Source organism: Sphaerodactylus townsendi, linkage group LG07 (genome assembly GCF_021028975.2).
Source record: "Sphaerodactylus townsendi isolate TG3544 linkage group LG07, MPM_Stown_v2.3, whole genome shotgun sequence".
Lineage (NCBI taxonomy): Eukaryota > Metazoa > Chordata > Lepidosauria > Squamata > Sphaerodactylidae > Sphaerodactylus > Sphaerodactylus townsendi.
The window spans coordinates 20,267,337-20,508,699 of record NC_059431.1 but is presented as its reverse complement, the minus strand read 5'-3'; the positions used below and the strand labels follow the sequence as shown (position 1 = coordinate 20,508,699).

The 241,363-nt window shown below is 45.0% G+C and overlaps 2 protein-coding genes and 1 long non-coding RNA gene across 3 annotated transcripts; 1 reads left to right on the top strand and 2 right to left on the bottom strand.

Moving 5' to 3' along the window:
* Positions 1-6,412: 6,412 nt before the first annotated feature.
* Positions 6,413-9,903, bottom strand: RXFP3 (relaxin family peptide receptor 3). The gene has a single exon (XM_048502585.1). The coding sequence runs from the start codon at positions 9,461-9,463 to the stop codon at positions 8,102-8,104; it is 1,362 nt and encodes a 453-aa protein (XP_048358542.1). The 5' UTR covers positions 9,464-9,903; the 3' UTR covers positions 6,413-8,101.
* Positions 9,904-14,292: 4,389 nt separating this feature from the next.
* LOC125437274 lies at positions 14,293-22,025 on the bottom strand. The gene is made up of 3 exons (XR_007245157.1): positions 21,774-22,025; positions 18,224-18,311; positions 14,293-14,352 (listed from the first exon to the last, which is right to left on the bottom strand). It is a non-coding gene; the product is annotated as an uncharacterized LOC125437274 (long non-coding RNA).
* A 9,269-nt stretch (positions 22,026-31,294) lies between these two features.
* Positions 31,295-239,962, top strand: ADAMTS12 (ADAM metallopeptidase with thrombospondin type 1 motif 12). The gene is made up of 24 exons (XM_048504340.1): positions 31,295-31,555; positions 40,277-40,638; positions 103,282-103,456; positions 145,202-145,398; positions 148,331-148,414; positions 152,517-152,641; positions 156,207-156,356; positions 160,739-160,882; positions 165,020-165,164; positions 167,128-167,220; positions 167,869-168,014; positions 169,857-170,026; positions 172,275-172,408; positions 177,651-177,771; positions 204,924-205,168; positions 207,045-207,186; positions 212,093-212,219; positions 221,168-221,378; positions 223,939-225,000; positions 232,998-233,150; positions 234,934-234,969; positions 235,004-235,114; positions 236,913-237,066; positions 238,936-239,962. Exons 1-24 carry the CDS (start codon positions 31,429-31,431, stop codon positions 239,100-239,102), a joined length of 4,581 nt encoding a protein of 1,526 aa, XP_048360297.1. The 5' UTR covers positions 31,295-31,428; the 3' UTR covers positions 239,103-239,962.
* Positions 239,963-241,363: the final 1,401 nt, after the last annotated feature.

Genomic DNA, 241,363 nt, shown 5'->3' with positions numbered 1-241,363 from the left:
GGCTGTGTGGCTGTCGTCTGGTAGATCCTGTTCCTAACAATGACACAGTGTGTAACAGACTTCTCTCTGTGATACACCTCTGAAGATGCCAGCCACAGATGCAGGCAAAACGTTAGGAACAAGATCCACCAGACCACGGCCACACAGCCCGGAAAACCCACCACAACCAGTTGAATCCGGCCGTGAAAGCCTTTGACAATACATTCTAATCCGACTTTCCAGTTTCGCTCTGTAACTGTGTTTAGTTTCAGGCAGCTACAGGCATGTGGTACTGGTGTTTGAGGCCTAGAAAACAGTGATAAACTTTGTCGTCTCAAGTTAAAGCCTTAATTCCACCAGTGGAAAATATCCAAAATGCTTAGACTTATGGAAGCACGTGTGAAGGTTTTTTCTTTTCTTTTGACATTTACATCCATGGCATGGAATATATACGACTTTAACAAAGGCATTCATATGACTGATATTCACCGATAAATGTCAGACATTTCTGACATTTGCCCCTGTGGTTCTTGATACTTTTATTACTAAATGTTAGCATTCATCAGATTTCTAACAAACACCGTAATACACACATACACAATGTATATATAGTGACAGGGTTTTAATGGGCTCTACAGAGCTTGGCCCTGGAAACCCTTTTGTACAGCTGATTTAAGCTTTGGTTGCATAAATGGGAGTGCTCCTGTTCATGTGCAGAGTGCATTCCTTCCCACACTGAGTTACAAAAGTCCATAAACATCTGGAATTAAGAGGACCAAGCTTTCAGTCCGAGAGCATGGCTTCTTTGCAAGCAGGAACAATGACAGATATATCAAGCTACAAACCAGCTGTAATAATGTAGGAAGATAAGAACATAAGAACATAAGAACTAGCCTGCTGGATCAGACCAGAGTCCATCTAGTCCAGCACTCTGCTACTCGCAGTGGCCCACCAGGTGCCTTTGGGAGCTCATGTGCAGGATGTGAAAGCAATGGCCTTCTGCTGCTCCTGAGCACCTGGTCTGCTAAGGCATTTGCAATCTGAGATCAAGGAGGATCAAGATTGGTAGCCATAGATCGACTTCTCCTCCATAAATCTGTCCAAGCCCTTTTTAAAGCTATCCAGGTTAGTCAAACTGACTGGCCTGTAATTGTCAAACTGACTGGCCTGTAATTTCCTGGGTCCCCCCTAGACCCTTTCTTAAAGATTGGTGTGACATTGGCCATCTTCCAGTCTTCAGGGATGGAGGCAAATTTCAGGGATAAGTTGCATATTAAAGTGAGAACATCAGCAATTTCATGCTTGAGCTCTTTAAGAACTCTTGGATGAATGCAATCTGGGCCAGGGGATTTGGTAGCATTTAGTTTATCAATGGCTGCAGAGCAGAGATCTCCTTGGTGTCTTCAAACTGCCTTTGGCAGGAAAGTTTTACTGCCACCAATGGATTCACTCCCTAGAATACAGTTTAAAAATTGCCAAAATTTGGCACTTACTTCAACAGCTTTGAGCTTTTCTTTAGAAACATCCTTCCTAAAGTGTCCGGCCCCAAATCTGCAGGCTCACCTTCTGAACAAGAAATGTGTAACGATATCAGCTAAAGAAAATGAAATGCACCCCCCCCCCACACACACACACAAGAGAGAGAACTCTAGTACAGAAGGTTCTTAATATTTCCTCATGCATGGGAAAAAATACCCTTTGAAAAGATTTTGAACAATGTAAGGTATTAAGCACTTATACCGCAGTACCGATTATTTCCTCTCACGGTCTGCAGTCTTACGTTCCTGTAAGAGTTATTCACGTAATAGCACATTTTCAACAAGTGGTGATTACGTCTAATAGAAAACTCTGCTCAGCAGAGTTGACACCTGTCTAGATCCTGGCCTCTGGTACTCTAGAGTGTCTGTCACTTCAGGCATTGCTTTTCTTTGAAAGTTGACATCTATACTGTATTTGTTCCCTTTGGCAAAAAGTTCTGTCCTTGCCAGCCCTAGCTTGGTGAGCCCAGAGGCCCAAACCAATAGAATGACAGAGGTAAACATAGAGGAATCTGGGGGAGAGGTGAGGGATTGGAAAAAGGAAGTTGCCGCTCCGGTTGTTGAGGTAGCAGAGCAGAGACAGCAGACTTTCTTATATGCCTTGCATTTATTTATGCCATTTATAGCCTGGCTTTCCCACTGAGACTCAAGGCTAACCTCATTTTTCCTCCAGGTAGCTTTGGACAGTTTGTGTCCAGAGGGAGAAAAGGCAGCGAACTGAGGAAAGGAAGGTGGAGTGCAGAAGACGGGGAGCATAATAAATCTGAATGAAGTGGGAAATGAAAAATAGTTGCATTTTTGGGGCTGGCAATGGGTTGGATCTGGAGGAAAAGCAATGTTCTGCTCCATTAACCCAAGCTTAATGGAGGTAAACAATATGACCTGGTAAATAGTATCCTATTAAGTCTTTATTAAAGGGGCAAGTCTCCTTTTTCCCTCCAGGCTGTTGGCCTCCCCGGTTGGAACCAGTGGAAAATTCCTGCTAACAGAAAGAGAAGGGTGGTCTTTGCTGAATCCCCCATTCCTGCCACAGACCTCCAGCCCCACCCTCGGCATCTTCCAGTCCCCAGAAGTGTCACTGGGGGGCATTCGGGGCTGGCAAGAAGAAGAGTCTGGATTTATACCCCCACTTTTCTCAGCCTCAAGGCGTCTCAAAGTGTCTTACAAACTCCTTCCCTTCCCCTCCCCACAACAGGCACCTTGTGAGGTAGGTGGGACGAGAGAGTTCTGAGAGAACTTCGATTGGTCCAAGGTCACTCAGAGCAGGCTTCATGTGGAGGAGTGGGGAAACAAACCTGGTTCTTCACATTAGAATCCGCCACCTTGAACTACCACACCACACTGGCCCTGTTAATATGTGGACTCCAAGCCAAGTGTAATTGGTAATAACAGTCTGTAGATCTTCAGGGTGAAGGGGAAAAATGCAAAAAAAAATTAAAGGAAATGGTTCTCAAAGTAAGCAATACAAATGAAAGCAGAGGAGAGAACCATAAAATCTATGCATTGCAAGCCTAAATCCCACTGAGTTGATATCTCTCACCAAATAACATCCAAATGGAAGAAGAAGAAGAGGAGGAGGAGGAGGAGGAGGAGGAGGAGGAGGAGGAGGACTTTGGATGTATATTCCCCCTTTCTCTCCTGCAGGAGACTCAAAGGGGCTTACAATCTCCTTCCCCTTCCCCCCTCACAACAAACACCCTGTGAGGCAGATGGGGCTGAGAGAGCTCCATAGAGCTGTGACTAGCCCATGGTCACCCAGCTGGCATGTGTTGCACAAGCTAATCTGAATTCCCCAGATAAGCCTCCACAGCTCAGGTGGCAGAGCTGGGAATCAAACCCGGTTCCTCCAGATTAGATACACGAGCTCTTAACCTCCTATGCCACTGCTGCTCCAAAACCAAAATAAGAACATAACCTAAGAAGAGCCATGCCAGATCAGGGTGAAGGCACAGCAAATCCAGCATTCTGTTCTCACAGTGGCCAACCAGTTAGGAAGCTCAGAAGTAGAACAACCACAATAGCATCCTCCTACCTGTGCTCCCCACCAGCTGCTACAAAGAGGCCTAGTCCCTCTGGTACTGGAGAGAGTAGATACAGGATATCCAGGTTAGTGGCCACAGGAGGTGGTGATGGCCACTAACCTGGATAGCTTTAAAAAGGGCTTGGACAGATTTATGGAGGAGAAGTCAGTCTATGGCTACCAATCTTGATCCTCCTTGATCTCAGATTGCAAATGCCTTTGCAGACCAGGTGCTCAGGAGCAGCAGCAGCAGCAGAAGGCCATTGCTTTCACCTCCTGCATGTGAGCTCCCAAAGGCACCTGGTGGGCCACTGCGAGTAGCAGAATGCTGGATTAGATGGACTCTGGTCTGATCCAGCAGGCTAGTTCTTATGTTCTTATCCATATTCATTCATTCATTCATTCATTCATTCATTCATTCATTCATTCATTCATTCATTCATTCATTCATTCATTCATTCATTCATTCATTCATTCATTCATGCAAACCTTTATATTCTGCCTTTGCTCATGGGACAAGGTGGCTTGCAATAGTGGTTCAAAACAGTTAAAACCAAGATAAAATAACCCCAAATCTCTTTCCCTCCCCCCCCTCAAAATGTGGCCTGCAATTCAAACCCCCTTAAAAGCCCTGGCAAAGAAGCCAACCTTGCAGCACCTCCTGATCATCTCCGGGGAGGCCCGCCCTCAACTCTTGAGGAAGACCATTCCACACAGCAGGAGCCATGATGGAAGAGGTTTAGATTCTGGTTGATGCTCGACGGGCCACCCTAAATGGTGGCATAGCCGACAGATTGCCTGTTAACTGAAGTTGGCCCACGGGGACATAGGGAAGGAGACAGTCCTTCAAACATTGACTGACACCTTTTGATAGCCACATAGTCCGTGAATTTGTTCACGTCCCTTTGCAAGTCTATCCTTTATGGACGCCACACGAGCGGCCTCAACTTAGGGTTGCCACCTCTGGGGTGGGAAATACCTGGGGTGGGAAATACCTAATCTGGAGGAACCAGGTTTAGGAGAGGAACTGGAAGAGGACAGGGTTTGGGGGGGGGGAGGGAATTCAGTGAGGTATAACGCCACCTTCCAAAGCGGCCATTTTCTCCAAGTTAACTGATCTCTGTCCCCTGATGTTCAGTTGTAATAGCAGGAGATCTCCAGCCACCACCTGGAGGTTGGCAGCAGTGGTGTACCACCAGTGGGGACATGTGGTAACCCATTTTCCCGGGTGCATGACATTCTGTCACTTGGGGGGCAGCTGGCGGCTCCCCCTATTTCAGAATGACGTGCACCAACACTGGCTGGTGGCAGACTGGGAATGCCTGGCAGGCTTCAGGCCCGGGCCGGCTGCTGCCACCCCCCACCTCTATTGGAGGCCGCAGCTGGTCGTGGCCTCCGATGTAGGTGGGGGGGGGGCCGGGCAGGCAGCCTGCCATGGGCAAGTCCTTGTTTTTGCCCCCCCCCACCTCTATCAGAGGTGAGGGGCGCAAAAACAAGGCCTTGTCCCCGGGCGTGGGTTTATGCCGGTATGCCTCTGGTTGGCCAGCCCTACTTTAACTGGATTCCCCTCCTAGCAGTGGTGGGATTCAGCCGGTTCGCACCACTTCGGCAGAACCAGTTGTTAAAAATGGTGCTTGTAAACAACCAGTTGTCAAATTATTTGAATCCCACCACCGGAACCGGTTGTTAAATTATTTGAATCCCGCCACTGCCTCATAGGCCTAGTGGCATAAAGTCAGAAAAAGGCACCCAGCCCCCACCCAAACTGCCCCTGCCCCCCTGCCAAATTCCAACCTCCGCTGCCACTATGCTGCTGCCCCTGCAAACCCTCCCCCCCCCCCACAAACCTTTTCATCTTCTGAGCAGCACTGGCCGACAACACAGTGTGGGTGGGTTTAAGCACAGGGTGGGCGCTCTGTCTGTGCCACTTGGAAATGAAAAAGGCTTGTTGGGGTGGGTTGCGGGGGTGACAGCATGCTGCTGGTGGTGGGGAGTTTGGCCAAGGGCTGGGCTCAGGGAGGGGGCGGAGGATCAACATGCATCTCTGCCCCCCTGCCCCCTAGTGCTGTCAGTGCGAGACCCCCTAATCCAGGGGTAGGGAACCTTTAACACTCAAAGAGCCATTTGGACCCATTTGCCATGGGAAAAGAAAACACTTGGAGCCGCAAATAATTTTTGACATTTAAAATAAAGATAACACTGTATATATTGGGGTTTTTTTACCTTTTACTCTGCTCATTCTGAGAAGTGTATGGATGCGTCTGCCCTGCTGCCTGCAGGGCGGGCAAGGATGGGGCCAGCGGCTCGGCCTCGCCGGCCACCGGGAAAGCACCCGCCCTGCTCCAAAGGGGCAGGCAAGAGGGGAAACCTGCGGCATGGCCCAACCGGCTGCGGGCAGTTGGTGTGCCCGCCCGGCTGCCTGCAGGGCAGGCAAGGATGGGGCCAGCGGCTTGGCTCATGGAGCCGCAGTGCAAGGGCAGAAGAGCCGCATGCGGCTCTCGAGCCGCAGGTTCCCTACCCCTGCCCTAATCCCACAAATGCCGGCAGATGTTATCTGAGCCCACCCAGCACAATTCATTTCAAACAGACAAACATTTGTTAGCAAGCTCAGGCCAAATTAGCAGAACGCTTTCTTGACCTCCTGCAGCTCCTGAAATTTATTTCCTTTCCATATTCAAGGTGCACGTTTAATTGCAACTTCATTTAGAAAAAAAGTATGAATGGGGAAGAGGGAAGGTTAGGAGTGTCCCCTGTGGCAACTGTTTTGCAGTGATGTCCTCAACTTTTTTCTCGAAATGTTTATAGTGCCTCCAGCTTCCCCAAGGTTAGAGCCTCCCAGCCTCAAATTCTACATAAAAACACGAGCACAAAAAAGTCAGTTTTGAAGAGTTTTAGTACTTTTAAAACTGGCAACAGAATAATTGAATTTTTTTCCAGCTATTTGCCGGCCGATGAAGTGATAATAATATTCTATGGTGAATCAAGCAGGATGGTTTAATAAAGGAACAAGACCCGCCCTCTTGATACTTAACAGAATATCTAATGCAAGATCTTCAGGATTCAATCATCTCTTTGTGCCCAGTCCTGGAACATCAAGGAGGCTATTTTGTTGATATCGCTTTATAGGCATAGCATGTTCAATAGCAGTATATATGAAGATAATCAGCCTTTTGGTGAAAGGTCAGCCCCCTTTGGATTAGCTATGGATATATGGCATGTTACCTATAAATCAGGGTGGGGCGGTGATCAACTCTTACATAGCAGCAATGTAAGAGCTGGAAATTTTCCAAAACAATCTGTAGACGAAAGGAAAGTGGATTTTAACAGCCATTTATATTGCTTAAATGCTTAGCCTGGTTAGTCTTCACCCTTTTAACGAGAAAGGAGGACTTTGCATAATTAAGAATGACAGATGGACAGAAAAAATGCGATGGACAAAGAACCTTTTCCAGGTCTTCTCCTGGGGGAAAAGGTTATCTGTTTTAAATGGTGCAAACTACTTCTCTGCCCAACATGCACAATATTAGACAGCTCCATGGCTGTATTACTTATGACAGCAAATGGAACCTCCATCCTCAGAGGCAGTATATCTTTGAAGAACATGTGCTTCGGAGGTGGCTAAGAACAATGAAGGGCTGATTTCATTCCTTTCTTGTATGGTTTCAAAAGAATCTGGCTGGCTGTTTTTGAAAATCGGATGCTAGACCAGATAGACCTTTGGTCAGATGTAGCCAAGTTCTTGCCGAGGCAATTCTGCTAACTCCTGGATTCTTTACATTCTTCTCAAGCCAACTGGGTGCTACCATCTGATCTCCCGTCCTTCCTAACACACTCTGCAGTGCACTACATCTCAGACCCTTTAAGGTACCAGATGTCCCCTGTGGTTTTGCTAATTGAATATTATCAGTGAAAACGCTCAGTACGCATGAGGATGCAGCTCTCTCTGTCTGGATTTCTTTTCCTTCAGATGTTTTTGGTAGCTGGCAGAATACAGCAGCTCCATAGCTTTCTGCTCTCACACCTGGAACCTTCCCTATTGCCTTTAGGAAGGACACACGTCAACATTTTTAGGGTTATTCCAGGAGTAACCCTAAATTACCCAGGAACAATCCCTGGGACTTCCTTTCCCTCTGGAATCGGACCATTGGAGGATGGTTCCTGCATAGAAAAGGACATCATCAGAAACAGCCCCAACCTCCCCTTTCACCCACCACTAATAGTGCCAGCAACAGAAATCCTGGTCATTTCCCAAAACCTAAGCAAGTGTCCAGGTAGGTCCCGAATGAACACCTCTCTTCTCTCCACTTTTCAGTTCCCTTGAAAGCATGGGTATCAGGGAATCTCTTTCAAATGTCTGGCTATGGCTATTGTCCCTGTGTTACGGTCCATTCTTGTGTGCATTTTTCCTTTCCTTCTCCCCATCTTCCCCAGCAATGCAGCAACCGAAGGGGCACAGATCCATACCGATTCTGCTGTTCAAGCAATTCCCCTGGTGTACAGATGCTACCCACCCTGAGGACAGGAACAGCCTCAAAAATGCCAAACATTCCTAACCCCCTGAAGCCTAGCAATTCATCTCCGTGGAGCCACCCGTGGGCAAAATGTCACATCGGCTACTGTACACCACCACCCCGGGGGGATACGAGATAACGTTGGACGTGGTGGCGGCCATGGCAGGAGCGGTAATGGCTGCCGGGCAATCGTTGTCAGAGCGAGTGGGCAACAGGGCATGCGAAGCCTTCTCCTCCTGCTCCGGCTTGGTGGTTGCCGTGAAGGGCCGCATGTTGGTCAGCGAGGGCGACGTGATCCTCCAGAGGAGCTTCTTGAGGGCCTTGCGGAACTCCTTGCGCATGAGGCAGTAGAAGATGGGGTTGAGGCAGCTGTTGCAGTGCGCCAGGCACACCGTGATGGGGAAGAGGTACGCCTGCGAGAGGAAGTAAGCGTGGGTGAAGTGCACAACGTTGAGTTTGATGAGGATGCCCCACGTGGTGAGCGCCTGGTTGGGCAGCCAGCAGAGGAAGAAGGACAACACCACGATGGTCACCGATTTGGTCACTTTGGAGCGGCGCTTGGTGCTGGGGCCACAGGAGCTGGCGCCCACGTGCCTGTCGCTGATGAAGCGGACGAGCAACAAGTAGCTGAGGGTGATGATGCCCAGCGGGACCACGAAGCCCAGCAGCACCTTCTGAGAATGGTACACCCCTAGCCAAAACTGGTTGTTATTCCCTTGGCTGTCGGGGATCTTGACCAGGCAGAGTTCCTCGTTCAAGATAGTGGAGGTGGTTGAGAAGATGGCGTTGGGGAGGGAAGCCAGGATGGCCGAGGCCCAGATGAGCAAGCAGAGCCACTTGGCCGACCAGCAGCTCCCCCAAAACCGGCCCACCCTTTTGGCCTTCAGGGCAGAGGCCACCGAGTGGTATCGGGCGACGCTCATGGCCGTGAGGAAGAACACGCTGGCGTACATGTTCATCGCCGTCATGTAGGAGAGGATCTTGCACATGGCCTTGCCGAAGAGCCAGGTGAAATCCAGCGCGTTCTCCACAGCCCAGAAGGGCAGGGTCAGCACGAACTGGAAGTCCGTCACCGCCAAGCAGGTCACGAAGAGGTTGATGGAGGACTTCTTCCAGCCCTGTTTGCTCTTCATCAGGTACAGCACCAGAAGGTTGCCCACCAGACCGAGGGCGCAGACCACGGAGTAGATGATGGAGATGAAGATGCGGACGATGATCCAGCTGGAGCCTTGGAGACCACCCGTTAGGTCCAGGTCGGCGAAGCTCATGGACAGCTCCTGCAGGGACTCGTTGCTGAAGTTGCCCCATCGCTTGTCCTCCAAAAGGCTCGGGGAGAAATCCAGCAGCTCTCCCGGCCGGGCTTCTTTCATGCTGGCCGCCAGCGAGCAGTAACTGGGTTCGCAAAGGGCATCCATCCCATGGTAGACGGAAGCTTTCGCTCCACTCCCCGTCTCCCTCCTCCTGCTCTCCAAAGGGCAGTGGTTCCTAGAAGATACCAAAAAGAGGTTCCCCCTTCCAAGTGCTCACTGAAGCAGCATCCCAAAACCTGGGAGTCTTCGCCCGGAGATCCGGCAGGGACTGTGAATCCTTAGCTGCAGAGTCCGTGGAAAAGGCAGAATGAGGGGTACCCACACCTGGAGCAAAGGATGGAAGTTCAGCAGAGAGAGCCAAAGAACAGGCAGGTGGCGGGATGGACAAGGCTCAGGTCCAAAGGCAGCACCTTCCAGAGAGCAAGAAGGGGGAAAGGACCCAGCGGCTGCTCCTTCCAGGCGTTGGCGGCGGTTGCATGGATGGAGCCAGAGGCAGGCAGACCAAGTCCGACTCTTTGCAAGGAGCGCCTCCGAACCGGCCGTCTCTGAAGCGCCGCAGCTCGACTGCCTGGCTGCCCCCGCCTCCTGCTCTTATGTGGGGAAGGGGGCGCGCGCGGCGGCGGCGGCGGCGGGGGCGCGCGCTTGGAGCTCTCCAAGGTCCTGGAGCCCAGCAGGCTGGTGGTCTGTCGGGAAGGCGAGAAAACCCTCTTCTGCAACCACGTGAAACGGGAATCGACCTGTCTCCTGGAGCGCGCGCGGACGGCTTTTGCCACGCGGGCGCTTGGGCAGGTGGACTTTCCCGCAGGTTTGGAAAGGCGCGTCTCCCTGCCCGACGCAATCCGGATTGCTGGCGCCAATTCCGCATCGATGGCAGCTCGACCCACGACTTCGAGCGTGCGAATTTTTTTTTTTTGCTTTTTTTTTTTTTAAATTGCAGACTCCTTGAAGGGGACCGCGCGGCCCAGGGCTGTCGGAAAGTGGAGGAATTGAAGACAGCTGCCCCCATGATCTGAAGTCCTGCTTTCCTATACGCAGCAAGCAAAAACTGCTTTCTTTGTTAGGTCTATTCTAGCGCATGGTGCGTTTGCAGCCCCAGCTGTCCGGGACTCTCTGCAAACTGGGAAACTTAATTTAAAAAAACCCTCGGCTCTCTGTGGACTGATTCCCTTAACATTATTCAAATTATGCATCGCTTATATTTGCTTTGTAGTCCTTTCTGCCATTAGGGTGTTTTTTTTAGCTTGCTTTTTCTTCCCTCCCCCTCGACTCTCCTGTGAGCAATAAAGGGGGGCGGGGGGCGGGGAGGCTGTGAATGATTCTGAATACGTTTAATTGTTAATAATCATACTAAGATCCGAGGGAACTCGACAAACCTGCTTAGAAGTACTGCACAAAGACCAGTGCTATCGGTGAAGTGGTGCTCTCAGGGGAACGATAGGCTTATTAATACCATTTTATATTAAGTTTAATATTTAGTATTAATAATACGGGTTTTAAAATACAGTGCACACGGGCCGCAGCCTGGAGAGTCCAGCAGCTAAAGGGAGGGGAAGTTAGCAATGTCAGGCTATGGATGAAGCCGATGCTAGTTTCGCGTCTGATCTCTGACTTAAATAAACGCGTCTTAATCAGAAAAGCCGAGCTGCTGTTCTAATTACTTCCACTAGAGGTCGCCAACGCCGTGAAAGAAAGTGCTGCGCGATTCTATTTCCAGAGCTGGTTTCAGAGGTGGCTTTTGTTGGTCTGCAGTAGGAGAAGAGTTTGGATTTATACCTCCCTTTCCCTCCTGTAAGGAGACTCAAGGTGGCCTACAAACTCCTTTCCCTTCCTCTCCCCACAGCAGAAACCTCCTGAGGTAGGTGGGACTGAGAGAGTTCTGAGAGAACTGTGACTGGCCCAAGGTCACCCAGCAGGAATGTAAGAGTGGGGAAGCAAACCCAGTTCCCCAGATTAGAACCAACCTGCTGTTACCTATGGTGCCACACAGGTAGAGTCTCAAAAGCTCCCTGTTCCGGAGCTGCATTAAATCAGTCCTAAGACACCTTAAAAACTAATAAGCTTTTGTTCTAACAGTAAGATTTCGTGGACTTAAAATCCTTCTGTTAAATAAACCCACCTGCCACAGCCTTCCCTTAGCACCACTTGGGGATCCATTGCAGTCAGCATCTCTGGGGGTCAGCCTTTCCCTGGTTCTCATGAGCACCAATTGTAAATTTATTTGAACAATAAACAGCACCATAGTTACTTATTTGCGACAAGGAATCCCGAAGTTTCCTTTCAAGGTAAGCACTTGCATTGAAGGAATATTACAAGATTTTACAAGAATATTACAAGACTTTGCCGTTGGGAAAAATGGGACTAACCACCTGGTCACCGCAGGGGTGTGGTTTCCCATGAGTCACAAATACCCACCGACGACATGCACAGTTACATGTGGTGACCACACATGATACAACTCACACATGAAGCTGACTTCTATTGAGTCAGAACCATCGTTTTTCAAGGTGAGTATTGCCTTCTCGGGCTGGCAGCTGCAGTCTTTGATCTCAGGCAGAGATCTTTCACACCGATGTCAGAGATTGAAGCAGGGACCTTCAACTGGACCACTGAACCGCAACCCCCCCCCCCCCCAAACCAGCTGCACCATCCTGTGACTCTTATTTACAATGTATATGTTTAGTTGCTTCAAGGCTGTACGAGGTAACTATTGAAGGGAGGACTAGATGCAGAAAATGACAATGTAACCGGTTCCTCCATAGCAGTGTTTCCCTGTTTCGCTTTGAGAGTGGTCATGGTATAGTGGTTAAGAGAGGTGGACTCTAAGCTGGAGAACTGGGTTTCTTCACCACATGAGCAGCAGACTCCTATCTGGTGAACTGGATTTGTTTCCCCGTGCTCCTACGCAACCTTGAGCCACTCACAGTTCTCTCAGATCTCTGTCAGGTCCACCTACCTCACAGGCAGTGGAGGGATTTAGCAGGTTTGCTAACCACTTCGGCAGAACCGGTTGTTAAAATGGTGCTTGTAAACAACCTGTTGTTAAATTATTTAAATCCCACCACTGCTCACAGAGTGTCTTTTGTGAGGGGGGGTGTAAGAGTTTGTAAGCTTCTTTGAGACTCTTTACAGGAGAAAAGGAGAAGGTATAAATCCACATTTCTTCTTCTATACTGAAGAATCATTTCCGCGTAGTACATATGAATACTGAATACTGCTGAATACTGTCAGACTATTGGTCTCTTGAGATCAACATTGCCTGCTCTAACTGGCAGCAGGTCTCCAAGGTCTCCGGCAGGAATCTTACACACTGATCCTTTTATCTAGAAAGGATGGGGGCTGAACTGGATATCTCCTGTATACAAAGCAGATGCTCTGCTTTTGAGTCACATTTCCTGCCTAGTAGATTCAGTGCTAGGCTTAGAACAGCGAGACTGGAGTCGGAATCTCTCCCTGGGCCAAAGGACTCTCTCCTTGACTGGCTGTGACCCAAACTCAGCCATGAGTATCTCTTCTCTTCTGAGCTTGTAAGAAGAAGAAGAATTTGGATTTTTACCCAACCTTTCTCTCCAGAGCTGGTTTCAGAGGGTGGCTTTGGTTGGTCTGCAGTAGGAGAAGAGTTTGGATTTATACCTCCCTTTCTCTCCTGTAAGGAGAGTCAAGGTGGCTTACAAGCTCCTTTTCCTTTCCTCTCCCCACAACAGACACCTTGTGAGGTAGGTGGGGTTGAGAGAGTTCGGAGAGAACTGTGACTAGCCCAAGGTCACCCAGCAGGAATGTAGGAGTGCAGAAACACATCTGGTCCACCAGATAAGCCTCTGCCACTCAGGTGAGGGAGTGGGGAATCAAACCCGGTTCTCCAGATTAGAATCCACCTGCTCTTAAGAACAACACCACGCTGGCATAGTGGAATGGTGTGTTTATTAATCTGACAATGTATATATTATCCCTCTGCCACGTTTACGTTCCATTTAGTTCTATGAAAGCGGTGAGCTCACGCTGGTCTTCTCATCTCCTCCAATTTTGTTTTATAGCAGAAATGGGAGAAGTGCTGCCTTCCCCATAACAAGACTCTATTCAGAAAAGATTTCCTACTTCTCTGGCTGGGACATTTCTAGCTCTATCATAGCGTTCAAGGGAAAATGTGGGTGTTTTATGCATTCTGCCTTTAATATGTCAACAATTTCCTCCACGTAAACACAGTCTCATTTCCCAAATTGCCGGCTTTGTGACTATCCCCTGCAAGCTGCTAATTTTCAGATTCCTCTAATGCTATACCACTAAGGACAGCAATACTGCAAAATTATACAGCTAACCAATGCCCTTATAAGTGCAGGGAAGCGCTGGGTGTGAGAGAGTACAGAACAAATTGTCAGCAGTACCATATAAAGGAGGAGGTGTTTTCCCCCTCTTGCCATCCAGAATAACAGAGATATAAAAGAAGAAGCCTTGTGGCGCCGAGTGGTAAGCTGCAGTACTGCAGCCCGAGGTCTGCTTACGACCTGAGTTCAATCCCGACAGAAGTCAGTTTCAGGTAGCCGACTCGAGGTGACTCAACCTTCCATCCTTCTGAGGTGGGAACATGAATACCCAGCTTGCTGGGGCTAAAGTGTAGATGACTGGGAAAGGCAAAGGCAAACCACACTGCAAACATAGTCCACCAAGTAAATGGCATGATGTGGTGTCACTGTGTAACCTCTAACTGTGGGTTCTGTGGGGCAGAACTTGGAATGAGTTTGCAACAACAAATTTTTAAAAACAAAATGGTTTACTTTCTTAACATATAACATCAAACATCAACATTTAACATCACACTTCAAGGTCCTGTTCAGGTTGCATTTTCAAGTCCTTATATTTACAGTCTACTGATACTGCCAAGTCCAATTCTTCTTTGCAAGTGGGTTGGCTCCTGAAGACTCCAAGGGCTTGATGAACAGGATTCAACATGATGAAGGTTTCCAGGAGAACTCTCACCCATTACAACCACAAAAGAAACCCTGAAACAATAAACTCCAACATTTACAACATAGCAAAAATAAACAACTACCTTCCCAGTAGTTCCCAACAATATTGCAGTTTACCTTAACAAGGTGTTAAGGGCTTATACAACCAACGTCCGAGTCTGGTAGCCTTGTCTCCTCCAAACTACATGAGGTCTGCTGCAGCCTCTTGCTGCTCTGAGTCACCACCCCTTACTGGGTCAACCCATTCTGAGCATGGGGGTTACAACCGCACAGGTCAATAATGACCTGGTGCTTTTACAGGAGGCTACCAATACATTTAAACAGTCCAGAGTTCTTTGTGTCAAAGGAGGCCCCCAAAAGCTGCTAGGGAGGAAGCCTGCTTTTCATTCATCTACCTGCTACTTTGAGGACGTGTCTGCAGAGGTTGAAGCTTTTTGGGAGTTGGGGGCACCTACTTTGGTCCCTTGATCACTTATACTGTACTTAGAGGGACAGGCAGCTATGCTCAAGTCAAAGGAGAGAAGCCATTTTCACAAGTGGCACTAAATCTGGATACAGACAACCAGAGGCATATCTAGGGAAAATGTAGCCCGGTACAAAATTTGAGTTTTCCCATTTTGTGACTGCAAGCGATGGTGCTGTCTGATTCTTGAGCCCTAGGAAATGGGAGTCCAACAAAATGTCTCCAGTTGAGTAGGTGTCCCACCAGTTGCTTAGCCATACTGACCCCTCAGGCTGGACAGCCACTGGAGCAGATGGGCCTTTATCTACCTCTGCAAGGTGGGCCTTCTGCAGACTCCATAGCTGCAGATTCCATGAGATCTATTTTGGATTCACCAGGATTGCAGCAAAAAGTACCAATCACCAAACCAGAAAAAGCATCTTTGCTCTTTGAAAAAACAACATTTTTTTCTCAGTCTTCCAATATGAGAAGAGTGATATATGGATTTACTCGCCCACATCTAATTTCATTAATCATGAAGCTGACTCGATGCATTTAATTAGAAGAGACCCAAATTACTTTTGGTGGCTCGACACGATTATATAGATGAATAATTTATTTGCAAACCCTTGCCACTGATGGTAAGTTGTTGAATGTTCCACTGATTCACAAGCATTCCTCATGGGTTGAGCTCCTAACAAACCTAGCGCGCGCGCGCGCACACACACACACGTATGTATGTATGTATGTATGTATGTATGTATGTATGTATGTATGTATGTATGTGTGTGTGTATGTGTGTGTGTATGTGTATGTGTATGTGTATGTGTATGTATATGTATATGTATATATGTGTGTATATGTGTGTGTATATATGTGTGTATGTGTGTGTGTATGTGTGTGTGTATATATATATGTATGTATGTATATATGTGTATATGTATATATATATGTGTGTGTGTATATGTATATGTGTGTGTGTGTGTGTATGTATGTATGTATGTATGTATGGATGGATGGATGGATGGATGGATGGATGGATGTATGCATGTATGCATGTATGTATACATGTATATATATGTATATATGTATATGTATATATGTGTGTGTGTGTATGTGTGTGTGTGTATGTGTATGTATATGTATATGTATATGTGTATATATGTGTGTGTATATGTGTGTGTGTGTGTGTGCTAGGTTTGTTAGGAGCTCATATATATATTTACAAACCTAGCATATTTTTTTCTAAGTCAAAGAATTTGAGAGAGCGGGGGAATGAATATATGCATCTATTTGTTGAATGTAAGCTTATCCAGTTGAGAAAACACTGCTCGATCTTCCAGAGCAAAACCACCAAAACTCCTACTCCACAAATACACAGTAAGGATACAGTGAGTGGAATAATTCCAGTCAGGAAAATGGAACGGAAGATCTCCTTTCTTTGTGTCATTATTTCTATCTGAATTGCTGCCGCCGCCCAGGACTAATGAGTGCAACACCACAGATGAAGTATTGTTTGCCACACCTTGGAATTTTTTTAAAACATACTTTCTGCTTCCATTTAAAGAAAAAGAGCTTATTTTAAGGACTGAAAAATAATTACAGTTAAAAAATGATCCTTCTTGGGCTGCTCTGACTGTGAGCCTGACTAGGTGTTTCAAGAGAGCAAGACTCAGGTGATTGCTCAAGGCAGGTGTCCTGTAGGTTAAAGCAACTGTGCTTAATATTAGCAGTTTGATTCCCCCCTCCTCTTCATGAAACCTGTTGGGACGACACTGGGCCACTCACAGTTCCCTCAGAACTCTCTCAGCCCACTTGGAGGCAGGCAATGGCAAACCGCCTCTGAACGTCTCTTGCCTGAGAGCCAATGGGATTGCCATATGTCAGCCGTGACTTGATAGCACTTTACACACATGTATTCAGTATATCCATAGTTCTGGTGCTAGCAGTTCAGAGGCCTTAAAGTACACACTGACGCTGATGAAGAAATTGCTAATCATTTATTTGCAGCCCCATCTGGAAATGGGGCAGCCCCTACCAGTCAGGATCCCCTTTCAAGCCCTACCTGCCAGGATGCCTTTAGCTGAAAAAATGTTCAATTCCAGTCCGATAGCACCTTAGAGACCATCAGGAATTTCAGAGTATAAGCTTCTGAAAATCAAAGCTCTCTTCATCTGTCAGAACAGGGGGTAACCAGAGACAGGTTGGCTATTCTATGTTGGCACCTCACCTTTGGCAGGTGTCTGTCTTACTTTTATGTACCAGGCAAAAAAAATTCTTTTTACCCAGGGTTTTAACTGAGGGGTTCCATTTTTTCTTTCTTTCTTTTTTAAAAAGCTTTGGTTATGGTCCATTTCTACCCTGATGACTGGTTTATAGATATTAATTTAGGTTGTGGAACTCTTATTTGGTATGGTGTGTCCCCCTCCCACCCTCCCCCTCGGGATTGTTGTAACATAGATAATGCAGTGTCATTTTTATAATTATATTGCAGCATTTTTACTTTGTAAACCACATTGAGCAGGTCTCTGGAAAGACAGCATATGTTGGTAGAAAAAGCCATCAAGTCATAGCCATCTCCTATTGATTCCATAGGGCCGTGGTGGCGGACCTTTGACACTCCAGATGTTATGGACTACAATTCCCATCAGCCCCTGCCAGCATGGCCAATCCAATACATACATACATAACATCTGGAGTGCCAAAGGTTCGCCACCACTGCTGTAGGGTTTCAAGTCAAGAGAAAAGCAGAGGTGGTTTGCCATCACCTCAGCATATGGTGGTAGAAAAAGCCAACAAGTCATAGCCAACTCCTGTTGACCCCATAGGGTTTTCAAGCCAAGGGACAAGCAGATGTGGTTTGCCATCGCCTGTCTCAGCATAGCCACCCTGGTCTTCCTTGGTCGTCTCATATCTAAGTACTGACCAGGGCTGATCCTACTTAGCTTTGAAGATCTGACAAGACAGAGCTAGTCTGGTTTGTCCAGCTGAAGGCATAGAAAGCATTGCTATCAATAATAAATCAGTAAGTGATGAAGACTGTCCACGGCCCTACCCTTTGAATGAAAGACGAAAAAATACACGGGGAGATTTAATGGTGAGTCTGCCACATAAATTGCTGTCAAAGTTCAGCACTCCTGTCTCCATGTTGAAAACATAATGAACCATGTGGATGTTATTAATGCAACAGACCGCAAAGAAGAGAATTAAATGAAGGTCTTCTAAAGCCTTTAATTTTATTCTGTTTGCCTTTTCAATAATAGGATCCAAGAAAAATCGTCTGTGAAAACAGGGGGTTAAATCTTCCAGGAATTTTCCAAAGTAATAGCTGTCCTAAATAAAAAACCTCAGGCTACACAAGGCTGGGTGATTTTCTTATTACAAGCCCTGTGCAAAATCAGCCTTTTAAAAAAAAATCCATTTTGTGCTGTCCCCAATAAACCATATAGAAAAACTTCCTACCTCGATACCTAAATGTATTCAAGTAGAAAACATCTGCTGGGCCGACCACTGCAATCATAATAAACAGCTTTTCTTCATTTGACAGGGGCTGGGAAGGAAACAAAACACAGCAGGTGTGTTCAAAGCTATCATTTTCAACACACATTGATCACAGACATTTTGGAAAATTAATTGGGGACTGGAGGGGATAGGGGGAGGAGGATTAATTTTAATTTTTTCCCCCAGCGCAATGTTAGCCAAGTGCGGGGTATACAAGCAAGATAAATTTCTGTTGGGTGTTTTAGGACTGTTCCGGAGGATGAGAAGGTTTTATTCCTCAAATTGCACCAGAACGGTGCATCAGAAAACCTCTGTCCTTAGCATTTTGGCTCAGCAGCTGAGTATCTGCTTGGCAGAAGGTCCTAGGTTCAATTCCCGGCATCTCCAGTTAAAAGGAACAAGTAGTAGGTGATAGGGAAAATGTCCATCTGAGAAGATGGGTAGAAGAAGTGTTTGGGTTTATACCCCACCTTTCTTTCCTGTAAAGAGTCTCAAGACAGCTTACAAACTCCTTTTCCCTTCTTCTCCCCACAACAGACACCTTGTGAGGTAGGGGGGGGTAGAGGGAGTTCTGAGAGAACTGTGTCAGGCCCAAAGTCACCCAGGAGGCTTCATGTGAAGGAGTGGGGAAACAAATCCCGTTCACCATAAAAGAGAGCCACTATGGCATAGTGGTTAAGAGCAGGTGCACTCTAATCTGAAAACTCGGGTTTGATTCCCTGCTCTGCCACTTGAGCTGTGGTGAACCAGATTAGCTTGTGAACTCCAACACATGCCAGCTGGGTAACCTTGGACTAGTCACAGTTCTTTGGAGCTCTCTCAGCCCCACCCACCTCACAGGGTGTTTGTTATGGGGGGCAGGGTGGAAAAGGAGATTGTTAAAACGCCTTGAGTCTCCTTACAGGAGACTCTAAACTTTTCTTCTTCATGTGGAAGAGTGGGGAATCAAACCCGGTTCTCCAGATAAGATTCTACCTGCTCTTAACTACTACACACGCTCCCCTGGAGTGCTATTGCCTTTCAAAATACTGACCTTGAATGACCAACACATCTTCATTGGAATAAGGCAGGTATACAAACAAGGCATTGTGGTAGTCACAAGTTTAAGACCACCTTTAAACTTTCTGATGTGGCTAAACACAGCTGGAGTGGCAGATTTTCCCTCCATTCCTTCCCTGTATGCTGTATACTTGGAGTTTTACATCAGGCAGGGCCCAGGTCTAGATGGCTGAAGAAGAGAAAGGAGTTTGTAAGTCCTTTTTAGTCTCCTTACAGGAGAGAAAGGCAGGGTATACAGAGGAAAGTGGAAAAGAGGCCGGCGCTCTGGTGCATCCTCTGCTCCCATCCCATCCTGAAATGCCCCCGCCCCGCCCCAGAATGCCCCCATCCCACCCTGGAATGCCCCCGGAATGCCCCTGCCACACCCCGACAGGGGCGCCCCTTCGGTGTGTTGCACCCCCTCCGTCCCCTTGGAGCTACGCCTCTGAGAGTATAAATCCAAACTCTTCTCTTCTCCTTCTTATTCTACCGTATACAACTGAGCCATCCTATTCTTTGGGTCCAGCTAAGAATTCTTTGACTGATGGCAGTGAAAATAAAGAAGGCAAGGAGGTAGCATAACACACCATCACCCCAGAATGCTACATAGAGGTGTATTTTCAGAGGTTACACATAAAGGGAGTCACACTAGGAAAAGAGCAAAAAAGTTACAATGGGTATTCAGAGCCCTTCAAAGCAGGTACCAGTCCAGATTTTTGCTGCAGACCAAAGGTAGGCTTGGCCGGCTGCTTAGCTTGATTTCCTCTTGATGAAAGGATAGATGATTCCTGCACTGTTCTCTGCTTGGGGAACTGATGGGTGTCCAAATATGTCACAAGAACCTTTGGCATGTTACTGAAAGGCTTCAGAGACAATGAGGACCACATCAGCACTGCTTGTCAAAATAATGATCTCCACTATTGGCAAAGCCTGGGAAAAGAGTATCCTGCAACCAGATTGACTGGCACCTGTAACAACTATACTGGCAAATACATGATGTACCAAACAGTTCAAAGGACCAGGTGAACGTAACTAAATTTAGATCTTCACAGGGCTTTCTCTTTAAGAGCCGCAGAAATGAGGAAGTTTCTTCAAGTATTGTTTTCCCCATGATTTTGTGATAGGAAAAACCACCGTTGGTCATCTTCTTCCTAGGAAATAGAAGATGCTGGCAATTGTTTGCTGGTGTTTGGGATGCTCTCTTTCATGTTTTTGTGGCAGAGCTCCTGTACCACTCTCCATAATTGACGTTCAACAGATGGGACCACTTCACATAACAACACCACAACACTGAAGAAAAGCTACATCTATTGACTTTGTGCCTGATACAGAACCTCTGTTAATGGCCCCGTAACAAGCAGAAATTAAGTTGATGCAGTTTCTTATATCACCAGATCTCCAAGCTGCAAAAGATGTACCTGTTGACATTTTTGCTCCTGTCCAGTTATGCATCGATGGAAACTCAGTGCCTTCAATGGCTGCATGAGGGGCCAAAATTCAACAGGAGTGGCTTTTCCTGACATGCAGCTGTGACCAACAATTACAAGATGGACAGAAAGAGAGTTTGGCTCATCATCTCTCTGAAGGCTGCAGATTACAGAGACATATGCGCCGCTTGGAAAAGAGAGTGCTTTATAACCATCTGTTTTTATTTTATTCTATTGTTCTGCTTACTGACATTTTAATTGGTGATGTTGTTTGTTTACACTGGTTTTATATTGTATTGGTTTACTCTGATGTGTGCCGCCCTGAGCCCTATTGGGAAGGGCGGGATATAAATCTAACAAATAAATAAATAAAAATAACGTCTTGGATTCGGCTTGAAAGGTGGGGAAAAGGGGGAGGGGGAGTGTCACATGAATGCATACCTTATACCGAATGCTACCTTATACCGAGTAAGATCATTGGTGTATAAAATAATGATTAAAACAGCCCATGCAACAATAGCTTTGGGTTGGAAAGAAAAGAAAAAAATGGACATTTCAGAAATGGCTAGAATATATCTGGGAACAAGTGACACTTGATATTTTCGATATACGGTATTTAACCAAAAATAAGACGTGGCACGATAAACAGAATGAAATTTTGAAGATATGGACAATATACACGGACTGGATGAAAGAAGCTCGAGTCAATGAAGAAATATGGGAGAAGAGGCTACGGAGAATGAACTTGCTGCTGTTTGTGTGTCAAAACTATGAAGAAGATGAAACGGGAGGGGAGGGAGAAAAGGGGGGAAATGTATTGTTTGAAAATGTATGAAGAAGGATATTATTATAAACTGTAACATTCAAATGATACAATAAATTTTTTTAAAAGTATTTTCAGTGGTAGAGACTCTCCAGGATTTTATATATTGTTTTTTTTTTTAAGCTAGGAGGACCAGGGATTGAATTTGGAATCTTCTTCATGCAAAACAGATGCTCCGTCGCTGAGCCAAGTATATAAACAGAATGGAGATTTGGCTACATACCTGTCTTTCAGTGGGAAGGGGCAGGAACAATAACGAGAAAGACAGAGCTGGCCTTGTTCCAAGGAGCCATATGCGTTTTTTGCAGGAAGAGGTTCAGAAGGTGGCCCAGTACTGTCAAGTCACAGCTGACTTAACGGTGACCTCGTTCAGAGGTGGTTTGTCATTGCCCGCCTCGGCATCATGACTGATGTTCCTTGGGGGTCTCCCGTCCAAATACTTGTCAGCTTCTGAGATCTGGCGAGATCAGGCTGGGCTGGGCTATGCAAAAAAGAACAGGCAACCGAGAGAGGATATGACAGAAGCTTGCAAAATCATGAGTGACGTAGCAGGAGAACTAACAGGGAAAGATCCGTTCACACGCTTTCAAAATGCAATCCACCGGGGAAAGCCATTGTAAGCAGCCGTGCCAGGCAACGAAGGGAAGGCTGCAGTGTAGAACAGAAACACATACAAACAGCTGTCTTGGATTAAGTTTTAAACCGACTCCAGATGCTTGTTAAAGCATGCTGAGCAAAGGTCAATAGCAATGAGAGCAGGACTCTTATCAGCCTGTGGGACTTTCTGTTCTCAGAGCTGCCGGTGTCCTACAGTCATTTGTTTAAATGCTTAAGCCATTAAAGAGATCCAGGACATGACAGGTTCGGTAAATGGCTTACGGCAATAGCCTGTATAAGCCAGCATGCATCTCCATTTAGGGTTCCATTTTTCCTGGGGAGGGCGGGACATTTTCTGTAATCTTCTGCACAAGGCTGGTTCTCTTGAGAGACGAAGAGAGTTACTATGGTTTTTTGTAATAAACTGTTTTGCAATAAATAGATAGGGTGGAAACAGAGGAAGCAAACTCATGCTGGCTAGCAGCCAATACCCTCTAGCAACATCAGCCTAGCTCCCAGAGATACCCTGCTCTGTAATACTGAAGAAGTAGGGACTCTGTTTTTACAAGCACCAATCCACTACATACACACCAAAAGCATTTTCCCTTGTAGAAATTGCAGGGTGCAGTTTATTGCAAGCACAGATTTCTCTGCTGTGTTGCTCACCCAATCACAGCAGTTTTATTTATTTTTTAATCCTTAAAACATGAGTGTGAGCCCAGGGCAGGTGGGACGGATCTGCTGAGAATCCACGCTTCCTTGGGATGTCAACAGCCCGGAGCACAATATGTTCTGTCTCCTTAGCGGTGATTAATTACTTCCATGAAAAACCAGCCTGCCCACATCCAAACCTTAATTTCTTTTAAAGGGACGGGGCATTTCCCCCCCTCCAGGCTAATCCCTTTTCTAAATACATGAAAAATCCAGTGTGTGTGAGAGGAATTAGTGGAAGGACTCTTCGCTTTTAAGTCATGCCTTAGGGGGGGTCTGTCCAGCTGTCAAGTCATCTCAACTGGAACTTTGTATGGTTGCCAACACTGGGCTGCAAAATCCTGGAGGCAGATTCTGGAAGGACTGAAGACCCAGCTCAGTGAGGTCATGATAACCCCCAAATAAAACTGGTGGCAGTTATTAAAAGAATCACTAAGTTGAGTTGATGAAATCAGTGCAGCGGGACAGCAGAATTACCAGTTCTCACAGGTATAACTGGTGAAAATACTGGGTAGCTCTGAGGTTCTTGCTATTGAATATTCCAAATGTTAAGAACTGGATGGCATTTTGAGGAGGAAGAGAATGCGCCTTGCTTGTCAAGAGTTTAGGAAGATATTTGAGTGATCGGAGGGAACGTTTGGCTGCTCCCGCACATCTCATTTATGGCCTATGTAGTGGGTGTGTTTGTTTTGTTTTTTTACGGTCAAGTGAATTCCATGGAAATCCTCCATTTTCAACATGACCTGTTGCTGCTCAGAGGGATTACTCCACTATGTGGCTTTCTGACAGCAGGATGTCAGCAGTTTTCAGGAACATTCACATGATGTTGGACTCCTTCCATATAGCTTTCTTGAGATATTTTTCAAATCTTTTAGGAAAGATTGGAGACGGAGCATTTTTTGATATTGTGTGTATGAGAAGCTATGTGTTTTTGTCAGACATTGGGGCCATTTTTGTTAGCTGAGTCTCTGTGGCAGCCATTTTTCTATCACCACTATCGAGCTTTTTCTGAGGATTTTTTAAAAAAAGCAGAAATACCTGTATGATAATATTGTAATGTCTATTGTAACAATGTACTTGTCCCCAGCTTTATTATTATTATTATTATTTTAAAAAGCAAGTCTCTAGCCCCTTTGGGTGTGGAGTTATAAGGGGAAATGTACTGGCGGTACATTTCTCACAGCTAGGGATGCCAACAATCTAGGGGGGGGGGGGAAGTCCTACCCCTTTAATAGAGGGTTAAGTGGATATTATTTACCAGGGAATTTAACCTACCTCCTTGCCATGAAAAACTTCACCTAGCCATTTAAACATGTTAAGCCTCTATTAAAGGGATAAGACTAATTTTTTCTTGGCGGTTTATAATTCTACATAAAAACCGCTAGAAGCGTACTTAAAAATGAAAATTGGGAACTAGTACGTTTTTACAACTGATCATTATCATGTGTGAGTGATATCTATTGCTGATTTAAAAAAAAAACTGCTTCCAGGTGTTCATGTATGGGGAAATGGCGTCTATAGAGGGCTGTGTCAAAAAAACTGAGGGAAAACTTCAGTGTGGATTCCCCATTTTACTGGCAATCCTCTACATTTACAACTGCATAGAAGCTACACAGAGAAAAATCAACATGTAGAAGCAGCTCTAGTATATAGGGTTGCCAACGAGAAAAAAGCTCACCTCTGTGTGGATATTTATTTATTTATTTATTTAAATTTATAGGCCGCCTCATCCCCGAAGGGCTCGAGGTGGCTCACCACATGGCTGTTTCAAACAGCAATTTAATACAGTATAAAAACTAAATCCAATGAAAACACAGCAGCAGTTAATAACAATAAGTAAATTAGAACAACAAAAATTGTGTAAAACATACACACACAGGCACCCGATAGCCAAATCTGCTGCCAGTTTGGGTTTCTCAGACCTCACTGGATGCAGAAAAATCTAAAAGGTGAGGGTAGTCCCCTGTGCAAGTACCAGGTCATTACTGACCCACGGGGAGTCACCAAATCATGACGTTTATTAAACAAACTATGTTTATGGGGTGGTTTGCCATTTTCTTCTTCAGTCATCTACCCTCAGCAAGCTGGATACTCATTTTGTCAACCTTGGAAGGATAGAAGACTGAATCAAACTTGAGCCAGCGACCTGAAAACGACTTCTGTCGGGACTAAACTCAGGTTGTAAGCAGTACTGCAGCTCATCACTCTGTACCATAGGGCTAGGAGGGGAAAGGCTGGTAGTTGTCAAGCAGCTATTTTTCCAGGAGTGAATCGTCTCTGTAGTGCCCAGGAGTGGGGAAATGGGAGGAACAGAGGCAAGGTCTCAGAGTTGGAAAGGAAGCTTGGGGTTCCTGATCCTTCCCAGTGGACAGTTCCTACAATGGTTGGGTGCTGGCACTGACAGCAGTTGCTAGGGAGACACAGACTCCTCCAAAGTCTCCTGGGAGAGGGTAAGAGGTGAAACAGGCCTGAAATCTTGCCACTCCAGTACCTAATGTTAAGCCACTCTAGTACCTAAAAACAGCATCTGTGCCTGTTCCAAACTGCTGGCATTCAGATGTGATATGAGAACCTGATGGTGGTGGAGGCCGGTCAGCTCAAAAAATGTGTGTGTGTGTGCGCATGCGCACCCAGGGGAGGGGGAGAGCTGAACTAGTGGCCAAAAATGAGGAAGTTGAGCCAACAGCAAGGCTGTTCTCCCTTAAGTTTCCCAACCTCCATGTAAGTCTTGGAGATCGAGAATTACAACTGTTTTGTAGACCAGTGGTTCCCAACCTAATTGCATACCCCTTGGTCACCCATATCCCTAAAATTGTTTTGGCTATTCCTGCCATAACAATCCACTCATTTCTTCTGGAAGCTGCAGAGTTCATTGTCAAATCCACAGAATACTTGACAGCTGAGCTGTTAAAAGTGTGAGGCACACTAACTCAACTGCTGTGCTTTGACTTATATAAGACAGTAAACCCAACTGTGAAATGTGACAGCCCCAACAGCAACTGGAGGAATGAATGACAGAAAGATTCTAAGAGGCCTGAGCTGAAAGCTGAGAAGAAAGGACAGTTGGAAAATGACTGCTGCAAAGAGTGTGTGAGGAAAATGTATAGCTTTTCCAAGAACAAGAATGGCCTACTTCTTTTATAAAATCTTAATGTGGCGTCTTTTATAAAATCTTAATGTGGTTGGCAACCTTAAGTCTAACAGAAGTGTAGGAAAAAGCAAGTTCATGCAGTAATATTATTTTAACTATGTTCTGTTCAATATTTTAGGCAGAAACATCAAAAGCCTCTGGTACAGACCCTTTCTCATCTATTTAAAAGTTTGGGGTGAACCCTCAATGTTGGAAAAAAAGCATTTCTGGATAAAATTCCCTGCTTGGGAGGACACGGTTGAGATTCTATGGTTCTTGGCATGGCATTCTCCCAAACAAAGGAACTATTAAGCTCCTTCACTGAGATTGGCTGTTTTCAACCAAAGCTATAATCTGATACATACCAACCTGGAGTCAGCCCCACTGGGTCATACATGGGTCTTGCTTCCAAGCAAACGTGCGTAGGTTCATGCAGTAACATTTCTGAACATGGATTCATCCTGGTTCTGGCATGCGCTCTTCCCTCCCCCCACCCCCAGAACCTGCATTGAAGTGCACCTTTTTCCCCACGGGCATGGAAACACAGTTTCCGCAATAAGAGGCTTATGGGAAAAATTAAGGAAATTTAGAATAAAAGGTGACTGTATAATAAAGCAATGGCTAAGACTCCATGAAATATTAAAAGGGAAAATTATAGGATCAGTATACAAGTACATGGTAGAAGATAAAGAATTTATGATAAGAATGTTGAAACAAAAATGGGAGAAAGATAATTTTTTAGAAGAAGAAAAAAATAGAAAGAATTATGGACAGTATGAAGAAGTTAAAGATTGAAAAATATGTGGAACTAGAAAGAAAGGTTTTACTTAAATGGTACAGAACCCCAATACAACTAGCCTATATGATTAAAGGATTAAGCCCAAAATGTTGGCATTGTGGAGAAAAAGGAGCATATTATATCCATATGTGGATAGAATGTAAAATAGTGAAAAAGTTTTGGGAGAATATTTTGAAATATGTAGAACAGTTGGTAAAAGTAAAAATTGATGTAAATAAAGATTTACTAATTATGGGGATAATAGAGGATATAAGAGTGAACAGAAGTTTGGAACCAATGTATAAAATAATTATTAGAGCAGCACACGCAGTGTTGGCGTTGGGCTGGAAAGATAACAAAAAATGGACAGTTTCAAAATGGTTGGAATACATATGGGAACAAATACAGTTAGAGATCTTTGAGAGACTGACAGAAAACATATTATGGAAAGAAAAAATGGAAGATATTATGAAGCTATGGACATTGTATGGAAAATGGATGGAAGAAGCCGGATTTAATGAAGAACTATGGAATAAGAGAATAAGAAGAATGAATCTCCTGCTGCTTGCATGAAATAACCAATAGAAAAGAGGGGGGGAGGGGGGAGAAAATGGAAAAATGTATAGATGGAATGAAGATATTGATTGTAACAATTGTACAAATATTCTATACAATAAAAAAATTATATATAATATATTCTATACAATATTCTATACAATAAAAAATTATATATTTTTTAAAAAAATTATAAAAATTTAAAAATTATATATATATATATAAAGGAAACAGAGTTTCCAATGTGAAGAAAATCCAGTTCTCATATAGACTGCATTCTTCTGTTGGAACCAAAGATTTTCTACATATAACCTCCCCACACACGTGTTCCCTAAAAAGACGGTCTGTTTTTACAGGGCAGGATGGTGTGTCAACAGGATCACATTCATGTTCCAACAGCCTGAACTACATACATCCAAGTTTCTACATTTCAGAAAAGATGCAGGAATACATTAAACCTCCCCCAAATAGATATGGTGTGCAATGAAAAGTATATGGAGAAAAAAAACAGATGTCCTCCTCCCCTATGCAGATTGTCTCCAAGGTGCTCCTGAGGGTCAGGGGGGTTTGAATCCCTCCCTATGTGCTTCTCAGTCCAGGCAGGATTCAATGCGTATGCTCACCGTGGTACCCACAAGGCCTCACTCTTCAGATTCCGATTTGTCTCCAAATTGTGAAGCTGACTTCAATGAGCATCAAGATTCAGACAATTCAGGTCACCATGTTTGTTTGTTTCATATCAGTTTGCACCCAATAATCACCACAGGCTTTAACGAAAGAAATACCCAAATCAAATGTCCGCCTTTTTTATTGGACAGGTGGCAGAGGTTCAAATGGTCGCAGCCTCCTGCTATCAGGAAGAAGTCATCCTGGAAGCTCTGTGGAAGGGTTGGGTTACTACCAAATAACCTGACTACCGAGACATGACAGAAAGACTCAGAGACAACAAATGGTAAACTATTTAGCTTTATTGAATTACACTTGCGGGGGCAGCTCTAAAACACCCACCTGTTCTCATTCGGGCTTAACTACACGGGAAGTGGTTTCCAAGACTGCTCTGGGTCCCGAGGACTCAGGGCAACCCCAGAAAGGGTGTCCCGTGTAGGCAAGTCCTGAGTGGCTTCCAATAAAGGCAGTGCAGAGAAGGCAAAAAGACCTGCGTCCACCGGGGCCAATCTGGGCACACAGGGAAAACGTTCCCAAATAGAAATGGTGTGCAATGAAAAGTATATGGAGTAAAAAAACAGATGTCCTCCTCCCCTATGCAGATTGTCTCCAAGGTGCTCCTGTCAGGGGGATTTTGAGGCTGGAAAAAAATCCCATCTTTGGATAGAGCTATGAGGGGTTGCTGAGAAGCAGGCTGGAGGGTTGTTGTGGCAGGGAGACTGGAGTTAAAAGCCTGAGGACTGGCTTGGGAGATGGGTGAAATTGACATAAACCATGACCTGCCCCTCTAGGTCTTTCCAAATACCTACTGTGATGTGGAGCAAATGTATCACTTTTGTTCTATTGGTCGACAGTGCAGCATTCACAGGGATCTGCTAGGTGGGATGAGATTACCCAGCATTCAAGACTGACCCTTGACAACAGATGCCAAGCGACTCTCTAAGGCAGTGTTTCCCAACCTTTTCGAGGTCAGGGTACCCTTGACCTCACTCTTCATATCTCACGGTACCCCTGCCGCCACCCTCCACCTTCCCCTCCCATTGCCCCTGCTTGCCACACCCCCCACCTTCCCCTCCCAGGGTGAAGGGAAGCACTGGGGGTGGGGGTGGCTGCTGACCTTGTGGCAGGCCCTGCCCCATGGGCCAGCTCCATGTCCTTGCTGGCGCTGGTGGGAGACACCACAAAAATGAGGGTGGTGGTGGTAGTGATGCCGTGGTACCCCTGGGACATGCTCACGGCACCCCAGGGTACCACGGAACCCTGGTTGAGAATGGCTGCGCTAAGGCTTAGCTGGCCTTTTACTTCCCTTGCATGTATGGCTAAGTACTACATGCATTTCAGAGAACAAACTCAAAAAGGCATTTCAGAGAACAAACTCAAAAAATTCAAGGGTGAGAGAACCCCAGTGTTCATTTTTCTTTGCCTACCATGTGAGAAGTACAGGACAGCAAAGGCAGAAGGCTCCTGGATGGGTCATCATTGTGTGCTATGCTGCCTTCCAGAAAACAGAAGAGAGACAAGAACTATGCAGAGCAGTGACTCCTTCTCCAGACACTGGAAATTTTGCACCAACACACAGAAAAGTTGCCAACAATTCCTTGCCAGTGTTCTTTGATATTCACACACAACTCTCAAGTTTAATTGACAAAGTGCACAACTAGTTCATGTTGTCTTTCAGTAACACACGGAAGTTTCGCACATATTGAAACGTGATCAATATTTTGCCTTGTTCCAAAGTTCCACCTTCCTCTCCTGTAAGGAGTCTCCAAGCAGCTTATAAACTCCTTCCCCCTCCTCTCCCCACAACAGGCACCTTGTGAGGTAGGTGGGGCTGAGAGAGCACTGAGAGAACTGCGACTAGCCCAAAGTCACCCAGCAGGAATGTAGGCGTTTACCAAAACATCCTATTTTTTTTCATATCAAATATTGCACATGCTCAAAACACTGATTCGGAATTCTCATGTTCCATGGAAGTGGATGTGAACACAGTTTGAGAAGCTGAGCTCTGGCATAGAGAAATAGCAACAGCGTCAGACTAGGATTCGAGAGGCCCAACCAACTGATCTTGGGCCAGTCCTTTTCGGCCTAACCTACCTTACAGGATTGTGGTTGAGAGGATAAAATGGTGGAGAGGGGAACAATTATGGAAGCTATTTCGGGTCCCTGCTGAAGAGAAAAGTGTGCTATAAATACCTGAATAAATAAAACTCTGGGTATGCCCCTGATTTCACTTGCCTGCTATGGATTTTTAATAATTTTGCTCTAGCCTTCAATTCCCTGTGTCTGTGGGCCTTTCTCCACTTACGATTTGCAGTGCGCTACTCTCAGCGTGAGCGATTTCTGCCGCGGGGTTGTGTTCCCCACTCCCCCGCGGTCTGTGCGGGGCAGTCAGAAGGTGCCATTTCTTCAGCGTCAGAAATGACGTGCGCTGAGGGGACGTGAGAGCGCAGAGTCGGGGCGGCTGCGTTGTCACCGCCCGGACTCGTGGGGAGCGCCGCTGGACCACGCGCTATTTGGGGAGAGTAGCGCGCAGCAAACGGTAAGTGGGGAAAGGGCCTGTGTTAAGTGCCATACAACCCCTGGTGGCCCTATAAATCAATATCCTCTCAAACATTCTATTGTCAACAGCCTTGCTCAGGTCTTGCAACAAAGGAATCTTGCAAACAAAGGCCCCTTCCGCACATGCAGAATAATGCACTTTCTATCCACTTCCAATGCACTTTGAAGCTGGATTTTACTGTGCAGAGTAGCAAAATCCACTTGCAAACATTTGTGAAAGTGGATTGAAAGCGCACTATTCTGCACATGGAGAAGAGGCCAGAGGGCTGTGATTTCCTTTACAGAGTCAGTTTATCTCATATTGGGTTTTCTTCTTTTCCTGCAACTTTTAACTTTTCCTGGCGTTATTGTCTTTTTCAGTGACTCTCGCCTTCTCACAAAACTCCCTAGAGCCCAAATAAGTTATCATTCTCGAGTTTGTAGCATTTTGCAGACCGGTCCTGAAAGTCTTTCTCACACATGTTTTGATGGTGGGACAGAAAACAGAGCACATTCCAGGCAAGGCGGAACGCTCTGTGGGTGTCGCGCGCCAAGAATCCGAATGCTTTCAACCTGTCTCATCACCAAGGTGGCTGTCAGGATTGGTTCTCAGAAGGTTCCTTGTTGTGCCTTGACAACAGGCATTCTCTCATCTCCGCGTGAACAAGGGATTCCCTAGAAATGACTTCCTCACTATGCTCGACTTCCTCCCCCTCCAGAAATCAGACACCAGAACATCTAATCACTCCCCTTTTCAGGGGGAAAAAAAAGCGCCTTCCCCTGCCTTCGCCTCTCCTCTCTCTGTCTCTCTTTCTATGCATTAATCTTCTCAGCCCCTTGGCCATGCAGCGATACAGTTTACTTTCCAACTAAGCGCCTTTCCATAAACGCTGCAACCAAAACATGCCATGTCTCCAGAGAAACTGGCTTGTAAATGCCTCCTTGTGGGTCCACTTCTTTAATATCCTGGCGTTGTGCTCTGGTAGAAATCCTCCACCGGGCCGTTTTTTCTTCCCTGACAAGAGGCAAGGTCAGTGGCTTCTCTTGTTTCTTTTTTTAAGAAAAAAAAAGAGTTAAAACAGCTGCATTTTAACATAAGGCAATGTGGGCATCTTTCTCTCACATCCCCCTTCTGGCTCTTAATATCTTCAAAGGCACATCTGCAGAAAAAAAACTTATCCGAGACTCCTCTTTTGTGCAGTGCCTTTTGCTTTGTGTGGGATTCACTGCTCGCAATATTTAGTTTCTGTGCTGCTTTGTAAACCCATTTGTTTCCTGACCCACCAGTCTTGAAATATGAAGCAGCCTTCAGCCTTTCTGGAGGCTTTAAAAATGTCCCACAAAAGACGAGGGCTTCCCTGAGTTGCAAATGTTCTTGCAGCCAGTCAGCCAGCTTGGAATATTTAGTTGATGTTACTGAGGGAATTATGCTAATGCTGATGCTTCGGGGTGAGCTAAGTGGCCACTCAGGTTGCAACTATGTTAGGTTGCTTTGGTGGGTTTTGTTTGGAAAAAGAAACAAGTTTGCATAACCGTTTTCTTTTTAGGGTAATTGCTCTTGCAAAACATCCTGCTTTTTGGTACTACATCATTTATCATTATTGGGTTTTTTTAAAAAAAAAGAAACAGTTTGAAGAGATGTTTCTTCATTGGGGTAATCTATGTGCAAAAGAATGCACAATATGTGACTCTAGTAGGGGAAAACAAACCCAGCAAGTTGAAAGGAAGGTCTCTGCAAGCAAAGTTCAGTCCCAGAAAGAAATAAACTTCTACAGCCTGTTTAAATTATACAAACCAAGCATATTTCTCTATGTATTGTCGAAGGCTTTCAATACTGGATTCAACTGGTTGTGGTGGGTTTTCCGGGCTGTGTGGCCACGGTCTGGTGGATCTTGTTCCTAACGTTTCACCTGAATCTGTGGCTGGCAGTGTGTAACAGACTCCCCTCTGTGATACACCTCTGAAGATGCCAGCCAAAGATGCAGGCGAAACGTTAGGAACAAGATCCACCAGACCACGGCCACACAGCCCGGAAAACCCACTACAACCATATTTCTCTGTGTTTGGCTTGCTTTTTCATAATCTGTTCTACTTCTGTAACTCATGAGGAAGAACAACGTGCCACCTTTTGACCACAAGGAATTTTATTCACCCACCCCTCTGGTTTCTGAGATTTTAAGAGGCATCATTTGTTTCAAACCAACATTGGGCATTCAGCAGGACTAGAAACTTATTTTTGAAGTGAAATTCTCAAGTAGTTGGATTCTGCACCAAGGCCATATTTTATTTTTATTTTCCTCCATGACCGATTGGCTAAGGAGCCTGGAGTTTTTTTGCCTCCCTGTGGACATAGAGCAGAAATGATTGGGTGAACAGGGGGAAATGGTGAAATTCCTGCATTGTGCAGGGGGTTGGGCTAGATGCCCTCGAGACCATTCCAGCAATATGTTCCTGTTAATTTATTTGCTTAATTTGCTCCTCACTTTTCTCTTCCATGGGGACCCAAAGCAGTTTACATTCTTCAGAATGTAGATACCTAGGATTGCCAACTCCATGTCTGGAAATTTCTGGAGATTTGTGGGTCAAACCTTAGGAGGAAAGATTTTGGATAGAGGATATGTTACCATGGAGTCCATCCTTCATTTTTTCCAGAGGAGCTGATTTCTGGAGATCAAATGCAATGCGGGAAGAACTCCTGGAGGGTGGCAACCATATCAACAGGTGCAGCTTAGCACCTTTTCACTCCAATGCGTATACCATTGTATGTTATATTGGAGAATAAACACAAACTTTAAAACTTGTGTATATGAAACTGGCCATCTGGATTGGCATCAGAGGCCGTTTCCGTATAGCCTCTAAGCGCCCCCACGCCGGCAAGAATTCTGCCGGCGTGGGGGTGGAGGCCCGTTCGCACGCAAGCGTGCGAGCGAGCCCAGCAGAGGCCGCCGCAGGAGAGGCGGCTCCGCACAGAGCCGCCTCTTCCCCCTTCCCTCTCCCCCTTCCCTTGTCCCTGTCGTCGTCCTGCTGGCCTCCTAAGCCCCGCCCACGCTGCCCTCCAACCTCCAGGGGTCGGAGGACAGCAAGGGAGGGACTTAGGAGGCCAGCAGGACGACGACAGGGACGAGGTAAGTGGGAGAGGGAAGGGGAAACAGCGTGTTCCCGGCGGTGCTGTTTGCACCGCGCCGCCGGGAAGACGCTGTCCCCTCAAAAACAACCCTTTAAAGGGTTGTTTTTTAGGGCGGCCTGACGCCGCCCTGAGGGAGGGGAAGGGCAGCCAGGTCGGCGCTGCTGCGTTTCAGCAGCGCTGCCTGTGTGAACGGCGGCCTGGGGGCAGCGTTTTTACTGCCCCCAAGCCGCCGTTTTTGGCCCATGCGGAAACGGCCCGAGCTAAGAACATAAGAACATAAGAACTAGCCTGCTGGATCAGACCAGAGTCCATCTAGTCCAGCATTCTGCTACTCACAGTGGCCCACCAGGTGCCTTTGGGAGCTCACATGCAGGAGGTGAAAGCAATGGCCTGCTGCTGCTGCTGCTGCTGCTCCTGAGCACCTGGTCTGCTAAGGCATTTGCAATCTGAGATCAAGGAGGATCAAGATTGGTAGCCATAGATTGACTTCTCCTCCATAAATCTGTCCAAGCCCCTTTTAAAGCTATCCAGGTTAGTGGCCATCACCACCTCCTGTGGCAGCATATTCCAAACACCAATCACACGTTGCGTGAAGAAGTGTTTCCTTTTATTAGTCCTAATTCTTCCCCCCAGCATTTTCAATGAATGCCCCCTGGTTCTAGTATTGTGAGAAAGAGAGAAAAAATTCTCTCTGTCAACATTCTCTACCCCATGCATAATTTTATAGACTTCAATCATATCCCCCCTCAGACGTCTCCTCTCCAAACTAAAGAGTCCCAAACGCTGCAGCCTCTCATCATAGGGAAGGTGCTCCAATCCTTCAATCATCCTCGTTGCCCTTCTCTGCACTTTTTCTATCTCTTCGATATCCTTTTTGAGATGTGGCGACCAGAACTGAACACAGTACTCCAAGTGCGGTCGCACCACTGCTTTATATAAGGGCAAGACAATCCTTGCAGTTTTATTATCAACTCCTTTCCTAATTATCCCCAGCATAGAGTTTGCCTTATTTACAGCTGCCATGCATTGAGTTGACATTCCCATGGAACTATCCACTAAGACGCCCAAATCCCTTTCCTGGTCTGTGACTGATAGCACTGACCCCTGTAGCATGTATGTGAAGTTTGGATTTTTTGCCCCTATGTGCATCACTTTACATTTAGCTACATTGAACTGCATTTGCCATTTCTTAGCCCACTCACCTAATTTATCAAGGTCCGCTTGGAGATCTTCACAATCCTTTGTGGTTCTTACCACCCTATATAATTTGGTATCGTCTGCAAACTTGGCCACCACACTACCCACCCCTACTTCCAGGTCATTTATGAATAAGTTAAAGAGCACTGGTCCCAAAACAGATCCTTGGGGGACACCACTCCCAACATCTCTCCATTGTGAGAACTTCCCATTTATACCCACCCTTTGTTTCCTGTTCCTCAACCAGTTTTTAATCCATAGGAGGACTTCCCCTCTTATTCCTTCATTGCTGAGTTTTCTCAACAGTCTCTGGTGAGGAACTAGATTAACTAGATTAACAGCCGGAAATCTGTCTGAGGCCCCTTCCGCACATGCAGAATAACGCACATTCAATCCATTTTCACAATTGTTTGAAAGTGGATTTTGTTATTCCGCACAGTAACATCCAGCTTCTAAGTGGATTGAAAGTGCATTATTCTGCATATGCGGAAGGGGCCTTTTCCCCTATTCTCCTTGCTCATATAGGAGAGATACTGAAGTACTATAATATGGAGGGTTTCTTCCAAATCCTATGGAGATTTTGGTTTGCTACTTGAGCTTTGCTTAATGGGAGTATATGCTATGCACAAAAGTCCCAATAAGGGCATTTGCCATTTTGTGAATGGAGCAATGCACATATTTCCATACATGTAGAGTTGGGAATATTTGGACGGAACCCCAGTTTTTGAGATTTCCAAAGCTATCTGCACATTAAAAATAGACACATCACCTCATCCTATGGTTACTGCACAGATTGGGATGCTCAAGTGTACTGCAAGCGATTATGCATGGCTGGTGCACCAAAATCAACCTTCTGAAAAGGACTGAAGGACAAAATACCAGGTTATTCGGGTATTGTTCATGGATCTTCAGTTGAAGGGCGTAAAAGCCTTGAATAATTGCTGTGCATCCATTGTGACACAGCATGATGCCTGATTCACTCAAATGTCTGTCACTGCTTTTTTGTAACTGAGCAACTCAGAGGCTGCTCCATGTTGCAGGCTCCTTGCGTGATGAAGAGCCTCCCAAATGGTTCCAGCAATTTTGCTTCTTTTTACAACTGTGACTTTCAGGCTGCCTGCCAGAACCACAGGTGACCTCCTTTGAGAAATCCATCCACTGTGTCGTATAAGTCATTTGTTAGGTTGGGGAGAAGCATGAAGTTGTGTGGTGAACGTCATCATAACAAAGACTACCTCAGAGAAACGGCATGCCCTTCGCAACTGTTCCCATCTTACATTTCAAGCACTCACATCTATGAACAGGAGCACTGAGGGCAGAAGCAATCTAGCAGGAGGTGCACCGGCATGCATGGCAGCCTGCGCCTGCGTGCATTCGTTTCCCACCCAAGGACCGGCGCAGTGGCTGCGTCCTTGCCACAGCTCTGCCCAGGAATGCCCCGCCCCCGGAATGCCCAGCCACGCCCCCGTCGTGCCCCGCCCAGCCCCATTGGCGCTACGCCACAGTTTGAATCCTACCACCATGGGAACCTGTTACTAAAATTTTTGGATCCCACCACTGACTGAGGGGATCAGGAGGGTAATTTGGCCAGGCCCTTAAACTCAACGGGGCTCTCAGGTTTAATATTTTGGCATTTTGGTATGTTCTACAATTTGTCTTTATGGGTGTCATATGTTGTCATTAAAAAAAAATGTCTGTTATAGATGGAGACCTTAAAACCAAGATGTGGTCTGGGCCTGTCTGAGAGGGCCTGTGTGTGAATAGGGCCTGTAGAGGATTGCCAATCCAGGGAGATTTGGGAGCGGAACCTGGGAGTTTGAGGAGGGAAGGGACCTCAGCAGGAATGTGATGTCACAGAGTTGGCCTTTCAAAGCTACCATTTTCTCCAGAGAAAAATGTCCTTTTGGTGGAGATCAGGTGTAATTCAGGGAGAAATCCTACCTCACCTGGAGGATGGGAACACTAGGCCTGAGGAGAACCAAAATATCTAAGGGCAATTCCGCACATGAGTAAAAAAGGTTCGACCCAGTTCCCTGAGAAGGATACTGACCTAGGTCGAAGCCATTGTTGTTCCCCACTGCAACCAGCTTGATCCCAGCTCGGAGGGCAGAATCATCCTGTGCCTCTTCGCCACTCCGTTGCGATTGGCTACTGTTCTACGGCCATGTTCCATCTATCCCCACACACGTTATTAAAAAAACTGCCACAGGAATGGAGGGATGAAGGTGGCGTTTTTTGATTGGCCAGCTGTACGGATGCCCGAAACACTCAGCTGTGATTGGCTGAATGGGGGACTCCTGGCACCAGAGATTCTGCACTTTACTGGAATCGAGCTGAGTTTGAGCGTGGTTCCCTGAAAAAGTAGTAGTTCCCAACTGGAGTTGGAAATTTGACCGTTACACGGGGCAAAGCTGGTACAAAACCACGTCGATCCCAGTGGTTGTGCGGAGCACTTAGGCCGAACGCACCTCCAACTTAGGTCGATAACGCAAGTGTGGAATCAACCTAAGCTGAATACATGAAGAGCTTTTTTTTTCTGAGGACATTTGATTAGGCAGGTCCAGTGACACTGATTCAAGTCACTATGTAGTAACTGGAATGATTTTATCAATGGTGTGCCCCTTAGCTGTACAGCATAGCAATGGTAATAATACCTTTTGGAATTTGTCTGACTATCTGAGTCCCATGGGGTGGGTAGAGATCCTGTTATAGGATTTAAAATCCGGAGAACAGGAAAGCCATTGCCACCCCACGTTTCCCTCCACCCCAATTCGTATTGCCTACACCATCACATTATTTTGAAATCTAAGACTTTGAACCTAAAGAGAATCCAGATGTTTTCCATGCCACAAATACAGGCGTTCTGCCCCCCCCCCCTCTTAGTGGGTCAGGGATCCTTGTTTAATTGATGAAGACAATTGGGCTTAGTTGACTGGGTCAAGAGTTACACTTTAATAGCCAGAGCTATCTATCCCCATCATTGCATCCTTGGATTACTATAAATATTCTCAGGGAGGAAGGAAGGAGCCAAGCCAGAAGGTTTAGATGTAGAGACAGATGGGCTTCTACTTACCACAGATGTGCATTGGTGTAGTTTCAGCTGCTGTTAATCAACAGGGCCTCCTCTCTAGCTTCAAAAAGAACTATAATCACTTACACAGTCAAGGACTTGGAACATCCTGTATAAGTGATTAGATGTTATATTTCCTAGTTTGGATGGGAATCAGAAGCAGGCTGGAAATAAAGGACTCCTAAATTTTGTTTCTTTCAGCGAAGCAAAAACAAGAGAGACCTTGGTGAATAGCATTTTAAGAATCCCTCAGTTTATAAAATCTGTCATAGAGGTGAACACTACTTGGAGAAACTGCTTTCGTTTTACTTATCCAGTTGAACCCCACGCTTCCTTCAAGGAGCGGAGAGTAGCATACATTACTGACCCATGGGGTGACACTGACATCGCATCGTGAATGTTTACTAGGCAGACTATTGTTTATGGGATGATTCATCTACACTTTGCCCTCAGAAAGCTGGGTATTCATTTTACTGACCTCGAAAGGATGGAAGGCTGAGTCAACCTCGGGTCAGCTATCTGAATCTGACTTCCATTGGGATCAAACTTAGGTTGTGAGCAGAACTTGGATCGCTTACAACTCTGCATTATGGGGCTGATATTATACAGGCTCTTTAACACAAACTGGTGGGTAGAGGGACATGCTTTATTTTATTTTACAAAATTTATACGCAACTTTTCTGCCCTCATAAAGGCCCCTGAGACAGCCAACAAATTAAAAACATAATAATAAAGGAGAAAATTTCTACTGGGAAGTATCAAATCACCAGCTCTCAACCCAGAAAGCAGCTAAGTTATGTTTCAGCATACCTTCTGGAACTTCTTTCCGTGTCCCTACTCAGCTGAGACTCCATGTTCTCACCTATCTCTTCAGGGGAGGTGACACATTTTGCCATGTCCCAGAATAAAGACATGGCAAAAAATTTCACAGGTTACTGGCTGTACTATATGGCTTTATGAGGCTGTATGGTGCCCATGGGCCTTATATTTGACACTCATGTCATAAGGCTTTTTGTGACAGAGAACTTTCTGGTCAGATGGCAACCCAAATACATATCCCATATATAAAATCTGGCTGGATTCCTCCCCTCCCCCCCCCCAAATATCTGAATCCAACAGAATGAACTTTGTTCATATCCAGAAAAAATTAATTCTCATATCTCTAGAATTTCCTATTTTTGCTGAGGTCTTGTGTGGCATATTAGATTGGGTTGGGGACTTGGATCAGGAAAACATTGGCCAAATGCAATGTTTTGAGGCCGGAAATAAAACGTTTCCTCCATAGAGTTCCCCATGGTTTGTTTGTTTGTTTGTTTGTTTGTTTGTTTGCTTGTTTGTTTGCTTGTTTGTTTTATTGATTGATTGATTGATTGATTGATTGATTGGTTTTGTATACCGCCCTAACCCCGGAGGGCTCTGGGCGGTGCACAACATAATTTCCTCATACAGCATATACAACAAAACCCCATTAAAATAGATTAAATTAGATTAAAACACAGCAGTAGTTAACAAAGATGGCGTCAGCGATAAACCCCAATTAAAACCCTCCCAAAAAGAGGGGGGCTAAAAGGTTTTAGCCCAAAACGTTTTATTTCCTGCCTGAAAACATTTTATTTGAACGCTGTTCCCAAGCTATTCTTTTTGGAAAATGGTTTCTGGAAGCAATTCTTTTGTGGAACCATTTTCACTTGCTGTGTGGATTTCTTTAAAATGTTTCCCATGTTGCTCTGCAATCCATAGACTTCCTTGTCAGCACCATTTTCTGAGCGCACACCACCCATCTTGCGTTGTATGTAGGTCAGTTTTTAAAATTTTTTCGAGGGGTCATGTCTACATAGCTACATAGACATGGCCCCTAGAGACTTGCAGCAGAAGGCTTTGAAGTTTTGTAGCTATGCATCTGAGAAGAAGAAGAAAAATGGAACAACCGCAAAATGGTGTCCAGGAAGTTTTTGAGGAGGTGAGAGTGGACAAATGGGTATTTTTTGAAAAAATGTTAGCAAAACGTTTTCAGGGCTTGAGCAGGCCTTATATTCAAACCAAGTTGGAGCTGTTGAGAGGAATAACTTCATATACACGACCTAAATTATATGTGAAGCAGTGGCGTATTTGCCTAGGGACAGGGGGTACCCTCTGTCCCCGGGCACCACTGATCTGGTCACATGGGTATGTGTGCAAAATCGGCCCTCCACGTGACCAGGAAGATGGCAAGGCAGCAGGAAGTCATCGACATGGGCAGGGCCAAGGAAGTCAGAGGACCCCCCCAAGCCTCACCCCCTCCTGACGCCTCTGATGTGAAGTATACTGAATAAGTACTAAAAAGTTCCACACATTCATTGGCTTCTTTCCCTCCTTAGATCATTTTATCAAAACGCTTCAGGAATACCAAGTGGTCAGTCCGGCAAAAGTCGATCCAGATGGTCATTTTCTCTCTTACAGTTTATGTCACCATATCTCAAATGCTAGACGGAAAAGAGACCTGAGGCAAAAGGACAACGAAGTGTACTACAAAATTAAGCACAAAGAAAAGGATCTCTTTTTTAACTTGACTCTCAATCAAGGAATATTGTCCAGTCACTATATTCTAGAAAGGAGATATGGGAACTACAGTAGAGCAAAGATTGTGCCACATACTGGAACATCATGTCACTTCACTGGGACAGTTCTGCAGTCAGACGCAAGAAATGGGACCGCGCTGATCAGCACATGCCGTGGGCTAGTAAGTGACAAATTGACTTTCATATTTTTGTTGTTATTGATCATTCAAGAATATCAAGATGTCCATGAACCAAAAGGTATTTATCTCCAATATCAGAAGTTAAGATTTCAGACTGGATCTATATGTGGATTTTGTTTAAAGGTTTGATAAAATAAATTTATAGCGGGTATTTTGATGGATCACCTTTGTCCACATCAACCTACCTGCAGGCTAAGATCAACTGGCATTATAACTGAGGTAAGGTTAGTGGGCATGCCTGACAGGGCCTTTTCAGGTGTGGCTCCCAGACGTTGGAACTCCCTGCCTTTAAAAGTCTTTCTCATTGTTGACTTTCTGGAGAATGATGGAAACAGGTCATTACTGGAGAACCTTTGCACCATGATGTTTTAATGGCAGGCTCTTGAATGTGCTGTTTCTTGAAACCATTTGCTAGTTTTATTGCTGGTTTTTGTTGGATTGTAGAGGTCAAAGTTCTGTTGGTGGATTGTCGGCTCCTCCATGTTTTCTTTTACTTTCTTTTTTTGCTGATTTTACTTTTTAAAGTGGTTTTACACTTTTTTGTGCTGATTTTACATGTCTCTTAGACTTGTAGTTTTGTGTTTGCCCTGAGAGCTTTGATAAAAGTATAAATGCCCAGGTTCTTTTGCTGAGACAGGAAGTGTAGAGGAAGTGATAACTTCTCTCCTTTCTGCATAGGTCAGGACCTTGAGAAAACTCACAACTCGGAGACAGAAAATCCTTTAAAAATATTTTTGAAGGGTTTATTGACTATAAAGTCCTTTTAATGAACCAAAAATAATGGCAAACAATCAGTCCACGAAGGGCCAGCAATTAAAAACCCAGACATAAAATACATCCTTGAAAAATACTGACGTTAAGTCCTTAAGCAAGCAATAAATCCTATACAAGCTCTAAGCATAAAAAGGACATAATTACAAAACAACTGTTGATAGCGGAACTAACAGATAAACTGAACTCATCCTGAAGAGGCAGTTATAGAAAACATCACCTAATCAGGAATTGGCACCAATTAACCCAAACAGGTAGTATGACTCATCATCTCATTGGGTGCCAAACATATCCTTTGTTAGAGAACTTGATGCAGCTGGTCCATGATCTTCAATTAACTGTTGTTCAATGTTAAGTGGGAAGCATCAGGAAAAAGCTAAGACAAGCAATTTTCTGAGGACTGCTATGCCAAAACTCACAACCGTCATGACTTTGGCTGAGCTAATATGGCAATTCCTCCACAGGAATACTAAGGCAGAACGGGCACAATAAGAATAGGGAGTTGGATATATTGGGGGCTGAGGTGTGTCTGTGGTGGTTGGGTGACTCCTTTACCCTTAAGGCACCCAAGAATTCTACACTGTATTTTAGAGGCAGCTGCACTGTCGATTTAAATAAAAGCTTTAGGGGTAGTTATATTTTACATTCCTTTCTAGCAAACCATGATGTAGCATTTGCCTTTTCATTTCTTTTCTATACTGAGTTCTGCATGTTAGTTGCATAGTCTGGCAACTCTGGATTTCAAAATTCTTAGAGATTTGGTCCTGGGTCCTGGGGTGGGCAGAGTTTGGGGACCTCTGCAGGATATAATACCAGAGCCCATCCTGCAAAGTTTTCATATAGGGGAACTGATCTCGGTCATCTGGAGATCAGTTGTGATTCCAGGAAATCTCCAGACACTCCCTGGAGGTTGGCTACCCTTTGAATCACTGAAGAATCCTCAGCAATATCAAGGTCTTTTTGTGGGGGGGGTGGGGTCGCAGCTAGTGCACAATCCATCAAATACATCTGAATGGAGGGTTATCTTTTCCAGCCCCTCTACAATTTAGGGAAGGACTGACCTTTGAGCTTATTGACAAAGTTCCCAGTGGAGAGTTTATTTATTTATTTATTAGATTTATAGGCCACCTCACCCCCAAAGGGCTCGAGGCGGCTCACAATACAGCTGTTCCAATAACAGCACATAAAATACATAACTAAAACTAACCACATTACAACAAATTTCCATAGCAGTTGCCCCTGTAAGACCCACAGCAGGCAAGAGGAAATCAATCCCGGTGGTGCTTGCAGGCCATTTTAATATCTCGGGCTCTCCATGGCATGGAGGATTAATTTTTTTATCTTGAACATTTAAAGGAATGTTAAAGAACTAGCAGAATGCTCGCAATCCAGGGAAAGACTGGATATCCAGCCAAAATGGGATCATGAATCACAAAAAGAGGGAAGCTTTTGTAGGCTTGCAGCTGCCTGCAGAATTTTGAGCCTAGCATGCATTTGTCTCAATCCTCAGTTCTCTTGCGGCTGCAAATCAGAGGAAGCTGGTGTAAACGTAGGTGAGAAATTCCTCCTCTGCACCACTCATCAGTACAGAATGGTATTCTTCGCTTAGGGGACACTGTTCATCTATATCACATCCAGAAGAGGCTCGGAAACAGAAGTCGAAAGCAGGTTTCTCTGTCCCACCCACCTCACAAAGGTGCCTGTTGTTCCATAGTGAGAGCCAGAGTGGTGTAGCGGTTAAGAGCAGTGGACTGTAATCTGGGGAGCCGGGTTTGATTCCCCGCTCCTCCACATGAGTAGTGCACTTGTCCCCACTCCTACACATGAAACCTCTCAGAATTCTCTCAGCCCCACCTACCTCACAAGGTGTTTGTTGAGGGGAGAGGAAAGGAAAAAAGTTTGTATCCCTCTTTGAGTATCCTTACAGGAGAGAACAGGGTATAAACAGAGGTGGGATCCAACCAGTTCTCACCACTTCTCTAGAAGTGGTTACTAATTTTTTCTGAGTGCCGAGAAGGGGTTACTAAAGCAACCTCCCTGCCCAATAGGGACTGGAGGTGCGTGTGTGCGGTGACGCCACTGTTTGAACCTGTTATTAAAATTTTTGGTTCCCACCACTGGGTGTAAATTCAAACTCTTCCTCCTCCTCCTTAGGAGGGAAAAGGAAGATGATCATAAGTCACTCTGAGACTCCATCAGGTAGAGAAAAGTAGGGTAAAAAACCAACTCTTCTTCCTGTCAGATTAGCTTTTCCTAGCCCATTGCTTGTAAGTAAACAATGGTGGCATCCGGGAGGGTCACCGAGAGGAAGAAGAAGGGAGGCAGACACTTGTGGTCATCCCGAAGGGTGATAAAGAAATTCAAGGCCCTTCTTGTTTACCTGTCATCCTGCAGGTGTGTGGTGGCAGAAGCACCTCCTCTCTCTCCTTTGGACATTCTTGTTGTATATTCCAGTGGTGTGGCATCTGAATTAAAATGGGCTGCTAACCACACAAAGCCACAGTGTGAACACACAGCTGCTTTGCATGGGTAGAAGCCCAGTTTAAAGGAGATGCCATGTCTTTGCTTAAGCCATCTTGAGTTTCAATCAAGACTGATTTATTTAGATGTTGTCTCCTTCATGGGACTCCAAACACAACTTATATAATCTCTACATTACAGTCTTCACAACCACAACCCTGTGAGGTAGGTTAGGTTGAGAGAGACTGGACTGAAGTCATCAAGTGAGCTTTAATGGCAGAGTGGGGGTTCAAACCTGGGTCTCTAAGATCCGACCTAGACCAACACTCTAAACCACTATATCACACTGGCTTTTCTGAACAAAAACAGGAGAGAATCAGGCTGGGTGTCTCTTTTTCTCTAAGCAACTCTAGTCTCGTATCATACGGCATGCGGCGGACCCTATCTAGAGTTGGGAAATCTTAATGGACATCATTTTTTTCCAGACGTTATGAATCCAACCTACAAGCCTGTGCTGAGGTTTGAATCTGGGGTGGAAGGATGCTTCTTTTAACCCCCCCCCCCCAGTTTTGATGAGTAACAGCATCTATCTGCTTCAAATAACAATGCACTTTCCATTCAAATATAGTGATTTTCCCCCTTTGACATGTGTCAGAACTCCCAAGCTGAATGCTTTGTCCCTGCTGCTCACGTGATGTTCGTTCTAAGAAGTTTCTGCCGTCCTAGGCCTAGGAAGATTCCGTTTCAGCAACCCTTTTACCTGGGAAACGCAAAGTACTTTTGCACAGAGCGGGCTTAAGTGCATCTCACTGTATTTTGGATGATGACCTGCACGTCTTATTTGCTTCTGTGTAAATCCAGTAGGCAGAGACGCTGAGAAACTTCACAAAGGAGATCAGTTTTCTAACCCCTTCCAAACTTCTTGCAGAAATTTGAAAAGGTGTCAGACAATTGAGTTCCTTTATGATTGAAACACGTACGTTCTGAAGGAACTGTTGTTGCAATAGTTTTCTTTTGAATGCTGCATCAATAAGAAAACATAAAAAGGCCCAGATTGAGGAAGCAAAGTTCACAGAGAAAACAGCTATTATGGATACCATCTGTCTCGAAAATTGAGAGGGATATGTGGTGCAGTTCTTTTATGGGGCTGGAATAAAATGTTAAAGGTCTCCTGAACAAGACCACATTTTAAAGTAGGATTTCTTTAAACGTACAATTTGTGGTGGTTTATATATGAAGCTCCTCAATTCATCCCAATCAGTCCTCCAAAAGCAGATTTCTATGCACATTTTCTTGAACATGCTTTTGTTACCTTTCACAAGAAGGCACACATGGACCTACATCTGAACATTGATACACACTGATCTTTGGAGTGGCAGGTCAGTCTACCAGTGACTGAGTTCGCACTAGCTATAAAGTCTGAAACTGCCATGCTTCGTACACTCTCTTTTGACGGGCGGATCTGTTTTTCCATTCTGTTCTTCCAAATATAAATTTTGTAAAAGCATAAAAAAGATGATTGCAGTACATGCAGTCAGTGGTGGGATCCAACAATTTTAGTAACAGGTTCCCATGGTGGTGGGATTCAAACTATGGCTGCCAATGGGGATGGGTGGGGCACGACGGGGCGTGGCTGGGCATTCCGGGGGCGGGGCATTCCTAGGTGGGGCTGTGGCAAAGACGCAGCCGCTGTGCCGGTCCTTGGGCGGGAAACGAATGCACGCAGGCACAGGCTGCCACGCACGCCGGAGCACCTCCTGCTAGACTGCTTCAAGTTATGTGCACTACTGCTGAGAGGAGGGGCGTAACTAAGGCAAAAATCAGGTGGCCAAATCACCAATTAGTAACCCCCTCTCGGCACACACAAATAATTAGTAACCTACTCTCGGGAACCTGTGAGAACCTGCTGGATCCCACCTCTGCATGCAGTCTAGTAAAGTAGTACCAAGGGTCGCCGAGGCTATTTTGTGGGGGGAAAAAACATTTCAATGCTGCTTGCAGTTGGATAGACACACAAAAATATGACTCTAAGAACATAAGAACGAGCCTGCTGGATCAGACCGGAGTCCATCTAGTCCAGCACTCTGCTACTCGCAGTGGCCCACCAGGTGCCTTTGGGAGCTCACCTGCAGGATGTGAAAGCAATGGACTTCTGCTGCTGCTGCTCCAGAGCACCTGGTCTGCTCAGGCATTTGCAACCTCAGATCAAGGAGGATCTGCCATGGTAGCAGCAGCAGCATAGCAGCATTGGATCCTAATGCCCAGTTCCTGTGTTTGCTATTTTCCCCTCAGCCTTGTCACCCTGCTCTCTGTCACAGCTGTGTTACCGACAGGAAAATAAACAAAATATTTTCCTGAAGTCAGGTTGCCTAGCTACACTGGCTCCATGCCTGGACACGGAGACTTGTGTGGTTCAGAAGCCTCCATAAGGCTCACAGAGAACGCATATGTATTTTTGTGCCAATGCTATATGGTTTCCCTCTTGTTTATGCCTTTCTAGGATGTATTAAAAGCCCCTTTTAAGTTGAATTTGTGATGTGCCTGCAGTTTAGGATGTTAGTTTAGTTAGGTTCTTCAGTTAGTTTAAGGTTTTGTTATTGTTAGATTTAAGAAAGCCATGCCAATAAGTATTTGTAAAGTCTTGCCCATAAGTATAAGTACATGTGTTTATCCTTTAAGGTTTCCCTAACGTTTAAGTTTAGAAATGTTATTTTTGAAATTTGTGTCTGATGGCCAAAGCAGTGGCCAGAAAGGTTGATATTAAGGGACAAGGAAACTAGTCCTGGAATTCAGTTTGGACCAACACCCAGGTAATCCCATCTTCACCAACAAAAGGACCTTTTGACTAACAAAGGATGTCACCCTGTTTTGCTATTGGACTGTTTGAAGTTTTACTCTCAGGATCCAGAAGCTCATTGGACTATTGAAGTTTCCACTTCTAGGATCTCAAGATTCATTGGCAGCCTTTTCTTTTGGGACTTAATCCCATCAGCAAAAACAAAAGACTGTCTTCCTCCTCTTTGTTTTAAATTGTCTGTATTATGTGGCAGGGGACTGCCCCCTTCCTCCTCTGATCAAGGTGAAAAACTGTATAAAAAGGGCTGTGTTTCGTTCTGTACTGGGCAGTCTGGCCTGGAAAGAGCTTGAAATCACAATAAAGAACCTCTGCTCTGAAGGCAGCCTGCCTCTGCATCCACTCACTGCTGCCAAAGCTGAAATCACTCTGAAATCACTATTGCTCATTGCTGACAAAGCTGAAATCACTCTGAAATCACTTTCTAGTTACCCCTGGCTGTGGGTAACAGTTGCACATTGTGCAGTCCACAACTCCTTTTCAAACCCTTTAAATGGCTTTCTCTGCTTCCCCCCCCCCCCCCGATTTGCTGAGAGCTGCAGTGAGGGAGGCAACCCAATCTACTCTGTGTGTGTGTTTTGTGTGTGTGTGTGTGTGTGTGTGTGTTTGTATGGTTTTGAGGCAGTCAAGACAACATAACTGCATTGTTTCCAAAAAGGAATAGGGTGGCACAGCAAGGAAAGAAATGAATAAAAACTCAGCTAAGGTCCAAAACTCTCTGATCTATTTCAGTGGCATGCAGAAACACAAAACTCCCCCAGCCCTCCCGCAAACATTTCAGCCAAAATAGAGCTGCAGAAATGCACAATCATTACTGTGAAAGTCCCTTGTCAATTTCCTCCTGCAAAAGCAACTTCCCACGCCCATTGTCAATTTCATGCACACTTAAGTGGGATACATACACTGCCTTAAGGTTATATAGCTAATTCGAGATGAAATTGACAAAGCTGATACAACCAATCTGACTTGTGCCTGTACCCTAATCTTACACTGGTAATGCAATGTGACAAAGAGAATTTTCTTTCAAAATTCCTGTTGAAAACAGGGTGAAGGGGAAGAGAACATGGCTGAGGGGGAGGTTGAGCGACTATATGGGGGCATGGATAAGGGCCAGGTGTTTGGTGGAGCAGAGAAAGAAAGGGCCTTTCCCCACTTTTCCTGCCACCGCTGTCGCTGCGCGGTGCTCTCAGCGCGAGACATCCCTGGCGCGCGTCCGGGTGTCCCCACGACCCCGCGCTCTGCAGGGGTCATCACAAGGCGCCGTTTTTGCCAACGGCAGGGATGCCGCACGCTGAGGGTGCGGGACAGCGGCAGCGTCGGGGCGGCTGCGCTGTTGCCGCCCCTGACGTGGGGAGTGCAGTGGGACCCCGTGCTACTTGCGGAGAGTAGCGCGGGGCTTAAGGTAAGTGGGGAAAGGGCCAAAGACAGTTTCAATATGATTCCATGCTTGGGGGAAGCTGGCTTGGAAATGGATTGGCGGTGTGGGGGGGTTCTAAGAACAACCCCCCTGGTTCTAAGAACAAACTTTAGAACCAGGGGGCATTCATTGAAAATGCTGGGGGGAAGAATTAGGACTAATAAAAGGAAACACTTCTTCACACAACGTGTGATTGGTGTTTGGAATATGCTGCCACAGGAGGTGGTGATGGCCACTAACCTGGATGGCTTTTAAAGGGGCTTGGACAGATTTATGGAGGAGAAGTCGATTTATGGCTACCAATCTTGATCCTCTTTGATCTGAGATTGCAAATGCCTTAACAGACCAGGTGCTCGGGAGCAACAGCCGCAGAAGGCCATTGCTTTCGCATCCTGCATGTGAGCTCCCAAAGGCACCTGGTGGGCCACTGCGAGTAGCAGAGAGCTGGACTAGATGGACTCTGGTCTGATCCAGCTGGCTTGTTCTTATGTTCTTATGTTCTTATGTGGTAAAAGTACTCAGTAAAACAATGGAGGAAAAATGAAGGGAAACGTTTCCGGAACTAACAGAGGAAAAAACATGTGGAGTTAAAAGAAAAAAACTGTAGCATTATGGGGCAAGGTACATTGTAAGCACCTCCTGTGGAAAAATCCGTAGTATAGAAATACTTGTATCTGTTTTAGAAGAATAACTGGAGTGTGCGGTTTCCTAAGTAATAATTATTTTCTGGGCCAAACATTTGCAGACAGTCACCCACTGACTCACCCACAACAGACCTTTTTGTGTTTCTTAAAAAACAAAACAACCCCTCACTGAAGCAAAACAAAAAAACCCCCACACACAATTAGGACTACAATCCGGTACACATTTACCTGATGAAACCCCACTGAACACAATGACGTCTATTAATGAGTAAACATGCATTGGGTCAGGTTGCATGCTTTTTTGGGTCAGAGAAAGACAAAGGCTGTAATCACATTTAATGGACTGTAATTATAAGAACAAACTTTAGAAATCTTTGGGCGTCCCCACTCCCCAATCATTTCTTAGAATTATAAGTCCTGTTCAGTTGTTAATCATAGCAGAAGTGGAGCTTTAACCATAGTAGAAGTGTGTGCTACCCCGAGCTTCCTAAACCACATAATCACAATTTCGGGTTTATAGGACCAGCTTCACTTCCCATGAATGTGTACCCTCAAACATCTGGATTCTCGGTTGTGTGTACTAAAGCTAAAAAATGTACGTCATTTTGTATTCATAGAGGGTGGTGCGTAGAGTGACCATATCATCAGAAATGTAATGACTGAACATTCATAACAAATTATAGCATCACTATAGAGATGCCAATCTAGAATTACAGCTGATATCCAGACTACAGGGGGTTACTTTGGAGGGTGGTCTCTATGGTATTGTAACCGGTTGGGAATCCCTCCCAGAGAGGTGTGATGGTAAAGAGCAGGTGGACTCTAATCTGGAGAACCGGGTTTGATTCTCCACTCCTCTATATGAGTGTCAGACTCTAATCCGGTGAACTGGATTTGTTTCCTGAGTCCTACACATGAAGTCTGCTGGGTGACCTCGGGCCAGTCATAGTTCTCTCAGAACTCTCTCACCTCCACCTATCTCAAAAGGTGTCTGTTGTGGGGAGAGGATGAGAAAGGAGTTTGGAAGCTGTTTTGAGTCTCCTTAAAGGTAGAGAAAAGCAAAATATAAATCCAAACTCTTCTTCTAATCCTCCCATACACAGAGAACCCTAAATCTCCACAAATTTCCTAACCTGGTGTTATGTCTGATCTACAAATTGAGTTCTTTTGCCTACAAACCACCAGGATTAAATGATTGTTGAATTCTGATTTGTGGACAATAAACTGTAGTTAGTGGCTCAGACAACTTATGGTTTGTTATAAATGTGGATATCTTAGATTTCCAAGCGACATGCGTTTGCAGAGGAATGAGGGAAAGGGCAGATCAGCTTGAACACTTTTATCTTAAGCCTCAAACATGGTTTGTTGTTACCTCTGAATAGAGCCAGTTGCAATGAAATCTGATGTTGGTGACAAAGGCTCATTCCGCACATGCAGAATAATGCACTTTCAAACTGCTTTCAATGCTCTTTGAAGCTGTGGAGAATGGCAAAATCCACTTGCAAACAGTTGTGAAAGTGGTTTGAAAACGCATTATTTTGCGTGTGCAGAAAGGGCCAAAGATGTTTCCTTTAAATGCTAATCATGTTCTGCTTTCATGGAAGAATAGGCAACAGATAGTGATTCATATGCTACGGCAAAGTTCATGTTCGACTTACAAAATGTTGCTCATTTCAATCACTGATATAAAATCATCATGAAATCTAAAAATAACAACAGAAAAATGGAAGAGAAGAGAAAATTCCAGGGTAGACAAAAAACAAAAACAAAACACAAACCAAAAGCAGATTGTTTCATTCCTTCTTCAGATAGAGGTGGGACGTTTACAGGTAGTCTTTGCAAAATCGGTTTCTGGTGGAGGAAAGAACAAGAGAAGCCCGTGGCAGTTTTGCAAATATAAAATATGCAGGTTAAATGATATGCTAAAAAGGACCAGGGGCTGCAAATCCATAGGCACTACTAGTTCCCAGACAATGTTAGCACTTCTCTGGGGAACTAGATAAGCCTGTGCACTCCAGCTGGGTGACCTTGGGCTAGTCACAGCTTATGGAGCTCTCTCAGCCCCACGCAGGGGTGGGGTACAAATCCAAACTCTTCTTCTTCTATAAAATACTTCACCACGCGTAGGAAAATAAATAGGATTTTGAGGAGAAAATGAACTTTGACATACTAGATTTCTATGTCAAGGGCATTTAGGGCAGGTGAGGAGGAGATACTTAAAATATGACATTTTTCTGCCTCCCTCCACCCCACTGGGATACAGGGGAATAAAAGTTTGCTGTTCCATTTTTCTGCTTGCATTAATATTTATTTATTTAGGTACTTCTTTGTGCTGCTTTTCTCCCCAGGGGATGAAAACTGCTTACCGAAAAATACTGAAATGCAGTTCAGTAATTTAACTAGCAATTTAAAATGAAACCATTTAAATAAACAAAACAAACCAGATGTGTTTCCATACTCCTACATTCCTGCTGTAGGACTAGTCACAGTTCTCTCTGAACTCTCTCAGCCCCACCTACCTCACAAGGTGCCTGTTGTGGGGAGAGGGAGGGAAAGGAGTTTGTGAGCCACCTTGAGTTTCCTTTCAGGAGAGAAAGGTGGGGTATAAATCCAAACTACTACTCCCTCTCCACCCTTCTTCCTCCCCCTCCTCCTCCTTCTGGAGTCCTTTGGCTTGCTCCTGCGGTCCTGTCCGGGCTAAGTACCTGCAAGCAGAGCTGAAACAAACTGGGGCTGATTTACTGAACCCAGATGTTATATATTTGCTACTAGCAAGCTTGCAGGATCTTTCTCATTTCCTCCCCGCATTAAAAGGTTCTTAATTACGTTGGGAGAGTCTTAACCAATAATTGTGCGGAAGAAAATTGTGCATAACCCAACATTTAGATCAAAATATAGTGGATCGTTTCAGTTTGCTACACCTGAAGATATACAATGAATATTATGAAAAATCCAGCTGAAATAAAGAGAATTATGTATTAAGTTGTTGAAATTTCGTCTTTTTTCTGGACGTTCTTTCCTTTCTCTTGGAACTCCAGTTTAAGGCGATTTGGGTTGGTGATGGTTTCTCAGTGATACTATGAGGACACCATAGACTTGGGTTGCCAACGCTGACTTGGGGAAATTCCTGGAGGTTGGGGCAGTGCTAACGGAAGTCAGAATTTGGGAAGGGAGTCCAGCTGGGATGTGTTGCCATAGAGTCCACGCTCACAAGCAGCCATTTTCTCCAATATCCGTAGCCTTGAGATCAATTGTAATTCCAGAAGAAAGCTGGGCTTTACCAGGAAGTTGGTGACCCTATGAGACGTATCCTGGGTAATATATGGCTATTATTCCATATATTCAGAGGTGAGATCCAGCAGGTTCTCACAGGTTCCGGAGAGTAGGTTACTAATTATTTGTGTGTGCCGAGAGGGGGTTATTAATTGGTGATTTTGCCACGTGATTTTTGCCTTAGTTACGCCCTTCCTCTCAGCAGTAGCACGCAGAACTTGAAGCAGTCTAGCAGGAGGTGCACCGGCGTGCGTGGCAGCCTGCGCCTGTGTGCATTCGTTTCCCTCCCAAGGACCGGACAGCCTTGCTCAGGAATGCCCCGCCCCCGGAATGCCCGGCCACGCCCCCGTCGTGCCCCACCCAGCCCCATTGGCGCTATGCCACAGTTTGAATCCCACCACCATGGGAACCTGTTACTAAAATTTTTGGATCCCACCACTGCATATATTCTAAAACTGGACCCTGTGAAATGGGGGGATGCCTGGGTCTTCCAGTTTGAGAAATGGAATGGACTGGCCCTGTTGGCTCAGAATCTCTTCTTCCTCCATCCTCCATTGCCACAAATGCTGTTTGTCATTCAGTCCATCCTCTCAGAGGTTCTGAGCAGTGTATGGAAGTTATCCCGACTCCGCCTCACAGTCAGCTTTATCAGTTAGGCTAAGAGAGAACAGGTTGCCCAAGGATAGTCAGTGAACCTGTTTGTATTTGTTCAGAATTAGATATTTTATGATGTTTTAATGCTCTATGGTGTTATGATGATTTAATGTTTTATATTTATTGTATTTATTGTGCATTTTTATTGTAAGTCTCTGAGATATGGTGGGATATAAGTGCAATAAATAAATAAATAAATTATCTGAGGATTTGAACCCAGAGCTCCAAGATGTTACCTTACCCTGCTTACTACATCATTGGCATCTTGATGAATGAAAAAGCAACAGCCACAAATGCTGTGCTGATTGTTGAAAATATGGCACAGTCTCACTGGAGTCCTCGCTCATGCGCTTCAGGATTCCTTCGTCATAAAGAAAGAATTATCAGTATGCTTTATGGCAGTGTTACAGCAGTTTTTCAGCAGTTCTATGTTAGTAAGGCACACACACCTTTGAGGAGATGCCCAGTGCTGCTTTTTATACAAAGAGCGGAAGAGGAGCTAGGTCTCCAATGAAAGAAGAACACAATAAGAGTGTATACGATTTGTAATAGCCTGAAACGATGTACTATTCCTATAACTGTTATAGTTAAACTTTGTCTGCTTTGAGCAAAACCATTTGCTGGAGAGGAAGAAGAATCTCCAGTGTTTCTGGCACTAGTTTATATATATGTCTAGTGATAGAATGCACAGTTTAGAGACACTCCCTTATATTTAACAGTGTTAAGGAGCTGGCAGCTGGAAGACTTGCCCTAAGATCACACAACCTTGGTTTGGAAAAAGGTTTACAGACTGCTCTTTTTAAAAAAGTTATTTTAAAGCAGTCCTCTTTCTGTTAGACTTATCTGTGGACCCAAAAGTATTATAGTTTGGAATACACAGTTTACAAGTGGGAGTTTGAAGGAGTTAATCTTTAATCCAAAGACCACTGATTTGCAAACATACTTGTCCTGTTTTGACCAAATGATCTTTACATTAAAACACAGTTTGGAATTTGCATTCTCACCTAATCCTACCTTTAGCAAATTCTGAATTTTATGTGGAAACTCTCAGGTTGAGTCCCCGGCATTTTCAATTAAAAGGAATACATCTTAGTTGCATAACTTGGAAAATCTTCTCCGTGAGATCCTGGGGGCCCACTGTCAATCAGAGCTGGTAATGTTGGACTGAACGGATAGCTGGCCTGACTCAGCCGAAGGCAGCTTCATAGACACATATGAATTTCTCAGCCTGCCAATTATAGCCAGTCCAGTAGTGTTCTTGGAAGCCGCAGGATCATTTCTGAGCAGAGGTTCCAAAGCAGACTTCCAGAAGACAATAGGCCAAGGAGCAAAGTTCAGTTTCCAGCGGCCTGACAGCTTTTCTGCCAAGTTTCCCCATCAGGTCCGGGCCAGTATAAAATGTGATCACATACCTGGTGGGATTCACCTTCTCTCTATGAATCTGCCCACCTGTTTAGGCACCTGTCAGGAGCCTTGTGCTGTATTCTGCCACTCTCAGACTAATTGGCTAGGTATTAGGCATCACAGACTGTCATCTGAGTTGACGTTGACAACCTATGTCATGAGTCTTGCAGTAGAGGGTTCCGTGCATCATACAAGGCCAGGCCTCATGGCCTTTCCACGGCTGGATTTTAGATCTCGCTTAGCAGTTTCACTAGGATTCTCTATGCTCAGTATTCAGATGTGCTACTGCACAGAGAATCAGAGTAGCAAATTTAGATAAACGCTAATACTCTAAATGTATTGTCTTTGGGGCAGAGGTAGTTAGACTGGATGTCCTTTGCAGCAGTTTCTGTGATACAATTTAAAATATTTTTTTTTATCCTGGAGTGTCACATCTGAAAATGTCAACATGAATTTCTGTGACCATCAGCCTGACAATTTCTTTACAAGGCATCACAGACTGTCATTCAGTTTGACATCTGTTCCTGTTCCTGGTAAATTAGTAGAATCTATCATTAAAGATAAAATTATAAAACATGTAGAAAAGCAAGACCTGCTGAGAAAGAGTCAGCATGGCTTTTGCAGAGGCAAATCCTGTCTTACAAACTTACTAGAATTCTTTGAGGGTGTAAACAGACATGTGGATAAGGGGGAACCAGTGGACATTGTCTACTTGGATTTCCAAAAGGCTTTTGACAAAGTTCCTCACCAGAGACTGTTGAGAAAACTCAGCAATGAAGGAATAAGAGGGGAAGTCCTCCTATGGATTAAAAACTGGTTGCCTCTCATCTTGTATAATGATCCGGACCTGATATACAACCAATCAGGAAAGAATGGAAATCAATACAAGGGTTGTATATCAATGCTGCATAGTCACTGATTGACTAATGGTGCTTCCTCCCTTTTAGTTCTTATGCTGCTGGCATGTTCAAACAGTCTGGTTCGGAGGGGCCTCATAGTCATCCCGACATAAGCTAAATTGCATGGGCATATTAATAGGTAGACACATTGCGAACATCAAGACCAGCAACAAACAGTTCTTCAAGTACATCAAAAGCAGGAAGCCAGCAAGGGAAGCGGTAGGCCCGTTAGATGACAAAGAAACAAAGGGTGTGCTAAAAGATGGCAGGGAGATTGCAGAGAAGCTGAATGAATTCTTTGCACCTGTCTTCACCCAAGAGGAGGTGAGGAACATTCCTGCACCTGAACCAAGCTTCTTAGGAGGCGAATCCGAGGAACTAGCGAAGATAGTGATAGACAAGGAAGAAGTTCTGGCAGCCATTGATAAACTACATGTTACCAAATCCCCTGGCCCAGATTGCATTCACCCAAGAGTTCTTAAAGAGCTCAAGCATGAAATTGCTGATCTTCTCACTTTAATATGCAACTTATCCCTGAAATCAGGCTCCATCCCTGAAGACTGGAAGATGGCCAATGTCACACCAATCTTTAAGAAAGGATCTAGGGGGGACCCGGGAAATTACAGGCCAGTCAGTTTGACATCTGTTCCTGGTAAATTAGTAGAATCTGTCATTAAAGATAAAATTATAAAACATGTAGAAAAGCAAAACCTGCTGAGAAAGAGTCAGCATGGCTTTTGCAGAGGCAAATCCTGTCTTACAAACTTACTAGAGTTCTTTGAGGATGTAAATAGGCATGTGGATAAGGGGGAACCAGTGGACATTGTCTACTTGGATTTCCAAAAGGCTTTTGACAAAGTTCCTCACCAGAGACTATTGAGAAAACTCAGCAATGAAGGAATAAGAGGGGAAGTCCTCCTATGGATTAAAAACTGGTTGAGAAACAGGAAGCAAAGAGTGGGTGTAAATGGGAAATTCTCACAATGGAGAGATGTGGGGAGTGGTGTCCCCCAAGGATCCGTATTGGGACCAGTGCTCTTTAACCTATTCATAAATGACCTGGAAGTAGGGTGGGTAGCGTGGTGGCCAAAGTTTGCAGATGATACCAAATTATGTAGGGTGGTGAGAACCACAAAGGATTGCGAGGAGGTCCAAGCGGACCTTGATAAATTAGGTGAGTGGGCTAAGAAATGGCAAATGCAGTTCAATGTAGCAAAATGCAAAGTGATGCACATAGGGGCAAAAAATCCAAACTTCACATACACGCTACAGGGGTCAGTGCTATCAGTCACAGACCAGGAAAGGGATTTGGGCGTCTTAATTGATAGTTCCATGGGAATGTCAACTCAATGTATGGCAGCTGTGAAAAAGGCAAACTCTATGCTGGGGATAATCAGGGAAGGAATGGATAATAAAACTGCAAAGATTGTCATGCGCTTATATAAAGCAGTGGTTCGACCGCACTTGGAGTATCTGTGTCCAGTTCTGGTTGCCGCATCTCAAAAAGGATATTGAGGAGATAGAAAAAGTGCAGAGAAGGGCAACAAGGATGATTGAGGGACTGGAGCACCTTCCCTATGAGGAGAGGCTGCAGCATTTGGGACTCTTTAGTTTGGAGAGGAGGCGGCTGAGGGGGGATATGATTGAAGTCTACAAAATTATGCATGGGGTAGAAAATGTTGACAGAGAGACATTTTTCTCTCTTTCACACAATACTAGAACCAGGGGGCATTCATTGAAAATGCTGGGGGGAAGAATTAGGACAAATAAAAGGAAACACTTCTTCACGCAACGTGTGATTGGTGTTTGGAATATGCTGCCACAGAAGGTGGTGATGGCCACTAACCTGGATAGCTTTAAAAGGGGCTTGGACAGATTTATGGAGGAGAAGTCGATTTATGGCTACCAATCTTGATCCTCTTTGATCTGAGATTGCAAATGCCTTAACAGACCAGGTGATCGGGAGCAACAGCCGCAGAAGGCCATTGCTTTCGCATCCTGCATGTGAGCTCCCAAAGGCACCTGGTGGGCCACTGCAAGTAGCAGAGAGCTGGACTAGATGGACTTTGGTCTGATCCAGCTGGCTTGTTCTTATGTTCTTATGTTCTTATGTTCATGTTGTGCATTAGCCTGAAACGTTGAGTTTGAAAATTTAAGCTCAGATGATTACAATGTTTGTGTTGCTAGAATTCTTAAGCTGTAATGTAGGATGATGAAGAAGAAGAGTTTGGATTTATACCCCACTTTTTTCTCTCGTAAGGAGAAATCAAGGTGGCTTAAAAGCTCCTTTCCCTTCCTTTCCCCACAACAGACACCTTGAGAGGTAGGTGGAGTGAGAGAGTTCTGAAGAACTGTGACTAGCCCAAGGTCACCCAGCAGGAATGTAGGAGTGTGGAAATACATCTGGTTCACCAGATAAGCCTCTGCCACTCAGGTGGAGTGGGGAATCAAACCTGGTTCTCCACATTAGAACCCACCTGCTCTTAACCACTATGCCACACTGGCTCTCAAGGATGTTTTTGTACTGTCAAAGACCACAACAGTCAGAATGTTTTTGTTACCCAAACAGCTTTGAAGTAAAGTGGGTCATAAAAAGACACTGCCTCATACAGCCATTATAGCTTTTTAATGTAAGAACTTTGCAGGTTGTAAGTGTGGCAAGCAATATTAGCTGAGTAAATCCTGTTTTATTCTTTCGCCTTTATGTAATCTCTTGGATGGTCCTTTTAAACACATTGTGCCGTCTGGCCTCTGAGAACAAGGTATAAAAATTGAGCAAGATATGAAACTGTTCCTGTCATGGGAACAGAAAGTACTCCTTAGCCCAGCTGTGCTGGGTCATTACAGTCCTCTGATTCTGTGTTGTGGATGGGATTGCTACGCCTGCACTGGTATGAACGGTCTTTGCTGTTCCTCTGAGCCATTCCACAGACTCTCAAGTTTTGTATTGCAGTCATAGTGAAAATAGCCTCCCCGCTAAGTGCAGAAAAAAAAAATCCTCAGCAAGGTCACAGGCATGCCAAAGCAGCCATACGAATGAACGGAATGCATAAGTAACCCAATCTCCGTGATAACTAGGAACAACTAACTTCTGTTGCCTGGTTTACAGTCTCTGTAGAAAGATTCTTTTCTTTCTTTGCTGCCGGTTGGCCCTCAGAGGTTGCATGTGGGCACATTATCATTGGGGATCTGTTTACAAACTGTATAAGCAAATGCTTAGCATTGCCAACTACTTGATTGCTGCCAGAGCAATAGACGGAGACAAATCTTCTGCAGAAGATTGAGAGCTCTCTCGCTTCCTTTTGGGAGAGCTTGTGGGACTGTTAGCCATTATCGGCCGATGCAGAATTACGGTGTGTGCCTCATACTGCAGACATTTAGCGTTCCTGGCAGTAACTCCCTTTCTCAGCGCGATGTTGCCAAATGTGTATCTTCCAACTTTTGCAGGCCCCAAAGGGGTCTTTATTAAAGTTTATTCCCCTGATCTTGAAGTTCATCTTCTCTGGCTTGCTAACCTGGTCTGGAGGTCCATGTGTCTCAAACAGTCCAGAGCCTTAAACCAAAATTATTGCAATTCCTCCTACAGACATAATTAAAAATAAAATTAATGCTGTTCTTTGCCCTGCCCTGCCCTGCCCTTCCCATCCCTTGCATGCCACCCCTCCCCTTCCCCCTCCCTCTGCTAGGGTGGGCGGGTCATGTCCAGATGCTGCCCCCCATCCCTCCCCTCCCTTGCATGCCACCCCTCACCTCCCTTGCATGCCACCCCTCACCTCCTCCCCCTCCCCCCTTTGCATGCCACCCCTCCCCCTCCCTCCCTCCCTCCTCCTTCTGCTAGGGTGGGTGGGCCATGTCCAGATGCCGGGCCCCCTCCCTCCCCTCCCTTGCATGCCACCCCACCCCTCCCCTCCCCTCCCTCTGCTAGGGTGGCTGGACCATGTCCAGATGCCGGGCCCCCTCCCTCCCCTCCCTTGCATGCCACCCCTCCCCACCCTCCTCCCTCCGCTAGGGTGGCTGGGCCATGTCCAGATGCCGGGCCCCCTCCCTCCCCTCCCTTGCATGCCACCCCTCCCCTCCCCTCCCTCCTCCCTCCGCTAGGGTGGGTGGGCCATGTCCAGATGCCGGGCCCCCTCCCTCCCCTCCCTTACATGCCATCCCTCCCCCCTCCCCCCCCTCCGCTAGGGTGGGTGGGCCATGTCCAAATGCCGGGCCCCCTCCCTCCCCTCCCTTACATGCCACCCCTCCCTCCCCTTCTCTTGCATGCCACCCCTTCCCCTCCATCCATATTGAATAATATTGTTTATTTATTTATTAAAGATATGTATATCATGTATGATGTCCTTGGACTGAACGCAGGAAAGAGAAGTAACAAGGACACAAGAACAACATAATCGTTTACTAACAAGAAAAAAAACACTGAGGTTAAAAATGTTGCTTTGAGAATTACATGGGTTAATATGTGGCATATTCTACATTTCTATATAATATGGCGAAGATAGAAATGTAATATATATTTAGGTACTCCTTGCCTGAAAAACTTTGCTCTTGGGGTGTTTTTACTTATGAAGAATGAATTGGAAATACGTAGGAACAACCTAGCATTTAGTCAAATGTATGTTTCCCCCCCCACCTTTTTTCTAGGAAAAACATATGTTGTTATTTTACTTCTTTTCTTGTGTGTGTATGTATACTTGTGTAGTTATATTTCCATTGTAATCATCCGTCTCTTGTACAATATAGAGAGCTGCAATCATCCTGTCATTTCTGTTATTCACTGCCATTAGCAATTAAGGATATGTTCAGCCTCTCACTGCTGGAAGAATGGGCCCTCCTTCTATAGAATAAGAGTAAATTGAGCAGTTACGGCTGCTCCCATACCTGTGATGACCTATGGTCTCAGCGGCAGCGGACTTAACTGCTTCCACACAGCTCCAGTCAAGGCATTGGTTGTTTTACATGAATAAACTCTTTCCTACTTAAACAGGATATTCCAGGTCCTTTTCAAACTTGCACCTTTAATGAAATTCTTGGGCCATTTACGTCACTGCATTTTCCTGTGGAGCTATAGAATTCACTTTCCTGCTAATACTGGTTATCCCATAATTGAAGATAGTTTCAAATTACCATAGTGCATGGAGGCCTTTAACATTCTGCTCACGGTGGTAACGGTGTGGAGAGCTGGTCATTTATTGGCCCCTTCCGCACATGCATAATAATGCACTTTCAATCCACTTTCAATGCACTTTGCAGCTGTGCGGAATAGCCAAATCCACTTGCAAGCAATTGTGAAAGTGGATTGAAAATGCATTATTATGCATGTGCGGAAGGGCCATTGTGCCTGGATAGATTGTATTGATCTTTAAATGCTTGGAGTAAATGGCAGTTGCGAAGCTACAAGGGGAGGGGGTGTGTGCATGCCTGGGGGCGTGTGGAAAATCGCCCCCAGGCACCTCCCACTTTGTATCTTTCTTCTCATTTAGCCCTTCTTTTTTCAGATCTAGGCTGCTTGTTTGCAGTAAAAACGGCCTGAGGAACTACAGTTCCCAGGAGACCTTGGGGCTCACAAGGTCTCCTGGGAAGTACAGTTCCCATCAGGCCGTTTTTACTGCGAACAGGCCTTTTGCAGCCTGAAAAAGTTCTGAAAAAGGAAAGGAACTAAGGTAAGTGTGGGAAGGGGGGAAGCGGGGAAGGGCCATGGGGGATGGAAAATTAGAATGCGCACTGGGCGCAGTTTGGCCCAGCTACGCCTCTGATCTCCCCTATGTATGATCATGCAGAAAACACTCACTGTAGTGATCCCATGGAGTTGAGAAGCTAGAGCAAAGTAACTTTACCATGTTGTACAGTTTGATCTACTGATCTTCCCAAGGGAAAAAACATCCAAGCTGAGTACCTCTGAAGAAACAAATGTACATTGAAAAAGACTGAAAAGAGATGTCCAAACACTGCTACCGATAACCTAACGGAAACCACAAGATTTTCCTAAAGGGTATGCAACGAATGGGAAAAAAATTAATTTAATGATCTAAACTGATATAGATAAAAACGACTCCCAGTAGAAAAGACCCTGTAACTAGTGGTGGGATACAGCAAGTTTGCACCACTTGACAGAACCGGTTGTTAAAATGGTGCTTGTAAACAACCAGTTGTTAAATTATTTGAATCCCACCACCGGAACCGGTTGTTAAGTTATTTGAATCCCACCACTGCTTGTAACCCTGTGTAGCTGTGGTAGCTCAATATGATTGGGATGCCAATCATCCTTTGGGCAATTATTTGCAGTCCATGCTTACATAAAAGGCTAAGCAAAAGTGCATGACTTCTTGGATAAGTAGTCTGGGGAGGGACTGTCCAGAGCAGGGGTCTGCCAATTGGCCATGGTGGCAGGTGCTGATGGGAATTGTAGTCCATGAACATCTGGAGAGCCACAGGTTGCCGACCCCTGGTCCAGAGTCTCAGCCTTGCCCTGTTTTTCACAGGTTACTACATTTATGGTGAAAGGTAAGTTCTGCTAATCTTTGTGTACTGGAAGAGCAAGAGACCATGGTTAGTGCTGAGATGAAGCTAATGAGAATGAATAATATATGCATAATCTCCTTTTTTGGTTGTTTATGTACCCCTGCCTTCTTTAGTGCGCAAATAGATCTAAGGTTTGAAGAAGTGTTAGGAGATTTTTTTTTTTATCTCTGGGTTTATATGGTGAGTTACGAAGTAAACTTAAAGTGAACCTCAGGCAGAAACCCAGTTCCTGTGAGTGGGAATAAAGGACGAAATAAGAGAAATGAACAAGAAATAAAAGTTCCAGCTCTTCTTGTCCCATTTTCCAGGGGTCTTTTTGGCAGCTGGATGGTTCTTCTGCCTTGGAATTCTTGGCATATAAATGCTGAGCAGATAAATGTTGGGTATTTAGATGAGTGGAGGCTAAGCATGGTGTTCTTGCAAGATGGAACATAAACATTTTAGGAACACAGGCTTATACAGAATGATTTATGATCAGGGAACTTTATGGAGTACTAGGAGACCTTGCTGGAAAAGAGAACAAATGAAGCCCATCTAACCGTTTTTTTTTTAATTTTTTATTATAAACAGAACGGGAAAAAAAAGAAAAAAGGATTCCAAATAAGTGCTACAGTTATATCGGAAGACTAAAAAAGGAACTTGTGCATATGATCAGTGGTGGGATCCAAAAATGTTAGTAACAGGTTCCCATGGTGATGGGATTCAAACTGTGGCGTAGTGCCAATGGGGCTGGGCAGGGCACGATGGGGGCATGGCCAGGCATTCTGGGGGTGGGGCATTCCTGGGCGGGGCTGTGGCAAGGACGCAGCCGCTGTGCCGGTCCTTGGGCGGGAAACGAATGCACGCAGGCGCAGGCTGCCACGCACGCCGGTGCACCTCCTGCTAGACTGCTTCAAGTTCTGCGCGCTACTGCTGAGAGGAGGGGCGTAACTAAGGCAAAAATCACGTGGCAAAATCACCAATTAGTAACCCCCTCTCGGCACACACAAATAATTAGTAACCTACTCTCGGGAACCTGTGAGAACCTGCTGGATCCCACCTCTTCAAATGATACTATGCATTATAATTTAATAAACGATAGACATTTCATTATAATACCTGTTATCACCAAAACCGAATGACATGAGCATTATTGTATGTTTATCTTTACCATAATAAACTAACAAGAATAATAACATACCTCATGCAATAAATGATAAACCTGATAAAAAGATTAGAAAATGTTATAATATAAATTAGATAAAATAGATAAAAGACTAATGATTGCTATTAAGTTTCCAAGAATAATTATCGCATATTAAATATTGAATCCACACATTATTATCATCTATTTATAATTTATTCAAATGATTTATGTGCCTTCTTCCCTTTAGACCTGTTTTAATATTTAGCATCTCATGAAGATTATTAATAGTTTATGTACAATATTTCTAAATGCTTTTCATTTATTTCAAAATGAACTTACCTTTCATCATAAATGTAGTAACTTGTGAAGAACAGGGCAAGGCTGAGACTGTGGACCAGGGGTCCCCAAACTATGGCCTGGGGGCCAAATGTGGCCCTCTGAAGGCATTTATCCGGCCCGCCAGGCATGGCGGCGATGGCTCCATTCATGTGCAGTGGGGGCTTGAGGGAGAGGAGGAACCGGCCCCAACGGCTGTTGATTGCAATTACATGATGGCACCCCCAAATCTCCATGAATTTTCTGACCCAGAGTTGGAAACCTTACACTTGGCAACTCCTGCTCCGCCCTTCCCTCTCGGCTACCCCATGTGTTGCTCTCAGGCTTTCTGTTCCGCCTCACTCCCATTGGCATCAGCCAGGCTGGTGAATCGCTCGCTGGCTGCTAGGGAGGAAGAACCCAGGAAGATACCTAATCCTGGGTTAGATGGAATGCTTCATTGGGAAAGTTCTGCTTTTTTTTTACAGGGGAAGGTATTCCACAGCCTCCCCAACAATATTTGGAGCCCACCCTGTACTTGACATACTTTGGTTACTGTTCTAAAAATAGACCATGACAGAAAGGCTGAAAGGTGAAATCAAACATTTTACAATCATTTGTGCATAGGAATTTGTTCATAGTTTTTTTTAGTCCGGCCCTCCAACAGTCTGAGGGACAGTGAACTGGCCCCCTGTTTAAAAAGTTTGGGGACCCCTGCTGTGGACAGTCCCTTCCCGGGCTACTTATCCAAGAAGTCATACACATTATTTCAAAATGCTTTTGAAATGCTTATTCACAAAATTCATTATTTTTGTCATTACTGCATGTTGATTAAGTTTGCTTTCCCAGTCCTCTCAGCTTGGACATTCTTTCACTTTCCATTTTGCTGAAAGTATAACTCTAGCAGCTATCATTCATTGAAATAGTTCAAAGATGTTTGGAATTCTTTTGGGCCAAATGCCTAATAACATAGCCCCCTTCCATACATGCCAAAAAGGTGGTTCTGTGACCCACCATGCAATTTCTCCTGAAGTAACTGACCTTTATCTATCTATCTATCTATCTATCTATCTATCTATCTATCTATCTATCTATCTATCTATCTATCTATCTATCTATCTATCTATCTATCTATCTATCTATCTATCTATCTATCTATCTATCTATCTATCTATCTATCTATCTATCTATCTATCTATCTATTTGGGTGCTGGGTGGTTTCCGGGTTTCCTCTGAAGATGCCAGCCACAGATGCAGGCGAAAAGTCAGGAGAGAATGCTGCTAGAACACGGCCATACAGCCCGGAAACCACACAGCACCCAAGTGATTCCGGCCGTGAAAGCCTTCGACAATCAATCAATTAATTAGATTTTAGACCGCCCACCCCTGAAGGGCTCTGGGCGGTGTACAACATGTCAAGAACATCATTATGCCCACAGGCCAAAACAACATTTCACACCATAAGATTAAGTTAAGTTAAAACAATGTACAAATTCTCTAAAACACAGCAGCATTAAAACAGTACAATAAAGTACAACAACATTCCGAGGGGTGTGACGCCCGATCCCAAGGACTTGCTTTGTCTCAGGACATTATCCTTCCTGCTTTTTTCCCATCACCCACTTTAGGAGAACTGGTTTTATTCTTTTACTTGACAAAGTTCATTTCATAAGACTCCACAGTTGTTTATTTGCTGTTCTAAACCCTCGAAGGGGAAAGGAGTCACATCTCAAACTCTTTTGAGGTGAATAATCTCCATGATCAAATTCTGCTGTTCATCGGCAACGTCACCGTGTCTTCTTAATGTTCAAGCACATTTGCTACATTTTGTCAAGGCATCCCACACTGACTGAAATCTGCAAAGCGGCTATGTGGTCATGCTTCGACACCTGTATCAAGTATTATTCTGTAGACATCAGTGCGAGAAGGGAGACCTCAGTTGGCAAAGCAGTCCTGCGCTCTTTGTTCTAATGAGAGTATCGCTCTGGCTCCATGGTGAATATTTTGCTTGTCACCCAATGTGCGACTGCACAGAATATCATCAACAAAAACAGGGTTGCGCTTATCCCTAGCAGCTGTTGTTCATTGAGTTGTCATTGCCTCCCTCCTGCCCCACACATTGTCTCCCCCCTGCCCCACAGGGAGCTCTCTGTTCTTTATCATCTAGTAGCTTATCTAGTAGCTTTGTAAGTGCTTGCAGCGGCTCAGTAAATCTGAGGAGAGGGGTGCAGCATGGTGGTTAAGAGCAGCAGATTCTAAACTGGAGAACTGGTTTGATTCCCCACTCCTCCACCTGAGCGACTGACTCCAATCTGGCGAAATGGGTTTGTTTTCCCCTCTCCTCCACAAGTGACCTTGAGCTACTCACAGTTCTCTCAGCACTCTCTCAGCCCCATCTTCCCCACAAAGTGTCTGTTGTGGGGAGGAGAAGGGAAAGTGATTATAAACCACCTATAATCCTTAATGAGATTCCTCAAAAGCAGAGAGAAGTGGGGTATCAAAACCCAACTCTTCTCCTCCTCCCCTCTGAGCATTTGACCGTTTAAGCAGGAGAACAGCCACTGGTGTGCTCGGAGCAAAAGGGGCTCCTTGCACAGAAAACAACTCAGTGAACAACAGTTACAGGTAGGAGCAACACAGTTGGTCCAGCAGGAACACCTTCGGTTTCATATTCTGTGCAGGGTAGGATTCTTATAATCTGGAGGGTGGAGATTAATAAAACTTCATTGCCATGGACAGACTACTGCCTAGCAGGGGTCTGCAACCTGCAGCTCTCCAGATGTTCATGGACTACAATTCCCATCAGCCCCTGCCAGCATGGTCAATTGGCTGTGCTGGCAGGGGCTGATGGGATTTGTAGTCCATGAACATCTGGAGAGCCGTAGGTTGCATACCCCTAGTGGAATTTTAGTCTTTTGGAGGCTGCTTGATCTTTAAGTGGTGGTGAGCTATCAAATTGGCCCACACAGGATAATGGTCGATTCAAATGGTTTTCTGACAGTCTTAGGGAATTACTTGCTGTTATGGTAGACAGCCACGTCCAGGAATTAGTTGATCACTGGTATGCACCCCCGGAAGTCAATGAACTTAGAAACTCTGTTTAGATTTGCACAGCGAATATTCCTGAGATCTGTCCTGTTCAAATGGAGATTTTTCAGTTTCTGAAACCTGAGGATGTGAACAAGATTGTGGAAACCACATGGTCATCTGCTCCTTGAATCCAAGTTCTTCATACCTTGGAACATCTGCAAAATTTGGGTGGTGGTGGTGGGGAGCTAGCTCAATAACTCTTCCCAGATACAAAGAATTCTGTTTCTGAAGGTCTCTCCCCCTGCCCCCCAACTTTAAAAGAGGCATTAGCAAAACCAAATTGTCTTTAGACACTTCACAATTTCTGATCAGTTTCTAGTCTGCCATTTTTAAACAACTTTATGAAATGATTAGTGGTCAACAACCCCAAGTTTTTTGGGGGGGCTTATTTGGGATTATTTGGATCCATTTCAGTCTTGTTTCTGACCTGGCCATGGCATGGAGGCTACCTTGACTGTCACACCTGGATGGTCTATGGTCTGTTTGCCTGTTTGCTCTTTTATTTGTATTTTATTTGGATATTTTCATATTGTAAATGGTTGTATGTTGTGTGATTGTGGTGAAACACTGTTGGGGGATTATGATGGATCCGCTGAAAGGGACTGAAAGATGCTTGTTAAACAAATGAATAATTTAAAAGGCGGCTTGCTGTTGCGTTTTAGAGATAGCCCGTGTGGAGGTGCGTGTCAAAGGAAGGACATTTCATTGTTGAAACAAAAGCTACGCTTCCAGAAAATGGCTTTGTTGGAAACACAAAAACAAAACACCGGGCAGCCAGAATTTCTCTGAGCAAATGAAACAGATGGGCACAAAACCATGGGAAATCCGGGTCCAAATGTTCACCAGTGCCTGGAGAGAAATTTGTTTACAAGCTTTTATTCCGGCTGTTTCGCGGAGCGAAGGCCAAAGTCATGAAGTGGAATCGTTAGTTATGGTTTGCGAGTTGTCCTCGGACGGATCGGAGCAGAAATAACCTACATGCAAAAACGCTGCTACCCCAGCCTCTACAGCAAAGCTGCTTCAGAGATAAAAATGCACAAAAGTGTTACTGGATTTACCACTTCAATGTTCTTTCATTTAAAAAGCAATTCTGTGCATTCACAACTACCCCGCCAGGGAGGGGGCTATGCTAGAACTCTTGAAGGGGAGCAAGAAATAATGCAGGATGCTGAGAAACCTATTTCCAGTGACTGAAAATTTCTCAGCCTTCCCTGGCTTCTGAAATTTCCCAGGATATTTCATGTAGGCTTTCCAATATAACTTTGCAGCCTAGACTAGAAACTAGATTCCCCAGAGAGCCAAATTCTGTACCCTGTGCTTATGCTAGGAGAAATGCATTTGCCACATTCTCAGGATATGTGCAGAACCAGTCATAAGGCCTGATTAAGGTGCAAATCCAGTGGTGGGATCCAAACATTTTAATAACAGATTCCGATGGTGGTGGGATTCAAACAGTGGCGCCGCCGCACACACGCACCTCCAGTCCCTATTGGGCAGGGAGGTTGCTTTAGTAACCCCTTCTCGGCACTCAGAAAAAAATAGTAACCACTTCTAGAGAAGTGGTGAGAACTGGTTGGATCCCACCTCTGTGCAAATCCCCTGCAGTGTACTAAGGAGCAGAAAATGTGGGGAAGGATCACGGACGCTACAAAGAATTCTGTGGTCCGTGACCTCATATACCAGAAGGAATGTTGCATAGCTTGGCTGTGGCCCTGACTCTTTCTCTATCATGGAATAGAAAGGTGGGAATTAGGGGCGGAGCTTCCATGGGGACATATGGGGTCATATGCCCCCTGGCGCCTTCCAATCAGTCATGTGGGGGGGCCTGGGCCTGGCTGGCCTAGGTTTCCTATCACCGGCACCGGGTTGGGAGCACCCGGCAGCCTCCTGGCCCAGCCCGGCTGCTGCTGCCCCCCACTTCTATTGGAGGCCAGGGGGCAGCTGCAATGCTGGGGCTGGGAGCCTGCCATGGGCAAGGCCTTGTTTTTGCGGGGGGCCCACCTCTATCGGAGGCTGGCGGGGGCATGGGGGGTGGGCGCAGATACAAGGCCTTGTCTCTGGACAACGTTTTATGCCACTACATCTCTGGTGGGAATTGTCATGAACTGGAAACAGCAGTTTTAAAAGCCATTGTGGGCCTGGTTTGGAGAGAGGGGGTGCGTGTATGCAATTGCAGTGCCTGTAGTCCAGTAGTGGATATAGCCCCCTTCCCTCTGTTACTTTTGTGCTGTTGTTTTGGTGCATTGACTTCCCTTCCTGGACTACTGTTTGGTACCTGTTTATGAAATATTATTATTATAATCCCTTCAATGGTGGGATCCAAAAATTTTAGTAACAGGTTCCCATGGTGGTAGGATTCAAACTGTGGCGTAGCGCCAATGGCCCTGGGCAGGGCATGACGGGGCGTGGCGGGGCATTCCTGGGCAGGGCTGTGGCTAGGACGCAGCCGCTGTGCCGGTCCTTGGGCGGAAAACGAATGCACGCAGGCGCAGGCTGCCACCTCCTGCTAGACTGCTTCAAGTTCTGCATGCTACTGCTGAGAGGAGGGGCGTAACTAAGGCAAAAATCATGTGGCAAAATCACCAATTAGTAACCCCCTCTCGGCACACACAAATAATCAGTAACCTACTCTCGGGAACCTGTGAGAACCTGCTGGATCCCACCTCCTATGTTCTGCCCAGCAGCAGACTTTCAGTTTCCTGAGTTATCAGCTTCTTGGAATGAAGATCAGCATTCAGCATATAATGAACTTTCCCCAGAGTTCTGCATTCTTCTCATTCGCACATAGCAATCTTTTTTTCTCTTCATGCAATTTGTGATGAAGAAAGGGGGGAAGTGACACAAAGAGCCATCTTCCTTCATATCTCATTTAGACTCTCAGGCTTGGCATTAAGTTATGATATGTGCTAACGAGATCACATCAGTTCCTCTGAAAGATTTCATTTACAAAATACATAGTTGTACTAACTCATCACAAATGGAATGGGCTGTCGAGCTGAGATCGGCTGAGACCTCATTTCAGATTGACTTGCCTATAAAAAGAACCTGTCAAAGCTGTGCAGCCTTCAAGTAAGTCATTCCTGAAGAACAGATTGTGGGTTATATAGCCTTTAATTGCATTACAATCAAATTCCAGAAGAGTATCAAAATGAATGGCACCTTCTACCCTTCCCCAGTAGCGTTCCTTTTCCACTTAAATCTTCTGGAGATATACCGGTATATTTTGGAGGAGGAGGAGGAGGTTGGATTTATATCCCCCCCTTTCTCTCCTATAGAAGGCTCATTCCGCACATGCAGAATAATGCACTTTCAAACTGCTTTCAATGCTCTTTGAAGCTGTGCGGAATAGCAAAATCCACTTGCAAACAGTTGTGAAAATAGTTCGAAAATGCATTATTCTGCGTGTGCAGAAGAGACCGAAGACTCAAAGAGCCTTACAATGTCCTCCCCCCCCCCAACAAACACCCTGTGAGGTGGGTGAGGCTGAGAGAGCTCTGAAGAGCTGTGACTAACCCAAGGTCACCCATCTGGTATGTGTTGGAGTGTACAGGCTAATCTGAATTCCCAGATAAGCTTCCACAGCTCAAGTGGCAGAGCTGGGAATCAAACCCGGTTCCTCCAGATTAGAGTACACCTGCTCTTAACCGCTACATCACTGCTGTTCCTGTGTATACCTTCTTGCTCCTGCTATCAAAGTATCAAACAAATTCTGCAAGTATTTGGAAGGAGGGGGAGGGTTTTCAAGTCCAAGGTATGAAATTCCGTGAGATTTGGAGGTTGAGCCTGGGGAGGGTAGAATTTGGGAAGTGGAGGGATGTAATCATAGAGTCATAGAGTTCGAAGAGACCCCAAGGGCCATCAAGTCCAACCCCCTGCAATGCAGGAACACATTGCTGTAGAGATCATCCTGTTATTTTCTCTGAGGAACCAGCCCCTATAGTCTGCAGTAATTCTGGGAGAATTGCCCATACCTAGAGGTTGGCAGTCATAGTGGAAGTTAAGAAGGTGAAGTAAGGCAAAGGTGAGTGAAGGTTAAGCTGAGTCATGTCTGTGATAACAAAATTACAGAGACATTTGTAGGTAACATGATGGGGGGAGGGAGACCTGGAAACCATTATGGGAGGAAGAGAGCAAACCTCATTTTTTAATTTTTTAATTTTATTTATTATTTGAATTTATAGACCGCCCAATCCCCAAGGGGCTCTGGGCGGTGCACAACACTATATATGCAATATATAACAAGGGTCACAATGGTGACCAAATACACTAAAATCCATTAAAAACCATTAAAACCATTTAATTAGCGGTCAAAAACAGTAACAATAATAATGATGGCATCCCGTAACCCAATTCCTTTAAACCGCCCCAAAAAGGAGGGAGCGGCCGGACTCTTCCTTAAAAATAACAATAAATATACAAAAATAAATTATAAAATAGAGAGCAAAAGGGCCAAGGAGCAGAGCAAAGAAGGGGGGAGGGGGGGAGAACACAAGTGTTTTCACCTTCTAGAACAACACATTGCCGCCTTAGATACTACAAAACCCATGATGCAAAGTAACTACAGAAATTCAGCTGTAAAGAAATGTCTGTGGCATTTATTTGAAGTGAGCAATGGAAAATACTGAATGAATGGCAGCACACCAGGTGCTGGATGAAATCTGGATAGATGGATTTTGTGGGAAATCTAGGAAAGAAATGTATTGTCGAAGGCTTTCACGGCCAGATTCAACTGATTCTGGTGGGTTTTCCGGGCTGTGTGGCTGTGGTCTGGTGGATTTTGTTCCTAACATTTCGCCTGCATCTGTGGCTGGCATCTTCAGAGGTGTATCACAGAGAAAAGTCTGTGTGAAACAGACTTTTTTCTGTGATAGCATTTATAGCATTTTATATATTTATAGCATGAATAGCAAGTCTAAACACATTAATAGTATTGTAAACACATTCTTATTCAATAAAGTCAGATTTTATGTACATCTGGAGAAAGCTGCACGGCAGAATTGCACAATCCTATATTCAGACTTCAAACTGTGTGTGAAGCATAGCTCGCCTGCTTATAATGCCCAAATGACTTCCGATTCTTGGTCCTTGTCATGCCCCCGCAGAAACCTTTATTATTTTCATTATTTTGTATAAGTTTCCCATAGATAGCGTGGGTTTAGTCCTCTGTATAGTCTCCAAAGGGAGGGAATTTTAGTTAGCCCCTGTCCCTTTAAGAAGTTTCCCAAGAGACAGTCTTTTTTTGTATTACCCAGTAATCCCCCTGTTCACTCAGTTCAGTTCAGTACAGGTGCCTAGGGAGGCAGGAGGCAGCAGTATTTTGTCACGTCAAAGGTGTACAGAGAGCACAAAGTTGAGGCTTACAGAGAATAGTAGCCAGATAAAGACTCAAGGAACTTAAAGAAGTGGACTTTCCTGGAAGCAGTCAAAGAAAGAACAAAAGTCTACAGCTTCTACTGTCCAGTCAAGCAAGTACTTGATAAATAAAGCAGACCCTGGGAGGAGTTAGGGTCTCCATCCTTCTAAATATTAAACCTTTTGTTTGAACTGTTAAGCCTTGCTTGTGACTCTCCCACTCTGTTCTGGCTGGGCACAGGGCACCAGAAACAGTTTTGCTTGGGGAACAGAACAGTCCTCATAAAACTGATGATGAAACTCTGTATTTCTATCTTCCACTGTCCCTCTTGTAGACAGAGATCCAGTTGTTTTTGCCTCTCTGGCAGTCTACCTGCAGAGGTAGAATGTTGGCACTCGCTGAATTATTTGCAATACATTTCCTAATTTAAGACCACAGTGGTCTTTGCAGAGATTAGTACTGTCAGTAGCCTATCAATAGCACTTAATTCACAGTGACATGCCATCAGTGCTGCTTCCTCAACTCATTACCTAGCTAGATATCTTTCATACCACCCGAAAGGTATTTGGTGAAGGAAAGGTAATGCAAGAGGTCACACTGGTGCATAAATGAGATCAGTACTATGCAATAAATTAGATGTTCAGGATTATAGCTTGATGCATAAACCAGTAAATACCTGCCCCTGGGGAATTCATTTCTCCATTTCATGTTTTCAATTCTATATTGCACATCAAAACTTCTAAACTACTAAATTGATTTTCCCGGTTTTTTGCTGGAGGCAAAAATGGAACAGAGTTTAGTAGTTGTGCATTAGCAGGCATAACAGGTTTATCAGATGTACCTTTGGCACATAAAATAAATGTGACATTAGTGTTTAAAACACTTTATTAGTGTTTTAAAGAAAAATTGCAGATTTGCAGTTCAGAGTGGAGCGTATCAGAAAAGAAGATTGGGTCTAACTGCCCCCATGCTGATTTCGCCATCAAAAGACAGGTTTCGGGGGGGGGGGGGAGTTGTCTGTCTTTTCTCTTTTAAAGACTGTAACATCTCATAGTCTGGCTTCAATTTGCAAAATCATATGGGAGCAAAAGAGTTAACCCCCACCCTCATTCCAATCTGAATTAAAGTCTTGCACAGTTGCAGTTGAAAATGCTGGGAGGATAAGTAAGGGCTGGCTTGCCTATTGTCTTCTCTGTTTTTATCTTCAGTAGAGTTGAAGAGGTTCAGTAGAGTTGAAGAGGATTCATCCCACAATGTAGTAGCAATGGCAGAACAATCCAGCTCATTAAGAGAGCATTCTAATTCCTCACGATCTCCGGCTCTTGATGTTGTTTCAATGCACAAATTTAAAAAACAAAGTACAAATTGTAATAGCACATCTTTCCATCTTCACCCAAGGAAGGTTCAGTTTTTCACTGTCATGTGGGTCTGTCCTGTCATGAGATGTCCTCTGAGGTGCTTCCGTGAACAAGCAGTCAAATTAACTTAAATGACTGACAGGAAAGCAAGAGGTATAATGTACAAAATCAAGAGCAGGTACCTGCATGAATTCCAATTACTGAGATGGACAAAGTAGATTCTGTGTGCAGCTGTCTTTTAAAATGAATAGAAATGCCACCTTGGGTCAAATTCAGTGTCCAGATTGCTGGTCCTGACTTGCGTTGCTCTCCAGCCGCTTGAGACCAGATGAACCTGTTGAGTAGTCTGGGAGGACTCTAGAGGCATACTTCCAAATGACATTTCAAGAAATGTGGAGGAATTTTTTCGATATTCAATGACAGCTGCCTGAATGCGACTCACGACAAAATGGAAAGCAGAAGAATTTCTTAACTTAAACAGCTGGGAGAATAAGACAAGTGAATACACAACAGAAATAATGAACTCTGTGAACAGGAGGTCTAGCCAAGAATTTCAAGATTAATGGAAAATATATATTTACATACTACTTTTAAATTTAAAAATATTTATGAAATGAGATGTATCTGGTTGAAGTATTATATATAAATCATTAATAATATGTTCAGGCTTTAAACATATTGTTTAAAGAGCGAAAAAGTGTTGTTGGTGCCAAAAAAGAAAAAAGGTAAAAATTGAATGGAAAATTATATTAAATAAGGTGTTGATATCAATTTGAATGTGATAAAAAAATTAGGCTGTTTCATGATTTTATAGAACACTGTGATGACCGCTCTCTTTTTTCTTTGAAAATAAATATATGTGCAAAATACTGTTTTTGTCTTCGTTTTCCCCCAAGGTATACCAGGAATTGAATTCCAACCCCTTTTAAAATTTCTCCTAAAGTATTGTGTCTGAGCTCTAATTTTGAAGGTTTGTGTGGTCCTGTGGAAGAAACTCTCATAAATAACCATCGTAGGATTCCAGGTTAATTTGACCTAATTAAAATTGTATTTACATAGGCCCTTTCCGCATGGGCCAAAAACGACGGCCTGGGGGCGGTAAAAACGCCGCCCCCAGGCCGCCGTTCACACAGGCGGCACTGCTGCAACGCAGCAGCGCCGACCTGACTGCCCTGCCCCTCCCTCCCCAGAGGCTGGCCAGGCCGCTTCTAAACAACAACCCTTTAAAGGGTTGTTGTTGGGTTCTTTCCGCCGGGCGCTGCGTGAACCGCGCTTCACCGAACACGGCGCCATGCTGTTCTTATCAGTTGCTGGTTATCAGTTCGGGCCCATCAGCTGTCCTCCCACCCTGGTCGGAGGGCAGCATGGGCTGGGCTTCATGGCCAGCAGGCTTAATGACGGGACAAGGTGAGTGGGACGGTATGCAGGCGAGGCTGCCCGTCGCGGAGCCGCCTTCTGCCGTTTGCTGGTTCTGCTGAGGCCGTCCGCATGCATCGCGAACGGGCTCTCGCCTCCACGCCGGGCGGAATTCTATGGAGGCAAATAGGAGGTCGTATGAAATGGCCATGCACTTTAACTTAATGGTTACAAGAAGTAATTTATATCATCTCTACGAGTGAAACAATTTGAGGCAATGACTTTCATTTCACATAAATATACTCTTTCACTCTCTTATATCTCTGTGACCATATTATGGTATGACTCCATTTCTGATCTCCCAATGTCTTCTATATTGTGTTCTACCTATTTCTTTGGGCTTGGTACTTTATATAACACTAGGAAGGATTCTAGTCAGAAATCTGCTTTTAGGCTGTTAGTATAACCTCAGCTTATGGGTTCTGTGGGGCAGAATTTGGAAGGAGTTTGCAACAACTAAATGTTAACTAAAATGGTTTACCTTTCTTAACATATAACACTTATTAAACATTAACATTTAACAATACACTTCAAAGTCCTGTTAAGTTTAATTTCAAGTCCTTCTAATTACAGTCCTGTAATGCCAAGTCCATTTCTTCCTGCAAGTGGATGGCTCATGAAACTCCAGAAGCTTGGTGTACTGGATTCAAGATGATGAAGGTCCCCAAAGAACTCTCACCATTCACACACAAAAACCCTTGAACAAGATGTTAAGAGGCGAGCTGAACTTAATATATCCAGGTCCCAGCCTGGTAGCCTAGCTTCCTCCAGCCTCATGAGTTCTGCAGCCTTCTGCTTCTTTTCAGACTCCACCCCTTTCTGGGTCATCCCATGCTTAACATAGGGGTTACACTAGCACAGTGGTGGTGAACCTATGACACGGGTGCCAGAGGTGGCACTCAGAGCCCTCTCTGTGGGCTCGTGCAAACAGAGTCACCCTCCGCCCCCCCACATCTAGGCTGGCCTGGGCCACTGGGCTCAATTATTAGCATTAAACCTAAGACTTAGTTTTGGGGAAGCCGTGTAGGTAACCCTGTTAAGCGCTGTCAAACTCCACTGATTTTCATGCGAAGAACTAAAGTGCAATCCTTTACCTGGGAGTAAGCTCGGTTGCTGGCAATGGGACTTGCTTCTGAGTAAACCCTCCTAGGGTCGTGAGTCACCCGTTGGAAGAGTTGCGTGGTTGCTTCAAAACAAAGCCACCGACTACCACCAAGCTTACTTCTGAGTAACACACGCCTCGGAGCCAACCGTTTCTTTCTTAACTAAAACCTCAGAATTCAGGTTAAATTGCCGTGTTGGCACTTTGCGATAAATAAGTGGGTTTTGGGTTGCAATTTGGGCACTTGGTCTCGAAAAGGTTCGCCATCACTGCACTAGCATCATGCCTGTCTCTGTTTTCTTCAGCCCCATCTCACTGTCTTTCGCCAACTGATTCTGTCTCTCTCTCTAAAAAAAAAACCCTCTTCACTGCCTCTCTCAAGTGTCAACCAGTCATCTTACTCTCTCATTCCCTTTTCACTCCCTATCTTCTACATAACATACCTCTCATGTAAGGAAACACACGCAATTAAATTGTTGCAAGAACCATTCAACAAGATTAATTAGCTCGCTCAGGCTCATTCCGCACATGCAGAATAATGCACTTTCAAACTGCTTTCAGTGCTCTTTGAAGCTGTGTGGAATAGCAAAATCCACTTGCAAACAGTTGTGAAAGTGGTTTGAAAACGCATTATTTTGTGTGTGCAGAAGGGGCCTCAGTGTCCAGAATTGTAACTAAATAATGATCCATTTTCGCAATACTGTTATATTCTTTGGTGTTAATATTTTTTTTGTAGTTTTCCTTTTATTGTAAGAAAAAATATTTTAAAAAGTGGTCTGGAAGGGCTTTGGCTCTGCTGTGTACTTCACCTGCAGAGCCACAGTGGGAGAGCATCCGAGAAAGGGCCTTTCCAATGTCAGCTTGAGCCAAGGGGAAAGGCAGGGTATAAATATTTTAATTTAAAAACAGATAAATAATTGTGGCACCCTGTTGACAAGACTTCACCTGCCCAAAAATTGTGGGGCTGAGCCTCTTGAGCTTTAGGGGTTAGACAAAAACTTTTTCATTCTGCAGTGTTAAGTTTGTGTGTGTGTGTGTGTGTGTGTGTGTGTGTGTGTTAATAATAAGAGACTTTAAGCCTGCCTTGCAGTCATTCAAATGGTAGTAAATCCTGTTGTACTCCCACCCCTCCCCACCTCCGAAGTTCTCAAGGCTGAAAAGCAGTGAGCACACAGTGTTTCAGATACTTTTGTAGTGAAATATATAACATTTTGATTTGTTTTTTGTGAAATTGGAAGGTTTTTTACAGCACTCCTTTCATATTCTGTTTAGGATGTATAATCTTGGTTTTGCCCTTCTGACTCAAAGATGATAGAACTCCTAATCTGAAGGTACTGAAAAACTAAGCAACCTTGTGGTATATTTTATTACCCATGAATTGAAAGTTAACAAGCGTTCCACTACCACAAAGGAAGAAAGGTAATTTTGGGGTTTTCTGCACTGTGTGGTCATGGTCTGGTAGCTTTAGCTCCTAAAGTTTCACTGGCATCTGTGGCTGGCGTCTTCAAAAAGATGTCACAGTAAGATGTGCTTTTCCCCTGCAGAATGAAAAATTAGCACAGACCTAGTGCTGGGCAGTGTGACAAGGAACAGATGTCTCCAGTATTTTTATTCTGCTATTCTGAAGAAGAGTGGAATTGTTTTTGTAAAAAAAAAATACATGCTGCATTCAGAAGCATCTGTCAAATCAACAACAAGTGTAAACACTCCCCTAGTATAGTCCTGCAGCCCAAATTTGGCTGTGGTTGTTTCAAATCATTATAGACCAGTGGTGGCGAACCTGGCTGATGGGAATTGTAGTCCATAACTTCTGGAGTGCCAAAGGTTCGCCACCACGGTTATAGACTATTGTGGTACTATGAAGATGAAAAGATTTATCCTGGTGAACTTGCTAGTCTTTAAGATCTGCATCGCGATCTTGTTGTTTGCGCAGCAACAGATTAAAGTGGCTACTTCAGTGGACTGTCTTCAATCCATGGGTGGTCTCCTATTTTAGGCCGGAAGATGTTCCTCCAGATATCTTCTGTCAGAGAAAGAGCTACTTCAGTTGGATGAAGTCTCCTGAGGCTGGAGAGTGGGTGTCAAACTTTGCTTACTGGTGGGATACAGTCCAGGATGGGATCATTATCCCAATCTCAGCTCTGAGCCCTAACCTGGATGACCCAAGGTAGCCTGATCTCATCCGATCTTGGAAGCTAAGCGGGGGCAGCCCCACAGGGGCTGGCAACAGCAAACCCCTCTGAATGTCTTTTACCTTGAAAACCCTATGGGGTTCCCTTAGTTTGGCTGCAACTTGACAGTACTTTCCACTGCATCTCACCTCTGCAGCTCTTGCCTGTTGGCAGCTGTCATTCCTATCCCCTCTCAGCAGTGGCGGAGCTACAAGGGGACAGGAACTATACTCCTGGGAAGTATAGTTCCCATCAGGCCATTTTTAAGCCTGAACTGCGAAAAGGCCTTTTTTCCAGCAGAAAATGGAGACTGCGCACCGGGCGCAGTTTGGCCCAGCTATGCCTCTGCCTCTCAGTTTTCCATTCATCAGATTCTTTCTTCAGGCCTTTGCTTCCTCTCATTCACATGGATTACTTCCTCTTCTTGCCTTTCTTTCCTGGCACCCTGTGTTTTCAGTCCCTCTTCCGCAGGCCTGCTTGTCCTTCCCTTCAGTATGATCTGAATGAGTCAGGCAACAGTATCCTGTGTGGTTTAGCCAATAGCAACCTCAGATGTTTCTGTTTGCCCAGCCCTTCTGGCACATGGAGGCCAATCATTTCCAAAGGCTTCATCACTACCAATCCACCACAGCATTCCTCAGTGCATTGCACTATAGGCAGGATCTGTGTAGCTGCAAGAATAACATACTGCATCCCTAGTGCTTTTTATCTTTATCAAGCAGTTTGACTCTGAGAAAATGGGGCAGATGCAATCAACATTGGCTGGCAAATGGTTACCAGAAACACCTGGGAAATTAAAAAATACCAGAGATAATAAAGGTCTAATGCTTAAAACTTGAGCATGGCAATAAATGTTGCCTTTTTAAATGCATAAGATTTATGAAAAACGAGGAAATGGTAACAAGCTGCTAGCTCTTTGTCAGCACTACATGAAACAAACAATGGTCTTGATTGATTGATTTCACAGTTGTGTACCCTACATTATCAACACACAGGTTTCTCTGGGTTTGCCAAGAATGATGTGGTACATTCACAACCAGACTTCCAATAGCTAAGTAAAATATTCATATGATGTGTCATATGGAACAGCCAAGCTGAGCTCAATCCCTCTCAAACAAAATTACATCCCTAGAAGTCAGGAGAAAGGCAGTCAGGGAGATTTGCCTTGGTAAAGAATTCTTAGATATAGGGGGCTACAGCTGAGAAGTCCCTAGAGTAGGATGTGAGGTGAGTTGATCTCAAACTGTACCAACTCAAAGATCTTTTCTCTCCCGCCCTCCAGAGTTTCGCAGGGAGAAAAGGTAGGTAAACAAAACAAAAGCGGTGCCACAGGGAAGATGCAGCTTTCCAAAATGAGAGAGTCAAGAAAGCAGCATTTTCCCACTGTTGGCGGGGGAGAGGGGGGGGGGAGCACTGCGCTGCAAGGGATTTTCAGGGCGAGTGAGAAGCAGGGTTTGTTTGCCACTATTGCCTTCCTCTGCAAAATGTTCCTTTCCCATTCAAGTACCAAGCCTACGTAGCTTCCAAACTTTGACAAAACTGGAATATCCCATTTTGCCTTCCCTCCCTTTCCACCCATAAGCCAATGACAGTTCTCAAGAAATGGATTAGGTCCTCTGGGATGTAACTCACAATTTTATGTAGATTCTGTGCTTTTAACTATTTTAAATAACCTTTGTGAGTTATTATACTACTGTGATACTGAAAGCCACGGCAGGAGACTTAGGTGACTGATAAACGTAGGAAAAGTAAAATAGCTATATCTTCATATACGTAAAAAAGATTTAATAGTAGGTCATTTTGCTGAGCCTTCAAATGAAGAATTAGGGACCTTAAAACTGAGTGACAGAACCAGCTTTGGAAGTGTGACTCGTAATGTGACATGCTGTCAGAAGTGACTTACTTCTCACAAATCTACAGCTCCAAGAGATGCCACTGACAGGAATGAAACTTTCTCCTGCATAATTGGTGATAGAACAGCCTGTCCATTTTCATTCAGCTCCCAGCAGCTGAAGATACCTCAAAGTGTGCAAGCCAAATTGAAGCTGATGCAGCAGGACCACTAAAAGGCCTGCCATAACTACCTGAATAGACTATTTTCTTTGCTCTACTCTGGAGAAGCTGACTTCATGGAGACCCACCATACCTGGCATGTGCTTAAGGTTGACATCTGCTTAAGGTTGACATCTGCTTGTGAATAATTAATATTTCATGAACTTTATCCATAGTAAGTATAAAAATGTATTATGGACCCAGTGTGCCCAAATTTAACATGATGAAGTGTGCGGCCTACATAATCACCCTGCCTATAGTTTCAGCATTTATGTTGGAAGGAAAGAACGATATAGATTCAGTATCTCTGCATGCGAACAAGTGACAACTACTAATGTAGTTACATTCGCCTTCAGAAAGGGAAATTTCTGAAAGATGAGGGGGATAGTGCGCAGGAAGCTGAAAGGGAAAATCAAGAGAGTCAAAAATGTCCAAAATGTCCAAGATGCTTGGAGGTTATTTAAAAACACAGTCTTAAAAGCTCAACTGGAATGTGTTCCACAGGTTAGGAAAGGCAGCGCCCAGTCCAAAAGAAAGCCACCATGGTTAACAAGGGACGCGAGGAAATTATTAGGGAAAAAAAGATGTCTTTTAGAAAATGGAAGTCCAACCAACTGATAAAAGAATACCAGAGAGAACACAAATGGTGGCAAAAGAGAAGCAAGTTAGCTGTAAGGGAGGCAAAAAAGGATTATGAGGGAACGATGGCTGTGAACATCAAAACCAGCAACAAAACAGTTCTTCAAGTACATCAAAAGCAGGAAGCCAGCAAGGGAAGCGGGTAGGTTCAAGTAGATGACAAAGGAACAAAGGTGTGCTAAAGATGACAGGAGATTGGGTAGAAAGTTGAATGAATTCTTTGCATCTGTCTTCACCCAAGAGGAGAGGTGAGGAAATTCTGCACCTGAACCAAGCTTCTTAGGAGGCTAATCCCAGGGAACCAACTTGAAGATAGTGGTAGACAAGGAAGAAGTTCTGGCAGCCATTGATAAACTAAATGCTACCAAATCCCTGGCCCAGATTGCATTCACCCAAGAGTTCTTAAAGTATTCCAAGCATGAAATTGCTGATGTTCTCACATTAATATGCAACTTATCCCTGAAATCAGGCTCCATCCCTGAAGACTGGAAGATGGCCAATGGCACACCAATCTTTAAGAAAGGGTCTAGGGGGGACCCGGGAAATTACAGGCCAGTCAGTTTGACATCTGTTCCTGGTAAATTAGTAGAATCTATCATTAAAGATAAAATTATTAAACTTGTAGAAAAGCAAGACCTGCTGAGGAAGAGTCAGCATGGCTTTTTTTGTCAAGAGGCAAGTCCTGTCTTTACAAACTTACTAGAGTTCCCTTGAGGGTGTGAAAGCAGACACATGTGGATAAGGGGGAACTCCAGTGGACACTGTCTACTTGGATTTCCAAAAGGCTTTTGACAGAAGTTCCTCATCAGAGACTGTTGAGAAAACTCAGTAGTACAAAGTGAGTACTTAAAGAGGGAAGAAGATCCCTCCTGTATGGATTAAAAACTGGTTGAGAACAGGAAACAAAGGGTGGGTATAAATGGGAGAAGTTCTCTACAGTAATGGAGAGAGATGTAGGGAGTTGGAGTGTCCCCCAAGGATCCGTATTGGGAATCCAGTGCTCTTTAACTTATTCATAAATGACCTGGAAGTAGGGGTGGGTAGTGTGGTGGCCAAGTTTGCAGGATGATACCAAATTATGTAGAGGGTTGGTGAGAACCACAAAGGATTGCTTGAAAGAGCTCCAAAGCGGACCTTGATAGAATTAGGTGAGTGGGCTAAGAAATGGCAAATGCAGTTCAATGTAAGACTAAATGTAAAGTGATGCACATAGGGGCAAAATCCAAACTTCACATACACGCTACAGGGGTCAGTGCTATCAGTCACAGACCAGGAAAGGGATTTGGGCGTCTTAGTTGATAGTTCCATGGGAATGTCAAACTCAATGCATGGCAGCTGTAGAAAAAAGAGCAAAACTCTATGCTGGGGATAATTAGGAAAAGGAGTTGATAATAAAAAAAACTGCAAGGATTGTCATGCCCTATTATATAAAGCAGTGAAAGATTGCAACACGCGCTTGAAGGTACTTTTGTTCCTAGTTCTGGTGCGCCACATCTCAAAAAAAGGATATTTGAAGAGATAGGAAAAAGTGCAGAGGAAGGGCAACCTTGAGGATGATTGAGGGACTGGAGCACCTTCCTTATGAGGGAAAAGGCTGCAGCGTTTGGGGGGACTCTTTGAGTTTGGGAGAGAGGAGAGCGTCTGAGGGGGATATGGATTGAAGTCTATAAAAAATTCATGCATGGGGTAGAAAATGTTGACAGAGAGAAATTTTTCTCTCTTTTCTGCACAATACTAGAACCAGGGGGCATTTATTTGAAAATGCTGGGGAAAAGAATTAGAGACTAATAAAAGGGAAACACTTCTTCAATGCTAGCGTGGTGATTGAAAGTGTTTGGAATAATATGCTGCCACAGGAGGTGGTGATGGCCACTAACCTGGATAGCTTTAAAAGGGGCTTGGACAGATTTATGGAGGAGAAGTCAATTTATGGCTACCAATCTTGATCCTCTTTGATCTGAGATTGCAAATGCCTTAACAGTCCAGGTGCTCGGGAGCAACAGACGCAGAAGGCCATTGCTTTCACATCCTACATGTGAACTCCCAAAGGCACCTGGTGGGCCGCTGCGAGTAGCAGAGAGCTGGACTAGATGGACTCTGGTCTGATCCAGCTGGCTTGTTCTTATGTTCTTATGTTCTTAATGTACTATAAGGCAGTAAGAAGGCCCCTCCCTAATCGAATCAGTAGTCCATTTAAAGGTGGTTGTTTGGTTTACCTGACAGCCAAATGCCATGGGAAAATACAATTACCCGTATATACTCGTGTATAAGTCGACCCGCATATAAGTTGAGGCACCTAATTTTATCACAAAAAACTGGGAAAACTTATTGACTCGCGTATAAGTCCAGGGTGGGAAATGCAGCAGCTACTGGTAAATTTCAAAAATAAAAATAGATACCAATAAAATTACATTAATTGAGGCATCAGTAGGTTAAATGTTTTTGAATATTTATTTCAAGGAAAAACAGTAAACTAGCTATGTAAGTGGAAAAGAAGGTCAACACAAACAATATGATTTCAACAATAACTTTAAAAGTACAAAAACCTTAGCTCAATCAGCAACCAAGCTAAAACAAGGGGGGGCTTTTTCAGCACAAAAAAATGTGCTGAAAAATTTGACTTATATGCGAGTATATACGGTATGTTATGAAGATCTGTTTTCCTCATTTGCAGACGGAGCATTGAGTTTAAAGAGCTGTAGCTTACCAAGGTCCTCCAAGGAAATTGGATGGGATTTCTATCCACCAGCACAGCATGAAGGTGCTGGGTTGGCAGTATTTTCGGTGCTGTATTGTTATGCTAAGCTTGAAAAGATTTCCAATTATTTTTCTACATAAAGTTCTGGTCCTTCTTGTTGATTTGCATGTTATTCCCTGTGAGGTATGGTTTGTCTCTAGCACCCTGTGGGTACAAGTGTTAAATGATTTCAGAAAGATAATTAAAAAGTCTCTACTTGATGAGGAGTGTTAGCAGACAAAAAACCCCATGGTTTTTCTTTGATTTGGGTGCATTGAGAGAAAAAATGCAGTCAAGCAATTCTGCAAACTATTTATTTCTAGCAATAGCTTTCTTGGAACACCGACGATCTAAGGTGGTATGTTTAAGCACTTTATCTGTGTACACATAACCCTAAGTATACTTTTGTTTGCAAAAAATAGTTTAGTTGAATCATTGCATATGCTCTTGAAGGTTTATTTATTTCTGTTTATTTACTTGTTAAATGTAATGTACCACTCACCCCAGCAGTGGGATTCAAATAATTTAGAAGAAGAAGAGGAGGAGTTTGGATTTATATCCCCGCTTTCTCTCCTGCAGGACACTCAAAGGGGCTTACAATCTCCTTTCCCTTCCCCCCTCACAACAAACACCCTGTGAGGTAGGTGGGGCTGAGAGAGCTCCAAGAAGCTGTGACTAGCCCAAGGTCACCCAGCTGGCATGTGTGGGAGTGCACAGGCTAACCTGAATTCCCCAGATAAGCCTCCACAGCTCAGGCGGCAGAGCGGGGAATCAAACCCAGTTCTTCCAGATTACACGAGCTCTTAACCTCCTACGCCACTGCTGCTCCTGGTTGTTTACAAGCACCATTTTAACAACCGGTTCTGCTGAAGTGGTGTGAACTAGCTGAATCCCACCACTGGCCCACCTCCAAAGGGCTCTGGGCGGAGCGTACAGACAAAAGAGATTTGTTGATGATATAATGAAGCTTGTTCCCCGGAGCCAGGGGAAATACATATGTGTGGCCATTCACACATTCATTCCTTTCTCTAGGTCTCTTGGGACCAGAGCCTTTGTATGCACAGATTGTTTGTTTATTTTTTATTTTACTATATTTGTACCCCACCCAATTCCTGGGCGAAGTCAGGCTCAGAGCAGCTTACAGTCAGAGGTTAAAACCCAATACAATGGCAAGTACAACCAGAATTAAAACACTACACTGTAAAGTTCAATTCTAAGAACAGTTTCTATGTAAATTCTTAAAAATTAATAGTAGGTGGCAGCCAGTTAAGAAAACCCAAGCCCAAGCATCCATCTCCTACCAATTTCTTTACTTTATCACTTACTTTATTTAGAGGGCAGATTGCAAACTGATGTAGCATTTTTTTTCGATAAAAGAATCAGACTATTCTTCAATGGTTAATTTTTATCAACTACTAAGGGCCTACCCCTCTTTGGTCTGCTCTCCAACCCCATAGTTCTCAATGTTCGCAATATTTAATGGTAATTTGAATACTTAATGAGCAGATCTGCCTCTGGGCAAAAGAGCTGCAGCAATAACCAATGAATCAACAGAACAGTAGTCCATTCTGTCCAACACAAAAGAGATGTTTGTCTGCATATCTTCAAAGATAGCTCATTGAATTTTTTTAAAAAATAGGAAAACTATATACTGCAGGAATCGGCAGCTGAGTACAACTATGTACTTTTCGGGCTGAAAAGGGACCCAGGATTGGAGTCTGTAGAACAAATGTCCTGGGGCAATCTTCACCAAATGGCGGCGGGGAGAATCCCTTCAGCTGCACACAAAATGTCAGGCATAAGCTGAGGGTAAAACTGACCAGAGAGCAAAATGGTTGCACAGGGGGAAAAAAGACACCTCCTGAACTCTGCGTTCTGCACAGCCAGGCAGGAGCTGTTTTGCAGGTGGCTTAGGAAGAAAAGGTGAACTTTGAAGCATTCTCCGAAAAGACTCCTTGAGCTTAAATAAGGCATCCTGAGGACATCTTGGGAAGAAAACTCTGTGGAGTGCCTTCCCAGGATGCCTTTTTTTTTAGCGTCCCCAGGACATCTTATTTAGCTGGAACAGACTAATCATAATCTTTTTTTTTATGAACTGTGGGCAAAAATAGATTCATCACAAAAGAAATATCCTGCCTTCCTTTTTTATGAACTGTAGGCAAAAATAGATTTATCTTTTTTACGAACTGTAGGCAAAAATAGATTTCTTACAAATGAAATACCCTGCTTTTCTCTGTAGTAGGAACCCAAAGCAGTTCACAGAATTCTTCTCCCCTCCATTTTTTCCTCACAACAACCCTGCAGGGTAGGTTGGGTTGCAAGTATGTCACTGGCCCAAGGTCGCCCATCAAACTTCCATGACTGATTGGGGATTTGAACCTGGTTCTCCTTGATCCTAATCTAGCATTGTAACTACTATGCCATCCAGGCTCTGATGGCTCAGAGGAGTTTTTAATTCCCTTTCATTTTGTAAAAGAGGAAATATTTTAGCTTCCATTTCAAATAGCATTGGGAGGGGTGGGGGGTCAAAAAATTACATGGACTAGGATGGTCCTTCATTTTTGGCATTGCAGCTCCCATGATAATCCTGGAGGTGGTGGCCAGTTTAGAGGTTCCTAGCTTTATTTTCTGGTAAATTATGCCTGCCATAGATGGACGAAGAAATGCATACAGTGCTGTAGGAAGGGAAAATGGCGCCTGGGGCAAAATGGCGCCCGTGCCCCCCCTGCCCCCATGCCTCACTTGCCTTTTTAAAGTCGAAGGAGCAACCTTCTCTGGTTTGTGGGGGCTTCTCTGGGCCGTGGAGGCTGCGTGGAAGTGTGGGGTGGGGGAGCAATTCTCTGCCCCCCACGTCTGTGCCTGGGGCATTTGTCCCCCCCGCTCCGTGGTAGCTCCGCCTATGGATTCATACATCTGCTTATTATTATAAACAAACAGATTGAAGGCAAGACAGACAAGTTTAAAAGCTGCTAGTGGTCAAAATCTGTTTTGGTGCGTAATTCAACAATTTCTAAAACCTTTGATAAGTGAGATGCCCAATTAGCCACTGGTATCTCCAGTTAAAAGGTCTCAGGGGAGAAGTGTTGGAAAAGCTCTTTCTCTGCTTGAGGGAATTGTCGCCAGTCGGAGACAATGAGCTAGACGGACCAGTAATTTGACTTGTCGTAAGGCAGTTTTGCATGTTCATCTGGCACAGTAGCTGAGTTTTCCGGAGGATGGTGAAAAATTTCAAACCTTTCGAGGAAGAACCTGGCCTCGTGTCTGTTTTGTCAGTCTAATGAATCATACCTAATTTTATCACTCCAAAACATTCTTTCGGCCAAAACTAAACAAGAGTTTACCGGCGCTTGCAAAATGAGATGCAGATCCACACAGCCACAAGCCCTTTGCCGCGTTCTGGGCAAATTGCCTCATTAGCAGCTCTGTCATTAAACTGTCAGCTTGGCACCGAGTGGGCACGCGGAACCGGGGAAGGTAACGGCCTTTCAGATTAAAGCGAGAGAGGATTCATTTAGAGTTCTGAGCTGCTGTCACCATCAAATGCCAGTTGTGATGTTGACACACTCGAGGGAGTACTGTTGTGCAGTTCGAGTGGGTATTAACAATCCCTGCGTATTGGATAAAATATTTATCTGGAGGGGGGAACAAAGGGTTGCCTTCTGAATTTCCTTATCAGATTTCCCCACAGAAAATGCCTGGCCAAGGACAAATAGATGCCACGCTGCAGCAGGCACTGTTCCTGTTTGATTATTTTAGTATTTATCACATTTGCATCCTGCCGTTATTGTAAAGCGCTCAGGGCATCCTAATAGGTGTTATCTTACCTTAGCCTTGCACATGTGAGAAGGGGGAGACTTAGAGACTTGTCTAATGCAGAGCCAGTCTACATATGGGGGAGATCTGTGTTTGATCCTATAACCGTTGGAGGGGGGTTTAAAAATCAAAATGAAAGCATTAGAGGGGAGGTTATCAGTCTCTTTCAGGCAGCGGATTTTGAGGAGTTAACATGAGAACAAAAGAAACGCCCGGTTCGATCAGACCAGTGGTCTATCTCCATCAGCCCCTGCCAGCATGGCTAATTGGGCATGCTGGCAGGGGCTGATGGGAATTGTAGTCCATAACATCTGGAGTGCCAAAGGTTCGCCACCACTTATCTAGACCAGTGTCTTGTCTCTCACAGTGTGAATTATATTTAATGAATATATATATTGAGACATTAGCTTCTGCAATCTTTGCTTGCTAAGGAATCCATAAGTGCTAAGCATGAACAGTCATGTCTGCAGACATGTGTAATAAAAGATTACAAAACTTGAAAGAACAACTGGATGTGTCCAGTACAATTGGAATGTGCATGAACTAATGAATTTAGGGTACGGCAATATGTAACCTGATTCAGTTTCAGTATATAAAAGTCTTGCTTATGGCAGAGTTTCACAGACAAATGAATAGTGGGCACGAGCCCCGTTTCTCTCACCAGCAAACAATACAGCTTTATTTCTGGAACTTTTGATAGCCCACGATTTAGCTTTTTGCTTAACAGTAGGCAACAGGTTATCATGAGGGGACCAAATTCAGGACATCAAGGTCAGGGGCCCATTCTGGACATGCAGAATACTGCACTTTCAATCTACTTTCACAATTATTTGCAAGTGGATTTTTCTATTCCGCACAATTGCAAAGTGCATTGAACGTGGATTGAAAGTGCATTATTCTGCATTTGCGGAAGGGGTCAAAGTCTTCTCCTGTTTAACTGCCAGAATGTGGAGGTTCCCTCTAGTCACTGTCAGGGGGAAGTTTTGGCCTTTATGCTGTGTTGATTGGCCTTTTATGAAATTGGTTAGCCATTGAGCAAAACAACAACTTGTCCAATCCAGCAGGGCTCTTGTTATATTCTTATTTTTCCCCTACCCCAACTTCCTTATTGTAACTAGGTCATCCTCTCGGGAGTAAAGGTTATCTAGCTGTACTCTATGGTTCAGCAAAGAAGTCAACATATATCTTCCCATACTAGTTCTGTCTCACCATTATAACAGCCCAATGCAGAGCTCCAGGCAACTGGGAACAGCACTTCTACTCCGAATGCAGCATGGGAAGGCAGTGAGTGTGAGACCCCAGTCCCAAAATAAAGCGAGCCGTAGTTTTCTTTAAAAAACGTGAGACTTTATTGAGAACTGAAGCATGCGAGACGAGAGACGATTTCTGAGGAATATAGAAAGAACCAAACTTTAAATCCCTGCTGCCCTTGGCCCGCCCCTTGCCAGGCCAAGAGTTGCAGTTACAGTAAGATAACTAAGGGAAGAATACCACCATTCAAATACAGAGTTAACATTACAAACCTTGGAGAGCTGTGGCTGCATTTTAGCTTTCGTTTCCTGGAATCTGGAAGGGGAGGGGGGATGAGCCCTGCCAGGGGGCCCATCCTGACAGTGAAAAGGGGTGGGGGAAACCCAGCCGGCGGAGAACACCCCCCACCCCACCCCCATAGCATTAAACAGACTAACTCCTCCAGCGGTGGCATACTTGGGTTGAAATGCTAGTGGAAGATGAATAAGGTCAGCTTCACCCCCTGGAATGCCCCCAGCCACACTGGAGTATCATCTTCTCTGTCAGTGGGGCTGGGAAATGGTGGCTGCTTCTGGGGTCAGGCGCTGTGGAGCCATGCAACTCCTGGCAGCCTGCATCATTGCATTTATCATATTCATAGTATCAATTAAACCAGCAGAAAGAATCTTCACTGTGTGAAGCCGCCAGAGTTTCTGTTCATGGTTAACAAACCTAAGAATGGTGGTGGTTGTGGTGGTGGTGGTGGTGGTGGTGGTGGTGGTGGTGGTGGCAGTTCTTCTAGAATTTCAACTGATCTCCAGACTACAAAGAACAGTTCTTCTGGAGGCAATGCCTACGGCACCATATTCTTGGTGAGCTCTCTTTACTTCTTCAAACCCACCTTCCAAATTTCTAGGAATCTCCCAAGCCAGATTATTCTTATTTGTCCTTTGATACCGATTTGCTAGATGAATCTTGTTCCAATGACTGATCTGTGTTGACCTTTTATAAAAAGCAATAAATTATTATTGTTGTTGTTGTTGTTGTTGTTATTGTTGTTGTTGTTGTTGTTGTTGTTGTTGTTGTTGTTGTTGTTATTATTATTATTATTATTATTATTATTATTATTATTATTATTTTATTCGATTTGATAAACCGCCCTACCCCCGAAGGGCTCAGGGCGGTGTACAACAAAACAAGAACAACCATAATAAAACAAATCGAATAACCCCAGTTAAAATACAAATCTTAAAACTATAGCAGCAGCAATCCACAATAAATAGTTAATAATTAATAATAAGGGGCGTCTGGCATCACACCCTGGCGATCAAGACCTGGGAGTGGACGAATTCTGGGAGGGGGCTGGCAGATGGTCAGATGGTCAGGTGCACAGCCAGTAAACAGGGCAATAAGAAGGGGGCGGAATCAGCAGCCGGTCCCCCCAAAAGCCCGGTGGAACAGCTCAGTTTTACAGGCCCCATGAACTCCCCTAAGGTCCCGCAGGGCCCTAACTGCTGGAGGAAGAGCGTTCCACCAGGCAGGGGCCAGGGCAGTAAACGCCCTGGCCCGTGTGGAGGCCAGCCGCATCATAGAGGGGCAGGGGACCACCAGCAAGTTTGCCTCCGTGGAGCGGAGGGTATGACCCGGGACATATGGGGTGAGACGGTCCCGTAGGTATGAATAAAATAAAGATCATTTGTCCCCAAAGCCAAAGAGAAATTCTAAGGAGTACAGAGCTTTGCTCCCTTTCTTCTTCTTTTGCACAGACCTAGACGGTGTAATGCAGCGTCTTCTCTTCTGAATTTAAATAAGGAGGCAAGCTTCTCATCACAAGCTTTTCAGAAACTGTCGAAAGAATCATTTATCTGGCAAAAATCTCTTTGCGTGAGATGCCACCTTACCAAAATAAAAAAATGCAGAAAGTAATTCCTTTTCTAAATGCACTTTTTGTGCAAATGATACATTCTCAAGAGTGCAATTCAAACACTTTTAAAACCCCTGAAATGTCAGTGAATTAGCATCCAATGTAAAGCATAGTGCTGTGTAACTTGAGCTGGAGTGTGGACAAGCTGAAATATTATCTGGTATGCCTGCAGCAGCTGTTTTTCCTGGAGTATGTCCCGGAATGTATTGAAAACAGCTGGTGTGGCTCATTCATCATTCCAGGTGAGGTCAGAAGCATCAGGCAAGTTCACCTGTCTAGGATCTCACTTGTGTTTCATTCCAAGAAACGTCACAGTGTGAGAGAGAGATGCCTCAGGACACCGAGTCTGATAATAGATTTGGGTCCTAAATGCTGGCACTGTGGAGAACAGGAGGCATATTATAGCCATATGTGGACGGAATGTAAAGAAGTGAAATTTTTTTGGATAACCGTATTGTTATATATCGATAAACTGGTGAAGATTAATATTGGGATAAATAATGATTTAATGTTCATGGGTGTAATGGAGGATAGAAGAGTAGATAAAAATATAGCTATATGTATAAAATAATGATCAAAGCAGCACATGCAACAATAGCTTTAGGCTGGAAAGAAAAGAAAAAATGGACAATCCAGAAATGGTTGGACTATATCTGGGAACAAGTGACACTGGACATTTTTGATATAATAACAAAGAATAAACTGTGGCAAGATAAACAGTGAAATTTTGAAGATATGGACAATATATGCGGACTGGATGAAAGAAGCTGGAGTCAATGAGGAGATATGGAAGAAGAGATTACAAAGAATGAACTTACTGCTGTTTGTTTGATAAAACTATAAAAAAAATACAGGGGGGAGGGGAAAAAGGGGAAAATGTATAGTTTGAAAACGAATGAAGAAAAGTATTAATATAAAATGGAATATTCAAATGATACAATAAAAATAATAGATTGGGGGACTTTGCCATTTATGGAGAAATTTGTGAGATAGCAGTGTTGAAAATGTTCAGTAGAGGAATCAGGAAGCTACTGGTCCATCTTGCTGCCTCCAGGTGTAACAGGTTAGGGGGGTTTGCCATTTATACAGAAATTTGTGAGAAAGCAGTACAGAAATCAAATGTTTCGTACATAAATCAAGAAGCTACTGTCACTGAAATATAATTCAGGGAAGTTCTTCAAGTCTTTTTGGGCAGGAGACTGCAATTACATTGATACAATTGTGATAGCTGTGTTGTGAAGTTCTTAGCATCCCTGGTGACAACAGACTTTTTACTGAGAGAAAAAACAACAAAATTAGCATCACTGGAATACTGAGGTTGTCAACACTGATTTTCAACAAGTCTGACAGAATAGAAAAGTCAGATTGTACACAAGGTTTGAATAAAGACCCAAAATGCATGAATAGAAGAAAAAACATGTTTTTGTTCAGTCGAGGACCTGTTTGAAATGCTGTCACATAGAATTGTGTCTTGCAGAAATAACTCTAGTCAGCTGCATTTCTCATTCTTGAGGCTGAGGAGACTTTTCCCCTCAAGTCTTTTGTCATCAATAAGTAAGAGGTTATTTTCATCAAGGAGAAATGCAAGAAACCCACAAACTGCCTTGTCCTCACGCTTTTCATGAAGAGGGATAGGACAAAAAGACTGGATGTGCTAGTGAGAAGGAACTTTGTCCACCTGACCTCAAAAAGCTTGGGCAGTACAAGGAGGGAACAGTTGTTATCTTCTGCAGTGTCCCGAAGCTCTCTGGATCTGAGTCCTGATGTGTGGAAATAAGTATTCAACCCTGTAGGCTGCTTGAACATATGCTCAACTTCACAAACATAGTTATTTGTAGATGTCCATGTAAGATTTGACTGGTGGACTCCTCACCAGATTATCTGAAGAGGGATGGAAGAATCTTGACCATTTCCTCTTGTTTTGGAATGGAAGAGAACTTGCCCTATTGCCTGTGTTGACAGATGTTTCATCTGTGACCAAGGAAGAGCTGTGCATAAAGGTATGTCTTGCTGCTTTGGATCCAGCTATGTTGCTGCAGGGATTTTCAACTGCATCTAGCATTCTTCTTGCACCATGGCTAAGAGTTCACTGGCACCTTAGAAAGTACTGCTTTTCATCACAAAATCTTTAATGACTTTCATCGTTTACATAAACTTTGTCAATTCTGGTTCGGTCTACAGTGCCATCACACCTGAGGAACAGCACCCAGATATCTGTCATGAGCCAGCCCCTGGGTACTTACCAGGATATAGAGGACTCTGATGCAGGACCTAACAACACGATGCGATCAGAGGTGGCTGGTTCTGAGGAAGACCAGGCCGCAGAGCCAACTCCCAGCCCTTCCCTGCCTGACGAGGTGCAGGTGGAGGAGCCTGCAGATCCTCTTAGGGAACCCAGTAATGAGTTAGCTGTACATAGGAGGCAGAAGCAGAGGTAGCTGCTGCAGAAGCAATGGAGGAGTGCTTGTATTGCAGCAAGATATGGGAAGAAAGAAGTGTCTGCATCTGATGAGAATTAACTGGCCCATGGTTTTCCTGGGTAGAGAATGCCAGGAACATAGAAGGTGGGAAAGACAGAGGTCAGATAAAGCTAGATTGACTGTTAGATATATAGGAAGCAGGAAAAGAGGAGAGGTTGTCGGAACTTTCAGGGGTAGGACAGAGGAAATATGAGAGAGAGGGAACATAGATGTCCCCTGCATGTCTTCGTGAGTCTCCCACTTGTATACCCAAATGCAGTCCCCACAACTTCTTCATTTTTTTCTTCCTTTCTTTTTCCTTGGATCCTGCTAAACTTGTCATGTGAATAAAAGATAAAGTCTTTTCTAGTTTAGCCTGGTTCCTGATTTTTTAAAAAAACAAGAGAAGAAACAGAATAAAATAATAATTAGCCTACAAAAATGCAGAGTGAAGGTTATTGCATAGTAAAGGGAGTGCTCTCAGTACAGTCTGGCTGGAAGTAGAAAGGTAATGCGTAAGTAGACAGATAATTATAATTCTCATCCATTCATTGAACTATCACATTTCAGACTAGAGGGGTCCCAAAGGACAGTACAGTAGTTAATGAATACATTATTAGAATTGTACGTGGCATCAACAGACACCTCTGTGAAGTGGGAACATGTCTGCACAAATTGTACAAATAACCTTGGTTAACCTGGGGACGGGGTAGGGGGATAATCACGGCATAAAAAAAGAAACCCAGAACTTAGGACCCACAAGTAAGAAGTCAGGTGATTGGAGAAAGGGTGCTTTGCACAAAAAGGGAACACTTTTGCCCAACCAGTGCTGATCACTTACATAGGATGAGCATATTGCTAAAACTGACCTCCCATGTAGATCATTTACCTCCCTTGAAAACTCTTACAGGTGTACAATGGCCCAACAGGAATGTCAGCTTCTCTCCTGCAATTAGACATCCAGCACAGATAACTAAAGGAGGCAGATTTTGTGCTTCACTTTGGCCCCTTCCGCACTGCACAGGCAGAGCGGGTTGCAGTAATAAAGTAACCTGCTCTCCTGTTTTTCCTCTGTGCAGGCAGTGACCAGAGACCATGGAAACAATGTGGGTTGCTGTCGTGCCTTCACATGGAGGCGTGTCTTTTTTTGTACCTTGCCTCCCTCTGCTGCAAAGCTACGTGGGCAGGCAGCCATGGACCCCCACATGCCATGAGACGTCCCTGTGGCCTTGCGTGGCTACGCAGCTGTGAGGCAGGACTTTTAAAAACAAAGGGGAGCGCAGCCGATTAAAGCGCTTCCCGTCAGCCATTTGCTCACGAGCAACCTGGATTTTAAAAGAAGAATCACAATTCTCAAAAAACCCGGTTCAGGGGACTTAGCACTGGGTAGCCCTGCTTTAGGGACAGGATCCGTGCGAAGTCCCCCCTCACCGAAATGGGTTTTTCCCATTCGCAGCCCAGGTTTATTGGCCTGTGCGGAAGGGACCTTTGACTGCTGGGTTCATAACTTCTTGTGCCTTACAGAATCAGAGTCTAGCCCCGTGGTGGCGAACCTTTGGCACTCCAGATGTTATGGACTACAATTCCCATCAGCCCCTGCCAGCATGGCCAATTGTAGGGGCTGATGGGAATTGTAGTCCATAACATCTGGAGTGCCAAAGGTTCGCCACCACTGGTCTAGCCTAATGGGACAGCATAAACAGAAACTGCAGGCAAAGTTTCATTCGTTTACTTTACAGTTATCCCTTCCACATTGTGACTTTCCCCATCACTGTTTTGATGTATCACGAGTCAGCATAAGAAACTGAATGGCAGTGTTGGGGGAGTGTTGCAGAAGCACCAAAAGACAAGTACAAGCCAGCAGACAACACAGGAATAGTTTATATATAGTAAATATACACAATTTTTTAAAAGTTAAAAATATACACAAATATATATTATGTAAATATACACAATTTTGAGGATAAATATACACAATTTTGTGTATATAAAAATACACAACTTTTGTGTATACAAATATACAGTTTTTTAAAGTTAAAAATACACCATAAATACATCATAAATATACACAATTTTTTAAAAGTTAAAAGAGAAAAAAAAAGAAATCAGACTTATCCTCTGGTACGAAGGGAGGACCAAATTTTTTTACACAGATTTCCAAATCGCCCCACCCAGCAATGTGAAATTTATATTTATATCATTTATATTATGCCTTTCTCCTTAGTGGAAACCCAAGTTGGCATACATTTGTCTTTCCCCCCATTTTATCCTCATAACAGCCCTGTGAGGTTGGATAGGCTGGGAATGTATGACTGGCCTAAGGTCACCCATTAAGCTTCCATGGTAAAACAAGGATTTGAACGTAGGTCTCCCAGGTCTTAATCCAACATCCTACACCACAATGGACTCCCTGAATGGGATGTGCAAGTTTTGACCCAATTACTACACTATCTCCGCAGCAAGGTCAAGGTGTGGATGGCACCAGGAAGAAGCAGGTGAAACATGGCAACTTTCAGAATTCTTAGGTCAGTGGTTTTCAACCTTCCTAATGCCGCGACCCTTTAATACAGTTCCTCATGTTGTGGTGACCCCCAACCCTAACATTTATCCATTTTACAGATGGAGAACACTGATGCAGAGAGCCTTAGGTGACCCCTAAAAAGGTCCACACTGGACGAAACCGACGTCATTTTAAAAGTGGGGAAACGGCCCCTTTCAAAATTGATCATGTGTGCTCATGTTGTGTTCGCTACTTTCTGTTGGGTACCAGTGTTAGTATGTATTAACAGAACAACATTTCAATCTAGCAGCACCTTAGAGACCAGCACATTTTGCCCCCGGTGCCATTTTCCCTTCCTACGGCACTGGAGCCAGGGGCTCCTGCAAAGGCAGATCATGATGCTGTGGATGGGTAGAAGAAACATGTAGGGGTGCGTCAGCGGACCCAGTAGAGCCTCAGAAAGTGCACAGGAATGCCTGCATCATCTGTGCCCTCCTGGGTTTCCACATACACACATCACGAGATCCCCCTGACTCAGAGGTCACCAGATGCCTGAGTCATGGGTCACAAGACCCCCAGATGTGGAATTGACCCAGACAGAGACGTTTCTTCCTGTACGTACGCTGCCCCCGCAGGCTATGAATTGCGCAACCTCCTCCCGCTCTCCCTCCTTCCCCAAACCCTAATAAAAGGTGCCAGGGACCACGGTATGGCAGATTAGCGAGATCCACGGATCACGCTAGCCCGCCACTGGCGTCTCTCCACCGGATGATATCGCTGCGTCTCGTCTCTTCATTGCGTCGCCGTACCGACTTCAGAAACAGTTGGACTTTTTAGCAGTTTAGGCAGTCCCCTAGGTCTGCCTAATGGATGGGTCAAACCCAGGGGCGTACTGCCTATGGGGACATGGGGTAACCCATGTTCCCGAGCACACGTAGGCCTGGGCACTGGCACCAGCTCCGGGCAGTAGACCTGGACGCCGGTGGTGGTTCTGAGCAGACAACCTGGACTCCAGTGCGAACTCCAGGCAGTAGACCTGGATGCCGGCAGGATCCAGGTGGTAGACCTGGGCTCTGGGCAGTAGACCTCGGCACCTGTGGTGGGGGGGGGGTGGGGGGGGAAGAGAAAATGCAGATTTTGTCTCTGGGCTCCATTTTTCCTAGATACACTTCTGCTTACATAAGAGAAAGCGGGGTATAAATCCAACTCTTCTTCTTTCTGAAAATCTCCTTCTGGCATTTAGGGCCTGGTGTTATCTGGAAGGAAAGAAAAACATTATTTTGAGAGGGTCATGGCTTTCTTTTTGGACATTCACAAGAATAATTGGGGCTTTAAAAAGGAATCAGAGAAACATCTATTGGATTCTAGAGAGGACAGAGGTTTAAATATTCACCTTACTTTTGTACGAGGTTTGAACATTTTAAGTTCATTAAACTGTATTTTACATTTAGATTTTGAAGTGCTTTTCTTTGGAAACAAATTTCAAATAGAGGCCAGTGTTTTTTTCAGAGCTAATTAAAACATCAAAGACAGAAGTCACTGTTGACATTTTTATTAGACTGCAGAACTTTAAACATTTTTAAACGAACGGCATTTGAAATGGAAATTGGGCTGGAGAGAATAATGTTTATAATCTCCTCAGAAAACTTCACTGCACGATTTTCTCTTTCCCTTCCCATGTATTGAGATCATTTGAGGCTCTTTCATGGTCACCCCATCACCTGAAGTACAACAGACCTTTTTAGCCATTTGGCTTTTTAGCCAGTAACTAATTGCCCAATGGATAGAATTTTCTTCCCAGGGAAACTTTGATAACTGCATTCAAGTTGTGAAAGTCATTTCGTTTCAAATAACTTTGGATTGAGCTAGATTCTCAGTGGGAGTTCTTTTCTTCTTTTTCTTTGCTTATATAGTTATTCTGTATGTGGGGCTTTGTTTTGTCTTTTATTGTGAGCTGCTCAGAGACCCTCACTTCGGATGGTGTAAATAGAAATCTAATAAACTACATGAAAGAACAGAACCCCGACGGAGAGACATGCCAGTTTTGGCTTTGTGGAAATCCGATGTATGCAGTGCCATAGAAAGTCCACAGTTGCTATGCAGAAGCAGCCAATGGAAAGCCTCTAAGGTGTAGTGGGTTTTCCGGGTTGTATGGCCATGTTCCAGTAGCATTTTCTTCTGGCGTTTCGCCTGCATCTGTGGCTGGCATCTACAGATGCAGGTGAAATGTCAGGAGAAAATGCTACTGGAACATGGCCATACAACCCGGAAAACCCACTACACCCTAGTGATTCTGGTCGTGAAAGTCTTCGACGATACAATTAAAAACTTCCTTTGTTCACTTCTTGTGTTAAAAACCCTATGGGGTTACTAGAAGAGACTTAATGCGACTTTATGGCACTTCCTCAGAGCTCCAGCAATGGACATATGGACTTTAGAGAGCAATCCTAAATAGGACTACTTGGAATTTTACTGAAGTCTACACAATGGGGGTTACTCCCAGGCAAATGTTCTTAGGATCCTTCTGTTAAACTGGATTAATACCCCCACCTTTCTCTTTTGTAAGGAGACTCAAGGTGGCTTACAAGCTCCTTTCCCTTCCTTTCCCCACAACTTTGTGAGGTAGGTGGGGCTGAGAGAGTTCTGAGAGAACTGTGACTAGCCCAAGGTCACCCCGCAGGAATGTATGAGTGCAGAAACACATTTGGTTCAACAGATTAGCCTCCGCCGCTCAGGTGAAGGAGTGGGGAATCAAACCCGGTTCTCCAGATCAGAATCCAGCTGCTCTTAACCACTACACCACGCTGGCTCTGGAAAGGAAAGGGATTGTCTCACATAATGTCTTTGGATACTGGATAACTATTCCTACACAGTAAATGACATCCCTGGGCAATGGGTGCTGCTTCTGAGTTGGGCACCACGGAGCCATGAACATTTTCCTCTTGCACCAGCAGACTGGGCACCCGTGCTGGTGCAAGGATACACCGGCTCCAGAGGGCGATTCTCCCACGACCTGGATTGGGCAACAAAGTGCAGGGCCCTGTCTCAAAAAGCCTGCAGTCTCAGTTCTGACGGCAAAGGAGAGGATGAGATGAGAGACAGCAATAGGGGAGGAGCATTCTTCTCCAAGGGGCAGCTTTTCCAGAAAGCATTTTTGTTGCTACGCTTTGCAGTTGTCATAGTGTTTCATGGCATCGCAGCAATGTGTGATTTTGTTGAATGCCTCTTTGCCTCACACCGCTGGGCTAAAGTCAGATGCTTTTCCATGCCAAAAATATGTGAGTGCTTGTGAGATCTTTATCCCAGGGTTCCTTTCTTTCCCCTGAAAGGAATTCCAGCTGTACTTCAGACAACTGGGGCAATGCTACAGGCTGGCATTTCCAAGGCCGTCTCATGCATTTTTATTACCTGGGTTCCTAGCAAGAATTTAATTACCCTTTTGTGTAATAATATTTTTGCAGAGCATAGAAAGAAAGGTCAACAAAGCCTGTAAACAAATGAGTAGAAAAGCAATTTCCCTGATACCTTTTGTATGTAATTGTTCAGTGTAGGCCTGAAAGATGAATGCTCAACAGAAGGTGACTCATCTTAGCCTAAGGACTGTTGCTGTAAAATTTGAAAAACTTCCAATGGTTCTGCCTTTTTATTTAAATCTCCTAGTCCCCCACTCACACAAGGATGAAAATGTGAATTAAATGTGCTATTACAACTGCTGAAGAGTTTAACGCTACCTGGGATTCAGTAAGTAAAAGCTATTTTATAGGTTAGAAGTATTTTAAAAAACCCACAAAACTTCTCATTCTGGAAATGTGGGCAGTTTCCTATGAATTGCAAGTTTCCCTTTGCTTAAGGCACTTTTTGCTAGACAGGTTTCTCTATGCAATAGACCCTTGCTTGTATGGATTGCTAGATCTAATGGAAGCCCTAACCTGGATGCCCCAAACTAGACCAGTCTTTTCAGAACTTAGAAGATAAGCAGGCTCAGCCCTGGTTGGGACTTGACTAAGGAAGTCCATGGCTGCTACTCAGAGGCAGGCAATGGCAAACCACCATGAATGTCTCTTGTCTGGAAAACCCTACAACATCCAGGGGCATAGGGAGGGGAAACAGAGCCTGAGGCAAAATGGCGCCCGGGCCTGTCAGCTGCGCCCCCCACAAGGTCACGCTCCCTGCAAGGCCACACTCTCCTGCCAGGCACAAGTGCCTCAGACACCCAGGCTACACACAGAGCCAGTGGGCCTGTGTGTAGCCTACGTGTCTGAGGCACTCATGCCCGGCCTTGCAGGGGGAGCCATTTTGCACCCCCATGTGACCTACAATTATGACACCTGGGACAAATGTCCCCGGATGTCCCCATTGTAGCTACGCCACTGACGGTATCTCCATAAGTTAGCTGTGACTTGATGGCACTTTCTACCACTATATCTAAATAGCGGGCCCGGCCACGCGTTGCTGTGGTTCAGTCTGGTGACGTGGAAAAGAAAGAAAAGGGGAAGCGAATGGTTCGAACATGTGTCATTGCACAATGCTTGCAAGGGAGGGGAGGGACAAGGGGCCCCTCACTCCCCTCCCTCTCTCCCGTTCCCTTGCATGGCCAAGTCTACACATCTGCAAAAAATAGAATTGTGTATATTAACCAGAATTTTTAATAGCCTAGGGCTGATTTTTCATTGTAAAAATGCCCTGTTGTTACCACAGAGAATAGTCTAGTGCAGCTGGGAGTTCTTCACGGCTCCTGGTGCTGCAGCGTGTCTGCCACGTTGTTGCCCCAGCACCGCCTTGCAGCATTGGCTTTGCTCCATGAATTTCAAAAACCGCCAAAGTTGAGGTTCTTTTGAAATGCACCTTTGTTACTCTGGTGGCTTCTGCTGCCATGAAAAACTCCTCAGCAACTGAACCAGGGGCATTTTCCCCACCTCGCTGCTCTGGCCCACCTCTCCAATGAACAGGCACTGAGAATCGGCGCTCTCCCCTTCTTGCCGTGGAAAAAAAACACGGAGAGAGAAACCTTGGTTTTAAGACAGAAAAGCGGCATGTGCAGGCACCGCAAATGGGAGGGCGGTAATTTCCTCGCACACACAAGGATTTTAGATGGTGAGGGGGTGGAGGATGGTGATTCCATTGCACAGGCAGGGATTTTAGACAGGGGAGAGGCCGAGGGCACCGATTCTCAGCACCTGTTTTGTGTTCAGAGTCATTTAAAACTTAAGTAGCGAAAGTGAGTGGGAGGAACGGGGGGAGATTCAGCCAATCAAAACGCGGGAAATGGAGGTTGTCCACGCATGCGTGGAAGATATTGCGGAAGTGCTTGCGGTGCAAATGGAGAAGCACCAGGCTTGTGAAGAAACAGCTGGGGTATAACGCACTGGCCCTGTCTTGAATCCCAGCAACAACCAGGGAGCAGTGAAGAGTTAAAAGCAGGGCAAAAAGCCCCACAGCAGGTACGCTCCCAGATATACCATAGGGCATTTGACCGTGAAAAATCAGCCTCGATCAGGACTGAAAATGCTCCTGAGGGGGTGGATTGTTGAGAACAACTGACTAAACTTAAGCAGTTACGTCGTTCCAAAGAAGAGGCCTACAGAAAGGGTGATAGAATGCTGTACAATCAGGCCAGAAATGTATTAACAAAGGAGATCAGAGCAGCAAAAAGAAACTACTCTGAAAAGCTAAAAAATCAGTTTTCACCAAACGAAACAGCAAACATGTGGAAAACTCTCAAAAATATCACCGGTTACAGTAAACCACCTTCCCAAGCTGAAGGAAATCAGCAATTGGCAGACGACCTGAACGTGTTCTACTGTAGGTTTGAAAACAATCTACAGTCACCTTTCTCCACAACCTCTATCTCAGATGCACCAACAATAGCCAAACTTCCTACAACTGAACCCATTTCATTGGGTTTACAACCCCTGGTGATCTCAGAAAAGGAAGTGCAAGATCTATTTCACAGACAGAAGCCTGGAAAAGCACCAGGCCCAGACAAGATAACACCTTCTTGCCTAAAAGTCTGTGCTGTCCAATTGGCCTTCATCTTCACCCAAATCTTTAACAAATCACTAGAGATGTGCTATGTTCCTTCCTGCTTCAAACACTCCACTATCGTCCCAGTGCCGAAGAAGCCTTCCATCAAGGAACTGAACGACTACAGACCAGTTGCTCTAACATCTGTAGTTATGAAAACTTTTGAAAGGCTAGTGATGTACCATTTGAAAACCATCACGGATCCACTGTTGGACCCCTTGCAATTTGCATACCGAGCAAATAGATCGAGAGATGATGCTGTTAATATGGCTTTGCACTATATCCTACAGCATCTTGAATCGCCAAAGACCTATGCAAGGGTCCTCTTTGTTGACTTTAGTTCAGCATTCAATACTATCAGACCGGACATTCTTCTAACCAAACTAAATCAGCTAGCAGTACCTGAGCATATTTGTAAGTGGATCACAAACTTCCTAACAGATAGGAAACAGCAGGTGAAGCTAGGAAAAATTACATCAGACACCTGTAAAATGAGCACAGGGCCCCCCCAAGGCTGTGTACTTTCACCACTTCTCTTCTCTCTGTATACCAATGACTGCATCTCAAACGATCCATCTGTTAAAATACTGAAATTTGCAGATGATACAACAGTGATTGGTCTCATTCGAGACAACGATGAAACCGCATACAGACGGGAGGTTGAACAACTAGCCTCGTGGCGCCACTGGAACAATCTAGAACTGAACACACTTAAAACCGTAGAAATGGTGGTATTCAGGAGAAACCCTCCCATCCTACCTCCTCTCACAATACTAGACAACACAGTATCAATAGTAGAGACCTTTAAATTTCTAGGCTCCATCATATCTCATGACCTAAAATGGTCACCTAATATCAAAAATGTCATTAAAAAAGCACAACAAAGAATGTTCTTTCTGCGCCAACTCAGGAAGCTCAAACTGCCCAAGGAGCTGCTGATACAGTTCTACAGAGGAATCATTGAGTCTGTCATCTGCACCTCTATAACTGTGTGGTTTGGTTCTGCAACCCAACAAGATCGACACAGACTTCACAGAATAATCAGAAGTGCAGAAAAAACAATTGCTGCTAACCTGCCTTCCATTGAGGACCTGTATACTGCACGGGTCAAAAAAAGGGCTGTGAAAATATTTACTGACCCCTCGCATCCTGGACATAAACTGTTTCAACTCTTACCCTCTAAACGTCGCTACAGAGCACTGCACACCAAGACAACTAGACATAAGAACAGTTTTTTCCCGAATGCCATCACTCTGTTAAACAAATAATTCCCTCGATAATGTCAAACTATTTATTATATATTTATTATATAATTACTGCACTACTTTTTTCATCATTCCTATTACCCATCTCCTCCCAATTATGACTGTATGACTATAGCCTGTGCTGACATTTCATTTTATTTTATGATTTTACATTTTATGTTTTTATTACTATTGATTGTTTCCTGATTGCTTACTAGACCTATATGACAATCATTAAGTGCTGTACCTTATGATTCTTGACAAATGTATTTTCTTTTGTGTACACTGAGAGCATATGCACCGGAGACAAATTCCTTGTGTGTCCAATCACACTTGGCCAATAAAGATTCTATTCTATTCTATTCTATTCTATTCTATTCTATTCTATTCTATTCTATTCTATTCTATCCATTGAAGGGAAAAGGAGTTTAGAATCCTGGAGATCCAGGTTTTGAGGTGGGGAGTTTCCAAATTTCTGTACCCACCCCTGCAAGTCCTTGTAGGTTCCCAGCTAATTACTATTTCTAATACCGAACTGGGTGGCTCTTCTTAATAAGATTGCAGTCAACAAGTCTCATGCAGCCACCTGATGTTAAAGGTGGATCCTGGGTCGGGAAAAGTTGAACACCACTGATCGTTATTGCCTTGAAGCAGAGAGATCAGGTCTCTCAGTCTGGTGGGACTCCTCCTGCTTCCCACTAGCTCTACCCATTCTGCTCAGCTAGGTTGCAGGGCAAAAATGCCGGAATTAAAGAGGTGGACAATCAGCATTGCACTGACATCACTTCCAGCACAACCTGGAAATGATGTCACTGCACTGGGTGACTCTCTAACATTTGCCCCAAACTGTATGGTTAAGCCACAGAATTTGGGGTGAAGGCTAGAGTGTCCACCTGGCACAACAACAGCACTTTTAGATCACACTGGAATCAATGTCACAGTGTCAAAACAATGCTGAAAACCAAGTCCGTGCCCCTTGCAGACTCTCAGCTGTAAACAGGTGTGAATTGGCTACTCCATCCTGAGGTATAATCAAAATGGGAGAATAATACAGCCCATATGACTGAATTCCCGAGTTCCTGCTAAACAGAAACAGTTCTGTGTCACTGAAGCATAGTGTAATTCAGATACATCTTCCACTGTTGCCATGCGTACCAACCCTTGTTTTTATCCTCAGACTGGATTCTTCCATTTGCCCGATGGAGATTACTTCATTGAACCAGTAAAGCAATATCATTCTGAAGAAGGGACTTCTCAGCCACATATTATCTACAGGACAGACCTCATTCAAAAGTCTTTACGGGAACGACGGGACACCTGGGAGAAGCACAAACAGACTTGTGGAGTGGACGGTACATATTTAAACGCTTTCAAAACTGTTCTTTTAACTGTCAAAAAGGCATGTTCACACAGAAATGTCCCACATAGCTCTTTGTTGACTACAATGAAGAACTTGACACACATGTTGTTAAATTATGCACCAGCATGGTGTCATTTAATGTGTTGGACTAGGATCTGGGAGATCTGGGTTCAAATCCTCACTCTGCCATGGATCTCAGACTGTGATATTTGGCCAGTCTTGCATTTTGAGCCTAATTTACTTCACAGGGCTTTTATGAGGAAAACATGGAGGGGGGTAAACAGCTGTTAGCAGCTTTGGGTCCTGATTGGGGAGGATAGTGGGGTATAAATTAAGTACATACATCTTTATAATGATATGCCATTGCTGAGTTAAAACCCATGAAGGCTTCCTGTTGGGAGAAATTGCCATTGTGGAAACAGGGGCCTAGAAAATGGCTGTCGTGTGGGTGGGACCAGGAAAACCCAAACTTTACCACACACAGGGCAGCCACCCAGGCTTTGCTGTGATCTTGCCCAAAAACCTTTCAATAAAACAAGTTTGGGAAAGATCAACACAAATCCTGACAGGTGCACAAATATACCCCAGTGGTGTGTGCGTGTGTGTGAGTGTGTGTGTTGGAATGGGAATCAGTTTTACCACAGCATCCAACCTGGGGTGAATAACCTGTAAGTGACCCAAATTATACTAAAAAGATAGATATGATAAGGGTGAATTGAATCTGTTCTCATTTGGGGAGAATATCTTCTGAATAAGAAAATGATAGAATAAAGGCCCTGTAGTAATTCTGTGAAGGAGCCACATGGTTAGTGGTTAAGTGCTTGCACTGCCACTCACACGGTCAGGAGTTCGAGCCCCCTGTGGGTCAGATATCCCGGCAGCTGGCTCATGGTCAACTCAGCCATCCATCCATTCCTTGGTCGGTAAATGAGTACCTAGCACATAGCTAGGGGGTAAAATAATAGCCTTGAAAAGCAATGGCAAACTACCCCACAAGGGCAAACTACCCCTATGAAATCACTGCTTGCAGTGGTACCCCAGGGTCGAACTCGACTGAAGAGGAAACTTTACTTTACCTAGTAATTCTGTATCTCTCAGGCCCATCAATAGGATGCTACAATTATGTTAATGATATCAAGAATTAAATGCACAGGCAACACAAGTGTATTTGATTGCGGCTTCGTGCCACATCACTGATGCATCCTTCTCTGCAGAACGGTCTGTTCATCCCTGGAGTAGGCTAGAAACTGTAAAAAGACAAGTAAAATAGGGCTAATCCATATTTGCATGTCATATTTCTCATCACTTCATATCTCACAGCTGAATGTGTGAATCACTGTTATTGAAAAGCTATTTTGCGGCCGAGATGATAGTATTATCAGAGCAAATCACAGTACTTCGTATTTTTAGGAATTCAGAGTGTCTGACATATATTATCTCAGTAAGTCTTACGACCGCCCTGTAAAATTGTTCTCATACTGGGGGTATGAGCGGCCAAGAGCCAGAAATTCTCTGATGCCTGAAGCAGATAGAGATGAAGTTTGAATGGGGGAAGTACCAGAACAGGGGCACATAGCCAAATATCTTGAACTATTAACTGAACCCCAACAGAGATGGATTATTACAAGGGCCAGATGCAATTCTTTTCCATCGGCCATTACAAAGGGTCTCTACCTATCTATCCCTCTCCAGGATCTGGTCTGTCCACACTGTAAAAACCAAGTGGAGACTCTTGCTCACATTATACTTGACTGTCTGAGATATGTGGGTATCATGAATTTCTCTACTGGGCGGGTCTTAGACAAATCTGAAAGAGACTCTGACAACTCTGTTGTGGAACTTTTGGAAAAAGTAGCAAAATTTCTTTTACAAGTGACAGAATTTTCGAAGTAACGTCCAATGCTAGATACAGTTTATCTGTCTGTGTTTTGAATGTACTTTTGATTTTGATTTGTACTTCAGAAATGTCTGTAATGCTCTGGAGCCTATTTTAATATGCCTAATAAAGGTAGTTGTATTGAGAATGGGGGAAGGGCTTCCTGATTCATAGTACAGGCTCCTGGCCACTATGCAGTGCATTCTCTGCAAGCTCTGTGGTGTTTGGGGATGATGGCTGTTCCAGATATGAAGATGGCAAAGGCCATGGCTCATTGGTAGAGCATCTGCTTGGTATACAGAAGGTTGCCGGTTCAATCCCCAGTATCTCCAGTTAAAAGGATCAAGTAGCAGGTGATGTAGAAGACCTCAGCTTGAGACCCTGGAGAGGGGCTGCCAGTCTGAGTAGACCAGGGGTCTGCAACCTGCGGCTCTCCGGATGTTCATGGACAATTGGCCATGCTGGTCTAACCTCAGCTTGTGGGTTCTGTGGGGCAGAACTTGGAATGAGTTTGCAACAACAATTTTTTTTAAAAAAAGCGGTTTACTTTCTTAACATATAACATCAACATTTAACATCACACTTCAAGGTCCTGTTCAGGTTGCATTTTCAAGTCCTTATATTTACAGTCTACTGATACTGCCAAGTCCAATTCTTCTTTGCAAGTGGGTTGGCTCCTGAAGACTCCAAGGGCTTGGTGAACAGAATTCAACATGATGAAGGTTTCCAGGAGAACTCTCACCCATTACAACCACAAAAAGAAACCCTGAAACAATAAACTCCAACATTTACAACATAGCAAAAATAAACAACTACCTTCCCAGTAGTTCCCAACAATATTGCAGTTTACCTTAACATGGTGTTAAGGGCTTATACAACCAAGGTCCGAGTCTGGTAGCCTTGTCTCCAAACTATGAGCTCTGCAGCCTGGTGCTGCTTTGAGTCTCCACCCCTTTCTGGGTCTGAGCATGGGGGTTACATTGGCAGGGGTTGATGGGATTTGTAGTCCATGAACATCTGGAGAGCCGCAGGCTGCAGACCCCTGGAGTAGACAATACTGTTCTTAATGGATGAAAAAGTCTGAGTCAGTACAAGGCAGCTTGATGTGTTCCTGTCTTCAAGTTATCACGTGATGTTGTCATGAAATAAGGACTATTCCTGTGTCAACTTGCCCTCAGCAACTTGACCAGTCATTCCCAAACCAGGGTTTGGGGATTCGTTCACCTTTGGAATGTCCTGAATTGTGACAAAGGGAACATAAAAGAGAAGCATGCGGTTGCGACTGCCTCTAAATGAGATGAACAAGCTGTGGTTGGTTACTGATGAAAATCTAGGGGGCAACATGGATATTGCCACTCTCTCTCTCTCCTCTGTGACTTTGTGGCAGCAACAATGACAGAAAATCATCAAGAACCTTCAAGTGGCTCTCTAAACCATCATCATGGTGTTCAAGATGGTGTGGTGTATTTGGGGGTGGGGGATTTGGAGTTTTACCCCAGCAAAAGTGCAGGATGGGATATCAACTTTGTTTGTTTATTGAACTTATGTCCCACTCTATATGGACGTGTCAGGGCGACATTTAAAAGCAACTGTAAAAACAACAGTTTATAAAACAGTCATAAAAACCATGTGTGTTGTTCAGTGCGCTGGATATTTTCTCAGTAATGTGAATGTTATGTTCCCCATTGATTTCATTTATTCAAATGTAATGACTCTATTATTGAACAAGCACATTTCACGAGTCTTCTGTCACCCCGGTATGTGAAAATGAATACTTTGCGAGTGTTCTTATAAAAGAAGCAATAATCATCTCTGAGGAGTAATCTGGTGTGCTAAGCGGGTTGAATTATATTTGTAAAGGTCAAACCTGCCCTCCTACCAAGGTCACGCAAATTTTAAAAATTATCTGCGAAAAAGTTAGGAGGAAGTCCGTAATGCCTAGGAACACGAAATGGCTCTTGCTGCACATTCTAGACGTGGAAAGTGTCACAGTTCCATGCTTCGTGGCTCATTCATCACTATGTTCTGTAACTCGATCTGCTTCACAATTCATTCATTTAATAAGGAGGAAGAGTTCACAGATTCTGCGAAGGTCATCTTATTTATGACAGAAACCTGGAGAGGTGCTAGGCTTGATGATGAACTGCGTTAAAAAATGAAACTTGCCCATTTGAAGTTTATTGGATGTCGCTAATAATACGTGGGGAAAGTCTGGTGTATAAATTAATCCAAAAGATAGAAAAAGCCTTTTCTTTTCTTTTTTTTCCAATCGCTTAACTGGTTTAAAATTATTTCCCTTCTCTTTTCCTCACTTCTATCCTTCTTCTCAGTTCTGGGCAAGTCACTCAAATAGCATGCGGTCTAGACTGAAGGGGGAACCAGCACTCAAACATAAGTTCTGTAAGCATGCCCTGAAAACATTGCTTATTCTGCTACTATCCGCATACGATAAATGCAAGTCAGCGTGGTGTAGTGGTTAAGAGCAGGTGCACTCTAATCTGGAGAACTGGGTTTGATTCCACACTCTGCCACGAGCTGTGGAGGCTTACCTGGTGAATCAGATTAGCTTGTGCACTCCAACACATGCCAGCTGGGTGACCCTGGGCTAGTAAAATATATATATAGTGAGCCAGAGACAGTATCTTGTTAAAAGAAAGGAAAAGAACCTGTCTGGCTCTACTGCGAAATATACAAATCTATTTTAATCTATTTTAATGAAAATAATTCAAACATCTACATACCAGAACAACAACTCTTAATCAACAACATATTATACACAACAACAACAACAACAACACAATGAACAATATATACACAGAGGATCCCATATATACAGACACAGAGGATCCCAAATATAATAATATAATAATATAATATTAAGTCTCTGTAATGGAGTAAGAGATCCACTAATGACGCAGAAGGATACCAATGTCTGACCTTGGAAATTCTCTCAGACCCACCCACCTCACAGGGTGTTTGTTGGGGGGGGGGGGGGAGAAAGGAAAAGGAGTTTGTAAACCCCTTTGAGTCTCCTTACAGGAGAGAAAGGGGGGATATAAATCCAAACTACTGCTCCTCCTCTTCCTCCTCCTCTTCTTCTTCTTCTTCCTCTTCCTCTTCTTCTAAATGTAATCTCTGGAGGCATAAAAGAAAAAAAAACCCTCAGTTTCATTACTAAATTATACATACACATACCTATTTTTGTGATAAGTGGGTTTTAAATCAAATCAAGCTTGAATTCTCTCTAGAAACTAAAAGGACTGACCGAAGACTATCACACTTTTGGCACATTATGGGAAGATAAGTCTCACTGGAAAAGACAATAATGCTTGGATGAGTTGAAGGCAGTAGGCGAAAAGGAGACCTAATGTGAGATGGATTAACTCAATAAAGGAAGCTACATCCTTGAATTTGCAAAACATGAGCGAGGCTGTCAATGACAGGACAGGACGTTTTCGAGGCAATTAATTCATAAGGTTGGCATAAGTCAGAGGCGACTTGACAGCACACAACACACACGCATTTGTTTTTGTGATCTTGGACCTCTTGTGTTGTTTGCTGGATGTCTCGTGCTATTTTGATTGCATTGTCTTACACTGTGTAAGCATCTTGGTAAGAAACAAAGTGGATGAATAAATATCTTGGGAATGAGTTGGCAAGCTGGTAAAGCGTAGCCCCTAGACACACTTGCGTGCTGGGAAGAGTTGCTTAAGACTCTTGGTTGAGACCCACGGGGAGGGGGCAGAAACTATCCTGGAAGCCACGCACCACCTTATGCCAGCATAAAGGGCAAACACACCAGTGGTGGCGCACCAGGCAGCTCGAAGACACCCAACACCGGAAGCAGCCGCTGCAGTGACTCTCTTCCACTATGGGAGCCTGTGCTGTTACAGGTGGGAGCGGTCTGAGTTGGTGCCAAGTTTCATTGGCTTCCACAGGGCATTCAGCGCAGGAAAACGCAGCAACTTACATTATGTTTTAGTGTGGCTTAGCCCACTAAGTGGCAGTAGGGACTATCAAGTCGGCAGGGGAGTTCTTTAGTTTTCTATGCTCCTTGCACTGCCTGAAACCCCCTAGGAGTAGGCATGGCCTTGCCATGGCAGCAGCATCAGTGGTGGGATCAAACAATTTTAGTAACAGGTTCCCATGGTGGTGGGATTCAAACATTAGCGTAGCGCCAATGGGGCTGGGCGGGGCACGATGGGGGCATGGCTGGGCATTCCGGGGGTGGAGCATTCCTGGGCGGGGCTGTGGCAAGGACGCAGCCGCTGTGCCGGTCCTCGGGCAGGAAACGAATGCACGCAGGCGCAGGCTGCCATGCATGCCGGTGCACCTCCTGCTAGACTGCTTCAAGTTCTGCGTGCTTCTGCTGAGAGGAGGGGGTGTAACTAAGGAAAAAATCACGTGGCAAAATCACCAATTTGTAACCCCCTCTCGGCACACACAAACAATTAGTAACCTGCTCTCGGGAACCTGTGAGAACCGGCTGGATCCCACCTCTGCCATGGAACTGTCCCTCCTGTTGATCGCACCGTAAGGGAGGGGTGGCTTGTTGAAATGATACTGGACTTGTTTTGGTTGTCATTCTTCAGGATTCCAGTTCTCCCCTCAACATGGATGCATCCGTTCTGCTTCGCATTCATGCAAATGTAAAGGCATCCTGTAGGGCAGTGGTTCTCAACCATCCTAATGCCGCGACCCTTTAAAACAGTTCCTCATGTTGTGGTGACACCCAACCCTAATATTTATCCATTTTACAGATGGAGAACACTGATGCAGAGACTCTTAGGCGACCGCTGTGAAAGGGTCATTCGGCCCCCAAAGGGGTCCTGACCCTCAGGTTGAGAATCACTGGTGTAGGGCATTTCACACACTGCACTAGGTGAAGTGACATTTTTCACCTTGGGTAGCCATCTGTATAAGGTGACCAGATGGTCACCTTTGTGAACCGGGACGGGGGTAGGCGTGCGCAGCTGCAGGAGTGCACTGCCTTCTGGGGCTTGCCGTTTCCTGCCCTGTGACAGGGCGGGAAACAGCAAGCCCCAGAAGGCCATGCTCCTGTGGCCGCGCACGTGGGAGGCTGCCGCACTGCCGTGCGGCAGCCTCCCCAAAATCGGGACAATTGAAATAACCCGCGGGACAAATTGTTTGAAGGCGGGACTGTCCCGCCAAAAGTGGGACGTCTGGTCAGCCTGCATCTGTAGGACAGCTATGGTTTGTTAATACATCTCTACACCAAGAACAACTGTGTTGTGTGACAACACAAGTGTGTATTATCACTTCTGACTTAAGGCAATCCTATGAATTAATGTCCTCCAAAATGTCCTCTTGTTAACAGCCTTGCTCAGGTTTTGCAAACTGAGGGCCGTGGCTTCCTTTCTAGAATTAATTCGTCTTGCTTTGGGCCTTCCTCTTTTCCTGCTGCCTGCTGCTTTTCCTTGTATTATTGTCTTTTCCAGTGACTCTTGTTTCCTCATAATGTGACCAAAGTAGGATAGCTTCAGTTTAGTCAGTACGAACACCTACCTTCCAGTTTATGGAAGTCAAAGGAGTAAATAAATGTGGTGGACACAAGGCAGATTAAAGTTGTCAGCATTTTTTTTTGAGGGGGCAGCCTTTCAGAGGTGCTGGAAGCATGTCGTTTCTTTTTGTTTGTGAAATGTTGGAGAGGATATAAACTTTACATGTACGTATGAATTGCAGATATTTCTCACAGACAGCTTCTCTACAGCCATTCAGGGAATATGTGGTTGACGTGAGAGGGGAGCTACGGATCTTACACATTGCTCATATTCTGGGCTGGGCTGCATTTTCCCCCTTCAAAATCTGATTTGTAATTGGTTTGAATGCATAACGCTGATTTGCCAAATTGAAGGACAGCAGTCTACCGAATGGACCATTCTGGCCCCATGGTGAAAGCTTGACAAACCCTTGTGTACCTATCCACCCAACAGGCTTGGGATCAGGTCCCAGAGCATTTATGGTCGAATCCCCACTTGAAATTTGCACGCAGATCCAAACCTGTTTGTTATGAAATCGTGTCCTCTTCATCGGAGTTTTTCCCTCCCCACCGCAGCGAGCACACAGCAGACACACCCGGTTGCAGAACTCTTAGCAATCCCCACTACCAGGCGAGCTCGCTTTGCCGGTCTCCCCTGATTGACTGGTGTACCTTGATGAGGTGGGACCTTTTCCCACTGTGGAAATGTACATTGTAGGGACATGATCAAAAAAACCAGCGTGTAAAAGTTTAATGATTAACTGTTTAACTGTGCAAACAGTTAATCGTTACCTGTGTAAACCATTAACGATTCAAAGTTACACGTTTGACTGTTTAACGTTTGTGTCCCCTTCTGCTGGCTGATAGCAAAAGTGAAAAGGAAACCAAGGAAAGGCTGTGCGCGCATCACAGCGCTGATTGGTTGCCCGAATTCCGCATCACACTCCAGGGCGGGAAACGAGTCAGGGTTTCAACCCTCATCCCTCCCCTCAGATCAGCTCTGAACCGTGTTAAGGGGGTCTATGCCACTTTCAACCAGGTCCTGCCGGAATGCAGATTAACAGGGAGAACGAGCACCAGAAACAGAATCTGCCATGCAAGCAATGGGGAGGTCGTCCCTCAAACCTGGTTAGTTTGCGTTCTGAAACCTGGCTAAGATGGTAGTGGGGATTCGACCTATGTCTCATACAGCCCTTCTAAAGTGGCACAGTTCCCAGAAGTAAGAGTCCTCTTTGAAAAGGCTCTGTTATTTGGGCCATTCCTGCTTAAACCCCACAGCAAAGGGGGAAACATTCCTGTTGATTGTGTAGTCCAACAGAAATATGATTGGGTTCAAGAAAAGCATATTTCTGATATTTCCAGAAAGGTGAGTATTTATTTGCAAACAATGAGGGCACAAATACCATAGCCCTCTCTCCTCTACTTTGTCCATCTTTTCTTTTGGACAGTCCACATATTTCTCTCTCTCTCTCTCTCTCTCTCTCTCTCTCTCTCTCTCTCTCTCTCCCTTCTCCATCCTGCTCCAAATCTGATGCAGTCCAGTAGCTATAAATTGGTGAACTGTGACACTAAATCTGTGTTTGCAAAACCCCGATAGCTGAAGCAAGTAATGGTTCTAAATTAAAAGTATGCTCGTAGGTTGCAATGCCAGTTCTTAGTCCCACAGTGTAGCCACTACGCCATACCAGTTGTCAATATTTAATTCAGAACAATTATATGCTCCAACTATCAGGGGTTTGGAAACGCTGAAACAGTGTCACAGTCAAGCAGAGGTATGCCTTTTTAAGCCTGTTGGCCAATGGACTTAGAAGAATATAACTTTGCTTGGGATTGCACTGTTACAGATAGTTTCAGAGTGTACTATTTTGTAATAGAACAACTAGACTGGAGTTCAGTAGCCCCATAGAGACCAGCAAGATTTTCAGGGTATAAGCATTTGAGATCAGATATCCGGTATCTGATGAAGGTAAATAGATAAAGAGAGCTTTGACTCTTGAAATCTTATACCCTAAAAAACCCTCTTGGTCTTTAAGGGCCTACAAGAATTGAATCCAGCTGTTCCACTGTTACAGATGTGAGTTGAAATTATGGATTTAGAAGGGTGTCGTTGGGATTGTACTGCCATAGACATGGGTTCAAATTATCCCAACTCTGCCATGAAGCTGTTGGTGATCCTGGGGCAGTAATTCTGTCAGCCTAATGAAGGACCATATACACTGCCTAAAGGATTAAAACAAAACAAAACAGATCCAGGAATTTTGTTAAAAATGCTATTCTTATTTGATCAAAACTCTTCATACTATCTGGTCAAAGACTAGGCCTGCTTCATGCAGGAAAAACAAATCACTTTCTCCATTAAGGCTCTCCAGCTCCTTTGTGTCAGATTCCTTCTGAATTTAGTCATTGGTAGAATTTGCTAGCACCAGCTGCTTCTTTCTAATTGCCTGTGGAGATGGAAGCTCTTAGCTCACCCACAGCAGTTTTGCTGCCTGCGCTTTTAAAAAATGAGTTTTGCCAAGATAAATGTTTAAGATTGCACGCTCTCTAACCCACTTGAATTCCCATGAAGGTTGTTTGTGTAATTCATCCATTCAACAGGCCTTGGACCAGGTACTGGAACGCAAAAAATATTAGTACATCCATATCACTGTTGCACAAACTCTTGACAGTGAAGGCTCATTTCTGTTTGGAGTTCTCACTTGAACTTTTTTCCTGATCTGAAATATCCCATAGGTGCTATTTGGTCCACTGGTAAAGATCATGTGTTCCTGCAATTCATGTGAGATTCCTCAGTAGGCAAAAAAATATCCCTAGGACTGTTTCAGGTAAAGAAAATGGCATAGGGCAGTGGTGACGAACCTATGACACAGGTGCCAGAGGTGGCACTCAGAGCCCTCTCTGTGGACACGCACAGAGTCCCCCCCCCCCACACACACACATCTAGGCTGGCCTGGGCCACTGGGCTCAATTATTAGCATTAAACCTAAGACCTAGTTTTGGGGAAGCAGTGTAGGTAACCCTGTTAAGCGCTGTCAAACCCCACTGGTTTTCATGCGAAGAACTAAAGTGCAATCCTTTACCTGGGAGTGAGCTCGGTTGCTGGCAATGGGACTTGCTTCTGAGTAAACCCTCCTAGGGTCGTGATTCACCCGTTGGAAGAGTTGCACGGTTGCTTCAAAACAAAGCCACCAACTACCACCAAGCTTACTTCCGAGTAACAAACGCCTCGGAGCCAACCGTTTCTTTCTTAACTAAAACCTCAGTATTGAGGTTAAATTGTCGTGTTGGCACTTTGCGATAAATAAGTGGGTTTTGAGTTGCAATTTGGGCACTCGGTCTCGAAAAGGTTCGCCATCACTGGCATAGGAGGAAGGTGAAGCTCCTTCTCCATATGTATTGTAGTCCTGATCCCAATTGCCCACCAAGAATCAGCAACCCATGCCTGACTGTTACATAGGTAGAAACTCCATACCCACCCTGTGTATCCCATCATCTATGAATTGGCCGATGCTGGTACCAAACCCTTCCTTCTTCTCCACGAGTCAGTATTTTGTTGACTGAAAGAAAGAAAACTCAGAACAACAACTCATGCACAGATACAACAGGCACCTTCTTCTGAAGATGGTTGATCCTGATTTCTCCCTGCACTGGGACTGTTCAACAGTGCCATCCTGAGTACAGTTGCACTTTTTAAAAGTCCATTGAAGTCACTGGGTTGAAAAGGGCGGCACTGCAATTACTAACCTAATTAATTACTCCAGTCATTTTCTGATAGAGAGATATGGCCGAATCATATATGTACTCTGGAACTTGGCCAGAAGGAGGCAAGTCTTGTTGGGTCATTTTGATCTTACTTCAACCGTGGTTACAAGAGACAAGAATACAGATAATTTTCTGAAAGACTGGAAATCCTTTGCGGACTACTTACTGAAAACATATAAAAGCAGAGAAGCAACGGTAGGATTAGAGATTTGAATGAAAAAAGCGTATTGGATTAAGACAACTTTATAAGAAGCACTAAAAGTGAAAAAGTGTAAATAATAACTATAAGCACAGAGTTAGATTTATGTTTGGATCCTTAGTGAAGTAGCTGGAAGTCACCGTATATGTATGTACCCTGTTTCCCTGAATATAAGACATCCCCTGAAAATAAGACGTAGTAGACGTTTTGCTGAAGTGCGAAATATAAGGCATCCTCCGAAAATAAGACGTAGCAAAGTTTTTGTTTGGAAGCAGGCCCGACAAACAGAACACAGAAAAATAAGACATCCCCTGAAAATAAGACATAGCACATCTTTGGGAGCAAAATTAATATAAGACACTGTCTTATTTTCGGGGAAACACGGTAGGTGTTTGTGTATGCATTTTTTCCTTTTCCTTTCATTTATTATTATTATTATTATCGTAGATTTCACAGCTGCCAGATCTTTAGCTGGCTGTTGGCCTTTATTATTATTATTATTATTATTATTATTATTATTATTATTATTATTATTATTATTATTATTATTATTATTATTATTATTATTATTATTATTGATACAAAAACAGTTATACACAGCAAACAAGATCAATATGCTGGATTTTGTATTACATCACACGTTGGACACTTCCCTTCTAGCATCTAGGACTGTGTGGATGTATCGAATTTAATAATGCGTGCAGAGCTGGAGTAGGGTGGGTCTTTGCAGCTGACATATGGTGATTTTGTCAAGGCTGATTGTTTTTAAGTGTCATCCCAAGGTCTTCTAGGCACTGCATTCCAGTGTGCCGATCACCACTGGGACCACCTTTACTGGTTTGTGCCAGAGTCTCTTTGTAATTCAATCCTTAAATCCTCACATCGTGTAAGTTTTTCCAGTTGCTTCTCATCAATTCTGTTGTCACCGGGAATTGCAACATCGACTATCCACACTTTCTTTTTTTCCACAATCGTGAGGTCAGGAGTATTGTGTTCCAAAACTTTGTCAGTCTGAATTCGGAAGTCCCAGAGTAGTTTCATGTGTTCATTTTCAGTGACCTTTTCAGGTTTGTGATTCCACCAGTTCTTTGTCACAGGCAGATGGTAGTTGTGGCACAAGTTCCAGTGAATCATCTGAGCAACAGTATTATTATTATTATTATTATTATTATTATTATTATTATTATTATTATTATTATTATTGCTGCTGCTGCTGCTGCTGCTTCTGCTGCTGCTGCTGCTGTTGTTATAGAAGAGGGGGACTAGATAAGGATCTTTTTCTTTATCTTTCTATGTATGTGCTCTTTAGATGTGTAAAATAAATACAAAATTCTCATTTTACAAAAATGATGTAGACAAATGGAGTGGGTGCAGAGGAGAGCAATGAGGATGATCCAAGACCAAGCTCTGTGAGGAAAGGCTGAGGGACTTTTAGTCTGGAGAAGAGGAGGGTGGACATAATTGCTCTCTGTAAGTATTTGAAGGGCTGTCAGAGGAGGGCAGGGATCTGTTCCCGTTGGCAGCAGAGAATAAGACTCACAAGAATGAGTTTAAATTGCAGACAGGAAGAAACCGTTTGGATATTAGGGTGAAAAAATTACAATGAGATTAATTCAGCAATGGGATTGGCTGCTGAGGGAGTTGGCGAGCTCTCCCTCCCTGACAGTCTCAAGCAGCAGCTGGACAAATATTTGTCAGGGATGCTCTAGGGGCTGTCCTGCAATGAGCAGGAGGTTGGACTAGATGGCCTGTATTGCTCCCTCTGATTCCACATGACCTGCTTTATGCCTCTATTTGATTTGTGGGCCTTCTACATTTTTAAACAGTCGCAGCATCTATCGTGCTTCTGTTTTCAAAAGTTCCTTTTCGGGATGTTTTGATGGTCTGATGTTGTTTGGATTTTTTTCAGAATGTTTGGATGCTTTTTGATTGAAATGTTTTAATCTTCTAAGCCACCCTGGGAATCTGTTGAGCTGGCAAATGGGATTGGAAATGTTTTAAATAAATAAATAAATAAGGCTGAGGCCATGAGACCTACAGCATCACAATTGGCCGCATCGACGCACTCTGGGTGGGCTTAAAAGAGCTAATTGTTTAGCTAACATGTTATTCACAGCATCCAGACAGTTCTGTTAAGGTGCGCTGTCTGGGAGTCACTGCTCTAAGCAAGCTCTAAGCAAGCTGTGAGCTTGTGGGGAATGCCAGGTAGAGCAATTTTTTAAATCCAATTTTTTAAGGAGCAGCAGTGGCGTAGGAGGTTAAGAGCTCGTGTATCTAATCTGGAGGAACCAGGTTTGATTCCCAGCTCTGCCGCCTGAGCTGTGGAGGCTTATCTGGGGAATTCAGATTAGCCTGTACACTCCCACACACGCCAGCTGGGTGACCTTGGGCTAGTCACAGCTTCTCAGAGCTCTCTCAGCCCCACCTACCTCACAGGTGTTTGTTGTGAGGGGGGGAAAGGCAAGGAGATTGTAAGCCCCTTTGAGTCTCCTGCAGGAGAGAAAGGGGGGATATACATCCAAACTCCTCCTCCTCCTCCTCCTCCTCCTCCTCCTCCTCCTCCTCCTCCTTCTTCTTTTAGACATGACATGATAGCCTTTATTGGCATTCCAAAATACAATAAATACAATAAAACAATAAAACAATAAAACAATTGTCCATAAAAGACAGATGGTTACAGCAGCCATTCAGAGTCTCATCAATAGTTTAGTCCAAATGGACTCGTCAAAAGTGCCATTCCTATACACCTCTCCACAGACCTGACTAAAAACCCATCAACAGAGCCCAGGCATCACAACAGCATACAGTATCAACACTCCACTATAAAACACAGAGTTTGTTAGAGTGGCACCTAACACAGAACAAGGGATAGGGGGCGAGGAAATGGGCAAACAATTGATTTGACTCCCATAGGTTGCCACAGCCTTCAGTTGTCACTCACTCCATCTAGCAATCGATAACAAAACTACGACATCCCTCAATGAATCACTCACATTACTTGACTTTTGGGTGACCGTGGACCAGTGGAACCCAAAGGTTGCTGGTGGTGAGGTAGGCACTTCGTGTGCCATTAGCAAATAGTTAATGTAAGCAGCATTGTTGTTGTTATGATGATAGCAATCTAGTGCTTAGTATCCATCTAGCTATGCGCCTATAATCGTTAAAAGATATTTTGCTACGCTTTCAAGCGAGAAGTAAGGATCAGTGGGATTATCTAAGATTAACGGAATCCTATGGAGCATCAAGTTAAATGGGATTGTATAGTGAAGTGAAGCACATGATGGGTTGGGTCATTCTGATCTTGGCAAATCTTGCACAATGAAACAGAGTGTGGCTCCAGTGTCTCTACTCTGGCCTTTGAGTTGCATGGGCATAGCCCTTTTGTTTATCTATGCGTTGGTATCTGCCTTTAAGGAGCATAGAGGGCATTAAATTGAAACAGGCCAAGGATATTGCTCTTCTGTGCCTTGGATTGGTAAGCCAGAAAAGGTAGTTGGCTGTATGTCCTTGTTCAAAAGGGATAAGCATATTTAGAGGAGAGCATGTTTTCCTCGCTTCAGCAATCATGTTCCAGTACTCATGTTCCAGCAGCCTGATTTTAAGGCAATTATAGGCCTCCGGTAGAGTGGAAGAGTAAAGTGACTCTAGTGGGAGGCCGATAGAGCTTAATTTTTCTCTTCCACCAACGTCAGTCCATCTGGGAACCACCGGAATCGGAGAGCATCGAGTGGATTAAGCTAGAATGATCTTGTGAAATGGATGTGCAGCCAATATTTGATGGTTCTCAGCCAAGCCATTGTGACATGGGATATTTGCCCAAGTTCTAAGCATAGGGCTGCGTATGGAGCACAGTAGGGTAGTCCCATGATTTTATAAAAAAAACGGGATTGAGATCTATTTAAGATTTTGTTCACCGGCCTAATCCAGATAGGTGGCTCCATAAAGGAGCTTGGTTCCACATTTGGCATTGAAAACTTTCAACGCTGATGGTATATATTGATGGCCCTGATTTGATGGAAAAAAGCGCGAGGATTGTTGAAGCGCTGTTATTGGCTGCATCAAGTGCTAGTGTCCTGTGTACTGCTCCACCAATTAAGATTACTCGTGAAGAGTAGTCTCCAGGATATTTAAACTGTTTTTGACTTGCTTCTATAGGTTTCTTTGTTGATAGTCCATACCTGTCTAGAGAATCAGCCTGGCTTAATGCCAATATTTTGGATTTCTCATAGTTGATTTCCAGTTCATTTGACTTTACAGTATTCCGCGACAGCGGGATTCAGAAGGCGGGTGAGGTCAACCTTTTGTGCACATGAGAGAGAAGAGCAGTGTCATCCGCATGACAAAAGCAGGGCAGGGACATGTTTAGAGCACAGTTTCGGTGCGGTCTGTTGACCTTTTGAAAGAATAGGCACTAAATCAGCTGAGAAAGATGTTAAGTTCAAAAATAGGGGCCAGTATGCAGCCTTTGTTTGACTTCCTAGTAGTAGGGATGCTAGATGGGTAAGGTACCCATTTGGGGCAACTCTGATTTTACAGTTAGTGCTAGTGTACAATTGTTTTATTAAAACAATAATCTAGGGTCAATGTTCAGGACAGAGAGTTTACTCCCAGAGTAGTTCTCTTTGAAACTGAGTCAAATGCTCCTTTTAAATCTAAAAAGCAACAAAAAGTTTATGGTTGGCATGGATTGTATATTTATTTGCTAGGTGTGGATAAAAACAGATAAATGATCAAGTGTTGATTTATTTTTAGAGAAGCCAATTTGCTCTGGACCAATCACTCTCTGTTTGTCTGATCCACTCCTCAAGTTTCAAGTATAGGAAATTTGGCATATAATTTTGCCAGTGACTGAAAAGTGAGACTGATAGGGCGGTAATTCAAGGATTAGTAGTGTCTCCTTTTGTATATAGGGGGGGACAATTATAGCTGTTAACCACCTCGCTTGGTATTAGGGCCTGTGTTGTTAACACACATAAGTGAATAGTGAGGCCAAAATGCGCTGCCCACCATTCTGGAGAAGATTTGAATATTTCAGGTATTATTTGGTCGGGCCAGGGGCTTTGGCCTCTTTTTAAACCATTAATTAAATTCGATCACTCTCCTGAGGTTTAACCGCAGGGCTATATTCAGGTCAGCCTCAGCTGAAGCTACAGAACAGGGTTCATAGTAGTAAATCCACATTGAAAAGGTTGGAAAAATATCTGTGCCAGTGAGCCCTAGAGAGATATGTGGAGGCATGCATTGCTATAGGTTGAGGTACTTCTATTTGACTTCAACCGCCAAGGAATTGTTGGACAAGTTATTAGTTATAGGTGGCCTGGTATAATTGATTCCATTGATATCTGTCAATGTAGTTCATGTGTTTCCAGTTGAATCTACAAGTTGGAACTTTCTTTTTTAATTGAGTGATGTTGCTGAGTAGCTCCTCATCCCCTCGTATCTGCGTATCTTCTATAAAGTGTAATGCACTATATTATTATGTTCAATGCAATAAATGGTCAAACCATGTTGTATTGTGTTTGGAGGCCTTGGTTTGGACAAGGAAATTGATTGTAAATTCTCGCACTAAAACAGTAATTAGTTGTTCAAATTCGATCTATTCCCCAGTTCTGGGGAAGCAGCCTTTTGTTATATCCTCTCTTTAATTTGGTTATCATAGGAGAGCCAAGCAGAGCCTCTGAGGCGGCTAAGCTACCTGTGGTGACCATGTTAACTTATAGTGCTTGGGTGTCAAAGAAGGTTCCTCGCCAGCCCCAACCTTACTTGAAAAGGTTAGAGTTAGTGGTAGATGATCACTGAGTAATAGGTCCCCAATACTAAAAAAGAAGTAAATCCAACTGATATAAATAAATAGGGTGACATTAAAATATAATCAATCACACTCAACCCATGCTGAATTAACCAGGGTAAAACTATCTATGGCGCTTTCTATGGTGTTTAAGCCCATTCAACCATAGTTTATTAAATTTTTATGGCAAATTTTATTAGCTGGGATTCCAGCTGAGTTCACATGTGGATCTTTAGAAGTCCAAGTGGGCAGGGACATAGGAGAAGCTGTGCAGAGTCATCCTCAAGGTTGAGCTGGGCCAAAGTTGTGGATATAGTTCTGCACCAACCCTGGCATTAAAGTCTCCTGGTCAATATTAACCCGTAAGCGGGTGATTATTTTCCAGGTTCTCAATAAATGATGATAAACTGCTCCAAGCATTGATATGAGACCTGTGATAGACCGAGAGAGCTAGAGGTTTACTATAATCATAGCTCAGATCTTCCCCCTCTATCAAAACCAAGCATGGGCAAGAGGTGGACAGGAGCCCAGAGAAGTGGATTTTAATACCATTGGTAACAAACAGTGTAAAGACCGACCTCGCATAGCTGCTGCCAAATTTGGATAACTCTGGTAGCTGGAAGGGAATATTGGTGGTAGCCTTTAAGAATAAATCTGTGTTAGGACCAGGTTTCTTGCAGAGCTATAAACTTAAATCTACTTAAGTAAGCGGTAAAGTCACGGTTCTTCTTCTTCTTCTTCTTCTTCTTCTTCTTCTTCTTCTTCTTCTTCTTCTTCTTCTTCTTCTTCTTCTTCTTCTTCTTCTCTTCTCTTCTCTTCTTTCTTTTTTTTCTTCTTCTTCTTCTTCTTCTTTTCTTCTTCTTCTTCTTCTTCTTCTTCTTTTCTTCTTCTTCTTCTTCTTCTTCTTCTTCTTCTTCTTCTTCTTCTTCTTCTTCTTCTTCTTCTTCTTCTTCTTCTTCTTCTTCTTCCTCTCCTCCATATTTCTTTTAAGTTTTCAGGGTTTGAATGGACCGGTTTCCTGTTCTTTTTCCCTTTAATTGAAGACCAAGGCTGATTCTGCATGGGGCAAATAGAACCGATTAAGACTCTTTTAAAAAGCATTGGGGAGGGGGGGGGGAGTTTCCACAGAACTTGCCCCCCCCCAGATGCTTCTAACCCACTCTTATTTGCCCAAAACCAAAACTATGCATCAATAAGAGTATAGTGTCTACATCGAGGGAAGTGATTGTACCTCTCTACTCTGCATTGGTCAGAGCAAACCCTAGAGTGCTGTGTTCAGTTCTGGGCATTATAATTTAAGATATTGACAAGCTGGAATGTGTTCAGAGGAGGGCAACCAAAATAGTAAAAGGTCTGGAATTCATGCCCTGTGAAGAGAGACTTAGGGAGTTGGAGATGTTTAGTCTGGAGAAGTGAAGTTTAAGGGGAGACATGATAGCTATGTTTAAATATTTGAAGGGATGCCATGTCAAAGAGGGAGCAACCTTGTTTTCTGCTGCCTCAGAGACTAGGACACAGAGTAATGGATTCAACATGCAGGGAAAAAGATTCCACCTAAACTTTAGGAAGAGCTGCCTGACAGTCAGGGCTGTTCGACAGTGGAATTCACTGCCTCGGAGAGTGGTGGAATCTGGAGGTTTTTAAACAAAGGTTGGCTGAATATATGCCGGGAGTGCTTTGATTGTGTGTTCCTGCATGCCAAAGGGTTGGGTTTGATGGCCCTTGGGGTCTCTTCCAACTCTATGATTCTAAATGAAAGTCACTAAATTAGATACTTTCCCCCCTTTAACCTGGGTTTCAAATGCTTCCTGCTTGCCTGTGCGAACTACCCTCTTCCCACCCTCTTCTGTCCACCATTATAGTGGATTCCCCAGGCAGACGCCATTACAGTGGATTCTCTAACAGGCCGCTGCCATGCCATGCAGGTAGGTGGGGGAGATTCTCAGATGGGAGGATTCTCGGGGATGGATTCTCGGGTGGGGAATTCCCAGCTGTGGGATTCACATGGAAACACTGTGTTTCCTGTGTGAACTGTGCTTCCTTCTGCCGCTGGGATCCCAACAATTCCACTGGCCCCTGCAACTGCCATGAAAATGGCGGCACAGGCAACTGAAATGGGTTCCATAAACCCCTGTTGCCTGTGCAGAATCAATCCAAGCTATGCATTACAATGTAAGTTAGTCATCCACAGCCACTCTGAGCCACGTTGCAGCTGGGACGTCCTGGTAGGAACTCCATGTAAAAGTGCTGCAGGGAGCTGATTTGGACTCTCAGCATGCAGGGTGGAAGGCCTTTTTTCTTCTCCCCTGAGCCAAGGTCACGATCTGAATTGTTCCCGCCCGCCCGCCCGCCCGCGCACCTAAACTGCAACCCAAAACCCACTTGTATATCGCAAAGTACCAACACGACAATTTAACCTGAATACTGAGGTTTTCGGTTAGAAAAAATGGTTGGCTTACTCGGGAGTAAGCTTGGTGGTAGAAGGTGGCTCTGCTTTGAAGCAACCATGCAACTCTTCGAATGGGTGAATCACAACCCTAGGAGGGCTTACTCAGAAGCAAGCCACATTGCCAGCAACCGAGCTTACTCCCAGGTCTTTGTATTTAGTTCACGCTTTAGTTCTTCGCATGAAAATCAGTGGGGTTTAACAACGCTTAACAGGGTTACCTACACTGCTTCCCCAAAACTAGGTCTTAGGTTTAATGCTAATAATCGAGCCCAGTGTCCCAGGCCAGCCTAGATGTGTGGGGGGGGGGCAATTTCCCCCCCACATGATGAACTCTGTGCGTGCCCACAGAGAGGGCTCTGAGTGCCATAGGTTCGCCATCACTGTGCCATAGGTTCGCCATCACCCGTGCCATAGGTTCGCCATCACTGAGATATTAGAACTACCCTTTTAATTGCTACAACATACTGGCTCTCATCTGGCTGTTTTTTCATCTGGCTCTCATCTGGCTGGGCAAAAGGGTTTCTGCTCACAGGGTGTAGTTTTCTTACCTCCTCCCTCTCATTTTCCCTCAGGGACACGATTTTGGGGGCATTTCAGCCTGCCGTGGGATGGGGGAGGGGCAAGAAAATTGCACTCTGAGAGGAAAACTCCAGGGGATCTAAGACACCGAATATATGCAGAAGTTTCCATTCAACCCCCCCCCCCGCCCCCTTCCACTCTCAGCAGTAAAATAAAATATTAAAAATCAGGCTGGGCACATTGAATACTTGTGCAGCAGAAAATTAATTAGCATTCAATTTACAGTATCCTCCACTCTTCCCTTCCCACCCCATCATCTTCATATTGTGAGGCAAAAAGCAATCTGCTCTTGAAATGAAGGAGATAATAGTATGATGGAAATTAGAAGCTTAGGCATTTGGAACCCATTTGCCCGGTTGGATGAGCTGAGTGAAAAACCCAGTTGTCTTCCATTAAATGATCATATTGTGGCCCCCACAAGTCAAGTTGATAGCCTGCTGTACTGTTTCTGGTATTGCTGTAAAAGATGACCGGGGGTGGGGGTGGGGGTGGGGGTGGGGGTGGGGGAGGAATGAAATGGTCTTAATTTTTCATCCTGTTGAATGTTATCTTTTCTGAGCACTTCTGCCTCTTTGTGTGAAAGACTGAAAAACAGCAAAGGAACGTTTTTGATGGCGAGGACTGCGGCTGGATTCCCCATTACTTCACACGCTTGAGAAAACCAGATGTGATAAAAATACCAAGGCAGCTAAGTTGTCCAATTCTGCCTGCAGTATTGTGGTGCCGCAAGGCACTTTCAAGATGCTGCAGCCTTGGGGACTGGTACCATTCAGACAATACTGTCCTTACACTCAGACCCAGTTCTGTGGTGATTTTTAAAACTGGAGAGGACTCCCCAACTATCGAGGGCCAGTTTAAGTAATTTTTTTCACTCACACACCCTTTTTTTATGCCCATTCTTTCATGGGAACGGGCCAGGCTGCCACTAACTGGGTCCAAGCCAAGACACCGCCATTTTGCAAGACAGGCTGCCTTGGACATGGCTGGCCGTGTGGGCCCAGGGGTGAATAGCAATCACCTTCCATGCTGTTGAGGGCTGTGAGAGCCAGCATGGTGTAGTGGTTAGGAGCAGGTGGACTTTAATTTGGAGAACCGGGTTCGATTCCCTGCTCCTCCACATGAGCAGCGGGCTCTTTATCAGGTGAAACAGATTTGTTTCTCCACACCTACATTCCTGCTGGGTGACTTTGGGCCACTCACAGCTCTCTTCAAACTCTCTCAGTCCCACCTACCTCGCAAGGTGTCTGTTGGAGGGAGAGGAAGGGAAAAGGAGTTTGTCAGCCACTTTGAGACACCTTACAGTTGAGAAAGGGTGGTACAAATTCAAACTGTTTTAAGTCTAGTGTTGTCAGCTCTGGGTTGGAAAAATTCTGGAAATTTGGGTGTGTACCTTGGGGAAGGAGGGGGCGAGAAGGGGAAGGACCTCAAAGGGGTATAATGCCAGAGCCCACCCTCCAGAGCAGCCATTCTCTCCAGGGGAGCTGGTTGCTATAGTCTGAAGATCAGCTGAAATTCTTGAACACTTGGAGGTTAGGAACTGCTATGCTCCCCTTCCACCCCACATCTCAGAACATGCATTCAATCCGGGATTTTTATGGATACAATATATATGTGAGATATATTTCTGATTGATATTAATGCTAACAGCTATATATGGTGTGGTGCAGGATAATAGAGGTCGATTACCCACCCACCATTAGATGCGCGCTCCTCACAGCAAATACCCCGGGGTCCTGCAGCACTCCCCACTGCACCAGCAGTGACAACGCAGCGACAACGCAGTCACCCCGATTCTGCCACTCCTCCCACCCCTCAGCGCGCGTCGTTTCAGATCCTGATCGGAAGTACACCTTTTTTGAAACTGCACGCTGAACACGGAGCAGGGGTCCCCTCCACTTTCACTTTTGAAGTGGGGAAAAGCCCATAGGCTAAAGGCAAGCCTAGCAACAGCAAACAGTCAGTAGAGAGTTAATCTACTCATTTGCTCCTTGATGTCCACACCCAAGCCAGAGCTACAGCCAATGGAGTTGTAAATGTGCACTATCCCTTGAATTGAGATGCTGCAACCTTCCTCCCCCTCAGCTGTTCCTAAAACCTCCTAAGTGCTCCCATCCCTGATTTAATCTCGCTGCCTCTGCAAAATTACAATAGCCAGAGACTCACTCTGCCAGCCACTTATTCAAGGTGCTTCTAATGTAATCAAAAAACAATCGGCTACCAATCCCCTGGGTTTAGAACAATAGACAGAGCTGCTAATTAGCTCAGCCCTGCAACCTAGCACAGATGCAAGAAACAAAACCTAATGCAAAGGGTCTCTTTTCCCGCCAAATGAGCAATCCATCCTATAAAAGTCCTGCTCACCTTAAGCTCATTGCTCATTTCTAACCTGAACCTTCCTTGGTCAAGTTGGTGTGAGACACGATATCGTCCTTCTATGGGATCTCTGTGCTGGCATAGAGTCCCTGCCTTCTCCTTCGTCTGCTGCATTGGAACCATTAGGTAGCGTATCACCCTGCTGCCTCCCACTTCCCTTTCTATCATCCGAACCTATTTTTCTCACCTTTTTATATCTCTAGGAACTTGTGTGTATGTCCCTCCATATCTTCCTGTATGTGTGCTTGAAACCAAATTTATATAAACATTTTAAACTTGATTTGGACTCCTTGTGTTACTCTGTGGAATCCTCCATGCCATATTTCCCCGTATACATAGTCTCAAAGATTCCAACCTAGCCTCCTCTCACATTGCCAAGTGAGTTATCTGCCCAAAGCTCTGCCAAGCTAAGTTGCTCTCCCCGTTGCTCTGCCAAGCTAAGCTATTTCCCCAATGTATTTGCCAAACCAAGCTATTCTTCCCCATTGCTAACCCCAAAAGAAATCCTACCCCCTGTTAAGCTAGGTAACAGAACCCTACAGCCCTTGCTGTTAATGGGGGAAGGAGAGCTTGGTTGGAGGACCAACCTTGCATCTTTCACATTGGCATCTCCTTCCAAGAGAGCCAGCGTGGTGTAGCGGTTAAGAGCAGGCGCACTCTAATCTGGAGGACCAGGTTGGTGCCCTACTCTGCCACTTGAGCTGTGCAGGCTTATCTGGTGAATCAGATTAGCTTGTGTACTCCAACACACACCAGCTGGGTGGCCTTGGGGTAGTCACAGTTCTTCAGAGCTCTCTCAGTCCCACCCACCTCACAGGGTGTTTGTTGTGGGGGGAGGGAGGAAGGGAAAAGAGACTGTAAGCCCCTTTGAGTATTCTAAAAAGAGAGAAAGGGGGGATATAAATCTAAATTCCTCTTCTTCCTCTTCCTCCTCCTCTTCTTCTTAGTGTATCCAGAGAGAAAAAGTTGACCTCCACTCCCAAATTTGTTTCCAGCTTCACCACCCATCCTGCTTCTGCCAAGCTAGGCGAGTAAGAGCTTTGCAGCAGAGTCGGGCTACCAGCCGTTGCACCAATCTCTCTATCTTTTTACGATCAGTTTAATTTTCTAATACTTACCAGGCAGCGTGGTTTAACATCTCGCTATGGAAAACTTCTGCTGACTGTTTCCATTCATTAAACATCTGTCGAAGCAACCCCCCCCCCCCCAAATCGGTAACTTTAGCTGAGAGGGTGGAGCTGGCAGAGCTAACCTTGACAGAGTCTGGTGGAAACATTGCTGGTCACACAAGAAAACACGCCTGACCTTTTATGGGAATGGTTTCAGACCCGGCCAGATGACCAGCCTTTGCAAAAGGATTGCTCGGCTGGGAATCCTGTCCCAAGTTCCTTCGGCTAGAGTTTTTGATGAGCGTGCGCAGATGGAACCCTCTTACCTGATATTGCTTTGCCAAAGTCTCAGAATTGGTAGTGATTCAAAATATCATCTTCTGAATCCCCTAAGGAAAGCCTTGCTACTTGCACCTTCATTCAAGGCAATTTTTTCTATTTATTGATATTAGTAAGATTCAAGAGAAAGAGAGATACCAAAACTGCAAAAAAGCCATTTTAGCACATTACATACATCATATATTGTGATAAAGTAACGGTCACATTTTGACACTGTGTTCCCCCTTTCGGGGCTCTTTAGGCAGCAACTCTATGGTTGCTTCCCCACTTCAAAAGTGAAAATGGAGGGGACCCCTGCTCCGTGTTTGGTGCACGGTTTCAAAAAGGTGTACTTCCGACCAGGATCTGAAATGATGCGTGCTGAGGGGTGGGAGGAGCGGCAGAATTGGGGTGACTGCGTTGTCACTGCTGGTGCAGTGGGGAGTGCTGCAGGACCCCGGGGTATTTGCCGTGAGGAGCGCGCATCTAATGGTGGGTGGGGAATCAACTAACGACAAAATGTGGGCTGCAGAGCGTAACTATATTCTGCAGTTTTTTACTTGTTTACACTTGTTTTCATGTGTTCGGTGCAGCCACACAGCAGCTGTGAGGAACTTCGTGATTGTTGTTTTTTTTAAATAAAGGAGCGTCCAAATGGTCTGGGTACGGTACCAAGAGTTGAGGAAGAGATCCTGCTTCTTTCTCCAGCAGTTTTCTCGTGCAGAAACTATGATTTTGCTGCTGCACATGGAAGTATCAAAATTGGTGACATAACTCACCCCCGGAATGGTTTTCATCCAAGAAAATTGCTTGGAAGGAGGGGAAGAAACAGGGGCCCTTCTCCCCACTCCTGCGGCTCCTTTCCCTCCCTTTTTTAAAAAAGCGGTTCTACACAGCTGTTCTGTGGCTGTGGGGAATAAGATTAAAAAGTTAACAAGGGAAAAAAATAGTTTGGCTTTTAGCTAACTGGTTTTCATCTTTGCAGCAATTCTTTTAAAAGTATCTGCTTAACCACAGCTGTAATGTTTGTCCTTTCCTGAAGAGGACTTTTTAAAAAATCCTGGTGCTTTTTCTTCAGGATTTTCCCCCTTTGCTATTCACAGAGAAATAATTTTCTAGATACAAGGGATATCTGGTCATTTATTCTCAAAAATTGGCCCTTTTCTCCCTGCGCAGCTCTGCCAGAGTAAACAGCCTTCGAAGCTAATGACATCCCGGTTGTGTATAGTTATCTCAAGCTTATCTTCCAAGGGAATTGGATTGACACACTTCCAACCTGTGTTTATTTTGCATGCTACTTGAATATGTCTGTTTCTGTCTTCCTGTTTGCTATTCAAAAATATATATACCCAGGAGTGCAGCAGTGATTTCAGGAAGGAATAGAGTAAACATTGATTATGGCAGGCCCATTTTCATATCAGCGTCTTTTTATTTATTTAGAATGTTTTATTTATTACTAGCAGTAAAGCCCAGCGTGTTCTTCTACCACCACGTCTCCTCCTGCCCCACCACCAACTTATTGTGGCAAGACCCCCCTTCCAGAGGTGGGATCCAGCAGGTTCTCACCAGTTCCTGAGAGTGGGTTACTAATTATTTGTGTGTGCCGAGAGGGGGTTACTAATTGGGTCTGCTTTTCCATTAGAAATTCCATTAGGTCCAAAAATCATAAAGTTGTTTCCTATGTGGCTGGTTAGCGAAGGTAGAAAACGGGATAATTCTCCCTGTTGGGCTGTTTTAAAAACATGTTTTAGTAATATGGTAAAGTTCCTTGTTTAAGGAAAGTATCCTTATTTTGATTTCTAGAAACACAATTAAGTATTTGAAAGTATTAAGTATTTGACAGGCAGTCAATTAGAGGAGAAGTAGTTGTTTCTGTTGGCAGTAGATGATAGGACTTGCTATAATGAGTTTAAATTACAGACAGAAAGATACCAGCTGGAAATTAGGAACTTTTTTTTACAGTAAGAGTTTTTTACAGTAACAGAGAAATTATTAATGCCCCACCCCAGAATGCCTGGCCATGCCCCTGTCGTGCCCCACCCAGCCCCATTGGCGCTATGCCACTGTTTGAATCCCACCACCATGGGAACCTGTTACTAAATTTTTTGGATCCCACCACTGCCCCCTTCTATTGATCTTTGAAGCCCTGTATGGCTTTGGGACCAACATCATTTAAGAACTGCCCATTCCCATATGAACCTGCCGACCCACTGTAGTCATCTTCGGAGGCTCTGCTTTAGATGCCCCCATCACCTGCTGCTACATGGGAGGCCCAAGAAAGGGTCTTCTTGGTTCGGGCACCAGAATTTGCGTTCCAAGGAGATCATCTGTCCACCCCTGTCTAGTCTTCTGCCATCAGGGGAAGGCTTTTAGGTTTTGTTTAGCATTCCCTCACTGACCATCCTCCTGTTTATGTGTTTTGTTTTATTGTTATGTGTGTATTTTTAAAAAATGGTTGTAATGCTTTTGATCGTTTGCCACCTCGGGGATCCTAAATTGAGAGGAAAGGAAGCGTGAAACTGTTTTAAGTGAGATGGATGGATGGATGGATGGATGGATGGATGGATGGATGGATGGATGGATGGATGGATGGATGGATGGATGGATGGATGGATGGATGGATGGATGATGGATGGATGGATGGATGGATGGATGGATGGATGGATGGATGGAGTGTACAGACAGACAGACAGACAGACAGACAGACAGACAGACAGACAGACAGACAGACAGACAGACAGACAGACAGACAGACAGACAGACAGACAGACAGACAGAGGTCATTTCCCCACTTACCTGCTGCTGCGTGCTACTCTCCCCAAGTAGCACGGGGTCCCCCGGCACTCCCCACTGCAGGGGCGGCGACAACGCTGCCGCTGTCGCGCCCCTTCAGCGTGCATCATTCCTGGCGCTCCTCGAAACGGCGCCTTTTGAAGCCCGGGAGCGCGCCAGAAATGACGCACACTGGGAGTAGCGCGCAGCAACCTTGGGTCGAGGTAAGTGGGGAAACCACCAGAGAGAGAGAGAGAGAGAGAGAGAGAGAGAGAGAGAGAGAGAGAGAGAGAGTAGCCTTACCAGATGGATGGCTGTAGTCATGAACAGAGCTCTATTTCTGGAAGTGAGAGAAAGGAGAAATTTTCCTCCTTTCTCGCTCCCTACTGCAGCTGCCTTACCCATGCAGCTATGAGTACACAAGACACCCTTAATTCCAGGAACAAAGTTTCTGGGGATTGGAAAGTGTTCCAAGGGCAGAGGAAGGTGGGGACATCACATGATGTGTATGCCCATGGATCGTTTTGACCACAACAAATTTATTTTGCATAGGTCAGCAAGAGAGCATTCCCCTGGGAGTAAGCCTCACTGAATAGCCTTGAGAACTTGCTTTTGCGTAGATCTGCTTAGGACAGCACTGTAAATCAGTGACTCTCTATAATGTCAGTGGAAGAAATAGACAGCAGAGGGCAGCAGACCATGGGGGGGGGGGGCTACATTTTCCCTATATACGCCTCTGCAGAAGACCCACTGTTTTCAAGAACAGCCAGTTACAACTTTTCATATATAGGGCCCAGATCAGTAACTAGGTCCAATAGACAAACTAGAAAGCACAGTATGTGAGGTTTGTTATGCCCCTGTGCAAAAGGAAACGACTGGACAGGAAACAGTAAGTGTGACCCACGGGCATTATGACCGGTGTTCCAACTCTGCAATTAGATTTTCGCTATTTTAACATTTCTATCATTTGGTGCCCATGACCACCTTGTGGCTACGCTAAGCTGTCTGATATCCTCCACTGGCAGATTTAATAGCAGCTCTGCCTCCGGAACAGTCTTGGCTGAGCTCATCATAAAAGAGCTGTCTCTCTGCAGACTCCTTAGAGGGAATGTACTGAACAATACAGTGTCTGAAGTATTCTCGCGCATGTCTAGACGTTCATTAGAGAGGAATAATTCTACAATTTCCTCTTACCTCGCCTGTACCTGGGACAGTGAGGGTCTACCTTTTTGGTAGACTAGATTTATATCCCTCACACCCCTTTTCCTTTTCTAATAGCATCCCCAGAAAGACAATCTCTTTCTTCTACTTGTCAGGATATTCTCTGGCAGGGAGGTTAAATATGTAAGCTGCTAATTTGTTATTAGTGATATGGTGAGAGCAATTAACACCTCCACCTCTGAAGCTGAGATGCTTAATGAGAAATTTAAAATAAATTACAAAATTTTTAATGCATTTATTGCAGGCGAAATGTGAGGGAAAAATGCTACTAGAACACGGCCATACAGCTCGGAAACCACACAACACTCCAGTCAGTGGTGGGATCCAAACATTTTAGTAACAGGTTCCCATGGTGGTGGGATTCAAACTGTGGCGTAGCGCCAATGGGGCTGGGCTGAGGCACGGCGGGGGCGTGGCTGGGCATTCCGGGGGTGGGGCATTCCGGGGCGGGGCTGTGGCAGGGGCCTTGGCCCTGTGTGCGATCCTCAGGCGGGAAGCAGATACCTTGAGCATGCGCAGGCTGCCACGCACACCGGTGCACCTCCTGCTAGACTGCTTCAAGTTCTGCGCGCTACTGCTGAGAGGAGGGGCATAACTAAGGCAAAAATCACGTGGCAAAATCACCAATTAGTAACCCCCTCTCGGCACACACAAATAATTAGTAACCTACTCTCAGGAACCTGTGAGAACCTGCTGGATCCCACCTCTGACTCCAGTCCTATCAATGACTTCACATATCATTGCTCCCTCAGGCAGACAATGCTGTGTATTGCGCGGGTCCACTGTGTGGATGCCAAAATCATGTGGACGTCTGATTGTCTTGATTTTCTCCCCTCAAAAAACAGTGTGAGGAGACTGCCCAAGACAGGCATCCCTTGGGTTTAGAACCCATGTAGAACCATGCCTCATGCATAGTTATCTATGTGATGGAGAGGAATGCAAGAGTTAAGAGCCTCTTATCATTTGAGAGGCAGTTAGGAATTTATCTGAAGCAAACCTTTAAAAAAAATTGAACCAGCATGCTTATCTTCCTCCTCTCCGTGTCCTTTCTCTTTACTGAGTCACTTCCTAATTGATTTTCCCCTAAGGTCTGTCTTCCTTCTGTGTTGACAAATTCTTCCTGCCTTCACCCCAACTTTCTCACTCACTTAACGCCTGCGTTCATATAGGACATTGATGGCAAACCTTTTTGAGACCAAGTGCGCAAACTGCAACCCAAAACCCACTTATTTATCGCAAAGTGCCAACACGGCAATTTAACCTGAATGCTGAGGTTTTAGTTTAGAAAAAACGGTTGGCTCCAAGGCATGCGTTATACGGGAGTAAGCTTGGTGGCTATGCTTTGAAGCACCATAGTCAGTGGCTATGCTTTGTAATCAGTGGCTATGCTTTGAAGCACTGTGCAACGCTTCGAACGGGTGACTTATGACCCTAGGAGGGTTTACTCAGAAGCAACCCCATTGCCAGCAACCAAGCTTACTCCTAGGTAAAGAATCGTGCTTCAGTTCTTCACATGAAAATCAGTGGGGTTTAACAGGGTTACCTACACTGCTTCCCCAAAACTAGGTCTTAGGTTTAATGCTAATAATCGAGCCCAGCGGCTCAGGCCAGCCTAGATGTGTGTGTGTGGGAGGTGGGGGTGACTCTGTTTGCACGTGCCCACAGAGAGGGCTCTGAGTGCCACCTCTGGCACCCGTGCCATAGGTTCGCCACCACTGATATAGGAGAACCGACTCCTGGTCCACACAGACACTATCATCATTTGGGGGTAATTATCAGAATGTGGAATAAGACTTGTTCTTTCTTGAGATTAATCTACTTGGATTTTCTTGTTCGCTGTTCAGCAGCCACACAGTGCCAAGAGGTTTCCATTGCATGTGGTTAGTACACTGCATTCCTCTTGATGGGTCGCACTGTACTGACCTCACTGGGGGGAATTTCCATTCCTGTTGCAGAAGCCTTTTTAAGTCACAAGACGTTACAACAGCTCGTGTTCTGTTTTTTTAATAGATTTTTTAACATCTTCATGTGGTGCACGTGTGCAGCGCTTCCACCCGATCGCTGCTTTGATTCCCACCATGTAAAATATTGCAGCTTTTAAACTTCTCTTGCCAGCTTGACTCTTCCATCAAAAAGGGACAGAAAAGTTGATCCAACTTTCCATCCCCGCACTGCCTCCCCCTTCGAAGACTTGCCAAAGAGCCCTTTCTATCCGCTGGCTTTGATATATTGGCTTCAAATTCCTTATCAGATGTTTTATAGAATGATTGAACATCCCAGCAGGGAAAGAGGCACACACTTGAGTAAAGCTGAAAGGAATTTCTGTATATTTTCAGCATTTAATACCCTGTCAACTAGCCCAAAAGCTTTGCTGAGTGTCTGCTGAGATACAATGAACGGGGCGGGGGGGGGGGGGGGATCGCAACCATTTTTATACCCCTGAAAAACAATCGAAACATCAATCATGATGATAATGATGTTATCCGTTCAGTCGTTCTCTACCTTTGGCGACCCGATATGCAAGCTCTTTCCACATTTTTCGATTAAGTACTGCTTCCTTCTGCTGGTTGATGTTCATGCCTGTATCAGCTTTTATGGTTTCTAGCCATTGTATTTTTTGGCGCCCAGGTCTTCTCCCAACACTGACAAGTCCCAGCTAATGTGGTGTAGCTTTGGGAACGTTTTGCTACCAAATCACAGTTGACTTATAGTGATCCAGTAGTAAGGTTTTCAAGGCAGGAGACTTTGGGAGATGAGTTTGCCATTGTCTGCCTTCATGAACTTGGTATTATTTGGAGGTCTCCCTTCCAAATACTAACAGGATCAACCCTGCTTCGCTTCTGAGAACGAATGAGACCAACCTATCCTGGGCTATCTAGGTCAGGGCATGATTAGCACTAGTTAGAGTCAAAGATATCTAAGGAAATAAACTTTGAGTCATGAAAGCTTCTACCCTGGAACATTTTGTTGGTCTTTAAGTCTACTAGACTTACGGTAACCCCCCCCCCCCCCCAATATTCTAAAAGTAATGACTTTGTCACACATTTGGTTTAAAATGACTGGAAGATGGTTCAGGAAAATACTTCTTCAAGTAAAAGGGCTAAAACTCTTTCCAGCTGTGTTGTTTTCAGTGAGACAGTTAACTGAGTACTCATTAAATTCAACAGAATTTAAAAGTTAGATTAAAATCCAGTAGCACCTTTAAGATGGACAAGATTTTTGGAGTATGAGCTGTCAAGAACCAAATAACTGATGAAGGGAGCTTTTGTCTCTCAAATGCTCATATCAACAAAATCTTGTTGATCTCTAAGGTGCTACTGAACTTGAATTTATCTGTTCTACTGCGAACCAACGTGGCTACCCACATGAAACAGCACTTAAAATTGTATTGTCGAAGGCTTCCACGGCCAGATTCAACTGGTTGTGGTGGATTTTCCGGACTGTGTGGCCGTGATCTTGATCCACCAGACCACGGCCACACAGCCCGGAAAACCCACCCCAACCAGCACTTAAAACTGTCTACCAATAATGTTGTCTGGCTATTACCCAACCTTTCATAGGGCAGTTCCGCACACGAGTAAAATAGGTTCGACCAAGTTCCCTGAGAAGGGTACTAACCTAGGTCGTAGCCATTGTTGTTCCCCACTGCAACCAGCTTGATCCCAGCTCGGAGGGCGGAATCATCCTGTGCCTCTTCTACGCTCCGTTCCGATTGGCTACTGTTCTACAGCCATGTTCCGTCTATCCCCACACACGTTATAAAAAAACTGTCACAGGAATGGAGGGACGAAGGTGGCGTTTTTTGATTGGCCAGCTGTACGCATGCCCGAAACACTCTCAGCTGTGATTGGCTGAATGGGGGACTACTGGCACCAGAGATTCTGCACTTTACTGGAATCGAGCTGAGTTCGAGCGTGGTTCCCTGAAAAAGTAGTAGTTCCCAACTGGAGTAGGAAATTTGACCGTTACACGGGGCGAAGCTGGTACAAAACCAGTGGTTGTGCGGAGCACTTAGGTCGAACGCAGCTCGAACTTAGGTCGATAACGCAAGTGGGGAATCGACCGTAGACAACTTTATACCTGCTGTTCTCATAACAACTGTAAACCTTGCTGAGAAATAGAACCATGTTCAACAACAGCTGTCCAGGAATTGGGCCAAGAACAAAGGGCGGGGAAAGGACTACTTTTGAGTATATAAGACTGTTCATAGAAATGAGGCTGCGTAATTGTTCCACAGCCAGTTCTACCACTTGGCAAAATAATTAACTCAGGCTTGGAAAAGAGCACAATTAAGTCCGATCTGTGCTGTGGCTTTCCTTTGTCCTCGTCTTATCAAAAGGCCCAGTTCACCATGCTCTTGTGCTACTCCAATTTGTTTTGCCTTCTGCTCTGCTTTTCCTTTCATTGAGAGATTTCACTGCAAATCCATTGTTCTGCCTCTGATTATACAAAGTCTTGTTTTACTTGGACTGTGTCCCTTTGATCTCAGTAATGGAGATTTGTTTCCAGTCTAATTACAGTGGATATCATTTTCTAAATATTGACATGAATAGCATTTTGTCTCTTATTCATATGCTACAGTATATTGTGCACTCGAAATGCTTTGCACACAGATCTTTAAGCATATGGAGATTTTTAAAAGTACTACGTTGACATACTAAAACATGACTAAGAATTGTTGCTATATTCCATAAATCAGTTTATGATCTGTTTATGTCTGGTTAATGGCTTGTTTGTCTATTGAGTTTAAAGCACTTTGCAAAGAAAGGCAAATATAATTACATTCATAGTTAAACAGATTTTGACTCTCAAGTGCAAAAAGGTTGTATTTCAGGCTCATAGGGCTGAAGAATAATGTTGTTTATCGTGGAAAGCACTAGAAGAGCAGATTATTCCTTCCTTCCTTCCTTCCTTCCTTCCTTCCTTCCTTCCTTCCTTCCTTCCTTCCTTCCTTCCTTCCTTCCTTCCTTCCTTCCTTCCTTCCTTCCTTCCTTCCTTCCTTCCTTCCTTCCTTCCAAGTCTACAGTCTTCCTTCCAAGTCTACCAAGCCCTCACACACATTCTTATCTTCAAAACAGAAGAAGAGTTTGGATTTATACCCCACTTTTGTCAACCATAAGCAGTCTCAAACTCCTTCCCTCCCCCTCTCCACAACAAACACCTTGTGAGGTAGGTGAGGCTGGGTGAGTTCTGAGAGAACTGGGACTAGCCCAAGGTCATCCAAGCAGGCTTCATGGGGAGGAACAGGACAAGGTTCTGCTGATGCAATGGTGGCACAGAAGAAAGTCTTTTTGGCTGCCATGACTACCGCCATTAAGGCCTTCAAATGAGCTTTTTAATCAAGGTGGAAGACCCATGTCGTATGAGCAGATCTGTTGTACTCAAGTCTAAAAATTATTAGATTTCAATGTTCTACCGAAGCATTGAACGAGTTTGCAGAAGCAGCTTTTCCCACCTTTCCATTCCCTCATCAGGATCGTCTGATGTTTGAAAATTTTATACTAGAAGTCAGGGAAACTTTACAAAGTGCAGTGCAGCATGGGAGGCAGCACTGAGGAAGGAGAAATTAGGGAGGAAGGAAAGTGTGAATTCATTCATTGTGTGAATGGAAAGTTTCCTTTGATGTGCCTCCCTTAACAGTAGAGTTGCCAACAGGGCTAGAAAAAAATGGTCCATCCTTTTAATAGAGGCTTACTGGGATGCTGTTTATCAGGCGATATTGTTAATCCATCATGCCTCTGTTAAAAGGGCAGGACAATTTTTTTCCAGACCTTTAGCAACCAAGTTTGCCAGTGAAACATAGTGGAGGAGATAGGCTCCTTCTGCACATGCAGAACAATGCACTTTCAATGCACTTTCAATGCACTTTGCAGCTGGATTTTACTGTGCGGAATAGCAAAATCCACTCTCAAACAACTGTGAAAGTGGATTGAATGTGCATTATTCTGCATGTGCGGAAGGGGTCTCAGTTTTGCCCAGTACCCCATCCTCCCTGGAACCCTCCATTCTGCAGTGCATTTTGTTTATGAGAGATCCCCAGTGGCTCAGCGGAATCATTTTAGTCTGTGCATAAAGTCCTTATGGCACAGGTGTCAAACTCGCGGCCCTCCAGATGTTATGGACTGGACTACAGTTCCCATCATCCCCTGCCAGCATGATGTTGGCAGGGGGTGATGGGAACTGTAGTCCATAACATCTGGAGGGCCGCGAGTTTGACCTATGCCCTATGGCAGGGGTAGGGAACCTGCGGCTCGAGAGCCGCATGCGGCTCTTCTGCCCTTGCACTGCAGCTCCATGAGCCAAGCCGCTGGCCCCATCCTTGCCCGCCCTGCAGGCAGCCGGGCGGGCACACCAACTGCCCGCAGCCGGTTGGGCCATGCCGCAGGTTTCCCCTCTTGCCTGCCCCTTTGGAGCAGGGCGGAAGCTCAATCCGGGCGTCCGGCGCAGGCCGAGCCGCTGGCTCCCCATCTCTGCCTGCTCAGCCACTGCAGGCAGCAGGGCAGACGCATCCATACACTTCTCAGAATGAGCAGAGTAAAAGGTAAAAAAACCCCAATATATACAGTGTTATCTTTATTTTAAATGTCAAAAATTATTTGCGGCTCCAAGTGTTTTCTTTTCCCATGGCAAATGGGTCCAAATGGCTCTTTGAGTGTTAAAGGTTCCCTACCCCTGCCCTATGGAGAGGGGAAGGTAGAGAGAATCTACCTCCACGAGCTCTTTCCTCATTCATTTCCATGGGATCTGATTCATTAAGTCAGATCCTGTGACTCGCTGCTTCCACTAGCCTGTCATCTTTGGCTCCCTTCTGCTCAGCTCTCCTTCCAAGGAGAAAGACTTCCTGTGAAGGAGAATGTCTTTTTCTGTCAGAGAAATACTTCCTCTAATGGGAGAGGAGGAAACGAGCCCTTCTGTTTTAGAGGATGTTTGAAGGAAATTGAAGGATCCATGTAGGGTTGCCAGTTCTGGGTTTGGAATTCCTTGGTGGAGTCTGGGGGGAGTTTGGGAAGTGAAGGGTCTTCTTTGGGAGTATAATGTCTTAGAGACCACTTCCAGGACAGCCATTTTCTCCAGATGATCTCCAAAGCCTGGAGACCGCTTGTAATTCTAGATCTCCATTCACCACCTGGAGGTTAGCAGCAGTGGCGTAGTGGTTAAGAGCAGGTGCATTCTAACCTGGAGGAACCGGGTTTGATTCCCCGCTCTGCCGCCGGAGCTGTGGAGGCTTATCTGGAGAATTCAGATTAGCCTGTACACTCCCACACACGCCAGCTGGGTGACCTTGGGCTAGTCACAGCTTTTCGGAGCTCTCTCAGCCCCACCCACCTCACAGGGTGTTTGTTGTGAGGGGGGAAGGGCAAGGAGATTGTAAGCCCCTTTGAGTCTCCTACAGGAGAGAGAGGGGGGATATGAATCCAAACTCTTATTCTTCTTCTTCTAGATCCAAGCCATTGTGTGTAATTTCGTAACCAAATGTGCGGCCTGATCCTCTGGCATACATAAAATCATTGAAATCGGAAAGGATTAGGTGTACTTATCTCAGCATAGGATTGCTAAACAAGCTGACGAATCGTCCCGTTTTCCTAACTATTTGACGGAATAAGTCACACAACATTTTGGGATTAATGCTACACGTGACGGTCTACGGAAATTCTATTTCCTGTTGCGGGGCTGGTGTTGCTAGAAGAATAACATGTACTAATGAATAGAGGCGTCCTACCTCCTTGTAACCTTGATTTGTTGTGGTTTTAATTGCCCATAATTTTCCAGAGGAGAAAGCTGCTGATTGCCAGCAGTATTTTTTCCATACTGAAGTGAGTTTTTGATGACTGCCAGCTCCCAAAAAGAGGGGAAGGGGGATGAAGCTAGTCACAGGACCACAGTGCTGATTTTTGTGTGTTATACAAAAGAAAAATAGCTTTCTGGGGAAGAAAAGCAGGCAGTCAACTTGGAGTCTTTTTTCTCAAAATGGAAAAGAAGTGCAGCTTGTGATCATTCTGGCCCGTCAGTTGACGATTTTCAAGTACCACAACCTAGGCTTGCCATGTCCCCCCGGGCCACTAGTCGGGATGGGGGCAGAGTTGTCACATCCAGGTTGAGAAACCCTGGATATTTGGGGATGGATCCTGGGACAAATAGGAATCCATGGAGTTCACTCTCCAAAGCACCTATTTTCTTTAGGGAAAGTGATCTTTGATCCCGGGAGGGGCTATAATTCTGTGGGATCCCCAGGTCCCACCTGGAGGTTGGCATCCCTACCACCACCTCTACTCCCCTCCTAAATCTAGTGATTCAGCTTCATTCCATATGTTGTCATTCCAACGCTTAATTCTGCCTTCCAGATGTAGAGCTGCATTGACATTTCCACCATCTCGCTTTCCACTAGGTTTGCAGATTAATGTTTTCAGTGGAGGGAGCAGCAGTGGCGTAGTGGTTAAGAGCAGGTGCATTCTAATCTGGAGGAACCAGGTTTGATTCCTCTCTCTGCCGCTTGAGTTGTGGAGGCTTATCTGGGGAATTCAGATTAGCCTGTGCACTCCCACACACGCCAGCTGGGTGACCTTGGGCTTGTCACAGTTCTTCTGAGCTCTCTCAGCCCCACCCACCTCACAGGGTGTTTGTTGTGAGGGAGGAAAGGGCAAGGAGATTGTCAGCCCCTGAGTCTCTTACAGGAGAGAAAGGGGGGATATAAATCTAAACTCCTCCTCCTCCTCCTCCTCCTCCTCCTCCTTCTTCTTCTTCTTCTTCTTCTTCTTCTTCTTCTTCTTCTTCTTCTTCTTCTTCTTCTTCAGGGTTTGACTAAGATGGGGGCATTTTGTGACAAGGCCCTCAGGTCCCCAGTGGGGAGAGGGGATCTTCTAGCCCTGGCTCCTCTTTCTTACCATGACTCAGGCAGCTGATGGGAGGGGAAAAATAAAATAAAAATCATTGTTGGCCAGCGGCACTTCCAAGGAAAACCTGGATGTGACATCCAGGAATCTCCAGAATCTCTATAGCTTGTGGTTCTCCCTTGCCATGGATCCAGGTAATAAAATATGGTCAATTAATTTCAGTAGAGAAACACTTATGGGGGTGCTGAGATCTACGTTAAACACAATGGAATTCTCTGTAGCCGCATGGCAATGGCATTGACTTGAAGATGCAGTGTGTGTCCCCAATTCTGAAATACTTATCAGTTATGACTAAATTGTAAATCTAAATCCAGAAGTCCCATGGCATCTTCAGAGTGACATTCCAGAGGACTTGTAGGGCATCTTTGTATTTTCATCTTTATATCTACTTTGCATTGACGGGGCTACCACATGTTGAGAGATGTTCTACCAAGAAACCTTGAACTGTCTGTAGTTTTGTAAGGTTTGCCTACAGATCACAATCCTTTTCAATTTGGTGCTATGTGGAACTTCAGCGTGAGGGGCCATTCTGACATTCTGACATGTGGAACTTCAGCGTGAGGGGCCATTCTGATCTTGAAACGCTGATGTTTTGGGCAAGACACTGAAATGACTACAATTCTGAAAATCGCCCAAAAGCCGGACTGGCATACTTGCTACATCCTGCTACAAAATGCAGATTAATGATGACCATGTGGGAAAGAGGCGGCAGTTTGGGATCTTAGAAGCTCTGAGCAGACCAAAGACACCCCCAGGTTTAACATTTAGCGGTTGGCAAATGATTCTAGCAATTAAGCCAAAGGTTGTAGTCATCAAAGTGCCTCCTACGTAGCATGCCCAATAGCTTTGCTGGCACGGTTTCAAAGAAAATGGTTTGAAAGTCGCAAAATAAATTGCAGATTTTGCCAGGAACACAGAGGAAGTTAGCATCTCATGTGACACTATGTGACACCATCCTATGCAGCATTACATCTTTCCAAGCCCACTGATTTCAATGGACCTAAAAGGGTGGGATTCAAATAATTTAACAACCGGTTCGGGTGTTGGGATTCAAATAATTTAACAACCGGTTGTTTACAAGCACCATTTTGACAACCTGTTCTGCCGAAGTGGTGCGAACCTGCTGAACCTGTTACACTGGATGTAACTCTGGTTAGGATTGCACTGTTTTTTTTTTTATATTGTTCTCACATCAGACCTGGGAGGTAGGCCACTGTTTCCATTTTACTGATATAGAACTTGAGTGACATGTCTATATCCGTTTGAGATCTGAGAATGCTCACTCACAGGACAATATACGCTACCGGTACTTTATTTACTAGCTTCAAAATTATCTAATTGTAGCCTTTCACAATCCACCATAAATTTTCTTGCAGGCAGAAGTAAAACAGGGACTCATTTGTCAACTAATAAGGAAAGAGATAACAAGGTCTCCTGTGAGAGTAAAGAAGAGAATACTGTTGAGGAAGGTCAGTCTGTGAAAAAAAAGGCAAACATTTGCAGAATGTGATTGCCCTAGCTAGATTCTCAAAGGAATGGTGCATGCCAAAGACGCTTACAAAATTAGCAAGAGGAGAGAAAGGAAGACAACCTCTGTCAGTGTACAGGTGATGCATAACTAACCCTGGGTCAAACCTCTGAGCTGGCTTCCTTCCGCCAGCTGGAGATAATGGAAAGGGAAGAGATTATGATGGCTCCTCTGACTGTTTGTTCGAGCAGAGGGGAAACAAGGACGATCACTAGCCATTGTTGGAGTAATAATTCAGTGCCTCTCCATAATTGCCTTGCATTTCTCTTTTGACTACAAACAGCTGACAAGTCCAGCGTGCCATTGACTCGTCCTCTCCTCTTTCCTGGCATATTTCCTCAGCATATTTCTTTTTCTCCTGCTTTTATAGCACTTCACAAATGCAAATCCCAGGTTTCACAAGCATGGAACCTGTAAATCTTTCCCCTTTGCAATATTGTATCCTATCATTAACAGCCTTGTGCTGGTCCAGCAAACTGAATGCCATGACTCTCTTTAATGCAGTTGTGTCTTCCTCTTTTCCTGCCACCTTCAACTTTCCTGGCATTATTGTATTTTCCAGTGACTCTTGCCTTCCCATATATGACCAAACTACCTCACTTTAGTCATGTTAGCTTCTAGGGAGACTTCAGACTGGATTTGATCTAGAACCCACTGATTTGTCTTTTTGGTGGTCCACTGAATCTATAAAACTCTGCTCCACCACCACATTTCAAATGAATCAACTTTCTTCCTGCCATCTTTCTGCCTTGTCCAACAAGGACTCACAGGAGAAGGTTAACACCATTTTGCCCCTCTGGTTTGTCCCCATTTTTCAACTGTCAAACTGCACATTCAGCTGTTCATAAACTGTGTCCCACCAGTGGCAGCGCCCAATTCTCTTTCGTGTGGAAGAATCAGTAGTCTAATGTATTGTTGAAGGCTTTCACGGCCGGAATCACTGAGGTACTGTGTGGTTTCCGGGCTGCTAGCCTAAAAACTGTGCCCCCTGCAGGCGTTTCACCTGCATCTGTGGCTGGCATCTTCTATGGGATCCTCTGAAGATGCCAGCCGCAGATGCAGGCGAAACGTCAGGAGAGAATGCTGCTAGAACACGGCCATACAGCCCGGAAACCACATTCAGTAGTCTATTTGAAGTTTCCATAAGATATTAAAATAGACCAGTTTTCACTGAAAAGTAGCATCAGGAGTTTGGGTTGATTTCTTGTGTGCTTGCGTGCGTGCGTGCGTGCGTGCGTGCAAGTATTCAAATTTGACAAGAAGACATTTCAGCATTCAAAAAACATATATTTGAGGCTATTTTTCTTGTGGAGGGAAAAATGGCTTGAATTTTACACAGGGCAGGTGGAGTTGTGCTAGGAGAAGGTGACTGTCTCCCTTCTACCCCTCTTGCTTTGCCCCCTGAAATCATGCTTGTTAGAATCAGTGGGCCCAAAAATGGGGGCAAATTGGGAGTCTGCAGTTGGAAGAGGGAATAAGCAAAAATCTCCCTCCTTTCCTCCATATCCAGAACGGCTGCTGTGACAACAGAACAGCTGTACAGGATCCAAATCAATAGCCTTCTAAGTAATCAACATCTTTCATTAGTGCTAATTTCATTTTAATTATTAATTTCATCAGTACTCATTATCTAGTATCATTAGTCCTAATACAGTTCATGTGCCCATCTCTAGGTCATAGTGTTGATAAAACCACCCAGTTTCTGAATTTAAATAAACATACCATTTTATGAAAAATTTTCAGGGCCAATTTTGGCATGCAGTGCAGGCTACATCTTCTCTTCAATGACATCAGACTGTACTTAGTTGTAGCAGCGATTTATTTCTAGAGGCAGAAGTTTGCCTATTGCAGAGGATAAAAATATCCTTTGTGTTTTTTTCCCTCTCTGAAGTGGTAGAAAGTTCTTGGGCGGTTCTCCCTTGAGGACTGGGAAAGGTTGTTGGAGATTTGTGTTATAAATTTAGACGTATACCAGGAGGGCTGGTGGGAAGAAAATGGGCACCCAGGCAGATGGGACTTGTCTTGAAGCATCATTAGTCTTCAAAAATTTCCTCCGCAGCATCCTTGCGCCCACAGCTTCATGCCAGTTAAGCAGCTAATTCTGTTCTCCTCAGCTTTTACCTATGGCCATGACAAAATTTATTTTTTCCTAAGATTTGCTTTTTTTAAAAAAAATACATGTAGTTGTGTGAGCTACCCTGTAAAACAGTGGTGGCGAACCTATGGCACGGGTGCCAAAGGTGGCACTCAGAGCCGTCTCTGTGCGCACACGCAAACAGAGTGCCTCCCCACATCTAGGCTGGCTTGGGCCACTGGGCTTGATTATTAGTATTATTAGCATTAGCTAATTGATTATTAGCATTAAACCTAAGACCTAGTTTTGGGGAAGCAGTGTAGATAACCCTGTTAAGCGCTGTTAAATCCCACTGATTTTCATGAGAAGAACTAAAGCACCATCCTTTACCTGGGAGTAAGCTCAGTTGCTGGCAATGGGGCTTGCTTCTGAATAAACCCTCCTAGGGTCGTGATTCACCCGTTGGAAGAGTTGCACGGTTGCTTCAAAGCAAAGCCACCGACTACCACCAAGCTTACTCCCGAGTAACGCATGCCTTGGAGCCAACCGTTTTTTCTAAACTAAAACCTCAGTATTCAGGTTAAATTGCCGTGTTGGCACTTTGCGATAAATAAGTGGGTTTTGGGTTGCAGTTTGGGCACTCGGCCTTAAAAAGGTTCGCCATCACTGCTGTAAAGGGAGTGGGAAGGTCAAGTACTCTTTTCTCTCACGTCTTTTCCCCACCAACAACTGCCGCTCTGAAACCTCTTTTACCTCAGAGGGGGCAAAGCAGTTTGTGGTAGCAATTTTTAGTTGAGCAGGGTTGTGAGGGAAAAAAATTAAATATTTCATCTGTAATATGTCGTTCCACCCTGAGGGTAACTCCAGTCACCTTCCAGAATAGACTTTTAGGTTCAACTTCAACTGACCTTTATTAGGCATAACAGTAAAAATAAAACAGAATACAGGACAGAGCGGGTGTTAAAACAGGATGTAAAACTGGACAAAGCACGTAAGGTTGGTACAGAAGAGGTGATCAAGCTTCCATTAAGTCTTTGACTTGAGCTAATAAAAATTCAGCTGTTTTTCCAGGTATCCCGCCATCGCTATTATTCAGCAGGTGAATAGTCTTTGAAAGACTTTTAGGTTAAAAAAAACTTGTGTGGAGGTCCATTGCTGGACGTTAAAAAGAACCTATTGTTCCCCAGGCTATAAAATAAGCAAGGAGCAGAAATCGATTTCACCTGGCACAATCAAATAACATGATCCATAAGACCTCAAAAGGAGATAAAGTTGATATATCTTACTTTTTGTTTCAGAAACTTTAAGCTTCTTCAAACGGCAAGAACTTCGAAGGGAGAATTGGGAAAGAAACCGCATGACAACCAAAGCAACCTCCCGGCGCTCTGTCAGCAAAGAACGATGGGTAGAGACGCTGGTGGTTGCCGACAGCAAGATGATTGAATACCACGGAAGTGAGAATGTGGAATCATATATTCTCACTATCATAAACATGGTGTGTAATCAAAGTAACAGTGTCTTGCAGCATTATAAATGCTGTGTTGTAAACTTTGACAACTCAGAGCGCACTTCATCAGAAACATGTTACGTCACATGCATATTATGTTCCTCACAATTGTAATTTTATGTTCCTCACAATTGTAACAGAGAAATTTTTCTCTCTTCCTCACAATACTAGAACCAGGGGGCATACATTGAAAATGCTGGGGGGAAGAATTAGGACTAATAAAAGGAAACACTTCTTCACGCAACGTGTGATTGGTGTTTGGAATATGCTGTCACAGGAGGTGGTGATGGCCACTAACCTGGATAGCTTTAAAAGGGCCTTGGACAGATTTATGGAGGAGAAGTCGATCTATGGCTACCAATCTTGATCCTCCTTGATCTCAGATTGCAAATGCCTTAGCAGACCAGGTGCTCGGGAGCAGCAGCAGCAGAAGGCCCTTGCTTTCACATCCTGCACGTGAGCTCCCAAAGGCACCTGGTGGGCCACTGCGAGTAGCAGAGTGCTGGACTAGATGGACTCTGGTCTGATCCAGCAGGCTAGTTCTTATGTTCTTATGTTCTTAATTTTTACAGTTCAGTGGTTTCAGGGAAGGAATGTAGCTCAGTTATAGAGCATTTGTCATCAGTGTAGATCAGGGGTCTTCAAACTATGGCCCTCCAGATGTTCATGGACTACAATTCCCATCAGCCCCTGCCAGCATGGCCAAGTGGTAGGGCTCATGGGAATTGTAGTCTATGAACATCTGGAGGGCCATAGTTTGAAGACCCCTGGTGTAGATGGTCCAAGTTCAGTATCTGTTTTGGAAGGTTGCTGTGTTGGTATGCGGTAGAATTTGAGCCCAGTAGCACCTTATAGACCAAAAAGATTTTGTGGGGTATGAACTTTTGAGAAAGAAGCTTTGACTCATGAAAGCTCATTCCCCAACAAATCTTGTTGTTCTCCAAGGAGTTACTAAATGAATCTAGCTGTTCAGTACTTGTGCTCTCTGGTCGCGAACTCTGATGTTTCAAGGTTGCAAAGAAGTCACTGTCTGAGATGTTGGAGAGCTCGACCTGGCAGTGCGTTTGGCAACAGTACTACTTACCCGTTCTGTGATGCCCCCCAATTGGGATCAGAATGTGACAAAAATGCCTCATCTGTCTAATGGACAAATTGGGCTGGATTATCTATCTAGAGCCAGAGTACGTTTTCAGCTCAGGTTTCATGCAACTCAGAGACTTCAAACGTAATCACAGGCCAAGGTGTGAACCTCAATCTCACTTAGTTGCTGTTAATGGCTACAATGGTCCTCAAGTTTCAAACTGTCAAACAGTTTTTCAGAAACTGGTTTTATGGGTTGATGCTCTTGTTGAGGACTATATGAAAAGCTCTTGGAGGCTTGATATGGGCCTCTATGAAACATAGTGTACCCATTTTGAGTTTTCTGTAAGATGCACTGTGCCTGAAGTACTTCTGACAAACACTGTCAAAAGTGGGTAGTAATTAATCCACATCAAATAAATAGAGGAGTGCCAGTAAAATGTAAATAATTCCAAAATATTTCCTTTCATAAAACAATCCATTTAAGTCAGGTTTAAAACTCAACTATCTCTGGGTTGTTTCTAGAGCTTGCTCCTTGTGTTAAACAGTTAGCAAAATTCTTTTATGAATGCTCCTTCGACTTCTCCCTCCAGGCACTGATAGTGGCAGGTTTTATATTCATTTGTTTACACTGCCCTCTGCAGAACTTCCTCTGCAGAATTTATCATAAACCCAAGATTAATCGAATACCAACAAAAAACTCCTCCTCAAAGGAATTTTAGCTTGGAATACTCAATGCATATTTCCTCATAGCTCCAGTTCTCCCTCTCAACATCATTTCGCAAATCTTGTAAGATGACATGTCGACTCCTTTACAAACAGCAGAATCTTAAATATGTGCATATATAAGACCTCCCCGCCTCCACCATAACATAGATCTGCCCCCGTTTGTCACAGGCATTTTGTCATTGTCTCCAGCGTGACTTCCATTATTACAACAACATTATAATGGTGTTTTAAAATAATGTTTACAATACACTATTTTAACAGCACTTTATGCCATTTATATGTAAAACCAGACATCAGTGTTGGAAACGGTATGAAAGAGAGGAAAGCGAGAGGCATATCTTTGTAGTTCCTCATATCAGGGTTGCCTTAGAGCAGCCATTCCCAACCAGAGTTCTGTGGTGCCCTGGGGTGCCGTGAGCATGTCCCAGGGATACCGCAGCCCCCCTCATTTTTGTGGTGTCTCCCTCCGGTGCCAGCAAGGACATGGAGCTGGCCCAGGGGCGGGGCCTGCTGCAAGGTCAGCAGCCACTCCCCCCCCCCACAGTGCTTCCCTTCACCCTGGTAGGAGGGGGTGGGAGTGGCAAGCAGGGGCACTGGGAGAGGAAGTGGGGGGATGGCAGGGGTACTGTGAGTTATGAAGAGTGAGGTCAAAGTTGGGAAACACTGCCTTAGAGAAAACATGAAACTGCAGGTGGGATGGATGGGGAAAATGCCGTCTCAAGCTTCCCCAACCCAAAGAATACTTTTATGCAAGGTTGCTACTCCTTCATTTGACTTGGGCTCCTCTTCCCTCAGTCAAAATTGTGTTTGCTCATACTTGACCTTCATCATCTCTCCTCTTCCATTCCTCCCCTCTTTTTGATGGAATGATTACCCTTCCCTCTCTCTCTCCTCCCTGCTTCATTCTTTTCCTTCTGTCTCTTTGTTGTCGTCTCCTTCCTGCTGTCTAAATTTAGACAGTAAGTTCGTACGGGCAAAGACCTATCCTTTATGTAACTTGGCAAAGGGTCACATATTCTCTTGGCGCTGCATGAAGGATCATCACCGTCATTGTGTGGAGCATCTCGCTGCCGATGAATCCGTTAACTCCTATTGTCTGGCTTTGGCTCAGGTGTCTGGCTTATTCCATGATCCAAGCATTGGCAACGCAGTCCATATTGTGCTGGTTCGCCTTATTCTTCTTGAGGAAGAGGAGGTAAGATACCAGTCTCTCTTTTTGTGGAATTATTTGATTGCTCCCAACAAATTTTAGAGAAGGATGAAAGGGGAGGAACCGGAGAGCCTTGTTTGTGTGTTTATCAATGTCACTGCTTTTCTCCCCTTTGGAGCAATCCTATCCCGTTTTATTCAATGGGACTTACTCCCAGGAAGGTGTTCTGGGCAGTGGTGGGATCCAAAAATTTTAGTAACAGGTTCCCATGGTGGTGGGATTTAAACAGTGGCGTAGCGCCAATGGGGCTGGGCGGGGCACGACAGGGGCGTGGTTGGGCATTCCGGGGGCGGGGCATTAATAATTTCTCTGTTACTGTAAAAAACTCTTACTGTAAAAAAAGTTCCTAATTTCCAGCTGGTATCTTTCTGTCCATAATTTAAACTCATTATAGCAAGTCCTATCGTCTACTGCCAACAGAAACAACTACTTCTCCTCTAATTGACTGCCTGTCAAATACTTAATACTTTCAAATACTTAATTTTGTTTCTAGAAATCAAAAGAAGGATACTTTCCTTAAACAAGGGACTTCACCATATTTCTAAAACCTGTTTTAAAAACAGCCTGACAGGGAGAATTATCCGGTTTTCTACCTTCGCTAACCAGCCACATAGGAAACAACAGGACTTGATGATTTTTGGACCTAATGGAATTTCTAACGGAAAAGCAGACCCAATTAGTAACCCCCTCTCGGCACACACAAATAATTAGTAACCCACTCTCGGGAACTGGTGAGAACCTGCTGGATCCCACCTCTGGTTCTTGGGGAAAGGGGCTGAAGCAACATTGGAAGTGGCAGAACAGTTGTGCCAGTGCTGCCAACACCACACAAAGTGGCATGGATGCTAGCAAAAAGGAACTTACTTCCAGTGGTGGGATTCAAATGATTTAACAACTGGTTGTTTACAAGCACATTTTAACAACCGGTTCTGCCAAAATGGTGCGAACCTGCTGAATCCCACCGCTGCTTACTTTGCAGTGGGGGGCACATTGCAAGAAGCTTCAAGTTTTCCTGTATGCTATTGCTCCTGAACCACAGGAGACAGCAACGGCATGGTGGGGTATGTTCTGGAGGACTTTTTTTACCTGAGAATGTATAAGTCTTGTGTGCCTATGGGCTTCCCTGTGGGAGAAAGGAATTTCTCTTCCCCTGGCATCCATGCCAATGATTGCCAGCATGGTGTAGTGGTTAAGAGTAGGTGGGTTCTAATGTGGAGAACTGGGTTTGATTTCCCACTCCTCCACCTGAGTGGTGGAGGCTTATCTGGTGAACCAGATGTGTTTCTGCATTCCTACATTCCTGCTGGGTGACCTTGGGCTAGTCACAGTTCTCTCAGAACTCTCTCAGCCCCACCTACCTCACAAGGTGTCTGTTGTGGGGAGAGGAAGGGAAAGGAGCTTGTAAGCCACTTCGAGTCTCCTTACAGAAGAGAAAGGTGGGGTATAAATCCAAACTCTTCTTCTTCTTAAACTTAAAATGCAGCCCCAGTGCCCTGTATGGACCGTTGAAAGGACTATTTAGTCTCCCTAGTGCTCCTGCCTTTTTAAAATTGCATCTCTGACTTCTTTCCCCTTCCAGTTTAATGAATTACTTCCTGTTATCCCCTGCAGCTAGCAGGTGCTCTGGTTACCATTTACCATTTTAGTTAGCTAAACCTGCTGTTTTTAAAAAAGAAATTATGATTAGTATGCTATAATTGTGCTGTTATGGTTGCAGACAAAAATTATGAGCAATGACAGTCTTGCCACTAAGTACAAATCAGTATTTAAGGCCTCCGTTCTCCAAGGAGGTAACCATTATTCACCATATTCACGTGTGCAGGGAGAGAACCTACTAGCCAGGAAGGAAAAAGAAGTAATTAGTTGAACTGAAAACAAAGGAACAAATGGAAGAATGCAGAAAAAAGTGATGCCCGTGCTACAGGCAGCTTCCTCCTTAGTAGATTCATGGTAGTCTCTTTCCTATGGGGACTCATTTTTATTGCAAATCCGGTGCTGAAGGGGATTAACTTCCAAGTAGACACATGCTAAGTTCTTTCCTGTGGGGATGCATTTTTATTGAGAACGCTATGCTGAAGGGGACTAACTTCTAAGTAGATACGTATTAGACTTTTTCCTGTGGATTGTTTTTGGAATTGTGACATTTGAAGTGTTAGTGGCAAGCCTTCATGAATTCCACTTGCAGCTGCATGTAGAGGAGGGATCAAAAGTCCCCTTAAATTTGCACCTGCCTTGACTCCCCCCTATTTTTTTCCAAGTTTCATTACCCTTCCCCTCCAGTGTCAAATATGAATCCATGTATGCTGCAAAACTGGTGAGGGAAGGTGAAAGAACCAAGAGCAACCCATGAGTGTAGACATAGACCAATTGTAAATAGTGTTTTGCCCTGTGGTGAAGGTAGATTTTCTTGGGACTGAGTTTCTGTTAGGGAAGGCTTATCCCTTCTTCTCACACTCCCCTCGCTGCAGATCCAATAATCTCTGCAGCTTGTGAGAGGAGGCAAACCTTTCCCACTGCTTTACAGGGAAAACAAAGCAGATGGCCCTGCATTACTCTTTCCTCATGGTTTTTGGCTCCACCCCATCTCCCCTGCTCTGCTTCCACCTTTGCTGATAATCGGGAGGACTTTTTTTTTACTTTAAGCATATGGATGGTATTAGATCTATCGAAATAATGCTAGATCTAATACAGGAAACCATTGTTTCTGTAGAGCTTAATATGGGTCATGTGCTTAAAGTTTATATTAAAAAGCCCCCCCGATCATTGGCAAAGGTGGAATCAGAGGAGGGGTGGGGAAGTTGAGTCAAAAAGTGGTTTTGAAGGGAATAAGGAAATCAGCAGTGGGAGGGTGAGATAGCAGCTCAACTCAGCTCTGTTCAGCTTGCTTTACAGCAGAGTGAACAGGTAAGAATGGGAAGCCACAGGGAAACCGCTCTGAGAAATGAGCAACTACACTATATATATAAAAGGATATTGCAGAGCTGAGAAAAAGTATAGAAGAGGACAACCAAGATCATAGAATCATAGAATCAAAGAGCTGGAAGAGACAATCAAGTCCAACCCCCTGCAATGCACAATCAAAACACTCCTGACAAATGGCCATTGAGCCTCTCTTTAAAAACCTCCAAAGAAGGAGACTCCACCACACTCCAAGGTAGTGCATTCCACTGTCAAACAGCCCTGACAGTCAGGAAGTTTTTCCTGATGTTCAGGTGGAATCTCTTTTCCTTCACCTTGAACCCATCAGTCCTGGGGGCTTTCCTCACTTACCTTCTGCTGCGCGCTACTTTGGGAAAGTAGCACGGGGTCCAGTGGCGCTCCCCACTTGCAAGGGCGGCAACCACGCAGCCACCCTGACGCTGCCGCTCTTGCACCACCTCAGTGCACGTCATTCCTGGTGCTGAAGGAACGGCACCTTTTTATGACCCCGCGCAGAGCGTGGGTCGTGGGGAACCCCGAGAGCGTGCCAGGAATGATCCTTTTGATAAGACAGCAAATCAAATCCTGGTTCGGTTGTCAATCTTATGTCACCCCTCTGCTTCAAGTAGAATACCTACTATTTCTAACATTTATTCATTCATTTGTTGCCCTATTAATTATGAGAATGAAAAGTGCAAAATTGTTTTGTGTGTGGGGATGGGAAGTTTTCTTGTTGACAATCGGTGAAACCTGCGTTTGGACTGAAGGCAGGGAAGTTGTTTCCAAATCATCCCTATTGTTCTCGAAGTATTGAATCTATTAACTTTACCATGATTCAAAGCAGTTTCAAAGTAGAAAACAAAAGCAAGAAATCAGAGAGAACTTTAGTGTTCAGAAATACTGTAGCTATTTTTTTTAAGTTCTATAGTATTCTAATGAACTATATTCCCCATATACTATTTTTTTTGGCTAAGTGTCTTCAGTAGTGATGGTTTAATCATAGCTGTTATATTAAATCCTGAAAGTTGTCATGATGTTTCTTGCTTTAGGCAAAAGTATCATCTGTTACAGCTCAATTCATTGGACGTGGTAATTTAGTCTGACGTTGTTAGAGTTTATAATGCAGCATTTGTAGCATTTGTAATGTGATTTCTCCCCCTCTCTTTAGCAAGGACTGAAAATTGTTCATCATGCAGATAAGACACTAGCCAGCTTTTGCAAATGGCAGAAGAACATCAATCCGAAAAGTGATGCTAATGCGCTACATCACGACGTGGCTGTTCTTCTGACCAGGTATGGATGCATTAATTGAGACATGTTTCTAGTAAAGGAAGATATTTTGGTGGTGGGAACAAGATTGTTAGCAAGATATAAAACGTGCTGTTGAAAGTAGAGAAATAAATCTGGAATATGTGGTAAAAGGAGTGTGTTTTTAAGATTCTTTCAAGCAAGGGGATTGTGCTTTTGGTATGCTTATCTGCTGCCCATTTCATTAGCGATAGCTGTTCAGTATGTAGGACCGCAGTATGTGGAGCCTAATATGTGTGTTCTAGATCACATCAAGTCTGAACTCTCCCTAGAAGCTATAGTGACTAAACTAAGGCTATTGTGCTTTGGTGACATTACGAGAAGATAAGTTACTCAAAAAAGACATAATGCTAGAAAAAAGTAGAAGGCAGCAGGAAAAGAAGACCCAACGTAAGATAGATTAACTCAGTAAAGGAAGTCACGGCCCTTGGTTTCAAGACTTGAGCAAGATTGTTAACAATAGAAGAACAGTTTGGATTTATATCCAGCTATTCTCAACCGTAAGGAGTCTCACAAACTTACAAACTCATTTACTTCCTCTATCCACAATATACCTTGTGAGGTTGTTGGGGCTGAGAGAGCTCTGTGAGAACTGTGATTAGCCCAAGGTCACCCAGCAGGCTTCATGTGTAGGAGAAACAATGCGTAGGAGAAACAAACATGCGTAGGGGAAACAAACCTGATAGGAAACTTTGGAGATTTGCAATAAGCTGGAAGCAATTTCATGGCACTTCCATACACATAGAATCAGTGAGAGTTATAGGTGCTCCTGAGAAATTAAACATGATATTCCCTTGCCTTTGCCAAATGGCCTTATTGTACAATGACAGTTCAATGTCTATTTGTAATGCAGTAGAAAAGGGTTGTTATCCAGCACTCATGGAGAATAGGGATTCCAGCTTCTGTGCTGTAATCTTGATCAAACCAATGAAGCAAATCCAATTCCGTTTCCAATTGGTTTAAATGAAGGTAAAATTACATATTATGTGTAGTTCTGTAATTGTTATTTTTTTCAATAGAATACAGCTGCCACGGCTGTGATTTGAAAGGAGAGATTGACTGGCATTGGGGGAAAAGGCTGTTTAACTCCTTGCCTTCTGCCACTTTTTTTCTGCCCCAAATCTCCCACTCCAGCCCCTTCCACACATCCAGAATAATGCACTTTCAATGCACTTTCAATCCACTTTGAAGCTGGATTTTACTGTGTGGAATAGCAAAATCCTGATTGAATGTGCATTATTCTGCATGTGCATAAGGGGCCTCAGACAGTAGTTATCTTTTCTGGAGAAAACAAAAATACAAGTCCCCAAATATTTTCCTTAATCGGGGTACAAAGCAGCTTGGGGTAGTTAGTGCGTCAAACTAGGGCAGTGGTGGCGAAGCTATGGCACGGGTGCCAGAGGTGGCACTCAGAGCCCTCTCTGTGGGCACGTGCAAATAGAGTTGGGCCCCTCCCCCATACATCTAGGCTGGCCTGGGTCGCTGGGCTCAAATATTAGCATTAAACCTAAGACTTAGTTTTGGGGAAGCAGTGTAGGTAACCCTGTTAAGCGCTGTTAAACTCCACTGATTTTCATGCGAAGTACTAAAGCGCAATCCTTTACCTAGGAGTAAGCTCGGTTGCTGGCAATGGGGCTTGCTTCTGAGTAAACCCTCCTAGGGTCGTGATTCACCCATTGGAAGAGTTGATGGTTGCTTCAAAGCAAAGCCACTGACTACCACCAAGCTTACTCCTGAGTAACGCACGCCTCAGAGCCAACCGTTTTTTCTAAACTAAAACTTCAGTATTCAGGTTAAATTGCCGTGTTGGCACTTTGCGATAAATAAGTGGGTTTTGAGTTGCAATTTGGGCACTCGGTCTCGAAAAGGTTCGCCATCACTGAACTAGGGTTTGGGAAACCTGCGTTTGAATCCCTTCTCTGTCGTGAAGTTTGGAGGGTGAGCTTGAGTCAATTGCTCCGTCAGCCTAACTTACCTTATAGGGTTGTTAAGAACACAGAGACAAATGATGCGCATGGCCACGAGCTGCTCGGCAAAAAGCTGGGCTAAAAATGTACGAAATGAACAGATTTTGGTGAGAAAAGAGCACAAGGGGAAAGAATGAAATAGCTTCTCTCCCCATCACAAGCGAAACATGAGTCAGCAGCAAGATGTTCATTAAATGATCAATTGGTCCCCTCGTTGCTGAGCCCTTAAACTAATAACTTCATGACCTGATATTATCAACAGCAATCCAGCCAGAAGAGGAAGTGCTGGCTTCATGGGCTCAGCACGGACTCCTGCGTTCAGCCGCATTCCTAGTTATTGTAACAAACAACTCATGTCACAAGCTGTTCGTAATGATAATCGCACTGATTTATACTGGGAAGCATTCTGTGAGTCAGGACCTGTTCTATTGTGCCAAACGAAATGCAGACACTTTTAGAAACAGCTTTTTCCAATCTTTCCACCAACTCCTTTCCAAAGAGAACAAACGCAAAACCAAATATTACTGGTCCTTAATGTTATTGTCTATTTGCAACAAAATCACAGGGCTTTATGGCTGGTGACTTTTTCAATAGCAGCGCTTGTTACGATAATTGTATGCTTTTAAATAGTACCATAATGATCAGGAATCTGTGATTCAGTTTGCCGAGTTTTTTTAGACGCTGCCATGTGTTACTGGCTTATTCTAATTCAGGGAATTGTGATTCAGCATCTCAACACAATATACAAGTTTTTTAAAAGGGAGAGAGAGGAGTGCACAGAAACAAAAAGATACCTTTGACTAGGCCACATGGCATACTAGGCTCAGAGAATGAGAGAAATTGGCACAGACGGAGAAAAGTTTGTTTGAAGTAATACTGTACAGAATATACAGAGGCATTTATGTTGTGTCTGTCTGGCTTCAAACAGACACATGAACAACATTAAACAAATATCTGTGTGACTGTGAATGAGGCCTGTACAGTGTTTCCTCCTTGGGTCTAAAATTACTCTGAGGAAGCTCAGTTCAAATGCGTTACTCACAGGGCCGTACCGCCTATGGGGACATGGGTTAAGAGTAGGTGCACTCTAATCTGGAGAACCAGGTTTGATTCCCCACTCTGCCACTTGAGCTGTGGAGGTTTATCTGGGGAACCCGATTAGCTTGTGCACTCCAACACGTGCCAGATGAGTGACCTTGGGCTAGTCGCAGTTCTTTGGAGTTCTCTCAGCCCCACTCGCCTCACAGGGTGTTTGTTGTGGGGGAGGGGGAAGGGAAAGGAGATTGTAAGCCCCTTTGAGTTTCTTACAGGAGAGAAAGGGGGGATATACATCCAAACTCTTCTTCTTCTTTTGTCCACCATGCACCTGTAACATGTGCTTCCCAACTTAATAAAATTCTGCCCCAGGGAGAAAGACAGGTGAAGCCGGTCCATCAACCAGTCATGAGAATTGGCCCCGCACTGCCTCTTTTCTTGAGGTGCATGCCTGCTCCTCTACCATTCAGGGATTGGCCAGCCAGGAAAGCATGTGACTCGAGGTGATTAAAGCTCTTTCAACCTCAAGGCTTTTGATCTAATCACAGAAAAGACATCTGCGCTGGCATGAACCATCCATGTGAGACCTTAGGCTTGTCGCATCTATCTGGAATGTGCCAACCTCACCGGAGCTGCAATATCAATGAAGACTCCGGCTTACCCTTGGCCTTCACGATTGCCCATGAACTTGGACACAGGTATAGTTGAATGCAAATATTAGAAGCCTTGATGCACACAAGCATAGGTGTCAAACTCGTGGCCCTCCAGATGTTATGGACTACAGTTCCCATCATCCCCTGCCAGCATGATGCTGACATGGGATGATGGGGACTGTAGTCCATAACATCTGGAGGGCCGCAAGTTTGACACCTGTGCACATAAGGATCAAACTTGCCACGTTCAAGCACTGCAGCAAGCAAAGCACTTATGGCTTCTTCTCTTGTTCCCATACTCTCAAGCCGCTCTTTCTCCTACACTCACATGTGAAGAATGATTGAAGACTTTGGGGGTTGGGAAGCCCCCAAAGCAGTGGTGGGATCCAAAAATTTTAGTAACAGGTTCCCATGGTGGTGGGATTCAAACTGTGGCATAGCCACAGGGGCGGGGCACGACGAAGCCGTGGCCGGGCATTCCAGGGGCGGGGCATTCCTGGGCAGGGCTGTGGCAAGGACGCAGCTGCTGCGCCTGTCCTTGGGTGGGAAACTAATGCATGCAGGTGCAGGCTGCCATGCACGCCGGTGCACCTCCTGCTAGACTGCTTCAAGTTCTGCGTCCTACTGCAGAGAGGAGGGGCGTAACTAAGGCAAAAATCACGTGGCAAAATCACCAATTAGTAACCCCTGGATTAGAACCTGCTGGATCCCACCTCTGCCCCAAAGCCTTCAGATTTACTATGCAGGGGCCTGGGCAAACTGGAGTTTTACCAAAGGCTTTAACAACCAGAATCAACTGGCTGTTGTGGGTTTCCCGGCCTGTGTGGCTGTGATCTGGTAGTGTGGCTGTGGTCTGGTAGGAACCAGGTAGAAAACCCATAACAGCCAAACTAGAGTTTGTTGTCCTGCTACAAACTGCAGCTTGAACGTTACTGTAATCCCAGTTCAGAGAGAAAAACCTTTCATCTTGGCCACTATCAAATGTGACTCATCACCCTCCTCCCCTTTTTTGGGGAGAATTTTAAAAATGGGGTTAGTCGGACGCCTCTATTATTACTTTTACTGCTATTGTTATCGCTGTTTTAAAGATTTTATAATTCGTCTATTTATATTTTTTGTTGTACACCGCCCAGAGCCCTCCGGGGATGGGGCGGTATAGAAGCTGTAAGAATAAATAAATAAATAAATAAATATGTACAAACCTTGATTTTACAGCACAAACTTTAACTGAAATATTTGCAGTGATTCTTTGCCGGGGAGGAGTTGTTGTAGTGGTGGAAGGGGCCCTAACAATGGTACTCCAATAGTGCAATCCTGAGTGGGGGGGAAACGGGCTCAAGATGCAGTGTGACCCCAAATGCCACTCAGTGGGGTGCAGTGGCATCTGTGCAGGTGGTGGGGCACTGACACTGGTGCTTGGCTACTGACAACCGGGCACAAAAGCTGCTGCAGTACCAGTGTTCCTCCAGCACAGGGCCACACTGGCACCGATAGGGCTGTTCCCAGGGGCAGAGTTGATTTCAGTTGACTTCCTGAAACCTTTCAGCCTGGGGATGTCCCCATTTGCTGGTGTGGATTTACGCCAGCAAAAAGGGTGGCACACCCCATCAGACTGCTTAGAGCCGTGGTGGCGAACCTTTGGCACTCCAGATGTTATGGACTACAATTCCCATCAGCCCCTGCCAGGGGCTGATGGGAATTGTAGTCCATAACATCTGGAGTGCCAAAGGTTCGCCACCACTGGCTTAGAGTGTGGCCAGTGATGTTGCTCTCTTCTCTGGCTTGCCATTGTGCTGCAAAACTCTTTTTGCCCAGCTGCCGCACATCTACCCCCATGCCCTTTGGGAATGGGCTGGCCATCTATGCAAAGCAGAAAATATTTAAATGCAAATAGTCAAATATGTTTAAAGTTGTCTGTTTCTAGAATAATTGATTAGACTGCTGTCTGCTATGGTGTGTTCTGTAAGAAAATTCATTAGTGCTCTCTAAAGAAAATTAAAAATATAGAGGAAAATACATTTTTTTTAATTCAAAGGACAGTACAAATAGCTATTAATTTTTCTAGGTAATTGTATCCACGCCCTCTCTTAGAATTCCTCCAAGCTTCAACTATCAATATTTATCTAAAACACTGATTACAGATATTCTTCTGAGATTCTCTGTATAGCACCTCATAATTATTTGGCCTGAATTTGCTCGTCTTGAATACAAAATATTCAGGAAGTCTTCAGCTTATACCTTATTTCTATTTACCCTTACTCTTAATGACAGTTTGAAGGGGAAATCCTGTGGTATTTGTCCACCATTAAGGTCATCTCCACTTGCACAGCTGACCACAGATTTTCCCAGGGGTCAAACCTCTTGTGTCTTGGAAACATTTTCTGTGAAATCATTCTGCAGACTTTCTTTCTACCCATTGGTTGGGATCAGTGATGGGATCCAAAAATTTTAGTAACAGGTTCCCATGGTGGTGGGATTCAAACTGCGGTGTAGCGCCAAATGGGGCTGGGCGGGGACTCCATCGGGCCGTAGCCGGGCATTCCTTGGTATTGTGCAAGGACGCAGCCATCGCGCCGTCCTTAAGGGAAATCTAATGCACGTTAGGCGCAGGCTGCCATGCACACCGGTGCACCTCCTGCTACACTGCTTCAAGTTCTGCGCGCTACTGCTGAGAGGAGGGGCGTAACTAAGGCAAAAATCACATGTCAAAATCACCAATTAGTAACCCCCTCTCAGCACACACAAATAATTAGTAACCTACTCTTGGGAACCTGTGAGAACCTGCTGGATCCCACCTCTGGTTGGGATCTTCCCCTCACCTCTTTAGTTGCACTTATTTCACACACTACTGCTGAAAGTATGTTATTCCTGATGGAGGTGGGATCTCATCTGTGATGCAGAAGAACAGACTGCCCCCTTTATTCTCTTTGGTGCAGTTGCTCTAGCATTACTGCACAGTTGTATTTTAAAGCAGCAATTCAAAATGTCTTCGCCTCCATTTCTACTACTGAGAACTACCAACTCAAAATGGAAGCCAAACGCCTCCTGGAACACATGCCATTATCTGAAGGAACAGAAACATGTAGCCAACCTCCCCCCACCCCATCCTTTGAACTACATTTTTCTTCCGAATTTGTTACTGCATCAGTCCCTGGTTACGTGCAGCGATTACTCTTAGTTCCCTTTTCAGTCACCCCCAACTTCAAAATCACTCTCTTCTCTAAAGTTACACTGAAACTGACAAAGCTGGTCCAATTAACCCAGCTAGTGATTTAAATTATGTGTGTTAGCCACCCAGAGTCTGGCTTTGGCCGGGGAGGGCAGGATATCAAGTTGAATGGAATAGAAAATAGGAATAGTTTGTATCTCTGTCTGAACATTAAGATCACAAGTTTCTGTGTGAAATTTACAATACTGAGCCAATCAACCATGCTAGTTTGTATCTCTGTCTGAACATTAAGATCACAAGTTTCTGTGTGAAATTTACAATACTGAGTCAATCAACCATGCTAGTTTGTATTTCTGCCTCAATGTTACATCACTAGATATGACAAAGAGAATAAAAATTTCAAATTCCTTTCTAAAACGGGGGGGGGGATTGGAGTGGAGGTTGAGTGACTACAGGGGGCATGGATAAGGGCCAGGTGTTTGTTGGGGCAGAGGAATAAAGACCATTTCGGCCCTTTCCCCACTTACCCTTTTCCGAGGGTTGCTGCGTGCAATTCCCAGCACGCGGCATCCCTGGTGCGCGCCCGGGCGTCCCCACGACCCCGTTCTCTGCGCGGGGTCATCAAAAGGCGCCCTTTGAAAGAGCACCAGGAATGCCTCGCTGCCGCTGAGGGGCTGACAGCGAAGCGTTGGCGGCTGGCGCTGTTGCCTCAGTGGGAGTGCCGAGGGACCCCGCCATTCTCGAAAGTATTTACAGGTGTTGGGGAAAGGGCCTCTAACATGATCACATACTCAAAGCTGATTTGGAAATGGATAGAAGAAATCGTAGTAAAAGTATTCAGGAAAACAGTAGAGGAAAAATGAAGAGAAAATGTTTTCCAAACCAAATAGAGGAAAAAATGTGTGGAATTAAAAAACCCCTATAACATTTGGCAGTAAGATATGTAGTAAACAACTCACGTGGGAAAGACCTGTTGCATGAACAGCATTACACGCTTCTGAATCCATTGAAATCAACGGGCTTTGAAAGGTGTAACTGTTTAGGAAAGGTCTTCAAAAATCTTAGTTCATAACTTTTTCTTGCACTTATTATTTGAAATATATTATTCTTATGAACCACCATCCAGGCAAATAAGATAACATTCTTTACATTAGCAAATAACCAGAAATAATCCAGATTTTCTGCCATGTCTTTTGCTATTTATAGATCTGACTTCTCTCTATAAAGTAAACCTTGTTCTTGCTTATTTACCTCCTAGTTTTGGTATGCAGCATGATGGAAAGGAGAATGATTGTGAGTCCGTGGGGAGACGCCCCTACATCATGTCCCGGCAGCTACAGTATGACCCTTCTCCACTCACTTGGTCACGATGCAGCAGAGAATATATTACACGGTTCCTCGAGTAAGTGAAGATGACAGTTCTGCAACAGCAACAAAAAGCCGTTTTAGAAAAATATGTCTTCTTCTTCCTCCTCTTCCTCTTCCTCTTCCTCTTCCTCTTCCTCTTCTTTACCTTTCAGTGCTTTAGCAGGGCGTAGCCTGTGATGATCAAACAGAGCAAAACAGAAAGCAGAAACTGGGTTACATTGCGTGCCTTGCAGTTCCAAAGATCAGTTGAGTTATTGGCCCCTTCCGCACATGCAAAATAATGCGTTTTCAAATGCGTTTTGCTATTCCGCGCAGCTTCAAAGAGCACTGAAAGCAGTTTGAAAGTGCATTATTCTGCATGTGCGGAATGAACCATTGGCTAACAAACTGATGTGGTTGAGGAGCAATGGAAGAATGAAGGCCACAGTTGCCCAGCCTCTGGCCAGCAAAATAAAAATCCTGGTGTTGTGCCTATGACATGGTGTCACCTCTGGGGAAAACCCAAAGTGATGACATGTAGCTCTAGGAATTGCACAAAGTGCTATGGCTTCACCACAGAGTTTTCAGTGGCTCCTAGAGTGCGTTGATGTCATTTCCATTTTTCCCAGAAGTGACATCATGGTGCAAATGCTACCATGCGTCCCCTGTCTTTACCCCCAAACTTCTGCAGGTTGCCAGAACTGAAGGCAGATGTATTGTCGAAGGCTTTCACAGCCGGAATCACTTGGGCGCTGTGTGGTTTCCGGGCTGTATGGCCGTGTTCTAGCTGCAGAGACACAGGTACTATCCCATCATTTCTTGCAGCCAAAAGGACTTTCAAAACACCACAGGCTCACCGCATCTATAACTGCCTAGAACGTACACTTTTACGTGAGAGAATCCACACAACCCGCAAAGAACTTGCAAACTTAGAAGGAGAGAATGCTGCTAGAACACGGCCATACAGCCTGGAAACCACACAGCACCCAACTGAAGGCAGAGCTGTGCGAGTGACCTTTTTTAGGAGCACTGGAACAGTTTTGTAGTTTGTTGCCGCTGATTGAAACGGTTGTTGAATGCATTTTATAGCCCATTGGGAGACTGGGTGTAAGACAGGGCTATGAAGCTGTCGAAAGCTGTGAGGCCACAGCTCAGATGGCCCCACTGATGCTCTGGCTTTTGTCCTGTTAAAGACTGAAATGATCCTGGTTGTTCTGGCTCCTTCCTGAGCAACAAGGGCCAACTGTCAAGGTGGGAGGAGCCTCTCCTATCCCAGGTCACAGTTCTCAAATAACCTCAGCTGCTCTTTATCCTTCTTTGACACTGCAGGAGGCCTGGGGGTTTGTTTTTGTTTGTTTGTTTGTTTGTTTGTTTGTTTGTGGTTAAGGATGTATATGGGATGGAATTGCCACAGGGGAGACAGATTTATCATGGTGCCTTTTATATATGTATGGAATGAGATGAAAGGGAAAAAAATACCTTGCATTGTCCCCACTGGCATAAGTTAAGATCCTTTTGAAGCCCTCTGAGCAGGTAGTCATTACTACATCTGGGAGCAGCAGGTGCAGAAGTATTTTCTCTCGCCCATCTTGAATTGACTGCCAGTTTACATTATTTGCAGAAAGTGAAGTAGGGCCTTATGAAAACATTTTTGGAGTATAATTTTCACATACATTTTGAATATATCTACAAATGTATTTTAAGAAGTTTCAGATGCGATAAGGAATTGAACCAAGTTTGAAGGACCGCTAAAAGACAAAGAATGTAAATTGTCTAGTTTGCATGCTTGCATTTATGTATTTAGAGCAAGGATAGATGGATTTGAACATGTGCAAGAGAAGTTTATAACTGGCTTGCATCTCACCTAAAATGTTTGCAAAGGAAAGGGTTTTTTGTCTGCACAATACAGCTTCCTCCCTCCCCCTCCCAATGCCTCTGGGGGACAGGTGACCTTGAGAAATGGCTTGAGGGAATTGTGAGTGTGGTACAGGAGGAGGCAATCAACCAGATCAGTTCTGATTGAAGGAGAAGGGAACTGGTCTGTCTTCAGAACGTTTTGGTTGGATCGAATCCAGTGGATCCCAGAGGAAGTGTGAGGACTTCTGCATAACAAAAAAACCCCCCACACAGCCCCCAAAATACCTGTATGAAGACCAAGAAAAATAACACCTGAAGCTTATGTGTAGACGTTTCAGGCCAGGGTCTTCAGGCCTCTTGTCTTCATCCTGTGTAAAATGCCACTCAAATCTGAATAGAGCAAGGATTGAATTGAGCTAATTGCAGGTTGTGCTGCCACTTTTTATGTGGACCGTTGGAGGCTGCTGTTGTCCTTTCTTCTTCCAAGAAACCAGCTTCAGTGGTTCTCCTGGGGACTTCTGCCCAACACTGTCATTTGGTCATCATCTGAATTTCCCCAACTCCTGCTGTTTTAATCAAACCTGTTTTAATTCAGTCTTTCCTAAAAGAGAGTAGTCTAACCAGTCTTGATGAGAGTGTAGCAAGGAAGGGATGGATTTCCACTAGGGATGTCAGACTCCTCATGGGAGTTGGGATCCACAGGAATTTCAGCTTATTTCCAGACTACAGAGATCCATTCCCCTGGAGAAAGTGGATTGGCAGCCTGGTCTCATTGCCCTTCCACATAACACATAATTTATTTTTGTCCCGAAGTTGTTTTGCAGTTCATTCCCTATCTCTGCTGAATGTCATAGGCTTCCATTAGCAGAGACAAGGAAATATACACCCAGAGGTGGGATCCAACCAGTTCTCACCACTTCTCTAGAAGCGGTTACTAATTTTTTCTGATTGCCTAGAAGGGGTTACTAAAGCAACCTCCCCGCTAATAGGGACTGGAGGTGCGGTAGTGCAGCCACTGTTTGAATCCCACCACCATCGGAACCTGTTATTAAATTTTTTGGATCCCACCACCGTATACACCCAAATGACAATGGCACTCCAGATGTTATGGACTACAATTCCCATCAGCCCCTGCCAATTGGCCATGCTGGCAGGGGCTGATGGGAATTGTAGTCCATAACATCTGGAGTGCCAAAGGTTCGCCACCATGGGCTTATGCCATAAGTTAGAAGGGCACGGAGGTAACTTAGAACTGCCATTTTGAGCAGCAGTCCTTCATTCTTTATAACATTTAGTTCCCATCCTATTTTTATGAAAATTGCTAATGATCTTCTCTTGAAACTAGGTATGTCCATATCCTTTGACTCCCCCTCACATGTGCATTTCAAGCCATTAATTGTCGTCATCCTCTGATTCATCTTGGTTCGTTGATCATCTTTCTGAAAATGGAGCGGTCAAAACAGATTACTGTGTTCAAGTTGGTGTCTGATCAGCGCTGAATAGAACAGTGATTTCACCTCCTACTCACAGTTGCTTACAGTATAACTGTGAAAACAACCTGATATAACCAATCACTGTCAGTCTGTCCCCCAGGGCATTCTTCTTTACCCATTTTCTCGTCGCGTTGTCCTCCCACTGTTGGCATGCAGTACGGGGAAAGTGATGGCTAATTGTTGGCTTTTCTTGAAGCCATTTTGAGCCTGCTCCATTAGCATCACCACAAGTCGCAAAGTGAACATTTCAAACAGTTTCGGGCGAATATGTCAAAAACTGTGGACAATTAGAGTGTTGTGGGGTTTCCGGACTGTATGGCTGTGTTCCGGTAGCATTTTCTCCTGACGTTTCGCCTGCGACTGTGGCTGTTATCTTCAGAGGATCTGATGGTAGTAAAGCAAGTGGAGTACATAAACCTGTGGAATATCCAGGGTGAGAGAAAGAACCATTTGCATTGGTTAACAAGTTGCACCCTTTACACTAGTTAACCAATGCAAACAGTTCTTTCTCCCACCCTGGGCATTCCACAGGAATATATACTCCACTTGCTTTACTACCATTAGATCCTCTGAAGATGCCAGCCACAGTCGCAGGCGAAATGTCAGGAGAAAATGCTACTGGAACACGGCCATACAGCCCGGAAACCCCACAACACTCCAGTGATTCCGGCTGTGAAAGCCTTCGACAATACTGTGAACAATTATTCCTGTGGAGTGCTGTGTGGTTTCCAGGCTGTATGGCTGTGTTCTAACAGCCCGGAAACCACACAGCACTCCAGTGATTCCGGCCATGAAAGCCTTCGACAATACTGTGAACAGTTATTCCTGTGTTTCACTCTCAGCCGAGGATGGGGCTTCTGTCTGGATGACGTTCCAAAGAAGAAAGACCTAAAGCCGCCATTCATTGCTCCTGGTGTGATCTACGATGTGCACCATCAGTGCCAGCTGCAGTATGGACCCAATGCAACGTTCTGCGATCAAGTAGATGTAAGTCCAGCGTTCGTTCTCTCCCTTCCCCCATCTTTTATTGAGTGACGGTGAAGTTCAGCTTTTCAACCCAAACAGAGTTTAAATGTCCTGAATTTCTGCACGTGCCAGGGCTGTGCAAGTGAATTGCAAATGAGGAGTCAGGCAGACAGTGTATCAGCCGATTCAGCTCTTTGTGTGTGTGTGTGGGGGGGGGGGCATTTACAGCAGCTTCTTTTGATACAGGTATCTGTCTGAAATATGCCAGTGAATTAAATGAACAGCCAAGTAAGGAGGAGGAGCAATGGCTTAAAAGGAATAGTTATGCAAATATATTTCTCTGCATCTGTGGGCAGTCCATAGATTTTGAACGTAGCTGCTGTTTGCCCAGGCCTTCCTCCAGAAGAGAAAAATCTGTAGGTCTGCTACTGCTGCCTTCCAAGGAATGATCCCTTTCAGGGTTTCCTACTGAACCACAGACGAGGGGCTATCGGGGCCAAAATGAGCACAGGGCCAGTGAAAATGAGTGGAAAAAGCAAATAGACTTCTCCTCAAATCCACTCTGACCCAGCAGGACTCTTCCTCACAGGTGAGGGTGGGAGACAAAGGCCGATTGTGCACAAAGTGTCTGGTGCGCAATAGGGGCAAATGTTCATTGCCGCAAGATTTCTTGTATTTTCTGGAGCCCCATTTTCAGTTTCTATTCTCTCTGTGGCAAGTGAGACCGCTTATGGCACAACTTTTAATTTGCTTCGCTCACACAGGAGGTAGATTTGCCAGTGAGCTTTGCCCTGGACATCTTCCCTCAGCCTTTCCGCTCCCTCACTTCCCTCCACACCTTCCCTCTAGCTCCCTCACCCTCCTCGCACCCACACTTCCATGTTGCCAACTCTTTTGTGCTTCCCTAGATACTCATATTAATGTATCAATATAATAATAACAGAGAGTTGGCTTTTGACAAGCAGAATCTCTCTTTTGCTCCACCCCACCTCTTCCCACTCTGCTTTTGCTCTCCCCCAATGATCAGGAAGGCTTTTTACAACTTTGTTTCCAACAAGACTCTATTTTAAAACAAGCCTCTCTCTTCTCATCTTTTGCGGCAGTGGCAGTAAGAGAGAGAGAGAGAGAGAGAGAGAGAGAGAGAGAGAGAGAGAGAGAGAGAGAGAAAGTGTGTGTGTGTGTGTGTGTTCTCATCTTTTGCGGCAGTGGCAGTGAGAGAGAGAGAGAGAGAGAGAGAGAGAGAGAGAGAGAGAGAGAGAGAGAGAGAGATTTGCCCTGTGTAGAATCCACCACTGCTACAGCCTACAGAGGATTCCGAAGTGTTACAAGAATATTTTGGGAAATGGAAGTCAAATAAGGACAAAGATCACCAACAGGAATTTCCATACACAGAAATTTTTTGTTATTTGGCTGACCAACCGAACTGAACGCTGATTCTTACCTTGCCAGTCTGGTTGCTGCCAATTTCTCTTCCTCAGGTTGGGGAATGAAGTACCCCATAGACAACTGCCTTGGCTGTCCCACCTTTATTTCAGACACTCATCTGTAAGACACTTTCCCAGGAGAAGTGATACTAGTGGTAGTGAAGGGACAATTGCGTAAGCCGAACAAGAACCATCTTGTAAATGAATGTTTGAAATTAAAGGGGTGCATTTGTACCACTGATGGACGTAATTCCCCAACAGGGGAAGAGGAAGTAGAGATTGGGATGGGGGCTGCAAGAGGAAGCCAATGGGTCAGTTAGCCAATACAAAGAGGGAGATGACGTGCCAGAACTATATTTGTTGGTATGCTATGGGCAGCACTGTGACCCCATCCTGCGAAAACCTCAGAAGGGCAATCTTTTCGTTGCTTCTCATTTCCAAAAATCTCACCCACTTGCAGTCTGAAATTGTAGTCATCTCAAGCTGAGATGCGTTATTTTGCTGACGTCTTATTTTGTGACATAGCCTCTTACTTTTGTTTGTTTATTGATTTGTTACAGAACATTTGCCAGACACTTTGGTGTGCCGTGAAAGGCTCTTGCAGGTCCAAACTGGATGCTGCAGCAGATGGAACAAGATGTGGAGAAAATAAGGTGATTGCAAGATTCTCACATCAGAAATAATGAATTTCTGGCAGATTTGTCACATTAATGTTCAGATGCAAACAAAGTGGCCTCCTGTGAATTCTTCTGGATGCTGCATGTGGTGCGCGATACAGTATTATTGACAGTCATATTAATTTGAGACCCTAATGATATCTTACTTTCATGAAATTAACAAAATATAATGCTTTTTTTTACAATGGCAAAGGCAAAAAAATTGATTAGAAAAAAAAAATCCATACCAGTTCCTCCACCAGCATGATTTTATACGCTTTACGCATAAAAACCATTGTATGATCTCAGTGTGCACACTGTGTCTAGTCACACACGGCCATACAGCCCGGACAACAAATACCTTGTGAGGTGGGTGGGGCTGAGAGAGCTCCAAAGAACTGTGACTAGCCCAAGGTCACCCAGCTGGCATGGGTTAAAATGCACAAGCTAATCGGGTTCCCCAGATAGGCCTCCGCAGCTGAAGTGATAGAGCGGGGAATCAAACCCGGTTCTCCAGATTAGAGTGCACCTGCTCTGAACCATTGCACCACGCTGGCTCTCCAGAATGGGGGTTCTTGTGTATTAGTTCCAATGTGTGCAAGGATACGTTTCCTGACCCATTCTATTTTCTGCTTTGTTGTTCAGTGGTGCTTCTCAGGTGAGTGCATAACCGTGGGCAAGAGCCCGGAAGCAGTTAACGGTGCGTGGGGATCGTGGTCAGCGTGGTCACATTGTACACGGACCTGTGGGGCTGGCATCCAGACTGCTGAAAGACAATGCAATAACCCAGAGTAAGTCTTAGGTATGATTGTTTTCTTAACCTCTTGGCATCTTGAAAGCTATGTTGTACTGTCTTCCTCACGCCTGAGGGAAATCTGAAATTGAATTTGAATTGATGGCAGTCAGCCTGACCTCCTTCCAGAAGATTCATTTCTCACTCGCATTAAGATTGTCAGAAGGAACCCTGCAAGAGTTGCCAATTCTGGCCAGGGAAATTGAAGGTTATGCCAGTGAAGGGGTGGGAAATTTGAGGCGGGGTTTGCCCTAGAATTTGTATGACATCATAGAGACTCCCCTTTTCTCCAGCACAACTGATCTGTGTAGTGTGGAGATTAGTGGTAATTTTGGAAGAACTCCAGACCCCACTTGGAGTTTGGCAACCTGAATCCCTGCATAAGCTCCCCTTTTTGTGGAAGTGCAAACAGGACTAATTAGCTCTTGACCCTCTTGTGGTAATGTCATTAGGGGATGTAGATTTAACAACACATTTAAAAAATGGCCATCAATATTGTCTCCTCTCTCAGTCAGCCCTTTGGGGCTCCCTGTTACTTTACTTATTTAATTATAAAAGTAAAGTGGTGCCTCTACAGACACCCACATACCACTAGACTCACCAGTATCTAAAAGAGTCTGCATAGCCTCCTTCCATAGCCAGTCTATCAAGGGCGTACCAACCAGGGGACATATGGGTCAAATGTCCCTAGGCTGTGGCCATTTAGTCACGGGGGGGGGGGGGGGGGAGAATCCCTCCTCCTTCTCCCAAGATCCATACACTGACTTCAAGACCTGGTGCAAAAAAACATTGGTCGTGGTGGGGGAGGCCGCCAATACCGGGGGGACGGGGGACTGAAAACTCAAATTTTGCACTGGACTACATTTTCTGTGGCCTATGCACCCAATCATTTGAGGCCCTTTCCCCAGTTTTCATACTTTGACTGATGTGTGTGCTGAGTACCATCAAGTTGCTTCTGACTCAGGGCAACCCTATTAATTAATGTCCTCCCCAAACATCCTATTATTGACAGCCTTGTAGTTCCTGATCAGTCCCAGTAGGGGCACTATATGCGCAGAAAAAGACTTCCATCTGTGTTTTCCTAGCACGCTCCGGGGCTGAGTGCACAAACGACTTATGCATGCTGTTTTCCTCTCTGTGCAAGTGAAGTGCAACGTTCTGTATGTTGGCTGTTCAGGAGATAGAACTCGTGAGGGCTGGATTGCGCACCTGTAAGGATCACCCACTTTAACCCAGTGCATTTGAGGCCCAAGCGAATGGGACAGAGGAAATCCACATTCAGTTCTCCTGCAGTTAGATTTTTTACTTAAGAGCAGACTCCAAGGGGGCTGTGAAGTCAATCAAAACAGTGGCACCAGAAATGCCTTCTTTGCCATTTTCCCTCCCCAACTGCTATTTCTTAAATCCAGATTTCTCCAATGATTCTGCCTCATTAACATTAACCTGTTAGGAAGGAATTTAGCTGCTGAGGTTTTCCCTGGTATGTGATATACGAGTGTGAGTTGGAGAAAAAACGTATATGCTATATTTTGGATGTAAAATTTCTGTTGAAGATGCAGAAGCAGAGCTAATAAAAAGGTTGCCCATCCCCAATGGATATGATTCCTATTGATGATAGCAGCTAATAGCTAAATAGACCCTCCATGTAAAAAGGCAGCCCACCTCTTGATGCCAGATGTTGAGGACAAGCATCAGGGTAGTCCCTGAGCAATCAGCTTCTTGCCCTTTTCATGACTGCCTAAAGATAACACTCCAATCCAGGAATTCAAGCATCCAGTCCAGGAATTCAGTTCTTATGTGTTTATGGTCTTGGTTTCAGATCTGCTTATTTCACTTTTAGGCCACAGTTTGGAGGGAAGTATTGCACAGGAGAGAGGAAGCGCTATCACATGTGTAACATCAAGCCATGCCCCAAGTCTACCCCAAACTTTCGTCAAATGCAATGCAGCGAGTTCGACACAGTCGCCTACAAAAATGAATTCTATCGGTGGATTCCAATTTATAACACAGGTATGAAAATCCACCTGTTACTAAAGGTTTAAATGAAGAGTAAATCTTCACAGGATCCTTGTGAGGACAAAATGGAAAAGGGGAGGGCCATGTACATGGACTGAGCTCTTTGAATTTGGTGGAAATGCCATCAAGTTGCAGGCAATTTATGGCAATCCCATAGGGCAGTGGTGGCGAACCTATTGCACGGGTGCCAGAGGTGGCACTCAGAGCCCTCTCTGTGGGCATGCACGGAGTCGCCCCCACCCCCACACATCTAGGCTGGTCTGGGCTGCTGGGCTCAATTATTAGCATTAAACCTAAGACCTAGTTTTGGAGAAGCAGTGTAGGTAACTCTGTTAAGTGCTGTTAAACTCCACTGATTTTCATGCGAAGAACTAAAGCGCGATCCTTTACCTGGGAGTAAGTTTGGTTGCTGGCAATGGGACTTGCTTCTGAGTAAACCCTCCTAGGGTCATGATTCACCCATTGGAAGAGTTGCACAGGTGCTTCAAAGCAAAGCCACCGACTACCACCAAGCTTACTCCCGAGTAACGCACACCTCAGAGCCAACCATTTTTTCTAAACTAAAACCTTAGTATTCAGGTTAAAATTGTTGCGTTGGCACTTTGTGATAAATAAGTGGGTTTTGGGTTGCAGTTTGGGCACTTGGTCTTGAAAAGGTTCGCCATCACTGCCATAGGGCTTTCAAGGCAAGAGATGAACACAGGTGGTTTGCCATTGTCGGCCGCTGTGGGGCAACCTCAGACTTCCTTGGTGGTCTCCCATCCAGAACTCCCCAGGGCTGACCATTCTTAGCTTGGAAGATCAGATGAGACTGGGGTAGCCTGAGCCATCCGGCTCTTTGGAGGTAGGAGGGATAGAAATATAAGTGACAATGGTTAACAGATCTGTGGCTGAGAGGGTTCACCCCCAGACATCTAGTACAGAAATGGTTCTATGATGGTAACTACTTTGCAGTCTCTTTTCAGAGAAAAACAATTACACCAATGCAATGTTAAATGTTAGAATGGCCTAAACTGGGGGCACAAAATGCTACGGGCTGCCCAAGGTCAGAAGGTCTCCGCCCACCTGGGTGCCACATAGCTAGTCTGAGCTTCCTAAAGGAAGTAAGAGTAAGAGGCAACTGTGAGAAAACACTGACTAGCATTAAGGCTGATCTAAAACCCATATGTATACTATACAGCCTAAAGGGGGAAAAAACGGCTTCTAACATACTCTTGTAAGTGATAATTCCCTCAAGAAGGAAAAACAAACAGCATGTTTATCACCTTCTTCCCCTGTTGGTAACGAATGGGGAGCATGGATCTTCCCTTCCGTATTTTTTTCACCCTGTTTACTGTACTTCGTTGCCAAAAGTAAACTTTTCATGTGCCACAAATTGCCCCTCTGATTCATTTGGTAAGAGCACCACTGAGACTGAAGAATTTATGAAGAACTAAAGAATTTATGAAGGTGTTGGGGAAAGTCGATCAATACTGCAGGTTCTTGTTGTGGTGTCTGGAACTGGCACAAATTTTATCTGTCCTCTGAAATGGCTAAGATAGAATTATTATGCCAGGCTTGTATCCCACCTGCTCGATTCAGTAGGAGCAGCGGTTCTCAACCTGTGGGTCGCGACCCCTTTGGGGGTCGAACGACCCTTTCACAGGGGTCGCCTAAGACCATCGGAAAACATATATTTCCGATGGTCTTAGGAACCAAGACACTGCTCCTCTATGGTTGGGGGTCACCACAACATGAGGAACTGTATTAAAGGCTCGCGGCATTGGGAAGGTTGAGAATCACTGAGTTGGAGGGTGGCAGTAGCCAATCGCGTAGCTACCATTGGGGGGTGCCCCACCCTAAGCATGTACCATTGGCATCATGTGGGGGGAGCAGAAAATCACCCCTACACTCCTTTCCCCACTCCCCAGGCCCAGCAGAAGTTCTGCAGCCTGTTGAACTAAGGTGGGGAGGCGCAGAGGGTGGGGTGCCTAAGGGGAGGCGGGGGGCCCATGGGGGGCAGGGCCTGGGCGCCATTTTGCCCCTCCTATGCCACTGACACTAGCTGTGGTGCCCATGGCATTTCTTGCCCACAGATCACCAACCTGGGATTGTATTATTAGGACTCAGAGACTTTCCACCAATTACAGCCTTGGTTTAGTTTCAGAACTACATTGTTGTATGTTTGCAGTACTGTCTTATGCTATGATTTCAATCATCTGTTTCATTGAAAATGCGCATTGGCTATTGGGTTCCCCTCTAGATAACCCTTGTGAGCTACATTGCCGCCCTGCCAATTACCACTTCTCGGAGAAAATGCTGGATGCCGTTATCGATGGTACTCCTTGCTTTGAAGGAAACAACAGCAGAAACGTCTGTGTTAATGGCATGTGTCAGGTATTGGGTATGTTTCCTCCTTGGAACACTTCATGGGATTAGAGATTTACAGGGCTCAAGAAAGAGTCATCAAGGTGGTCTGGTATAGTGGTTAGAGTGCTTTACCATAACTGGGGAGACCTGGGTTTAAATCTCTACAGCATATTTTAACAGAGGGCCTTTCCCCACTTTTCCCTCTACCACCGTCGCTGCACGCTACTCCTTTCTTGTTGCGATCATTTTCTGGCTACGCTCTGGTTTTACCGACCCCGCACTCTGCGCTTGGTCATCAAAAGGCGCCGTTTTCTCCAGCGCCAGGAATGATGCGCGCTGAGGGGGCGCGACAGCGGCAGCATCAGGGTGGCTGCGTTGTCGCCGCCCATGTAGTGGGGAGTGCCCCGGGACCCCGCGCTACTTGGCCCGAGTAGCGCGCAGCAGAAGGTAAGTGGGGAAAGGCCCACAGAAACAGTTTGATCAAGGGATTCAAAAGAAATGAGAGATAAACACAGTTCCTCTGTCCCTTCATCTATACATACCCTATCATATGGAATCATAGACTCTTAAGCTTAGGATGTTACAGCTGCCTACAGATTCTCCATTACCTGGAGAATGTCCTTCAACATCTTGGGTGAGCATATGGTCAAAATGGCTGCCTCCTCCAGATCTCCAGAGAGCAGTCAAAATTTGTGGTTGACAGAAGGACTGATGATGGAGGCATTTTGTGGTGACAGTTACTTCAATTAACAGCACAGGATTCACCACTCAGGAGCAGTCTGGTGAAAAATGTGGCAACCCCCAATGGCCACTTCGAGTTTGAAGGTTCGCTTCTCAGAGTTCAATCTCATCAAATGTAGATTCAGAGGAGCTAAATGAATGTTTCATTTTAATGGGGGAACATGTTCTATCAGATATAAAACATTTATTAGGATTCACTTAATGCGGTTAAGTGGGGAGCATATAAACACTTGCCCTAATCCAGTTCAATTAGAAGGCAAGGTTGATGAGAAGCTGGGCACCTTGGAAGTCCTCGTTTCGCAAATGGTTCCTCTCCCACAGGTCTGAGCGCAGTCACAGCCAACGGCGTTATCGTCAGCCTGATGGCTGGGAAGACAAAGACTTTTATTTAACTTGACGTGCAAGATGGTTCCTTTTTAAATCTCTGTCTAGAACGTGCAAGATTGTTCCCTTTGAAACCTCTGTCTAGAACTACAGATTATATTTCTAGTGAAATAAGGCCCCTTCCGCACATGCAGAATAATGCACTTCCAATCCACTTTCACAATTGTTTGCAAGTGGATTTTGCTATTTCGCACAGCTGCAAAGTGCACTGAAAGTGGATTGAAACTGTCTTATTCTGCATGTGCGGAAGGGGCCAGAGTCATACAATTGGTGAACATTGGGTTTCAAACTGGAACTTCACAGTTACAAACAAGAAGAGGAGAAGGAAGAGGAGGAGTTTGGAATTATACCGCTCCTTTCTCTCCTGTAAGGAGTCTCAGGAAAGCTTAGAAACTCCTTTCCCCTTCCTCTCCCCCACAACAGATACCTTGTGAAGTAGGTGGGGCTGAGAGAATTCCAAAGAACTGCGACTAGTCCACGGTCACCCAGCAGGCTTCAGGTGTAGGAGCGGGAAAACAAATGTGCTTCACCAGGTGAGAGTTTGCCACTCATGTGGAGAAGTGGGGAATCAAACCTGGTCCTCCAGATTAGACTCCCCTTGTTGTTTTTTGGAGGAGTTAGAAACCAAAAGGTTGGATTAGTATTTTAGAAAACTAGCTAGCAGGAATTCCTTGATGAATTCATATTCATGCCTCTTCGTTTCATGGAGGCATGCAAGCTGGACTGGAGATAGGAACTTGTTTTTCCCAAGCTGGGATATTGTTTCTTCCTAAGGGGTGAGGCAGGCCACTTTGCAAGGCTGGTGAGGGCTTGTCCAGACAGGTTTTTTGTCCTTATGAGTGACACTGAGCCAATACAGAGGATGGGTACCCCATCTTGACATTTCACTGCTAGGCCACTCTGTAAGGCCGGCAGGATGGGTAGCACACACTTTAAAGCAGAGACCCCACCCACCACGGTTTGCCTAGTAGCCCCACCTTTCTACAGTACCCCAGAAAAGGCATCCATTCAGCACTCAAAGCCCTTTGGCAGAGGTGTAGCAGGGCCAAACTGTGCCCGGTGCGCAGTCTATATTTTCCGCCCCCCATGCCCCCCCTGCGGTGCCCCCTTCCCACCCACACTTACCTTAGTTCCTTTCCTTTTCCTAGAACTTTTTCAGGCTGAAAAAAGGCCTACTCGCAGTTCAGGCTTAAAAACGGCCTGATGGGAACTATACTTCCCAGGAGACCTTGTGAGCCCCAATTTTCCACACCCCCAGGTGTGCGCCCAGTTCACGGCGCACCCATCCCCCTGTCCCCTTGTAGCTGCCCTTTGGAGAACTTTCCCATCTTTTTGAAGCTCCTGGCTCAGATCACAGACTCCAGCTTTAGCTCAGACCCCAGCAAGACTATACAAGCAAAATGTAACAACCATAGAGGTTGCACAAACACAAGCCAATATTTGAAGAATTGTTTCTGCCCCTTTCCGGGATGGCTGGTGTCAGTTCACCATGAAGAAGCCAACATGCAAAGAAATGTCCTTTAAAATATATCAAAGTGTCCTTTGATATTGGATGCAGGGCCTGTTGCTGAGGAAGGTAAAGCGTGATCAATTCTTTATGAGCAGAGGCACAGCTGAACTCAAGGGAAAGGAAGATGTTTCTGACAGAATCAGAATGGATGGAAAATGTGTCCCCACTGGCATTCATTCAACCTGCCATCAATGCAGTTTCTTATCACTGAGATGTTTGGTTAAGGGAAGGCTGAACTCTGAAGTGCAAGGCACTCAGTAAACAGATGGAGGTGCAAAAAGAGAGGGGTACACAGTGTGGTGGATATTGCACTGTTAAACCCCTTCCGCACATGCAGAATAATCCACTTTCAATCCACGTTCAGTGCGCTTTGCAGCAGGATTTTACTGTGCGAAATAGCAAAATGCACTTGCAAACAATTGTGAAAGTGGATTGAAAGTGCATTATTCTGCATGTGCAGAATTGCCCTTAGAGAACACATTCCAGAGAGGGTTATCTATCAAAGGGTGATTTCCCACTGGCGATTAATCCTGGGATAGTCACCCGAAATATCCAGGTTCCCTCAAGAGCTCCTCACAGCCAATTTTGGTGCTGATAGCTTAACAATTGCACCCCTGACAGCAGGCACCCCCCCAAGGGGCAGGCCTAGACGTCTTCACTAGAAACATGCTGCAGTGAGGATGTTGGAACCTGGATGAAAAGGTGCCGATTCTTTTGGAACTTGGTTGTATCTAGATTAAATTTTCAGTGGGAATTCGGCCAGAGTGTGTCTGCTGCAGATCCCCCATGCATTGCAGAGCCTTATGGACTTTGTTCACATGCAGTTTACATGCAGCAACAGTGAGGTGTAAAAGCCTGAACAGTGAACAGCAAATATTAGGCATCCAGAAGTATAATCTCATGAAGCAGAACTTCACAAGGATATTTTGACAAAGGTTAGACTGCAAGCTGTTTTCAAGGTAGTTTTTTTAGTGACATTCTCTTTGAGGAGCACCACTTAAACTTCCAAGGAAGCCCAGTTCTGAATGTAGTTTGAAGGACACCTGCATAGAAGAAGAACCCAGGATTTTGAGATGAATTAGCTGTGTTCATTTACGATCAAGGGGATGGGAAGGAAGGCTGCATAGTATAGCTCAGCCTCATCAAACTTGGGATGCTAAGTTGGACAGGAGACCACCAAGGAGGACTCTGTGGAAGAAGGCAATAGCAAACTGGCTCTGCTTCTCACTTGCCTTGAAAACTCTTTGCTGGGGTTGCTGTAAGTCATTTGTGACTTGAGGACACAGACATACATAAGATCAAGGGGAGGCAAGAACAGTCCCTAATGTACTGTCACGCAGCTAAACAATCTTTGCCCTGAATGCAATTGATTGGGTCAGCATGGTATGGTGGTTACGAGAAGTTGACTCTAATCTGGAGAACTAGGGCTGATTCCCCACTCCTCCGCATGAAGCCTGCTGGGCTATTCACCGTTTTTTCACAACTCTCTCAGGCCCACTTACCTCATAAGGTGTCAATTGTGTGGACCGGAAAGAAAGGAATTTGTAACCCACTTTCAGACTCCTTAAAGGTAGAGAAAAGGCAGGATATAAAAACCAACTCTTCTTCCTGTTTGTCCCAGTGAAGTTGGTGGGCTGTAGATTCAGGATGGACAACAGGAAATGCTTTTCACTCGGCAGGTTTTTAATTTTTTTTGGAATTCACAGCCAGTGTGTGTAGCAATGACCACCAGTATAGGTGGTTTTTTAAGGGGATTCAACAGATCTATGGAGGCTAAGTCTATCAACGGCTAAGGGAAGCTTCTCATTTTGAGGGAGTAAATCTCTGAATACTGGGGCTCTAGGAGGCAACATCGTGGCAAGACCTTGGTCTCTGTGCCCTGTTCATTGGTTCTTCAGAGCAGCTGTGTATAACAGTATGCTAGTCCTTCTTGTGTAGCTAATAATGATGTGATTTTGGCAATATCATGGCATGGTGAGAAAAGAGGCATATGCTAAGATTTCTTCCTAGTACTCCAATATTTTGCTGCTTACCCCTTCCGCACATGCAGAATAATGCACTTTCAATCCACTTTCACAATTGTTTGCAAGTGGATTTTGCTATTCTGCACAGTAAAATCCAGCTGCAAAGTGGATTGAAAGTGCATTATTCTGCATGTGCGGAAGGGACCTCGGTGTTAGCAGAAGTAGAATGCATTACACAAATATCTCCAAATCTTCTTATGCTGCATGATGTATTTAGGGGAGCAAACTGGGTGAGTTGCGGGGGTTGTCCAGGGTACACATTCCATGGGCAGGTTTATTTTAGTGTGGCAGTCTGATGCTTTTTCCTGTTGCTTGCTACAGCTAAATATTTCTATCAACTTTAATCTATTATTTTTAATACTCACAACAATAGAGCCAACACAACATCCCTCTACTAGTTTGGCCTTTTGCCTGTCAATTTCTGTGCCTGGATTGTACATCTGATTGTAATGAGATCTGTGTGGCCGGGTCACATAACCTTTGAGTTATGTCGTTTCCTCTCTTAAAACAACTGGTTATAAGTGAGCAGGTGTGTCAGCAATTGGTTCACCCCAGTCCGCTGTTCTATGGGTGCAACAGTTGTTCTGAAAAAAAAATCATCTTCTTTCAGAGTGTGGGCTGTGATTATGAGATAAATTCCAACGCGACGGAAGATCGATGTGGCGTTTGCCTGGGAGATGGGGCTTCCTGCCAGACAGTGACAATAACATTCAATCAAAGCGAAGGATTAGGTAAAGAACGCTTTTCTTCCTCTGTCGGTTTGCCAAAGTCATTTCAATAACGCTGGGAATACTTTCTACAGGAAAATAAGGTAGCAAGGGATCAAAGGAGGGCTTTCGCATGTCATGGAGTCAGGTCAGAAAACGTTACTATTTAGCCGTGACATCAGGTGCGCCGTTTGGAAAGAGCAGAGAGGCATCACTCACTCACTCCACCTCCTCTCCCCTGTGTTTCGGCTTCAGACCACGTGCGGTGATTCCTGAGCAGCTGCTCTGTAAGTAGGGTTGCCAACCTCCAGGCGGGGTCTGGGGATCCCCCAGAATCACAGCTCGTCTCCAGACAACAGAGATCAGCTCTCCCCAGAGAAAACAAGGACTTTGGAGGGTGGGCTCCCTGCCATTGTACCCACTGAGCTCCTTTCTTTCTTTCTTTCTTTCTTTCTTTCTTTCTTTCTTTCTTTCTTTCTTTCTTTCTTTCTTTCTTTCTTTCTTTCTTTCTTTCTTTCTTTCTTTCTTTCTTTCTTTCTTTCTTTCTTTCTTTCTTTCTTTCTTTCTTTCTTTCTTTCTTTCTTTCTTTCTTTCTTTCTTTCTTTCTTTCTTTAATTTCTAAATTGCCCTCCCCCAAGGGGCTCAGGGCGGTGGACAACAGTGATAAAAACAGCTTAAAAACATAACATAAAACAACTAATTAGCAATAATAAAACCAGGAACTGTATAGCGTCAGGTGGCGTTTCATCCCTCCCCCTCCCCACCTTTATGCCCCCGGGAGGCCAGATGAAATGGCAGCGATGTATTTAACCAGGCTGGCCAAATGCCTGGCGGAACAGGTCCGTCTTACAGGCCCTGTGGAAACTCTGTCAGTCCCCCTTGGGGTGTCCCTGAGTCTCACTTTGGAAGCCTGTTCCACGGAGGTGGGGGGAGCAGAATGGCTGCTAAAGGAAAACCCTGGCCCTTGTAGAAATTCCCAGCCTGAGTCACGTTTTTTGGGCCAGGGATCACCAAGAGGACCTCCTCCAATGAACGGAGGGGCCTAACTGGGCGATATGGGGAGATGCAGGTTCTTGTTCTCCCCAGATTCCATCCTCAAATCTCCAGAAGTTTCCTAAGCTGGATCTGGCAACCCTATCCCCTATTCCCTGCCTGTGGCTGGTAGGATCTGACAACCCTATCACTAAGGTTATTCTGTGATAGGAAACTCAACAAATGTGGTTAATGGTAGTGCCACTGAGCAATTGTGCAGCAGTCACAAGTGCTCTAAAGACTCTTGGTTTATTCCTTACAAATGCCCTTTAAGGTAGGTAAATATTACTAATGCTTTTGGGGGGTGGGGCTGAGAGAAGAGCAATTTGTCCACCTAGTGAATTCATGGCAGCGATGCAACACTGAGCTTCCTAATTTGTTGCATAACCTCTTAGTCACTTTGGTACAAAAGCTCTAACAGACTTATTTGTGTAGCTTACTCCTATGTTTAACCCTTTGAGCCTTTTGGTGACCATTTTATGCACTTGTGGTTTCATAAGAACATAAGAAGGAGCCTGCTGGATCAGACCAGAGTCCATCTAGTCCAGCGCTCGGCTACTCTCAATGGCCCACCAGATACCTCTGGGAGCTCACGTGCAGGATGTGTGGCCTTCTGCTGCTGCTGCTGCAGCTACTCCTGAGCACCTGGTCTGCTAAGGTTTCCTTTGCATTAAGTGTACATTCCCTTCAGTTTTGATTTTCAATTATGCACTCCTTTCCCCTTCTTTGGCGTTCATCCTGCCTTCAGATCAGAGAATCCCCCAAAGATCTGAAAGTGTGTCTTTTTCTCTCCCTTCATAGGGAAAGTGAGGGAGATTAGTGTGTGTTTAGCTTTCTTTTGGGGGTGGGGTTGGTCCTCGCTAACCTCTCCCACCCAAACCGCAGCAGTTCCTCCCTCTCTCCAGGCCACCATTTCAGAAGAATAAGAAGAGGTTTCTTTTTTCAATTTTCATGCTGAAGGACCTTTGCTCCAGCAATAGACCCAGTAAAATTGATAAGAAATTGACATGGTCTAGCGAACTAATGCTAAACCAAAGACAGTGGGGGGCGGGGGGGGGGGAGATGGTTGATAATCTCCCCAGATGGAAATTTCATGGAAACACCAAGGGGGTGGACAAAATGGCAGCTCAGCTCAGCTAGAGAGGAGAATCCCTGTGTGAACAGAAAACCCCACTGCAAAGCAAACAACATAAATGGCCTTTGAGTCTTCCCTGGTGCAATGCTTAGAACAGTAAACAAGGATTGGGCAGACCCAGGTTCCAAGTCTGCATTCAGACATGAAGCGCAATAGGGCCAGTCATACTTCCTCATCCATGCCTATCTCACACGGTTGTTCTGAAGATACAATGCAGGACAGATGAACTGTATACACTGCCCTGAGCTTCTTTGAAGAAGGGTGGGATAAAAAAAATTATGACCTATTGTAGCTGTACGTTTAAGAGCAACTTAAGGAAAACTAGTAGCTGATAATGTTGATGTCCCTGTCAGAAAACCTTGGAATCATAGAGTTGGAAGAGACCACAAGGGCCATCCAGTCTTCTCCCCCTCCATGCAGGAATACACAATCAAAGCATTTCTGACAGGTGGCCATCCAGCCTCTGGCCCTTTCCGCACGGGCCATTGACAGCGCCCTAGGGACAGCAAAAACGCCGTCCCTAGGGAGCTGTTCGCATGGGGGGTGCAGCTGCATCGCAGCTGCGCCGCCCTTGCTCCCCCTCCAGCGGTGCAAAGCCGCTGTTTCCAAACCTCGCTCCCCGAGCGAGGTTTTCTGGAAACAGCGGCTTCCAGCCACTGCCGTGTGAACCGTGTCCCCTGGCCTGGGCGACGCCCCGGAAGGTCACAGGGAAGGTACGTCGATCGGGCGACGGCGCAGCGCTGCACTGTCTTCCCTGCCCCTATCGGGACCGTTCGTGTGAACGGTCCCAGGGGGGTATCGGCGTTGTATATGCCGACGCACCCCTCAGCGTGGCCATGCGGAAATGGCCTCTGTTTAAAAACCTCCAAAGAAGGAGACTCCTCTTTAATCTTTCTGACTTCTGAATGGCCAATTCCCCACTTCAAAAGTGAAAGTAGAGGCAAACCGGTCTCGTAAGAATTGGGTGCTTTTGAGTGCGCATTCATCCTCCCCCCTGCAGCTTGTCCGTTGGGTTGCAAAAAGGTGCACTTCCGACCAGGATCTGAAATGACACATGCTGAGGGGTGGGAGGAGCGGCAGAATCGGGGTGACTGCGTTGTCGCTGCTGGTGCAGTGGGGAGTGCTGCAAGACCCCGGGATATTTGCCGTGAGGAGCGCGCATCAAATGGTGAGTGGGGAATCGACCAATGACACAGGAGCAGGCCAAGTCTGTTTTTCTCGTCAACTGGCATTGCTTCCTTCTCTACGAAAACTTGAATGGCTCCCAAGACTGCAATAACTTCTTTTGAATTTATTTTAAGCCAATGCCTGAATGTCCAGAGGGTAAATGTAAATTATGAGGGATGTTTTTCATTGCAGAAGGCCAAATGCATCAAACACATACTATTTTATTGCCAAGAACTTGTGTTAGCTGGTTGGTGGGTTGTAAACTTTAGTATAAAGAAACAGGAACAAATGTAGCATATCAGCGGATGCTGTCAAGGTAGACCCTGCCGTGGGGCAGTAATGTAACAAAACTCACCTTGGTTTGGTACCAGAAACTCCCTGAATAACACGCACCATAAAGCAAAAGAAGGCTTTATTGAAGACATGTAAGAAATTTTTTAAAATTAACCAAATACCAAACTTGCAAGCTATATTGGAGTGTTCAATATAGTATTTATTGTGACAGGACAGAATACTGGAGAGGAAAGATTAGAAAGAGTGTGGGTGAGTGAGTCAAGAGAGGGTGGAAAGAAACTTCCGTTGAGGAATGCATTTAAAAATAATGATGTTTTTTAAAGTTATTTTGCCTGTTGTGTGTGTGTGTGTGTGTGTGTGTGTGTGTGTGTGTGTGTGTGTGTGTGTTTAAAAAAATAGGAAACCAATTCAGCAGCTTTGCTGGGAAGGGAAGGGAAAAAGATGAGATGTGAAAATGTTCCTTGAAAGGTTAGAAAGTTTTTTTTTTAATCAGTCCATTAAATTTTTAAACAGCAGTGGCGTAGTGGTTAAGAGCAGGTGTACTCTAATCTGGAGGGACCGGGTTTGACTCCCTGCTCTGCCCCTTGAGCTGTGGAGGCTTATTTGGGGAATTCAGATTAGCCTGTGCGCTCCAACACATGCCAGCCGGTTGACCTTGGGCTAGTCACAGCTTCTCGGAGCTCTCTCAGCCCTACCTACCTCACAGGGTGTTTGTTGTGAGGGGGGAAGGGCAAGGAGATTGTCAGCCCCTTTGAGTCTCCTGCAGGAGAGAAAGAGGGGGGATATAAATCCAAAGTCATCGTTGTCTTCTTCTTCTTCTTCTTCTTCTTCTTCTTCTTCTTCTTCTTCTTCTTCTTCTTCTTCTTCTTCTTCTTCTTCTTCTTCTTCTTCTCCTCCTCCTCCTCCTCCTCCTCCTCCTCCTCCTCCTCCTCCTCCTCCTCCTCCTCCTCCTCATGTACCTTGGCTGCATCCCGCGTTTATTGGCCGCTATGTCTCTCCAGAAAGCAAACCTCACCTCCATTTTACATCCTTCCATTTTTGCTTCCATTGGTGCTTGGTTCAGACACTAGTTGCAAATGTCTGGCTCTGGCGTCCTAAATGTGTTGGCTGGCCAGTTAGGCAGTCTTGTGGATTTCAATATGCTTGTACATGTTTACTGCCACCAGTTGGTGAACTTTAATAAAAACTGAGTTATGGGGCATTCGAAAGCCAAAGATGGAACTTTTTTTTATGCTTGGCCAGCAATATTCTCAGTAGGCAACAGAAGATTATTTTTTTATTATGCACAGATGGCTTCATTTAACAGCCTTAGCTCCACGTTACAATTTATGGATGTCAGGCTTATGGATTTTGAGCAGGGCTATTGGAAAGCTGTTAGGGTGGTTTCACTGCAATATAGGAATGAGATTAGTATTCTAAAGGTGAGTTACAGACACAGCACTGTTTGAGCGGAGGGCGCCATTCTGACAGCATGTTCATCATGTTCTATTCAGACAAAGCAATTTCTCTCAAGGGTCAAGCTCTGTCAAAACTGACTGAGGGTTTTGTGCAAGAAACTGGCTGTGCATTGCACTGTTTGGTTGGTGCCTGTATTGTCACGGACCCAATTCGATGCTTTTAAATGTGATTTTAAAAACATGATGAATATTCATTTAAATGAATATTCATTATATACATACCATGATAAAAAAAAAGGGACAGATGGGATGAGGGGCAAAATGAATGATTGAACCAGTGTTCAATGAGCTCGACTTCTCTGTCATTTTACCTTGCAAAGGTGGAACAAAACTGGACAGCCTGCAGGAATATCTTACCCAGACGTGACCCCAAGAAGGAAGAATGAGCTTGAAAGGGTTCCAGGAAGAAATAACAAAAGACTTGTAGTCTGTGTATATCAGGGTGGGTCTCAATAGGGGTAGTCTAAAATGAAATTATGAAGAAAGAGAGCGAGAGTGTAGTTAGAAATACAAACAAATAACTTTATTGTACCCAAAATAAAATGAAATAAAAATGTAAATAACCTATACTGAGCACCTAAGAACTGATTCCCTCAGCAATAACACAGCCACATTCCCAACAAGAGGGCATATATGTAAAAGTAGAAGAGAGGAAATTGGAAAGCTTTAGGGAAGGGGCATTCAACCTTACATTCAGGGTTTGAAGTTGAGGGATAGATGGTGTGGAGATCCAAGAAGTAGAGTGAGGAACTGGGCTCAACCGGAGTGAGGAGCTGGGCTCAACCAAGAAGTAAAGTGAGGAGCTGTGCTCAACCAGCTGCACTGGCTCCAGGTGGAGTACTTGATCAAGTTCAAGATTTTGGTACTGACGAAACAGGAAACAGTCTGGGGCCAGCATACTTAAGGGATTGTTTTTTCCACTATATCCCTTGACAAAATTTGCAGAGAGAGCGAAAGGAATCAACGTGTGTTTCGCTTTCTCCCTCCTTCCCAGCAATTCTTCCAGCTCTTCCAGGCACCACTTCAGAAGGGCTGGGTTGTTTTTTTAAAAATAATTGTAAGGGTCTACCACTTGAGCAATAGATCCTTTCAATTGACCTAAAATTACATGGTCCAGCAAATTAATGCTAGACCAAAGATGGCAGCCAAGAAGAAGAGTTGGATTTATATCCCCTTTCTCTCTAGTAAAGAGACTCAAAGGGGCTTACAATCTCCTTTCCCTTCCTCCCTCCACAACAAACACCCTGTGAAGTGGGTGGGGCTGAGAGAGCTCTGGGGAACTGTGACTAGCCCAAGATCACCCAGCTGGCATGTGTTGGGAGTGCACAAGCTAATCTGGTTCATCAGATAAGTCTCCACAGCTAAGTGGCAGAGCAGGGAATCAAACCCAGTTCTCTAGATTAGAGTGCACCTGCTCTTAACCACTACACCTAGGGGTAGAGCGAGGGGGAACTGCGCCTGGGGCACGAGTGCACCCTGTGCCCCTGCCACAACACTGCCCACGCCCGCCCTGGAACGCCCCCGCAACGTCCCTGGCGCGGCACGCACCCGGGGCAGCGCTCCCCCCTGCCCCATTGGCACTACACCACTGACCACGCCAAACTGACTCTCAAACATGACAGGCAACCTCCCCAGCTGGAGGTTGTACAGATAGAACAAGGACATTGGGGACAGGCAAAATCCAGGACTGGCTTTGCTGGAACACTTTGCAGCAGGAAAATCCCTTGTTTAAACAAAAAAAAAGTTGGGAAACTGTAAAGCAACCAACTGGGCAGTAAGCGCTGCATGCACGAAAGGGCCTGGATGAAATAATCTGAAATGGGATGGAAGGCAGACTTGTGACTTGAGTGATCCTCTTGATTGAGTGAAAAAAGGACAAAGAGGAACATGGTAGCAACACCCTTCCTCTCTCTTCCTGGGAATTTCCAATGTCACGGGTCTACCCAGGTGTCTTATCAAGAGCCCCCAAGTTTCAGATCCCCTGGCATTTAGGCTGTAAAAGGGGGTGCCTATTAAAACAACTAAATCCAAAATTAGAGGTAGGTGAGGTTTAAGGGGTTTTGGCTGGAGGAGGGGGCCTCAGAGATATGCCATGTTTTTTGTGGTGTATCTCTGCTTTCCTCTGTGGGGGATTTCTTGCAGGGTTGGGTTTTTTAAAAAAAATGTTGGGTTTCCTGCAGTGCAGGAAAATCCTCTGGAGCCCTCTCTGGATTGGGCTCTTGAAAGATGACCCTCAAGAATTAGAATAGAATAGAACAGAATAGAATAGAATAGAATAGAATAGAATAGAATAGAATAGAATCTTTATTGGCCAAGTGTGATTGGACACACAAGGAATTTGTCTCCGGTGCATATGCTCTCAGTGTACATAAAAGAAAAATACATTTGTCAAGAATCATAAGGTACAGCACTTAATGATTGTCATATAGGTCTAGTAAGCAATCAGGAAACAATCAGTAGTAATGAAAACATAAAATGTAAAATCATAAAATAAAATAAAATAAAATGTCAGCACAGGCTATAGTCATACAGTCATAAGTGGGAGGAGATGGGTAATAGGAATGATGAAAAAAGTAGTGCAGTAATTATATAATAAGTATATAATAAATAGTTTAACATTATCGAGGGAATTATTTGTTTAACAGAGTGATGGCATTCGGGAAAAAACTGTTCTTATGTCTAGTTGTCTTGGTGTGCAGTGCTCTGTAGCGACGTTTAGAGGGTAAGAGTTGAAACAGTTTATGACCAGGATGCGAGGGGTCAGTAAATATTTTCACAGCCCTTTTTTTGACCCGTGCAGTATACAGGTCCTCAATGGAAGGCAGGTTAGCAGCAATTGTTTTTTCTGCAGTTCTGATTATTCTCTGAAGTCTGTGTCGATCTTGTTGGGTTGCAGAACCAAACCACACAGTTATAGAGGTGCAGATGACAGACTCAATGATTCCTCTGTAGAACTGTATCAGCAGCTCCTTGGGCAGTTTGAGCTTCCTGAGTTGGCGCAGAAAAAAACATTTTTTTTTGTGCTTTTTTGATGACATTTTTGATATTAGGTGACCATTTTAAGTCATGAGATATGATGGAGCCTAGAAATTTAAAGGTCTCTACTATTGATACTGTGTTGTCTAGTATTGTGAGAGGAGGTAGGATGGGAGGGTTTCTCCTGAGATCTACCACCATTTCTACAGTTTTACGTGTGTTCAGTTCTAGATGGTTCCAGTGGCACCACGAGGCTAGTTGTTCAACCTCCCGTCTGTATGCGGTTTCATCGTTGGCTCGAATGAGACCAATCACTGTTGTATCATCTGCAAATTTCAGTATTTTAGCAGATGGAGCCTTTGAGATGCAGTCATTGGTATACAGAGAGAAGAGAAGTGGTGAAAGTACACAGCCTTGGGGGGCCCCTGTGCTCATTTTACAGGTGTCTGATGTAATTTTTCCTAGCTTCACCTGCTGTTTCCTATCTGTTAGGAAGCTTGTGATCCACTTACAAATATGCTCAGGTACTGCTAGCTGATTTAGTTTGGTTAGAAGAATGTCGGGTCTGATAGTATTGAATGCTGAACTAAAAGTCAACAAAGAGGACCCTTGCATAGGTCTTTGGCGATTCAAGATGCTGTAGGATATAGTGCAAAGCCATATTAACAGCATCGTCTGTCGATCTGTTTGCTCGGTATGCAAATTGCAAGGGGTCCAACAGTGGATCCGTGATGGTTTTCAAATGGTACATCACTAGCCTTTCAAAAGTTTTCATAACTACAGATGTTAGAGCAACTGGTCTGTAGTCGTTCAGTTCCTTGATGGAAGGCTTCTTCAGCACTGGGACGATAGTGGAGTGTTTGAAGCAGGAAGGAACATAGCACATCTCTAGTGATTTGTTGAAGATTTGGGTGAAGATGGGGGCCAATTGGACAGCACAGACTTTTAAGCAAGAAGGTGTTATCTTGTCTGGGCCTGGTGCTTTTCCAGGCTTCTGTCTGTGAAATAGATCTTGCACTTCCTTTTCTGAGATCACCAGGGGTTGTAAACCCAATGAATGGAGTTGAGTTGTAGGGGGTTTGGCTATTTTTGGTGCGTCTGAGATAGAGGTTGTGGAGAAAAGGTGACTGTAGATTGTTTTCAAACCTACAGTAGAACACGTTCAGGTCGATCTGCCAATTGCTGATTGCCTTCCGGTTGGGAAGGTGGTTTGCTGTAACCGGTGATATTTTTGAGAGTTTTCCACATGTTTGCTGTTTCGTTTGGTGAAAACTGATTTTTTAGCTTTTCAGAGTAGTTTCTTTTTGCTGCTCTGATCTCCTTTGTTAATACATTTCTGGCCTGATTATACAGCATTCCATCACCCTTTCTGTAGGCCTCTTCTTTGGAACGACGTAACTGCTTAAGTTTAGCTGTGAACCAAGGTTTGTTGTTACTATATATACGCAAGTTCCTGGTTGGTATACAAAGATCTTCACAGAAGCTGACATATGATGTTACAGTATCTGTGAGTTCATCCAAATCTGCAGAGGTGTCTTTAAAAATATTCCAGTCTGTACAGTCAAGGCAAGCCTGCAGCTTTAACTTTGCCTCTTCAGTCCAAGTTCTCACTGATTTAGTTATTGGTTTTGTGGCTTTAAATCTTTGTTTGTAAGCAGGTACAAGGTGAATCATGCAATGATCAGAATGTAAGGAATTCCAACGAGGCAGAAATAAAAGGCTTTTGGTTGAAAGACCATTTATTCAGACAACTTAGAAAGCTCACACACACGACATGACAGGAATGGGCCTTCCCGCCCAGACCACAGGTTATAACCCCCTTGTTCCATCCCCCTCCCGGAGTCTCCAGTCCCATTCTCATGGAAACGGAATTCTCATCTCGCTCTAAGAGATAAGCCCTCCAACAGTGTGGTTGCTGTAGATTCTGGCCCGTCGCCCGTGCCAGGAAACTCAGTCAAGGCCAAACGGCTGTGAAGAGATTCAGCCCTACTGAGATCTTTACATTCCGCCTCTCCTAAGAAAAACCCTTCCCCCCCTGGTTTCAGTGGAAAAGCATGATGAAAAGCAGAAATAAGGGAGGGGGCATCGATATTTTCCGAATACACCCATTGATTATGGCCGGAAGAATATCCCACCCAAGAGACTAAATACTGTAAGCGTTTGCGATTAAAGCGAGAGTCCAGGATAGCATCAATTTCATAGTGCTTGTGGCCATCAATCATGGTCGGCGGGGGTCTCTCCGGAGGGCCGTGCCAGGCATCGAAAGCGGGAGCCTCCTTGAGCAAACTAGAATGAAAGACGGGATGGATATTACTTAAGGAATTAGGCAATTCTAAACGAGCAGTAACATCATTGATCACTTTTGTAATCCTAAACGGACCCACGAATTTCTTGCCTAGCTTTGAATATTTGTGAACGTCTCTAAGGTTCTTGGTAGACAAATAGACCCAAGCCCCTACACGTAAAGGAAAGTCAGAACGATGTTTATCCGCCTGGAACTTTTGAGAGTCCTTGGCTTGCTGCAGGGCAGTCTGGACCGTTTCCCACCCCTCAGCCAGGGATGAAATCCATTGATTGAACTCAGGAGGTTGCAGCGCCTCTGTGGGCAGTTGGGGCAGTGGTGGGAAAGAACGACCAGACACAATTTCAAAGGGAGTCTTCTGTGTGCTGCTATGAATGGCATTGTTGTAAGCGTACTCCGCAAATGGAATTAAATCGCACCAATTGTCTTGATGGTAGTTAGTGTAACAACGTAAATACTGCTCTAGAGTCCTGTTCGTCCTCTCTGACTCACCGTCACTTTGAACGTGGTAGGGGGCGGCAACCGCCGGGGTTGTTCCCAACAAGTCCAGGAAAGCCTTCCAAAATTTAGAAATGAATTGGGGCCCGCGGTCTGACACCACCTTGGAGGGGGCGGAGTGCAGGCGATAGATATGTTGGATAAACAACCGCGCCAGTTTCGGGGCAGAAGGAATGGTGGTGCAGGGGATGAAATGCGCTTGCTTGGAGAACAGGTCTACCACCACCCATAAAACAGTGTTCCCCTGGCTTTCCGGCAAATCCGTAATAAAATCCATTGAAATAACCTCCCAGGGCCGGGAGGCGACGGGGAGAGGTTTTAAAAGGCCATGGGGTTTTTTCGGGATGGGCTTGGCTTCCGTGCAGACCGAGCATCCCTTGATATAAGCCTCAATGTCTTTGCGCATGGCGCGCCACCAGAACTGGCGACGGGCCAGGTGTAGCGTTTTAAGGAAGCCAAAATGTCCAGCCGACCTGGCATCATGGCAGGCTTCGAGGACCTGCTTACGGAGGGGGGGAGGCACGTACCAACACCCCCCCCGTTTCCAAACGCGATCCTCCAAGCGCACTTGGGAGTCTCTCTCCTCCGCTGGGAGTTCGCGGAGCCCCGCCTCCTCGAGTTCCCGCAGGAAGGGGGAGACGATGCTCGGAACGGGCGAAGGGGGAGGAGTTGCGGAGGCCTGCGATCGAGTGACAGCCAAGCCCAGCTGGGAGGGGGAGAGAACGGTGCGCGGGATCTCCCGTAATGAAGAACCGCCCCCCGGAAGACGAGACAGTGCATCAGCCAGTTTATTAGTTTTTTCCAGGAAAAAAATGTACTGTGAAGGAGAAGCGGGAGAAAAAATCAGCCCAACGTAGCTGCTTCGCGGACATTTTGAGGGGGGTGGAGAGGGCGGCCAAATTCTTATGATCCGACCAAACCTGGAAGGGGTGTTTAGCCCCCTCAAGCCAGTGACGCCAGGTGCATAGCGCTACTTTAATAGCCGCAGTCTCTTTATCACCCACGGTCCAGTTGAGTTCAGGGCCAGAAAACTTTTTGGATAAGTAAGCACACGGCACAAGTTTTCCATCTTTATTTTTTCTGCAAGAGGGCTGCGCCGAGCGCCTTGTCCGATGCATCCACGTGAACTACGAAAGGAAGGTCAGGGTCGGGGTGTTTCAAAATGGGCTCAGTAGTGAAAGCTGACTTCAAATGCTGGAATGCCGCTTGACATTCCTGAGACCAAGGGAGGGGAGCCCCGGGCTTGGCAGCCTGAGAATCCTTGCCTTTGGTGCGTAAAAGATCCGTGAGTGGAAGGGCTAGTTTGGCAAATTGGGGTATAAAATCACGCTAGAAATTGGCAAAGCCAAGGAAGGACTGCAATTCCTTTCTGTTGGTGGGGGCCGGCCATTGGAGTACTGCGTCTACTTTTGCAGGATCCATTTTTAAGCCTTCGGGTGAGATCCGATAGCCTAAATAGTCTATGGAGGACTGATGAAAACAGCACTTTGACAACTTCGCGAAGAGAGAGTTGTCAAGCAAACGTTGTAATACCTCACGAACCAGGGTTTCATGCTCTTCCATAGTTTGTGAATAAATCAAAACATCATCTAAGTACACGACCACACCTTTATACAATAAATCTTGCAAAACTTCATTGATAAGGGCCATAAAAGCTCCGGGTGCTCCAGCCAAACCGAATGGCATTATTAAATATTCATATTGTCCAAATTTGGTGTTAAACGCTGTTAAATGTTCATAGCCTTCCGCAATTCTGACCCTGTAATAAGCCTCTCTTAAATCCAACTTAGTAAAAATCCTGCCCTTGCCCAGTGCATCTAGGAGGTCTTTGATTAAGGGCAAGGGATATTTATTAGACATGGAAACAGCATTTAATCCACGGTAATCGGTACAAAGCCTCAATGAGCCATCTTTTTTCTTCACAAACAGAACAGGGGCGGCGTGGGTGTGTTTGGTGGCTCGTCGTATGAATCCTCGAGCCAGATTCTTATCTAAGAACGCACGGAGCTCCTTTTCTTCGGTGGGGCTCATGCGATAGATTCTACCTTTGGGCAGTTGAGCTCCGGGCTGCAGGATGATTTTGCAATCGGTATCCCTATGGGGGGGCAACTGATCGCATTCCTGTTCCTGAAACACCCTGGCCAAGTCTTTATAAGCTTGTGGGATTTCATTGGGATTAGGAGTCACCGCCGTGTGCAATGCGCTGGAAGCCAATGGTTCAATGTCATTTGGAGGTGGAGTTTCCCCCCACTTCATGTGCTCCCCGCAGGGGGGGGGGTCAGTGAATTCTATAATTCGCTCTTTCCAAATGATATTTGGCTCGTGTAATAACAACCATGGCATGCCCAAGACAATGGAGTGTTTGGCCACTGGAGCAAGAACGAAACTAATCTTTTCCCAATGGTCAGCGCAATGGAGGAAAACGGGTTGCGTTTTGAATCGGGCTGGACCCTCAGCCCCGAGTGGGCTGCCATCCATTTGTGTAAACGGAATGGGCTTCGCTAGGGGAATTTGGTCTAAGCCAAGCTCCTCAGCCACCTGCGGTCGCATTAAACAGTGGGAGCAGCCAGAATCAACGAGGGCGGAGGCTAGGAGACGTGTATGCTTGGCAGGGTTGGCTAAAGAAGCTTGAATAGTAATGGGCGCACTGCCTTCACTCACCGGATCCGGAGTAGGACCCATGTCCAAGGGCGCTGAAGATAGGCACACTGCCACTTCCCCTTCCTCGAAATCCTCCTCGATGGCGGCCTTGGATGAGCCAGTTGGGGGGGGGACCAGACTTCCGTGGAGGCTTGGCAGCGGAGTCGCGGGAGACCGGGACAGCGGGCTTCTGTTTCTTGGGGCAGTTGGCAGCCAGATGGCCAGGACCACCACAATAGAGGCATAATCCCAAACGGCGGCGGCGCTCAGATGTGGTCTCGGTGGAGACGGGTGTGCTTGGCTTGCGAGTGGATGGGGCAACTGTAGTGGTCTTCGGACGCGGGCGTCCCCCGGCACGAGCATAATCCAGACGGGCCGCAACTTGTGAACCCAGATCAATCCACTCAGCCACGGTGCGCGGAATGCGGATGAGGAGTACTGTTTCCCGAAGTTTGATATTCATAGCCTCGAAGAAGTATTCACATTTCATGCGTTCAGGCCAGTCAGGAGGAAGTTTAGTAGCCGCCGCCACGAAATTCCACGGGCAAATTCGGCAAAAGAGCGGTTGCCCTGTTGAATGGACTTTATGGTACGAATGGCTTCGTTCTCAGCATCCGGGTCTTGGAAGCGGGCGCGTAAGGCTTGAAGAAATGCAGCCACTGTGCGAGTATCATCCGCTTGTAATTCGTAAAGAGTCACAAACCAGTCAGCAGCCACCCCATCCAAGACGGACCCGATATCCCGTATTTTTTCATGTTCAGAACGGTAGAGATCATCAAACTCCTCCATATGTGCGTCAAGTTGCAGAATGAAGTAAGGGAGTTTAGAGGCGGTACCATCAAAGCGGGCAGGGATGGGAGGCCTATAATATCCTCTTTCAACAGCTCTTGGAGCTCGCTGGGGTTGTGGTTGCAATGGCTGGGGCGGTGGAGCTGGGAGAGCAGGAGGCGGGTTGAAGTACCGCTGGTTGAGGAGGCAGAGCGGGGCCCAGCAGCGGCGTCCCTCCGGCGAAAAGGAGGCAGCAGGGGCCGGGGAGGGATCAAAGTAGGGCCTTGCAGCGTCGATCCCATGGCAGAGGCGGTGGTGAAGCTCTGGTAAAGTTGTAAGCACCGACTTCGGGTTACGTGTCGCCATTATCTACGCTGCCTCTTCAGCTCCTGTTCCAAGGCAGCCAATTCTCTCTCTTTGGCGAGTTAAGGCATCCTATGCGCATGTAGGGGCCGTTTTTTCACGATCCAGTTTTGTTCGTTCATCCCGCTGAATGGCGCGAGTCAGCTCGCTCTGCGTTTGGATGGCCCTAATGCTTTCGCGCTGGCGCTCAGATCCATCTTGGAGTGATCCAGGACTTTGTCATGAATCGATAAGTTCTGCTGGTACTGCCGTTGCAGCGCCTCCTTGGCCCGATTTAACTTCGAAGTTGGGCGTCCTGGCGTTGTTGTTCTCGGTCCCTTTGCAGGCATTCACGATCTTTTGCAGCTGTTTGCGTTCCTCCTCCCAGAGCCTGCGTTCTCGGTCCCATGCTTCCTTGGCATCGCAGTCTGGCCACTTCATGCGTCCCAGCTTTCTTTGGACAGGAGGGGAAATAGGTCTGGATGGGCATCTCCTTCGGATTCCCCCTCTCCGGATGGTAACTCCTCCCACTCCTCCGACGGCTCCACGGGGCGCCTCTTGCACATCGGTAGCCGCCGGCCGGGAGCTGGAAATCGGATTAGGAACCGGCACGGAAACCTCTCCCAATAATCGATCCTGATCTTGACAGCGTCCCGGTTTCAACTGTGGATTTGGGGCCGGGCTCCAGTGCTGTGCCACGGCGGGTCCTTGGGAGCATTCTCGAAGCACGGAGTCAAGGAACGCTCAATGCGACTCCTGCGTGGCTGCATGAAGTGTAGTCAGACCCATCTCTTCTGAGACTGGTTGCATCTGGGGTTTGTAATCCACCACGGACCACGCAGTAGAGATCGATCCACAGGCTCGATCCATAGACAGCGCCCAAAGCGGCTCGATGCAACTCCCACATTATGCGAACCGCATTCCCCATCCCAACGAAGTAGGGGAAGACCCATGCTGGAACGAGGACGGGAGAGAGTCACCAGCGAGACCCGTTCCCCGGCTGGTTCCTCAGAATCAGGAAGAGAAGGCTCGGAACCCTCTATGGGGGCTACCGCGCCTTCCACAGTTTCAGGAATATTCAATCTCTGCATGTTACAACACCAGAGATCCACTGAGTTTTAAAAAAGGAAAATAACGATTGATTCCTGTCATAATGTAAGGAATTCCAACGAGGCAGAAATAAAAGGCTTTTGGTTGAAAGACCATTTATTCAGACAACTTAGAAAGCTCACACACACGACATGACAGGAATGGGCCTTCCCGCCCAGACCACAGGTTATAACCCCCTTGTTCCATCCCCCTCCCGGAGTCTCCAGTCCCATTCTCATGGAAACGGAATTCTCATCTCGCTCTAAGAGATAAGCCCTCCAACAGTGTGGTTGCTGTGGATTCTGGCCCGTCGCCCGTGCCAGGAAACTCAGTCAAGGCCAAACGGCTGTGAAGAGATTCAGCCCTACTGAGATCTTTACATACAGCTGCTCGTGGTAAAGACCGATAAGCATCTTTCAGTGTTGTATAGCAGTGGTCTAAGATATTCTTGCCTCTGGTGGGACAGTTGACATGCTGAAAGTATTTTGGTAGGTCTTCCCTTAAGTTTGCTTTGTTTAAATCTCCCAAAATAATAACCAGTGAATCAGGGTATTTGGCTTCAGCCTCCATAATCTGATTGGCTAGAGTTCTTAATGCCTTTTTTACAGACGCTTGTGGATGAACGTAAACCAAAAAGAACAGAACTGAATTTATCTCTCGAGGGGAATAAAAAGGTTTGCAATTAATAAGTAAGGACTCCAAGTTTTCATCACAGAATTTTTGAATTATTGTTACTGGATCTCTCAAAAGGTTACTAGAAAAATCCTGGTCACATAGAGCGTTTTCCCCACTGGGCAAGGTGGGCAGCTGCCCAGGGCATCACCTTGTGGGGGGCATCAAAATGCGGGGTTCGTTTTTGGGTATTTTAGTGGTTTTCCATTTTTGGCCTGCAGGGGGTGCAGTTTTTAGGCTAGCAGCACCAAAATTTCAGCGTATCATCAGGAGACTGTCCTTATGCTACCCCCCAAGTTTGGTGAGGTTTGGTTCAGGGAGTCCAAAGTTATGGACTCCCAAAGGGGGTGCCCCTATCCCCCATTGTTTCCAATGGGAGCTAATAGGAGATGGGGGCTACAGTTTTGAGGGTCCATAACTTTGGCACCCCTGAATCAAACTACACCAAACCTGGCGGGTATCACTAGGGAAGTCTCCTGATGAGACCTGAAATTTTTGAGACTGTACCTTCAGAAATGTGCCCCCCCCTCCCCCAGCCTGCAACCCCCATTGACAGCAATGAAGAAAACTCAATGCAGAGAAAAGATTCTTGGGCAAATTTCTGGAATGTTCCTGCATGGGGTGCATTTTTGGACGTATCGGCACCAAAATTTCAGGATATCATCTGGAGACTGTCTCCTGATGATATGCTGAAATTTTAGTGCTGATATGTCTAAAAATGCACCCCATGCACCAGTGTCCTGGTGCAAAAAAAAATTTGGTCGTGGTGAAGTAGCCGACCATGGGTGAGGGGGCATCCAACTCAGGTTTTGCCCAGGGCTACAGTTTGCCTCGTTACGCCCCTGGTTTCTCCACTTACTCATAGCCCTCTATGCCGTGCGCTACTCTCAGCGCACGTCATTTCTGGCGCGTGCCCGGACTTCCCCACGACCCCACGCAAAAGGCGCCATTTTGAAGAGCGCCAGGAATGACGCGCGCTGAGGGGGCGTGACAGCGGCAACGTTGGGGTGGCTGCGTTGTCGCCGCCCCTGTAGTGGGGAGTGCCGGGAACCCCGCGCTACTTGGCTACAGTAGCGCGGGGCAGAAGGTAAGTGGGAAAACGCCCATAGACTTCATATTTTGAAAAGTATTTCTATGCAAACATGCATGGGACAGAACTGTATAACATAGCACCTTTTGATATATTCCTCCATTAATATATTGAGGTTTTTCTCTATTTTTTAAAACTTGCTGTTTTCTTACCAAACTTCTGGAAAAATTAGTAAAAGCAGAAATCTCTGAAAGACAGTAACGGGAGACAAACTTGCTTTGGGATGAATGCAAAGCCGTATCTTTTGTTCAACTTGTTATGTAAGTGTTTTATTGTATCTATGCTTGCATTCAAAGCAAGGCAGGAAAGTAATGATTCCCGCTTGTCATGCTGGCCACCGCTTTTTATCTGATGACTTTCAGCTGGTTTCAACGTCCTACGGCTTCAATGTTGCTGTATAAAGTCCACTAGCGATACAATCAAAAGTCTGTATCTAAGCTTTGAAAACCTTAGCCATATTTATCAGAAGTCCCAAGCCAGGCTGTGCCAGCAGTCTTCCATCAAAAATGTAAGTCTGATGAAGTTATTCTATTTCTGGTCATATTAAAAAAAAAGGTTGATCCGGTTGGGAGGGGAGGTGCATTGACCTAAAGCTGGCTATAGACTTGGTACAGCTGGTCGTCTCTGATAATTTTGGTACATAAAATACTGCTTTAGAGTATGTTGTTACCCATTTCCATCCTTTCAAGCAGTGATAAATTTCAGGAAGCAAGAGCAGGGGAGACTGCCGGTATTTTATGGTATTTCCTTTATTTAAATAAATATACAACTAGAACACAGGTGGAGAAAACAAGGCAGTTCTACAGATTCAAAAAGTTGATATCTTACACTGGATCCCCAGAGAGACAAATACTGCATCCTCGTGGTGTAGTGCTGCTTCTCTCTGCTCCTCCTCCTCGTGGTGTAGTGCTTCTCTCTGGTGGTGTAGTGCTCCTCCTGGTGGTGTAGTGCTCCTCCTGGTGGTGTAGTGCTCCTCCTGGTGGTGTAGTGCTCCTCCTGGTGGTGTAGTGGTATAGTGCTTCTCCTCCTGGTGGTGTAGTTCTCCTCCTGGTGGTGTAGTGCTTCTCGTGGTGTAGTTCTTCTTGTGGTGTAGTGCTCCTCCTCGTGGTGTAGTGCTCCTCCTGGTGCTGTAGTGCTCCTCCTCTTGGTGTAGTGGTGTAGTGCTGCTTCTCTCTGCTGCTTCTCTTGGTGTAGTGCTGCTTCTCGCTGCATCCTCGTGGTGTAGTCTGCTTCTCTCTCTGAACCAAACTACACATAAGGTCTGTTACGTGATCATCACATCCAGGGGAGTTCAATTGAGAAATGCTGCAGGGGCTCAATTCCGGTTGGGACCCGGGCATGGGGAGAGGACAGGCTGTTGCCTTTTCACTATGCTGTTTTCCTGACTGCAACACAGTGCTGGAAGGGTCTTTGCCCCAGCATGGCTTCGTATGCACTGAGTCATTGCATGTGTATACGCAGACACACACAGACAGGGCAAATGAACACCTTTTGCGCCATTTCAGGTGGGAAAACCAGCATGGGATGAGTCAGGAGCCCCTCTTCCCCTCACAGAGGCCCCTTGAACACACGCAGAATAATTTACTTCCAATCCACTTTTAACGCAGCTGTTCAGAATAGCAAAATCCACTTGCAAACCATTGTGAAAGTGGATTGAATGTGCATTATTCTGCATGTGTGAAAGGGGCCATGGTGATCCTGTCTAGAATTAGACCCACTTCTCCAGATTAGAGTGCACCTGCTCTTAACCACTACACCCAGTTCCCTTAGGGAGCATGAAGCTGGTGTTTTCCTATAAATCCCAACAGTGGTCACATGGCAGATGTAGAAGAAGAGTTGGTTTCGAAACCCCACTTTCCTCTACTTTTGAGGTTAAGAACTAGGTTGTAGGTGATGTGAAAGACCCCTAAGAGCTCAGAGAGCCTCTCCCAGTCTGAGAAGACACTAATGACCTTGATGGACAGGTTGTGTAATTCAGGGTCAGGTGGCTTCATGTGGCTTCATAGAACTGCGGGTCTGAGTGGCCCCTGCAGCCCTGACTTAGAGTGCCAAGCGGCTCCCTCAGCTTGGCTTATTCCATGTACAGCTCCCAGACTACTGCTGGTTACTCCTGCCTCTTTTCTGGAAGAGTGACAAACATTTAGCCTGTAGAGGTTTTCAAGGAGAATAAAAGGACGGGGGGGGGGGGGGGGTTAATTGCCTCTAAGCCCATTTTGTTCACACCTGTATTTAAATCCATCAGCGCTGATCCTCTGCAAACAAACAAAGCCAGTGTTCCAGTCATTTTGGATATAAATGTTTGAATCTAGGAGGTGTTTTGCATTCAGAACCTTGATCCAGCTCTTGTGGGGATTTACCTTGTAGCTTGCGAAGGTGCTTTGGAAGCAGCTATAGTGCACTCAAGCCGAAACTTATTACAAGATGCAGTAAAAGCCCTACAGTTAATTAGCTTTAGAAATTCCTATTCAAGAGCTAAACGATAAACACTGAGAAACAGAGCGACATTTAAAGGAATTAAAAGATGTTTTTTTCAGGTAGCCAAGATTAAATTGATACGTGAACAAATACCAGAGCAAGACGTCTATTATAAAACTGTCAAGGTGAATTTAAACTAAAGCATAAGAGTTAGCTGTGGATGGCAAGTGCTGAAATAACCCCAAGTTTGTAAAATTATTGTTGCATAAAACATTTTTTTTTGCCTTTTCAGGTAGATTGATTTAGGGTCTGTTTTTGTTGTACTGTGTAGTTTAATTGGAACAAATGACTCGCCATTCCCTGTCAGCCTTCTGCAGTAATGCAGTTTGAGCCCAAACATGTAATTATAGAATCATAGAGTTGGACAAGACCCCAAGGGCCATCAAGTCCAAACCCCCCCCCCCCCCCAATGCAGGAACACACAATCAAAGCACTAAATGCACTCGGGAATGTCAAAACTGAAAATACAGTAGTTTGAGACTACATGGAGTCAATTCAGTGGTGTGTGTGTGTATGTGTGTGTGTGTGTGTGTGTGTGTGTGTGAGAGAGAGAGAGAGAGAGAGAGAGAGATGCCTCATTTCTCCCAAAGGGAGACCCAAAGAAGCTTCCATTTTTCTTCGATCCTCCATTTTACCCTCTTATTTTTTATTTATTTATTTATTTATTTATTTATTTATTTATTTATTTATTTATTTATTTGAAGGGCTCTGGGCAGTGTACAGAAGGCCCAAACAATATTACACACAGTAGGCCATTATATTACACACCATAAAAACACATTAGGTAAATTAAAACAATTTACACATTTCTTAAAACCTAGCAGCATCAGACAACATTATAAAAGTTCATTATAAAGTTCATTACTCTCAAGGAAAATGTGTCTCCTCCACTTTAACTTCAAGGGAAACCTGACCCAAGTATGACATTGCTTCCGGAAAATAATTACAATCTGCTCAATGAAGTCATCTTACAGAGCTGCTAAGAGAGAGTGTCCTTTTCCCATACATGCCAACTCCACCAGAGCTCAGGGTTCTACAGTGGCATTTACGGCAAGGACAGACCTGTGAGACATCTGGAAAGCAGTGACCTGGTCCACTCCTTCAATGTTCATGAAGCACCACTCGCAGTGGTGTAGCAACAAGGGGACAGGGGGGTGCACAACACGCCAGTGCGGGGACTTGGCGGGGTGTGGCGAGCGGGAGCATGGCAGGGGCGCAGGGCACATGGAAGGCCCGGGCGCAGTTCCCCCTTGCTCCAACCCTGACCACTCAACTGATTTAAGGAGTGAAGCAGCTGTTGAGAGAGCAGTTTTATAAGTCAGTTTTTCACTGGCCAACCCACACTAGGGTAGCTCAGCTTGCTACTCTCTCGTGCAGGACTGCACTGAAGACACCACGATGAAAACCAAGTTGATTTACCTGTAACTGTTGTTCATCGAATGTCTTCTGTGCAGGCAAACATCCCTTCCTCCTGACCCTGCTATGGGCTTCTGACTGTTGATTGGATGATCGGAGAGCCGAGGGAGAAACTCTGTTCCTGCTCTCATCATGTAACTATGTGGGTGGAGATAAAGGCCAGCCCTCAGCCTTAGACTGAGGGAGCACTCCTGAGGCGCTGAAACTTCTGTAAGCTTGTGAATTGGTTCCCTTCAGCTGACCTCTGCAGTCTTATATGTACCTGCACAAAAGACACTTGATGAACAACTGCAGTTAAGTGCAACTTTGTTTTCTCAATTTTTTTGCTCCCAATTATGTAAACTCTTTGGTTTATATTGGCGATTTTCACATAAACAGTGTTCTGTTTGGTTGCCTGAAATGTGTTTACAATGAACACATTGTTAGCTTAATTTTTAGAGTTGATCTCCTGTTTTATTGTGTGTTCCTTGCCCATATCTTCCAGCAATATTTGATTTTGTTTTATTTCCTACTTCTACATTTTAGTCACCTAGGATTATGAGCATATTTTCTTTAAGCGAATGAACAATTTCTTCCTGGACACTTACATAAAAGCTTTCAATTTCTTCCTCATCAGCATCAGTAGCTGGGGTATAACTTGAATGATGGTTATACTGATAGGCTTTCCATGAAGTCTGGTTGATATTATATAATCAGACAGCATTATAGCCCCTCCTGACTGCTTGTCTCAACTCACTATTAGAGCAACTCTGTTTTTTCTGTTTCTGTCATTCCATGAGTAAAGCACTTTGTAATTTTCTGACTGAAAATGTCCTAATGCAGTCATCCAGTCCTCTTTAAGTCACTCAGTCCCAGGACTGCAATGTTTTAACATTTCATTTTAAGCTTACCGTGATACTTTTCGCATTTTGTGGTCCTATTGTATCCGTCAAACAACTTTTTAAGGAAAAGTTTTTTTAAGAAATGCAGAATATATGCAAAAGCCCACCTGATTTGACTAAGGGATCCTGTTGGTTCATAATTTGAGTTCTACTGAAATCAGGGGTACTAAAATACTTTTCAAACATGCATTTTTGTCTTAAGCAATTTGTGGATGTTGGCAAATGAACACTTCAATCAAATTGTGCGCTTTTGCCCTCTGAGCTACATACACTCTTGGGCAGGGTTAGCCAGAGGTGGGATCCAGCAGGTTCTCACAGGTTCCCGAGAGCAGGTTACTAATTATTTGTGTGTGCCAAGAGGGGGTTACTAATTGGTGATTTTGCCACGTGATTTTTGCCTTAGTTACGCCCCTTGTAACGAACTTGCCCCACCCTGAAGGGCTGGTGTACAGCAGGCCAAAGGGAGAAGGCCTTAGCAACAGCCAGAAAAAGAGAAAAAGGCTCCACAAGAAGAGAAACGACCTGATTGGTGGAAAAAGGTCCAGTAACGTTTGGCAAGAGCTAGGGGGAGCCAGTGGGCTTACAGCACTGAGAGGAGAGTTGAGTGCTGATAGGAGTCGGTCAGAGAGAGCAGAGCAGAAGTCTGGCAGAGAGGAGTCCTGTCAGCTCTGGAAGAAAAAGGATTCTGTCTCAGCAGAAGTTGGCTGACAGAGGTCCGAGTCCCTGTCTAAGCAGTGTGTATGCTTGACAGAGAGAGGAGGCCCTGACTGGGTGCAGATTGAAGCTTTTGCCCTCTTCAGCAGAGACTTGGCGGTTTTAAAAAAACTGCTCCCAGAACCTCATCTAGAATCTTATCTTTGCCCCTGTGTGTATCAACAGAATCACCTGAAGTCTGGGGAGAAGCCAGTCCAGAGGCAGTGAAGCCATATTAGGACTAAATTGGGAGAGGAGAGGAGGCCAAGCGTGCCAGAATCTCCTGGGCTTGGACTGTGTGCTTGGGTGTGATCAGTGGGTATTGGAGCAGTGAGGAATAGTGTCAAGTGCATGCGTAAGGGAATTTTATTAGTTCAAAGCTAAATCTTCCCTTTAAGAGACACCTGCGATGGCTCGGGTGTGCATATGAATCTGAAGTAACATCTTAAGACAAACTTCTATTCTGAAACCAACAATGGCGTGCTAAACCTCTCCAGCGTTTACACTGGAGAAGCCTCTGTTAAAACCGCAAAATCAAAAGGTTTTCAGTTTTGTTCCATTATAAAAACCTCTCCAAAGTCTTTTATTATTTTGTAAATGTCGGGTGATCCGTTGTGTTCCCACGCAGTTAGGGTGAGGTGTCTGGGGAAAATCAGTATTGAGTGGGCTATATAAGGAAAAAAATATTATTGGTGGTGCAGCGAGAAAGCAGGAACTTATATATAAATGGTTTTCGTTAGCATTGGCGGCAAGCTGGCCGGGATCCGTGGTAATATCTAAGATCCAGTTACTAACACGCTTGGAGGAAAGCCCATTTCATTTTGTTTTATTTTGTTTTTTCTGATTTGGGGTGAGGTAAAACTGTGAAATTTTCTCCTTCGAACAAATGGCACCACCTAGAGACACAAAGCACAGCTGGTGAGGGAAAAGCCCCAGAGACAGGTGGGATATTGAAAGCTTACCTAAAGAAGATCCACTTTCAGGATTGGGAGAGCATGAAACTGAAGCTGGCCAGTATAAGGATGCTAGAGATTGAGAAAAGCTAAGATGGCTTCTGGAGTTGAAAAAGCAAAATTAGAGGCTAGAGTGATGGCTGAAATGAAATGCTTGAAGGTAGAAATTGAAATAGTTAAGCTATTCTGGGCTGAAAGGGCCAGAAAAAGAAAGAAGAGAGTTTAAAATGGCGGAATCGTGGAGGCAAACATGAGCCATGAGGAAGGACATGTTTGATTTGAGAGTGAGGGAAATGAAGCTCAGAGCAGAGCTGCCCATCCCCACATTACTGTTGTGGAATTTCCCTCAGCAGATGATAAAAATGGAAACAGTTTCCAGGGTTGCCAGAGTACCAGATGAACTGGAGGGAAATCTTTTCCCAAATGCTGATGGGAAAACCCTCAGAATGGCACCCAGAAGATGCAGTTGGAAGTGACAACGCCTTTAACCCTGCACAGGTGTGTGCCTTGCCAACGTTAAGAAGTCCAGGAGGCGCAGAAAACTCCTTAACGCCTGACTTTGTGAACCAGGCTGAGTCTGCAGCAGTTCCAGAGTTGCAGATGGATAGTGTTCATGCTGACTGGTGCCAAGAAGACCAGAGAGCAAGGATGAGTTCCTGAAAAGAACTGAAGGAGACAGCTGAGCTTGCTGACCCCAAAGCTACCAAGGTGGTTCCAGTTCAGATGCCAGGCAGTTTCCAGAGGTGGAGGAGTAAGTCAGTTGCCATACGCCTCCAACGTCGCAACCCAAAGCAGTGCAGCTGAACGACATGTTCCTGGGCGGAGCGGTACCCGGGAAGATCGTGAGATGGTTCCTGTGAGAGGAAAGCGAGGCCGGGAGAGCGACCGGCCGATGTCCACTCTAACCAACTTTGGCGCTGCATTTTGAGGTTCCAGTTCCTGAGACGGATCCAGTATCCAACAAGAAACCGGGACGCATTGTTTTCGTTGCAGGACTTGCAATGCGGAACAGATGCAGGTCTGGCAGAAACATCAAAATGAACTGGAAAGCAGCAGCAGCCGCAGACCTCAACAGAGCGCTTCAGCAGCCAACAACGATGAGGGACTGTTGTGAAAGCCCAACATTGCAGCTGTCTCCAGCAGAAGACTCCGAGCTGGAAGTTTTGAATACACTACCAGACTCAAGAGGAAATTTGAGGGGACCGGGGGAGGTCAATCTGGTATAAAAAAATGAAAGGGTCTGATATGCATTATTTGGATAAGTGTGTGTTCTGGTAGAGGGCACTGTAAGAACGTGCTTTATGATAAAATGACAAAGCCTTACCACAAAAGAGAGGCAAAGTGGTAAAGAAAGCCAGAGGTGTAAAAACCTCAAGCTTCTTGATTTGGCAAGAAAGGGGTAAGTTTAGAAGGAAATTTACCTTCGCCTAATGTGGTGACACCATCCAAATTCACCACCAAGCGACTCAAAGGGCAACTTAACCTTGCCATGAGTGAGCATGAAGATGTCCAGCTAGGGATTTGGATAACCACCAAGAGGAAGCCTTACTGGAGGGATAAAGGGAAAATTTCACCTCTGTGCTTAGAGCACCCACCAGTAAAGACATCTGGAAGGAAAAAAAGGTAACAGAGAATGTATGTAAATAAAGTACTTGAGTTTAAAATATGCTTATTGAAATATAAAGCGTATTGCTGAAATGTTATTGATGTATAATATAGGAAGTTTATGGTAAGTTTTAACATGGTAAGAATGTTTATGGTAAAGTGAACTTTTAAAGGTAAAAACTAAATGCATTTGAAAAATGTGAAATTTTATGAAAACTGTTTAGTTTTGTTAACAAGTAGGTGTAAAGCTTTATTTACAATAATATTGCTGCAACGAGGCTTGTAGCCCCAGAGTCCCAAGCGAATGTGTTTAGGGAAAGGGGACATGCATGTAGCATCTAACTTGCCCCAATTCTGAAGGGCTGGTGTACAGCAGGCCAAAAGGGAGAGAAGGCCTTAGCAACAGCCAGAAAAGAGAGAAAAAGGCTCCACAAGAAGAGAAACGACCTGATTGAGGGTGGAAAAAAGGTCCAGTAACGTTCTGGCAAGAGCTACAGGGGGGAGCCAGTGGGCTTACAGCACTGGGAGAGTGAGGAGTTGAGTGCTGAGTAGGAGTCGGTCAGGAGAGAGCAGAGCAGAGTCTGGCAGAGAGGAGTCTGTCAGCTCTGGAAGAAAAGGATTCTGTCTCCCAGCAGAGTTGGCTGACAGGAAGTCCAGTCCCTGTCTAAGGGTGTGTATGCTTGACAGAGAGAGAGGAGGCCCTGACTGGGTGCAGATTGAAGTGCCCTTCAGGAGCTTGTTGCGAAGTTTTAAAGCACTGCCCAGGAACCCTATCCTAGAGATGCTTACTTGCCCCTGGTTCTGTGTATCACTCAGAATCTACCCAGTCTGGGGAGAAGCCAGTCCAGAGGCAGTGAAGCCATATTAGGACTAGTGGGAGAGAGGGAGGCCAAGCGTGCCAGTGAATCTCCTGGAGCTTGGACTGTGTGCTTGGGTGTGATCAGTGGGTATTGGAGCAGTGAGTGGAATAGGTGTTCAAGTGCGATGCGTAAGGGAATCTCTATTAGTTCAAAAGCTAAATCTTCCTTTAAGAGACACTCCATGCGGTGTCGGTGTGCATATGAGATCTGAAGTAACATCTTAAGACAAACTTATTCTGAAACCAACAAAGGCGTGCTAAACCTCTCCAGCTTCTACCTGAGGAAGCTTCGCTTGTTAAAGAAACCAGCAAATAAAGCGCTTCTTCAGTTTTGTTCACCTTTTAAAACCTTTCCAGTCATTAGTATTTTTGTCTGTGTGTCTGTGTTCCCCAGTCAGGGTGGTGACCTTGTGGAAAATCAGTATTGAGTGGGCTATATAAGGAAAAATATTATTGGTGGCAGCGCAGAAAGTAGAACTTATATATAAGTGGCTTTCGTTACACCCCTCCTCTCAGCAGTAGCGTTCAGAACTTGAAGCAGTCTAGCAGGAGGTGCACCGGCGTGCATGGCAGCCTGCACCTGTGTGCATTCGTTTCCTGCCCAAGGACTGGCGCAGCAGCTGCATCCTTACCACAGCCCCGCCCAGGAATGCCCCGCCCCTGGAATTCCCGGCCATGCCCCATTGGCGCTACGCCACAGTTTGAATCCCACCACCATGGGAACCTGTTACTAAAATTTTTGGATCCCACCACGGGTTAGCACTTACTGCTTTTAGAACTGAGCAAGATGCATTATCATTTAATCTGAGAAATGCCTTTCTATCCTCCATAGGATATGTCAATATCGGCCTGATTCCAAAAGGTGCAAGAAACATCAGAGTGGTAGAAGTAGCTGAAGCAGGAAATTTCCTTGCATTGCGAAGTAAGGATCCAGAAAAGTACTATCTGAATGGAGGGTTCATTATTCAGTGGAACGGAGACTACAAAGTAGCAGGAACAATATTTCAATATGACAGGAAAGGAGACCTGGAAAACCTCACTGCAGCTGGACCCACAAATGAATCGTTGTGGCTACAGGTAGGGCAAGGCAAAGGGTGGTATGAGAACCTAGCACTAGCTGGCTAGGAGGAGGTCATTATAGACTACAAGACATGAAGCTGCCTCTCATCTTTAATGGTCGATTCCGCACAGTCCAAATATCCCAGGTTGAGCAAGGGAAATATCCCAGTTTGGCCAAGAAGTTCACACAGTTCCCAGTCCTAAATAAGCTGCCACTGAGCCCTGCCCCCTAGCCTCCGTGCAGGCCATAGGGCAGGGCTCAGAGGGGCATGACCCCACTCCCGAGCCAACCCTGCCCTGCACGGAGGCCTGGGTGGGGCTCAGGGGCATGGTCGCACCCCTGAGCCCCACCCCCAAATGCAGGGGGGGTGGGGGAGCCTGAACGAGTTGTCTCCAGGCGCCATTTCCCTCCGATACGCCTCTGCCCAACACTTTGTGCTTTTAACCTTGGCTTGGCTGGCAGTCATTTAGCAGGTAATTATGTTTTTGCTTCCTGTCTGGGGATGGAGGATGTCACCTACCTACTGTTTCCTGCATCCCAATCAAAGACACAGCTACAAGGACTGGTTCACAACTGTTGTGAACCTGCCAACAGTCCCTCTTTGGTGCAGTGTTTAACAGTACGCAAGGCCTGCTCTGTTTTCATCTGGTCATTCCACCTAAAATCTCCCAACAACTTCACAGTTGCTGCTGTGGACCGTTCTCTCTTCAGTCATGGCACCAGTAGCCCTTCATTCTCACTGAGGTGTTAAACCTGTGTCCAGCCTGAACGCACAATCAAGAGCTTCTCCATCTACAAAAAAGAAATCCCTCTTCCCATAGAAAACTGGACCCAGGACAATGGCTAGGTTGGAACCGTTCTTTTTGATTACTTTTCAAGAAGGAAGGGACTTTTTTCCTTAAAGAAAAACAGAGCGTGCAGTCATGTGGTTGTTAAAATCTGGACAAAACACACAGCTGCTCCCTGGAATGGTTTCAGTCAGGAAAATGGCTTTGGGGGGACCTTGAATGTCTCTTCTTGCCTGGTCTCATTCAAGACCATGCTTCTGATAATTGAATGGGAGCTCCATTCATAAAACTCTCAGCATCTGGTCTCATGTCTGGTTTGACCCTCAGCGAGAACGAGTCCTGTAATGCAAATGGACATGAATGAGATATAATGTCAATGAGGGGGACAATGCCTTCTAGTACAGGGCCAATCAAATCTCCACAGCTTTGTATATCAATTGTGTTGAATTTCAACAGAATGTAAATTTAGCCTTTCTTTTGGATGTACCAAAATGTCTATGTTGGTTGAGTGCCTCCTCTCCATTGTGAGTTTACATCAGAGGCAGAGCTACAAGCGGCCCGGGGTGCGCGCATTGCACCGGGCGCATGCGGGGGGGGGGGGGCAGCAAAAATTTCAGGTTTGTTTTTTGTATTTTTTTAGTGTTTTTCAATTTTGGGCCTGCAGGGGTGTGTGTGCAGTTTTTAGGTTAGCAGCACCAAAATTTCAGGGAGTTTTCGGGGGACTCTCCTGATGATACCACCCAAGTTAGGTGAGGTTTGGTTCAGGGGGTCCAAAATTATGGACTCCCGAAGGGGGTGCCCCATTCCCCATTGTTTCCATTGGGAGCTAATAGAAGATGGGGGCTACACCTTTGAGAGTCCATAACTTTGGACCCCCTGAACCAAAATTCACCAAACCTGGCTGGTATTATCAGGATAGTCTCCTAAAGATACCCTGAAATTTTGATGCTGCTAGCCTGAAAACTGCACCCCCTGCAGGCCAAAAACTAAAAAAAACACTAAAAAATACAAAAACGCAAGATTTTGCACCGGGTTCCATTTTTCTAGCTATGCCTCTAGTTTACATGATTGAGTTAACATGAAATCACCTTTCTTGTTTTTGCAGCTCCTTTTTCAGGAGAACAACCCTGGAATAAAATACGAATATACTGTCCGTAAAGGCTGGAACTCTGAGAATGAAGTGGAGGAGCCAGAATATTTTTGGCAATATGGCAGCTGGACGGGTTGCAGTGTTACATGTGGGAAGGGTAAGAGATGGTGCTCAGCCATTGTCCTCTCACTCCCAGTACTTCTTTGGCCTCACCTTTAATTATCCTATTAGCTTGAACAAATGGATTGCTCAAGTGTGGAGAAACCTGGCTAGATCCCTGACTTCTTGAATAATTCACCCACTAAACCAGCATATTGAGACTTGCCTTGAAAAACTGTTATTCATTAATTAGTTTAACCGAACAGGTTCCTACCACCAAAAACTGTGCAGTGGGATTCTCCCACCTTGATTTAAAGAAGTGAACAGTTTGTATCTAGTCATGCTATGCAGAAGTCATCAGCGGTGTTTTCCCATGTATTTAAAAGTTAAACAGCCTGTATTTTTATAGATTGTTGAAGATACCCATCTGTTAATATTAAAAGTAATGTACAGCTTTGAGAGTTGGTCAAAACATCTTGCATACATTCTCTCAGTAATCTTTCTGGCAACATTGCAAAGAGGATCAGTAGACTTGGAGGCTGTCGTGGCCGTCGATCTCCTCCCAATATTTATTTATTATTTATTATTATTTGTCAAGTTTCTTAATCGCCCCTCCCAAATCGGCTTGGGATGATTTACAATAGGAATAAATACAATAAAAACCGACTCGGAGGTGACAACCCATAATTTAAAATCGAGTACAGTGACTAATTCAGTTAAATTAAAATCTAATTAAAATTAAAATCCATGAATGTGGAGAACAACTCCAGAGCCATTCATTTGCAGAGAGGTGATACACAACCATAGGAACAGATGGTAACCTTAGGTCAGGCCTCAGTGAAATACTTGGCGGAACAGCTCTGTTTTACAGGCCCTGCAGAACTGTAAGGCCCCGCAGGGCCCTGATCTCCTCTGAGAGGCTGTTCCACCAACTCGGGGCCAGGACCGAAAAGGCCCTGGCCTGCGTCGAGGCCAGTCGGACCTTACGTGGACCAGGGATTGTTAAAAGTCCTTTAACCAGACTCAGGTTCAAATGAAATTGGTTTATTGTTTCAGAGTAACGAACAGGCTGCACTCAATTGAATGTCACTGAAATTCAGATGCCCCCAAGACTTGCTCTTCTCCCCCTCCTACAGTGTTCCAGCCAGCAAAACAGTTTCCCTTTCCCAGGCCATGCTGTTTCTCCAAGGCCAGAGTCCAATATGGAGACAGGTGTTGCCTAGCTCAGGGAAAAGGAACCATTGCTCTACATGACAAGTGGAGCATAAAACACAGAAAAGGAATACATATCTGTCAAACGTCACATCCTCCCACCTGGCCTCCCCTGGACATGAACATACGGCGAGACCCCTTGCAGCATCTTGACCAAGCATGAAGAAAAGACCTGCTGGGCTTCTAATTCATTTAGAATCATTTCATGAGGTTAATTACTTAACTGCCCTCAGGAAACTGCTTGATAATATGTTAGGCTAGCCAGCTGATTAAAAGGAATCCTGCTTTATGGTGTTGGTTAAAGTAATAGATAAACGATTAGTTGTCGAAGGCTTTCACGGCCAGAGTCACTGGGGTGTTGTGTTGATTCCGGGCTGTATGGCTAGTAGCATTTTCTCCTGATGTTCACCTGCATCTGTGGCTGCATCTTCAGAGGATCCTCTGAAGATCCGCTGAAGATGCCATCTGCAGATGCAGTCGAAACGTCAGGAGAAAATGCTACTAGAACACGGCCATACAGCCCGGAAACCACACAACACCCCAAACTATTAGTTCCTTGCTTGGGGTGCTGTGTGGTTTCCGGGCTGTATGGCCATGTTCTAGCAGCATTCTCTCCTGACGTTTCACCTGCATCTGTGGCTGGCATCTTCAGAGGAGATCCTCTGAAGATGCCAGCCACAGATGCAGGCAAAACGTCAGGAGAGAATGCTGCTAGGACACAGCCATACAGCCCGGAAACCACACAGCACCCCAGTGATTCCGGCTGTGAAAGCCTTCAACATTACAGTTCCTTGCTTGGTTCCTCAGGGAAAGTTGGACACAGCTCAGGCACAAGCAGAAAAGGGATGTAAGAGTTCCCTGATATCCATCCAGTCCAGCATCCTGTTTCACACCAGGGCCAGTGAGATGACCCCAGATGTCTGGCTTGCTCTTCTTCTGTCCATCCATGGAGCCCGTACACAGATAAGCCATGCATGGCAGGATGACTCGCAATGTGGAGAGGTGGGGCCAACAGGCTGGCTCTGTGAGCTGGTTGGCTCAACTACTCATACCCCCATCTGGGGAGGCGGGCCCTTGCATGACTGGCTGGCTCCCTCCATGCCGCCTGTGGATGAGGTAGGGGCTAGGGGGAGCTGAGCAGGTTTGACCCTTTTCAGCTCCATTTTCCTCTCCCATTCTGCCCCTGAAGCCACACTACTGATGCAGCCAACCTGCCTTCCTCACACAGCACCTGTCTTTGCCCAGGTGGAGTAGCCCTGGGTGTCACCTCTGCCCAACAAAAAAAGATGGTACCCTGGTAGGGGCAGCATTCCTAGACTGAGGGAGGCAGTCAGTCACCTGGAACACTAATAACCCTTGGGCTGACTCTGAAGTCCCAAATTGCTTATTGAGGTTGCGACTGAAAAACAAACCAACCAACCTAAAATTGGCAAATTTACACTATTACGAACAGGCACCATTTCTACCATTAAGTCATATTCCTGGCATCATGATGCAATGACAAGAAGCAGCAGTGGCACAGTGGTTAAGAGCAGGTGTACTCTAATCTGGAGGAACTGGGTTTGATTTCCCGCTCTGCCGCCTGAGCTGTGGAGGCTTATCTGGGGGATTCAGATTAGCCTGAACACTCCCACACACGCCAGCTGGGTGACCTTGGGCTAGTCACAGCCCCATTCACCTCACAGGGTGTTTGTTGTGAGGGGAGAAGGAAAAGGAGTTTGTAAGCCCCTTTGAGTCTCCTTGCAGGAGAGAAAGGGGGGATATAAATCCAACTCTTCTTCTTCTTCTTCTTCTTCTTCTTCTTCTTCTTCTTCTTCTTCTTCTTCTTCTTCTTCTTCTTCTTCTTCAATAGCACCACACAGTACTCCCTATTTTTGTCTACCAGCACTTGAAATATGCTTAATGAATACTATTAGAGTGCACTGTGATCTAATAGTTATAATCTTTTATGTGTCAGTTTTACTGTTCCCTTACGCCTCCTTTCCTTTTAATATTTATGCCCTTATGCCATCCTGTTTACGTTCACATACCTTTTCATCTGCCAGTTTAACTGTTCCCTTATGTCTTGCTTCTTTTTAATATTCATTCTCTTATCCCATCCTGTTTATGTTCCCATTCCTTTTCATGTTCCCAATTTTCTTCTGCCCGAAGATTCTTTTAGATATATATTCATAGTTTTAATATATTTTATCTTTTTAGTTGTGGGGATCGTATCCACCTTATGCTGGTCATAAAGATGGTTTGGGTGATTTCAGTGATGCAGGGATTATTTTAGTAATTCATTGTGCAGCTAATGTAGGGACAGCAAAAACTTGATTGCAGAGAATGGTTCAGATGTGGAACCATCCCATGATGGAGAATGTGTAGTGGGTGAAAAATATTCACAAGCAGTTTCCTTCTGCCCCATGTGATCTTAGGCCTTTGGTGTTTGGCAAGCAAGAAGTATCATAAGATCAAGGTCTAGTGCTATTTCTCCCATGTCCAGAATAAGTGATGAACTGGGAGATCTCATGGGTAGGGAGAGATTGACACTTCATCTGCTCCCCTCCCCATGGACCAACCATTGCCATAATAAAAGAGACTTAGAGAGCAAAAGGACTATGGCCCTTTCCGCACGGCGGCGGAAACGAGCCTCCACCGGCATAATTTATGCCGATGGAGGCTCTGGGACCGTTCGCACGCTAGTGTGCTAGCGGCCCCCACTCCCCCCCCCCCAGTCGGAGAGGCAGCTGCACACGGAGCTGCCTCTCAGTCAGCCCTCTCCACTCACTGTCATGTCCAGCGTCACCCTGGAGGGTCACGCCCTCCGACCGCCAGCGTGGGCGGGTCTCTGCAGCCCTCCAGGGCGATGCTGGACATGACGGTGAGTGGAGGCAACGGGGGAAGCAGTGTCTTCCCAGCGGTGCGGTTCACACCGCACAACTGGGAAGGTGCTCCTTTGCAAAAACCTCATTTGTTTTGCAAGGTTAAAAGTGGCGGCTTTACGCTGCTTTCGGGCAGCCAGGACGGCGCTGCTGCGATGGGCCCTGGGCCGCTGTATATCGCCCGTGCAGAAAAGGCCTTAGGGAGCGGGGTATGTTTGGTGAAGAGGTGACATGATAGCCATGTTTAGATATTTGAAGGGATGTCATGTTGGTGAGGGAGCAAGCTTGTTTTCTGCAGCTCCAGAGACGAGGACCAGGAGTAATGGGTTCAAGGTGAAGGAAAAGAGATTCCACCTAAACATCAGGAAAAAGTTCCTGACAGTAAGGGCTGTTCGACAGTGGAACGCGCTACCTAGGAGTGTGGTGGAGTCTCCTTCTTTGGAGGTTTTTTAAGAGAGGCTGGATGGCCATCTGTCAGGAGTGCTTTGATTATGTGTTTTTGCATTGCAAGGGGTTGAACTTGATGACCCTTGGGGTCTCTATGATTCTATTAAAAGCATCAACGGATGACACTGAGCCAACATGAAATGCCTAGAATGGCTTATTGTTCATGTGGAATATTTCAGGCTGAGATGATACACTGACTCGCCTGTTCTTATGCTTAATCCCAAGTACTTTTTCTATTGTGGAAAAGTCAACAAACGTAGGAAGATATAACTGTGCTTCAGACGGCACTGTTAGACTACAAGTATATTTTGGTCATGCTGTCTGTAGGATTCAGTAGCTGAGTTTTGAAACAGAACAGTTTGAAACAAAACAGCATTCTTTTTTTCATCTGATCATATTGCTGCCTTGCCTCTGGATACTAAATATTAATTTCTCTTTCAGGTTTCCAACGACAAACTGCCCGCTGTGTGAAAAAGGGGCAAGGTGTGGTGAAAAACTTATTTTGTGATCCAGACACTCAGCCTAATGGAAAGCAAAAGAAATGCATTGAAAAGGACTGCCCCCCAAGGTAATAAATATGTTATTTAAGGGAAGGTATTTTTGGAGGAGGAGGAGGAGGAGGAGGAGGAGGAGGAGGAGGAGGAGGAGGAGGAGGAGGATGATGATGATGATGATGATGATGATGATGATGATGATGATGATCATAAAAAATACCACGAGCTGAGGTCGTCCCAGTGGTAATTGGCACACAGGGCGCCATCCCAAAAACACTAGGGCAGCACTTGAAACATCTTCGAATTGACAAAATTAACATTGGTCAAATTCAGAAGGCAGCCCTGCTGGGATCTGCACAAATACTACGCCGATACATTACAACTTCCTAGGCCTCTGGGTGAGGCTTGAATTGTAATGAAGGCCAACAACCAGCTAAAGATCTTGCAACTGTGAAATCTACAACAACAGCAACAACAACAACAACAACAACAACTTCCTAGGCCTCTGGGTGAGGCTCAAATTGTAATGAAGGCCAACAACCAGCTAAAGATCTGGCAGCTATGAAATCTACAATAATAATAATAATAATAATAATAATAATAATAATAATAATAATAATAATAATAATAATAAACAACGTGAAAAGGATGTAGAGTCATCCCTTGTTCAAATTTTAATTCAGTCAGACTTATGAGTTTTTCAATCCTCTTATGTAAACCTCATCTGCGATATGATCAATCATAAATGGTCATAGTTACTGAAATAATTTACATGAAACATTTTAAAGAGCATGTGAAACCATAACATACGCAGTAAGGATTGTTTCTAGTCTTCATGAAAAATCTAATTGGGAGCACAACTTACACCACATTTTTGGTGACGTACGTTGGCTGCCGACGTAGGGGGCGTTTTTCCAGGGATAAAGGGAACACCCCTGGAAGGTCTCCCTCCATGCCAGGGGAGGCTGTTGCAGCAGAGGCTCACTGCCTCAGGGCCAAACTTCTGGAGTTGGGTGCTGCAGAGACTGAACATCAAGGTAAGTCTCTCTGTATCGGTATCTGTTTCACTTTGCACAGCACTATTGGCCTGGCCGTCGACGCAATCCTTACACCATTTCCAATGCAGCTTCAGCTCCCTCCTCCTTTGAATTGTACAGTTAATGATGACCATGGTTTAGTAGTCAACATTTAAGGATGCTAAGGGCTGGTGCAACTTGACATGACCCCTTCACAATTGTTTGAAAGTGGATTTTGCTCTTCCGCACAGTAAAATCTAGCTTCAAAGTGCCTTGAAAATGCATTATTCTGTATGTGAGGAAGGGTCCTTAGCTCATAATTGGTTTCTCTGATGGAGAACATTCATCCTAACAAGCCTTAACTTACCTTTGTCAGTGATGGATTTTATGTCAGATCCTATTGATTTTATAGAATACTGAAAATCCTCCCAAGGGATTTGCCATTTTATTCCTTTTCTGCTCTGCCTTAACAATAGCATCTCAATTAGGTGATGTTTTTATAATGTCATTGCAACTTGAGTACATTTTTTAAAATTTGTGTAGTAAGATGTTTATAATTGGGTGCAAATGGCCAGAAAACCAGTTTACCATATACTCTGATTCAGTAACAAATTACCTGTTTTATATGACTGAGAACCATTTTATGCTTCAACACAGACTGAAAAGAATTGAAAATTGAGTTTTAGCTTCAGCAAGAAAAACATGCTGTGTTGTTTAAGGCACAAGCTGTGGAAAGTCTTTTTCCCTTCAAGTCTTGCTAAAATAAATGGGAATTATGTAGGAGAGCAGCTGCAGGATTTAATCCATTTTGAAAAAACTGCCAAGCCGGCTTTGAAACTTTTATATCAGGTTTATGACTGCACTGGCTGACTCCAATACAGAAAAAATCTTGTTCGAGAAACATCAGTTTGGCTTCTGCAAAGGAAATGCAACCCTGGCGTGTATTTTAGAGTTTATTTACAATCATATAGACCAGTTTTTCTTCACAGAAACTTTTTACATTAAAATGCGTAACGTTGTTAAATTCAGAATTAAAAAAAAGGTTTATTAAGTAATAGACTCTTTCCAATTTCCAGTTTTAAATCCATGCAACCATAATCACGAATTCTTTAGAATAATAGTAAAAATTGTACTTCATAAAAAATTGTGCTTTTAAAAACTGCTTTTCCATCTTTAATGTACAAATAAATCCATATTAAACATCATAAATTAAATAGCCGCTACCTGGTCACGCACTGAGAGTCAGGATCTTCTTCAGCTAACCGGGCAGGAAATGTTTAAGGTTTATTAAATTGTTTAGGAAACAGGCAAACTAGAAATGTACACAAAAATGAAATAACTCTCCTATAAAGAAAAAGGGGAAGAGGGGAAGGTGGGGTTCCAATTTTTTCTGCACCAAATATAAACACAGTACTGCTTGCTCCATTATTACAATTATGAAACTATAATTCAATTAATTGTTCTTAGTATTAATTAATATTAACTAAGTCGCTTTATTCATTATTCATATTAAGCAGATTTGTTAATTATTACTATTAAGTAGAATCCTCACTTTTCACTATTTCCATTTTCTTAGTCTCTCAGACCTCAAATCGACAGTGATCAATTCTTTTTTTTTCTGTTATAAGCAAAAAGTCTTTCAGGGGTATCCAGTTATCAATAAACTTAATTAAATTCTTTTCTGTAATCAAAGAAGTAAACTTAGCCAGCTCATCAAATACCAGTATCTTCGCAGCTATTCTTCTATTGCAGGTAGAGATGAGGTTTTCTATTTTTGCACATATAAGGTTCTCGCTGCTGATGTCATACATAAAAACAAATTTCCATATCTTTTTTTCAAATTGTCTGACCATCAGACCCCAAAAGAAGGCCTTTGATTTCATTTCTACATTAGTCTTTAAAATCTTCTTGATTATTGAATGTATTTGTATCCAAAATTCTTTAGTGTGTATATTACAAGTCTACCATAACTGGTAAAATCAACCCTTCATAAAATTCACATTTCAAACAAATGTTCTTAAAATTTTAATTAATTTTTGCTAATTTTTGCAGTAACAAACACCCAAAATACATCATGCTATAGAAATTCTTTTTGAGACTGGAACTGAATGTAAATTTAACATTCTGGAACTGGAACTGAATGTAAATTTGAGCACATATTCTTCCATTGATCCATTTGTATATTATACCCAAAGCTACTGGCACATTTTACTATATCGCCTTTCACTCATTCTTCTTCTGTTTCAAATTCCAACAGGAGCTCAAATATTTTGGCAATAACATGATCATCATTCATACTTTTAGGTTTTGTTTGTTTGTTTGTTTGGTACCTAAAAAACCTTAAGAAAACCTTAAACTATCATTAAAAAGAAAATGTTACAATTTTTTTGGGAGGGGGTACTATTATAAGTTGCATCTGACTTATGGTGACCCCTTGTGAGATTTCCAAGGCAAGAGACAATCAGAAGTGTTTTGCCACTGCCTGCCTCCATGTCGTGACCTTAGAATTCCTTGGAAGTCCCCCATCCAAATATTCTCCAGAGTTGACCCTGCTTATCTTTGACAAGATCAGGGCTGTTCTTTAGCAATTAATTATTAATTTTACATGTGTGGGGTCCAGCAACTGAATAAAAAAACTGCAAACTAGTAATGTCTGACATTTTTTTGAAAATGATTTTTAAGCAATATTTTTTAAATAAAACCCCACCCATAATATAGTAATTAGGCTACTCAAATATCTATCCTCCATCTATTCTAGTAAAAGAAGAAGAAGAGTTTGGATTTCACTCCTGTAGGAGACTCAAAGGGACTTACAATCTCCTTGCCCTTCCCCCCTCACAACAAACACCCTGTGAGGTGGGTGGGGCTGAAAGAGCTCCGAGAAGCTGTGACTAGCCCAAGGTCACCCAGCTGGCATGTGTGGAAGTGCAGAGGCTAATCTGAATTCCCCAGATAAGCCTCCACAGCTCAAGCGGCAGAGCAGGGAATCAAACCCGGTTCCTCCAGATTAGAATGCACCTGCTCTTAACCACTGCACCACCAAAGGTACCACTTTAGATCAGTGGAGCTTGTGTATCATGGCATCTGGTGGATTGTTCCGAGGAGGCTGACAAGGGTTTCTAACAGCTCTGCCTGTGTTGCAAGCAAAGCGTGAAAAGATAAGGGGAAAGAATTGACCCGAGTTTGCTGGGCAGAAAACATAATCCCAAATGACGTGCTCTTTGTTTATCAATTTATTGTGAAGTGGCATCTGCCCCCTTGGCTGTGCGTTGATATTTAGCAATGCTTTGTATGGGGGAGATCAATATGTTATATAATTTCCCGTGAGTGGGTCTATTTGCTGTTGGGGGAACAGACAAAATATTAAGATGTGGAACCACAGGCAGTACAATCTCTGTTTTTCAGCGATCTAACAATGCCCCTTGGGTAGGTAATTACCAGAGGCAGACTCTCCGTCAGTGTAGATTAAAGGGCTTACCATCTCAGAGTTAATATATGGAGTAGGATTATGCAGACTTCTTAGAAAATGTCAAAGGGGTAAACTACAGTAATTAAACTAGCGCGCAAAGAACTATCATTCAGAACTGAATCTTTTACCCCAGAGGGGCGGCCCACTTTAATATAAAAGTTTTGAAAGGTTGAATTGAGTTTTTTCATTGGGGGGGGGATTTCTTCTTTTTATTTAGGCATACGAATAAGATATGGTAGTTGTATGCTTTTATATTACAATCAAATCAGGTGTGTTGGGAGACGACGACTGCCTATTCATGAAAATAAAAAAACTTGTTCTACAACAATTCTGTAGAATCACTGCTACCTTCCCATCAATGTATCAGTCTCAATATATAAAAATACGTGGTGTTGTTCTGTGCCCTGCAGAGCTTCGTTCATAATTGCCATCAGCCTAAAGAGGCACCTGACTTCTGCATGTCCTTCATAAGAACATAAGAACTAGCCTGCTGGATCAGACCAGAGTCCATCTAGTCCAGCACTCTGCTACTCGCAGTGGCCCACCAGGTGCCTTTGGGAGCTCACGTGCAGGATGTGAAAGCTGCTGCTGCTGCTCCTGAGCACCTGGTCTGCTAAGGCATTTGCATTTCAGATCGAGGAGGATCAAGATTGGTAACCATAGATCTGTCCAAGCCCTTTTTAAAGCTATCCAGGTTAGTGGCCATCACCACCTCCTGTGGCAGCACATTCCAAACACCAATCACACGTTGTGTGAAGAAGTGTTTCCTTTTATTAGTCCTAATTCTTCCCCCCAGCATTTTCAATGAATGCCCCCTGGTTCTAGTATTGTGAGAAAGAGAGAAAAATTTCTCTCTGTCAACATTTTCTCTACCCCATGCATAATTTTATACACTTCAATTATATCCCCCCTCAGACATCTCCACTCCAAACTAAAGAGCCCCAAACGCTGCAGCCTCTCCCCATAAGGAAGGTGCTCTAATCCTTCATTCCACTTCACCAAATATACAGATATAAGATATACAAATTTCTATTAAATATACAACTGTAACCTTTTTCAGTACCAGTGTCAACTTCAGCACATGTCAACTGCTTGTGTACAAACTACTTACGGTGGGACTGACAAGTAATCTGTGCTTTGGAGTGGGACTTTCCCACATCTTTTGTTTACATTTCCTGAAGGGTCTGTATCTCGGCCGATCACCATTTTGCCCCCCCCCCCCCACACACACACACAGCCTCCTCCAAGTTATTTCCGAGCAACCTCCAATTAGGGAGGTTACCTGCGCCTTTTTTGGTCTTTCTGCTAGCATTATTTTGCTAGACTTGCTTGTCAATTTCACCAGTTTTGTCAGTTTCACTGTGTCTACCACCTAGCAATAGTCCTCAACTTTAAAAAGAAAATTAAAGCCTTACTAATTGTCATGAAATGATGTCCTGGAGAGTGGGAGGAACTACTCTGATCTGCTTTGAGGGAGGTGGGAAAGAGTGAAAAAACCTGAGGAATGCTAAACTCGTGGTGATCTCCTTTGCTTTCCCTGCAAAAGGGAGAGAAAAAGTCACATTTAAAGTGCTTTTGGAAACAGTGGGGATTCTCTGATCTGGCAGTGGAGCAAGTGCTGAAGACGGGAAACATTCATAACCAAGACTCAAACCAGAAGGGAATGAAAACTCAAAGCAAAAGAGACAACACATGCATAAATGGGTGTAAAGCTGTCTCTCCCCACTACTGTTGAATCTTAGTCAGTCCTTTAGAGGTCTCCAGCCCACTAAACAGTCCTGGGCAATTGCCTGGGGACACTAAAAGTGGGCAGCTCCACTATACCCCTGGCCCTGGACCTGAAAGGACAGTGTCTGACACAGCTGGCCTAAGGAGCCCAAAACCTTTGGGTTGACCCTGAGCCCTTGTGTATATGGAATGGGGGGAGAGTATCTGCTCTCCCACCTCACTGAAAATGAGGGCCTTTCATTCACAGCAGTGCTGTCTCCTGCTGACCTTGTGTGCAGCTCCCCCAGGGCCAGGGGGTCCCAACATGGTCAGGTGCTGAGCTGAGAATGAGAAGGCTGAGGTTGGGAGTTGTTTGGGAGTGTGGCCCTTTACTGATATCCTTGGAATGAGGCCAGCAGCTCAGGGAGACCTGCAGATTATCCATGCTTCAGTCCCTCCATTGGCAGCTTTTTCATAGGGTGAACCCATACTACACTGAAATCTTCTGTCCTTCAATTAAGAGTTGCCAGCTCCGAGTGGGTCCCAAAGTTCTGCTGGAATTACAAGCAACCAAGCTCCAGTTTACAGAGATCAATTCCTCTGGAGAAAATGGCACCTTCTAAGGGGGACTCTGTGGCATCTCATCTCTGCTGAGCTCTTTCCCTTCCCTATAATTCTGCCTTGCCCAGGCTTTGCCTCTAAACTCAGGAAATTTCCAGCCCAGTGTTGGCAACCTTAGTATCTGGGCAATGTGAGGCTGTGGATGTAACAGCTTCCCAAAAAGGAGTCGAGTTTATGTTAGATTTTTGTTTTCATATGTATGTAAAAACCTGATAATTCATATGCACATTGGGCAAAACTGTATGGTCAAGGAACCACTGTGTGCCAACGTAGGGTGATCCAGATGTATTTTCATCAGGTCCATACTGCTTTCATGAACTCTCTTGCAGGACCCTTGACAAGTTACAATATCTCAGCCTTATTCCTCTGCCTGTGTAATAGATTTGACCTGCCTCCAGCAGTTAGTTGAGCAGGTGAACGCAATGAAATATGGTAAGCAGTTTGCAAATTAAAAGTGGTCAAATCCCCACTACCGTCTTAGCCAGGTTTCGGAACACAAACTAACCAGGTTTGAGGTCATTTGTGTTCTGAAACCTGGCTAAGACGGTAGTGGGGATTCGACCAGTGCTGTATAATGATAGTAATAAGGGCCATTTACACACTTGTGGTCTCCTTCACAATGAGCCTATATTCCCTTCAGGTTTGATTCCTGATTACACACACATTTCTCCTTCTACAGAACTTGCTGCGCTCTCAAATCAGAAAATCTCCATGGTTTCTGAAAGCTCTGAAAGTGTGACTTTTCCTCTCTCTTCACAGGGAAAGCGAAGGGACTCAGAATGCATTTCGCTTCTTCAAGTTTTCTCATTCCTCCCTGACTTTCCCTGCCCAGACAACAGGAGTTTATCCTGCTCTTCAAGTCACCATTTCAGAAGGATCAAAGAAGCTTTTTTAAAAAAAACTAAAAAACAATTCAAGCTGAGAGTCTGTTGCTGGTGTAATAAACCCTTAAAATTGACATAACACTTACATAGTCTAGTGAATTAATGCTAGACCAAAGGCAGCACGTACACACACACATACACAAGGCAGCAGACAACCTCCCCAGATGGAGTTTGCACAGAATGGTCAAGGAAGCAGGGGGCAGGCAAAATGGCAGCTTGGCTCAGCTAGGGACACTTCACAACTGTGTAAACAACAACAGCAAAAATGCGGGGAAACCCACAACAGAGCAAACAGCCATGGGATAAGTACTGCATGCATAAATTGCCAAAGTATCCTGTTTTGTTGAGTTGTCATGAGTGTACTTACATGAAGTTTTACATAGCTCAGGGCCTAATTAGATGTTCTGTTTTTCCTGGCTCCTTCCTGGGTTCATGCAGTAAGACACGCACCTGGAATTCTGTTCTGGGAAATGATTTACTTGGAGTGCATGAGTCCGATTTGGGTTGGTACTGTGGCATAAGTGGAAAGGGTGCCTATGCCTTCCTTCGTGAAACCTGAAATGGCAGCAGTGGCGTAGGAGGTTAAGAGCTCTTGTATCTAATCTGGAGGAACTGGGTTTGATTCCCAGCTCTGCCGCCTGAGCTGTGGAGGCTTATCTGGGGAATTCAGATTAGCCTGTACACTCCCCCACACGCCATTTGGGTGACCTTGAGCTAGTCACAGCTTCTCGGAGCTCTCTCAGCCCCACCCACCTCACAGGGTGTTTGTTGTGAGGGGGGAAGGGCAAGGAGGTTGTAAGCCCCTTTGAGTCTCCTGCAGGAGAGAAAGGGGGATATAAATCCAAACTCCTCCCCCTCCCCCTCCCCCTCCCCCTCTTCTTCTTCTTCTTCTTCTTCTTCTTCTTCTTCTTCTTCTTCTTCTTCTTCTTCTTCTTCTTCTTCTTCTTCTTCTTCTTCTTCTTCTTCTTCTTCTTCTTCTTCTTCTTCTTCTTCTTCTTCTTCTTCTTCTTCTTGAGAGCAGTGTTTGCCCCACAGGGATAACCTTCATGTACCCAACAATACACCTGAACCCCCAATTGGGAAAATATCAGGCCATTGCAGGTTGGGGAAACAGCACAAGGGGAAAGCTGAAACCCCTTCTCCTCAGGTACCATGGTCCCAGTCCTAACTTGAGTTGACTTCTCAATGTGGAATTCACAAATGGCCATGGATCATATGGACACAGGGAACACATTCCCAAAGTCTGGGGCGGGGGTGAAGTACGGCAGTCCTGCTGTGGTGAAACATGCAACGCCATTTTGATGTTATTTTGGCTGGCATTATAGGTGGTGGGCTGGAGAATGGCAGAAGTGTTCAACCACCTGCGGCCCAATGGGGGAGAAGAAGAGAACGGTCCTCTGCATCCAGACAGTGGGGCTTGATGAGCAGGCGTTGCCTGCAGAGGACTGCCATCATCTTCTCAAGCCAAAGACGCACCTTTCATGCAACAGAGATGTCCTGTGCCCATCTGATTGGACAGTAAGCAACTGGACTGAGGTCGGTTCACAACCAGGTCACATTTTTATCTTTCCTTTCTTCCGTATAGCTCAGGGCAGCCTACACGTGGTTCCCAATCTTCATACAGAAGTTCTCCATGGGCGATTCCGCACACGAGTAAAATAGGTTTGACCCAGTTCCCTGAGAAGGGTACTAACCTAGGTCGAAGCCATTGTTGTTCCCCACTGCAACCAGCTTGATCCCAGCTCGGGGGGCGGAATCATCCTGTGCCTCTTCGCCGCTCCGTTCCGATTGGCTACTGTTCTACGGCCATGTTCCGTCTATCCCCACAGACGTTATTTAAAAAACTGCCACAGGAATGGAGGGACGAAGGTGGCATTTTTTGATTGGCCAGCTGTACACATGCCCGAAACACTCAGCTGTGATTGGCTGAATGGGGGACTCCTGGCACCAGAGATTCTGCACTTTACTGGAATCGAGCTGAGTTCGAGCGTGGTTCCCTGAAAAAGTAGTAGTTCCCAACTGGAGTCGGAAATTTGACCGTTACACGGGGCGAAGCTGGTACAAAACCACGTCAATCCCAGTGGTTGTGCGGAGCACTTAGGTCAAACGCAGCTCGAACTTAGGTCGATAATGCAAGTGCAGAATCGCCCCATGTTTCGCTTCATCAGTAGTATTATTTGCCTTCGGAACATTCTCTGGGACTCTTAACAGTAATCTATAAAAACTGATTTCTGATGTGGCTCATAAATGTTACTTAGGATTATGATTTGGCTGAGGAAGAGTTGGCTGTGTTGTGTGGTTTTTATTCCTGCCATCTGCTTCTCAGCTCACGCAAACCCAATTCTAAAACAGAAGAGGGGACAGGAGAAAAAAAGCTCGGCCTCCTTTGGCATCAGCCAACAGATACAATTTCCCCCAAACTGCCCTGTTTGTTCCCTGTTCCATTCTGATTTATGTACGAATAAAAATGTGATGCTTAGCGGTAATTAGATTGTATGGTGGTTTAATTATGGGTAATGTTTTTGACATACTATATTACATCTGTATTAATGACTCTATTCTCAACAGAGCCACATTTCAATTTCCTGTGAAGCAGTTCTGGGTCTGTGGTGATATCCTCCTCCTCTGCTTCTGTTCCTCTTTTATTGTTGTTGTATCGCTGCTCTAAGTTTTCTTCTTATTCGATCCTTTCCCTTCATATCCTTTCCCCTTGTTGTTTGAGATGCTATTGAATTTTATTAGCTTCATGTTATGTGTGTGTTTTATTTGTCAATTTTATTGGAAGCTGCTCTGACTCCAATTAGTCGGGAAAGGGCAGGGTAAAAATCAAATAAATAAATAGTTTATGTCTGCTAAAATGCCATGGGGCTACAGTGGAGTAAAAAGACCCCTGCCAAGGATGTAGGTAAGGGGGGGGGGGGTGTTATGGGCTCAACCCCCTGCCCCATTACATGTCCAAAGCTTCGCCCCCTGCTCTGCCTGGCTGGGCTCCCAACCGGCAGTCTCTTCTTCCCCACCTCTCAAGCCCCACCCCTGGCCTCAGTGCGGGGACGGCAGTCTCTTCTCCCCAGAGGGGAGGGAAGAAGGGCCTGCCGGCTGCCCACTTTTGCACATGCAGAATAATGCACTTTCAATCCACTTTCACAATTGTTTGCAAGTGGATTTTGCTATTTCGCACAGTAAAATAAAGCTGCAAAGTGCATTGAATGTGGATTGAAAGTGCATTATTCTGCCTGTGTGGAAGTGCCCATAGCAGCCATTCTCAACCCGGGTACCATGGTACCCTGGGGTGCCATGAGCATATCCCAGGGGTACCGCGGCAACACTACCGCCCCCCCTCATTTTTGTGGTGTCTCCCTCCGGCGCCAGCAAGGACATGGAGCTGGCCCATGGGGCAGGGCCTGCCGCAAGGTCAGCAGCCACCACCACCCCAGTGCTTCCCTTCACCCTGGGAGGGGAAGGTGGGGGGTGTGGCAAGCAGGGGCAATGGGAGGGGAAGATGGAGGATGGCGGCAGGGGTACCGTGAGATATGAAGAGTGAGGTCAAGGGTACCCTGACCTCGAAAAGGTTGGGAAACACTGGCCCATAGTGACATTGTTGCAACTTCTTATAGGCTACAAGACAAAATACAGTTGTTTAGTATTGCTGGTAGTGGAGGAGAAAGCTAGATCTGCAGCCCTAGACATCAGGAATCAATAGGATTTCTTTTCTGGTTTGGATTGCTTCTGCTCAAAACACTGGTGCAGTTAGAACTATGAACTCTAACAGTAATGCCTTTAAAAGTTCACAACCGTTCTAAACTCACCTCAGAATGGATGTCTATGATACTGAAATGGCTAGTTGTTTAACCGGGGGTGACAGAGAAAAACAGTTGCTTCTCTTTCTATGGGACATGCAGGAAGACCATCCGTTTGCTTCACTCCAAGTGCAATGGCTGCTAGCTAAAACCGACACTTGTGTTTCTCATTAAAGTTTTCTATCAATTAAAAATACCAGCATTTTTTTATAAATATATGCAAGCAAGGTATTTTTTTACTTGAGTAGGCAAAAAGAAACCGGGCGTGCTGTGTGTAAGACGGTTTGTTTGTTTTGCAGTGTACGGTGACTTGTGGAGGAGGCATACGTACCCGTAGTGTGACTTGTACAAAAAACAATGGGGAACCGTGCAACATTTCAAAGAAGCCCCACTCTAAAGCTCTGTGTGGGCTACAGCAGTGCTTGTCCATTAGAAGACTACAGAAACCCCATTACAGAGTGCCTGGTGGAAAGATCATCCGAACGGGAGCAAATCCCAGAAGAGGCCCCATGGACAAGTTACCCATCCCGAAACCCAGCCCAAGAGGCATGGCGCCAACAGTTCCTGAGCCCAGTTATGTTACTTTGGTGCCCACATCCCTGAGCCATACAAACTTTTCTCAGGATGAGGACTCAAAAGCAAAAATTTTGCAAAGTAATTCCACTGTTCCCAATAATTATTCTTTTTTATTTAGTGGTAGCAGTCAACGGCAAAATAGCACTCCTTGGCCTGTCTTAAATCATTCAAGTGTTCCAAAGTTTAAAAATCTAGAGAATGAATCCATGGGTCCATTGAACTCCTCAGACGTTGGCATCATAAACTGGGCTTTGTTTACTGTTAGCCCGGTGCCTTCGACTGTAACACCAAGCTATAATTATTTAACAGAAGTATCTAATACAGGATCTGATAAGACTGATGGAAGAGCAATAGGCAATCCCCAAAGTAAACTTTTGACAAGCGAGCCCCCTACTTTGGCCAGCAGGACCTCAGAAATCTCGACAACAGTCTACTATCATAATATATCTACGCAGGTTTCCATTAACCCCTTATCAGCAGAAAGTAACTTTTTGACCACAGTAGGTCTCCAAGAGTTCCATGCGCAAATAAGCACACCTTCAACAGCAGGTCCTGTTATGATACAACCACTACAGTCAAATGAAACATCAGAAGGCGGCTCTTCAAACAGAACAGAATTGAAGCCACCTGGAGCCAATGAAACACTGACTCAAGCCACAGAAAGTCCATTGTTGGGGGTCAAGAATGAAACTTCCAAGGAAAGGTTGCTGGATGTCTCTGACTCTCCAGAAGAGCCCATGAAATTGGATCCTGATGCTTATTGGATGGTGGGGAATTGGACTGAAGTAAGTGTTGGGCTTTTTTTCTGTTAAGAGATCTATATGCTGCCTTGTTCGTTCTCAAGTGGCTGCCAAGAAAGCCAATGCGATTCTCTGCTGTATCAATAGGAGTATAGTGTCTAGATCGAGGGATGTAATTGTACCTCTGTATTCAGCATTGGTTAGACCTCATCTGGAACATTGTGTACAGTTCTGGGCACCACAATTCAAGAAGGATACTGACAAACTGGAACGGAACCAGAGGAGGGCTACCAAAATGGTAAAAGGTCTGGAATCTATGCCCTACGAGGAGAGACTTAGGGAACTGGGTATGGTTAGTTTGGTGAAGAGAAGGTTAAGAGGTGACATGATAGCCATGTATAGATATTTGAAGGGATGTCATGTTGGTGAGGGAGCAAGCTTGTTTTCTGCTGCTCCAGAGACTAGGACCAGGATTAATGGGTTCAAGGTGAAGAAAAAGAGATTCCACCTAAACATCAGGAAAAACTTCCTGACAGTAAGGGCTGTTCAACAGTTCAACGAACTACCTAGGAGTGTGGTGGAGTCTCCTTCTTTAGAGGTTTTTAAAGAGAGGCTGGATGGCCATCTGTTGTGTGTCCTGCATGGCAGGAGGTTGGACTTGATGGCCCTTGGGGTACCTTCCAACTCTATGATTCTATGATTCTAAGCCAGCAAACAAAGACAAAAAGAATCAGTAACCATATAATGTAACGCAGCAGCATTGAATATTTAAAAACAAAAAGCATCAGCAGGTAACATTTAAAAGGCTCAAATTGGACAGCAGATGAAATACCCAGATTAGAAAAAAATGTATTACTAAATGTATCAAGACCCCAATACTAGATTATGGAACTAGAACTATGCACCGAAAAACTCCTAGTCTCCCACACCCTGTCCAAATCAAATGTCTAAAAGCAAACCAGCCACATGGCCTCAGGGAGCTGTACAGACACGGCATCTGGTCATGAGCCACCCACCTGGGGGAAGGGGAAGGGAGGGAGGTCAGGGAGAGTGGACCATGACAAGATGAGAGGCCTGTCCCCTCCCTCCCTTCCCCCCGAGTGAGTGGTCCACAACCAGATGATGGAGGCCCACCCCATCTCCCAGGTTCGGTGGGTGGGCCATGACCAGATGCTGGGCCCCTGCCCTCTCCCTAACTCTTCCCCCCTCAACCCAGCGTGGGTGGGCAGGTGATCCATGACAAGATGGCAGGCCCCTTTCCCCATCACGTCCCTCCCCCTACACTCAGGGTTTTATACTGGGCAATGAAATCCTCTAGACATAATAATAAATTTCTCTGCTTTGATTTTACTAACACTTCCAAGAAGTTCAAATGTGGGATGTAACTGTGTAAACAAAGAAGCAATTAGGAGAGTTAAAAGATTTTAGGTTTATCATATTTTGTAAACAGCCAGACATTTCTTACAAGATGGTGTTTCTCAACAGAGAGTGCTGTGCGAACATAGAAAATGGCCTCAGTTATCGAAAAGAGAACCACAAAAGCAACTTGCTATCATATTTACCCTCTTTTATAGAGATGGAAGCAAAATGTAGCTATTTTCTGGTCTGTAGTACCAAATTATGTAGGGTGGTGAGAACCACAAAGGATTGCGAAGAGCTCCAAGCGGACCTTGATAAATTAGGTGATTGGGCTAAGAAATGGCAAATGCAGTTCAATGTAGCAAAATGCAAAGTGATGCACATAGGGGCAAAAAATCCAAACTTCACATACAAGCTACAAGGGTCGGTGCTATCTGTCACAGACCAGGAAAGGGATTTGGGCATCTTAGTTGATAGTTCCATGGGAATGTCAACTCAATGCATGGCAGCTGTGAAAAAGGCAAACTCTATGCTGGGGATAATTAGGAAAGGAGTTGGGATAAATAAAAACTGCAAGGGATTGCTCATGCCCTTTATATAGAAGCCATGGTAAAAGCATCTGCACTTTGGAAAGTAATTGGGTGTTCTAGTTCTGGTCGCCACATCTCAAAAAAGCTGATAATCAAGAGATAGTAGAAAAAGTGCAGAGAAGAGCTATAAACAGGATGATTGAGGGACTGGAGCACCTTCCCTTATGAGGAGAGGCTGCAGCCGCTTTGGGACTCTCTTTAGTTTGGGAGAGGAGACGCCTGAGGGGGGATATGATTGAAGTCTATAAAATGCCATGTACATGGGTAGAAAATGTTGACAGAGAGAAATTTTTCTCTCTTTCTCACAATACTAGAACCAGGGGGCATACATTGAAAATGCTGGGGGGAAGAATTAGGACTAATAAAAGGAAACACTCCTTCACACAACATGTGATTGGTGTTTGGAATATGCTGCCACAGGAGGTGGTGATGGCCACTAACTTGGATAGCTTTAAAAAGGGCTTGGACAGATTTATGGAGGAGAAGTCGATCTATGGCTACCAATCTTTGGATCCTCCTTGATTTGGAGAGATTGCAAAATGCCCAGCAGCATCCAGGTGCTCAGGAGCAGCAGCAGCAGAAGGCCATTGCTTTCACATCCTGCACGTAAGCTCCCAAAGGCACCTGGTGGGCCACTGCGAGTAGCAGAGTGCTGGACTAGATGGACTCTGGTCTGATCCAGCAGGCTAGTTCTTATGTTCTTATGTAGTAAGATCAGACTGAGCTACATGATGACCAGTATTAGTTTTTCATTTTTAAGTACAGTCTGGAGCCAGATAATTTGAAAACTAGAATCTCCCATATGAATCTTCCGTTTGTTCAGATCTCCTTCAGTAACCCTTCTGTGAATACCCCCCCCCCCGAGCATCACCACCACCAAAGAGAAGAAGGTGGTGAATAAGGTCTTCTCAATGGTGGCCCCACATCTGTGGAATACAGTTTCCTCTGTGACACTTGCCTAGTACCTTTATTAGTTGCATATAGCCGCTAGGTGAAGAAGAACAGTGCAGAAGAAGAGTTTGGATTAATTCTCCCCTCTTTCTCTTCTGTAAGGAGACTCAAAGCAACTTACAAACTCCTTCCCTTCCTCTTCCACAACAGGCACCTTGTGAGGTAGGTGGAGCTGAGGAAGTTTGGACAGAACTGTGAGTGACCCAAGGTCACGCAGCAGGCTTCATTTGTAGGAGTGGGGAATGAAACCCAGTTCTCCAGATTAGAGTCCACCTGTTCTCAGGCACTTTTGTTTTGTTTTGTTTAATTCTACTTTTAGTTGAGCTTATTATGCCTCTGCTGACCTGATTGTGATCCTGTGGGGCAGCATCATAAAGGTTGCCAACTCCGGGTTGGGAAATTCCTGGAGGTTTGGGGTTACATTCTGCAGAAGGCAGCTTTGAGGAGGAGAGGGACTTCAGCAAGATACAGTAGCCCCCATCTCCTGTTAGCTCCCATTGGAAACAATTGGGGATGGGGCACCCACTTTGGGGGTCCATAACTTTGGACCTCCCTGAACCAAACTTCACCAGCCTTGGTTGACAACATCAGGAGAGTCTCCGGATGATACCCTGAGAGTTTGGTGTTGCTAGCTTTAGAAATGCTCCCCCTACAGGCCAAAATGTGAAAAACACCAAAAATACCCAAGAAAAATCAGACTGACCTGAATTTTCAGGTATATCCGAATATGTTATTTGTCTTATTCGGGAATACTGATAATTTTATGCCCAAATAAATCTGAATCCGAATTTTACCGAATTTCTAGGGTATTGACCAAGCCTATTACTGTCCTACTGTCCTCTGCTGCTATTTCTTGCTTCACTGCCTTTAAAGTCCAGTTTTAATTTGCTGCTTTATATTTCCTTGTGTCTACTTCAACTTATGCTGTTTTATGGGGCATGTTTGAATTATGTTCTTCAGGCAGATGATGGAGCAGAAACAGTCTCGTCAGATTCCCCTCCCCACTGCATCCTCCTGACCCCCATAGCCTTTTTTGTCTGTGGGAGTCCCCCAACCACCAACAGTGGTGGGGAGACCACAGTAAGATGCCGGGAGGGGGAGTTCAAGGCAGGAGCGATCCATTGCTCAGCAGCTTTAATTCTCAAAAGATTTTTCTTTATTTGTTTTTGTAAGCTGCTTTATACAATTTGGAAAAAGTGGGATATAAATTTCCAAGAAGTGAATAATAATCATACGTCTTGTGGTGAGCAAATTGGCATCATAGTGTTACTTGAGGGATTGCTGAGGGGAAATGAGATCAGTTGAGGGAGATCTAAATGAATATGGATATTTTCGCAAGGAGTGCTAAAAATCATCAAAAAGGATCCCCCCCAGCATTACTAAAAAAAAAAAATCATAGAGGGGATTGTCATAGTTTTTTTCTCAGCTCTCATCCAAACTGATAACTGCATCCCTAGTAACAAAAAAGGAAAGAAATCATGGCCATGTTAAGGTGCTTTAAAACGCTGCCCAAAACCAAACATCCTTCTTCAATTTTACAAACCAATTCCCAAATGGAAACATTTTCTGTAAGCATTTTGTTGGCGCTTTCTGGGCAGTTGTCAAGAATTGCTTATTAACTAGCACATTACAAATTGCTGCGGTGCTATCAAGAAATTCTCAACAGCTTGTGAGCACAGTTGCGCAAGGAATTGATGTTGCCCCTGTGTGCAGTTCATCATAAAATTGTCAAGCCGATGAATAAGATTGCCACCGAGATTACAGTATAATGGAATAGCTCTGAACAGCTGTCCCTTATCGCTTAAGAATTCCCTGTTTTGAGTGATACGAGAGGCAGCCAGTTCCACAGTCCCTATTAAGCCAAATGTTTAGCATTTAAGCCAATTTAGAACATTTATGATAAACAGCATCCCGGAGGGGCTGTGACAGAACTCACGTTACGTTGCAAATACCCAGATCTCTGCCACAGCCACCAAACATTTGTGATGTCACAATAAAGACTCAGGTGCCACCAGTGGGGCTTGACTTGTTGCACCCTACCATGAGTGGTGCAGAACGTAATGGGCAGCACCTCTTAACCCCACACCACTGCTAGAGTGACCCAGCTAAGCCCCTATAGTCTTGCCGCAGGGACTCTATGTGCGCAAGAGAAAGCAAGGAGTAAACCTTGCCTGGGGCAGCAAACTCTTGGACCCAGTCTTGGTCCCAGCCTCAGTCTCCAGCATCTCCACTCAAAGGATCTTTGATAGCCAGTGTCGGAAAAGACTTCTCTCTACCTGAGCCTGGGAGGCACCTCTGAAAGGCGACCTAGGCAGTGATGGGATTCAGCCGGTTCGCACCACTTTGGCACAAGCAGTTTAAATGGTGCTTGTAAACAACCAGTTGTTAAATTATTTGAATTCCACCACCAGAACCTGTTGTTATATTATTTGAATCCCACCACTGGACCTAGGTAATGCTGAGATGCATAAATTAGAGCACTGACCCCCAACCCTTTTGAGCCCACGGGCACTTTTGGGATTCTGACATAGCATGGTGCTGCTACAAAATGGCTGCCACAGGAGGCGGAGCCAGCCACAGAATGGCTGCTGTCGCTTACCTTCAGAAACACCTTGAAGATTTATGTGCAGTGCCGGCAGCTGCTGCCAAAGCACTGTTTTTAAATATTGGCACAGCTGATCACATCTCCAGTGACTGATTAGCAGCCTTGCTGGGCAAAAGCCCCACCTGGCCCCACCTGCTTTCTAAAAACATTTGATGGGCATCAGGAAAAGTGTCAGTAGACAGCAGGGTTTCCACAGGTGCCATCTTGGAGGCCCCCGAGTCCATATGAGACAGCTTCATATGTAGTTTGATCAAGTTATTTTAAAGCACTTCAGTCTGATTTACAATTAGAGTTGTTACCAAGGCCCCTCCTGCACACGCAAAATAATGTGTTTTCAAACCACTTTCACAACTGTTTGCAAGTGGATTTTGCCATTCCGCACAGCTTCAAAGAGCACTGAAAGCAGTTTGAAAGTGCGTTATTCTGCATGTGCGGAATGAGCCCAAGTTTACAGAACTTTTTTTTTTTAAAATAGAGAGGTGAGCCACTGATCTGGCCAAATATACCAGGGTTTACCAGGGAAGTCCAAAGCATTTAGAAAACTGGTGAAATTTCTCAGGAAAAGGAACTCTGCCCTCCAGATGACCTCTGTCCCAAATAACTAATGACACAAAAACATTAATTGATAATTCAAGTCTGGCAGATTAACCACCTGCTCTCAAATTCCATAATCTATCATTACAGATGTTGAACTTGTTCTAGTGATTTTATTTCTATTTCAAAAATAACTGTATGGGAGACTCAGACCCTTCTCTTGACCCTTTGCTAATAATATGTGACTTGTGCCTGAATATGGAGTGGGTCAAGTTGCTTCTCTGTCACACTGGGGGGGGGGGGGGGGCTGGTGTCAGCACCATGCTGTATCAGATGCCGTACTTTTTAAAGTCATTGCACTGCATTTTTAAGGTTCTTCACCCATCATGTGAATGTGAAAAAGTACAGGTCCTTTCTCTACCCATGCTCAGGTTGTTTAAATCATTTTGCCCGATATAATGGGGGGGGGGGGTGTTCTCATGTGAACTATCTGGGGGATTTTGACAGACTCACCATAACCTGAATTTCTCTGTTTGTATGAATGTACATGAATGTTTTCCAAACTGGAACAGAAAAGCCTTCTACATCACCTGCCCCTCGCTTCACACTTTCCTAATCTTCCTTTGTGCTGCCAAATCCCGATCTGTTAAACTGCACGCCTGCCAGCTGGTGTAAGTCTTTAGTGTCACAGCAACTGTTGCCGGGCTGACCTCCTGCTGACCTGAAAAGGCAAAAAGGTAAAGGTAGCCTCCTTGTGTCACCTGAAGATCTCCCAGAATTAACACCAGACTAGAAAGCTCAAGGAGAAAATGACGGTTTTGGAGGGTGACCTCTATGGCATTATGCCTCACTGAGATCCCTCTGCTGCTGACACTCTGCCGGTCCCAAGGCTTCACCCCAGAGGCTTATAGGGGAGAAATGGCACCCAGAGACAAAACCTCCTCCGGGTGCCCCCCTACCCCCTTGCAGGTTGCGGAGTCCTGCCCCCGTGCATTGCAGAGTTCCCCTGCATAGCCCCACCCGCAGAGCCCTGCTCCCCCCCCCACAGAGCCCGGGGAGGCCTGCCTGCCTGCCTGCCTGCAGAGGAGCTTCGTCTGACTTCGGGCTCCCTCGACCCCGCCCACGTCATCCTCTTCGACGATGTGGGAAGGGTCAAGGGAGGCCGAAGTCAGATGAGGGGGAAGGCATCTGGTCACATGGGGGGGCTGATTTTGCATCCCCCCCACGTGACCAAATTAGTTGTTCCTGGGGACATGGGTGACCCCATGTCCCCAGGCAGATATGCCCCTGTTCCACCCCCAAATCTCCAGAAAATTCTCATCCCAGAGTTGGCAACTTATATGTTAAAATTGTATTTCACTGTGTCTAGAAGCCCAGAGACAAACATCTCGTGATCCAGAGAGGGTGTTCGTTCCCCTTGCAAAGGTGTCCTAGGGGGGCGTTCTTTCCCTTTGAAGTCACCCTGAAACTCTATGGGAAAATAGTTCTCATCTCTGTACCCATTTGCAGTGTGAGAACAGAAAGGGGGAAGTAGATTAGAATAATCGCAAGTTACATAAAAGAGCTGTCAGATTTGAAAGAGTACTTAGTGCCACGAGAGGAGCGATGTGCATATTTGACACCCTCGTTCCTGAGCTGTCAGGATTCAGAAGACGGAACAGCTGAGGCAGAATTGGGCCTAGAGGAAAAACTGCCCTTCAAAAAGATCATCAAGCTCAGCAAAGACTGCGATCTCACACTTGCGATGCTGCAGATGTTGCAGCCTCTGCCCCGATCTGACAGGCCATCATTTTCTGTTAATTTCTCGCCTGCATTAAATATGATGCCTCTGACGAAAGACAGCACAAATTAGCTTCTGATTCCATTTGTTCTCTCTCCCTCTCACACCCTCCCCCCCCCGCCCCCATGGGCTGCAAATGAGGATCTAACGTCTTCTCCAGAGGCCACCACAGCAGTGCGATTGCAAGTTGTGAAGCTGAAGGCTTGTTGTGTTCTATTTGCAGTGTTCCACCACATGTGGAGTGGGGGCTTTTTGGAGGGCTGTGGAGTGCAGCACCAAGAATGAATCCGACTGCCAACATGTTACGAAACCCGATCCGGCCCGACGATGCTACCTCCCGCCCTGTGCCCAGTGGAAAGCTGGAGAATGGAGCAAAGTAATACCCCTCGCCTATGTTTTATTTACTACCCTTCTAACTTACTTTTTAGGTACCAAAAGAGATCTCAAGACATATAATTCTGTGGCCTTAATCCAGAGAACTGCAGGCAGGGGTGGTCATGAGGGGTGATGAGGAACTGCAAAAAAGAAATGCCCCCCCACACACACACACACTGACCGCTCATTCTATACTGTGGTAAGCTTCCTAAAATAAGATACAGTGTCTTATATTAATTTTGCTCCCTAAACATTCCTGCTTTGTTGTGGTCTTATTTTTCAGGGATGTCTTTATTTTTCTGTCGTTTCTGTCTGGGGCCGGGCATGCTTCCAAACAAAAACTTTGCTACGTCTTACTTTCGGGGGATGCCTTACATTTCACACTTTAGCAAAACCTCTACTACGTCTTATTTTCAGGGGATGTCTTATATTCGGGAAACAGGTAGCCTAGGGCCTCAAAATCTAGGGGGCTTCCAGACAAGGTGTAATAATATTTTTGACACTGTCTCATAGACTTTTCTTATACTTTCTTACACAGCAGTCCCGGAAAAGGCAGGCCCAAAGCTCCCAGACCATAAAGGTCAATACCAATACCTTGGTCCTGATCTGGAAAACAACTGGAAGCCAGTAAAGTTGCCGAAGAAGTAGTAGTAGTAGTAGTAGTAGTAGTCTCCTTCTTTGGAGGTTTTTAAAGAGAGTCTGGGTGGCCATCTGTCAGGAGTGCTTTGATTGTGTGTTCCTGAATTGCAGGGGGTTGGACTGGATGGGGTATCTATGATTCTATGAAGAAAGTGCCTCTTCTCTTTTAAGAATGGGCATTCGCTGGGATGCAGCATGTGCCAAGGCCACCTTTCCTTGTTCGTCAGCCTCCCACCACCCACACTTCCATCCGCTTATGCTGCCCAGGGTGGGCAGAAAGTAAATGGCAGTAATGCTCCCAATGGCCATGCTCCCAGGGTTACATACCGTCCAGTACAGTCAGGCCATGGGGGTATGAGGACAAGGAGGACTATAAAATGAACAAGTGGATGGGGAAAGGATGCATGGGTGAGCAGGGAGAGAAGGGAATGCATGCAGGGCGGTTGGGAGATGCAAGTGGAAGACACAGTGAAGGAGGAGGAGGAGGAGGAGGAGAAGGAGAAGGAGGAGGAGAAGGAGAAGGAGAAGGAGAAGGAGAAGAAGAAGAAGAAGAGGAGGAGGAGGAGGAGGAGGAGGAGGAGGAGGAGGAAGAGGAGTTTGGATTTATACCCCACCTTTCTCTCCTGAAAGGAGACTCAAGGTGGCTTACAAGGTCCTTTCCCTTTCTCTCCCCACAACAGACACCTGGTAAGGTAGGTGGGGCTGAGAGAGTTCCGAGAGAACTGTGACTAGCCCAGGGTCACCCAGCAGGAATGTAGGAGTGCGGAAACACATCTGGTCTTGTCCAGGATAAGTTTCTCTGCCACTCACAGGTAGTGGGAGAAGTGGGGAATCAAACCCGGTTCTCCAGATTTAGAATCCACCCGCTCTTAACCACTACGCCACGCTGGTGGGCAAAGGTGGGGAGGAGAGGGCCCCAGGGCCCAACAAAATCTGGAAGGGGTAGAAGACCTTTCACTGAAATGGCACGAAACAGGCCATCAAGAGCTGCCTTGAGAATCCCCCCTGCTTACACTAAGTCTTTATGCTCAGCTGGCAGCCTCCTGGGATTGGTGACAGGGACCGTGTGATCGAGATCTCCCTTTAGAATCGCCACTGCAGCTAGCGATGGCACATCTAAGTGCGCCTCTCTGTTCCTTACGCAGTGCTCCTCTAGCTGTGGAGGTGGCTTCAAGACCCGGGCGGGCTTATTGCATAGAGGTCCGGTGACAACAGAGTCCTGAGGTCATTTTATTGCTAGGGTTAAAGGACGCAAGCCACTGGCTGAACACTAGCCTGCAACACGAGCCCTGTTCTGGACGGTGGCGCCAAGCTGCCTGGAATGAGGTATGGTGCCTGCAAGGCAGGCTATTAGGCAGAGCAATTAAATGTCCATTACAGGCAGAGTCATTATGCATCACAATGGTTTATGTGCATTTAACCTGGAAAAGAGGAACACGGCTGTTTAATCGGACTCGGCGCTTCCTCTTTGGGATGCCGGAAGGTTTCTCATGAGCTCAGCTCAGGTCTACCAGTCACTGCCTGCTGTTACAGTTCCCATATTTTAAAAATTAAGCCATCTTGCCAAGCAAAGCAAAGCGAAGTGGGTTTTGAATGGTGCCGTTACTTTGTTATTGGCACAATAGACCCTTCAGTTTGAACGATGTTCCCTTGAACCCATATCGGAGTTCACTGTAACTAATACTGATCGGGAACGGCTTTCCACACATACCGGTAACAATCCAGTCTTCTTTATTTCATGTCTTCTTGGACTGGGTCCCAACATACAAAACAGGTTTTAGAGCTGGTTCGTTCGGACTGGAAGAAAGAGTTTTCAAAAGAGTACATCTGAAAGCACAATAACTATGCCTCTTTGATTCAGATCTGTTTTTCTTTAAAACAATCCCCATGGCTCAGTCTGGTAAGTACTGCAGTCAAAACCTTCTCACAACCTGAATTTGATCTTGACAGAAGTCAGCATCAGGTAGAAGAAGAAGAAGTGTTTGGATTTATATCCCACCTTTCTCTCCTGTAAGGAGACTCAAGGTGGCTGGCAAACTCCTTTCCCTTCCTCTTCCCACAACAGACACCTTGTGAGGTAGGTGGGACTGAGAAGGTTCTGAACCAACTGTGACTAGCCCAAGGTCACCCAGCAGGAATGTAGGAGTGTGGAAATACAACTGGTTCACCAGATAAGCCTCTGCCACTCAGGTGGAGAAGTGGGGAATCAAACCCAGTTCTCCAGATTAGAATCCACCTGCTCTTAACCCCTACACCAGGCCGGCTCAATATTGACTCAGCCTTCCATCCTTCTGAGGTTGGTAAAATGAGTACCCAGCTTGCTGGGGGTAAAATATAGATAGCCTGCCTTCCCTCGATCATTTTGGAGATTGTAGAGGACATGAAGTTCCTGTTGACCAGTTCCTGCTCTGCTTTTAGCCACTGGTTCAGAGGTTACAGGCAGCACCATAGTCCAGGATACTCTAACTACCAGGAACTGTGGATTAACAGCAGATAATGAATGTAACAATCATGTCTTGCTGGCGATTCATGCCCCTTACTGGTGGTCCCTGGCCCAAAGGCTATGTAACAGTCTTCAACCAGACCCAGAGCCTTTTCGGTTCTGATCCCAGCCTAGTGGAACACTCTGCTAATGAGACCAGGACCTTGCAAAATTTGTTGCAGTTGTAAATGGCCTGCAAAACCAAGCTGTCCCTTGAGGCCTGTGGCCAAGGGCTGCAATAGTAATCTGTCCATCTCCTTTCTCCTCCCTTCCCGCTCTCTTCCCCACCCTCCCTTTTCCCATCCTCGCTGGGTAAATTGGATGCCGTGACTGTCATTAGACTATTAGGCGATTTTATTGTATTATTGCTGTTAAATTTTTGTATTAATCTTTTATTGTTTTCAAAATGATGTACGCCACTCTGAGCCTGCATAGCCGGGGATAGCAGTAAAAAAAAATCCAATAAACTAAGCAAAACTGAGCCTCCCGAGGCATTTCTCTTGACTGCTTCTGGTAACCCAGGAAACTGAGTTAGTTGGACCCTTTCTCTGACTACCCATCACAGATATCACATTGCCTTAAAATTCACGTGCACGTTGCTGATGGAAACGTTTTCAGGTAAATTGATCGCATCTCTTGCAGTGCTCAGCTTCATGTGGAGGAGGCGTTCAGCAGAGAGCAGTGCAGTGCGTCAGTGTGGAACACGACACACGTGTGGACAGGAGCATGTGTGAACATCACTCCAAGCCTCCAGATTCCCAGAAGTGCAACCTGGAAGAGTGCTTGGAAACTACAGGTGAGTTTTGTTGAAGGCTTTCACGGCCGGATTCAACTGGTTATGGTGGGTTTTCCAGGCTGTGTGGCTGTGGTCTGGTAGATCTTGTTCCTGACTTTTCGTCTGCTCGTTACACACTGTATCTAGTACACTGTGACTAGACACAATGTGTAACAGACTTCTCTCTGTGATACACCTCTGAAGATTCCATCCACAGATGCAGACGAAATGTCAGGAACAAGATCTACCAGACCATGGCCATGCAGCCCGGAAAACCCATTACAAATACAGGTGAGTTTAATTTCACTGTCCCATTTTCAGAATCTAGCACCACAAATTGTTTCATTGGGATTGCTCTGATGTTGTTTTAAGGAGAAGATCAACAACCTTAAGATCTATGTGTCAACACCACTTTAACAGTAGCAAGGTACACATCACATCCATTTCAGAAAACATGGAAACTTGAATGAAACTGTCGTGAAATGAAAATGCTTTCAGCCTCACTAAGCCCATGACACAAACTATTGGGGCATTTCAAATGATCTAGAAAACTGCTCTGATCCATGCACAGAAAGAAGCTTTTCTTCACAAATTGGTCTTCCTGGACCAGGAACTGCAGGCATAGATTCCATGCGAGCAGAATGTATATATTCACTGCATGTTGCTTTCACCAGGATATGTGAGTCATAGAGTTGGAAGAGACCCCAAGGGTCATCAAGTCTAATCTCCTGCAATGCAGGAACACACAATCAAAGCACTCCTGTCAGATGGCCACCCAGCCTCTCTTTAAAATCCTCCAAAGAAGGAGACTCTACCACATTCCATTGTCCAACAGCCCTTACTGTCAGGAAGTTTTTCCTGATGTTTAGGTGGAATCTCTTTTCCTTCACCTTGAACCCATTAATTCTGGTCCTAGTCTCTGGAGCAGCAGAAAACAAGCTTGCTTCCTCACCAACTTGACATCCCTTCAAATATCTAAGCATGGCTATCATGTCACCTCTTAACCTTCTCTTCACCAAACTAAACACACCCAGCTCCCTAAGTCTCTCCTCGTAGGGCGTGGATTCCAGACCTTTTGCCATTTTGGCTGCCCTCCTCTGGATCCGTTCCAGCTTGTCAATATCCTTCTTGAATTGTGATGGCCAGAACTGTACACAATATTCTCATGTGCTTGAATGCATGTCTCCCATCCACATTCTGGCCCCCTTAGTATATAGATCTATTTAGACTTAGCTTTTTCTGCGGGTGGACGGATTTTGGAGAGGTCACCTGTCTCCTAAGAACAGGATTCTGAGGGTTTATTTTGGGTTACCACAGGAGGGGGAAGGTGAGAAAGTCATGCTCCATGAACAGAAGTCCTTCCATCCATCCATGGAAAACTTCGGGAAGATTTAAGCCACCACTTTTACACATGACTAGAGCTCTATGAGGACAAATTTGTATAATGGAAGGAACAGGAAGGAAGACAAAATATAACCAGTTTCAGGCATTTGAAAGCAGGCAAGGAGCAGAGGGACACTGAAACCTCCTCACATACTCCCCACAGCTTCTGGAATCTCCTCCAAAGTGAAAGAGCAGTGGTCATGCCTAAGTTTGCATTCATAAGAACTAGCAACTTGCTTTCTGTTTAACATAAACACAGAAAGTTGCAGGATGCAGCACTCTCTACTCTACCGTATGCCAGATGTCTTTTCTGCACTGGTATGGAAACAGAGAATTCTCATAGTCCTCATTTGGGTCAGTCGCTAAACCGATGTGTTGCTTCATCTGACTTCCTTCCATCTCTCTGATATTCTACTCTCTTGTGCCATGTCGTTAGGCATCAGCTATTACTAACTTCTGTTCTGCGTGCGGGCCCAATGCACTCACATGCACCTTTTCTCGTTACAGGTTTCCCTTGCAGTAAAGACAAACTATCGTTGACTTTCTGCGAGAGATTGAGGGATCTCGGCAAATGTTCCACACTGTCTGTCAAAAACCAGTGCTGTGCCACTTGCCAGAGATCCTGGGCTGTTGGCAAAGAGGGACCTCGGAGCTCAGAGTCGCTTGCACCTTAAACCATGACGTTGAGAACTAGGGTTGCTAAATCAGATTTCAAAACTAAAGAATACTGCAGCTTTCTGGTCTGTGGAACCCTCATGAACTGGCCGTCAGCCTTTCGAAGGCCAGAATACATCCCTACCGTTAATCTATATTTGCAACATAGAGCTGACTTAAAATTTTGTATTTTTTGTTTGATACTCTTTTTTACCTTTCCTATATCTGTCTGCTCCTCACCTTTTTCCTGCCCACTTGTTCTGTTCCCCAGGCAAACTAATAACAGGAGCCTTGTGCTTAGCCAGGACAGACTGTAAGACCCATAGGCCAATCAGCATCAGTTAAAAAAAGGGGAGTTTAATTGTATTGAAAATTTAGGACTCTAACTCCTCCCATGAAGTCTGACTAACAAGAAATATGTGATCCTGGAAACAATTGGAGATTGAAACCACTTGAAGAGCTTGCAGGCACCCATTCTTTCTTGATCGCTTCTAAGAAAGTCTGCTCTGCTTGTGCCTCTTCTGAGTTCTCCTGGTGTCCTCTATCTGGACTCTGATTTCTTGCAATCTTTTGGAACTTGGTAACTCAAAATGCTTTGGGTCTCTAATATCTTATACATCTGGGATATTGCTGCCTTCAGGCTTCTATAGGCACCTGAGACCAGTGGTGTATTTGCCTAGGGATGAGGGGTACCCTCTGTCCATGGGCGCCACTAACCAGGTCACGTGGTGCCCCCCCCCATGTGACCAGGAAGATGGCAAGGCAGCAGGAAGTCCTGCTGCCTCGTTGTCTTTGGGCACTTCACTCCTGCACTCCATGTCAGCTATCGACATGGGCAGTCTTGAGATCCGCAGTTGCTACCTCCTCCTCCCTCAGCTCCCAGCCAGCAGCCAGCAGTCCATTCTGCCCTCCCCTCCAGGGAGGCCAGAAGCTACTGCCATCCCTGATCTCTGAGATCTGCTTTTATAAGCACTGAGGCTTGGGGCGGGGCTGGGCAGCAGTGGCGTAGGAGGTTAAGAGCTCGTGTATCTAATCTGGAGGAACCGGGTTTGATTCCCCGCTCTGCCGCCTGAGCTGTGGAGGCTTATCTGGGGAATTCAGATTAGCCTGTACACTCCCACACACACCAGCTGGGTGACCTTGGGCTAGTCACAGCTTCTCGGAGCTCTCTCAGCCCCACCCACCTCACAGGGTGTTTGTTGTGAGGGGGGAAGGGCAAGGAGATTGTAAGCCCCTTTGAGTCTCCTGCAGGAGAGAAAGGGGGGATATAAATCCAAACTCTTCTTCTTCAGAGACAATCTCTACGGGCATGACACCCTCTTCATTCTGTCCTCACATTCTGTCTGATGTCACATATGTGAGCAGTCTTAGGCTGAGTTGTGCTCCCTCTGCCAGGTTGCTTCAGAGGCACCACTGGCTGAAGATCTTCACTGTGATCAAGCAAGGATGATGCCCACACAGAAGTAGGGGTTTTTTTGTGTGTGCAATGAATGCAAATGAGTTGTGCATCTAGATCTGGATCCTGATGCTCACCAAGTCTCCGCTGAAGGGCTCAGATGCACCTTTTGAAGTGAATAATGATACCTATCCTCACCCCAGTTTTTTGAAACAGTTTTGCAATGGTTGATGGATCAGAACTCTCAGTTCTTAACATTCTTAAATTTTCTAGAGCTGTGCTATGTTGAGAGAAAGAACCCTTTGAAGTAGGAGATGTTTCTTGAGAAAATAATGCAGGCGAGGAAGAAAGATAAAAGGCAGCAACTGACAGTCTGGAACGCATAAAACGGAAGCGTGGTTGATTCAAATATATCATGGCTGCACTGAGATGTCACAAACGAACAGAGGTTTTTCTGTGAGTGACATAATCTGGCTGCCGTGCTTCCATGCCCCGCCCTTTCCTCCCATCACAGGTACAGCAAAGCTGAAAGAGTCCGGGCCTTCCAATTTTTAGCCACATTCCAACTTGTTAGGCTTCAATTTATCAGTTAGTACCACGGTTAGATTCAATCTGAAAGAAACGCTGAAATTGAGGATTCAGCCTTGACGTTGCCCACGATTCGTGGTTGGTATTCAGAGGCGATGGTAAAGCCCGTTACACACTGTGTCCAGGTGTTACAGCGTGTAACAGACTTCTCTCTGTGATGCACCTCTGCAGATGCCAGCCACAGATGCAGGCGAAACGTTAGGAACAAGATCCACAAGACCATGGCCACGCAGCCCGGAAAACCCGCCACAACCAGTTGTTAGGCTTCAACAAATAGAAAGTTGTCTAAAATTTCTT

Bases quoted from the DNA above. Each gene is read 5' to 3' on its own strand.
- RXFP3 (XM_048502585.1), bottom strand. From the start codon at position 9,463: ATGGATGCCCTTTGCGAACCCAGTTACTGCTCGCTGGCGGCCAGCATG.
- ADAMTS12 (XM_048504340.1), top strand. From the start codon at position 31,429: ATGCCATGTCTCCAGAGAAACTGGCTTGTAAATGCCTCCTTGTGGGTC. The intron at 160,883-165,019 runs GTAAGTGAAGAT...TTTCACTCTCAG, and splicing joins TATATTACACGGTTCCTCGA to CCGAGGATGGGGCTTCTGTC. The intron at 225,001-232,997 runs GTAAGTGTTGGG...TTCTATTTGCAG, and splicing joins TGGTGGGGAATTGGACTGAA to TGTTCCACCACATGTGGAGT.